The sequence below is a fragment of the Patiria miniata genome, unplaced genomic scaffold, assembly GCF_015706575.1.
Source record: "Patiria miniata isolate m_02_andy unplaced genomic scaffold, ASM1570657v1 HiC_scaffold_20, whole genome shotgun sequence".
NCBI classification, from domain to species: Eukaryota; Metazoa; Echinodermata; class Asteroidea; order Valvatida; family Asterinidae; genus Patiria; species Patiria miniata.
Window position 1 is genome coordinate 38,647,687 of NW_024037059.1, and position 288,358 is coordinate 38,936,044.

At 40.8% G+C, this 288,358-nt stretch overlaps 11 protein-coding genes and 1 long non-coding RNA gene across 14 annotated transcripts in view; 7 read left to right on the forward strand and 5 right to left on the reverse strand.

Moving 5' to 3' along the window:
- Positions 1-2,802: 2,802 nt before the first annotated feature.
- Positions 2,803-8,851, forward strand: LOC119728104. The gene is made up of 6 exons (XM_038200177.1): positions 2,803-2,887; positions 4,056-4,299; positions 5,084-5,152; positions 5,579-5,698; positions 6,896-7,024; positions 7,849-8,851. The coding sequence occupies exons 2-6, from the start codon at positions 4,093-4,095 to the stop codon at positions 8,032-8,034; spliced, it is 711 nt and encodes a 236-aa protein (XP_038056105.1). The 5' UTR covers positions 2,803-2,887; positions 4,056-4,092; the 3' UTR covers positions 8,035-8,851.
- Positions 8,852-15,295: 6,444 nt separating this feature from the next.
- On the reverse strand, positions 15,296-18,852 carry LOC119728105. Its single transcript, XM_038200178.1, has 6 exons — positions 18,562-18,852; positions 17,875-17,946; positions 17,374-17,472; positions 16,391-16,522; positions 16,135-16,264; positions 15,296-15,746 (listed from the first exon to the last, which is right to left on the reverse strand). Exons 1-6 carry the CDS (start codon positions 18,850-18,852, stop codon positions 15,721-15,723), a joined length of 750 nt encoding a protein of 249 aa, XP_038056106.1. The 3' UTR covers positions 15,296-15,720.
- A 1,852-nt stretch (positions 18,853-20,704) lies between these two features.
- Positions 20,705-119,115, forward strand: LOC119728107. The gene is made up of 74 exons (XM_038200179.1): positions 20,705-20,866; positions 26,843-28,011; positions 34,416-34,608; positions 35,434-35,594; positions 36,186-36,272; positions 42,919-43,051; positions 43,649-43,800; positions 45,231-45,309; positions 45,945-46,097; positions 47,905-47,918; positions 48,869-49,004; positions 49,794-49,897; positions 50,786-50,950; positions 51,847-52,065; positions 52,929-53,106; positions 54,166-54,237; positions 55,301-55,408; positions 59,724-59,878; positions 60,586-60,672; positions 61,356-61,491; positions 62,673-62,824; positions 63,587-63,744; positions 64,084-64,157; positions 64,918-65,078; positions 66,113-66,332; positions 66,996-67,311; positions 67,678-67,745; positions 68,786-69,052; positions 70,190-70,453; positions 70,891-71,172; positions 79,093-79,362; positions 80,163-80,699; positions 82,438-82,785; positions 83,470-83,820; positions 84,195-84,485; positions 85,169-85,459; positions 86,135-86,413; positions 87,765-88,337; positions 88,634-88,654; positions 89,375-89,541; positions 89,764-89,850; positions 90,370-90,502; positions 90,794-90,948; positions 91,473-91,551; positions 92,120-92,254; positions 92,663-92,707; positions 93,184-93,347; positions 94,271-94,357; positions 95,118-95,250; positions 96,238-96,395; positions 96,981-97,206; positions 98,936-98,971; positions 100,699-101,084; positions 101,382-101,477; positions 102,107-102,542; positions 103,406-103,557; positions 104,718-104,875; positions 105,567-105,816; positions 106,488-106,574; positions 107,255-107,387; positions 108,212-108,363; positions 109,019-109,250; positions 109,662-109,822; positions 110,705-110,791; positions 111,349-111,487; positions 111,953-112,110; positions 112,658-112,806; positions 113,455-113,573; positions 114,113-114,279; positions 114,992-115,078; positions 115,225-115,357; positions 116,154-116,387; positions 116,542-116,620; positions 117,236-119,115. The coding sequence occupies exons 2-74, from the start codon at positions 27,382-27,384 to the stop codon at positions 117,456-117,458; spliced, it is 13,308 nt and encodes a 4,435-aa protein (XP_038056107.1). The 5' UTR covers positions 20,705-20,866; positions 26,843-27,381; the 3' UTR covers positions 117,459-119,115.
- A 1,419-nt stretch (positions 119,116-120,534) lies between these two features.
- LOC119729063 (trifunctional enzyme subunit beta, mitochondrial-like) lies at positions 120,535-130,129 on the reverse strand. Its single transcript, XM_038201566.1, has 13 exons — positions 129,786-130,129; positions 129,071-129,200; positions 128,680-128,724; positions 128,207-128,238; positions 127,393-127,548; positions 126,628-126,749; positions 126,197-126,265; positions 125,534-125,626; positions 124,604-124,816; positions 123,878-124,005; positions 122,978-123,140; positions 122,237-122,401; positions 120,535-121,264 (listed from the first exon to the last, which is right to left on the reverse strand). Exons 1-13 carry the CDS (start codon positions 129,856-129,858, stop codon positions 121,229-121,231), a joined length of 1,425 nt encoding a protein of 474 aa, XP_038057494.1. The 5' UTR covers positions 129,859-130,129; the 3' UTR covers positions 120,535-121,228.
- Positions 130,130-130,205: 76 nt separating this feature from the next.
- Positions 130,206-157,642, forward strand: LOC119729061 (trifunctional enzyme subunit alpha, mitochondrial-like). Its single transcript, XM_038201564.1, has 21 exons — positions 130,206-130,325; positions 139,556-139,609; positions 141,143-141,213; positions 141,908-142,041; positions 142,911-142,941; positions 143,515-143,622; positions 144,778-144,897; positions 146,216-146,318; positions 147,721-147,790; positions 148,211-148,263; positions 148,370-148,488; positions 149,511-149,630; positions 150,849-151,030; positions 151,326-151,361; positions 152,410-152,545; positions 153,497-153,583; positions 154,892-155,101; positions 155,281-155,476; positions 155,598-155,800; positions 156,587-156,641; positions 157,412-157,642. Exons 1-21 carry the CDS (start codon positions 130,259-130,261, stop codon positions 157,555-157,557), a joined length of 2,301 nt encoding a protein of 766 aa, XP_038057492.1. The 5' UTR covers positions 130,206-130,258; the 3' UTR covers positions 157,558-157,642.
- Positions 133,640-138,393, reverse strand: LOC119729062 (piggyBac transposable element-derived protein 5-like). Its single transcript, XM_038201565.1, has 2 exons — positions 138,263-138,393; positions 133,640-136,633 (listed from the first exon to the last, which is right to left on the reverse strand). Exon 2 carries the CDS (start codon positions 136,537-136,539, stop codon positions 134,242-134,244), a length of 2,298 nt encoding a protein of 765 aa, XP_038057493.1. The 5' UTR covers positions 136,540-136,633; positions 138,263-138,393; the 3' UTR covers positions 133,640-134,241.
- Positions 157,643-163,043: 5,401 nt separating the features above from the next.
- Positions 163,044-166,194, reverse strand: LOC119727265. The gene is made up of 3 exons (XR_005270931.1): positions 165,943-166,194; positions 165,293-165,358; positions 163,044-164,878 (listed from the first exon to the last, which is right to left on the reverse strand). It is a non-coding gene; the product is annotated as an uncharacterized LOC119727265 (long non-coding RNA).
- A 10,595-nt stretch (positions 166,195-176,789) lies between these two features.
- On the reverse strand, positions 176,790-185,406 carry LOC119729066 (1-acyl-sn-glycerol-3-phosphate acyltransferase epsilon-like). The gene is made up of 7 exons (XM_038201568.1): positions 185,000-185,406; positions 184,314-184,505; positions 183,348-183,446; positions 181,275-181,365; positions 179,480-179,656; positions 178,670-178,793; positions 176,790-177,535 (listed from the first exon to the last, which is right to left on the reverse strand). Exons 1-7 carry the CDS (start codon positions 185,213-185,215, stop codon positions 177,313-177,315), a joined length of 1,122 nt encoding a protein of 373 aa, XP_038057496.1. The 5' UTR covers positions 185,216-185,406; the 3' UTR covers positions 176,790-177,312.
- A 16,979-nt stretch (positions 185,407-202,385) lies between these two features.
- Positions 202,386-229,456, forward strand: LOC119729068. Of its 3 annotated transcripts, none has more exons than XM_038201571.1 (7): positions 202,386-202,609; positions 216,755-217,057; positions 217,503-217,647; positions 223,940-224,134; positions 224,891-225,036; positions 225,352-225,574; positions 226,107-229,456. In XM_038201571.1, exons 2-7 carry the CDS (start codon positions 216,776-216,778, stop codon positions 227,489-227,491), a joined length of 2,376 nt encoding a protein of 791 aa, XP_038057499.1. In that variant the 5' UTR covers positions 202,386-202,609; positions 216,755-216,775; the 3' UTR covers positions 227,492-229,456. The 3 variants fall into 3 exon arrangements, with proteins under 3 accessions (XP_038057499.1, XP_038057500.1, XP_038057501.1); XM_038201572.1 differs by lacking the exon at positions 202,386-202,609 and adding an exon at positions 202,825-203,143; XM_038201573.1 differs by lacking the exon at positions 202,386-202,609 and adding an exon at positions 213,928-213,950.
- Positions 229,457-241,217: 11,761 nt separating this feature from the next.
- On the forward strand, positions 241,218-257,642 carry LOC119728108. Its single transcript, XM_038200180.1, has 8 exons — positions 241,218-241,242; positions 241,401-241,550; positions 250,499-250,642; positions 251,573-251,844; positions 252,445-252,523; positions 254,248-254,385; positions 254,716-254,809; positions 255,275-257,642. The coding sequence occupies exons 1-8, from the start codon at positions 241,218-241,220 to the stop codon at positions 256,446-256,448; spliced, it is 2,076 nt and encodes a 691-aa protein (XP_038056108.1). The 3' UTR covers positions 256,449-257,642.
- Positions 257,643-266,424: 8,782 nt separating this feature from the next.
- On the forward strand, positions 266,425-276,023 carry LOC119729069. The gene is made up of 3 exons (XM_038201574.1): positions 266,425-266,701; positions 269,368-269,470; positions 273,129-276,023. The coding sequence occupies exons 1-3, from the start codon at positions 266,641-266,643 to the stop codon at positions 275,266-275,268; spliced, it is 2,304 nt and encodes a 767-aa protein (XP_038057502.1). The 5' UTR covers positions 266,425-266,640; the 3' UTR covers positions 275,269-276,023.
- Positions 276,024-283,916: 7,893 nt separating this feature from the next.
- The window catches only part of LOC119729070, a 13,366-nt gene continuing 8,924 nt past the window's right edge, over positions 283,917-288,358 (forward strand). The window contains exon 1 of the mRNA XM_038201575.1: positions 283,917-284,704. Coding sequence (XP_038057503.1) covers positions 284,584-284,704 — 121 coding nt within the window. The 5' untranslated portion in view covers positions 283,917-284,583. The remainder of the gene's footprint in view (positions 284,705-288,358) is intronic.

Genomic DNA, 288,358 nt, shown 5'->3' on the forward strand with positions numbered 1-288,358 from the left:
ATGCATTAACACGAATTCGTTGGCCTGCAGCTTCCGAGATCCGACCGAGCTTGTTCAGTAAGCTTGTTCAGTAATAATTTATTATTACTCTACCTAGAGTGACCGTCATCCGTCTTGTATCTGTTTTTTTTCCCAGTAATAATATATTAGTACTTTACTCTACACGGAGTGACCGCCATCAGCCTTCTGTCTTGGTTATTTCCAGTAATAATATATTATTACTCTACTCTACACTAAGTGACCGCCATCAGCCTTCTGTCTGGGTTATTTCCATTAATAATATATTATTACTCTACTCTACACAGAGTGACCGCCATCAGCCTTCTGTCTTGGTTATTTCCAGTAATAATATATTATTACTCTACTCCACATAAAGTGACCGTCATCAGTCTTGTATCTGGGTTTATTCCAGTAATGATATATTATTACTCTACTCTTCCTAGAGTGACCGCTATCAGTCCTGTATCTGTTTGTTTTTTTCAGTAATAATATATTATTACTCTACTCTACCTAAAGTGACTGTCATGCATCAGTCATGTATCTGTTTTTAGTAATAATATGTTAATCGCCATGTGCAGCAGTAAAAAATGCATTTAATCAAAATGCTATACGAAGTTGGACATTGTCGGCCAATGTTTCTAAAGAATATCTTTTATTTGGTCATTTAATATTTACATAATCATTGAGAACAATAACTTAAAGCCATTTTTAGACAAAATAGTTCAAGATGTTAAATAATGATTCTTGGTATTTAGGCTCAGATAGTTTAAACTTTTGGCGCAATTCAACCGAAAAGTAATTAAATTGCCTCTTTTCATTAAACCGATGTATACTGTTGTATTCACATACCTTTGTTATTCTTAAATGCTGCAATGTTAATTTGTAGAAAAGGACCTTAAAAAATAAAATTAAAGTGTAAATTGACAGAAATATCCGTGACTATTTTGATTGTATACGTAAAATCCTGTGAATTCTCCGTTCCATTAAATTTAGATTATATTCAGGCCTTCGGTATATTTCTCTTGCTTGCGTCATTGAACTTTACCAGATACTCAAAAGGCTATAAGTAGTCCCGATAAGCTTTCAATGCAATTTGATTATGTGGCAACTCAGTTTTGATATTTGTTTTCGAAAACAATTCTCGATAAACATCACATAACACGGGAAAAATCACAGTTGCAGGGTTCAGACTCGTACCAGCATTGTCTTTCCAGAATTGCTGATCGGCCATTTTGATTTCTAGTATAAGGGAAAACTTAACAGTATTGTTTAGACAAGGGGCTCTGCAACGTTCATTTCGAGAGCAGAGTAAAGCCTTTTTTTCTCTATTTCGATGGATGCTAAGACCTGTTGTTGTTTTTTTGATATAGTTGATTATGTTTGAGGTAGGCCTACTCCCCTGTGGTTCAACGTTCATTCTGACCTGTACATGCACTATTGAATTTACATTGTGCTGTGACTGTCTTTCACGGTTGTACAAAGTCCATTGTACAATACACAGTTCAAGCGCAAGTAGGCCAACCTCGTTCCCAGCCTCGACTTTCATTTCAAGTAGACCCGAGAGGCTGTTTGAGTCCCATATTCTGATATTTTGGCAAGTAAATGATTCATATCATGTACTCGTCAATCGCGTAATTTATAGAATATCATGCTCAATTCCCCTCACACACAAAAATAAGTATAATATGGAAGATTAGTTTGGTGCGATGTTTCACTGCATCTCTGGAAAAAAATAATTTATTTTGTAAAAAAAACAAACCAATGATTTTGAATATACGAATGATCCAATACCACGACGAAAGCGCCTAGCGTACCGCACGAACGTTGTGGGATCGAGGTTGCTGCAATTGGTAAACACGCGTCATGGCACTATCATTAGGCCTACGTCTGTTTGCTGATGGCCCAGAAAGTTGAACCCGGATCAAGTTCGTGCTCTGGTTGGGATGATTTATTTTGTAAAGAAAAAATATCCAATAATTTTGAATATACGAATGATCCAATACCACGACGAGAGCGCCTAGCGTACCGCACAAACGTCATGGGATCGAGGTTGCTGCAATCGGTAAACACGCGTCATGGCACTATCATTAGGCCTACGTCTGTTTGCTGATGGCCCAGAAAGTTGAACCCGGATCAAGTTTGTGCTGATTGAAGACGAAGATCATTGAACCCGGATCGTTGTTATTCGGAGTGGCTCTGCGATTGGGCTATTCCTCACTGAGAACTCTCTGTTCTTTGACAAACTGTAAAATTCCACTAAGCAAAGAACTGGACAAATCCAAGGTTTTTTGGGACTTGTGTGCAAAGATAGTTGTGCTTATGTTACAAAACTTTTAGTTAAAAAAGTTGGATAAAATTATAGCAGGTTTAAATAATTCAATATTTTCAATAGTTTAGAAAACCTTCGTTTTTGCAGTCTTATTTGTGTCAGTACATTGCGGTCAATTTCAGCTTTGCACTCAAAAGAGAAGGAAGAACAAATCTTCGTCTACAATCAGCACAAACTTAGTTGGCATTATTTTTGATAACCTGACGGTGGAGGGACTAAAAGATGTAGTATGCTATTTTAGAACACCGGCATTTGGCCAGTCAGGCATCTAAAATTAAATTTAAATAATGGGAGTTTGGGAGGTCTGAGTGACGCACATCAATTATCTTTAAGCATATGCGTCAGTGTCAATGTTCAATTGGGCTCTATATTGGTGGTTAAATATTAACAAATATTTCCCCCCTCCGGTGACAGTGTGTACTACGGACTGACGTGGTCTTTTTGTGCCAGTATAGGCCTATTTTCAGCTGTTAGGACTACTGGTCGGCCATTTTGATTTCTGGTTCGGGGAAGCAAAGCAGTGTTATTGATACAGGGGTTCTGCGAGGTTCATTTCAAGTGAGTCAAAACTTTCTATTTCTTCCAAGGATCTTTGTCGTTCGTTTTTTGTAGTCGCGGTGAGTGTGGTGTTTATGCAGGCCCGGTGATGATGGTCGTAAGGCAACGGCGGATCCGGGGGAAACAACTTAGTCAAAAGATTGACTGGCATTCCTAGTTATTGAAAATTGACTAGGAATTTAGTTAAACATGTAACGTTTCATATCATAACTAGAAAAAAATGTTGTTGGATTGGACTCCAATTTTAGTTATTTGCAGAACTATTTTTCAGTACTGACTGGAAAAATCTAGTCAGATTGACTGATTTTCAGTTGCACCCAGTTGACCCTGAATGGCCAGTCAGCTAAAAATGATTTCTAGTCAAATCTGATTCATGATTTCATGATTCATGAGTGAACGGAGGCCATCCCCCCCCCCCCCTAGAGAAAAAGAAAAAATTGACGTTGCAAAAATTTACAGTTACAATTTGGGCGGAAAATGCATCTTGACCTGCTTTTTCGGGGAACAAATTTTGTTGGCCCCCAAATTTGTGTTCTGAATCTGGCCTTGTCGCAAGGGAGGTCGATCGTGCTGGTTTTAGTGGTCGCAACTGTTGTTGTGACGATTGATAGTAATCGTGGTGAGTGAGTCAGATTGACGTGACCAGGGTTCGACTCCCACCCAGACCTGGTTTTTCAGCTCCCTTTCTTCCGTTCGTTTTTCTTTTCCTGGGGTTTATCCTCCCACCTCTTAAAGTGGAAATTTTCTACGTATAGTCAGTGCACATTTAAGGAACCGTACTATTTGAAGTTATTATATCAGAGGGGAAAATACTAAGTTGAGGAGAAATATTCGTTATAAGTATTATGTCGTAACAATCGTGACAAATTTGCTGGTCACGATAGTGTATGTAGGTGGTTGTGGTTGTATTTGTTCGCGGTATTAATCCTCCTCGTCTGTTAAACGAGACTAGGCCGACCTATAGTCAAACTGGACTTTAAGTTTCAGTGTAGGATATCATTAATAATCAGGCAGTACTCGGGGAGTCAGTCAGTCAGTCGGTCAGCTTGTCAGTTTGTTGGTCACTTTCGGGCAATATGCTTGCACCGGTACAGCAAAAAGCCCACACCATTTACATAAGCCATGCGTGTCCAGTAACTGCTTGCGTTGTATCTTGTACCTTATACAGTTGCTAAAGAGAAGGACACGAGGAGCTAGACGACAAGATGCAGCCCGTAGCACCGATTCAATCGGTCCAGATGCAGATGCCTCCCACGGCGCCCTCCCGGCGCAGTCGGTACTCCTGCGCTGTCAAGTCGCTCGGGGTTCTTCAGATCATCCTCTCGGGAGTTTCTGCCATTGTTGGAGTCGTCGCAGGCTTCACTGGATCTGTGATCGGGCTTGCTTTCGCGGGCACCTGGGGAGCGATCTTGGTAAAGCTAGTGCAATCTTGTTCTTTAGTCTATTTCCCTCTATTTTGTTTTCTTTTGTTTTCTTTTGATTTATTTTAGTTATATAGTTATTTTGTTATACACAACGCCTGATAAATCATTGGTGTGTGATTGCCAATTGGTGACTAGTATAACTGTTACATCAGAGCTGTTATACTTATAGCGCGACCAATATATTGAAACCGTGCAATGCAAGTTCGTTTTATCGTAGAATGGAACTTCTATTTTTGCAACGCGGCCGCGCCGTGCGTTAGGACGAATAATTCAATGGGCGTTGTAAAAAAAAACAATTAAAGAAAGTTCCACATTCGTGCAATGGAAAGAATGATTTCATTCGGTGACAGATGGAATTTTTGAATTCCACGAGGCGAACTCCAATCGGATTCGCCTCGTGGAATGGAACATTCCATCTGTCACCTCATGGGAATTATTCTTACCATTGCACTCATAAACATGCATTATTTTTATACTGCTTTATGGTGTTCCAAAGGGTGTACCCGGTAATAGAATGATTGCCCAAAATTAGAGAACTAAAAGACACTTTCAACTCTTTTCAAACTTTGAATAAGGGATCAATTAATCTATCACACTGGATTTTGAAGAGCTCCTGTCATACCTGTTGAGTCAGTGGGAATCAGAATCCGACCTATAACAGTTTAAGTGGTGCCTGCACTTCCAATACCAGTAGGGGTATTATTCAACTATATTTATCATCAAGTCATAAAGCCGGTGTGTTGTGGATTATTATCTGATATTTTTCCTGTAGTTTTTCCTCCCGGCTGGAATCCTTGGCGTGTTGTCTGTGACGCTTGCTGTCGGCTCCCGAAGATGTTTGGTAAGATATTTTTCCAGGCACTGAATGTAACTACTGCGAATCGTGCAGATTTCGTGTCATATCTGCAAATTTCATTCTGACAGTAATAAATTATTGGCAAAATTGTTAATCAGGTTGAGAAGTTTATTAGAACAGGACCTACATGTAATCATAATAAGACCCAGAAGCCGTTTGCTCTTAACTGAGCCACCCAACCCCAAAAGGGCACTCGTAAAAGGTCGCAGTTAATAAAAGGCCTGCACTTGTTTTACAAAAAAAGGGCACTTGTTTTAACTTGCAATTGTAAAGTTATTATCATTCCAGTGCCTTTTCAGAATGCTTATAATTCACTTCCCGTGTGTGGCACGGGCTATGCTCTAGTTCATAACACTTTTAAATATTTTTTTTCCTTAAGAAAACTCTTAATGTCGTGTTTGCTTTCCACAGGCCATCGCCTGCATGGTCATGTGCATCCTTGCCTCTGTAATGGCTGCTGCCAACATTGGCCAGTACGGGGCGTCGATGGCTTTCGATGGATATTATTACGGTGGAGGGGGCTATTATTACGTAAGATGAAATCGAATACATTTCAAACTGACAAAATGAAGTCTCCGTAAAAAATATACAGAGCGAGTAAAAAACAAACCCAAATGGTGCCCCTATTTTTGAAGAGGTTCGGCATGTAGCGCTTTCAAAAACCAGGTATGTGAAAGCCCAATTAATACGCTTTGTTTTACGCTACATGCAGAAATTCTTGAAAAATAGGGGTCACCACTTGTTTTTTTTTTTTCTCTCTGAAGTTATATCCTTGTGGTTTCTGATATAATTAATACCTTGCATTTCTATTGACGGTACATAAGGGTTGGGCACTCTTGATTGCCAAAAATGTATTCAACTGTGTAAAATCATTCATAAGTACAGTTAAGAAAAGGGATAGAAATCTGCTTTCATTAAAAGAGCCTTGCCCCTCCCATTTCACAAAATGAGCACATAGTAGGATATTTTTTTAAAAGAAATATGATCCATTGGGCTTGTCACAAGACCAAGTGTAACTTGACATTTCGCTGGTTGACGCACGCGCACCTTTCCTTGTGTGTGACGCACGTACACCAGGGGATTTGTACTATACACGCAGTGGCCGCAGCCAAATATTGCAGTCAGGCAAGATGGCGTCGTTCAGTCACCCCCAACTGTACTTTCTTTGCCGGTGAGGGGGTACTTGTGAACGGAGCGGATTGCGTCTTTAGCTTTGCGTGAGCGAATACATTCAAATATAACTTGCGATGGTCTCCCAGACTAATCCCCGCCCCCAATAAATTTGGATCATTCGAAATACGCAGTGGATCATGGGCCGGGAACCAGTCTAGGTCTCCTCCAACTCTTCTTTTCTGGCCGTTGAAGGGGTACTAGTGCACGGAGCCCATATATCTTTAATCCGCGGCCACAGACAAAGCCCGGGTTTTCAATCTCTTCTGTTGAGGTCAAGTCCATCACAACTCCCCACATGTTAATCACAAGTCCTCCAGTCCCAACTTACGTCACAAGCTCTTCAAACGAACTCTGACAACTTGTTTTTCCCCCACCGAGTTCATCCCCTGTTACCTGTGACTGGACTTGTGAATTACCTCGAATCAGCCTTGTGATGTACTCGTTTAACCATCGCAAGTGCTCCGGCATCATCACTGATTTTCATTATGTTGACTTTTAAGTACACATGTGTAGTGTACCCGAAATAACTTGTTTGATTTTGACATCTGCATGCAGTACACTCCAGTGCCCATCGCTATGGACGGCATCCTCGTGGTTGTTTCCTTGACTGAGCTTGTCGTCTCAATCACTGCTTCTGTCTACTGCTGTTATGTCATGAGCGAGTACCGCCCTACCAATCCCACGGTATGAATTGCTTCCAATTATAATGTCCATATTCCAATAGAGCATGCAAGTCTCGCCAGATGCAGACTTGGTACCTAGACGTTCACCAAACGTCAGTTAAACGGTACCAAACACAGACCAGTCTAGTCACATACCCCGTGTAAAAAGTTATCTACGTGATCGGTTGAACGGAAGTTGAGATCAACATTTTAAATTCATAATAGTTATCAATTTGCACAATTTTACAGTATGTTGCAAATTGAAATGCTTTCCTTTCTCCAGAAGTACACCCATTTAATACCCTTGATTGGACGGTCCGATTCAGGACACAAAATAAATGCAAAAATAAGACGTTGCACACGTTGTCGACACACAGGTGTGCTGTATTCTCGCGGGTCTTTGAGGTCAACTTGCACGCTCAGACGCTCTATTCACTGAAATGAAAGGTTACAGTAATATTTGTTTAGTAATAGAATTGAAGTGGGGCCTATTCTGTATTCATTGGTCACTACACCTTTTTGCTATCACAAGCAGTTCAGATTAAACAGTCTTAAGTACCGACTCGATAAATGTCCTGATGCTGTTGCTATTTTGTAAGACTACAGAAAAGAGAATTAAGCTCATGACGCAATGACGCCACAGTGCTGTTACCGCGATGCATTCTGGGAGTCATGTGAATGTGAAAAGTCTTCGGAGTCCGTTGAGTTGTCCCAACCGACAACATCAAAATCGCGGGGAAAAAAAATCCCATCTTTTAATACCAAGCGACATGAACCTCCGTCCCAAAAATGCAGCTGTCGAAGCAATACGTTATAGGCCTACATCTTCTTATTTGCGTAATCTAGATCCAGTTCATATCAACGCAAGGCAACCCTAACATGATGGCGTACAACCAACCGGCGGTGGCGTACAACCAACCGGCGGTGCCCTACACCGTGACACCAGCTGCCCCGGGCACATTCGTGGCCAACCAGCCCTACACCCAACCGCCGAGCTACACGGCTTGTACTACCCAACCAGGAGGTATGTAGGGGATATCTCAATCTAAATGCCAGTCTGTCTTTCTTTTTTGAGTCGGGACGTGATTGTCCCATGTTAAGGCCGACCAAAACACCTGCGTATATATAAAAGAATTCCGTAGGGCCTACATGGAATGCTCAGCCTTATGTTGAAAGATTTTCTCTAAGGTGTCACAGTGCAGTGCACGAGTACGCATATTTTATATTGCCAGTATTTTGGTGCATTAGATGTCAGATTTAAAATGGTATTGTACAATTAATATCAACATTGATACTTTTTTCTATTTTACATTATGAGTAATTGCCTTGTATGTTATACTTTTCGGACACCTTTTTGCAATCACAACTACTTGCGGTTCAAACATGTCAATTAAAGTATTAGAGAGCTCAAAGCAAAATGGACAAATAATGATAATAATAACAATTTGGAATATTCTGTCCAGTTCCAAGAAGGTTATTGTAGATTAATAAGGATGTTAAAGAAAACGGTGTAACATGTACTTGCGACCTAATGAAAAAAATAGAATGTTAATATCACATACAGAATACAACTCCTGTCGCTTGTTGCGATTTGCTATCTTCAGTTGTATAATTGTTAAATATGTTGTCAATGTGCGGGAATATTTAACTCACGCACCTTCGCTCCAAACAAAGACAGAAATATAAAAAAAAAAACACTGGACAACGGTTTAAATATCTCAGCTTATTCCTAGATGGTTCAGGGATTTTGTCAAACCGAAAGTTTTTATATTGAGTTCTGAGTTGTGAACAAGGGTATATTTACAGAAGTAATATTTTTATTTTGATTGAAATTGGTTATTAAGTAAAGGTCAACTTTTGAAAAATTTATATAGTCCAAACTAAAACATCTTCAAGGTGGGTTAATTAAAGGTGGTGACATTAATAACCACGTGCTTATTATCGCTGGTTTGCTTTTGAATGTTGCATTAAAACAAATTCAATCTTTTAAAAAGACATTTTTATGCAATCAATATGTATGTAATAATCGTCTTTCATTTCAAATACGCAATTAATAATTTTAATTACAGAAATACTATTAAATACAAATTAAATACAAAAGTCTATAAACAATTAAAGCGACTGTCTAGCACAATCTATCAAGCTACATATTACTAAATCTATTTAAAAAGAATCATTACCATGCCTGACATAAGGCGAAAATTGGAATAGGGTTGTAACACCGATAAAAATATTAAACACCATTCATAAATACCTAAGACGGTTCACCCATTCCTATTGGTCGATAGTCCATCACATATGGGTGGTTTTAAGCTGCCAGTAAAACACCGCTGCGTTCTGCGCCACATCGCGCGGGACGCGCCGCCCGCGCCGATTTCCATATAAGGATATTTCCAGCACTACGTGCGCGAGGCACATACCATAGACATAGCCAGAGGGGTATTTCACAAAACATGATGTAAATTTGTTGTACAAAATCGTTGGAAAATTGTGAATTTTTGGATATTTGGAATTTTTGACCCCAAGGTCATTACTGCGTCATTTCCCCATCCGGCTTTAAACGTACCGACCAAGCACATGTTTTATTCCCTTAGTAAATAAAATTAATGGCATTACGTCATTAATGATTGTTCCCCTTATGATGCACATCTACCAAAGTCAAGCAGCTACATATAGACGCCATTGCAGATATCAGCAAAGCTGACAGGCTGACGCTCGCCGCGAGGAAGTCATTTACGATCGTGGAAACCGACTGTTTGGAAAACAAGACAAGAAAAGACTAAGTTGTGGTCCCATATTGCAAGCACAAAACTGGCTAATCACTGAAAGTCTTGTTAAGCATGTCGCACACACAACGGTGCGGGTGATCCTACTACAAACTTTTGGGCGAAGGTGATACTTAAACCAGTCTGATTCACAAGTGGCAGTCTGGCGGGCACTTCTTCTTCTTCATTCATTCATTTTCATGATGACTTTATGAGTTGGGCCCAACTGTCCCTGTCGAGCATAGTGTTGGAAAGAGATGGACCACTCAGACCAGTTTCTAGCTCGATGGATGTTTTCAGGGTCACTGGCACCGGTTAATAGGTCTAAATCCTTCCGCCGAGCTCATGAATAAAAGTTATACCCTCAAAATATTCTATATTAGAGAGTTCCGAAAGCCATAAAATTGGGAAATTGAAGAGATATGGAAATGAACCTCTGGCCCGGACGCGAATTTTCTTTAAGCAAACGACATCGCATACATGGTTATTTAGCGCCCTCTACGATACATTTGTGTTACGTACGCAGGTATATTCGCTCGTACCCCCCGCCCTGCAAATAGGACGCTGGGAAGGGCTGACGAATTAACGCTCTGATTGGATAGATTTTGCGTGAATTGTGACCTGCAAGTCACCACGACCGCGACCCTGCAAGGTTTGAAACGGCCGTTTAAGACTGAGTCATTTATCACTCTTTTTATTCAAATGCGGCGCCCTTTTTTGGTTGAAAGCATAATGTAGGAAAATCTGTAAAACCTAGGCCTATCTGTTCTGTAAATGTAACTCCCGTCACGTCAGTTGCTCAGGCTCCGTTTCAAACTCAAGAAGTTTCGAAATGCATATCATTCAACGCTCAAAATTTGTCCACATGGTCCGCAATGAAAAGGAAATCACATTCGGTATGGTGTGTATGCATTTCTATGGCAAACCTTTCGGATACTATTTGCGCGCATTGGCTAACCGCGGTGTACAGCTGCAGCCAGATGCTTTATACATAGGTCATGATAAATTACCCAGAATGCCATCCCCACTTCCTTCACAAGACTCTGTGAAGCTCATCTGCCCTTCCCAGCGCCCTGTTTGCAGGGCGGGGGGGGGGGGGGGGGGGGGGGGGGGGACGAGCGAAGCGGGGGGGGGGGGGGGGGGACGAGCGAAGCAGGTATATAATATTTTTTTCCGCCATGTTTTGACGAGCAGTGCTATACACTACGACCAGCACAAAAAAATCTTGTAATAATAAATTTCGTCAAGGCCAGAATGGATTCGAGCCATCACCTCTATAAAAGTGAAATCGTGTTTGGTCAACGCCACATTTGTTTGTCATTGAGAACATTTACAGGTACATCGCATTTGACATTATTTGTGTACGAATACCCAGTTTCTTATTGAAAACAACCCGTTCATTAGCACAACCAGCATTTGGATTTGTCGGTTGGAAGGTTTTATGATCCAGGATATGCCAATCATTGTAAAATTGTGTTTGTTTTTCCTCAACAACACTGTTAAAAAAAGATCAGCGTAGTTTTCGAGAAAAAGAAATCGCAGTTTTTAAAATTGTTTACATACAGAACAGCATGCAGATGAGCAATAGGAATGTATTTCACTTACATCGACTCTGTTGATGTCTTCGACGGCTGAGATGAGGGAAAGGGTGAAATTCACAACGGCTGCGCTTGACGAAAGTACTGACATCACTAGGCTTGCGAGAGTCTTGCGAGATTAACAACAACAATGTAATTAGAAGTAAATAATTATTATGAAACGCTTTTCATATTACACGGAGTTTTGCATCGCCTTTGTAAATCAATATTAGATTTGCCATTCACCTACCCATAAATAGTGTATACACCCCCCCCCCCCCCCGGGTGAAAGGGGGAAAATCACTCGGGTGGGACTCGATCCCAAGACCTCCAGCTTTCAAGTGCAGACGTCGTACCAATCGACCACCGAGCTTGCGGGATCGGTTGGCTGGTTCGAATCTGATGAACATGTAGCAACGGGTACCGCAATTAATAAGATGGAATTTTGCGTCGGGGTTATGTAAATCAATATTAGATTTTGCCCTTCACCGACGTATAAACACTGTATACTCAGTGTGTTGTGTAAAGCTTGTTTTTTTTTTAAGAACAGTTCGAGGCCTTACCAATAACTTTCAATAACACGACCATCATAATCGTCTTGAAAAGAAAAAAAACACCCGAAAACCACTGTCCATCTCAAAATGTCACCAACTTGACGTTAATATGGAGTCTCAGATTTATTTCTTAAGTGATTTCGTAAGTCTTAGATAAACAATACCATTCGATTTCATTTCAGGTATACTGCTTTAGGCAAACCAAAATCTTACCAAGCTTTTCCGCGCCGAGGCTGGTGTTGTGGATTTCTGGGACAAAATACCGAAGATCCCCGCGGGAAGGTGCAGCTGCATACAAAAATTACAGACAATACAGTTGACATAATTTTCCGGTGAAATTATCAACAAAAATACGAATGTTTCTTTTTAATTGAAGTTTTGGGTGGGATTTAGCACCAACACCAACACCTGTACAGGTGTTGGTGCTAAATCCCACCCAAAACTTCAATTAAAAAGAAACATTTGTATTTTTGTGGCACTTTCAGTAATCTTTGTCTTCGTGTATATTATTATCATCACAATGTATATAGCCTATAATAGGTGACCCAAAAAAATGCAACCCTAAAACATTTGCCTTTAAAAAAAAAAAAAAAAAAAAAAAAAAAAAAAGTGGATTTTTATGTTTTGCATATCAGATTAAAGCTGAGAGCTTTTTCTTTCAAATACTAACAAAATCATGAAAATTGCACTTTGGGTTGCTGAGAAAATGCCAATTATGTAAAAGTAGTCATTTTTTATCCTGTACACAAAACATTACCATAGTAAGGGATTTTCACGGTACCTATTATTTTGTGCACGCCTAATCCTAATTACAAATAACATGGCACATTATGACAAGAGTACAAATGAATTTGGTGGAAATACCTTTTAGTGTATTAGCCTACTATGCAGTTATCCTTCATTTGTGCAATTTCTGTAGTATTTTGACATATGATGCTGAAAGGGTTTAAAATAGGACTAATAGGATGAGATACCTGTTCAGGTGGAAAATAAAAGGTATTTCCTAGCAAAAAAGCCTATAGGGAGTTTTAAATTAATCGTGTTTGAACTTACCAATAGACCCGTTAATATGTTCGAAACCCCAAAGCTGAGTTTCTTCGTGTCTGTCGCTACGACGGCGATTCCCTGTGCTACCGAGATGCAGGCAAGCAGGATCTGTAGGACTGCTAGCTTGGAGGCGGTCCGGTGAAGAGTGCTTGGCCGCTGCGGTGGCGTTGGCGAGACGAGCGGCTGGGCCTCCCCGGGGTATAACGGCTGAGCAGAGGTCTGATCCATCTCCGGGAGATCGACCTGGTTTTATTGAAAATCGAGGACATCCCCTGTTCTTTTGATTATATTTTTTGCAGCACTTCTCATAGGTTTTGTACATGTTTTCCAATCGAGGACAGTCCTCATTTGGGTACATATCCTCGTGGACATCACATTCTTCTTTTGTTTTGTACTATTTTTGTAGCGCTTCTCATTGGTTTTGTGCCTGTTTTCCAATCGAGGACTGTCCTCAGTTGGGTACATATCCTTAATGAAAAAGAATGTCCTCAAAATGTGTCCTCAATTTCCATGTATATGTGCATGGGTATGGGCGTTGCAAACATGCCAACAAGCATGACCTTATCCTGCTTCCACGAATTTCTGTATACTTATATTTTGGACCACGAGGATTCCATTTAGATGGTTTGCGACGGTAAAATTCCTTGTCCTAAGGGTCTTTTTACCAATAGGGCGACACAAATTTGTAGTTCCAATAAGGCAAAATCTGTCGCCCGTTTATGGGATTTTGTAGTTCTACTGCATCATAACACTTCGTTGGATGAGGGGCAAGCCCCTGAAATGATATTTAAGTTTATCTTTTTGCTTGGCAATTATGTATCCATTACCATCTGGATCATCCATCATGCTACCTTTTAAAACATTTTTCCCCCTGCAGAATTATTCTCCTACGATTCCGTACAGGTTTTCACTATGATTTTATCGGAACATTCAGGTAGAAATATTGTTATCAGTATATTCAAGTAACAAACGGAAATTTGGGGAAAGTTTACGAAATCTCAGACAAAATGGCTGTACTGGGAACAAAATCACGATAAAATCTCACAAAAATGTTTGAAAGGTGGTAACATTTTGATGGGCAGCGCAGCACGGAGATTGTATGTGTAGAGGCAGTCGATCCCCTCACCCACCCCCCGGCCCTTCCCCACTCACACCGGCACTAAGCAGCGCTATTATACTCACAGACTTGAAGCTTTTGAAGATTGTGGCTAAATTAAGATCGTCGCGCGAGCCTCTGTTAAAACTTTAAAAGGCACTCTATTCCAGCACGAACAAAGAGAACACCTGATCCCAAGCGGTTACAAAATAATTGTCTCTCAAAGAAATATTTGTTGAATATACAGAAGTGACACCCGGTGTTTTATTGAAACTCCGACCAGCGTAATATGCTGGTATACTTGCGGGAAATATTGTATCAGAATATCCGAAATATAACAGGTACTTGAACTATGACGGTGATAAACTATCTGGATACATGTAATATCATGTCAACATCAATTCTCAAGTTGACACCAGTACAGCTGGGCTGATGCACGCGCGACATGAGCATAATACAGCGGTGAGGGCATCTTATTGTTGTTCAATTCAATTCAAATTCAATTCAAAATACTTTATTTATCCTTAAAAGGGCAATTTCATATGGTTAGACAGCTCATTAAAGACACTTAGTAAATTACAAGTCGAGAAAATATAAATATATAAAACTTACATCAATCGCAAACAACATGTCCTTATCTCAATTAAAATTGGCGTAAAAACTCATCTTATCTAAAAACGTAGTATCTTTAGACGATTGTTTGCAACATAACGTCTAATTCTCAAAATAGGATGGATTAATGGTACAAAATAAAAACCCCCAGAGAAACTTGTATTTCGTATAAACCAGTAAGCTTTATATTGAGTACTTTTTCAAACATCGCTTAAAGATTAGTATAGCTTTATTTAAATACATAGTTAAGAAAGTGAAAACACACACACATACACCCCAACACGTTGATATATGCATTAAGCTAAGACGAGATAATTTGTTTTAAAAGCATAAAATCGTTGTGCATTTAATGCCGCCTTGTTTCATGACAAGTTTTCATATTAGGTATCAAATTTAAATTATAAAACATGAATACACAACGGCAAATCTTACACGCTGTATTTCAGCTACCAAGCACATTAACAAATCTAATTTATTTTTCAAACACTTTAAAGGCAAGAAATTAAATCAAACGCGAAATCTCACAAAAAATACAATGACAATCCTGATCTTAAAGTTGGTGTATACGCACTTTTTAGGTGTGGCACCTTGAAAAATAGATTTTCAAATTGAATTGATAATTTTCTAGCATCACATTAGTTATGAGCTTTCCAATGAGACATCGCACGTAAAAATCGGTCCACGACAAGTAATCAATTAACTAAGTTCAACTTTTGAATAAAGAGCGTGGGACGCTCCTAATTCGTTCTGAATAGTGTGCGCAATTTCTGAACGGGAGCGCGCCATTTAAAACCACTTTTTAATACTGTATAAAGGCCGGCAAAAGTAAAAAAGCACATTTATTTGTTGCAGGACATTGTATTCCTTCAAATTTCGTTCGGAAGAGAAAATCATAATTTTGAAGAAAAAAAAACACGTATATACTTTAAGACACCTTTTCAGTTTTTACTTTCAGATTAAGTTACGAGCATGCACGTCGTTCTTCAGTATTTTAACTCCTCTACTCTGAAGTTCAGTTCCCTTTCCGATGTTGACGATGTATTGTACATGGCAAAGTCTCCCATATTTCAGGCGAGGCCAACTTTCTCATTTTCTGAAAAGAAAAGGAATATACCCAAAGTTTGTTTTATGATAAAACATTACAAGAACAAAAGTTACAATCGCAAACAAAAACTGTAAAAAATCTGGGCAATGTGATACGTGGTTTAATAAACTCATGAAAAACCTTTGTCTTCTCGGCAATAACTTTCTACCAATTCAGTTGAACATTTTAACTGTTCATACTCGATGTTCTAGTTCAAACAAAACTCCAATGGAAAAGAAACTATACTCGAAAACACCACTCAGAAACAATGCCTTGACGCTACAATCATGACGTTTACACCGGGCCAAGATGTTTTTTGCGATTGTTATTGGTCTATTTTGAGCAAGTGACACGTAGAAGCTCCTCCCACGGAGCTTTAAAAAGAGCTAAGCATTACCCGGTGTGGGCATGGGCGTAGGTGCGCTAGGCGTGGGCGTGGTCGTTTGGCTCACTGGGGCGCCATAGTTGTGGTAGGCAGGGGGTTGGCCCATTCCTCCTCCGGGTATGTACGTTGGGACGTACTGGATCTGTGGGTGTCGAAATACAACACAATAATGTTATCAAACGAAAAGAAATGTAGCCTTTTCGAGACAAAAGCAAATGGTGTCGCTCTTTATACAGCGAGCTGCTGTAAACCTATCAAAGGGCCTTACGTTGGTGTTGTTCGCCGTGTGTAGTTCTCCCGTGACCAAGCAGCAGTAGGCGGCGGCTACGATGGCGACGACCAGCTCAAACAAGCTGAGAAAGAGGTTGCAAGAGTTTAGGGCAATAGCGGCTACAGTGTCCTGTAAACAACACATAACATGAGGTATCAAACTAATTTGATAAGTAACGTAGCAGAAAATACCACGCGCAAATTGTATAACACCATGAAGGAAGCTTCCTTCCTCCATGCTTACACTGCGATTCTTGTATTATGTTATTAATTATTTGGTTAATTTAAGGGCGCATGTAAAGGACTTTTTTTTATACAATCCTTGAAATGTAATTCCGTGTCCCATTTAACTTAATTTCTAATCTTCCTTTTGCCATTTTGAGGGCATTTGGGTGCCTTTTTGGTTCAAAATTTCATACTCATGAGCAAACTCGTGATGTCATTCAAGGCAGAAACTTCAGTGTCACATCTGCAGTATACAAAGTCAGCAGAATTTTTGGGGTTTGCTGTGAGTAAAGATTTCTGCTTTCAGTGGTTCATTTGTTGTTTCAGTATATGACAGTAAGACATTGAGGAAACTTTATGCGCAAATGTTTTTCAATAAGCAGAATTTTGGGTTTTACAATGTGAAGAGAAAAGCCTTATCCGAAGAGTATGTTCTTAAAAGGGACATCACGGCAACAGCGCCCTCAGTTGCCAGGAAAAGCGTGAAGCATTTTAAAGCTTCAAAAATGTGTACTTTGCACAAATATTTACCAAAAAGGGATGCCTCGTAGATTTAATGCATTTTCGAGGAAAGTGTGCTACAAATATGCTCGGGTGTAAAATTCATTTCATTGACCCTTTTATGAATGGAGGATATCTCAGAAGCTCTAAGCCTTAAACTTAAGGAGGCAATGAAGAAAGGGGGGACATTTTGACCCACGGAGGTTGATGACGTATTATTGTTCCAACAATGAGAACATTTTGTTTAGCACTTACACTGATACGGATGTCAACACTGATCGATGCAGAGCTCAACGCGATGTTGGCGCCAGATGCACAGGCAGCAAGAATTGACATCACCATGCACGCAATAGCCTGTCCAAAGAATGGTAAATGTGGCCCGTTCATGGTGAATAATTGTTTTGGGGATGGAGGTTTTTTTTTAAACTGATCAAATTTGTAATCGTTATTTTTTAACAATTAAGCGGACAAGCTTAAAACTGACATGATAAATCAATTTATATTTTACCGAGAATGATACCTTTAATGGTTGTGCACAAACTTTGTCCAACTTTAGTGACCCCTAATGAACTACTACATAATTGGCATTTTCTCAGCAACCCAAAGTGATACTTTCATGATTTCTTTCAGTATGAAAGAAAAAGCTCTCAGCTTTAATCTGATACCCAAAACATAAAAATCCACCTATCCTTTTTTTTTAAGGCAAAGTTTTAGGGTTGCATTGGGGGGGGGGGGGTTCACCCCGCACTGTCTTACGTAGCCTTTGCGTCTAGCAGGAACGGTCGTCGTCACGGAGATTGCGCCCAGGATTCCAGCCGGGATGTAAAACTGCAAGAAGATAACATAATTGTAATTAAAGGTTTTGCGGTTTGGAAATTTAAGTATGGGTGAGTATGTAAACACCGGCAATCGTGGACCTAGGACAAAAGGGTTAGGGCACAAACAATACGTCCACGATAGACCGAACGTCCGCGATTGAAAACCAATGAGAGCTGTTACTCAAAAGTTAGAGTACAAACAAAGGAATGAGGATTAGGGACAATAGTAATCAGTATGCAACTATACTACGTATACACACACAAAAACTTGTCCTACTTTTGATCTAATAACCTTGTTGTGTATTGCGCCAAACGATCGAGGAAGTGTGCAATGACATCAGGGGTGACCCTGCATTCCTTCAGAGGTTTTTGGCGGCAGCACACGCCATTTGCCACCGTCTCCAGCGCTGTATCGATGATTGGATCGACGCCAAGTCGAAAGTGGCCAATTCTGAAAATGAGAATTTGTTTTCCCTGTGGCGTTTAGATCTCACCCTCTCTACTTTATGGTGTGTTTGTTGGGATTGTTTACTCCATGATAAACTTGAACGTTCTGAATGCAAGAAAACACAGCGAAAATTCGCAGGGTGTATCTTATGAATGGGGAAAAACAGAAAGAACGTACCAAAACCGCGCCCCAGACGGAAGCACCCGTGTAGTAAAGCGCACTCTTGACTACCAGGATACCAACCCCAATTTGGGAGGCCAGAGCGCCTAGAAGGACCTGTAATATCGCCAGCGCCTTGACCGCGCACGAGTGCCTGCTGGGCCGGCAGCTGGTCGAGGGAGGGAGGAGCGGTTGACACGGGCCTTGGTACTGAGGCGGTCCCACTGCGTACTGCCCGTACTGCTGCGGCGGCTGTTGCATGGGCTGAGGCCGTATGGGTTGCGGCTGAAAAGGCTGCTGCTGTTCCATGTTTAGCTTCGTGGCAACGGAAAAGAAAAAGGTTAAATATCAAGGATGATTTTTCTATGGAACAAGTTTAATTCCCTCTACATTAGGTTGAAACCTGACCTTTTTTTCCACATGGGTAATTCATTCATTCAAATCCACCTTTTTTCATGTTACACCTAGCCTGACATCTATGATTTTATAATTCTGATGCACTCCTTAACACAGTCGTCCTTCAAGATTGATTATTGCACACTACAACTCAAACAGGTAAAACCATCTTTTTTGGAAGTTATTCTTCATTTTACTTCAATGGCAAATAACAACTCGGGGTGGACTCGCACCTGCAACTCTGTGCCTGAACTAGAGTAATTGTTTCAAACAAGTTAATTTCGGCAAGGCACTTATGTGAAAAGGGGTATTAAAGTGATAACAAAAAATAACATCTAAATTTGCAAAACTTACTTTTATCAGAATTCACGCTTCACTTGCAAGGTAACCCAAGAGTAGACAAACTAATATTGATGTCGTGTACATGAGCCAGATATTTTTTACACGAAGCAAGACAGTCCTTTTGTCAGTGGAGTTGTCGGAAATCACGATTTGGCTGGCTCAACCTGGTATTTATTTCTTATACTTGGTCACGAGATACAAGCGTCAACGGAGCGCGTGCCCGAATGATGTCATTATACCAAAAAAAGTCTCTGTGGACTAGCTAAAAAAAACAAACAGTGCGTTGGTTGTTTTTCCTTTCAACTGCAAGTTTGTTCACCGTGTCGGTCTAAAGTTCGGTCGTCACATGCGGGTAGTCTACAGGTTATGCCAGTGGTGTGTTACAACTAAAAAGTGAACAAAGTACAATGTTTACTTTTTCGATGTGTAAGGAAACTGATTCAATGAACTTGATATTTCTATTGATCTTACCCCATATGTCATCGTTACAGCGCCCTCTATATGACCTTCTATATTAGCGTGTTCGATTACTTCTCTCGCGTTTACCCGTACAATTAACAAAGTAATAATTCCATAGTTAAACGTGCATGGGCAGTTATCTTTTGTTGGATGTCTCATCCCAATGTGAGTAACTTTGTATGCTACAAAAAGTCCTATATCGGGGTGACAGTATATAGCGTGGCACGGCGGCATTACGTCACCGACAAAAACATCTTTTCATTAACACGTGCGTTTGCATCGGTTGCTACGTTACCATTCAGCGCTCCAGGTTCAAGAACTGTTCAATTTTATAAAAATGGGTCTGGGAACAAAATAAGGAGTCAATAGAGGGCGTCCTTCGGAGTCCCGACACGGCGGCTTACAAATCTGTTTGCTTGCAATGGAGAGGTACAGTTGCCTCCATTTTTCCCACATCTCAGTCTATTTTGGATGTCGCCTTCCACAAAAAAACAACAAACAGATACCCTCCTTAATTCCCCACCCATCAACACTTATACCCCACCCCTTTTAATTTCAACCAGTGACTGTCCTTGCTCTATGCTGTCACGTCCCCCTCCAGCTCCCCAGCCCCCCTCTGGCCCCCCTCTAGCCCCCCCCCAACCCCTCCCAGCCCCCTCCCCCCCCCCCCCCCCAAAAAAAATTCGTATTGATTTTGAGCTCTCCTGTTTTTGATTATTTTACAGACCTTTTTTCTGAAGGTTTTTGCGCATCAGTCATTCACCATTCAACCATAAAACAATAATTAAATAAATAAATGAAAACGACTAATTAATACTTTAATTAATTCAAGACACAGCTGCCCCCCCCCCTCCAAAAAAATTAGAATGGTCACCTTTCTATTTTTGCCAAGAGAAAATAGAGAACTGTGGGTACCAGACTTTGATCGACCAGTGCGCGAAAACCAATGCTGGTCCGTCGCGTCCGATGTGTGTAGCATGCACGTATCCAAGCGAGTATCAACAGAACACGTACCGGAATCGTATGTTTAATTTATTTATCGATTGATTTGTGGCTGATCGGTCCAGAAGACACCATTGTTAATTCACAGGTATTCGTTCTGCACCGACATGCAGACAAGAAATAAGTAAGTTAACCGTTCCTTGCAGTTGCTCTTTTTATAAAGTTTCATTTTGTTAATTGAATGTTTATCGTGTCATCAGTCATGACATTCATTGTCATTGTCAGCATGGTCAGTCAGCGCAGTCACTCAGTTAGGCTACTCGGTTTATTCTGACGTGACTGACAAGTGACATGATTAACATTAAATTAACAAAATGAAATATTGACGAAAAGCCTCCTGTCATGTGCCTGTAAAAATTGAATTGAGACTTCAAACTTAGTTGGTGAAATACTGAGGACCTTGTATTTGCCTCATGAAAATTTTGGCATGTTTGGAGAATTTTTTTTTCAGCCAAAGACTGAAAGAGTGGGTAAAGTTGGCCTGATTTTGTTTTAGCATGTTTTTCAGCACTCAGTAAGCAAGGTCCCAGTCTGGCGAAAACCTAGCCCCATAAATGTAGCCAATTTACCTCCGTAAATAAAGGTCACACTTCCACCATGTACAAAAACATGTTGAACTTTGTCAAATTTTGATTTTCACATTTAGGCTTCGTTTGTAGTTTATTTTTGCTTTAGAAGCATACTCACCCTCTTTATAGGCTAATCAGAAAGTGCTGCCTCTTTGTCTATTTTTCGTGAAATTTCCAGATTCATTTGCACATGTTTGCGTATCAAAAATTCAACATGAAATTTCACGAAAATTAGACATCTGAAAAAGGCAGCACTTTCTGATCAGCCTATAAAGAGGGTGAGTATGCTTAAGCAAAAATAAACTATACAAACTAAGCCTAAACGTGAAAATCAAAATTTGACAAAGTTCGACATGTTTTTGTACATGGTGGACATGGTGGAAGTGTGGCCTTTATTTACGGAGGTACAAAATGTAGTCCAGTAAATTGGCCACAATGGGGCTAGATTTCCAGTAGCTACTCAGTCAAGGTCCCAGTCTGGTGGAAAAAAAACCCCAATCCGTCGTATGAAGCCTGCAGTGTATGCCACTGTATGTATTACATACATGTACATGTACACTATACATGTCCATCATTTTGTCCATGTTTGTGAATTTCACACTGCCCCCATCATGCCCGGCCATGTGGGAGTCACAGCCCACAGCACATGCAGCTTTGATTATACTGTAGCCTCCTAGTCCAAGTAACTTTGACCCTACTTAATCGCCTTTTTCAACATTCAGACATATGGTCTGGTGAATGTTGCCAGACTATGTCCGAATGTTAAAAAAGGAAATAAGTACATGTAGGGTCAAAGTAACTTCTGGGTTTTTTGTATTAGTTAGGCCAAAAAAAAAAAATAAGTCGGTCTCTGGTCAGCGCGCGCGTCGATTTTAATCATGCGCGTCAATCTTTTTTTTTTTCAAAATGTTCCGCGGTAGCTCCAACAGCGCCCTCTATTGCCGCACCTCCTCAATTTTTTTTTACAAAGAGCACCAAGGAATGGGAAATTGCACCAAGGCAAATGATCGAGAGCACCAAGGCAAATTATGGAAGACACCAATGTACGAGGACACCAAATAGCAAAATAGTACCCCACCTTGTCTGTACAATCCAAGCTTGAAGAAAAAAAAAAAGCCAAAAAAAAAAAAAAGCCGCGTCCCCGCGTCAATTCCGGAACTTTGGTCTGACCAGAGACCGAATATTTTTTTTTTTGGCCTTAGAACAATTAAGCTCCGACATGACTCCCATGTTTAATTTGGGCATTAACTGAGCCAGTAGCATTAAGCAGAAGTAAAGGCTTGTGTGGACCTTGATGGATGCTAGTCCGAGTAACTAGGACTCTACAAATCGCCTTTTATAACATTTGTAGATGGTCGCCGAGTAACTAGGACTCTACAAATCGCCTTTTTAACATTTGGAGATGGTCGCCCGACCATCTCCAAAGGTTATAAAAGGCGATTCGTAGAGTCCTAGTTACTCGGACTAGATGGATGCTGGTTTGGAATAATTCTTAAACTGATTGATGATCCAGTGAGACTGGTTAAAATTGGAAGGCTCAGATTTAATTGCCGTTTCCTTCCTCCATGGTTGATTGAACCCCATAGATCATTGCTGGTCATAGATCAACTTTATCCCACCTCGCCCTGTAACGAGGCATAGATACTAGATTGCATTTGCATCCTGGGCCCCACTGACACTTGTGGACAAACATATGTGGAGATGTTGCTTCCTGCACTGTAGCTGTGAAATTTAGAATGTTTTGCAACTTTACAGCTTCTTGTTTGCAACAGTAAATTAAGATTCAGGGCATTCCAAAACATACATACTTTTCATGCAGTTTCCAGTTGAAATGATGAGAAGTTTTTTTGTTATATCAGAAATGTTCTCTCGAAATTGCATAATTGTAATGTAGGATTGTCTGACTATTTTAGACCAGGTTATTTTGCTTCCAAAACAGCCCGGGATGTACATGTACATGGACAGTCCAACATGGGGTTTAGGCCAAAAATAATAATAAGTCGGTCTCTGGTCAGCGCGCGCGTCGATTTTAATCATGCGCGTCGATCTTTTTTTTTTCCCAAAATGTTCCGCGGTACATGTAGCTCCAACAGCGCTCTCTATTTTCGCACCTCCTCAATTTTTTTTTACCAAAGAGCACCAACAGTGACCAAGGAATGGGAAATTGCACCAAGGCAAATGATCGAAAGCACCAAGGCAAATTATGGAGGACACCAATGTACATGAGGACACCAAAAAAGCAAAATAGTACCCACCTTGTCTGTACAATCCAAGCTTGAAGAAAAAAAAAAAAAAGCAAAAAAAAAAAAAAGCCGCGTGGCCGCGTCAATTCCAGAACTTTGGTCTGACCAGAGACCGACTATTTTTTTTTTGTGGCCTTATATGTAAAAATATTATTCAGCGCTGAGGGTACACTGCTATGGCAGTTGGTAAAACCTGGAGCCTCTTTTTTGCCCAAAAGCAATTCTACGGCTGCTATATGCCCCCTATATTAATTTAAACACAACTTAAGAATTCAACAAGGCGAAAACTGTAGTTTACATTTAACAGCCTTTAATACTGCTTTTATTCTTTTAAGTTCCATATAACTAAATGGATATGTCGCATTTTGGGAAATGAACTCTTCAAATGGTATTCTTGGAATCAGACAAAAAACCCAATATTTCCAGAAAATAATTCTTGTCTCATTCCCTAGAAACTTTTTCTAGGGAGTGAAATGAGAAAATACGGTAGTTCTACAAACAAGAATACATATTTCTTTAAATAAGAAGTGGTATTACTTTGTAACTTTACATGAGACTCAGAAACATTGCAGTACAAAAAGAATTTGCAATTGAGTCGATCCCAGCGATTTAGGGTCAGTGTTGAGTTTGAAGTTGTTTGCAGTGCACGATGTTTTTGTTGAATGGGACGGTTGCCATAGCAGCCCAAGTTCAATGCTATTTGAACAGTGCTTTGTTGACGCGACGCATGCATGGTGCCGTCACTAAGGCCTATAGTACTATGTGTATTTCCAACTGACTGAGTGCCATCTGGCACATGCTTCGTTGAATACTGTACAGTGGTGGCTAGAAAATGATTAGTATCGTATGTATGTACCGGTATGCAGTTTTTAATTAAGGATTTTCCGTTTAGCAGTAGACTGTTTTTCTAAGGGCTGTGAAATAATGAAAACATACACTGCATGTAAAAGTACCATAGATTTCAATAAATCTGAAAATTAAATTAGCCCTAACCCCCTAGAGTGTGTGTGAAAAATTATATTACATTGTATGATTCTGGACTGTAATTATAGGGTTTACTATTAAGATAATCAGCGATAGAAAATTGCAATAACACACTTGTAGATAAAGTCTAAAGCAAGGCCAATGATGACCGATCGGTGCGTTGACTTTTGTTCATTTGTAAACTTCGCTAAATCGGTTTTGATAACAGTGAACTCAATCAGCTAAAAATTTACATGTTCTGGTACATGTAGATCAAAAAGCAATGAAAAAAATGTGTCACATGTGAAGAAGAGTGATTTAGGCCAAAACAAATTTATTTAAAAATCTGCTTCCCGTTTTTTATGCGAAAAATGAGAAAAAACACCTTTTACCCTTGACTACACGCAGACGCCTCCATATGACCGTACACAGAAAAATTGACCAAAAAAAAACCCTACCTACCCTATTAGCAATTGCCATGTAATCAGAAGCAGAAGTATTTTTTATTTGGCCTAAGAAAGTCCAGAGACAAAGAAGAATAGATCTGTTTAAAGGTATCTGGGATAATTTGCATTGAAATATTTTTTTCATTTGAACCGACAAAATTGCTCAAAATCTTAAGAACTGTGTAGTTTTAACTTGTTGAAGTTTCAACTCAGGGGATACTATTTATTTTGAGAAAGCAAACAAATTTTTTGGGGTCTAACAACTGGATTCCGTTGCTAATGCACGCAAAAAAAAGGGTTTCAGGCAGAATAATTTCACAGGGTTTCGGTACTGGTCATATCTTGACTTTGAATAAGGATTTTCTTGTTAAATTGGTAGACCTGTACGTTTCGGGATTATTGCAAATTATGTTCCTAAGATACAAGTGCCTTTAAAAAAGAGTGATTTTTTTCCCTTTTAGTGTGACTACCTGATGATGGCGATTGCAGTAACCAAGATTCGAAGATGAATACAATTTTTTTTAAACTGAACTGACAGCCCAATTGACATCCCTGTTCACTTACTCCCTGCCAACTCAACTTTTCCCTTAATGTATGTTGCTCCCCTGTACAATCAGTCAACCATTACTGACGACGTACCCTATAAGGGGCTTTTCAATAATTAACACTGAGTTAATTTAGGCCCATCAATGCCTTTTGCACATTTTGTTTATAATAAGTTGAAAGTGCCACAGAATACCATGGTAACGCATCATAACAGTCGAGGAACGAACATGGGTGACCGTGGAAGTGCACTTTATATTAATTTTATGATCGGTAACTATCCATTGTCGATTTCTGCACTGTTGAGAAAAGGTAAAAACCTTTTTTTTTTCGCACAGAAAAGCTACAAAGGAAGTGGGTTTTTGGAGTGCACTTTTAATAATTGCATTCGTCTTGTTTTTTTAACCAGTTCAGTTCGTGCCGGGATTATTTTGACATGACCGTCCCAGGTGCGCGATTGTTTTCATGAACCTCGATGCCAGACGGGTTCAGGCCATCATCTGTGGGTAGCACACCCTGATATTTCCAGCCTCGCTCGCTGCGAGCGGGATGCAGACAGATATTTCCGGCCTCCCTCGTTACGTGTTTATCCTTCATCTGTTCCGAATACCGCATTACCATTGCGTGATACACACGCCTTCAAACGTTAATTGGTTAATTGCGTTTTCTTGTTTCAAATTGCAGGCTGAACCTTGCATTTAATTGTGCTCATGTTCTGAATTACGGTATATTTCTTGGTTTCTCTAATTCTCTTGCGTTTTGTAAGAGTAATGGCTCCAACTTTTTGTGACAGAAAATGATTTTATTTCCTATTTCATGAAAAAAAAACCTATCAATTACCTTCATGAAATCAGTCTAATAAGGCATACACTATGCAGGTTCTTTTTAAAATTCATAATTAATGAATAAAATCTTGCTGGAACTGTGTGTCCTGTTATTTAGAGACATAGGATCAATTAGCTTTTTTTGTGCATTTTGTTCGTTTCCAATAATAACACTGTCACTCAAAATCCACAGAAGAATGTTCAAAACCTGGCTTGCTGAATTTTCACCTCAGTGGATGTTACGCTTTGCGAGGAAACAGTGCAGACCATTGACAACCTTTTGACCACAAAACACGATTTCGTCGCTAGCCCCCTTATTTCCAGTTGACTGCTGTTTGGAAATCATCTAGATTTCTTGATTTCTTCTAAATGACAGCAAGCCAGACGGTACTAAATAATGTTTAGTACCAGTACGATCATTAATCCAAGTCATTTTTTTGAAATAATAATTTGGTAGGTTACTTTTTGGATAAATGCCTGAATATTTTGGATTTTTGTCTTCTGTCTTTCAGGTAGCCCAAGGGTAGCGCGTCACATTGAGTTATGCGAAGGACATCTCAAGTTACCGATATATATTTGGGCCGAGCGCACAAAGTCGATAGCTAGTTTCCATAGCGATGATCTCCAGGAGCTGAGGAGCGGCGCATGCATGCATACTGCGCCTTGGAAGCTGTTGATTTCTGTGCAAGAGGAAAGAAGGGCACTAATCACGATGCCTTCCCTGCACGTACACACACTGGGCAGACGGGTAGGCAGATGGGGAAAAACTTGTGCAGTCGCTGAAGATGCGGTCGCCATGGGCACAGGCAGAAACACAAGATGTGATTGCAACCAGCAGAATTAATGAACCAGAATGCAACAGGGTTCTCATTTTAGTCTTCCACGGTGCTCAGTTGGTATGGGAACAATCAAAGAAATTTAGAGGGCCAAAGCTGTTCTGATTGGTCGGCGGGAGCATGAATATTCAGTGACTCTCATCAGTGCATCAAATTGATCGTCTTTGGGGTCTGTTACCGGGCAGTGATATTTTACCTTCGGAGCTTTTCGAGGCATGCCAAAGAAGATGGAGCCTCCGCCGAAACAGCAGCACCACCCCAGCCTGGCCGACCGGGTGACCGGCCGGGCCAAAGTCGTCACTTTCTACAAGAGCGGCGACAAAAACTTCAAAGGCATCCAGATCCCGATTCGGAAGAAGTACAACTTTGGCACGCTTCTGTCTGATCTGGACAGGGTCAGCAACTTTCCGTTTGGCGTCCGACGTATCGTGACGCCCACAGCCAGGCACGATGTGACCGACTTGGAAGATTTCGAGGACGGCAAGATGTACATTATGGCGCCCACGAAGAAAAAACCCAAACCGTTAGACTTGGGCGGCATTCAGGCCAGACCGCCGTGGGCACACCCTAAGTCCCTGCCGGGTAGTGGCGCAAACAGCGCCGATTCAGAACCCTTGTCGCCACGGAAAATGCAGGGTAACTATGCCAGTGGCAACCCCAGAAATTCGGAGTCCAGGAACCTGACTGTGAAGAAAATAATGGTGATGCGAAATGGGGACCCTCACAGTAAACACATGATACTGTTGAATCGGAACAGAATCCCGTCTTTTGAGGCGTTTTTAACGGACATTGGAGAAAGCTTCCAGTTACCGGCACAAAAACTCTTCACTTCAGATGGCCTCAAGGTATGTACCAAATTTTCTAATTTTCTCTCGATATTTCAGGTCCTTTTTAGTTTTACTAATTTATAAACCCCGATTCCGGCGATTCACAATGCAGTGCGCCACCAAGAGTTTGCCACGGAGAGTTCATTTTTCCCAGTGCATTGTGGGAGATGGTCGACAGATTCGCAGCGCGGGACATTTGAAATTGTTAGTTTTTTTCCGGTCAGTAGTTTCGTCAGCGTATGATTCGAGGATCTGTTTTCCCTTTTCTTTTCTTCTTATCAATATGGTGATTTTTTGTAAGGCGGCAGAACGCTATGCTCCAATCCATAACATATTAGATCAACTTGTCTACTGACACTCATTCAAATGGGCCCTGTTTTGTCGACCGTAAACTTGAAAAATGGACTCTCCATGGCAAACTCTTGGTGGCGCACTGCATTGTGAATCGCTGAATTGTGAACTTGTAAAAATAGGTGTGTAAAATGGGGCAAAAAAGCCGCAATGGGACTATTTTGCTGCCAAGTTCTGAAAAATTTTGAAATTTGCCACGACCCCCCTCCCCCTCTCCCCTCCCCTCCCCCTCCCCCCCCCCCCCCCCCCCCCCGATGTCCAAGAAATATCAAAAGATAAAAACAGACACAGAAGAAGCAGGCCTATTTGTGTAAATTTATGTTCAGAAAGCCTGTGATGACCAGAGCCCTGGCAACAGTGCATTGTGGAAATGTCTCGCTTTTTTTTTTGAGAGAGAAAATAAGGAGAAAAAAAACCTCCCACGTTCAGAAACATTCCATTGCTGCTAATGTGTTACTGCGAACACACTGCAGAGGATATTACACACAGAAAGTGCTCCGATAAAACTGACTCAGCACTATGTAATCAAATTAAAATTTGATTTTGAGCTGTTCAAGTTTACATTTGTACACACTTAAAAAATTTGGGCCACTTAAAAAATTAGTCTGGACAAATGTATAGGTGTCTATGGTCAATGAGTGGTTAAAGTTAATGTCTGAAATCTAACTGAACAACATTAGATTTCAACATACAGTAAATAGACCTTTTGCATTGCTGTTGTCTTGGAGGGAATTCTTTGTTGCAATTGTAGTTTATTAACCATGCTAACCCTACCCTAACTCCCTAGATGGTTTTGCTAGAATGCAACCTCAATCCTGCAAAATCCTCCAAATGCCTCCATACAAAAATTGCATTATACAGCCTCAATCATCCCAAATCACCCGTCATTTCTTGAATTCTTGAATGTGGTCCTTTGAGGAAGGGTGACCACTGCCTCAATTCTGCAAAATCCTCCGGCAATCACTGTCAACATGTTGAGGCAGAGCCAGCGACATCCTGGAGCAGTGCGGATGATTAAAAGTATCTAGGCCTAGATTTATGCACGGCTGAGCATAAACAACACAAGGTCCGGCCCAAGACCTTGACACAGTGCATCCTGCAAAAAATGCTACACCTTTTGCCTCAATCCTGCAAAGAGGATTTTGCAAAGAGGATTTTGGAGGATTTGGGAAGGCTAAAAAAAATAGGAATAAGGCCAAAAAAAAATGTCGGTCTCTGGTCAGCGCGCGCGTCGATTTTAATCATGCGCGTCAATCTTTTTTTTTCCAAAATGTTCCGCGGTAGCTCCAACAGCGCCCTCTATTGCCGCACCTCCTCAATTTTGTTTAACAAAGGTCACCAAGGATGGGGCATTGCACCAAGGCAAATTATGGAGGACACCAATGTACATGAGGACACCAAAAATAGCAAAATAGTAGGCCCCTACCCCACCTTGTCTGTACAATCCAAGCTTGAAGAAAAAAAAAAAATGAAAAAAAAAAAAAAATCTGCGTCCCCGCGTCAATTTCGGAACTTTGGTCTGACCAGAGACCGATTATTATTTTTTTTTGGCCTAACAGTGACAGAATTTTTAGCATTGCCGACTTGTTACACATTTTCGAAAGAATGCCGGATAAAACTACTTTTCAAATGGTGGGCGGAGGAGTTTGTACGACATAAATCACTCACAAACAGCTCAAATAGAGGCTGTTGTTATCCTTATCAATACAAGATGTTTAAATTACTTTAAATGTTGCGCAGGTGCGCCAAGTTTTGTGAAATCGATCGTTGCTCAACAATTTTGCTGTCTCGCGCTCGTGACGCAAGTTACGCACTTTTTCCTTGTTCGGCCGCTTTTTGCATAATAACTTTCACGAGCAGAATTTAATGGATTATGTACATTTTGTACATTGTCCATTGAGTACACTATGATTTGATGAGTTACCACCACCTGAGAGAAACGTTGTGAAAATGTGCGGTTAGTTACCACGGCAACAAAGGAGAAATAATGGCATTGCGTGCCAGCCCTTAGACAATTACCGTTCCCTGATTTTAGATCTATGCAGATTACTTCTCAAGGCTGAAAAATATGCAGACGAGTGAAAATTGGCTTATCTCACATGAATGCCTGGTTACCTTGGTTACAAGGACAAGAAATTATTTAGAGCTTCGCTTAATCATTCTTCAAAGTCAAAGTCACAAATTTACTGATAAATGTATACATGCAACCGTGACAATGGGCTCAATTTCGTTGCTCTGAATGTGGAAGTCTGCTCAGCAAGGAATTCTTTTGTCAAATGAGTGTGGCCACAGCGCTTGTACAAAAATTAAAACCTTAACCTACAGTACAGAAACAGAGTTACACTGTACCACAGGCAGATAACAATGTATAATGAATGCACAAAGCCCAACATACATTGTATGTACCGGTACATACATAGAAAATGGTTAGTGAAGCTCCCTAAGGCCATGCGCGTCGGCAAAATGAAAAAGTTTTTTTTTCAATGAAAACCGCGACACTCACTGGTTTGACTGGAATCCTGTTGCTGCACAATTTTAATGTGTTTTTAGATTGGGTTATGGTCGAGAATAAGCTTTATGTGGCCTATCTGGACTCCCATATATTTGCACTAAGTTTAGTCGGACACCATTTGCAGTCATCAGCTGACATTTGAAGCAAAAAAATCAGGTAAAAAAAAAAAAAAAGCCGCGTCGCCGCACCACTTTTTGGGCAAGCTCCATACCAGAAACCGGAGACTTTTTTGTGGCCTAACGTGGCCCTTTTTGACATTTCCCTCAACTTTCCTCATGTACATGTACTGTTGCCAAACCTTTTTATTGACAAACTTTAAATTAATTCAGTTAAATACTGGTACAAATATGTACTTTTACCTTAATAATGCTTGTTGTCGAACCTGTACGTGAACAGTTTCAGTGTCATGAAAGTTTAGTCCGAAAATCAAAAAAAGGTGGCGTCTGGAAATTGGGCACAAAATTAGCCGAGCGTTCTCTAACGTGGCACACTTGAACAAATCTGGTAAAAGTGCCGACTCAACATTTAAGGATTTTTTTCATTTTGAAAATTCCCAACAAATAGCATTCAGAACCTTTCTTTTTCATTGTCTGAGAAGTTACCAAGTAAGTTGTAGAGTTGGTTACTGGTACTGCATCCCATAATCTGGAATCGGTCCCTGAATCCTAACATCAGTGGTCAGGTACTCAGGTGTACACCCAGTTTTGATGCACGCCGCTATTAAGCGTAACAGTTTTTGCTGCATGTACAGTGGAATGCCGCTATACCGAACACCGCTATAACCGAACATTCGGCCATACCGAATATCATCCTTGGCTCCAGGTTTTAATGTACAAAACGTACCGAACATCGTTGTTGAAAAAAGTCAACAGATTAACTCAAAACTACCGGTTGTACATGTATTAAACACTGTTTGGGCCACTTTTAATTCCTGAACATCAAACCACCCATGGTTACATCGTGTTTGAATGTTGAAGAGCGATAGATGACTATTATTTCCCCCAAGGAATAAAGGGAAAACCACCCGTTGCTAAAGTTTTGTGACAACTCCTTGTTGCTCGTGCGGGAAGTGAGAAATGCCAGTTCAGTGACTTCACTATTGGCCTAAAGAGGGTACCGGCGCAAAATCGCTTTTACTGAACGATCGTTATTGTGAACACTTTCTGTGGATCCCACGATGTTCGTTATAGCGGCGTTCCATTGTACTTTTAAGTCTGATAATATGTACGCATCATATTTGATTTGAACATGTACATGTACCGGTAGGCCAATACATGTAGTGCACTGACTTGGCTCTTTTAATTAATCAACGTTCCTACCACATATATGTATTTGTAGTAAGGAACACAATACACATGTCTGCCGTTGTGTCTTGCAGTCAATGATTTTACAAGCATGCACGCGGATGTATTGACTGGTACTCCACTTACAATGCACTGCGAGTCAGTGCATACTTTGCATGCAATAATTGTATTATCCTGCAATAATGATGGTATTGTGTATTTATCACCATGGCAACATCATGGCTGAATGGGAATCGCAGATGCCAGAAAGTGCTCGCCGTGGTTATTGTCTGTCGCACGCATTTAAAACGCCGAGGTGTATAAATTTCATCAGTGTACAGATCGCATTAGTGTACAAGGGCACGATAGCCTGCTTGCTCGAACAAGTATTTGTACATGTAGTAAATTTCTGTAGAATTTAAGAAACAATGGCAACGGTTCTCCCTTCAGTTCGTACTACGACAAAAAGAGGTGATACAAACGGTAAAACAAAGAGACATGTCAAGAGAGATGCAGGCACTGAGCCAGAGCATGTCGCCAAGTCTAGTAGCAGAGATGGCATGAAGCAGAACATTCGTCAAGGCGGAAAGCGCGGCCGTGGAGCTGACACAACAAAAAGGAACACAGTTCCTGAAGACGGCAAAGGCATCAACGAAGCCACCAAAGATGGAGAGAATGCGGAGAATTGGGCGGAGCGAGAATCAACAAAAACCGATTCGAATCTGCCGGACGGTTCGGGTTTAGAACCATCGCCGGCGCCACCCGTTGTGCCGAGTAATCGAGTTGCCATCAAGTTGGTGATCATGAGAAACGGGGATCCATTCACTAGGAGAATCCTGCTGGTCAACAGGACCAAGATCCGGTCGTTTGAGACTCTGCTGGGCAACATTGGGGAATGCTTGCAGCTGCAAGCTAAGAGGCTGTATACCGTTTCTGGTTGTAAGGTTGGTTTTTCATGGCGCCATGTTTGGTGTACACTGTACAATGTACGGTGCATCTGTACATGGCCGCCTGGTCTGCTTCTCTTAAGAAGTGACTCAAGACACTTTCATGTCGAAAACTCTTTTGATAAAGAAGTGAGGGGTTTTAATAATGTTTTAAACTCAGTGTCCTCTACATTATGTGTGTTAGGTTCATCATGTTGTTGCTGAGTTTGCATATGTGCTGTAAATTAGTGTAGATTTATTGATGAAATATTGTGACTTGTATACTACATACATAATTTACAGTGTGTAAAAATTGTATTCCAAATGTTAGATAAACGTTGCAGCACACATAAAAAAAGTTATGATAAAAACTAGATACATAATAATTAAAAAAAAAAACCAATTTTATTCTTGCATAAAATAGAAACAAAATAGAAAAAATACAGTTTCTTTGTGTACAATGGTGCTTCCTATTAGTACATGTACATGTAGGGGTGTGCATTGGGACCGGGAACCCAAGAACCCGACCGCTGATGTCAGGAACCGGTTCCAGATTATGGGATCGGGTACCCGTAACCAACTTGACAAATTACTTAGTAACTTCTCAGACAATGAAAAAGAAAAGTTTGAATACAGATGTACCATTTGTAGGGAATATTTCAAAATGAAAACCTGGCTACGTGAAAATCCAAAGACAGATTAAATATATTTTCACGCCGGACAGATGACGCTTGCGAAAGTTGCTGTCTACACCATCAAGCTACATGTTACTCGTCTCTTCAGACAACTTCCGGGATTTGAGTTTTTGGGTTGGGTCTCTTTTACGGGTACCCGTGTTTTTAGGGTCCTCGTTTACAGCATTAGGCCAAAAAAAAAAGTCTCCGGTTTCTGGTATGCGCGCGCGTCGCCGTAGCCATGCGCGTCGGCAAAATGAAAAAGTTTTTTTTTCAATGAAAGATGATGTCTCAAAACTGCCAAACTCACTGGTTTGACTGGAATCCTGCTGCTGCACAATTTTAACGTGTTTTTAGATTGGCTTATGGTCGAGAATAAGCTTTATGTGGCCTCTCTGGACTCACATATATTTGCACATGTTTAGTCGGGCACCATTTGCAGTCATCAGCCGACATTTGAAGCAAAAATATCAGGTAAAAAAAAAAAAAAAGCCGCGTCGCCGCACCACTTTTTGGGCAAGCTCCATACCAGAAACCGGAGACCTTTTTTTTTTGGCCTAACGTGTAAATGCACACCACTAGCACATCCTCAGCACACAGATGTACCCATCGATGAATGTTTTTGTGTAGAGCATGGACAACACAACTTTATAAAGTACTATCTTTGTTGTTTCAGGTTGAGAGCCTGTCCGCCATCTTCAATGGCAGCGAAGAACTCTTCGTGGTCGGGACCGGCGTGGAGAAATTCCGGCCCAGCAGCTACAAGGAGAACTCGCCGTTCAAGCCGTCGTCGAGAACGCGGGAGTCGCTGCGCCGAAAATCCATGGACGAGAGTGACCAACCGCCCCAGAAGATTATCAAGAAATCCAGTGAGTTGTGTGCTTTTTGCTAGACTACTCAATCCACTTTAACACTGTATATTGTTGGCTGATCTACGATAAAATGCACAAAGTCCATAGATGATCCGTGGCCTCGTGGTTAAGGGCACTGATTCGTCATGTTCGTGGTCTACGGGTAAAGCTGCAGGTTGTGGGTTCGAGTCCTGGGGTCAAGGTGGGTGTGCCCTTGGGCAAGGCACTTTGTCACTCATTGCTTCTCTCCACCCAGGAGTAAATGGGTACCTGTGAGGGCAGAGATGGTTATTGTGACTGAATTAGCTTCCTTGCACCTAACAGGCAGCATCGAGCTGTATACTCCCCAGGGAGCTGAGATGGTATTTGGAATGTTTCATGTGCCCAATGAGCAGGAGTAATAATGATGTAGCGCCTTGAGCACCAGTCCTGGTGGATACGTGCGCTTTATAAAAACCCACTATTATTATTATTATTATCCGTCACAGTCATGTTCGTGGTGCGTCAAAACTATAATATTGGCCACTTGGTGCACCCAATGATCATGACGATATTCTGATTTTTTCAGGATAATGTAAAATTACGGGTCAAGATGTTTACATGTACCGTATTTCACGAAATCGATTGACCGAAAAAGACTTTTGAGCAATATTAAGTCGACAGTAAAATTACCATTGGCTCTGCTAGTCAGAAGCTTAAACGAGTAGAGCCATGTGAACAGGACCATGCCCAAAGTTTTGATGCCAGCTGGTTTCAAATCCTGTTCCGGTCAAATTCTTAACTCAACATTTTTTTAGTCTGTAGTTATGTTGATCCTTCTTTTTTTCTGTTTGTCATTTTTAGGGGGGAAGTTTCGCGTCTGGGTCGCCACCAGCGAGAGTCCAGCGGCAGGCACGGATGCCGTGGTGTCCATCACGGTGTACGGCGACAAGGGCAAATCAGACGATATAGTCCTGGGCTGTGGGAACGGCCGATTTGAATCGGCTAATGAGGACGAGTTCAATGTACGTACAGGCAGATTTAACCAGGGGACATTAGTTTTAAAACTTACAATTTCTTCTTTTTTTGACATGGAAGGGAGGGGGCGGGTGGAGAATAGTGCTGTATCCTTAATGAGGCGGCACAGTAGTTTCTCACATGGAGTAGACCATCTTAAAAAAAAAAAAAATAGCAATAAGGCCAAAAAAAAAAAAATATTCGGTCTCTGGTCAGACCAAAGTTCCGGAATTGATGCGGCCACGCGGCTTTTTTTTTTTTGCGCTTTTTTTTTTTTTCTTCAAGCTTGGATTGTACAGACAAGGTGGGGTACTATTTTGCTTTTTTGGTGTCCTCATGTACATTGGTGTCCTCCATAATTTGCCTAGGTGCTTTTGATCATTTGCCTTGGTGCAATTTCCCATTCCTTGGTGCTCTTTGGTAAAAAAATGGAGGAGGTGCGGAAATAGAGGGCGCTGTTGGAGCTACCGCGGAACATTTTGGAAGAAAAAAAGATCGACGCGCATGATTAAAATCGACGCGCGCGCTGACCAGAGACCGACTTATTTTTTTTGGCGGCCTAATTTGACTTATTTTTTTTCTTTTCCTTTTCTTTCTAGATTAACGTGGGCAATATTGGCGACATCTACAAGATCAGGATCGGGCATGATGACAGCACCGAGTTTTCTGGCTGGCTGTGTGAAGAGGTACATTGTAACTACAACATATATATAATTAGAAAAGATGAAAAACTATAGTCATAGTATGCACATCCATATTGTGCACCTGTGTTTTTATGACTCAGCATGAACTCTTTGAGCATTCAGCTGAGTTGACTAAACTCAAAATTTCAGACCGTGCAAGTATTTATTCCTCCATCCTTACCCCCTTTCAATGGTAGGGTAGATCATTTGCAGCTATCCAAAAAAGTAACTGACCAAATTATTGTTAAAAAGCTGTCTTGGTTTAAAGATAGTAATGGCACTAAACACCCTGTGAAATTATTCTTTCTGGCATGCTGTCATTTTGAAGAAAACAAATAAAAGAAGGCCATCTCCAAAGATGCGTCAAGTGACGCATTTTTTTTGGAAATTTTCTTTAGTAGTTGGTTTGTAATTGGGCGAATCTGTGAATGGGTGTGCACAAGCGTTGACACGACACACACGAGGGCATGGTTGCTATTACTCGTCGGTTCAGTGCGTGACATCGGGTAGCTGCAATCGGCTGAATGAGAACGTGTTCTGGACGCTCATTTCGGGCTCGAATTCAATATTTGACTCGGCAACTTTTGAATTGAAATTGAAATCCTAGAATGTTGTTTTTCGCGGAATATAGGGCCTACAGCATTCACTGAGCTAAAACTTCATCAGGTTCCATTGTCAAGCACCTGTCTTTAGATTTTGAGCACCTTTGTTGCTTTAAACGAAAAAAAATAAAGCACAAATGACAAATGATCAACTCTACTTTTAATACCTCCTGAGGAGGAGATGGCTATAGAAACTGACGGGATGTACAACATAGTTACAGGTGTACATGTGCATTAATTGTCACCAAATGTCTGTTTAAGTTCAACCTCCTCTCAAAATTAAATCTCAGCCGAAAAATTGCGTGAGAATTTCATGAAAAGCTTTTTGAATAGCCAACTTTTTTGGGTTTTGTGCTTTTAGAAATGTTCTGCCGCCACTGGTCTAATCAGACTGTTTTGTTGTGACCGAGTTTCGTTGGATATTTTTGGAACCAGACACAACGCACACAATTATAAGAATCATCCCATTTATTTGAACCAGTGTTCCCTTCGTCAACAGGCAGCTTTTAGCTTCACCTTTAGTTGAATGTGGGTTTTAGTTACTCTTCCAAAAACCCTAAAAAATAAATGTTATCTCAGCAATACCGCATTGTTTGCTGTCAAACTGTAAGCAAATTAAACTATTATCCCCAAAATGCTGCATCATTTGTTCACAAAGCCTACAGAAGCACAATTTCAGCGCAGAAACAAATGCTAGAAAATTATCATATTTTTATACACAGGGCAAGCTGTTGGCAGGCTGTCTGTTTTTTTAATTATGAATGTCTAACCGCCGATGAAATATTTATTAGTTTTTGTCAAGGCCAGAATTCATGATGCTTATGAATGAGAAGGTGTGCGATTTATGTGCTGAGGGTTTTTATTAGTAGTATGAATAATATTGATTTACATCGGCTCAATATTTTGTTTTTTACACTTGACTCGCCAACATATTGAAGTAGAATTAAGGTAGGGACATGTTCCACACAAAAGCCAACAATTCTATGGATTCTTTCCGACTACGAACAAAATAAAATGAAATAATTTTAGCACGGAAAAGCTCTTGCAGCAAGCTGCTGTCTATACAGCCTTTCTAAAAAAAAATGGTACAATCAGAAAAAAAATTGGTTAAATATGAAATTTCAAAATAAGTCATTCTTACTTGGCATAATATTAAAGAACAAAGACTGGGCTTTCCAATAGTGTTTGTTTGATCTTATTTGCTTTTGTCAATTCAGAGATATAATCAAAATAGTGCGATACACCAAAATCAATTTTGTGCCACTTTTATGCATGGGCAGAGTTGTTTCGAGTACTGTGCCATGCTGTCTTGAAGCTCACAAAAGATTGCAACTTGGCAAAAGAAACAAACTCGATTTTTGTGTTCCGCAGTAAACTGGAGTTATCTCTGGATTGACAAAAGCAAATGAGATGAAACAAAAAGTATTGGAAAGCCTGGTCTTTTTTCTTTAATGTGATGCTCAAAACGACTTACTTATGTTGAGATTTAACAATTTTTGATTGTACCATTTTTTTTTAGACAGGCTGTATAATAAATGAACATGTTGTTTTAAGAAAGGTGCTATGCTTTTTTCTATCGTAATATGTGAAACTTGGTATGAACAAAGTTAAAATTTCCTCGCATTTTGTATGCAAATCATGCACATGACGCAAGAGAATTCGCCTGCAGAACTACATGTAAATGGTCTTTCAAACTTAATGTCTGAATTTGGAAATTGGATCTAGTCATTCAAAGCTACAATTTCATTTAAAACCCCTCACCCCTTCTCCCCCAAAGTAGATGAAAACAACAACGATACCTCACTTTAAAGCATGATGATTGCCCAGTTTTCGCTTGAGCACTCATGCCTTTCCATCGCTAATAAGAATGTAGACATTTACTTGAAGTTTGTCTGAGTGCACCTTTAATAGTAATATAAAACACACGTAACTGGTTTCAGTTTTGTGTTTGCTGTACATGTATATTCCATGGATACATAATGATAATGGCCCACTAATGGGCCTAATATGCTCTCTAGAGGCAAGCATTACTCTTTTAGGCTGCAAAAAGCCTTCCAGCTATTGGTCTAATGAGTTCAAACTGATGATTACAGCTTCTTAGATACTCTTCTGAGAATGAAAAACTGTAACATGTGCATGTACATGTCAACCTCGTCCTCAGTGCTTACTTTATTTCCAACCTCGTTTCCAATAGTTAGCCCTGGATAGCAAACTTTTTTCCTGTATCCTGATTCGATACCGCAATTGGCTAGTAATGGATTTACAGGTATATCGTGTACTTGCACAACGTGCAGTACGTTTCGCGATCATTTGTAAACGCCTTCTCGAAAATATTCATTTCCTTTCCAATTTGTTAATATTAATATGAAATGTGACACTGCATGTTGTCTCGTTAAGATCGTAACAGTTTAATTAAAATAAAATCGTGTTTTTGTAACTCATGCCATGCTCGCGCTGCGAGAAAATTGATTCTGTTTTTACCCCAGACACCGCATACAAAAACAAACGCAAATGTAAGGCACGGGCAGGCACCAGACTGTTCCTCATTTGCATACGTGTTCAAAAATCTTGCACATGCAAATGATCCAATACCAGGGTGCGAGAGTAGGTAGTGGTGGGCGCGTACTGCTCGACACCCTGGGGACGAGGTTGATGTACAGTACATGTACATTTACCGGTACGTGTACCGGTATGCAATAACTAACTGGGTTCCCAATACATTTTTAGCTGCAGGATAGCAGCTCAACAAATCAACGAATCTCTCTGTTAGTCCGTTAGTTAGTTATAAATGTTGTCATTGGCTATTGCTCCTACATATTTTGACCGATTTCAACCAAACTTTGTCAAAAGTATCAGTAGCCCAGCCACAACATGTCACATGACCAAACTTGGGTCAATTAAAGGTCATCATGGGGTCACTGGGGTTAAAAAGCTGATTTATTTTTTTTTACTCAAAAACACTACTCCTTCCAAAAATTGCCTGGCACAATCACGTGACTCATGCATGAACACGAATTCGTTGGTCCGCAGCTTCCGAGCTTGTTTTCCCTCAACGCCATGAATTGTTTCGGATAATTCCCTCAGACCGTCTTGCGGTTTATCAGCTCCTTTACTTTGTTGCCCTCCCCTTTCAATTTTGCCCTTTTCCTCATCCGCCTGTTTCCTCCTCCCTGTCAATTATTAGCCAAGGTGCCATAGTTTTGGCCAATCAGAGTCATTTGCACAAGTAGTGTTGACCAATCACATCTATTGCCCTAAACCCGCCCTTCTGTTGCCAGTGGGGCCGCCCTTCTATTGCCAGTGGGGCTGCCCTTCAATCACCAGTGGGGCCATTGGTGTTTGTCATCAAAACCCACGAGACCTCCCCAATATCAAAATGCTAATATTTTTGTAACCTTTTGTTGTTAGGCTGTAACTTAAGATACATGTACGGTACGTAGTGCTTGTGTTTGAGAGGTATAATTTAAATATTCTTTTCCTTGATGAGGTTCCGGGAAACTTAATGGCCTATTAAAACCGGTAGATGGATATTACACGGTAGCTTGATGGCCGGACCGATGAAGCAAAAGATTGGCGGCGGCAATATATGGAGCTGTTCTGATGGCAAAAATAGGGCCCACGCTCGGTCGCTTAACGAGCGTTAAACAAGAAGAAAAGGCACCAACCCAAGTGATCGATAAGCATGGCAGAGACTGGTAGCGGAAACAAATTGTCATTGATTAGCAACTCAAGGTAAACGGGGGGGAGGTTTGAGGCAAGTTATGAAGTCTTGCTGATTTGCCGGCACGGTAACCATGGCAACGCACAACTCTAACGGAGAAAATCGATACGCTTGTTGCCGCCGCGCTAAAGATAGCCACAACTTTTATTGTGGAAATGACCTGGACCGTTAAGGCGTTGTTGCTTGGGTTGCTTGGCGATAGAAAAAGAGAGTTGTGTACAAGGACCAAGGATTTTTTTTACGCAGTATTTTAGCCGGTAGTTTTTCTTAGTGATCCCTGAAGTTTGCGGTCAGTGACTTCAGGGGTTTTGTAACTTCTGACTGAGGCCTGCTAAACAGAGGCATATACTAACTGAGACACTGCCAACATGCGGTTGGATAGCTCAGTTGGTAGACCACTGGTGCGGTGTTCTGGTGGTAACAGGTTCAAATCCAGCTCCACATTGATAACAAGTGAACTCAGTCAACTTCCCCTCATGACTTATCCTGACAATCTTATTCTCTCAGAATAATCTGTGGAAAACCGTTCTTTTAGTTGATCTAAAAAAAAAAGGATTTTATTGCTTTTTTAATACACAAGGGCGGATCAAGAAATGTTATAGGTGGGTGGGGGAGGGCTTTCTCAAGTGAAAAGTGTTTTTATTTGAGAATGAAAATGGTCACTGCCGTGGGGGGGGGGGAGATGAAAAATATTGCTAGCAAGCAATTACATCTCATGAAAACAAAAATACAGCAGAAAAGAGAAAAGCAGTATATGTGTTATTGTACGTGGGTTCAAACCCAGACATGGGGAACTTAGTGCTTGTGTTCTTGGGCAAGACACTTTACCACAATTGCCAGTCTCCACCCAGGAGTATAAACGGGTACCTGTGAAGGTAGAGACCAGATTGCACTGACCTCGCGCTGCTGCAGAAAAAAATAGTCTCGTTGCATGATGAACAAGGGAAGTAATTAGCGCTTTGCATCCCTAAGCAAAGGTGCTTTATAAATTTACCAGTTCTTATTATTTTTAAAATTTCATTATTACAGTTAGTTATTGTCACTCTTTTTTCATATCCTGTTACCTCCTAAACATACGTTAGGATCTCGGGCTGTATTCAAAAGAAACACATTTTCGTTCTTTATCCGCAATTCTTTCTGTACGCTTTCTAATTAAGTCGTCTCCTTGGAGTGGCCATGCGGCCTGTAAAAAATCCTTTTATGATCAAGACCTTCTCCAGCTATTCTTGGAGACCCAGTTGTTAATCGTGGATGAAGGGCGCTGTTGTCTGGCACGGGCGTTGAAAGTTTATTAGAGAATTGCCGCAAGCGTACAGCAGAATAGATGTTACACAAACTCACATTAACATAAAACATACATTCTCGGGAGATGACAAAAGGAATGCCATTAATACATTTCGATACGTACCTTGGTCGCTGTTGTTATCTCAGATGCATGAATTATGTTCTAACATGTTTTTAGTAATGTTCATTGTGTATCTTATGTTGCTAATACAATCTAGACCTGCAACAATTCTTCGGTCTTTTGATTTTTTGAGCATAATGTTGATAACTCGAATACATTTTTTGTTTGTTTGAAGAATCCCAATTTTTTTTTTTAAATGAAAGCTACTTCTTCTGAAGCAAAACAATATACAAAACTTCCCCTCGTGAAACTCTCTGAAAGTATATCCTCACCTCGGCCAGTTGTTGGCGAACAGTTGCTTAACACTTACTCGATACGCATACATAATTTCGTCTGGGAATAAAATAGCTCCTGATTGGAAGTATCACGATATTGTGATGGCTCTCTGAGATTTATGGAAAATTTTTTCAAAAACAAAGTCAGCCGTTCAGTGAATTGAAACAGCAACCAAAAAGGGAAATGATAATATTAAAAAAAAATCATACACTTTTAACCTTAACATAATGCAGTACCATTGGATGCATAGTTAACCTGAATGTATTGGTGGAAGGAACTTCGAGCAGATAAAAAAAATAATCAGCCAGTCAGTTGATTGAGTTTGTAATGGAAAGAAATGATTAAACATTTAAAAAAAAAACCAACAATTTATGGGTTTGTGGCTTCCGACTACTGCCCCTGGAACAGTGACATTGACAAATTGGGGAACCGCCAACATGGGGCTGGATAGCTCAGTTGGTAGAGCACCGGAACGGCAATCTGGAGATCGGTGCAGGTTCAAACCCCGCTCCAGTCAATTTCTTTCTTAAACTTTGACAAAAATAATTGTGTACCATGCCGGCCTAATATTACAGGTCATGTAGATCGTAGTATGCACCTACCCTGGAATTTACCTGTTTGCAAATGCTTCATTTTTTGCCTCAGGTGCGGCTTCAAGACGTACATACCGGTGATGAGATTGTGTTCCCTTGCAGTCGTTGGATGTCGCGTCAGGAAGACGACGGTCAGACTTGTCGCGAACTGCCTGTTATCGTGGAAGGAAGCCCAGTGTTCCCAAGTAAGAATCTCTTTGTGAAAACATGGAGTATTTGTGAAGCGTTCTGGCAAAAATGACACAGAACTGGGAAGAGGTCGAAATGAGGATTTCTTGGTATTAGGAAAGATAATAAGGTTCTCCTTGCGGTACTTTTTGATGCACCTCATTCGGACATTCCGTTGACAAGTTATGGCTGTTTATTAAGTTCGCGTTAATTGACATGTCAAAAAAGTGAAATACTGAGAAAAAGACCTTTAAAGTTTCAAGTTCTGTATTCATGAAAATAACAGATGCCAATTTTTTTCCTTAAAAAAACACTGTTATTCCACGATTTTTATGCTATTTCTTTATAAAAGATGAGTAGTAGACACAAAAGAGATTACAAATATCAATATATATGAAAATCAAAAAAAAAAAAATCACCCCTATTCGTTGTTTTTCATTTTTCTCTACTACGGCCTGTGCAGGGCCAGTTGTGTCTCATTTTGACAGAACGCCATACAGTTATATTCAAATATATTGATTTTGAATGTAGACAGTTTTTTTTGACTTTCGTGATTCATTTACTGCATCTTTTCAAGTCCTATCTTCTAATAAACCATTCCCTTCTATTTCTAGTTGTCAACTACTACGTTGCTGTTGTGACTGGCAACTATTGGAACGCTGGTACCGCTGCAAAGGTCTACGTAACCGTGTATGGGGAGAGAGGAGACACCGGCCCACGGTTACTGCATAAAACGAAGCGGACCAAAAAATTTGACAAAGGAAAGGTACGTGACTGTGTCTGCACACGGCGAAAAATAACCTCCATCATTTCTAATTTAGTGATTGGGTACGACCCTATTATTCTTTTGAAATTAATGTTCTTTGTTTGTTTCTTGTTTTTCTGGATAACAATTCTCCGCGGGTTTTTTCCTTAACGGTTTGTGGTATGAACTTCTAACTTTCAATATATATTGACCCTGATCCAAAGTGGTGCATATTGCTCTGACGTCATGATGATATCATCAGGTATCAAATTACAAGCGATTTTTTTTCTTCAAAATATGACAATTTTGTGTTATGTATAACTCAAGAGCAAAATGTCCGATCATGTCCATACTTTGTGATCTGATGGACTGTATCTTGATTTACATTTTTGATTACCAGAGTTAAAGTCGTCTGACCTTTCCTTCCAGTGCTACCGGAAGGTCAAAGTTAGGTGAAATCAAAATATAGAAATAAGCCTGAAGTCAAAACAAACCAAGATTTCTTCCAAACGGTTGATGTGTTGATCATAAAACCTGGTATGAACTTGGACCCCATGAATCTCTAGGTTTTTTTGTTTTTGTTTTTGTTTACCACTTTTTGTAGTGACAACACTTTCTGCAATTTCTGGTCTTTAGGAGTAGCCTTGACCTTGAATTGTTCTCCTCGTCACAAGAGTTTTGTTATGGACTACAAATAAAACTCTCCCCCTCTCTCTCTTGGGCTTTTTCCAACATCTATAATTAACAAGACTTTCCGTACTTGATCTTAATGAGGTTTTTGTGCCTCCATTTGACTGCTTTTTTAGTCCTTGCCTCAATGCTGGAATGACGACGTCAATGAGAATTAGAGACGCTTGACGTCTTTTTGAGGTCACTTGTAAATTATGATTGTAATTGACATTCGGGCTGGAAAAAATTTGACGTGTGTTTATCGCATGGCCCAATTTCAAGGCTCTGCTAAGCACACAATTTTCTGCTTACAAAGTTCTGTCCGTTTCTCAGAGACCTTACATAATACACTAGGAATAGGAACAGTAAATTAAAGAGCACAATTTCCTCAAAGGCAGAATTTTGCTTAAAATCTCTGTGCATGTGACAATGTCTTTGCACAGACGTACTCTCTAGATTTGAATTTTGTTTTTGATTTTTCTGTTTTGGTTGGCACAGTCTTTCTACTTACATGATCACCTACCTTGAAGTAATGCCATGTTATTTGCCCCAGCCTTGAGAAATACACACAGTTTGTCTATAGAATGGACTTCAAATAGAAAATGTTGACTGTTGGTTTATACATGTATGTGGGCAATATGCTGCTGCCCACTGAAAAATTAAAAGTATTGATGGTGTTCGCACGTATAGAAGATTTCATGCAAATGAATGTATTTTATGAATGACTCAAATTGACTGTTAGTTACAATTTTTGGCATTCACTTGATTTTATTTTTCCCCAGACGGATGTGTTTAACATCGAGGCAGTGTCACTGGGAATGCTGAAGAAGATACTCATCGGCCACGATTCAACTGAACCAGGTAAACATTTTGTCGTTTACGGTCGAGTCTCGTTAATACAAACTCGTTCGGACCTAGCCAAATTGTTTGTTATATCAGAATTTTGTATTAAGAGGAACATCAGTCCCATTCATTGTGCACATAAATTGCACAGTCGGGACTAAGGCTTTATGTTTTGTATTAATTTAGAATTTTGTATTAACAGAGTTTGTACTAACGAGATTCGACTGTATATTGTCCAAAAAAAACCGCAGTGTTCTGATGCTGTTGAGGTTGAAGGTTTAATTTCTCATTCTCATTTCTTATACTTGTTTATGAGGATAAGAAATTCCCCTTCCAAAGCTTGTCAAAGTGTATCGACAAATCTGGTGGCAGCTATGTTCTGCGGCCATTTTCTGCTTGAGATTTATTGCATTGTTTTTGATTTGGCAAAAACACATTTTTTTTCTTCAAACGCTGTGCATTACCTTTTAAATCCCAAAACTCACACAAATAGATGAACACGCTTTTCTCGGGTAACAATTCTGTATTCTAGTTTCTTTCATTCTCAAATAAAGTGACTGAATCTTGACAACGTTGAGGACATCTCCAGAGCATTGTTAGTAATAATTTAGACTGATTAAAAAAAAAATGTTTTTATTTTTTGTCGGCAACAGAGGATGGTTGGTTCCTTGAGAAGGTGATCATCAAGGATCACAAGGGCTCCAGTCTAGAGTCGGTATTTCCCTGCCATAGTTGGCTGGACGCAACTCTTGAGGAAGACGGCAAAACCAGTAAAGAAATCTACGTCAACAACAAACAGACCAATTGTAAGTTTACCTATGCCACCCTCAATGTTTTCCCGGCAGTTGCTGCGTTCACTGTAAATGTATAACCCCCCTTACTGCATGAAAAGCAAGTTGATCTGAATCTACAAAAATCTAAGACAGTCTACCCATCATTTGCCTAAAAGGGTCCAAGAAATAAATTTTACGCTGGAGTATATTTGTAGAAAGCCATGAGACATCCCTTTTTTTATATAAAGTTTTGCAAAGTGCGTTTTTTTTTCAACACTAACAAAGTTTCATACTTTTCCAGACAACTGAGGGCGCTGTTGCTGTGATGTCACTTTAGAAACACACTCTGAAGATTAGGGCTTTTCTCTTCAAATTGTAAACCCAAAATTCTGCTTATTGAAAAACATTTGTGCATAAAGATTTTTTATTGTCTTACTGTCGTATACACCAACAATGAACCACTGAAAGCAGAAAAATAACCACGGCAAACACCTACAATTCTGGCGACTTTTACGTGGAAGCAGATGTGAAACTGATCTTTCTGCCTTGAATGACATCACAGTTTTGCTCATGAATATGGAAATTTGAGATAATTAGCATGAAAACCAAAAAGGCACCAAACGCCCTTAAAATGGCGACATCAAGATTACAAATAAAAATTAAATGGAACACACAGGCACATTTCAAGAATTGCATAAAAAAAATCCCATAACATGGGCCCATGACAGAAACCCACTTTAAAAGTTGCTGTGGAATAATTCATAGCAGTTTTAAAAGCCATTTATTGGAAAGCTCACTCACAGTAATCTCTCCTGGTATCAGCTTACCGGTATTGTGAATAATTTATAACAAGAATATAGAGTCTTTGTTTGTCGTGCACATTGCTTCATAGTGAAACAGTATGCCTCAAATGGAAATGCGCATTTTCAATGAAAATTTGATGAGTCTTGTGTTGTTAATGAGTTGCCATGGAAACAGATCTTGTTGATACTTATGAATGCAGAAGGTTTTTATTCATGATTATGGCATTGTACAGACAAGCACATTGTATATACACATATGCAATTGTAAAAGATTGGACATTTCTGTGAAAAAAATCTTTTTATTTTCATTGTGATGTTGACCCGTAACCTGACTTTGCATAGATAATTGAAATTGCTTAAAATGCCAGCATTGCAGTGTCAAGATTTTAACCAGTTCGCGCCGGATTACGTGTATACACGCAAAGGTTTTGCGATATTCAAAACTGATGACGGATAAACACCCAACGAACGAGGCCAGAAATATCTGTCAGTGACCCGCTCGCAGCGAGCGAGGCTGGAAATGTGAGTGTGCTGCCCGAGGGTGATGGCTTCAACCCGCCTGGCTTGAGGTCGAGTGAAAAAAGAATCCCGCGCCTCGTTCCGTTCTTGTCAAAATAATCCTGGCGCAAACTGGTTAAACCCGTTTTTTTTTGGCATGAATTTGCTATTGTTTTTGCATGAGCATGTGAGGAGTGAAGTTTTACACTTATGCCTTAATATTTTTGTACTCTTTGACAAACTTTCAGATCGTGCAATTTCATTTTTGAATTTCTCTATATGAAATCTACAGGTGTGTACATAGTTGAACTTGACTAAAGTTCTGATAAAGTGTGAGGGAGGGGGAAAATCGGTCAACTTTATAAGAAATTATTTTTCTATTGTGTTCACAAACCTGTTATTTAGATGCATGAGGTTTTGAATGCTTCAAATTTTAATGCTTTGTTGTGATTTGGTGTTTTACTAATGATATGTTTTGTCGTTCTATTTGTTTATAATCTTTGGTTTTTCCTGCATGCATCTGATCATTGGAATTGCAGTGGAAAAAGAAATGGTGAGAATACAGTAGAGACATTGTGTGCAGTAGAGAGAATGAAAATGCATTATACTTGTCTTAAAATCTAAAAGTAAAAAGATTGAGAAGCATTCTTAGATAGTGTAGAAGTATGTGTTTTACCTAACCAGAGGAAATCTTTTCTACAAGCTTTTGTATTCATGAAAATAAACACTGCCAAAAAAAAGGAAGTGCACACTGATTGGAGGGGTGATAATTTTGAATCTGACCGTCTTATGATGACGTCATTTATATAGACCTTTGGGGAATTTTGTCAACTACATTTTGACGCCCCGTTTGCTACCAAAGACTGTAGATCACCCAAGATTGACAACGGTTTATTGAAAATGATGCAGTTTGAAAAGTTGAAAATGTAAAGATTACGCGAGGAGAAATTGCTAAGCGTAACCACACATGCCCGTTATTGGCCCCTATCAACTGCACAGTGCCCGAACAAAGCGCGGGTAATTCAGTTTGTGTGCTCCCATGCATACAAGCACTGTGTGATTGGTTTTCCCTGCCGTTCGTTTCGGGCAGTGTGACATTGTCACGCAGCAATTTCCACTCGCGTACTCTTTAAATTTGCAGCTTTTCATACTGCATAATTTTTCATAAACCGTTGTCAATGTTGGACGATTTACAGTCTTTGGTAGCAAACGGGGTATCAAAATGTAGCTAACAACATTCCCCAAAGGTCTATATAAATGACGTCATCGTAAGATGATCAGATTCAAAATTATAACCCCTCCAATGAGTAGACTTTCTGTTTTTGAGACGAATTTTTGTCCTACAGTATCTAAGTCTTAACAAAAATTACGAACTCACAAAAACCCTTCCAGATCTTTATTTCTTATGTATTCATCGTTGTTTCAGAACACTTTATTACATTTTGCCAATTTTGTTTCTGTAAACCTATAATAATGATTTGCACCTTTACTTGTTCTGATCAGTGGGAGCAGGAGAAGTGGAAGTTTAAGCCCGGCAATCAGCTGGTGTTCATCAGCAAGGGATCAGGGAAAGCCATTCAGATCAAGGCCGATGGCTCTATCGAGGCAGCGGCCGATCCGTACAACATCCAGAAAACAGGTATGTATGTAATGCGATCAAGCTAAATGAGTCGTTTATCGACCCCGGTCAATTTTTTTTTTATTACAGATTTGAAAAGAGTACAATCTCAGCATTACTGCTGTGAAAACCGCATGCTGATACCATCTTTAGTTAAAAAAATAATGGAAGTTGGAACACCAAGAGATGTGATGAAGTGATGTGATGAAGTGGTCCTATTTTGGCCTGAATCTCCAAATGAAAATTCCTGACAAACGACTCATGTATCTTGATCGCATCACATATGTAATCAGAGCTGTTCTTTAAGTCAACCACAAGTCAAAACCAAGTCCTATCATATTAAATCTAAATACCAGTCATGCCAGATGTAACAGGAGGTGAATAGTAAGAAAGGAAAACAATTACCGCAGTTCACTTGCGTAGCTTTTTTATGCTGTGTTCTGTCAAAAACTGTTCTGGGCAGTTGCCTCGGGGGGAAAAAAGCCCAGATTTTTCAATATTGTAAAAATGTTAATCTTTGTTTTACAATTTGCCAGTTTTGAAGCTCCTCAAAATTGTTTTCACAAAGCTTTTTTCCCGTAGCATTTCTTGAACTGCCATGCCTCTACAAATTTTGCAAAATACCTTTTAAGCAAAACTAAAAAAAAATGCAAAAACTAAAAAAAAAAAATTAAAAAAAAAATCCCACATGATTTTTTGTTCCCAATTCATTTCAAGTTCTCCCGAAAAGCCTTTGATTTTATGAACATTTGATTTATATATTTCTTTTGATTGGCTTGAACAAATAATTGAATTTTTTTTGGCTTGTAGCTATATTTGAAGTTCAAAAGATGAAAGCCAATGTGCACGTCGTCACCAACGTGGCCAACCCCGACCACAGCATCGCTATGGACTCCAACAAGATATCCGGAAAGGTAAAAATTGTGTTCTTATTGTACGTATGTACTAACTTAAAACCGGAGAACATCATTTGCAGCTATCCAAAAAATGAACCGACAAAATTATTGTTGAAAAGCTTCCTTGGTGTAAAGATAGTAACGGCACTAAACTTCATGCGAAATTATTCTTTCTGGCATGCTGTCATTTTGAAGAAAACAATAAAACGTCATTTCCAAAGATGCGTCTAAGGACGCATCTTTGTAAATTTCCATTAGTATTCGGTTTTTAATTCAGCGAAGCCACGAATAGGTGCGCGCAAGCGTTGACATGACGCACACGCAAGCGTGGTTGCTATTATTTGTCAGTTCAGGGCATGACATCGTTTAGCTGCAATCTGCTGAATGATAACGTGTCTTGGGCACTGATTCCGGGCGCAATTCAAAAAAATGACTTGGCAACTTTTGAATTGAAATTGAGATTCTAGAATATTGTTTTCTTGGAATATACAGCATTCACTGAGATTAAACTTTGTCAGGTTAGTTGTTAAGCACCCTACTTTAGATTTTGAGCATTTTGGTGGCTTCAAACGAAGAAATGCACAAATGACAAGTGATTTACTCTATCTTTAAAAGCAAGAATTTGATTTTTTAAAATATTGATATCCTCAATGATATTGCACGCACAAAATGAATGTTTTTCCCAAGGAGAAATAATTTGATCAAATTTTGATGGGCACAAAGTCAGTGTGAATATTCAGTTGGCTTATTGGTTTCATTTTTTATTTTAATGATACGCCATTGTAAATATGGTAGCTATGAATACTAAATATGTTATATTCACAAAAACATTTGCATCAAATTTTTTTTTTTGTAGTTTCTTCTTTGACAGCATTCACTTTTTTCCTACAAAAATTCCATTTCTAGGGGAAGGGGAACGAACTGAAGCTCCGAATTCAACCGGATCGGAGCATCGTCATGGAAACGGCCAAGAATTCCTCCCAGCTCTTGACTTTTGGTCAGACGGGGAAACCCGGGGACGTCCGCGGGCCATCTCTGGGACCGACCAGGCAGTTCTACTGCTATGTCAAGGTATCGCACGCCAACCCAGTCATTTCTTAGACACTCATGATATAATTAGAGTTGATATGGGTGGCATGGGTGGCTTGTGCGTAAAGCGCTCGCCTCTCACCAAGGTGACCACGGTTCGAATCCTGGTCGCGGATCGCATGTGAGTAGAGTTGTGCGTTGGTTCTCTCCTGTGCCACGTGGGTTTTTCTCCGGGCCCTCCGGTTTTCCTCCCTCCGGAAAAATCAAACACTTTCGATCTCAGGCTGTGCTCCGTGGTCATATATGGGTTGATGCGGCCGGCAGCCATAGGCGCCTTTACGTGCCAGCGACCCGGCCACGTTGTAGCCGCGTCCTTCGCAATTCAGCATACCAGCTGCTAGTAAGGATGATTAGCCTCCCAAATTATTATTATTATATGAGCAGTTCCTAACTCTTCGCATACAGCAAATATTGGCTCATAATGGCACCCACCGAAGACTGCTATTATTTGCAGCCAGGGGCCAATTTCACGGCGCTGCTAAGCACACAAATTTGCTTAGCACCAAAAATGTTGTCTTATAAAAGCAGGTTATCAGCCAAAACTCCATGTGGCATATATTGCTCGTGATTAGTATTCAGCTGTTGTTTGCTATAGCATGAAAACCACGTGGAGTTTTGGCTGGTAAACTGCTTTTATAAGCCAGGCTTTTTTTTGTGCTAAGCAATTTTTTTTCCTTAGCAGCGCCTTGAAATTGGGCCCAGGCTACATTACAGGACTCAATTCCATGGCTCTGCTAACCACAGAATTCCGCGCTAACGATCACCATTTTGTGCTAACAGCGCTAGCAGAAAAATTCTGTGCTTAGCCTGTAAGCCCAGAATCCTTAGTTACGGGATGTGCGCAGATGTAAAAAATCCTCGCTAACCCTTTTTTGTAGGGCATGTTCCGAGACGAGGGCATCGTGATGTTCTACACCTCGCGTATCCAAACCCTGACGGTCACGTCGGACGGCGTGTTGCTGGCCACAGGTCAAAGGTCAGAGGACGCCTACTGGAGGGTGCACAAGGTCGGCGAGAGCGGCTCGGTCAGGATGTTTGAGAGTCTTGCCCAACCCGAGAGTTTCCTCAGGATCAAGGACGGACACTGTGACGTGCAGGTGAGGATTAGAACAGAGACGAAACAAAAGCAGCAAACAAAACATAGTAAATCGTGACGTAATAAACAGGACTCGTTTATACAATGCTGCATCGGGAGTCCTGTTTATTACGTCACGATTTACTATGTTTTGTTTGCTGCCCCCAACCACGACTTTTACACAAATTGCACGTTCGGGTCGAAACAGGACCTGAAAAACAGCTCTCAAAAGTACCTTTTGTACTCATTTCATGACAGACACAATAGTCGTTTTATTTTATCACACCTTAGGCTACATATACCCGAGCATTCCACAACCTCTTTAATTGTGACCTGACTTGTGTTGGACTTGGGACGATTGAAATGCAAGATGCACGATAAGCACAAGTTTGTTGTTTTGTGCAGCAAATGAAGGCATAGCTGATGTAGCCATTGCAGGGAACATAAATGATGGTGCTCAAAATTAATTATGAAAGAACAGGTGTGCTTGCTATTTGTGGCCATCGTAAAGCATACCATTGCCCAAGGTATCGAGGTCGATAAGAGGAATTCACAGCTTGATTTTTGAAAGGTACAGGAATGCTCATTTAAACCAAGAGACAATGTTGAGAGTTACAACTGATTTTGAAAATAAGGAAAGATAAAACTTCAAGGATTACCATCGCTATAGTTTAGGTTTTTTGCCAATGGCAGAGCTAGCACTTTCAAAATCGTAACGTGAATGTGTCTGCTTCTTTTCAAAACCACAATTTTCTTATAATCAGTTCGCGTTTGCCAGCTTCTACCAAGCTGTACGCTTAACCACGCAGAACCTCGAAATGCACAAGTTTGCCTGTTAACAAATTCACAAAACTGAAAAGCCAAAAATATAAAAAAAATTTACAGGGATCTGGAGACGACTATTGTCACTTCAAAGTCCTTCGAGTGAAGGAGAAGGGATACGTGAGCCTACAGTCAGTAGCCAGCGGGGACGTTTGCGTCGGCTTCGTGCCTTATGGCAGCGTCAAGCCGACGGTGGATACTGGAGAGGATAACGTGAGACTCCACCCGCACGTCATACAATGTGAGTATCCGCTCCGTTCACAAGTACCCCCTCACCGGCAAAGCAAGGACAGTATGGGGTGACCGACCGACGCCATCTTGCCTGACTGCAATTCATTTGCCGCGAAGCGCGGCCACTGCTTGTACATAGTACAAATCCCCTGGTGTACGTGCGTCACACACAAGGAACGGTGCGCGTCGACCAGCGAAATGTCCTGCCCATGGGACATCGTTGCTAGGTAAAAGGGCGTCCTCTTTCATCAGCGCACGGAGCTCATACTTGCTTTGTCTTTCATCTTAACTTTGATTTAATTTTTTTGGGGAAACTGCCTGAAACCCACAAATTCCAACACTGTGTAGAAAACTAATGGCACATGCTTTGCACTTGAACAAACAGGGGACTGTTGAGTATCATGTAAAGTATTAATGCTGGGCTGAGAAGCCCTGCAATCGATTTCATGAAACTCATTGTACATGACTAGCGACGCACTGCAGTGCTGCGACGTGTTGTATCCCTACGATGCGTCGCAGCTGTGACGCGTCCTGCGATTCATTTCACTAAACACGTTGTAAGTGCGACGCTTAAAGAGGTGTACTTATAGCATAACACGGCAACGTTCAGAAAATAGTTGTCTGATATTCAGCAAAGAGTCGTTGACACGTCATAACTTGCGATGTGTTTTAAGCCGTTGTCAGGAAACTTAGGACGCGTTCAACTCATTGTAAGTTTTGTGAAATGGATCATTGCAACTGAGTTGCGACGTGTTACAGCGCTTAGTGAAATCAGGTGCTCATTCCATCACAATCCAACAAAACCAGGTGTTAGAAACGGAATGCTTGGATAAATGGGCATTTCCAGCTTTATGTAATACCTCTGGCAGGAGGTCAAGGAGATTACAGACTAGGAGTTTTGGATCGTTTCTCTGAGTCATAATTCGGGATATTTTGATGTTCATGAAAATTGTGCAACATATTGAAAAAGGCTGAGATATTGAAGACCTGGCCAGAAAAATGGTAAAAAGTGTGTGGTGGATACAACTTGTTCCCCGTGTTAATTTTCTTGTATTTTACTGTCTTTCAGTCGGGACCAAGAAGCAGGTTACTACGCCAACCCCACCAACGTCAGCCAAGCCTGCTGTCAACAGGAAGAAACGTAAGTCATCTCACGCACTGAGCTCTTAATTGAAGTATTGAGCACTTCACTAACTCTCCTATGCAAACATGCGGTACACTCCGTGCAAAGTTGTCCTTTCAGTCAAAATCAGTCAAGTGACTGTTTTTTACAGTTAAGAGCTCCGAGTCTACATAAAGCAAGATTGACTGGCTGTGACTGTTTTATGTAACTTGACACAGCTGTGCTTTGACTGTAGGTGAGTGATAAGCCAGCTGTGCCTACCACTTGCCTGCATTTGTCAGTTGACTGAATTTGACTACTCACAGTGCTTGCTTGAATAATTATGATCTGGCCGTTGGTGACTAGCCTGTGTAAAAAGCATGGCAGGGAGAGGATTGATTTTTTTGACTGTCTGTGACTGTTCAGACAGCAGGAGGGTTAAACATCATGTTTTGTACTATTCACATCGTGGGCACGTGTGGTCTAGCGGTGGAGCACAGCATTCATGATCGTGAGATTGTGGGTTCGAGCCCCGCCGTGGCCATGCGTGTTGTGCCCTTGAGTAAGGCGCTTTACCTCAATTACTCCTCTCAACCCAGGTGTTAAATGGGTACCGGCATTATTCAATGCTGGGAAGGTAACAGACTCGCTGTGGAGGAGGTGTGGCGATCCCCCCACAGCAGCATATGAGTCTGGCCCAATCGCTAATGAAAGAGAGATAGGCACTCCGTTACTGTTAATACATGTTCGTCGCCTTTACTTTACTAATTAAAAGCTAATGTTTCTCATTAAATTTTGTCACATTTTATAAAATTAGCTACCATAGAAGAATCCACGCTCCATGACACTTTGACCAATCACATCCGTGATTGATGTCCGACATGCGTGCACAAAAGTCGTACATGCGTGCGCGTGCGAAAGACAATTGCCCAGGTGCACAGAATCTATTGGCTGTATGGCCCGCAGAATTTGCATAAATAAGCATGCAAACATCAAGACATCTTTAAGGAGCAGACTCCAACTAACTGAGGGCATCTCAGGATGAACACCTCTGAGAAACAGTCACGAAAATGATTACCACAACACAATAATTTCCCGACAGGTGTACTGAACAAACAGCCCGGCAACAACCCCAAGAAAGCCGCAGCACTGCCCCTCACGCCGACTCCGACTCCATCCCCACCGGTCCGAGAAAAGTCTGTCTACGATGGTGAGTTGTAATAATCTGCAAGATGTTAAATTTCTGACTTCACATTTTTATCTGAAAACTTCCTGAATATTCCAAAGTGCAACACTCTGCTGTACTACAGTAAGACAAAGGATCAAGCTCTCTGTAAAAGTACATGTAAATGTCTGGACACTAAAGTACTGACTCCATCAAAATCAGGCAAAACCAATTGTTGGATTTTAAAAGAATTGGGAAGATTAGGGTTAAATAGCACCACGTACTGTGGAATCAAATGAGATTGCTTTTGTCAATTCAAAATGGTAAGGAAAAATAGGCCAATTTTTTTCACGAGACACTCAAATCTTGGAAAAGTCTTTGCATTGTATTCACCCACATCTTGGTGTATCTCGCACGATTTCTAATAATCTTTACACACTTGACCAAAAAGCAGAAGAATGCCCTTAAACAAGCCATGTTTCTTTTTTTAAACGTATAACAAAAGCTGTGTTCAAAATGAAACATGACAGTAAATTATAACAAGAAATAGCTAGCAGTATCTTTGATATATTCTCATCATTTCACTTTCCCTTTCTTTTCTCTTTTATTTTTTATTTAATTTATATTTTCCTCTTTTCCTTGAACACCACTCTCTCCAAAAAAAATTGGGTTAATAATTCCCTAAAACTCACTTACCACAAGAAAAGAAAGTAAGACATTTGAGTACCCCGATACCCTGACCCCTACCCCTACCCCTTGCTGGGATGATGGGCGTTATGAGGAGTTAGAGTACCACTATACACCCAGTCTGACCCCCACCCCAACCCCATCCCCCGATGAAGGGCTGTGCGACGAGTTCTACGCAGGTGAGTCTTACAAACGGGACGGTGAATTGAGGAAAAGCAACCCGAAAATGAATCCTTGTTCGCTTGCAAAAGAATCCAGCGTGACTGGGGGAAAAAAAATGATGCAATAACCTAATGTGTTGTATTGCATCTGTACATGGAGACATCTTGTCGTCATTAATTGTACCTTAGAGAGACATCGGACATAAGGGAGACATTTCAGTGTCTACCTAATTTCACAGCTCCTATTTAGAGCCAAATTTAACCGTCGCAAATATGCTACATCGATTGCTCGTGGTCCAATTAGTAAAAATACCAAATTCGCGGGGGAAGGATAAGGTAAAATTTAAGTTGGCCCTTTTTTTTTTTATTACACAAGTCTGTTGGTTTGTCTCCCTAGTGACCCATTATCGGTAATTATTATAATTATTATTATTTATTTCTGGTAATGAAACCAAGGATTCCTCAAAAGTGCAGAAAAGTGTAGAATTTGCGTTGAAAAATTAAGCCGACGTTTAGCTTCTGTGTCTAGTACATGCAGATGACAATTCTACAACAGATTTTGTTGAGTTAATATTTAGATAATTTACACCATACAAAAGTCAGACTGGAGCATTGACCAAATTGTCAAATGCTCAATGATGTGACGTAATGAACAATATAAAAAAAGACTATTCAATGTTAAGCATGATAATTTGGCTGGCAAGGGCATGAATTTAATTAAATAGTACATGTAGTTCTCCACGCTTAAACAAAGATTCATTTTTGGTTGCTTTTGTTTCTATGTCGCAGTTAGTATATTTATACACATTTTAGTTAGCTTTCTTGTGCACAACATTTGCATGTGCAATATGAGAAAAAAAAACCCACTATGTTTAGGCCGCCGATGTAGTTTGTAATAGTAAAATACTGATGAGGTTGACATTGAGATTCTGTCGGACAGTGTCTACGGTTTTTTACCAGGCAGTGATGAAGACAAACTGGTGTTTGTTTGCATGGTTTTATGCATGCAGTTTCTTTCAATTTATACAAATATTTGATATCTGTTTACCCTTCTTGTTGTCTTAGTAATGGCAGTGTTTCATGGTTTGTGGGTCGAAAATCGGCGGTGAGCATCTGCCTCTTGTTCACTTGTGAGGGGTCTCATGCATCGTGGTTAGATGTAGGTCTGTTTGTGTGTTTTCTCCATCTATGGTAATGTTGTGACACCTGAAATGAATGGTGCTTTGTTTTGCCTGTTTTCTGTGTTGTTGTATACATGTATGTACCTTAAAGAGGTTGTGGAATGCTCGAAGACATTTCCGTCATTTTTCGGGTATATGTAGCCTAAGGTGTGATGAAATAAAAACGACTATTGTTTCTGACATGAAATGAATACAAAAGGTACTTTTGAGAGCTGTTTTTCAGGTCCTGTTTCGACCCGAACGTGCAATTTGTGTAAAAGTCGTCGTTGGGGGCAGCAAACAAAACATAGTAAATCGTGACGTAATAAACAGGACTGCCTATGCAGCATAGTATAAACGAGTGACAGAAACAATAGTCGTTTTTATTTCATCACACCTTAGGCTACATATACCCGAAAAATGACGGAAATGTCTTCGAGTGTTCAACAACCTCTTTAATTTCTCCTGTTCCTATGCTTGGTGATGGTTGTGTTGAGATGTTTTTGAGGATCGTTCTGTCACAACTGCAAATGTTTTTTGTTACATTCTCACTGTGTAGCATATCTCACCTATTGTTTTGTGTTGCGGTTTCACGAGTCTTTTTTTACTAAAGTAACTTGGGAGCCCTTGTTTTCCTGACAATGTTGTCCACATTTTATCCTGTATTTTCCATACTTTGTCTTGAATACTTTTCCTTTTTCATCCTGTATTTATTGGTGATTATGTGAAGTTTTGTTGGGGAGTGTGGCCTAGTGGTTAGGGTCTGTGACTCATGATCAGAGGGTCAGGGGTTCGAATCCAGCTGCTGGTCATATGTTGTGTCCTTGTGCAAGCCACTCAACCCCCACTTGCCTCTCTCCACCCAGGAGTATAAATGGGTACCAGCATTAGTTGGGGAGTAACCTGCGATGGACTGGCATCCCATCCAAGGGGAATAGAAATACTTTCAGTCATTTCATTGGACTATCACCGGAGATAAATGCTGTCCCGATGGGCCATAATGGACCGTGACCGACTTTAATTTTATGTGAAGTTTCGTACTCTTCTGTGCTTCATACATGTACATGTATCTGTCAAGTTACAATTTATTTGTAACTTTAATTGTCTTTTGGTATGTGCATGTTACCTGTCTTCAACACTCTGACCACAAATTAGTCACATGTATTTTGCAGAGAAGCAAAATTTGCTGACGATAGTTTAACAGCAACTTTCTGTCTTTGCACGGAAAAGAGTTAAAGCACGACGAAAGGCTGTGAAACACACGCACTCTTTAGGTCCGCACACTCTTAGCAAGATTTAGTTTGAAAGCTTCGGCTTTTTGAACGGATCTTTACACGTTGCCATAGCAACCTACCTAGTAACAATGTAAAAAAACTCTTTGGTTCGGAAAGCTAAGATTTACTCTTTTTCCAATAGGAAGATACAATGTATCTACAAGTACATACACGCAATTGGCGTAAAACAAAAAGTTTCTGTACATGTATTAACCCTCCTGCTGTCTGAACAGTCACAGACAGTCAAAAAATCAGTCCTCTTCCCCTGCCATGCCTTTTACACAGGCTAGTCACCAACAGTCAGATCATATCAAGCAAGCACTGTGACTAGTCAAACTCAGTCAACAGACAAAAGCAGGCAATTTGGTAGGCACAGCTGGCTTATCAATCACCTACAGTCAAAGCTTAGCTGTATCAAGTTACATAAACAGTCACAGCCAGTCAATCCTGCTTTATGTAGGCTGGGAGCTCTTAGAAACAGTCACTTGATTGATTTTGACTGCTAGGATAGCTGTGTTGAATTTGACAGCCAGAGAGGGAGGGTTAAAAAAAATCAGTTTTTCACCAGGAAAACAACGGCGACAGTTTCATATATACCAGAAATTAAGGGAAATAATGGAATTATTGTCTATTCTAGTTTTCACTTTGTCTGGGTACCACCGCTGCAATTTTTTTAATTAAAATCTTCCATACATTTAACACCTTAGCACCTGTTCAGCATTGTGTTACATTTTATTTATTCCCTGGTGAGCCCAAAAACCCATACGGTGCTGGGTCAGTTGAGGGCGGTACAGGGAGTAACAGGCAGGGCAATAGACCTTGATCATGCTGCCACCATTTTAGTCATGTTCCCTGTATCCAATAACAGTACTGAAGGGTAACTTTTTTGTGCAAAAAGGAACCAGACTATTTTTCCTTCCAGCCTCGCTTTGGTTACGTTGATTTGAATGGGATAAAATCAAGATGGCCGCAACATGATAATGGTATATTGGGTGGACACGGGGACTAATGGGTTTAGGGGCTGTCATGGTCATGTCATTTTTTTCTGGACAAATGTTGGATTTGTTTGATTTTCCAGATGGTGACTGGAAGGTCTGGGTGAAGACGGGCAAGGTAGCCACCAAGGCCTCTGTGGTCCTGGTTGTATATGGGGAGGACGGAGTCTCCCAACCGTTCACGCTGGGCAAAGGAGGCAAGGAACTCTTCAAGGCAGGAGAGGAAAACGAATTCAAGGTGAGAGCTAGAACCAGGCTAGGAATGGAATGGTAGCATGCCATGAATCTTGTTAATACAATCTATTTATTGGGGTCTAAATTTCTATGAAGTTGGACAATATTGTGTGTCATTTCAACATATTATAAGGGGATCACACATGATTAAGGAATTGTTATTGTTTTGCTTGCATGGACTTTTATGTTGTGTTTATATGATCTGGTACATGGTACCCTGTGGAGACATGTGCATAATAGGGAACAAATGATTGTATACGTTTCCAAAGAGCAATTTCTATAGGTAAGTACGGTACGTCTGCACAAGGTTATCACGAAATAGATATATGGATTTTACTCAAAAAACTAGGAATTTCCAAGGTGTGTTGATCCGTCGCAAATTGAAGTATTTATGTAAGGGATATTAAGTCCAAATTTCAGCCCAGGAAATTAATTCTGGTTAAAATTGGATCATTTTGAAAGTACACTTTCAAACTCGAAAACTTTGAACAAAGAAATGACTCCACAAGGATGCAAATTCTAGTATGTGTGTTTCATACCATTTAGCATGATTCATCTTTAATGAATGTAACATACCAGGATTCAAGCTTTCTCTGATCTGAAGATTTAAATTTCAGAGGGGTATTTAGTACTAGATGAATTCCATCAACAGAAAATTTAGAACTGCCGTGATATCTGATTTTTGTGTGATTATTTGATCTTGTGCATCAGGTGAATGTACTTAGTGTTGGCGACATCTACAAGATTCGGATTGGTCTGGACACGACCAGCAAGAAAACCGCATGGAAGCTTGATCAGGTACATGTACAAAAACTTACAAGTCAAATCAGGAGTCAACTTTTCTCCATTCTTATACTGAAGCTATGAGGGATCTAAAGACACTGTAATTTACGATGGTTGGTTTCAAATATTTCAAGAAACTTACGTTGGGTGGCAGGCTTTATGGTTGCAGACCAGTAAATAAACTTCCATTGACCCCAATGATAAATGCCCCAACTTCAGAAATTCAGGAAAAATACTCACAACTCTCTGAGGTGTTCGAGACACACATCAAATTAAATCTTCTTTCATCATCTTTCATTTTCTTATCAATTTTTGGGGGATGAACTGATGACTTTTAGGAGAAATTTCCATCTGAAGATGATCACCCCTTAAAATAGTCCTGAAGCCCATCGCCATTTTGAAAAACGATGCCTACACTCCATTGCAAAATAGAGTGCTTTTAGGGCCCAAATTTCATCAAAACTGCACAGAACTACAAACTCACAGTCCTGTGCACGGCTTCTACCCATATTTTTTTACAAACCCTCAAGTTCATGGCCCACAATATGCTCAAATACCGAAGAATTTGAGGGCATGCAAATCGTGATTAGGCTGGCGTATGTATTTTAGACCGATTTACTGACCTGCAACCTTAAAGCAGCGTTATCATTAGTTCCTTGTTTGTTCACTGTTGGAATACGGGTAACTTGATGCCGCAGGTTAAGATGAAGGACATGATAACCGACGAGCAGCTTCTCTTCAAGTTCAAGAATCGTTGGTTGTCTCCTCATGAAGACGACGCCGATGTGTGGCGGGAATCACCGGCGGTACGGCCAGGGAGCAAACCTCTCTCAAGTAAGTCATGATTTATTGTAAACAGGGCTTTCTCAGGTCCCGGCCTATATCTGGGTACAGAAAAGTCAGCATCGCCATTGTAGTAGGCACTGATGGTATAGCACCACAAGCAGTACCGGTAGGCACTACTTAAGCCTTCAAAGATGTGATGGTTGGCAATAGCTGTGTGAAAAACGCGGAGCCACCACCTTCAATTCGTCACCGTTTTCACGAAGAGCCACATATGTCAATAATTACCATTTTTTTTTATTTTGATTTTTTTCAATATTTTGATTTAAAACAATGTACTTAACCATTTGGACATGTTTCTGTAAGCAAAACATTAACTTCCAAGTTACATTAATGTTGCAAGGGGCCAAAATCTCGATAAATGAAGTTTGCGTTTTCACGAAGAGCCACATACATTTTGGCCCTTTGAACGCGTACAAAACCCATTGCACGGAAATACGTAAAAGTAGGTCAAATGAGATTTGCGTTTTCACGAAGAGCCACATATCTTTGTTACATTTTCAGCTGCGCGCACGTACTCACGCGCGCCTATGGAAATACACATTGAACAGAAAGGGCCAATATGTCGGAAACCTGAATTTGCATTTTCACGAAGAGCCACATATCTTTACTAATTAATTTTCACTAATTGACTTCTGAATTAAGTCTTATTACTGGGTTCATGTAAAAATTCAGCTCGCATAGAATAGTGTGATGGTTTCCTTGCTTCACAAAGTTGTTGCAAAGTGGTATTTTTTGCAGTTTTAAAATATGAGAAACTTCTTTTGCGATTATCTCGAAAACACTTTTTCTTCAAAATCGACATGTGGCTCTTCGTGAAAACGGTGACGAATTGTGCTGGGTTGTCACAATCGTGAGAACCGTACACAGCACAGGTAGTGACCATTATGCCATTTCGATAAAGAAATCACGATTATTTTACGTGAAAATGAGTCCTACTGTCTACGTTACAGCGTACGATCGGGTTACTAACCAAATGTTTGCCTACTGCAATGGTTGCCAGATGGTCATGTGGTTTCGTGACGACATACAATTGGAACCTGTTCCAAACAACAGTTCTGATGCTGTATTGTTTTGCATATGAACAGTGTACCTTCAATTTCCTTCGAAATTCGTCAGAGCCTTTTTACATCAGTATAATTTTGTAATTTTATCGTTTGAATGTTTTGCAGTACATAAATACAGCATACAAGTGACGACAGGTTATGAAGTAGGCTCGTCAACCGATGCCAACGTATACCTGTGTCTGTTTGGTGAGAAGGGAGACACAGGCAAGAGACAACTCATCAAATCTAACCATCAGGAGAAGTTTCAGGAATCACAGGTCAGTAGCATAAAGGTATAAGTTGTGTGGGGTTATAGTCTGCAAATGCCACACTTTTGTTGAAAGCCATTATTCCACATTCTTTGAGAGCTTCCATGAGGAATATAAGCTCAAATGTCTTATAATAATCATAATAATTTGTGGGGCTCATCATCCCTACTCGCAGCTGATAAGCTGAATTGCGAAGGACGTAGCTACAAGGTGGTCGAGCCGCAGGTATGTAAAGGCGCCTTAGGCAGCCGCCATGCGACCCATGTATGACCACGTAGCACAGCCAGAGATCGAAAGTGTTTGATTCTTCCGGAGGGAGGAAAACCAGAGAGCCCGGAGTAAAACCCTCGTGGCACAGGAGAGAACCAACGCACAACTCTCACGTATGGTCCGAGCCGGAAATTGTGCAGACCAGAGGCATGCAAGGACTTCCAGTGAATAGACCTTTATCAAACTGCCACCATTTCAGTCATGTTACCTGTATCCAATAACAGTACTGAATGATAATGTTTTTTGTGCAAAAAGGAATCAGACTATTTTTCCTTCCAGCCTCGCTTTGATTACGTTGATCTGAATGGGAAAAAAATCAATATGGCCGCAACATGATAAGGGTCTATAGCCGTTCAGAATCAATTGAATAGAATTCTGTAAGCTCTGGCGCCAGCTGTACTAGGCTTCTAATTAAATTTTCAGAGGAGATTTGGAAAAGATCACTTCAGTAGAAACGGGCTTTAAGAAGTAAAGTAATCATACTCGCGTTCTCTCTCACAGACTGACATGTTTGAGATGGAGGCAGTGACGGTCATGACCCCTACAAAGGTCATAGTGGGGCATGATGGGAAAGGACCCGGCGCAGGCTGGTACCTGGGCGAGGTCATCATCAAGGAAAGTAAGACGTCCAAGACGGAGTACGTGTTCCCGTGCAATAGGTGAGTATGCCAAGGTCGATTCTGCGAAATACTAAGTTTTGGAAATACTGCTTCTGAATTTTCAGGGATATTCATGAAATTTCTCTACCGGTGTAAAGAGTGCTATATAAGGCTGCGGCTTACGGCTTGTAATTGCATGATTGCCTATGGAAGCCACTGAATCCACTTTCTATAAACACATGCTTTACTGGGAGCCGTAGCCAAGTCATTCAGGTGCGGCTTACGGCTAGGCTTCTCTGAAAGTTTTACCTGACCGCGACCGGAGTGTTTGATGCTATGATTTGATTAAGGTGATTTTATGTGACAGTTATGATGCATTTCCTTTGTTTCTTTTATCAGATGGCTGGACGAGGGACAAGATGACAAGCTGATTGAAAGAGAATTGGAGCTCGGAGAAGTGCGGGAGATTCAGCGTAAGTTGAACTAGCCGTAATTTATAACAAACCCAATCCTGTTTTTAAAGGGAATATACAACATTTGCAAACATCGAAAAATAAAACTACCAAGTTTTTACGAAATACCTTACTAGGATGTTGGTAAGTGACAGTCACAAGCATCCTGTAAAATTATGGCACCTGGTGTGAAATCTTTTTCAAGAAAATGGTATTTTTGTATACATTTCCAACGGTGGTCGGCCGACCACCGTTGGAAAAACTATTTTTCAACTACTGCTCCAAATTTACTTTTCTTCAGTTCAAATTTTGTTTGCTATTGGCTACATGTTCATTAACGGGTGCAGGCCAGCTAGACTGGTTCCCTTACCTTACAATTTTCCGGCATCTATAAATTAATCAATTTTATCTTCAGTGGAGTCAGGGAACCAGACTGCTTGAACTTTTTTTTGGGGGGGGTTTTTCCAGCATTTTCGAACGCAAAACTTAAAACATGTCAGTGTAATAATATTTGATCCATTATACTATCCCGCCAAATAGTTCATTATTGAAAATAACAGCAAAAGCCAATGATGTACATTCCCTTTAAATTAGAAAAAAAAATTTTTCAAGAGAAACTTTCTTGTCTCGCTCGCTAGAGTAATTATCTGGGGAGTGAGACAAGAACATATTTCTTTGAAACAAGATTTATTTTCTTTTATTTTCTTTTTGCACGGAGTCCATATCGATTTCAACAAAATTGATAAACAAAATCTTGTTTGATGTTTTGCTTTTTTTGAAGCCCATGAATGGCAGGTGTACGTGACCACAGGCAGCGACGGTTCAGCAGGCACCACGGCTATGGTCACGCTAGTGGCCTACGGTGACAAGGACAAGACAGAGGTGGCTCTGATACCCAAGGGAGAGAATGGCTTCCAAGCAGGGACCACGCAGGATTTCAGGGTAAACACTTGTAGCTGATGTCATCGTACTACTTGATGGAAAGTTGGAAAATTCATTCTTAACTATAGCAAAAAACTACGCCAACTATACAGGCATGTTTCAAAACCTCAACTGAGCATAAAGGATGCCATGCGTAGGATTACACAGCACATTTGTTGTGAAGCCGGGCAATAGACTTAAGTGTCGCCGCACAGTGTTTGAAGTATATTCAGCATCTTGGATGAGGATGATCAGAGTTGTTACTATGGCTGTGCTTGTACGATATCACATTGGTCACAAAACAGTTTTTGAACCAGTTCTGTCCACTGTTTTGAAAATACACCGTTTTGAAAATACACTTTTTCAGAGGCAGTTTCCTCAAAATTGAAGAGACATGTTGAAATTGTTTTTTAAGATATTCTTAAACTACAAGATCTTGGTCATATATGGTGAAAACGGCATTAAAAATAAAGCTCAAAGTAAGAAATAGCGGCCATTTACAGTAAAATGGTAAAAAAACTAGCTTGTCCACATCTATGGCAGTCACGTAGACGTAATTACAATAATGGCAAATGTTTGTGTGCACAGTGCTATTGTGTTGACCATATCTCATAGACTTGTGTGTGGATAAACTGGTTTTTGACCATCTTTGTTTAAACCATCGCCATTTCTTAATTAGGTTTTATTTTCACCTCATACCATGAAGATGCTGTAGTTTAGTAATATCTTGAAACAATTTTAACACGTCTCCCCAATTCCAAGAAATCTGTGTCTGAAAAAATGTCAACGTTTTTTGGACCAACCTGTAGTTAGTTTTGTCTGAGTTCTTTAGAATCAAGGAGCAAGTCTTAAAAAATCTGGCAATTCTATTAAAAATATGTTTCATTTGCCTAAGAAACAAAACGGTGAAGTTTCTGTGTCAACCTTAATAAGTTGGGCAAATTGTTAGGTATAAAAATGTGCCTTTAGTTTTTGGAGAATTCAGAAAGCTTCCTCAAACTGCCAGGGAGTGGTTTTTTTAACAATAACTGGATTATCATCCTTTTCACATCCAGGTTTATCTGGGCGACATAGGCCAGCTCTACAAGATCCGCATCGGCCACGACAACGCGGCCCAGGAGGCCAGCTGGTACCTGAAGACCGTACGCATGCTGGACCTGAACGAGTCCACGGAGGTGGAGTTTGCGTTTGATCGCTGGCTGTCTGAGAAACACGACGACTTGGACGTCTGGCGAGAACTGCCTGCTGTCGTCACCGGGAAGAAACCTCTGCCTGGTTGGTATCTTAGAATGTGGCTTTGAATTATAGTTAAATTGAATTTTATTTTCTCGGATTTCCATTCAGAAAGACAAGGATTACAAATTGTTTTCTTAACCCCTTAAGGACGGGAAGCGGTCATGGCCGCGGCCGCTAATCCTCATTGGAATGCAGTTGCCAGCTGTGGTATGCCATGGCACAGGGCTAGTGGGTAGTTCCACAGCTGCTGCTTTTGTGCAGTCCCGCTACCACACAAAGGCTGTGCAGTCATGCGGGCCACTTGCTCTATGCGTGGAGGAATGTCCCCATTACACCCCGTCCTTAAGGGGTTAAAATACACAGAATTGCAAAGTCAGTGGCACAGGCTTTCAAGTACATGTATTCCTACTTTTCCTTCTTTTCCGGAGGTTTTTTTTCTCCCTTGCTCCTACTTTTCCTACTTTTTTCTTCAAATACCTACTTCTCCATACTTTTTTGTCCTACAGCACCGCAAAATGAAATCTCATTAAATATATTTCCATTGCAACTGTACTTCCAAGAGCTTAGTTGAGGATGGAGCACAAGTGTTGTGAGTACAGAACTTGCCAAATGAGGCTTATGATGCTGTGGACATGGGTGAGTACCAAGAAAACTTTTCAAAGCCCTCAGAGGATATAACACTTGACATTTCTTGTCCCACAGTCACCAGATACTACATCCAGGTGTACACCGGCAGCGAAGAGAACTCCAAGACGGACGCCAGCGTCTACCTCCAACTCTGGGGCAAAAACGGCGACTCGGGCAAACGCCACCTGGTCCGCTCCAAGAACAACAAGGACAAGAAGTTCCTGGCGGGCCAGATGGATGTCTTCGAGATCGAGGCCGTGTACCTTGGCCGTCTGCTGAAGGTCACCGTGGGACACGATGGGAAGGATCCCGGCCAGGGCTGGCTCCTGGAGAAGGTGGTCGTCAAGGAGTCCAAGAACGCCAAGAACGAAACTCTCTTCCCTTGTAAAAAGTAAGTCCAGAAGTGTGGATTTTTTTTTCAAAGAGTGTAAAACATTCTGCATTGTGTGAGGTGGTTTAATTGCTACGGAGAGTGAAAAACACCCACGATCTTTTTCTTTCTTGTCTGTTTGTTTTCTGGTTTATTTTTGGAGCCTTTGGCCCGGTGCGGTTTCTAGCCTTTTTGAGGCAATTTCTACTTTAAAAATTTAAAGACAGTTGCGAGGTTTGAACCTACGACCTCCGAATTGCCGTTCGGGTGCTCTACCAACTGAGCTATCCAGCCCCAAGTTGGCGGTTCCCCAATTCGTCACTATCTATGTTTAAGGGGTGCTAGTCAGAAACCAAAATTTTGTTCTGTTGATGTTGTCTCCTACAGGTGGTTAGATGCAGGACAAGATGATCAGAAGATAGAGAGAGACCTCACACCGGCCAAACCAACGTCAGGTAAGCAAGGATGAATCTCCTCAATTCCATAAGACATTCCCCTCAATCAGGCTTGCCCATTGCACTTACTTCACCTACCCCCTCTGTGACTTAAGATCTAAATTCCCAGACATGCCAACACACAATAGCAAGGTCCTGCCTCAGTCAAACGGTAGGGCCAGTATCACAACTCCAGTGGTACCACTTGTGATAATTTATTCGTACGTCAACAGGCCAGTATGTTTATTCATGAGAACAAAACAATGATATCAAGAGCATTGCTGTTACTTAGTCAACCAGTCACATTAAAGCATTTTTAAGAAACGGTTGTCGTTGAGCTACCACACAGTAGCCTAGTGGATAGCGAGATGAGCTATGGATACAAAGATCCCTGGTTCAAATCCACGTCGTCGCTGCTCATTTATTTTCACTATTTTTCTTCTCTGAGTTTATCGTTGAGATAATTTTAATTTAAGGAAAAAAGAGAACGATAACCTTGTGGGGAGCTGTGGTCCAACGGTTACAGTGTTCGACTCGTGTGCCATGGTACACGGGTTCAAATCCTGACCGTGGGAACATGGTGCTTGTGCTCTTGAGCAAGGCACTTTACCATTATTGCTTCATCCTTCGGATGGGACGTAAAGCCGTAGGTCCCGTGTGTTGTGTAATGCACGTTAAAAGAACCCAGTAACACTTGTCGCTAAGAGGAGGGGTTTGCCCCGGTGTTTCTGGCAGTGGCTGCAATATGCGCCGCAGCACCTAGCAAAAAGGTGCTACATAATGGGTCTCATAATGTTCATATACTTCATTTACCCGGCTTTGGTTGCATTCTCCCTTAGCGCTTTGTATCCTCTGGCAAAAAGCGCTATATAAATACAGTTATTATTATTATTATTATTAACCTACCTGTCTTTCAGTGATTCAAAGGAAAAACATAAATTATCGTAAGTGGTACCTTAGCAGTTGTGATACTAGCACTACCCGGTCAAATACTGCTCAACCAGCTTCGTATCGTCTAAATCTGACCATATGTACATCTGTCTAAACCTGTGTCTTTGCAGCACCCAATCCCGTAACGTCCGAATCGGCTGCCAGCAAAACCGACAGCATCACGGTCTCCTGGAAGCAGCCGACCTCAGGAAAGGTCACAGGTTACCGGGTGACCTGTGACCCGCCGGACGCGCCGGCCTCCGAGGTCATCATCGCAGACGCCAAGACGACTAAGGCAGAGTTTGGCGGTCTGACGGCCGGCAAGGCCTACCAGTTTGAGATAGTGACGACCAACGGCGAACTGGAGAGCGATAAAGTCACCCTCAAAACCAATGCCAGTAAGTACATGAAATGAACCACAAAGGGCGAACTCACTGGGTGCACTTTTTTAAAGTCATAAAAGATCCTTTGCAATTATCACAAAAGTAACATACCAAAAGTATTATCAAATACCAAAAGTATTACCAAAAGTATATCAAAAAGCTTACTTGGATTAAAGATTGAACTGGTGAAATTAACACCCCGTGAAATTATTCCGTCTGACTAGCTGTCATTTTATAGAAAAAATAAAGAAATGTAGGTGATTTCCAACGATCAGTCACTTGACTGATTTCGTGTTTCTTGATCAAAAGGGTGTGCATGGTTTTTCACTGTTTTCTCAAAAAGTGTAATATCCACTGAGCTGGAACTTTAACAAGCTAGGTTTTGAACATTCTTTTTTGGATTTTGAGTTGTATTTTTCTTGGAAATGAACAAAATGTATGGAAAGAAAAATGATCCTATATGAGAGTACGCTCGGGCCCAATTTTGAGCTAATGCATCAAGCGGGAATATTGCTTAGCCGTTTTATGTGCTAAGCATGAATGAGCTAAGCTAACAAAATGCCCGTCAATTTTGTGAATTACCAAGGATCTGAGGATCAGCCATAAGGCCAAAAAAAAAAAGTCTCCGGTTTCTGGTATGCGCGCGCGTTGCCGTAGCAGTGCGCGTCGGCAAAATGAAAAAGTTTTTTTTTCAATGAAAGATGATGTCTCAAAACCGCCAAACTCACTGATTTGACTGGAATCCTGCTGCTGCACAATTTTAACGTGTGTTCAGATTGGGTTATGGTCGAGAATAAGCTTTATGTGGCCTCTCTGGACTCCCATATATTTGCACTAAGTTTAGTCGGGCACCATTCGCAGTCATCAGCCGACATTTGAAGCAAAAAAATCAGGTAAAAAAAAAAAAAAGCCGCGTCGCCGCACCACTTTTTGGGCAAGCTCCATACCAGAAACCGGAGACTTTTTTTTTGGGCCTAAAATATTGAAGGCATAGTTACCAGGACTGGTTCTAGGTAGCTGGAAACAGAGGTTTTTCTGGCTTTTCATCATTTTGCTTTTATCTTGTCAACAGCTTTAAGGTATTTTCTGAATGTAACAATTTGTGAAAACTTTCTTGACATCAAGTAAGTGTATCTTTCTGTGCCCTGACAGAGCCCAGCCCTGTTCTGGACGCGATCCTAGACAGCACCGCAGACACCATCGTCGCATCCTGGACCCACCCCCAAGGGGAGCTCTCCGGCTACAAGCTTCGCCTCACCCCTCCGGACGCCAAGAAGTCCTCGCTGAGGATCAAAGACCCAAGCAAGACCAGGGCCGAGTTTACGGGGCTGACACCAGCCAAGAAATACAAGGTGGACATCACGACGATCAGCGGGGAACTGGAGAGCGAAAAGGTCACAGTGCAAGAAACGACAAGTAAGAAATTTGTCTCTCTAATTTAAGCCACGCCTCACTTTTTAAACCCACGGTAAATGTTGGCATAATTGTGTACATTTTCCCAAGTTATACATCTCCACCATTAAGTCAAGTCTGTCATGAGCCAATATGGCCCATCAGGCCGGCGTTTATCTCCCGTTTCCTTGGCATGAAATGACTGAGAATAATTCATTCCCCCTGGATGGGATGCTAGTCCATTGCAGGTTACCCATTTATACTCCTGGGTGGAGAGAGGCAAGTGGGGTGAACTGGCTTGCCCAAGGACACAACATATGGCCAGCAGCTGGATTTGAACCCCTGACCCTCTGATCATGAGTCACGAGCCCTAACCACTAGGCCACACTCCCCCAACTCTCCACCGTACTAACCTGACATCAAATTTACATGTTGCTTTGTTTTTTTTCTTGTTGCCGCAGAGATGCCGGAAATCCGCGTGCTTAAAGTCCCCAGCGCCGAGACCACCAAAACCACCAGCGACTCGCTGACGGTCTCTTGGACCAAACCGGAGGGGGACGTCACTGGCTACCGACTCACCATCCTGCCAGCTGAGGGCGCTTCGCCGGATATCAAGATCGACAGTGCCGACAAGACGACAGCAGAGTTTAAAGGGTTGTCGTCTGGTCAAGAATACACAGTGGAGGTGTACACCGTCTACAAAGACCGAGAGAGCGAGAAAATGACACTCACAGCAAGAACAGGTAGGTATTTTTTTTCCCCCAGCACATTGCGACCATGTGTATCCTCACTCAGTGGATTAATGTATTACTTTCGTCGTTCTGAATGGCAGTGGCACGGCACTTGTTCTAAACGCCGTGCCATTGCCGTGCCGAACTCAATTCAGTTGGAAGTTGGGGCAAACAGTTCAGGAATGCGTTTGCTCACAATACCCTCTCTCGCGTCCGCATCACAGGAAGTGAAATAAGCGCGAATGTTTGATTGCGCTGAAAGTCTCAGCGCAATCAAGCTCACAGGAACTACTTGAGTCTTTTCTTTTCAGTTTAAAATATTATTGCAATCTTCTGCTATCACAAGAGCTAATTCTTGATTAACTAATGTGAACCAGAATTAGCCAAGGTAAACAAAGTCCGCAAGCCGGCCGCAGAGGCTACCACGGATACCGTCACCGTCACCTGGAAGAAGCCAGAAGGCGAGGTTACCGGTTACCGGCTAACCTGTGCCCCGAAGGAGGCTGACAAAAAGTCAGCCGGCAAGGAACTCAAGCTTGACGACGCGGGGTGCCAGACTGCCACATTCGAGGGTCTTGCGGAGAGCACCGAGTATGTGATCAAGATTTACACGGTGGCCGGCGACCGGGAGAGCGAGAGGGCTAAAGTTAACGCGACTACCAGTGAGTCAGAAAAGTCGGAAAATCGACTGTGTGACGAGCACCGATTGAAGTGTAGATTGACGCGCACTCACAGTTCTGTCCAGTCCTCGTTTGTGTGATTGACACCAGTGTTTATGTAGGGAGGTATTCCGCCCAAGATTTGCACTTAGTATGTGTTGAATCAATGTTGCTCATGGGCCTGTTTATTACTGGTTTTCTCGACATGAGACTACATGTATGTCTATCCCACCTTGATAGGATGCAAGACCATTTCATGTTATGTCAGTATCTAGACAAAGAGAGGCAAGTACAGCGTATGTCAATAAAAACGCAGGATTCAAAGCGATTTTTTTTCTGAGAAAATTATGCTACTGGTGTGCCTAATTTGATAAGGATTTGATTGTCCATCATTTCATCTTTGACAAGATTTTTGTTTGGTGGAATTTGGACTTTTGGTTCAAAAGTTATGACAAGTTTTTTGAAGCCCTTCTGAAGCGGGTTGGTCTGATTCAATGACCTTAACACAACGACCAGTTATGTACAATGCAGGTATGCATTGAAGACAATTAAACCAGAACAAAACTTTCTTTGAAACAACTGATGATAAGTATCACTTAAATTTAATAACTGGACTATCATTGTTTCAAAGCATCATGAATTATTGACTAATAACATTGATTGTGGACTAAAGGATTATGTAAGCCTAATCCTGCCACACATGTCCTTCTTTGTGATCCACAAATACTTTCACCTGTACTGAATTCAAACCTTTCATTAGGTATGTGTGATTTCACAAATCAGACCAGCTTGGAATTTATAACCCTTCTTCAATGTACTCTATCTCTGGACAGGATTGTCCAAATGAGATGGGATAAAAAGCATAGTGAAGAGAAGGAAAGGTACTTTGAAAAGAGGGTTAACATTATGATGAATAGGGGTGGTTTATATTCTTAATATTTTTGTTTTTAATCCTGCGTTTTTATTGACACACGCTGTATGTGTGGAATGGCTTGCCCTAGGGCACATCCTATGGCCAACAGCTGGATTCGAACCCCTGACCCTCTGATCATGTCACGAACCCAAACCACAATATGCCACACTCTTGTCTACATGTGGTAATTTTCAATATCCAGTACTACCAATGAAATGAAATAAAAGATGTGAAAAGTGTATCACAATTTGAGATTTATGTGTTATGTTCACATGTACCTTACTGTTTTATCACTACTAACACGTAAGACGAGTGTTCTTCCAACAGAAAATTATACGTGGATTTGATCAAAAAATTTTCGTGATTGTGAATCACTTTTGTGCCCATTGTAGAATTTCTGCAAATTGCTTCAATTGTAAACATTTACCCAATCCCAAAAAACAGAATCGGCGACAGTCCCCACGGTAACTGAACCAAACGCTGAAGCAGGCACAGACAGTATCCTCGTAACATGGACCAAGCCTGCAGGAGAGACGACTGCTACCGGTTACCAGCTAACGTGCTCCCCGAAGGGGGCCGGGGAGGGTGACACACCCCGTCAGATAACCCTGGACACAGGGGAGGCCTCACAGGCCACGTTTGATCAGCTAGAGCAGGGGCGGGAGTACGAAGTGCAGATTGTTGCCGTTTTTGGCGAACAAAAGAGCGATGCTGTCTCTGTCGCGGCGCAGACTAGTGAGTTGTGTGCTTTGGATTCTGTGGAAGATGTGACAGCTAGTGATTTTTTTTTTTTCAAATCTAAGTCTTATGGCTTAACCCTAACAACTCAACCCATCAAACCCCAACAGCATGTTTTGTTGGAATCTGTCAGGATGGGTACAGTACTCCTAAAATACATTGGGTTGGCACACCTCCAGAAACAAAGTCAGAAATATGTGTGTGCAGTTTCCCATATGGTGTTGGAATTTGCCAGGATGGGTATGGTTCCTAGTAAATCATGCTAGGGAGTTAGGGTTAATAGTGTTTACAGTTCACTGAAGTGTGAAACAGATGGCTGTTTTTATTTATCTCTTGATGAGAATCAACTGTGAAACGGCCATCTGGTTCATAATAGTGTGTTTCTATGAATTGAATATAGTGATGCAAATGAAAGAATTTTTACCTTCAAAAGTACTCTCAAACTCTCAAAATGAAAGAAATCTTAACTTCCAAACATACTAACACCCTCCCCACTTCCCCCCTCCCCCAAAAAACAACTTTGAATGAACTCCAATATGTTCTTTCTCTATTTTTATGCAGAGTTTGAAAACAGCAATTTTTCACACTTTTCACATTTCCTTTTTGAATTAACTTCTGTTTCCCTCCTTATTCCAATTAAAAAGAAAATAAAAAAATGTGGACTCTTAAGCAATTTCCCCATCCTGTTGCTTGCAATGATACCACAGAAGTCGTCAAGGTGAGCAAAGTGCGAAAGGCATCCGTTGCTGAGACGGGCATAGCAAGCATCGCCATCTCATGGAAGAAACCGGAAGGAAATCTCTCAGGGTACCTCATCACTTACTCGGAGACAGGCAGTGCCTCGGAAGACAAGAAAAACAAATCCAAGAAATCCAAGAAGAAGCCTAAGGAGGAGACAAACGAGTCACAAACAGAGGAAGTTGCTGAAAATAAGGAATCTACAGAGAAGAAAGATGCCGAGGATAAAGAAGCTGAAGACAAGACGAAATCCGACAAAACCAAAGATGATTTGAAGGAGATGAAGATTGAAGATCCAGACAAGACTGAAGTCGTCTTGGAAGAGCTGAGGTCGGACGTGGAGTACACCATCAAGATTTACACCCTAGATGGTGATAGAAAGAGCGATAGAGTCAAGTTGACAGCCAGGACGAGTGAGTCTGAGTGTGAAGTATTATAAGCACCTTCACAGTGTGTGGTATTTCTGCACCATTTGCCTTCAACTGCACTTTCAAATCACTGGACGAAGTTTCAGTTTAATACTTTTGGTATTTCTTGAGTTATTGCCCAGACAACGAGTGTGTTCTTTTTCTTCACTGCAATGACTGCCACAGTATCCATTGTGCGTCTTGCTTTTGATCTCTTGATGTGCCACAAATTTCACTCTGGGCCAGTTATACCACTGACGCCCTTTCCTCTTTCTGATCTTGATTCATATTTATAGTCTACCGGTTCCTCTCCCAAAGCAGAGAGTTTTGTTGGGAGGGATAGTTCAGTGTGTGTGAGTGGGGAAGGGACTATAGAAGTTAGGGATAAAGGAGGATTTTGACTGTGAAACCAACTAATATGTTTCCGAGGAGTGCCGTAGTTTTGACTAACGCTAAAATGCGTGGATTTGTTTGTGAATTGAAGAATATCAAATAAAAATTGTTGTGATAGTAAGAATCAGGCAACAATTAAGAAAGTGACTTACCTACATGTATTTATCAACTTCCAGTTTGTTTGTTTGTGTTTTTTGAGATACATTATGTTGAGAGGCCGATTTGCAACAGTCATTATACTTACATGTAAGCACGGTAACCCTCTTTCACCAAGAAATGCTGTAAATAACGAGTAACGTGAACATTTAATCCGCTGTTTTAGAGCAACTTGCCGAGCTGAATCCAGTCCAGGATCTCTCCTGGGAAGCCTCCAAGACCACAAACTCTGTCACCATCTCCTGGAAGCCAGCTCCTCCAGACGAGAACACCAATGTCTCGGGCTACCGTCTGACGTATTGCTTGAAAGAACAAGCATCTCAGGAAAACAGTACCTCCCAAGAAGAAGAGATGATATTAGACAAAGAGGAAACTAACGAATCAAATGGCACTGTAGAAAGCAAAGACAGACCCGATCAAGTCACTGCGGGTTCTAAAGACATTGAGATCGCCGGAGCGGACACCTTATCGGCAGAGTTGACTGATCTGGAGATTGGTCGGGAGTACGTTGTGACAGTCTTTGCTGTCAGTGAGGATGGGCGAGAGAGTCAGGGCACTAGCCTGGAGGTGGTTCCAAGTAAGCATCAAAGCGTGCGGTTTACATTTCTGCGTGTTTTTGCACTCTGCACATTGTGTTAGTTCACTCCAGCACTAGCTCTCGAACAGAACCAATTGTTTACAGAGCCAATTTCGCAGAGATTTTTTTTTTAAGCAGAATATGCTGCTCAGCGACTTTCGTTACTAAGCACGAATCAGCTTAGAGCTGAATGGACTTCTGCTTTGTCAGTGTCCGTGCTTACAATTTCTGCTATAGAGTATTATGGGTGTTATATTGTGACATTTTGGTGTGTGATTATTTTTTCGCTAAGACTATTTTTATAAGATGTCTTAAGATGAAAAGGGCAGTTGATCTCAGAAAGGTAAGTTCTGAAAGCAGAGATCTTTAATAAAAAATTCCACCTTCATCATGTTCACAAAAATCTTGCAGAAGCTGTGAAGGTGAACAAAGTGCGGAAGGCATCCGTTGTTGAGGCGGGAACAACAAGCATCTCCGTCTCGTGGAAGAAACCTGAAGGAGGTGTCTCGGGGTATCTCGTCACTTACTCCGAGACGCAAACCACGGCGGCAGATTCTAAAGACAAGAAAAACAAATCCAAGAAGACCAAGAAGAAGTCTAAGGAGGAAACTAACGAGTCACAAACAGAGGAAACTGCTGAAAAGGAAGAAGTTACAGAGAAGAAGGAGAAGGAGGAAGAAGCTAAAGACAAGACGAAATCTGACAAAACCAAAGATGATTTGAAGGAGATGAAGATTGAAGATCCAGACAAGACTGAAGTCGTCTTGGAAGAGCTGAGGTCAGACGTGGAGTACACCATCAAGATTTACACTCTAGATGGTGATAGAAAGAGCGATAGAGTCAAGTTGACAGCCAGGACGAGTGAGTCGAGAGTGTGCACACAAACACCTTCACAGTTTGTCGTCTTTTGTCTGCACAGTATCAGCACCCAGTGTCTTTTGTATATTTTATCATTACAACTTCTTAAGAATGAAGTTGTGTAGATTAAATGCAATAAACTTTTATCAAAAAATGTTTTGGTCATATCTGAATTTTCAATTACTAACAATTTTGAATGTGCATTAACAACTGTTGACCTGTATAAAGTTTTTTTTGGAGAGATATTTCTTACTTCATATCTTTTTATTTCTGGCATAGCTGCAGCAATGATTCCTCAGGTTTTAGAGGCACAGATTGAGGAGACATCTCAGACAACGGTCACTGTTTCCTGGAAGAGACCCGATGACGAGAGAATCAGTGGGTACCGGCTCTCCTGCCGGCCAGTAGGCAAAGACGATCAAGAGGTATCCGAGGCAAATGGTAGTCACGACGACAAAGTCAAGGATGCAGAAGCAACTGGAGAATCTGAAGACAAAATGGAGGTATCCGAGGCAGCAGGTAGCCATGACGACACAGCCAAGGATGCAGATGCTACCGGAGAATCTGGTGACAAGATGGAGGAGGAAGCAACGGAGGTAACAGAGAAACTTGCCAAGACAGAGGAGAAAGGAGAAGAGAAAAGCGACAATCAGCCCGGAGGTGGAGAATCTGAAGACAAAATGGAGGTATCCGAGTCAACAGGTAGCCACGACGACGCAGCCAAGGATGCAGATGCTACCAGAGAATCTGGTGACAAGATGGAGGAGGAAGGGGTGCAGGAACAGGAGAAAAAACTCTCTGAAGAACCTGGAGAGATTTCTGAAGATAAAACTGGAACTGAAGAGGATAAGGATGCAGAAAATGAAGATACCAACGTCTTGACGATTGTCCTGGAGGATGCAGAAGCTACTCAGGCGACATTCGAAGGCCTGCAGCCTGGGACGGAATATGAGATAACAATCTACGCACGCGCTGCAGAGGCCGAGAGCGAGAGTGTCTTGCTGCGATCAACCACATGTAAGATATTTCTGAACCATCAAGGCTTGCTGTGTGTGCCACCACATGGTTTTGTCAGCCACTGGTGTCAACTATTGCACGCGTGGATGTCAACTATTGCACGCGTGGATGTCAACTATTGCACGCGTGGATGTCAACTATTGCACGCGTGGATGTCAACTGTTGCACGTTTGCTGATATCACTTGTGGCTCACATGTCACTTATTGCACTTGCTGCAGTGAATAATTGTTGCCTTTGTGATGAATAAAACTACTGTACCGGTAGAGCCATTGTACTAATTATAATGCAGTGTATACTACTCCTGTTGATATCAACTGTTACACATGTTGATATCAGCTATTGCACATGTGATGTCAACTACAGCACACATCTTGTCATCAACTACTGCCAATGCTGCTGTGTGTTGCACACTTTGATGGCTTTAACACAAGCTGTGTTGGTGTGAGTTCGGCTATTTTTATATCAACCATAGAACATGTTGATGTCAACCAACCTGTGTTGATATCAACTACTACTGTGTGTTGATGTAAAACTACTTAACAATTGTTGAATGATGTGATGTGGGATAAGACGTTTTTAAACCCGAGGGGGTTAAACTTGCTCCTTGTTGCACGAGAGTGACACATGCATTTACAACTTCGTTCAGTGTGCAACTTAACACGTTAACATTTGTCACTCCAGAATGTGAACCATTTCACCCCTTTTTATGCAGCTGTTAATAGCACTCTGTAAATTATTTAAGTGTGTTTTGCACAATGAATTACCACAGTAACTGATAATAAAAAGCAATTTGAAATATTTGTGGTTTGCCGTGACACCATAATGTGAGTTATTGTTGCTTCGGATAAAAACCTGTCTACATGTAAACTCAGCATTTCAAATTGTCCGTTTTTTCCTGGTTACAGTGTAGGAGAACGAAGGCAGAATGCCCCAGCATTAAATGGTTTATTCGTGCTAAATATAAACGATTTTGTGTTTTTCTCTGTGCCACACTGCCACTCACTTTGTTGGTGTTTCTGATAATTTGAATGTAATTCTACCCTGATAATTTGAATGTAATTCTACACTGAAATCAGATCACAGGTAAGATTGTGCATTATAACTACAGCCATCTTCCTTAACCCTAAAAGGGCGGGGGGGGGGGGGGGGGGGCGGAATCCCCCTGAACTTTTTCCGGTGGGGGGGGGGGGGGGCGGAATCCCCCTGAACTTTTTCCGCGATAGCCTTGAATTTTTTTTCGCAACCCGAGCTGTTATGACTTTTTAGCCTCGAGCCTTGCGCATCTTTTGATACCAAAAACATAAAAATCTGCCCCCCCCCCCCATTGGACCCCCATACATTGGACCCTAAATTTATAGAATGACCCATAAAAGAAGCTTCATTCTGTATTCAAAAGTGTTTCAGACTGTTGTTTCAGGGTCCCTGAAAGCTAGTAGTTCCCGAACCTCATAGCACAATTTATTCTCCCTCCGCAGACGCAAAAAGCAACCAGCCCAAGGATCCGATGGCAACTAGTACCCTGACTGCAATCAGTGTGTCCTGGACCAAACCAGAAGGCCAGGTGACAGGCTACAGGGTGCTCTGCACACCCGCAGATGCCGAAACCTCTGAAATCAAGCTAGACGACGGGGATACGACCGCTGCGGAGTTTAGCGGACTGACTCCCGGCCGGAAGTATGAAATTGAGATCTACGCACAGAATGGGGAAGTACAGAGCGACAAAACGACCATCTCGCAAACAACAAGTAAGCTTTTGATGGATCTCTGACTTACTTAAAGCCGTGTTCGCACTGGACTTATTTTGGTTAAACTGATAAACTGAGGGAGACTGACATTGTCAACTAACACCAAATTAGATCCACATGAAAAAATTTGATCGAACGAAAAAATGGAACATTGTCCCTTAAAAGGTTGTACCGAGTCCGTATCTGATCAGGTTCAAGGAGCTTCCTGACCCAACGAGCTGACACCTTGGATATTTGGACATGATGGTCGATTTTTTCCATTTTTCCCATTTTCAAGGTTTAATTCTCAGGAACTGGTCAAGGTTTAATTATCTGTAACAGAAGAACAAGAAAAGATAATAACTTCAAACTTTCTGTGTAATCATTCAACATGTTGAACTGCGCGCAATATCAGTCAAACCTGTACAGCTCATCTCCTTCTACCTTAGGCCGCGAACTTATCAATCACCCTTCACACTAGTAGCAACCTGCGTATGTCTCCTGTCAAATGCTGGTCAAAACATCGTCACAAAACTTCTTTATCCTGGCTCCCTCCTGTGCATTGTGATGCGCACGTCTATACGTAACCAGCGATGCAACCGTGCACCGTGGTTCGGTTCCAAATAGTCGACTAGATTAGTCCAACCATCCTGCGTTTGAGTGAAGTTGGTCGAATTATTGTTAAACATGGTCCTTGCCTAAACTTGCTCTCAGTTTTCAGTTAAAGCAAGGATAGATTGAAATTATCATGAGTTAAAAATCATCAAAATTGTCCTTATTGGTATTTGATGGAAATGGTTTGAATCATATTTGATTTACAGAGCCCAATGGAGTTCTAGATGCCAGCGTTGAGTCAAGCAGCACAGACACTGTCAACTTGGCGTGGACAAGACCCGAGGGTGACCTGACTGGTTACCGCATCGACTATCGACCAGTTAGCAACCAGGAAGCTGGTACCCAACCTGAAGACCATCCGGTTGATAAACCAGTTGAGGAACAGAATAAACCGGTTGATGGACAGGATAAACCAGTCGACCAAGATAACTTGGTTAATGGTCAGGATAAACCAGTTGATGAACAGAACAAACTGGTTAATGAACAGGATAAACCGGATAATGACCAGGCTAAACCGGTTAATGAAGAGAGTATACTGGTTGATGGCCAGGATAAACCGGTTGATGAACAGGATAAACCAGCTAACGACCAAGATGCAGAGGTTGAGACTAAAACTATCGATAGTTCTGATGCAACCAAGGCAGAAGTAACTGGTTTAACGCCCGGCCAGTCATATCGCTTCAGCATCATTACCGTCAGCAGTCAAGAAGAAAGTGAGCCAGTAACCGTCAACTGTACAACAAGTAAGTTCAATAAAACACAAACAAAGATGAAATATTTAAAGCCTAATTTCTGATGTTACTAACATTTAATTTGAAAAAAAAAATGGTCTTGTTTGATTCTTTTTCCATCTAGTGCCAGGAAAAATTCTTGATCCCCAAATTTTGACTTTGGCCGAAGCTTTCACCTGCACGTGGTCCCCGCCCATGGGCGTGGTGACAGGTTACAAGGTGGCTTGCACACCCCTATCTGGGGAAATGGAAGAGCCCACGGGGCAACCAGGGTGCTATACCGACAGTGGCTATGTAAAGACCCTGGATTTGAGCTGTAGGGAGATTTCTGTGGAGGGGCTGGACCCTGACAGCGAATACCAGGTGGCTATTTGGGCTCGGAGTGGGGAATCGGAAGGGCAGAGCGTTGTCCTGACAACACAAACAATGTCACTGGAGAGTGAGTTTTGAATTGCTGCAATAGATAATGACACCAAAACGTTGTAAAAGTGGCCAATTAGTTACGATCACATTAGCAAAATGTACCCAGATGGTTATAAATTGTTGCCAAACTGCTTACGAATCAGCATGCAGGCTGTAACTAGAGTGAAGCTACATCTACATGCAGAAAGTAGATTTTTAAATTAATATTTCATCTCCATTTTCAGTCAAAATGGACGCAGACTTTTCTTCTGTCCAATTTTGACTACAAACAAGAAAAAAATATGATAGAAAATTGTTTTGTGTGGTTTGGTTTCCCTCCACTTTTAAATTGAACTCTGATTCATATTTATAAAAGAGTTGTTTTTTTCTCTTTTTTTTAAGTAATGGCAAAAGTTTATAACCATTGGGGAAGCATTGTTAAATGCAATTGGCCCCTTTTTTACCATGTTTTGTGTCATCTGCAAACACTTCGCCGTGATGTGCACTATTGTGGCAGTTTGTGTCTCACTTTTCACTGCTGAGGATTCACAATATTCTGGACTTCTCGAGCCACATTCAGTAATTTCAGCAGCACGGTTCTGGTGTTACACTCGTGACAGTTATTGGTTTTGTGTGATACCCGGTAGTCGTCTGTTTTGTGGCAGAAATTGAAAGATGTACATTTTTATTTCAGGGGCCAAGTTTGTGTAATGATGTGCAAGAAACCAGTTTTATGAAGTTTATTATAATATTGATAGCTGGTTTCCATTCTCTCGAATTGTTTTGCAAATGAAATCTATGTCTGTGTAATTGTTGGATATTTTTTGTCACCTTCACGTACATGTAGCCAGTGGCGTAACTACAGGGGGGGGGGGGGGGTGCCCCCCTCTCTCCCATTTAAAATCATGAATTGCACAAAAACAATGTACAGTTGCCTTCAGTGCCCCCCTTGAAAAATTGGTGCACCCCCAGTTGCCCCCCCCCCCCAAATACACGTTTAGCCCTAGTTATGCCGCTGCATGTAGCTGGACACATGACACGTTTTAGAGACGCACCTCAATTACATCCGCAATATAGAACGATAAATCTAACGACGCACTTCATTGCAGCTCTGCATCACTGCTGTCAGTACATCAGCTAGAAATCTGTTTTTACTCACATAGTTGTTTTCTGTGCCATATGTAAGCAATTTTATGTTGCAATGGGCAATTTGTTCATGTAGATCTACACAGATCGATGTTTACATAAGGATAGATGTAACTCAGAAATACTCAAGTTAAGGAAATGTTATGCTCTTCTTATTATGTGCGTGAACTTCCTAACCTTGATTTTGAAACCACTCTATCAGAACCAGTCCCTGTACAAGAGGCTACAGTACAACCAACGGATACCTCCCTGGCTGTCTCCTGGATACCACCAGAGGGCGCTGTTTACACGGCCTATAAGATCACTTGCACGTTGCAGGATTCCTCCTTGGACGACAATAATGCCGCTGAGATCAGGGTAGTTAACGATCAAAAGGCCGATGTGACATTTTCCGGGCTGGTCCCTGAGACTGAGTATGTAGTACAGGTAATTGCAGTAGCTGGTACGGTGGAGAGCGAAAGTCTAGCAAAGTCTGCAACAACTACGGCAGCAAGCGAAGAGCAAGCACCAGAGATACCACCGAGTGAAGACAATGAGGTGTTACCTGCAAGTGAGTCGCGTTTGGATGTGATGCACGTGTTCATAAACGGATCAGCACTTCACATAGTTTGTCATTTCACACCTTAGTCATTTAGAGATATGCCATGAACCCTCAAGATTTATCTGTGAATGAGTGCACTGTTTTGAAAATGAGAAAAATATTTATTTCTGTAATGATTACCGAGCACTAGTTGATTCTGATCATCCCCTGTAAAGGGTATATTGCTTGCAGTGTCAGAGTTGTAGTAAAGTCCATCACAAGTAAATCACAAGCCAAATCACAAGTACAGTTACACATAATTGGGCATGAACAATGACAGAGGACTGCTTGTGTCACCGTTCATTTGAAAGTCTTGTCCTGCAATTTGAGACAAGAAAACTTTTGATTGACTTGTGATGACTTGTCGGGACTTGTGCACCAACAAAAATGCCTCTACAAAGTTATACTTCACTCTTTGTAACTCGGTTCACGTAACACGATAAGACAACAAAGTAACAAACCTAAACTTTTAATGTTTGCTTTGCCCTTCACCGAAATCAGTAAAGGGCAAAACCCTACATTGAAAAAAAGCATCTCTCTGATGTAAGATCCTAGAAAAAGTCAAAATAAGGCAAAACATGAACGCTTGAGTTTAGATTGCTGACGTGGTGTAGCTAGCATATATCTACAATTGCCCATTCTGTTATTGTATAGCTCCCAACAAGGTACTAGATGCCGCAGCGACGGGTACCAATGACTCTATACACATATCATGGAGGAATCCCGAGGGACCAATCACAGGTTTCAAGGTCGTCTGTAAGTCCACCGACCCTGACACAGAGCTCGTTAAGATCGTGGATTCCGGCAAGACCAAAGCATCGTTTAGCGGCTTGAACGCTGCCTCAGCGTACGCACTAGAGGTTTACACACTGAATGAGACTATTGAGAGCGAGGCGGTGAGCACGGAAACCATGACAACGGAAACCATGACAACTGCTGTTGAGCAGGGTGAGGAGGGAAAAGAGGCAGAAAAGGTGCAACAGGAAGAAACAGAGGATGAAGAAAGTGAGTCTAGCCGAAGTCAGGAAATGTCTTGGGAACGTCATTCTCTTCACACTTGGAAACTCTTCAGCATTTTCGGATATTCTTTTTTGGTAGACATGCCCTTGTGGAATTGAAAAGAATGTTATCCGCTGGACGTGCAATTTTCTTGTGTTGGTCATATTTTGGTATTCTTGGGCAACAACATGGGGTATGGGTTTGTCAGGGTTGATATTGAGATTTGATTTTGTTGAATAAATATATTTTCCAGGATGAAGTGACAGAAAAACATGGGATCTCTTCAAAACTATAAATAAATAGACAAAATAAAGTAAAGCAGTCTCATACAAAGAATTGATTTTAAATATTGTATAAATTAAACCATTAAACCATTCCAGAGCCAAACCCAGTCCTAGATGCCACCTTGAGCGACATTACAGACTCATCCCTTGTCGTGTCTTGGAAGAAACCGGACGGACCAATCACAGGCTTTAAAGTGGAATGCAAAAATACTTCCGACCAATCCGAGACTAGAATCCTTGATCGCGAGAAAACCTCAGTGAAGTTTTCCGAGTTGGACGCTGGGACTGAGTATACAGTGGACGTTTTCAGTCTGAACAAATGTATCGAAAGCGAAGCTGTGATGTTGACAGGGAAGACGACAGCCCAGGCTGATGCTGTGGAGGAGAGTGAGTTGCCATGGTTACCGATGAGTGGAATTGTGTGGTGCACGGATTGAAGTGACAATTGGACTCACTTTGAAGTGATCAAGACTTTTTGGCACTTGCACATTTAAGTCTCTGAAGTCAAATTTATTTCTGACAGGACAGACAATATTCTCGGCTGTTTTCCTGGAGAGGACAGTGAGTTACCATGGTAACCGATGAGTGGAATGATGTGGTTCACTGATTGAAGTGATTAAATGGGAACAATTAGCGTTCCAGCAAAAATGGGCTGTTGCCGATTAAACATCCACACACATGTTCCAGTGTCCCCACGTGTTCTTTTGTTAACGCTTCATTTTGAACATCTGTACATTCCCAAATCATAATGGGAGCAAGGAGTGTTCCAAGCTACCCATATCTTGCGTTTGCCGTGTTTTACAGATATTAAGAGGTTTTCTTGATGTCAGCTTGAAGGACAATGAAAGTCTCTACTGGCATGACTGGACAATACTCACATATTGTTCAAGTAGTTCATGTATTTATTTCAAAGTTGGATTGTTTCTTAACACAAGTTTTTTGCACCAGTGTTGCGATTTCGTACGCACCGACCTTTTTGAGTTTTTGTACTAAACCCCACTGCTTTCTTGCACACAGGTGTGAAAATTGCAAAGAGCCAATCAATTAACTAGAGAACCTTTCGCTTGCAGAGCCTCAACCTGTTCTCAATGCAAAGAGCGAGTCTCTGCAGAGTGTGCTGACCCTTTCATGGGAGAGGCCCACCGAGGGCCCAGTTACCGGCTATCGTGTCGCCCTCTATTCACCATCTTGTCCCGATGACCCAGAGATTAGGGTCGTAGGCAGTGACAAGACGAGTGTAACGTTTAGCAGCCTTGAGGTGGAGACTACCTACACTGCGAAGATTGCGACACTAAGCGGTGACTCGCTGAGTGAGGAAGTTACCATTGAGGGGACGACGCTGCCAGCGGCTGAGCAAGAACGTGAGTTTTGAGTGATGAGCGTTTCTTCAAACACCTACTATTCCGCTTCACCAAGATCAGTGAAACGTGGCTCTTTCTTTGACTGAAGTACATGTACGGTAGAGCAGTGGTCTAGTTCCTATTTACACTAATACGATGACAATTCGGAGCGTAACATTTGGTGTACCATTTAACCACGGAGATATGCGTCTTGGTGATTGTTTTTTTTTATTATATTAATTTGTCCTTTTCAAATACTATTAATAACCTTTGCTATAAACGATTGAAACAGAAAAACAGAGCAAAACTGCTGCAAGCTGCACACTGACTGGAACCTCCTAAAATAGACCCCTCCAAAAAATAATATCGGAGGTCTTGATGTTTGAAACGTCAGGCACTATTTTTATTTCCAATTGAAACTATTTTTCCCCTCCATTTTTGACAATTCAGGTCAAGTAATTTTTGAGGCTAATAGCCCTGTAGTTGAAATGATTTTAACCTTAAGTACATATTGGTTATTGATTTTGGCTGGTGTCCTTTTAAATACTTGTAGCAGAGTTAGGGTCGAGGAGTAAAAGTGTTTTAGAATTTGGCAATGGAGAAAAAAACACAACAAAACAAACTAAAAAAGTAGACCCCCAGCTCCCCTCCCCCCAAAAAAACCCCAAAACCCAAAATACACTGATGTTCCCGCAGAACCCCAGCAAGTTCTAGAAGCCGCCTGCGAGACGACATCAAACTCCCTCAAAGTCTCTTGGAAGAGACCAGCATGGCCAGTGACTGGCTACAAGATCAGCCTGTCACCCAAAGACGATCAGGACGATCCCGAGATCAGGATTCTAGACTCTGAGAAGACCTCGGTCGAGTTTGGGTCGCTGTTGAGTGGTAGAGAGTACCTTGTGGGGATTCTAACCCTGGACGGGCAGAGGGAGAGTGCGGTGGTTCAGGTTGAGGGAACGACAGAGGAGTCTGGAAGTGAGTTGGATGCCGTGGTTCGCTGCACTCATGTTGGTTGAGTTTGAAGTTTGATGTGTGTCCGAGACGCAGCCCAACCTTCATTTGCACCTAATACTTCACTGAGGTTTGGAGACAGCACAAGTGTTTGATCGTTAATAACAGTAACATATATTGCTGAGTTAATTATATAATTATTTAAATTTCTGACATTCTTTGTGTACTAACTCTTTCTTTGTCCTCAAATACCGTAGTTGACTTGTTTTTCATCGTTGGCGTATTGTTGTATGCCAAATGCATCCAAGTTTACATGTACATTTTGCACCAAGTTTTCAATGAGATTTGTAAGTTAACACATACATGTACGTGTGTATAATTGTTAAATACAGTCCCATATTTTTTCATGCATAAATAATCTGAAGTTCTTTCAGGCCTTCTTTGCGTACTTACTTTTATAGCTATATATTTTGACATTTTTGTTGTTTGGACAATACTAATTTTTTTCTCCATTTGAGATATTGATGTGTTCAAGGTATTAATTCCATTTTTCACCACATTGTCGAGTGAGTCTTGAAAGTCAGCACAAGTGTTTTATTGTCTAAAGTTGTACTCTAGATTTCTTACATATGTTCCTCCTTTGTGTATATTAACTATTTATTGACAGGAACATCTTGGATGTGCTTTACTTTTGACAAGGTTTTTTTGTCAACTTTTGAACAGTTTGTGTCATTTTCAGGAATGTCAGTCTTCTGTGTCTCAATTTATTATCCAACATAATTAATGGTTGATTTAATGACTGTCTTTGTCTGTTCACAAACACACACACTCACACACCTTGCAGTGTTAGTGCAGAGAATGACCAATCCACCAAGTATGACATGTGTTCACAGCATAAGGCCAACAAAAAAAAGTCTCCGGTTTCTGGTATTGAGCTTGCCCAAAAAGTGGTGCGGCGACGCGGCTTTTTTTTTTTTTACCTGATTTTTTTGCTTCAAATGTCGGCTGATGACTGCAAATGGTGCCCGACTAAACTTAGTGCAAATATATGGGAGTCCAGAGAGGCCACATGAAGCTTAATCTCGACCATAACCCAATCTAAAAACACGTTAAAATTGTGTCAAATCCAGTCAAACCAGTGAGTTTGGCGGTTTTGAGACATCTTCTTTCATTGAATAAAAAACTTTTTCATTTTGCCGACGTGCATGGCTACGGTGACGCGCGCATACCAGAAACTGGAGACTTTTTTTTTTGGCCTAACTAAAGTCAAAACCATTTTGCACAGTGTCGCTGCAATTTAAAACCTTTGTGTTCACACAACACTTTTTAATCACCCCCATTCAATAGTAATCACAAATGCAAATGTAATTTACAGAGCCATTGCCCGTGTTGGACCCCGAAACAAATGCCACGACGGACAGCGTGACGGTACAGTGGTCACACCCTGACTGCCAGCGCACCGGATACCGCGTGGTGTGTCGACTCAAGTCCCCCGACTCCCAGAATGCAACGGGAGGTAGTGAAGACAGCCCAGCCAATGAGAAACCAGAGGAAACCGATGAAACCAAGATGGACACCCAAGCGCCCAGTGACCATGGCAACGAGGCCTCTCACGGAGATGAAACAGCTCCCTCTAGTGACGAGAAATCGGCCAATGAGAAACCAGGGGAAACTGAGAAATCCAAGTTGGACGAACCAACACCCAGTGGCCCTAGCAACAAGGCACCACCCGGCGATGAAACAGCTCCCTCTAGTGATGAGAAATCACCAACCGATTCCAGTCAACCAACAGAGGGCGACAAACACATCGTTGAGGAGAAGAAGGTCGAGGCAGATGTCACTGAGGTGGAATTCACTGGATTGACACAAATGACGGAATACGCCTTTGACATCTACACGGTCTCCAATGACGTGGAAAGCGAGGCCGCCACAGTTGATGATAAAACAAGTGAGCTATTTTTTTATTTTAAATAATGTTTTGAAAATATTCATACATGTTGATCTTTAAAGCCCAGTCACATTATTATCTGCACAGAAAAAATATGTACTTGTAATCAGTTAGAAATAATAAAACTTGTTATAGGCCTACCTAAGGTTGTTAGTGGAAAACAAATCCCAAAACCAAAAGTAACGGTACATGTACTTCAAGGGACTAGTTTTGATAGGTCACATTTAGCATCCATTAATTACTTTATCACACCTTTACGCAATTCTGACCATTGCAATTTTTTTTTCCATTTTCAGAGAAAGTGAAGCTACCTACCCGTGAGTACATTATAATCTCAAAATTAGAAAAAAAAATCGTCTCATGCAATTTTTAATCTTTTTAACTGAAAATATATGATACTGGTCAAGGGGAAATATATATAGGATGACGTGAAGTTCCTTTACTGCCCCAAATCACTCTGCCTATTACATCCTGTACCGCCCTAAACCATCCCAGTACTCTGGGAATTTATAAATTTAGCAGGCCGCGCAATAAAGAGAATTTGGTAATCCTTACCTTTAGGACCCCGTTCCTATAAGGTTAAAAGACTCACCAAACAGCTGACTAAACTGACACTCAAAAGTGACATTCTGATATTTCTTGACACATTTGAACAGTTGGCAATGACACTTTCTGGAATATCAGCAGGTTTAATTTTGTGGAAAGAGGGCAGGGCTTTGATTTATAAGAGGGTAAAAGATGACGATGACAAACAGAAAATAGACTAAAAATGCAAGATGGCGAACTGCAAAAAAAAAGGTAGGAAAGTCACATTTTCTTTGAAAGTGCTTTCAAAATTACAACTAACATGAGTTTATCTGAAGAAAAAGACTGCTTTAGCCTGCAAAAGTCACTTTGGTACTGGACAGTCATCTGCAAAAGTCAGTTTTGAACAGAACTCGTAAAAAATAGAGGTGTCCTAAAGATAAGGATTACCGAGAATTTAATACGTAGCACAAATGCCAATGAGTTAATTTTTGTTTGTTGATTTGTTTTAGAGGGCGAATGGAAACTCTGGATGACTACTGGCGATGACTCCAAGCCGGCCCACAACGCTCGCGTTCACATCGTGGTGTACGGCGACAAGGACAAGACGGCACCGATAATGCTCACTGAGGAAGACGAACACTCGTACTTCCAGGCTTCTAACACTGATGAATTCAAGGTTAGTCATTAGAGATGATAGCAACTTGTTGATATCGCCATAGCAACTTGTTGTAATCGAGATCTGATACACCGTGCCCTCTGGAGACATGCACACAATAGGGAACAAAAGATTGTCTACGTCTCCACAGGGCAATTTCTATAGATGAATACGTCTCCACAAGGTTTTCATGAAAAGTTGTATTCTGTGACTGATCATTTGTTTCATTTTCCTTCACTACAGATCAATGTTGGTGACATAGGAGATATCTACAAGATCCGCATTGGTCATGATGACGATATTGAATGGGAGGGTTGGCATCTGAAGCAGGTATATACTGCAACGACTGCTTTGCTTCTTCTGTTCTGTCTTAGAGGGTTTTTTTAATGGACAGCACAGTGTCGAAACAGGATGAACAGTGACGAAACGGAAGACCAGCTTGTCACTTGACTTAAAGATGGATAACTTGTGATTTGTCTGTGATTTGTCTGTGCTTGGCTTGTGATTTGTCTGTGATTGGCTTGTGATTTGTCTGTGATTGGCTTGTGATTTGTCTGTGGTTGGCTTGTGATTTGTCTGTGATTGGCTTGTGATTTGTCTGTGATTGGCTTGTGATTTGTCTGTGATTGGCTTGTTCTTTGTCTGTGATTGGCTTGTGATTTGTCTGTGATTGGCGTGTGACTTGTCTGTGATTGGCTTGTGATTACTTGTGATGATGAAATGGCAACTCAATCAATTTTATCAACAACTTGTCTGAAAACTTATATTGAACTGATGGGATAAAAAAAGTCTCACAATGTGGAGGCCTTTGTTCAGCATCTCATACGATTGTGTGGTTTGCCCAACTAGGTGAAGATGGTGGACCAGCATTCCGAGGAGGAGTTGGTCTTTGATTATGATCGCTGGATGTCGCGGCGAGAGGACGACTTTGACATCGTACGCGAGCTGCCGGCCGTGAGAGAGGATCAGGAAACGTTACCAGGTAAACCTGGCGACACGTTGAAGACAAAATTTAGTAGAAATTGGGCATTACGTACATGTGACACCCTATAGAACTTTTTTATTGATATATCGGGACATGTGCAGTGCTGGTATATGCTGCATTGCATCATGGGACAGTTTATGCTACGAAGTGGGATTTTTCGCGGCACAAAGTGTTCCATAATACATTGAAAGATAAAACGTCGCTGCACAATTCCTCGTCAAAACTGGGGACCCCAGGCTAAATTTTTTTTATTTTTATTTTTCCTAAATTATTTTTGTCTGTTGCTAGTTAACGTGTACCACGTGTGCGTGTCGACTGGCGACCATTGGGCAGCCTATACCGATGCCAAGATGTGGGTTACTCTGCATGGTGAGAGAGGCGATACAGGCAAGAGAGTCCTGTACCACTCGCTGAAGCATCCCATCAAGTACATGAAGGGACAGGTGAGCTATATACTCAAATGCATGTTTGGTTTGATTTTGCAAAACAATAGAAGCCGTTGTCCGTCACCGACACCACGAACTGACTCTCATGCGTTAGTGGATGTCGGTTCGTGAAAACTGCGTAACCAACAATTTTGGTTTTACGAACTGACACGCAAGCATGTTGCGGCAATACTGGTTGAAAAAAAAACCTTGAAAGGTTTGACACGAATTTAATCCGTCTGTATTCTTGTGAGCTTCACACAAACATTTGATTAAAAACCTATTTTACTGGTGAAATTAAGATCAGTGTCGGTTCGTGAAAACGAAAATGTGCGAAGTGCGTGCATGGAATGGCGCACTGAAATGAAATTTTTATTACAAACTGTTTGGGTGTCTGATGATGACAACCATTAAAGTGGTCTGCAAAGGCACTGGCAACGCAAATTTTCTCCAACACGGCAGAGCGAGGTTAAATTTATTGTAACACAATTGTCGAATTTTGGGGCAAATATCTCTGAATATCTCTGGGTTTTTTTCTTCAGATGGACGAGTTCAAGGTGGAAGCGGTGTCACTCGGCAAAGTATCCATGGTGGAAATTGGACACGATGGTGTTGGATATGGTATGTCATCAGATCATTCAGTTTCTGCAATAAGGACAATTTTTAGGATTGGCAGCTCCTTAAAATCGTGAGGCTTCAAGTTTTGCTCCTAGATTTCAAAGCTAGAAATGAAACTGATCAAGAAATTATTATTTGTGCTTTTAAGTGCATAATTAGGAGCAAGTTAACAATCTGATAATTGAGGTAACACACTGAGTATACAGTGTTTAAGAAACGTCGGTGAAGGGCAAAACCTAATTTGATTTATATCACCCCGACGCAAAATTCCATCTTATAATAGTTTATGCGGTACCCGCTGCTATGTACATCAGATTCGAACCGGCCAGCCGATCCCGTTAGCTCGGTGGTCGAGTGGTAAGACATCTGCACTAGAAAGCAGGAGATCGTGGGTTCGAGTCCCACCCGAGTGATTTTTTTCCAACTTTCACTCGGGAGGTAACACACTGAGTATACAGTGTTTAAGAAACGTCGGTGAAGGGCAAAACCTAATTTGATTTATATCACCCCGACGCAAAATTCCATCTTATAATCTGATAATTGCTAATTGTGTTTTTTTTTTTTTCATCAGGTGCTGGTATCTTCATCAACTCGGTCAGTGTGCGTGAAAGCGAGACAGCTGACAAGGAATACCTGTTTGCATGTAACAGCTGGCTGGACGACCACATGGAAGACAGACAGACAAACAAACAACTCCAACTACTCGGTAAAATATGAGGCGTTGTCATATCACTTCTGAGTTATTGCACTTTAGTTGGTCCAGCACTGTTGGCCTAAGTTGAGGCATACAAACCATGGTACACAGATGATTTTAGTGACCATGAGAGTTGTAAAGCCCTACATTTCTAAACTTATCGATGTTGATGTATTAGAAATTGACAGGTTTGTTTTTGAAAGATTTTGTAGTCGAGTCCGTTACGAGCAAGTTACGATGTTATTAAACATTTACAGTGAAATATGGCGGAGTTTAGATCTGTTCAGCTTGTGCAAATTCACAGTGCGAATACTTCCTGTGTCGTCAGAAAGTCACATTTGCTGTTGCTGGTAGCCTCAACCATTTTATATGTACTGATCCCATGTTATTTGTTTTCTTTCATATACACATATGTTATAGGCATACGACCAATTGCAGCTGAAAACAAGGAGGAGCCATCACAAGGTATAAAGATAGTCAATTTACGATTCGACACAGTTCATTCGGCTTTTCAAATTTTTCAACACAGCTTGTCAAATTTTTGTTAAGACTATCCACTAAATTTTGTCATAGTTTCGAGCTGACAGTGTGCTTGGCGTGCAAAATCTTAAATTGAACAGCATGTTAGATGCATTAACATTTGAAATTTAAACTATTTAACTAGACAGGCCACTGGTCAAACTATTAACTGCAGAGGTAAAATTTCAACTGGGCAAGTCCAGTTGAAGTTAGTCCAATTTTGAACGAAGATACCATATAAATTCATATTACAGCTGTTCAATACACATTGTACCTGAAACTCTTTCGGGAATGATGATAGTAATTTAACCCTGTTCTCACAAGACGTCTCAAGTCAAATCCTACTTGTGATCAACTTGACTACATTTCTAGTCTTGAGTATCTCTCACGGTATGTGGGACATCTTTGCTTTATTGTTTCAGACGCTGCAGATACCAACTGGAAGGCCCTAATCCAAACTAGCGACCTGGAGAGTGCAGGCACCACAGCCAACGTCTACTTGACTGTGTTTGGAGAAACGGGCCGATCGCAGAGCCATATACTGCAAGGACAGACACTGGACGCTAACACTGAACAAGAATTTGAGGTCAGTTCATTTATGTCATGAAAAACTTTTGCTAAGGCCCAAAGATTATGGATTCATTACAATACTTCACATTCAGCACCTAGAAGCAATTATTACCATCATTGATGGACAAAAAGCTTTATTAAGTTTTTATTTTCTGAATCAATGATCAGGGGTAATAATAAGGTAAAGCGCTTTGATCCTAGTTAAAAGCGCTATATAAGCACCTGTTATTATTATATGTGTAAAGGTACCACTAAGGAGACACGTTATCATAATTTCTTCGCACGATGGGAGATATTGGTCATTAGGGAGACATTTTATGTTTCCCTAATGTCACAGTCGCCCTTTAGTGGCACAATTTTGCTGTCGCAATTAGGTTATATTTGTTGCTCGTGGTTTAATTAGTAAACATACCGAAATTCGTGGAAAAAGGACAAGGGAATATTGGGTTAGGGCACATTTAAGTTTGAAAAATTGTGTGCACAAGTCTACGGGGATGTCTCCCAAATGTCCAATCCAGGACAATATTTATTATTATTATTATTATTAATGAAACCAAGGATTCCTCAAAAGCGCCCTGGGCCGTGTAAGCTTTGTAGCTCACAAGTCTGAAAACACCTGTAGAGAGAAGACAATGAGAAGCAATTACAGTTTTAGAGGTGGGAGGAAAACCCCAGAAGAACATTCTGGGTGGAAAAGTCACGGAATCAGGTAGGGACTGAAAACCCAATCGACATGTGGACCAGGACAGGAATCGAACCTGGGCCTCAGAGGTGGAAGGCAAGGAAAGTAACCACTGCGCTAACCTGACTCCAATACATACCCTCGATAAACCGATTCAGTTCAAGTGGGCGAGAGTTCTTTATAACACCCATAGAAAGTGCTGTTTCAATAATACATCATACATATAATGATTGTTTATTGTATACATTTCTTACCAGGTTGATATTGGTGAAATCGGTGAGATTACTAAGATACGGCTGGATCACGATGATTCTGGGGCTAGTCCTGCATGGCATGTGCAACAGGTAACGTTACAAAATATCTTCAAACTTCAATATTCTAATAAATCACTTGATGATGTCCTCATAACATTGACTTTGTATTGAGTAGTTATGTTGCAAGATCTATATACATACCAAGTTTCGGTCCCATCAGATTTTTGAATTCAAACTTCAATCTCCTAACAAATCACCTGATGATGTCCTCATAACATTGAATTTGTATTGAGTAGTTATGTTGCAAGATCTATATACATACCAAGTTTCGGTCCCATCAGATTTTTGAATTCAAACTTCAATCTCCTAACAAATCACCTGATGATGTCCTCATAACATTGAATTTGTATTGAGTAGTTATGTTGCAAGATCTATATACATACCAAGTTTTGGTCCCATCAGATTTTTTTTTTTATCTGTACATGTTGCTCTGAGATTTCATTGTTTTGCAGACAAGACTTTTATTATAGGGTCTTTGTTTGTAACAAGTTTCAGTAGGATTTGAGTCCTAGAATTGACCAAATCCATCTTGAAAACTGTGCCAAAAAACTCAGAAGAAAGTTTCATGCTAAAAAAAATACAGACATGGCTTTGGTAGTAAAGTTAAAAGCTGAGAATTTAAGTCAAGTAAATGATAAGTCAGTCATAAATCAAATTTCAAGTTAGGTCATAGAATAGCTTGTCACTTGATTTCTGACTTAATGACTTGTGATGGTAACACTGCAATTTGTACAATTCTGTGAAATGCCGTAAGATAGATATGATGCACGATTTTGCTTTGTACTTGCAGGTGCGACTGGTCCATCCAACCAAGCCAGAGCTGGTGTTCCGAGTCAACGCCTGGCTGTCATCCGACCAGGGTGATAATCCAAGCACTATCAGGGAAGTAGCTGCTATCAGGCCTGGAGCGGATCCACTGCCAGGTATGGACAACCAGGCTAGGGCCATTTCTGAAACTGCGACTTTACCTCCGGTGTTGGTTTCGTCTCTCCTGAAGCTTTTAATGTTGAAATCCAATTGAAATACTGTGAACCGTGGCCCCATATTTATGGGGTTGGATGTTAAGCTAAACTTTGGGGCCCAAAATCATGAAAATAGAGCCTAGATGCAAAGCCTGAGACAGAGCAAGGGGTTGACATTCAAATCACTAAAAACATTGACTGAAAATGTGATGGAGCATTAAAAATGAAATCATTTTACAGTGTTTTGCAGGTTCAAAGCCCTTTGAAAACAAATTAGGTTTTGAAAGCTTCTAGGGTTGAATACTTAATGATATGCACAAACATGCGGTGGAGGATAACTATACTTCACTTATTTCTTTCGCGTGTGAAATTTCACAGATGTTATCTTGTCTCGCAAGTTACTCATAAAGCTAAGTCATAAGTCAGTCACTAGTCAACATCACAGGTTAATCACAAGTTGAATCCCAATGCTTGGCGTGGGTCGCTAGTGCGTAAAATGCTTGCCTTTCACCACTGTGGCCCGGGTTCGATACCTGGCTCGGACCATACGTGACGACGTGAGTAGAGTTGTTCGTTGATTCTGTCTTGTGCCACAGGGTTTCTCTCATGGCTCAATGGTTTTCCTCCCTCCGCAAAAATCAACACTTTTGATCTCTGGCTGTGCTGCGTGGTCAGACATGAGTCGTATGGCGGCTGCCAAAGGTTATGCCTTCGGCTCAACCACGTTGTAGCCACGTCCTTCGCAATTCAGCTTCTCAGCTGCGAGTAAGGATGATTAGCCTCCCAAATTATTATTATTATTAAGTAACAGGAGATGAACTGTGACTGAAGAATACCTTTTTCACAGTTCATTTGGAATAGCTTATCGTTTAACTGGAGACTGGGTGACATATGATCGACATGTGATGACTAGATGGCTACCGTAATACCTGCTTGTTTGTTTCGCAGTGGTTACGTACACTGTACAAGTCTACATCAAGGAGGATCCCGATAGTGCATCTACAAACCCCAGCCTATACATAGCACTGATAGGCGAGGCGGGAGAGATGGCTAAAAGAGAACTCATCAGGACGGGTAAACCGGTCTCCGAAGATGGCAAAGTCAAGGTAAGGCTGGGTCTGAATCACTTGGCTACGGCTAGCCATTACGCATGCGCTTATGGAAGCCGCTGTAGCCACTTCCATAGACACGTGTGTAATTGGAAGCCATAACTAAGTAAGTTGGACAGCACCAATGTCAGTGCCTAAGTTTGAATTTGAAATAGCTGTTTGAATGAAGATAAATCAAGAAATCAGTTGAGCAAGCGAAGCATTTTTTTGGCGTGAGGTCTTGGTCTGCTTGTAGAACATGACACCTGAAATAGACCTGCGCTCTGGCGGCCTTTGTTTCATTTTAACACTCCACTGCTTTCTAAATTACTGTGCTAAGCCTAAATCGGCTGAGTACCAGCGACAGGCAATGTACATAGTATAACATTTTGGCTGGTAACCTGTGTTTCTTTGGTAGGCAGATATTTATGCTATGCATATTTCTGTACCCAGAAGCTTGAATTTGGCCGTAATCCCTTAGTGGCCAACTTACTGGCCATTTCACTGGCCACTTTGCTGCCCAAGTCACTGGCCACCATTTCACCAGCCATTTTTTTTAAAATTCATTTTGTTTTAAAGCATACTCTTAATTCTTTCCGTTAGGTGGACACTGTCAGTTTCGAGGCCATTTCTGTCGGCTGGCTGCAACAGGCCGTTCTAAGCATCAGCTCCGACGAAAAGCAAGACACGTGGTTCGCGGAGAAGGTCACCGTGCAAGAAGGAAAGTACGCCACGACGCGGTCCGTCTTCCCCTGTAAGATGTGGTTCGGCAACGCGATCATCGGGGAGGACGGAAACACGGTCTTGCAGACTGATCTACAACCAGAAGGTATAAGCTGATTTTTGTTTGAAATGATGTACTCATATATTTGTAACTCTTATCCCAATTTTACAAAACTACTAAGCACAGAAACTTGCGAAGCCTACAAAAAAATATTGATGGACAAAAACGGGTTACGAGATTCAAAAAGTCATCTACTCATAGTCCAGGGTCAAAGTTCATGAAATTGGGTAGCGAAGAAATTGGCTAAGTCCAGGAAATATTTAGGGAGCAAAAACCACTGATCTCTATAAACGTGATAAAGAGTGGATAGCGTATGCCCATACGCTGTACATTTACTTATTTTTGCATTTTGACCAGTTCGCCTGGAACTTCCAAAAATGGCCGCCGATATAGGAACATTCCACATGTACATACAGCGCGCGCTGTATCCAGATTTGACGTGCATTTTGTTCACGTACATGTATTATGTTCTCAAAAGGTTTCCGTCGTGAATATTCCAAACGTCGCAAAACGTGAACTGCGGCATTCAAAAAGTGAACCACGACGTTTGAAAAATTGCGATCTGTGGTCAGTGGTGGTGATGGACAAACGGTGAACCACGATGTTACAAAAGTGAATCACAACTGCCTATAAAGACGGCAACTTGTACTTTATAGAACACCAGCCGGTCTCTCCAATATGGCTTCAAATGGCTTTCTTCTGCGGTTCTCTGTGCGCTGCCCAGTCTTTATGTAGAGATCTGTGGCAAACATAGTTCACCAGCCAAAATGCCATTGCTGTATAGTATGTCCCCAAAAAAGTGTCCGCCTAAATATTATTGAAATAACAACAAAACGGCAAAGTAAATATTGAAAATGTTTAATTGTGCAGATACTCCTTATCCCTGGCCTAAACCCCTATGAGTTTCATTTAAGTTCAGTCACGCATCACTGCACAATGGTTAATTGATCACAACATTTTTGGACACTGTGACCAAGTTCCTTGCCTTAATCAATTTCGGTGCTGTGTTATATAAGCTGTGTTTAACACTATATGTTGTGAAACAGGGCTGCGGGTGGGATTGGAATCATTTGCCTGGCTATCGGTCATCATAGACCTTTATCATGCTGCCACCATTTTAGTCATGTTCCCTGTATCCAATAAAAGTACTCAATGATAATCTTTTTTGTGCAAAAAGGAACCAGACTATTTTTCCTTCAAGCCTCGCTTTGGTTACGTTGATTTGAATGGAAAAAAAATTACGATGGCCGCAACATGATAATGGTCTATTGCAAGACCTCAGTTTAATGCTCACGGACAAATGAGGACTGGTAGCCTGGCAAATGAGTCAATTTCATTTTGTTGTTAACTTGTAATACAAAAGGGGGATTATTGTTATCTTTCTTAACAAAAAAAAAGTTCTCTGTGTAAGAAATTGAAATGTAAAAAAAATGGAAATGTAACTGGAAAAAAAAATGCGTTATTACAGATCAGATGAAATATTGACAATTGAGAGTAGTTGACGTATTCATGTCATTGTGTTTTGCCTGAGCACGGAAAATAATAATTTGAGCATGTAAGGATTGAAACCAAACCATTCTACTCCACTACTAACTTTGAATGCAGTTTTAAAATGTATTGGTTTGAACGATTGGAATGCTCTTAAGTAGTCATGGATTTGCTCTGACGAACTTGAATGCCACGCCTGTTTTCTTAAAGTAGCTTGAGAAGGATAGAAATGCACGTATTATTTTTGGAAGAAGTTGATTTTAATTGGTGGACTTTTTATGCCAAGGCACGCCTGTTTTGGAGCAACATTTAACGATTGAAGGCAAGTTGATGTGGCACGGTTGTTTTTGAAGCACAGTTTTCACCAACACATTTCACACTGACTTGTATATTGTTTTTTCTACTCTTCATAAAAACACACACCCCTTTTGCACAGATATCTAATGTTAAATAGCACTCTGTTTATCACTTACAGCACATATCTTTTTGAAGATGTTCTTTGCACTGATTTTACGACTTATGTCACCCTTGGCACCCCTTAAGCACATTATTTCATGCTTGACTAAATCCTGGCTTATTCAAGTTTTTTACACCAACAACTTCGCACAATTGTGTATTTGCCTGCAATCGGGGATCCCCTATTGTCCCTCTTTTGTTTGTATGGGAGGAAGACCTCCCATATGTTTTGTACACGAATCCCAATTGGGGACCTCTCGGGAATTGGGGACCCTATTGTCCTCTATTGTTCAACGTTCCCTATTGAATGCAGAAACAAACTCACACACTTTTTGTAACTTTATTTTTACCAATTTCTTGGGAAATACACTCGCCAAAGGAACAAGGTGATACAAATAATATATCAAATATTCAGGTTCAAAAATTATCTTGGTATTTTTCTAGAAATTCCTGAATCGACTAAAATCCTACAAAATTAATTTAAACATTATTATAGTCAGTTTCTCTTTGCGATTTATTTGAAAGTTTGTAATTAAAAACGGGACCTCTCTGAGTGACTGAGTGATCCCCGTTAGCTATTTTCCAGGTTTGTAGCATTGCTAACGTTGCTAGCATCGTGACTTTGGGCGTGATCCCTGACTACATGGCATATACGGGTTTACGGCTTCTGACTAGCGCTCCATGAACAAAGATATTGACAGAGTGGGGAACCACCAACATAGGGCTGGATAGCTCAGTTGGTAGAGCACCAGCTACTCAGTTGGTAGAGCACTGCTAGAGCACCGACTGCAGAGCTCAAAATCCATCAACATACCTTTCATTCATTTGGTTTCCATGTACTTTGAAAATTTGGTAAAATGATGTAATTGTAACCATGTCACAAATGAGTGTAAATTAATGTTGTGCAAACCCGACCCAAAACCGACCCGACCCGACCCGACCCGAAACTGAGGGTCGGATCAGCTTATCCATCATTTCAGTCGGGTCGGGTCCGTTTCAGACGTGATTTTTGGGTCGGGTCGGTTAAGCCATCTTGTGAAAAACCCGAATTAAACCGAAATAAACTGAAAAAAGACTGAAATTCACGCGGTGCAATATTGTTGCAGAATTAGTGTGCCTGGTACTACCAACGTCAACCCACTGCGTGAATAATGTGCATGTAGTTTGCGGTCTATCACGCACGGTGTATAACGTGTAGGCCCACCAATAAACGTTATGAGTCTTCACCGTACCGTACAGTATGATTCTTTACTACATTTTTCATGCGATGTGGGTATTAGTTCAGGCACAAAAAGCAAGATATTTGGGATTTTGTCGGTTTGGTTTCAGGTAGGCTCAGGTCGGTTTCTGCTTGAATTTCTGTCAGTTTGGGTCGTATTTGGGGAGTTCAGATCGGTTTCGGTTCAGATTCGATTTATATCTACAATGTTTTTCGGGTTCCGATGCACAACATTAGTGTAAATCGTGTTTTGTCTTGATCTTATTGTTTCCTCCGATGATACACTGCAACACATTCAAACTGTTTATAAATTTTCATTGTAAACATTTTAGTTGATAAATTTTATCACCAAGTTTTTGTTTTAATTCATTAAGGTGAGGAGGCAGTCCCCAAAGATAACAAGGAAGCAGAGAATGAGGATGATGGGGAGTCTGCTTCCAAAGGGAACTGGACCATCTGGATCACCCCTGGCAAAGAGGATGGAATGGGCTCCAACTCCGGCCTCTCCGTACAAGTGTATGGGGAGAAGGGGAGGAGTGAGGTCATTCCATTGCAGCCACAGGGGGTTTACAAGGAGGCAAAGGAGGGTGAAGGCGAGGAGGAAAAGGTGGACGAAGAGAAGAAAGAAGGGGCGGAGGAACCGGCTGAGGAGGGGGAGACGGCGAGCAGGGAGCCTGAGGCTGAGACTGAGAAGGCAGAGGAGAAAGGAGACGGGGAACAAGACCTGTCATTCCCTGCAGGATCCACCAACGATTTTGACGTAAGCATTGTCCAATAGACTAGAAAATGTATTTGTACGAACATGAACAGGAAACCAAGGATATATATTGGCGTTATCGGCAATATTGGCTGAAGAGCAACTTAAAGTATTTCTGAATTTAAGCAAATTGTTTGAGGAAGTTTATAGAGAACTGTTTTTCAGAACAGAATGAAAATTTCCCATCTTCTTGCGTTTAACACTATCAACAGAAATCAAGTTGCTCAAAACTCTCATATGTCAAGGAAAAATTGTGTTCTTCTTTCTGATTTTTGATTTTTCTTTTTTTTTGATGTGCAGATTAATGTAGGAGAGATCGGTCCAATCTACAAGATCCGTCTTTTATTAGAGGCTGGCGATGAGAAAGATGAAACACCAAGCATTTTCTTGGATAAGGTAAGAAAACTTTTTACAATTCCGTGATGGATTGCTTACATGTAGATTGTTTAGATTTCTTAAAATGGAAGCCTTTTTCAGTAATGGAATGTTTGATTTTTGCACTTTCATCCGTAGTCATTCTTTACTTATGGCAAAGAATGTAAATATGAATAAAATATAAATAAGTGAAGAAAAAAAGTTGTATGACTTTATCATTGTTTTTAAGTTGCAGCCTAAACCAAGGTCTGTATAGCTTTACAGTTACATTTTATTTGAAATGCTTGCAAGACTGAATGACTTGTGATTTATGGAGAGTTGTCCTTTCAGTCAAAATCAGTCGAGTGTCTGTTTTTAACAGTTAAGAGCTCCCAGCCTACATAAAGCATGATTGACTGGCTGTGACTGTTTATGTAACTTGATACAGCTATGCTTTGACTGTAGGTGATTGGTAAGCCAGCTGTGCTTACCACTTGCCTGCTTTTGTCTGTTGACTGAATTTGACTAGTCACAGTGCTTGCTTCCAATATGACCTGACTGTTGGTGACTAGCCTGTGTAAAAGGCATGGCAGGGAAGAGGATTGATTTTTTGACTGTCTGTGACTGTTCAAACAGCAGGAGGGTTAACCCATTTTTATTGCGGTGTACAGATAAAAATGAAGGACAAAGACACCGACCAGGAGTTTCACTTTTTCGTCGACCGCTGGCTCCGTCGCTCGGAAGACGTCAAGCTTCCCACTTCAGCCCCCAGCCCTCCGGATGCACAGCCGGAACCCGAGGCAAAACAGGAACAGAAGAACGACAAGAAGGCAAAAGACAAGAAACCGGAGGACAAGGCGAAATCCTCCAAAGCTGGGAAGACGAGGAGCAAGAAAGATGAGAAAGGAAAAGCCGAGGGGAAGAGGAACAAGTCAAAGATTGCTGAAGAGGATGATGAGAAGGCAAAGGAGCCTGAAGCGAAAGATGCAGTGCAAGAAAAACCTGAAGAAAAGACGCAAGAAGGCAAGACGGGTCAGACGGAAGAAGAGGTCGCAGATTGCTACTTGGAGCTGCCTGCCATCAGGCCTGATATACCTCCACTACCAGGTAACGTATTTAACAATTTGTGACTGCTGTGATGTGGCCCATGGTATTTTTAACACCCGATGGCATAGGCTGCTAAAAAGGGGGGAGGTGGAATTGGCAAGGGGGCATTTTCCCCTACACTTTATATAAAAAAATTGTTTTGCCTGCCTACTTTCATGACTTTTGGATTCCCTCCATAAAGACTTAAAACTTAGCCTCCAACTTTTCAAATATGTTTGGCCACCTTTGTCTGAGGATGCCCTGTGGCCACAGCACAGCAGTGAACAATGAAAAAAGTGCACTAAATTGCAACAATTAAGTTTTACAAGTGTTTGTAGAAGTGCAACATGTAACTAAAGAAGTTAAGCTCTTTTACTACTTGTCAGATGGGAAGGGAGTGAGGCCCAGTGGTTAGGGTTTGTGATTCACGATCAGAGGATCAGCGGGGTTCAGATGATGATGGTTGTCATGTTGTGTCCTTGGGCAAGCCACTTCACCCCAGGCATGCAACTTTTCCTCGGATCCGCTGATTTCCTCGTATTTTACTTCTCATGAATGCCATTAGAAATTGAAAAACACTGTACAAAGTCTTGTGTGGTTTGGAGTTTCCTCGTTTTTTCTTAATTCCCAGTTGCATGCCTGTCACCCTCGTCTTGCCTTTCTCCACCCAGGACAATATTGGGTACTTGCATTAGCTGGGGAGTAACTTTCGATGGACTAGCATCCATCCAGGGGAATAGATATATTCTCAGTCGTTTCATGCCAATGAAACCGGAGATAAACACTAGCATGCTGAGCCATATTGACTTGAGACTTGATTTGAGTAATTATTAAGTGTTCTACCTGAAGTTGAACTTCTGTGTCTTTTTGTGATTTAATTGCAGTCTACAAATATGAGCTGTTGGTGCGTACCGGTGACAAAGGAGCGGCATCGTTGAGTGACGTCATCTACGCAACGGTGTACGGAGAGAGAGGGGACATGGGCTGTAGGATTCTACGCAAGTCAAACAATCAGGTCATGTTCCATCAAGGACAGGTCAGTTAAAAAGAAAATCAAAGACTTCTTTTTGAAGTAATGTTTTTAATCTCCATGGTACACATACATGTACTTTCTCCAAAACTGTTTCAGAATGACATTTTTACAGGGCGTGCTCTCAAAAAAAGTAAGTTCGTCAAAGAGGAGAAAAAAAAATGAATACATTTACATCTTGAAGAAAAATTCCATTTCACTGTCAGCAGTGTCGCATGGAACTTTTTACCTCAACATACACAACATATATTGTGTCGTGCTAATGCTATTTACATACTTATCCTACATAATATGCTTATCCTTACATACATGTAATAAAATGGTTATGTCTGGATGTAAAACAAAATGCATTTTTTTTTTTTATCACTATGTGATTGAAAGGCGTGTAGATGTACAAAACACAGTTCTTTTTTTTTTTTTTTTTTATCTAGTCTGGGTAGCATTTGAACATTTTTTAATCCACATGTTTGTATCAGAGTCTTTTTAGAATATTTCTATGTTTTAACATTATGCATAAAAAAATAATGGTCTTTTTAGAATACTTTAATGTCGAACATATGTATAAATGTTTTTTTTTTTTCCAATGATTTCTGTTAATTGTAAATTGTAAACCATCGCAATTCAGTCTTCGGACAGCGAGAATGGTACGAACAATAAAAAAAACCTTCAATTCCAATACATAAAGACATTTGGTATGAGTACAAAGCATCATACTAACACTTTTTGTACATCATGAGGCCACGCATTTATAAAAAGAAGCAGACGAACTCGTCTACAAATTGGGTTTTGGCCTTGTGGCATATAGGGCACAGACATGCTACATTATTCTGTATTCCAACTTTCTCTTAGAGGGGCCTCGTAGCCGAGCGGTTAGAGCGTGGAGCTATGGAGTGGAAGGTTGGCGGTTTGAATCCCATTCGGACCAAAAACTAGAAAACTCTCTCTGACGACCCAACAGTAAAATGGGTACCTGACTCGTTCAGGGAAGGTAAGACGGCGAGAGGAGAGGACTGGGCCCCGCCACTCATATGCCGCGCCCAAGACACAGTGGACCTCTAACATCCCACTGCCCCTACGGCCAGTAATGGCTATGGGATCTTAACCTTTACATTAATCATTCCAAAGAAACGGTACCTGACACTGGCCGCTTGATTTTTTTCTCACAGGTTGACGTGTTCACCATGGAGGCAGTTGACATCCTCAGGCCGACCAGCATCACCATGGGCCATCACTCGGAGGGACACGGGGCTGGCTGGTATCTAGACACAGTCACGCTCAAGCAGTCCGCGCAGGCTACTACGCAATATGTCTTCCCTTGCAAACGGTGCGTGCATAAACACTAGAGGGCGACATATATACTGATGAAGACAACCAAGTTACGGCGCACATTTTGTGTGTGAAGTGGTTTGTGCCATAAAAATGAATGTGCATAAAACAGTAGATTGTGTCTTGTATTAACAATGTATAACATTGTATTACATTGTATTACATTGTATTACATTGTATTACATTGTATTACATTGTATTACATTGTATTACATTGTATTACATTGTATTACATTGTATTACATTGTATTACAGAAATTGCGCCAATGGGCCAGCACCTCATAGTACTTTTCATTCTTTTTTCACAGATACATGTAATACACAGAGACCGTACAATTAATGCATTATTCACATGAAAGATGGTGAATTTGCATTGTATTGCTGGGAAAATATCATGAAAACTTTGCAAATATCGTTGTAAAACCATGACTTATTTAAAAAACATTTTCTTTTTTTTAATAGAGACCCTGAACAATTTGGAACTTACATTGCATGCACCCTTAAATATTGAATAAAACTCATTGACTGTAATTACAAAATGCATGTCTTTTGTCAAAATCTATTACAGAAATGGATGTTGACTTTCCGATGAGTTTTTCGACACTTAAAAAAATGGCCTGTATATGGTAACTTTTGTGTCATGTAATGATTTGTGAAAAACTCCTGTTCTTTTGATTTTTCAATTTCAGGTGGATGGATACCGGTGTGGACGACCGCAAACTCGAACGCACCCTCCCCCTCCTGGGTGAAGTGGAATGTCCCGAGCCTGCGACCTCTGACACCAGAGGTCACTGGCAGGTCAAGGTTCAGACCAGCGACAAGCCAGACGCGGGCACTACAGCTAAGGCGTGCCTGGTTGTGTATGGAGACAAGGGGCAATGTTCCACGCATCAACTGGAGAGGGAGACATTTCAACCTGGAACAGAAGAGGAATTTGAGGTATTTCTTTGAATGATCCATTAATTTCATTTGTGTTCCTTGTTAATCTTAATCCCTAAAATGTATCAAAAACGAAACACGGTCAGCAACCGATTTCACAAAACTACATATTAACTTGCATATGAGTATGCAGCTGAACGGCATATTGTCCTCAAATTGTGATCAATTACTCTAAAACTTGGCGTAGATGTAGAGAATGTTTTGAATATTTACACAACTCGAACCAGGAGAACACAGGTTTATAAATTCATTGGGGAGTTAATACAATGTAATACAATGTAATACAATGTTATAAAATGTAATACAATGTAATACAATGTAATACATTGCTAATACAATGTTATACAATGTAATACAATGTAATACAATGTAATACATTGTTAATACAGGTGCTAATGGGTGAAGTATAGACGAATCCGGGCAAGTGATTACTGTACACTCATGAGGCCCCCTTCAATGCAGAAATCATTGTGCACACTGTTGTACACAGCGACTGGCCATTGACGGATTTTCTGGACAATAGCTAGCACATTGCTTTTCGCCATTGAAGGGGGCCGTCGTTATAGAATTGATAGTGGGCTTGCATTGGTCTAAAGAATGCACCTAAAGAACAGGCAGCACTGTGTACAGTACATAGCCTGACCAAGAATTTAACACTGTTTTCTTCACAGATAAGTGTTGGTGACATCGGACCTGTCAGTAAGATCCGTCTGGAGCATGACAATTCTGGTGATAGCCCAGCGTGGCATGTCAATTCAGTAAGTATCTACATCAGGTGATGTCCATACGAGACCATAGAGTACCGTAGCATCTTGGCCTAGAGTACAACCTAAGATCAGTGTAAAAGATGTTGAAATCAGGTCAGGCCTGTGGAGGTGCTTTCCGTGTTTCCTTGGGCAAGGCAATTTATCACAATTTCCTTCTCTCTACCCAGGAGTGAGCGGAGTTAGGCAGAAATTGTTGTTGGTCATAAAACTGTTAAAATCCAAAACAAAACAAAGTTTTGCTTTAATTCAGTTGATTGCTAAACTAGAAACAACTCATGCAATAAGCTTTTTCAATCCACGTGAAAATGGAGCTTAAAATAATACTTTAGAAAAAAAAAAAATTATCCGCAAACTATTTGTACCATATTCTGAAGTTCCATTAACCGTGATTTGTTGAATGGGAGGTTTGCGGTAACACCATGTGAATGATATCTCCAAGTGAGTTGTGTCATTCTGAGAAGAACCAGTTGGTTTAACTCGATGTTTCAAACAGTGTGCTCGGTTTGTCATCAGGAGACTGCGATTCGTCCACAGAATATAAAGATTCTGACAAAAAATGGTTTCCTCAAGGACTGATATGTTTGAGAGAAATTCTCTGGTCTTCTATTTGGTATTAACCTTGACTTTGAGAGACAAAGTGGAAATCTTTGTGCTGTTTTTTTCATAACCAGGTGACAATGAAGGACCTGGACACCAACGAGGAGTTAGACTTTAAGATGGACCGTTGGTTGGCCCGTGATGAAGACGACGGTCAGATATGCCACGAGGTCCCGGCGGTCAGAGAGGGAAAGGATTCATTGCAAGGTACTGGCTCCGTGTACACAAACAGAAAATTGAAGACTATATATGAGACATTCTTGCAAAATGAGACAGAACTGGGCAAAGGTGTTGATTTTTGGGTTTATTTGGTGCCGGTAAGAGGAGAGAAAATCAAATTCTCCTTACAATTCTGTTTCTTGCACTTCAATCGGACTTTCCGTTGACAAGTTATGGCTTTTTAAAGTTCGCATTTATCAACGTGTCAAGAAAGTAAAGAACTGAGAAAAAGAGTTTTGTAGTCATAAAAATGAAAGATGCCAATTGTTTTTGCTTAAAAACACTTTTATTCCATAATTTTTATACTATTTCTTTAAAATATGTAGTAGACATTGCAAAGGTTACAAATATCAATAAATCTGAAAGTCAAAAAAAAAATAAAAAATTGTTCATTTTTTTTTCATTTTTCACCGTCTCAGTTTTGCCAGAACGCCTCAAATATTTCCAAAATTTGTTTGGAAAAAAAAGAGGAAAAAGTTGCATGGTTATGGAAACTTTCAGAACATACACAATATAACAGCTGTTCCTAAAACTCAATTTTTCACTTCATTGAATTATTAAATTGTGTTCAGATATAAAATAACAGCCATCAAACCTGACTTTGGCCAACCAGGAGAGGGCGGGGTTCTAAAAGGTGACAAAATGGCGTTTATTGCGATTTGGAAACAGATGGCCAGAAGTGATCATAAAAATTAAGCTTGTCACCTCCCCCCCCCCTAATTTTACGAAACTGAGAAAAATAAACTGTGAAGATATTGAATATAATTGTCATCATCATTGATTTTTTTTTGTTGGTATTCTGCGTATTTCAGTGTATAGCTACCAGGTCAAAGTTCACACTGGGGACCGAGACAATGCCACCACTGAGGGCGCTATTCATATGACCTTGCACGGCTCTCGTGGCGACAGCGGTCAACGGCTGCTGGTGACGTCAAACAACAGTCAGAAGTTTGCCAAGGGACAGGTACCAGTCAGCCGTGTTTTGCATATTTCTTAAAAAATAATTGACTCTCTCTCCACAGTGCCAATAAACGGGTCTGTGAAATAAATCTTACACTGCCTCTTAAACAGTACAAAAACAGTGAGACATCCTTTAAAGCTACAGTCCATCATTTGTAATTTGTGCATTTTGTTCGTTTGAAGCAACAAAAGAGTTCAAAATTTAATGAAGGATACTGAGCAACTAACCTGATGAAGTTTCAGCTAAGCTTCAGCTGTACATTTCGAGAAAAACAGCATTATAAGATCTCAATTTCAAATCAAAAGTTACTGAATCATGTTTTGAATTGTTTTGAATTGCAGCTATACGCGACGTCGCGCACTGATCTGACGAATTACAACAATTGCGTCGTTCCAATACTTGTGCGCGCTGCGCTGAATAACAAAACGAACTACTCATTTAAATTTTCCTACGGTGCTTCTTAAGAATCACCGTTGGAAATGCCTTCTTTCGTTGATTACTTCAAAATGACAGCTTCCCAGAAAGAATAATTTCACAGGGAGTTTAGTTCCCTTACTATCTTTCAACCAAGTTTGTTTTTCAAGAATAATTACGCCAGTTACTTTTCGGATGGCTGCAAATGATGGACTCTAGCTTTAAGTTTTTTTTCCCTCATCAGATTGACACCTTCACCATACAAGCCGTGGACCTAGGCAAAGTGCACACCATCTCGGTGCGCAATGATTCCCTTGAACCGTCCCAGGCGTGGTATCTGGAGAAGGCTGCCGTCAAGACGTCACCGACAGCCGAACAGGAGTTTGTCTTCCCGGCCTCGCGATGGATCGGCCAGGCGGACGCGGAGAGCGAAGAGTTGAGGACGGCTGAGAACAACGTCGAGTTGCTGGTGCAAGGTTTGTTTGCGGCAGCAATTCTTGTCTTGAGGTCTTCTAAATTAAATCTTTGTCTTGACTAAGTTTGATTAAGATACAAGCCTTGCAAGTTGCCAAAGTGCTGGACAAAAGAATGTGTACAAAGCTAGATGGGATTTGGGGGAGAAGAACAAGAAAAGGATCCAGAAAAAAACAGGAAAAAAATCAGCACAAAAACAACGGCTTTTCCCAAACTATCCATGAAGTCAAAATTGGCATTGAGCATCTATGAAGGCAATATGTTCCTAAGTTCAGAAGGAATGTGCACATTACAATTGTTGGAAATGTATAAGTGCTCTTCAGGAATGTTACTTAATGCTTTTTATGCTCTAAAGAGCTGTACAATTCATTTTTTTTTTTTACTCAAATTTGTAACTTTCATTTGGTATTCAGAAAAATGGAAGTGCACCGTCCACACCAGTGACCTGCCCGATTGCGGCACTGATGCCAATGTCTTGCTGGTTGCCTATGGCAACGCAGGCATGTCAAAGGTCATGCCACTGACCAATGGGCAGGAGGGTAACTTTCAACCAGGCAAGAGTGCTGAATTTGAGGTAAATTTCATCTTTCAAGTGTTTTCCAAAATGGCATTGTATTATTTCCAATAGCTTTGTCTTGCTTTGACATTTGATATTGCGAATGGAAGTGTAGTTATGTTACTGCAGTCAAAAGTTTCTCCATTTTCGAACAAGAATTTTTATTTTGTACGAATACAGCATACAGCAGATTATATCACACTTATCATTGGCAGAGCAGTCTTGTGCAGTTGCATGCAACTTGAAGTTCCAATTTTGCTGATTTGTCCAATTGTATACAAATATTGACTGCTTCGAGTGGTGTTGTAAAACTAGCCTCCCGAGGTGATCCATGGACATTCTTTTTTTCCCGAGGGGAAAGCCGAGGGAAAATAGAATGGTCCATGGATCACCGAGGGAGGCTAGTTTTATTTCACTACGAGATACAGCATTCAATATTTGTTTTATGACACTTCACCCACAGATTCTGCTTGGTTTTAATATTTTAAATTATTCAAATCTGAACACAGTTGAAATAAACTTCAATTTCAATACAAAATTGGTGGAAAATGTATTTTTCTCTTCCAAACTATCCCTTCTCTTTGAACCCAACTCTGCAGCGCGCTCTCTTTGGAACAAAACGTGCTACGCGCAACACGCACACCAGCATGCATTTACACACAAATACCGCGCCGTGGATATAGTACTTTGGTTGCTAATGGTATAGTACTTTGGTTGCTACGGGTATAGTTCTTTTGGCCGTTCACAGAAAGATAGCAAAAATAGAAAGTACCATGTGACTCGCTCTCGGCCAATCAAGACACAGAATCTGTAGGTGAGGTGTTATGATATATGTAATCTCATCACAGACATATACACTATGCAATAATGTATGTTTTTTGGTACTAATTTGATTCGTAGCTTGAGCCTGGTTCTTACATCGGCAATATCTACAAGATCCGAGTGGAATTGGACGACGGGAAGGACAAATCATGGCATCTGAAGCAGGTAATTCAAACAGTGAACTAAATGAACTCAACAAGTTTTCTTTCGTTCTTAATTACTGATCGCTTTCTTTATGTTTTTTTTAACTTTATGCTGTACATGTAGTTAGACCCCTGCAGCCAAACTCCCAAAGCAATGTGTAACTGATGCCATGTACAGAATTTATGCAACAAATTTGTTGCACAGCTCATCCAATTTAACTATTTCAGTATAAAATAAAGTTTGATCCAGAGATGCCAACCATTACTCTTTTGGCATGTTCGTTTGGAGTAATTATTAGGATTTTGAGGCATGTTACTACTCTTGAAAATTCCAGCTGTCCTATGCGCCAACATTGTGGTTACTCTGAAAAGTACTGTGGTTACTCTTAAACTTGACTGTTGTCCTATGTATTTACATAAGCATTACTCTTTGCAGGAAGAATCATTACTATTTTGTAGTCTGTAAAGTTGGCATCTCTGTTTGATCTTCAAGAAAATTGTGTTTATTTTTGTCCACTTATTACTGAAAATCTTGATTTAACCAAACTAAAAGTGCTGTGTTTTTTGTCACCTATTCAGGTTGATCTGCAAGATTGCTTCTCAGACGAGAGCCTGACGTTTGAGTACAGCGGATGGCTGTCGCGGAGTCAGAACGACGGAACAGGAGACATCGTCGCTGATTTGCCGGCACTTAGGCCTGATGAAGAACCATTGCCTGGTAGGTATAGACTCAGTGAAGAAATCTTTTGACAAGGGTAATAATAAGCACTTTGAGACCGACCTTTGGTGGTTGAAGTACTCGATAAGTACTACACATTTTGAAGAAATCTAGGAGTACATTTAACCATTTTTTGTCCTGAATGTGCCCAAGAGAGTACCAGGCAGGGCGGTTCTAAGTGGTATGGGGACCTATGGATTATCCTAGTTCCTGTACTGCCCCAAACCGCCCTGCTAATTACTCCTACACAGCCAGAAACTGCCCAAGCACATGGTTTTATGTATTCACCAAGGAATAAGTACAATGTAATACATTGTAGTAACAATGTAATGCATTGTAGTAACAATGTAATACATGTAATACATTGTAGTACAAGTGCAAATGAGTTTATGCTTCTCTCTTCATAAACGTTGAGGGGGTACTTGTAATAACAATGATATTGTCTCCATGTTTTTTTTCTTGAAGTTGTCAAATACAACCTGCAAGTTCTCACGGGCGAGGCCGAGGACGCAGGGACCGACTCGGAAGTTTCAGTCACTTTGTTTGGCGAGAGAGGTGACAGCGGCAGGAGGCTTCTCAACAAACCCAGGGAGGGAGAAAAAGCCTTTGACGAACCCAAGAAGGTATTTGTTTTGTTGATTTTTTTTAGTTACAAGTGAGGATGTGAAACTGAATCTGTAATTAGAAAAATCCGATTCACCATACACTCATGAGGCGTCCTTCAGTGGAGAAACCATTGTGTAAGCTATTGTACAAAGCAACTGTCCCCTGATGGATTATCTGAACAATAGCTAGCACAATGCTTTCACCATTGAAGGGGGCCTTCGCGATGGAATTGTTAGCATGCCCAGATTGGTCTATAAATAACAACTCGTCGCATCAGTGCAACAAGGCCGTAACTCGATTCTGCAACAAAGTCGTATCTTGCGCGAGTACGCTCCATGCAACAACGTCGTATCTCGACGTCCGTTGACTTTGTGTGTACATCCGGGTTATTTTAAGCAAGATATGACCTTTTGACATTGAAAACTTGCGTTTCACGTACACGACGTCACACGCCATTTTAGGAGATATGACCTTGTTGCAGGGACACGACGAATTGTGTTATTATGAATATGTATCATTTGTAAATGCTATTTTTTTGACAAATTGTTGGTTTTTTTTATTCAGACGGACGTTTTTGAAATAGATGCAGTGTCACTGGGAAACGTCAGCAGAGTGCTGATCCACAAGGCAGCTGGCAAGCCGTGGTTCCTGGACCGACTCATTCTCAAAGAAGGGGAGTTTGCCAACACCGAGACGGAGTTCAAACATGATGGGTAAGAATATGCTGTCAAGAAAACGTCTCAACCGTTTAGTCTCTGCCTGCATGGCCCAAAACTGCCCTGCCTGTTACTCCTTTAACCGCTCCAGTACTCTATGGGTTCAACCCAAAAAGGGCGGGGGCGAATTCTGCCCCCCCCCCCTCCCCCTCAACATTTTCCGCAAAATTTTTTTTTTGCAAAACAATTTTTCCTGACCCGAGCTTTCCTGACTTCCGACCATAGGTTACGGCGCAGCGAAATTTTTTTTGGTGAAAACTGAATTTCCCCATATGTAGTGTACACCAAGCAGAATTACCCTTGTGCATATGAATAATTAATTTGCCATAATTCCAAAACCCTTTAACCTATAGTCATGAAAGTTTTGTGTGTATGTTCTTTGGTATTGTTATTTTAATAATTTGTTCTATGCATGACCAAGTTTCATAATTTTTCGTCACTCAATGGCCGAGATCTTTTTGCATAGTAACATGCCTTCGTCCTGTAACTAAAAGATTTTGTGCTTACATGGTTATTGCAGAACTTGGGGTGGTGATCATAAAGATGTCCGTGCAGAATTTTGGCATAAGTACATCAAATTGAACCAAGCCAGCAGATAGTTCTCTGGATTTGTGTTGAATTTCTTGTTTTTTGGGGTTTGTGTAGTTGGTTAGGTGACAAGGACCAGCCCGACCAGCCAGTAGACATTGAGCTGGTGCCTACCACTGAGAGGCCCAGTCACACTGTGGCTCCATTGCCTGAAGGCCAGGAACCAGTCCAATCTAGTGAGTAGCATAACCACAAGGCGAACTTTTGTGTTGTGATATGGCACACAGTGTTTTTTAAGTCATGCCTACTTCCAACATATTTTGGCATGTTTATGTTTTTTTGAAATTTTTTATACAAAGCATAACAATCGTCTTAGGCCTAAATCAGATCAGGTAAATTGAAAAACTTGGTATGGTTTTATATCGAGAGTATTGAAAGAAATACAGCAACATTACAACGTACGTATTTCGTAGAGCTTTATCATCATATCCTTGTTACCCATTCTGTATAACATTAACAGAGTTCATAAATGGAGCAAATTAAAAGCGAACGTGAACGCGAACACAAATTTATGATCACCTCGCGCATTCGCATTTACTCTGTGAATGTGTACAAATTGTACACACGTTTTACTCCTGTGAATGTTGCCATTTGTAGTTTCATAGCAAACTACAAGCAATATATTTTATATGTTCACTTCTGAAGTTCTGCACTCCTGCTGGCTGATTGTCATTTCTGAACTTGTTCCAATTCTTTTACTTCTCTATTTATCCAGAAGGCAACTGGAAGGTCTTCGTCAGCACGGGCGACACCGACACTGCTGGTACGGAGGCCACCGTTACCATGACAGTGTACGGGTCAGAGGGCATCAGCAAGCCCCTGCCTTTACAAAAAGACGATCAACCGACAGTGATGGAGCCTGGACAGACTCAGGAATTTGAGGTGAGATTTCCCAAAAGGTAACGTCCTCTGAATGTGGGCCTAATTTCACGGCTGTTCTTTCTGAAAGTGAAAGACATTCAAAGCTCAACAAACTCTCACCAAAAAAAAATCAGTGCTCACAGAAAGCACATTACACAACAGCTTGGCGAAGAACTTCGGCTTGTGCACATGACATGCATATATATGTATAACTATATATTCTGCACTGATATTCAAGGGAATGCTGTAAGCGAAGAATGATGTTTATAATTGCCTGTTTTAAACTTGCAATGCAGTTTTGTTTTGCCTTTCATTAACCAGTCCGCGCCGGGATTATTTTGACATTGACCGGACTCAGACACAGAATTGTTTTTCACGAACCTCGATGCCAGAAGGGTTCAGGCTGTCATATGCGGGTAGCACACCCTGATTTTTCCGGCCTCGCTCGCTGCGAGCGGGTCGCTGACAGATATTTCCGGCCTCGCTTGTGGCGTGATTATCCGTCATCCGTTCTGAATACCGCAAAACCTCTGCGTGTATACACGTCATCCGACGTGAACTGTTTAAAAGAAAATTGCCTGGCAATTATTTAAAAAAATGCTAGCCAATAAATTGAATTTCAGCTCAATATTGCTACTGAAAGTTGAATGGTATCCTGCTGTTAGAGTTAACATTGCCAACTTTATTAAACGCCGGCTGAATTGAGATTTTGACTTTTTTTTTTCAATCCCAGGTGAATGTTGGTGAAGTTGGTCACATCTACAAAGTACGTCTGGAGCACGACGGAACCAACGAAGAATCTGATTGGTTCTTGGAAAAGGTACTTAGCGACAGTCCTCTGAATTGTGAATACAATTGGCTTCCATTGTTGTGTAGATAATGCTGCTTGAAGAAAATATATATATCACTGAACAGTTTAGCTATAAAATAAAACGATGAATTTTTGTTATCATTTCTTTTGCTCAGTTTAAGATGAAGGATGTGGACACGAAAGCCGAGTTCAGCTACACGCTGTCTCGCTGGCTGTCTAAGAATCAAGAAGGATGCGACCGAGTCGTCGAGATTCCTGCCGTCTGGCCAGAAACACCGATACCCCAGGGTGAGGCTCCAAAATTCCATAAGAATTAAGCCCGAGTTATAAGAACATGTTCTGCCTCTCATTGTATATTTTTCATATTTGTGAGGCGCTCTGGCAAATACGATGGAACTCGGCACAGGCCGTACTGCAGATTTATTGGTGTTTGTAGTTTTTGATATGTCTACTACGAATATTTTAAAGAAATAGTATAAAAATCCTGGAATAAAAGGGTTTTTTTAGGGGAAAACAATTAGCATCTTTCATTATCACGACTGTAAAACAGTGGAAACTTTAAAGGCCTTTTTCTCAGTATTTCACTTTTTTGACATGACGATAAATGTGAACTTTAAACAGCCATGGCTTGTCAACAGAATGTAAGGAGAATTTTCAAATTAGGTTTTGCCTTCACCGACGTATAAACACTGTATACTCAGTGTGTTACCTCCCGAGTGAAAGTTGGAAAAAATCACTCGGGTGGGACTCGAACCCACAACCTCCTGCTTTCTAGTGCAGACTTCTTACCACTCGACCACCAAGCTAACGGGATCAGTTGGCTGGTTCGAATCTGATGTACATATCAGCGGGTACTGCATTATTCACTGACGTATAAACACTGTATACTCTCTTATTCTCTCTCCTTATACCCACAAATCATTTCGATCTCTGCCCAGTTCTGTCTGATTTTGCCAGAACGCCTGTCTCATTTTGTGAAAAGAGCCTTTTCAGTTACTTTATAACAACTTGAGAAAGTCGCAACAATTGTGGATACTAACGGTCCTCTGATCTGATACATTTCTCACATTACCACATGCGGCAGTCGTGAAATACGAGGTTCAAATTCTGACCGGCGGCGAAGACGGGGCGGACGCCCAGGCAAATGTCTACCTGACCCTGAAGGGCGAACACGGTGACACGGGCCGGAGAGACATGGTGAGAGACCCAGGGGATCCGACCATGTTCAGCAAGGGGCATGAGGATAGATTCACCATTGAGGCCGTGTCGCTGGGAAAGATTGACAAGTGCATTGTCGGTCACGACGGCGACAAACCAGGTATAAATAATACAGTTTCTTTTTGTTAACTCAAACATTTCATTAAGATTTTATCTGTTTTTCCTGGGATTTTTTTCTACCACTCCCCTTTTGTTACACCACTGTTTTCATGCTTATTCTAGTTTTTATTCCACCTTTGTGGTTTTTTCCGTAGATTCTGGATGGTTTTTGGACAAGATTGTTGTAAGTGAATCCGGTGAAAATCCACAAGAAACTACCTTCCTGTGCAGTAGGTAAGAATTACACAGCTGCTTACATTTCAAGATTAAGGGATACGAGCCAGTTGTTGCGATCTGTAAGTGAGAATTTTGACCCTTCATCACCAAGCACTTGTCAATTTTGAACTTCGGCAAAAGCTTGAAAATCAGCCAGTTGGCAGTTTGATTATTTTTTTTTGGAAAAAGACTTAGTTCAATTTGTTTGATTCTTCTTCAGTTCTATAACAAAATTCGGAGTGACTGGCAATTCCAAATAACGTGAATTTCACAATTTTTTTCAGGGGCAATCGGTCCAGATTTCCCTCCAAAAACTGTTTAAATTAACGCAGGAAATCTCACACGTTTTAGCCTCGTAGGAAAGTAGGATTGTGCTGTGTGGTTTTAGTGATTCTTAAGTGATAAATACAATGTAATACATGCAGTTCAGGTGCTGCCCGATCCTCAGAAAGTGAAATGTTTCATTTCGCAGCTTATTGGTGGCGGCCTGTCACAGTTTGTGCTGCTTCTGAGCATTGAATGCAGGACCAAGATTTACTGTTACTGTTGCCAAGAATTCATGTTTTTGAGTAGCGTTTATTGTTTGGCCAAGTGCATTTTTGTTTCATGCTGTGAAAACTTGTCAAATTTCAGGTGGCTGGCAGTAGACAAGGGCGACAACACCACAGAAGTAGAGCTGGATGCATTGCCGCCAAGTGAGGGGGCTGTTGACAGCTCGGCCGAAGCTGATGCAGGGAAGGATCAGGAGGAGGGAAAGACTGACGAAGGGAAAGATGAGGAGGGGAAAGAGAACGATGACAAGACTCAGGATGGACAAGAAGAGGATAAGAAAGATGACAAGAAAGATGACCAGTGAGCATGGAAAAGGAAAGGAACATCTTTTTGTTGGAGTTTGGAGTTGAAATATGTAAAAGAAAGGAATTCCCCACAAAGTGAGTAAGTAATCACTAAAATTAACCACATTCAATTTTTTTCCTGAGCCTTACTGTTCTCTGATGCCTTAATATTTTGCACATATATTCACCAGATTTTTTTTTTTTTATAAAATTTGGATGAACTGTTCTCGTGAAATTGTAGAAATTTCACGGCGATGTTGAATACGGTCTTTTTTACATTTGGCAAAGTATAGAAAAAGAAATTCTTATTTGCAGGATATTCTATTGAATTTGATTTAGCTATTTTGTTCACTTTGACTGTTTACTGAGTTTTTGTATTTTTTTGCTTGATGAAGCAAGGCTACATATTATGGTTATTTTCATTTGATTATTTGCTTTCTGCTTTTGTGATTTAGTGTACGCCGCGCTGCCGTCCATGTTCGTACATTTCTGTGCAATATCTTAATTTACTGCAGCTTTCAAAGAGTACTTAATTTTTGTGAATGAAATTGTTTTGTTTTTTTCGAGAGGGTAAATAGTTTGCTAAATATTTTGTCAGAGAACAGAAAATGAATAAAAATAAATTCTCATCTTTAATTGTCATCGTTTGTTATCAGCTTCTTTTCAGTAAAGAACTGGGTTTAGCCATCCTAAATTTGAGCGATCTTTTTTTTTTTCATTTTAGGCAAAACATGGTTACTCTATTTTGAAAGTAGGTAACATTGTATTTGTATCTTTTCATGGAGGATTTTAGTATGCACTCCGAAGTTCTATTTTGAGATACAAATAGAATGTAATGTTTGGCAAAGTGTAAAGGGTGTTTTACAGTTTTCAGCAAAAAAAAGGAAGTTTGTTGGCATGTTATGTTAAATTTGTTGATTTTCCCTCAAAATATAATTATGAAATAATCAGATAACAAATATATGCTATTGCAATTTTTGCTTATTTTTATTTTGACCACTGATCACCTTGATTTATTATGTACAATTAATGCATTCCTATGTAATCTTGATGATTTGAAGTCTCACAGTATTTTTTTTGCTTTGTTGAATTTCACGCGTTGTTCACGACAGCACTATTTTTTTGTAACGAATGATAGTATCATGAAGTTGATGTTTGCAACATTACTGCTTGTGTGGGCAGTATACTTAAATATATTGTGCACTCTTTCATGAAATAATTTTTGGCTGTGTATTAAATGCAAAATAAATATTTTAAACAGATATACATATAGTGTAAATAATCTTTAGTTTGAAAAAGAAAATATGATTTTATTCTGTACAGACAGATCGTTGTATATTTGTGATTATAAAATATCTTCTATTTTGCTTTGATTATTGCTAGAAAGTATCCTGGAAACTGCCGTTAACTTTGAAAACTGCTGTTCTCTTCTGACTTTTAGTACCTATAGTTTTTAAAATTTTTAACCTGAAGAAGGGAAGGCCAAACGATGACGTTTTGGACCAGACTATTTGCTATCTAAATGTTAGGTTGTCTTATGATAAAGCCTACATTTAGAGTAATGAACATTTGACAATATGCTTAAGTTTTTAAATAGCCCTAACTTTGTGACGTTTTGATACGATTATGCTGGATAGAACTATTAATCTGTTTATTGGTTTATCTTTTCATCTGAAATTTGGACATTATACGAGGCCTTTTAATTCTGTCCACCATTGTGGTTTGAAACGCCACTATATTGTCCCACGAATACTGTAGTGGGTCTAGTGTCTTCGGCCTCGTGGTATGTGGGGTGCAGACGCACTACATTTCCGTGTTCTACAAATGCGAACGGGACAATGAATTTATTTTCAAGCAAACCTGATGCACAGTTTTTAACAGATGGAACGCGCACGTTGTACAAGAACTTTTCAGCGGTTATCGTTTTACACGTGTGTGTTGTACGGAATGGCGCGTGCATCTTAGAATAGTGCGGTATGGACCGTGGCCGTGCTGGGTAGATGTAGCACGGCTTGTTGCCATGGATCGACCAATCACGATCGAGGATTCAAGTTTACTTGAAGATACTAATATATGCATGATGCAGGTCATATCCTAAATGCTCTAGAATTTTTTTTTTTTAAAGTTAGCTTTGGTTGTTTGCCGTGTTTTATGAAAGTTTGAAGTGCTTTTTTGCAAATCCCTGTAATTTTTCAACCAAAATATTGTGCAATGAATGATGCGGATAAAGAAATAAATGGATACAAAATTATGTTGGTTTCATAATTTACAAAATATTCTTTTAAAAAAATGCATTGAAAGGTCACTCCTATAGTGGGGCGCTGTGGTCTAGTGGTTACAGTACTTTACTCGACTCGTGTCCTTTGACACGTGGGTTCTGACCCTGATGGGGAACATGGGGCTTGTGTTCTTGGGCAAGACGCCTTACTACAATTGCCTCTCCCCACCCGGGAGTATAAATGGGTACATGTGAGGGTAGACACAGATTGCGCTGATCTTGAGCTGCTGCAGAATATGGTCTCATGGCCTGATGAACAGGGGTAATAATTGTGAAGTGCTTTGAGACCTTTGGTATAAAGCGCTATATAAGATTATATAGAGTTTTTTTTGTCTAGAGCAAGTTTGCAAAATTGTTATCGAGATTTGAAGTAAATAATCCCCTTTCTTTTAAAAATTGCCAAAATGCAAATTGTAAAAAAAAAAAAGTATGGTTAATGCCTTTCATTCTTGAATTTTTATTAAAAAAAATTGCTTTGCAAAGATTGAATGAAAATGCAGGGTAAACGCTGAACCATCTTTCATATATTCAAGAAAATTAACTTTAAATGAATTTTATTTCAAAAAAGTAAGGTTAACCTTTTACTTTCTAAAGAATTTGAAGAGAAATCAAATTTAGCCCAATTTGAAAAAAAAAAAAAATTAATGTACAATTAAACCCTTAAGATCACACATTTTTGGAAAAGAAACCAAACATTGCAGAATTTTAATGAATTGTAATTATCCAGGAGAATCTAATTGTAATCAATTCGATAAAAAAAAATAACAGGCCACATAACCCAAAACACCAATACACAAATACACCAACAAAAAATGCAGTTTAATTTGTTGAATAGCTTTTATTACATCTTTGTAAACAGTCAGTGTTACCATATCTGTTGAGCATGTATGCTAACAGTCTCCCTCTTTGTAGAAAACATGCATTGCATGTACCTAATATCCCCCCCCCCTCTCCATTTTAAAACATCAACCCTTTTATTTGTTGTTTTATTTCACACATAGTTTTGGCTCCATCTATCCCTCATACTTGGAGAAACAATCTTACGTTGCGAGACATTACTTTAGATATTCTATGTACAGCATTGGGGAGAAAAGTCAACATGATCACAATTTCAGAAATAATTCTGCACTCACCAATTCAATGGCAATAGGCTTTTTTTTTTTATAAACATCAGTCAAGTCACTCGGTGAAGAACAGAAGAAAAAAAGGGACCAAATCTTAAAACATAAATCTGATAATAAATTAAAAGAGAACTTAAGCATGAATTCAAAATGAACGTACCCCGAAATTCATTGCATTGATGCTGCAAAACTACATATTAAATTATAGTATACAAGCCCTTATAATGCAAAAAAACCCAAATATCTTTAATTTGTTAGCATATGACATTGCTAAACCCGTCCCTTGTACGTTTAAAAAAAAATATTCCCCCCCACCAAAAAAAAGTACCCCACATTTTTTTTATGAATCTTGTGGTACGCCCTTCAATGATGACTCTTCTCGTGTGGGCACTTATGAGGGGTATTTCTCAATGATCATGGCATGGCCCTGCGGATAGAACAAAAATAAAAAAATGAATAAAATATAACAGATTTTTTTAGCAAGTGTGGGAGCTCAATGTACAGCCGTGTTATCGGAAGAGACATTCTGGGCACAATTTCACAGCACCCAAATGCGCTTTTTCTACTAACAAAACTATCAATTTCACAAAAACCAACGCAGCAAGCACAAACTTTACATATAAAAAGTTGTTAATAAAAACATCTAATAGATCGGGGCGGAGTGACGTCCCCCATGAAAACATCTATTCATTAACACACCAATTTTCATCGCTTGCAAGACTCGAGAACCATTGAGTTTCAAGAACATAGGTCTGGGAGCTAGATAAGCCAATGAAATAAATGAAAGGTCTGCGGAAACACCATGTGCGAATAATTTCTCAACTAAGAGAATGGTTCTGAAAAGAAACCAGAGGTATAAACTCTGGTGCTACAGAATGGGTCTCATATTTCTCGTTAACTTCATTAATACCCGTCTTTAGCAATACACATAACTACCAGCGCCTTGAGTACCAAATTGTTGGTAGACACGTGCGCTATATAAGGCCAAAAAAAATAATAAGTCGGTCTCTGGTCAGCGCGCGCGTCGATTTTAATCATGCGCGTCAATCTTTTTTTTTTCCAAAATGTTCCGCGGTAGCTCCAACAGCGCCCTCTATTTCTGCACCTCCTAAATTTTTTTTACCAAAGAGCACCAAGGAATGGGAAATTGCACCAAGGCAAATGATCGAAAGCACCAAGGCAAATTATGGAGGACACCAATGTACATGAGGACACCAAAAAAGCAAAGTAGTACCCACCTTGTCTGTACAATCCAAGCTTGAAGAAAAAAAAAAAGAAAGAAAAAAAAAAAAAAAAGCCGCGTGGCCGCGTCAATTCCAGAACTTTGGTCTGACCAGAGACCGAATATTTTTTTTTTTGGCCTAAGACTCCGGTATTATTATCATCATCATCTACTCACATGTCCCCCAGCTGCACATGCTGCAACGAGCGCGTACTGGCCGCCCTCCTTATGCAGTCTGTTAGCGGCTGTGGTCACCAGGCGAACCCCGGTAGCAGCAAACGGATGTCCGATGGCCAGGGATCCGCCCCATGTGTTCAGCTTTTCCATGGGCGGTGCTCCAGCCTATAATATAGTACACACACGCAAGTTTGTTTTAGGATTGTGTTGTAACCTTCATTGGGGCAGACAACTTGGATTAACCGTCGAACGCATTGCCGACGATGCCTGACGCTCGTGCTAAGACGCTATGGCCTTGTGCACATTTAGACCAAAATTAATCATGCGTACTTCAAGCTATTCGTGCGTGTACGTGTTCTACATAACCCCCCGAGGACAGACACACAAAGGGAGAACAACAGATCCTTTCAGTCCTTGGGAGTTGGGTCTTTTGTTGGAAACGGTCCTCTGTAGTAGGTTCGTGCGCTTAGTCTATGGGAGAGTGTTATATTACAGGGTCAAAGGGAAACACAAAGCATTGTCCTTGAGAGTATAGTAAAGCACGACTGTCTGCGCACGCGGTGTGTCCCATCCACGGGACTCTTGAATGTGATGCAAAAGCGCCCTCTCTGTTCGAGCACGGAACCCATAGAAACTTCAAACAGAAATATGCCGTGTGAACAGTTTCAGCCAATGAAATTTGCAGTCTAAATACCATACACTGAAACAATGGTCAGATGTCCCAACTTTTAACAACTCTACCTTGCCCTTGCGGCCCATGTAGTTCTGGGCGAACCAGTCCGAGTCCAAGGCCTTCATGTTGGCCAGGATCTGTCCAGCAAAGGCCTCGTGGTACTCAAACACGTCAATGTCGCTCAGGGCCAGGCCTGCCTTGTCCAGTACCTTGGGGGTCCCATACGCTGGCCTGTGGAAGTAGATAGACATTTTTATCACTAATGATGATTCTATCCTAATGTTGTACATCGGATCGGGTCAACCAGGCCAAACCGACCCGAAACGTTATAGATATAAACAAAATCTGAACCGAAACTGATTTGAACTCCCTAAAACCGACCCGACCCGATCTGACAAAAATTCAAGGAAACTGACTGAACCGACCCGAAACAAACCCCCGAATGTCTGGCTTGGGTAACTGTGCCCGTTTTTGCACCTGAACTTACTCGCGTCGCGTGAATATAGTCGTCTCTCAGTAACTGAATCATACCCTGTACGGCACTCACAACATACTGGTGAGCCTACATGTTACAGACCATGCATGATAGACTGCAAACCACGTTTAATTGTACTGGGCAAAGTGACTCTGCAATAATATTGCACTGCGTGAATTTCTGAGCTTTCATTTTTTTGGTTTATTTTAACCTGACCCAACTGAAATGATGGACAAACTGACCCGACCTGACCCGACCCGAAGTCGGTTTGGGGTCGGGTTGGGTTTGCGCAACAGTATTCTATCCCTTACTGTGTCTGAACAGAAAATTCTGTCTGTGGCTAAGGCTATGTGTTTTAATGCGTCAATGGCAAAACTGTTAGTGTAGCCACAAAGCATCAATACTCCCAATACAATGTAATGCAATGTTTCACAAGACAATATGAGTAAACACATTTCACAGTAAAGACCGTACATGTATGTTGTATACTGACCCCAGCAGGAGCTGGTCTTTGGGATCCTGGGCCACAAAGACGAAGTCCCTGAGGTAAGCCTTGGGTTTCAGGCCCATGGCTTTGGCCTTGTCTTCAGTCATGACCAGGCAGGCTGACGCACCGTCGGTCTGCAAACAAAAGCAGGGTCAAAGATTGTCGTTTTAGGCTTGGGCAAACATTGAGGTAAACATTCCTTTTTTTGAGGAATGGGTTTTGTAATGAGGCCGATTCACGCTTCGTGTGAAGTAAGTAAAGTCTGTCACGAACCAATGCGGCCCATCAGGCCGGCGATTATCTCCGGTTTCAGTAGCATGAGGTTTCACTCATCTTCGTACATTTCTGTTAAGTTTGTGAAAAATGCTACTTTTCAACAAACTTTTGGGTGGTAAATGATCATGTGTAATGAAATCAGACCGGAATTATATCTCTGAATAACTTTTTATAAATTCATTAGTGGAAATATATATATATTTTTTTATTATTTTATTTTGCTAGAGAACTCGTAAGAAGATTTTGAACAGAATTGTGACTCTTTGATGGAATTGGAATCAAGTAAATTTTTTCTTTTTTTTGCTAGATTCTGATAGAGTTGGAATCAATACTAATGAAAGACAATATGATAGGACTTGCAACTGCTTGTGAAGTCTTCGTTACAAATTTGCACATTACAGACTTTTCGTATAGTTTAGCGAGTACATGGAAAGATAAGAGAATAAGTGGGCTTACCAGGAACGATGCGTTAGCGGCCGTCACAGTGCCGTGGGGTCGGATGAACGCCGGCCTCAGCTTAGCCATCTGGTCCGGGGTGGACACACGGATCCCGTTGTCTCTGTCTAGGACCTTGGTCGTGCCTGGGACCTGGTAGGTCAGGCGGTCCTCCAGGAAACCTTCCTTGGTGGCCTTGTCCGCGTTGGTGTGGGAGCGCAGGCTAAAATCATCCTGGAAGGAGGGGGGGGGGAATTTAATTTATTTGTCATGTTGCTAGCATCTTGACTCTGTACACGATCCCTGGCATATACAGGTTTATGGCTTCTGACTAGCGCCCCTCGCGCAAAGATATTGACAAATTGGGGAATTGCCAACATAGGGCTGGATAGCTCAGTTGGTAGAGCACCGGAACGGCAATCCGCAGGTCGCAGGTTCAAACCCCGCTCCAGTCAATTGCTTTGATTTACATCTCTGCACTTACTGGTAAAAAAGGGAGAACTTCCTATTAAAATTCTCAGGTCATGCGCAGGATTCGACCTCGATTTCTTTTTTCACTAGCCAGCCAGGCTACTGAAACAGACTCTTAAACTAGCCCGCTGCATTTTCACTAGCCTGCATGTTTTTATTTTATAGAGCGTCTCATAAGCAACAATGTGCATACATGTAAAACGTGTTTGAGGCAATCTTGTCAGTGTTTTTAATAAACAAAACATAATAATTTAACCCTAAACCGTCAACAAAATTAGACACAAATTGATACAGGTTTGCTTTCTGAATTTGATGATTTATATCTTCCTGTCCTTTCATCTTTGCCGTATCCCAATAATTTTTGACTCGCCAGCCGGGCTACTTAAGAAATAGTTTGACTAGCCCGGTGCTGTTCTGACTAGCATTTGGATGGCGGGCAACTGCTTAAGTCAAACACTGGTCATGCGACTTTTTTGGTACCTGTTCTTTCCTGGATATGTTGAAGGCGGCTGCCAATCTGTCTCCGGAATGACCCATGGTCTCGCTGGTAGAGAACTCGGCTACAGCGGGCAGCTATAAACAAAAAGACAATCAAAGAAAATTATTAATTCGACTTGATCTGAACTTACACTGGACACAAATTAGTGCCTCTGCAGTGTGTGTGTGTAGTGAATAAATACACATTTGACCATTTTTAAATCCTCTTTGCAAAATGTAGGATTTTGCAGGATTGAGGCTATATGGCAAAAGTGTGAGTCTGATTTTAGAGGATGCACTGTGTCAAGGTCTTAGGCCGGACCTCGTGTTGTTTATGCTCAGCCGTGCATAAATTTAGGCCTATGTTAAACTTCAAAATCCTCCGCACTGCTCCAGGATGTCACTGGCTCTGCCTCAACATGTTGACAGTGATTGTTGGAAGATTTTGCAGGATTGCGGTCACCCCTCCAAGGACCACATTTTGCAGGATTTTGCAGGATTGAGGCTGTATGCTATTTTGACATGGAGGCAGTTGGATGATTTTGCAGGATTGAGGTTGCATCCTAGCAAAAAATGCCTAGAGAGTTGGGGTTAACCTTTTCAACGTCACTGCATTGTGAATTATTTGTTCCTGTTTGTTGATTGAACATTCCTTTGGGTACTAACCTCTGGTGCGAAGGCTTTCATGCTAAGATGCTTGGCAGCAAGAGACAGCTTGGCTCCAGTTGTCTTGGCCTGGGGGAACAACAAATACAAAAACAAGAAAGTCAGAAACTTTTTCTTGTTTTTAGTTGAACGGTCATTTTATTTGCAAGTCCAATCACAATTCAATGGGACAGATTTACAATTTACACTTTTGATTGTCTTGATTTTGTTCAGGGCGCCGTGAAAAAGTGAAGTTGTAAATGAAATTTTCAAATTAATATTTGGTTCAAATCAGCATCTGCTTCTACAATGCAATAACTCAAACACCATACCAACATTGTAAATAAGTAAAAGTCAATAATATTGTGAAGAAAATTTCGTTTTCAATTTTGAAAAGATCCTCATGATAATGCCAACCTGTTCTGTTGTAATTGATTATATCTGACACCTACCTTGTTTTGGGCCAGCATAAACTTGCGCATTGGTCGGCTGTGACGGATGGGGACGTCAGACATAAACTCCACCCCTCCAGCGACGAAGGAATCACCCTGGTCCGAATTGATCATTCCAATGCCTATAAACAATTTTTAAAAACCCAAAATTTAAATAATGTAAAATAAATCACAATATCTTGAATGACGTGAGCTGTAAATGTGAACAATTCGGGCGTTTCACAATGCAGTGCGCCACCAAGAGTTTGCCACGGAGAGTTCATTTTTCTCAGTGCATTGTGGGAGATGGTCGACAAATTCACAGCGCGGGACATTTGAAATTGTTCGTTTTTCCAGACAGCAGTTTCGTAAGCGTATGGTACGAGTTATCTGTTTGTCCTTTTGTCTCTCTGTTCATTTTTCCTATTGCATTGTGGGGATGGTCGACAAATTCGCAGTGCGGGATATTCGAAATTGTTCATTTTCCCGGTCAGCAGTTTCGTAAGCGAATGATACGAGTATCTGTTTGCCTTTTCGTCTCTTTTTATCAGTATGGTGTTTTTTTGTAAGGCGGCAGAACGCTATGCCACAATCTATAACAAATTAGCTCAAGTTGTCTATTGACACTCATTCGAAAGGGCCATGTTTTGTCGACCGTAAATTTGAAAAATGGCCTCTCCATGGCAAACTCTTGGTGGCGCACTGCATTGTGAATCGCCCGAAATGATTTTGCACGGCACATGACAAACTTTATCAGTTCCCTAGACTTGCCACCAGTCTACTGACCTGCAGTGATGGCCACATTGGATGAGATACAAGCCATAGTGACCGTGTGACACGGGATCCTGTCCGAGAACCCAGCTCCGAGGGCTGCCTCTCTGGCGATGTTGCTGGTCTTTACTTCCTGAATGACTGTGCCGTAGATGATGTTGTCAACAGCATCTAATGTTATCCAAAAAAAATGAAGAGGAAAAAAAGAATCCTAACTGCTAATTCTATATTCCGCGAACTTACCTGTTTGACCTCAAATAAAACTTGACAAGAGTTAAGGCCAAAAAATAAAAATATTCGGTCTCTGGTCAGACCAAAGTTCCGGAATTGACGCGGCGACGCAGCTTTTTTTTTTTTTTTTTTTTTTTTTTCTTCAAGCTTGGATTGTACAGACAAGGTGGGGCACTACTTTGCTTTTTTGGTGTCCTCATGTACATTGGTGTCCTCCATAATTTGCCTTGGTGCTCTCGATCATTTGCCTTGGTGCAATTTCCCATTCCTTGGTGCTCTTTGGTAAAAAAAAATTGAGGTGCGGCAATTGAGGGCGCTGTTGGAGCTACCGTGGAACATTTTGGAAAAAAAAAAGATTGACGCCCATGATTAAAATCGACACGCGCGCTGACCAGAGACCGACTTATTTTTTTTTTTGGCCTAACCAAGTCTAGGCAAAATCCATCCTAGACAAAAATGTATGTATGTCGTATCAAAATACTAAAAAAAATACTATGAGTGCTGTGCCCACTTACATGCTGAAGTTACTAAGAGTAGTATTTTGTGTTAAAGATGAAGTAGATGAACTTGAGAAAGTAAGCTTTATAAATATCCTTACCTCTTGGAATATTCGTCTTGTCCAACAAGCCCCTGAAAATTAAAACCGCAAACAAAAAACCATTTACAAACAGTTTTGTTTTGGCAAAATATAATCATTGCAGATATTCTGAAGTAAATCACAGGGAGTGTTGCCTAGTGGTTAGGGTTGGTGACTCCTGATCAGAGGGTCAGGGGTTAGAATCCAGCTGCTGGTCTTATGTTGTGTCCTTGGGCAAGCCGCTTCACCCCAACTTGCCTTTCTCCACCCAGGAGTATAAATGGGTACCGGCATTAGCTGGAGAGAAACCTGCGATGAACTGGCATCCCATCCAGGTGGAGTGGAAATAGTCTCAGTCGTTTCATGCTACTGAACCCCCGTTAAACGCCGGCCTGATGGGCCACATTGGCTCGTGACAGACTTTACTCTTTTACTAATAACGTTATTAAAGCGAATTACTCCTTGAATGACAAACCACTGTCGTCTGTACTTACTGCAGCGATCCCCTCGCCAAGTCATGAGGCCACAGATCCTTGTAGCTGATGGGATAAAACAATAAATGAAAGTCATTAAAAGCTATATCTCACTTGTAAAACTACAGTGATTGCATAAATAGTCTATGCCAATAAACTTTACAACTTGGGCTTCTGGCAATTATAAACCCCAAAATCCACCCCAGTTCAGGAGACCACAGTCGCACTCTTTGCATCTTTTAAGGAACATCAAAGTAAAAAAAGACTATGTGTATCTTCCACTAACAAGGATTTTGGATTTTGAATGGATCTTGGAGGATAAGGTTTAAATTCTTTGGTAAGTGACAAAAAGAAATTTGTCAGAGTCTAGAGTCACGATAACATAAATTTGCCGATGAGCGTGATGACTTACTCTGTGCCTGACATGAGGAACGGTGTCCTGACTCCTTCAATGAGAACGATGTTCTTCCTTCCGTCCTTCGCCAGGGTTTTCTTGCTTTTGGCATCTCTGGTAGCTGAGGTGCTCAAGGCTCGAACTCCAACTAAAAAGGTTTTTACAATTATATGCTTTGCTTAGTGGACATGATCATTTGAACTGTCAAGTCATCGTCAAAAGTACTACGAACGATCAGCAATTGAGCAAATATGTTTTAAAAATGAGACACATGCAGCATCCTGCATCCTGTATTGATACATGTATGATGATGACTCTCAGCTGACCAGTCATGCCAGTTACTCACTTTATTACATACAAAAAATAATCAATATATATGGCCTAGTTCTAAAGTTAATCACACAAAACACAACTGCATTTCTTAGATTCAAAAACACGAGAATTTGCCACAGACTCCGATATTATTCTGAAACTTAGTTAACAGTTTTAATATGTTATTGTTAATAACTACCTGCACTGCAGACTGTGTACACAATAACCATCTATCTATACTAATCACCCCCCCCCCCCGCAATTATTTAGATGGTGAAATGTTCAAGGAAAATTGTCCAAGCGAAAAGATTGCCCGCATATATACCATTACTTCTCTACTAGAACTAGTACCAGTTCAAAGGATTTTTAATATCGCAACTGGTCAAGGCATATTTTCGCGGCCGATGATTTTTCTACTCACGAAGTCCCCCTGAAGATCCAAGACGCTGGTACAAAGAGGACGTCCGACATCGCTGAAGTAGTTGGGTGGTCATCTTTGGTGATTTAAGGTGCGATCGATTCTTGGAAACAGTGTAATTTATGAAAGGAATTGGAAATTACTCTGGAAAAAAACAAGCCGGTTGCACTGAGCTTTTTAACCAGTCGGACATGCACTTCAGGTCAATTTGTCAACGAGAAATCACGAGAAATTACACAATCATATTAAATTCTAAACTCAAACTCGCACATTGAAAGTATGTAATATTCTTAAATATTACTTTGTAAAAGTAGTGAAATTTGAGGGCTTTAAGGTAGACGATATTGTTGGATATTAAAGGACATTTAGACGAGAAATTGTGAGATTTCCCTTTCATCATGTGCGTATTTGCATCATGCATGTTTTCTTTCGAAGATCAGAGGTTAGAGGTCACAGCACCGATTCAGCCGGCAAGGATGGCGACCACACGAGTTTTCGGAGCTCTGCGAGCAATTTCTCGGACAAATTACACGCATACCGGAGGTTTGTGGAACATAGAAATTAAATAGTTGTATGTAAGGTATAACAGTTGACAGTTATTGTTCTTGGAAAGCATTTGTTGATGTCTAGACCCAGAAATATTTGTACCAAAACTTGCCGGTCATGCCATTTCGTCGTGGTCGTTCACAGTGTTTAATTGGTATACCGCCCTCTATCATCTATGCAAAAAAAAAAGTACATAAAATAGTCATTATTTGGTAGCTCCCCCCCCCCCCGGCCCCCAATATTTGCTGTTTTTAATATTATTAGACTTTAGAGAGCCCTACATCAAATTGTGTGAACATGTTGGAATGGGCCCTTTTTTTTGGCCATGTTTTAGGCTAGGCCTAGATCTATCGCGGTAGAATCGCGTTAGAATCACGTCAACGCAGCTTGTGAAATAAATTAAATGATATACGAGTGGACGCGTAACGCGCAAAATCTGAGACAAGCAAAACTTAGTGTACAAAAACTCCATTAAGTGATTAACTAAGGGGCGGGGCTAACTCGTAAATAGCGATAGGTCAATTGTTGTCGGGCCCTTCCCCACGGGCATTGCTAGGGGGTGTGTGGGGGGGGGTGTCACCCCCCCCCCCCCCATTATTCGTACGGTTTGTCGGCAAGATCATGGTCACTGATGGTGCTGTTGGCGGAAAAAATGTTGCCACCTAATGCCACTTTTTTCTTCATATATCATCTCAATGAAGGTCAGTCATTGCAAAAATGATGAAAGACATGAATCCGGGAGTAGAAACATTTCCAATTTTGTAAGGAAAAACTTAACAAATTTTTGTTGACTCTCCATAGACGTTGTACACAATCGCTGAAGTGGCATCAGGTTGCAATATTTTTTCCCTGTTGGCAAAATAGAAAATGAAGAATGGAAAAGGAAGGGGATGAAGGGGAAAGGAAGAGGGAAGAAGAAATCTCCACTTATTAGGATTTTAAGACACCCCCCCCCCCTCCCAGTCTGGGACCAGGGATCAGGCCTAAACAATTCACGCACACATGTACTGAATGTGTACACACAGTTTTGCGACAAGCAAATGTCCAAACTTTTCAGTATATATATGCTGGGGCCAAATTTTTTACGATTTTGTACACGTTGAACTTGTCCCACTGAAAAAATTTAATCCATTCAAAATCAAAGTAATCAACATAATTAACCATTCATATATTTGTGGAGGAAATTAGAAATGGAGTTACACATGTAAAGGGATCATTTTGGGCAGAAATGATCAATTACCCTCATTTTGCGTGACCGTCCTACACAAATGTAAAGTAATGAGCTATAATGACACTCATGTCCCGGTACATGTACAGTACATGTACATACATCATGTACATGTGCATGGTACATATATACAGAGCGTACGAGTACATACCACCACAAAAGTACATGTACATGTTGTACCTGCACAAAAGTACATACATGTACCTGCAAATCACATGTTTCTTTGTCTTTTGATGGTGCCAGGAAACCAATTAATACAATGATAGGTTTTCAGGTCACCAGTTGCCTCATAAATGCTCACTTCCTGAGTCCGACCATGTGTAGGGCACCCTTAAATGTGGAGCTAACTAGTTAAATTTGAAGAAAAAAAGCCAATTGACCAAAAAAAACAAACCAGCTTGATTTTTCAGAGTCCAAATTTTCACCCCTGAAATTCGTTCTCGCTCACCATTGCAAGAATCGACCAGTTTTTAAAGGATGGTTAATGTGTAGATGTTTTACTTCTTTTAAGCGTTCTGCGCCTTGGACATTATTTCATTTAAAATGTGTTTTGTAGCCCAATTGGCGCATTCCAGGACGCCCACCCAATGTAGAAAATCATGACAAACCTAAATCGGCTTATTCAAAAATTTAAAAAAAATTAATTATAACTTCCATTATGGTACTGCCCCCACCCCTAGTTTTTGCAGACATCATCCTGCATTTTCAAAAAAATTTATTTCATGATTTTTAGTTGGTCGGCAGTGTGGTCTTGCCACAGTGAAGCAAAGCAATGCAGCTACGTGTATCAGGAGCAAACGCAGAATGAACAGTTACTAACATACTTTAATGAAAAAAAATGAAAAAAAATTATCGCACCCCATCTGTATATTCTTTATTTAGTTATAACAATTTGGAGCCCCCCCCCCCCCCCCCCCATGCTGGGGTAAGTTTTGAAGAGGAAAGTGATTTCAAACTAAGCAAGCAAGAACACACAATATTTATTGTAACGGTGCCTTTAATTAATAACAAGTTAGAGTGCACATATGGCTCAATTACTCACTTTAACAAAGTAACAAAATTGAATATGTTACTTAGTACAATGCAAATTGATACAACAATACACATACATGTACATGTAGCTTGGGGATTTTTACTTATCCAAGACATCCATGCAATATCACACCTGCAAATGCTGTTCAAGAATATTATCCATGTACAAAGCTGGTATACGTAGATACATGAACAAAAAACTTCTGATTTGGTAAACATTTCAAATGAATTTGTCATCTCCCTAGGACGTGTAGTGTTGGAAACAAACAAACAAATAGTGAAGTTCTGTCCTCATTTTCCAGTACATGTACATTATAAATTGAACTTGCTAACTCCCTAGCATGATTTACTAGGAACCATACCCATCCTGGCAAATTCCAACACCATATGTGAAACTGCACACACATATTTCTGACTTTGATTCTGGGGGTGTGCCAACTCGATGTAAAAGACTGTCAGTTAAGGGGTACTGTACCCATCCTGACAGATTCCAGCATGCAGTTGGGGTTCGATGGGTTGAGTTCTGTAAAACAAACTTCACAAATGTTCTTGGTTAAACTCATGTACATGTACCAATAATTAAATCAAAATAGTCTTCAGCAGATGTACGTACAAAATCCTTTAAGTTTCACTGAGTTGCTGTCATTGAAATGTAGGGTTCAAATTGCCATCCTTGGCACAACAAATTTATGTACAGTACATTTACATGTGTGTAGTGTGTAAGAAAACTATTAGGCCAAAAAAAATAATAAGTCGGTCCCTGGTCAGCGCGCGCGTCGATTTTAATCATGCGCGTCAATCTTTTTTTTCCAAAATGTTCCGCGGTAGCTCCAACAGCACCCTCTATTGCCGTACCTCCTCAATTTTTTTTACCAAATTGCACCAAGGCAAATAATCGAGAGCACCAAGGCAAATAATCGAGAGCACCAAGGCAAATTATGGAGGACACCAATGTACATGAGGACACAAAAAAGCAAAAAAAAATCCGTGTCGCCGCGTCAATTCCGGAACTTTGGTCTGACCAGAGACAAAAGATTTTTTTTTGGCCTTACCTACATGTAGCTACTATCATGACTATCTGCGATTAAAGAATGACATGCAAGTAATTAAACAAGTACAACATAACAGTGTGAACATTTCATTATAAAATATATTCACTTCAACTCCTGCCTTGGACTCAAACTGTTTTCCAGACAGGTACTGCATTTGTAGAAGGTACATGTAAACTCAGACTCCACAGTTCCTGCAAAACCCAGCAGGAGGCTTTGGAGGATTTTGGAAAATGAAGATAACATGTACCCTCCAAGCCATAATTATTTGACATTGGAATTTTTGCTCTTGTAAACTAACCAGTTCATTTCCAAATTCCTACACCATTTGTACACATTGGTGACTTTTGGAGGATTTATTGAAAGGTTGGTAGCCAAAGGAAATCACAGAACTTGGGAGTTCAGAACTCGTACAAGTCTTTTTGACAAAAAGATCTCGAGCAGTCTGTCACTTTTGGAAAATAATTAACCTGACACATTTTTGTGAAGAAAGTTTGTAGGCACATCAGACCACAGTGATGAATAAAACATGGCTACAGTTTGTAATTCTTCAGGGACAACTTTTGCCTTGGAAAGTAGATAGATGTACGCTTGTGTCCTATTATTAAGTAACAGAATGGAATTCCAAAAAGCACTGGCCCCGGCACAGATGAACATTACAGCTGGAACATCCTGTGCGCGTTTGTACTGGCTTCCCCTTCTTGGTCTTCCTCCCTGCCCTGCGACACTGCATGCACATCTTGGGGTAGAGAACTTTCATCCTGGTGCACACATGGTTGGGCCCATTGATGGCAGGAACCGGAGCGGCGTTGGTGGACTGGTACACCGGGGTGCCCTCGGCGAAACCCGCGATGAGAGCCGTGGCGATGTTGACGGTGAACATGCGATGGTTGAGCTGCTTGCCCTCGGTGTTGATTTTGTAGCAAATCCAGGCGTTCACGCGAGCAATGTCAATGAGGAAGAAGAAGATCCGCTTCCAGGCCTTGTACTTGCGGTTGCAGGAGTGGTAGGAGCGGAGATGGTTGGAGTGCTCCACCCCACTCTTGAACTTCATGTAGTTGACAGCCTGGGCGGGTGCTGGGATGTTCGCTTTGGTGGGCGTCTTGGCTCCGGTCTCCCGGATGGTTCTGGTGAAGAAGTCTGTCAGCTGGTTGCGGTACCCCTGGTGGCAGGTGGAGAGCAGCGACATCACCTTGACGTCGCGCCAAAGAACCAGCGTCATCTGCCCCTGCTGCCATGCCACGCTGGTCCCTCGGGGAGAAAGCAGCATCGTTTCCATCAGACGGTCCTTGCCGATGGCGCTTCTCTGTCTGTTGTTGACGTCATCTGGTAAACCCTTGGACGAGAGGGCCACAGCACCGCACAGGTATGTCTGATTCACCAGCAGGTCTTTGGCAAGCATGGTGGACGTGTACTGCGTCCCACAGTACAGCTGATGGTACCGGCCGAGAAACGGCTGCATCATCTGGAGAGGGAGCTTGTGCCTCTTCCGACCAACCTCTGAGTGAAGCAGCATGTGGAGGAGGTAGCCTGAGCTTGCTTCGCATACTGCGTAGATATCTGTGCCAACATCGACCCGAAGTTGAGGGAAGAATTCCCTCCTGGTGTTGGCCTTCAAGGAGACCTCATCCAGGCAGAGCTCCCTCCTTGGGTTGTAGTTGGCTTTGCAGGCATCATTGACTGTGTTCCAGATGAGCTTCACAGGGGCTAACGGGTCACTGTCTCTCTTGCCGTCTGCTTTCTTGGTCATTTTGCCGGGATTGGTGCAGGTCAGGTGCTCGGCGATGAGGTTGAATCTCCCCCGGGTCATTGTTGAAGCCACCATTTGGTTACGGAGTCCAGGATGGGTCGACCAGTCATCTTCATTGTTGACGTTTGTGTGTACCCCCTGAATCATGCGAATTCCGATCCAGGCTTTGATTTCTGCCTGTGTAGTCGGCTTGAAGCTGGCATGGTGCTCGCCAACAATGTTGGTGTACCGGGCCATCTTGGAGAACAGAGTCATCGGAAAGAAGCTCAAGAAATAAGCCAGAGGATTGTCGTCCCCTGGTCGTTCAATGGTCGGACCGTATGGTTGTCTGCCTTGAAATTCGTGCACAGGTACATCCTTGAGAGATCTGGTCCATCCATGTCGATCTGTGGAGTGCTTCTGAGGCGTGTTAGAAGTACCTTGCATATTAGGAGTGCCCTGTGGCTGCTGCGACCAGTCAACCAACCAATCACCTGCTGACCCTTGCTCCATGTTTGAAGGTTGCTTGCAGACCCTCTTGGCCGGGGACGGCTCTTCATCGGAGGAAGAATCGGAAAAGGATTCCTCATCTGATGGTATGGGAGAGAAGTCGCTCTCATCATCTAATGGGGCGTCGCTGTTCTCGTCGGTTACAACTTCTTCCTCAAAGTAGACTTCATCTTCCATGGTGTCAAACTCCTCCTCTTTAATGCCATCAAGTGAATAGTAGTCAAACTTGGGGGCAGTGGATAGGCCAGAGCCACTAGAACAAGGGTCCAGGCCTGGGTTAGCAGCAGAGCCGCCGGTAGAGCTGGTCAAGGAGTCTGTCGATCTGGTCACTCTGGTCGGAAGAACAACAACTTTGCCTTGGGCCTGGGTCGAGATTGGGCCGCAGACTTGAACGGGAACTGGGTGAGCATGGGAGAGGCTTGTGGATAAGTCTTCCTCTGTCTTTGCGATTGCACCAGCCGGCGCATCAGAGTCCTGGGCCAGGGCTGATTGCAAAATGGGGCTACAAACATGAGCCGGAGTTGGGTAAACCACGGTAAGCCTTCCGGTTGCATTTGTCTCCATCTCTGTGGATACTTCAACTGGTGGATCAGTGACTTGATCCGAGGTCGGGCTGGACTCCTGGCCGTTGGCTTGATCGGGAACTGCAGTCTTGTCATCCATGATTCAGCAGGCTGTTTAGTCACTGGTGTACAACTTCACTGGTGACTGAAGCTGTTATCATGTAGACAAAGACACTGTAGACTGGAATGCAAGTCTGAAATACAAAATATATTACATGTAGGTGTTAATAAGGTAAGGTTTCATACATATTAACATTGAGCAATTATATACTTCTTTTAATTAAAATTTCATTCTTCAATTTAAAAGGCAGGAGAGTCATCAACAATATCACAATTTCTGTTAGTTGATCCTTTGGGAAAATCTGTTTGGTTTTGTCTATTATTATAATTATCATTTTTTCTCATTCATTATAGGCGCATCATAACTTTATTCTCACCTTTGTTCTTATTCATTATAAGGGCATCTTAACTGTATTATATTTTGAGTCATTTTTAAATGTTACATTATGAGAAATGAAGTACATTGAAAATCAATATCATTTGTAAATGTAAATATATGTTAAAATATCAATTTTTAGTCTTTTTAAATGCAATAAGAAAATAATGCAAATATGTAAATTTATACCAGTATAAAACTTACATGCCATTTTTTTATAATAACGTGCAAATTAATATCCAATGAGTCACGAATATACTACATTTTAAAACAAGGCCGCATACTTTTTTGTGGTAAATCTTATTCTCCAAGTTATACGTGGAATAACATTTTCTGCTTTATTTTTTGCATGATTTTTTGGTACACTCTAGAGGAAGGCCATTTTTACATCATACATGTACAATTTTTACATTTTAATACATAGCCTATTCCACAACACAGACATATGCACACTATCAACAAAGTGCACACAATACACATTTTCGATATTCGCTATGCATCTTTTGACAACAAACCAGGCAATTTGTGCACAAACCAATGGGGAATGGGAACCAGTCAAGCTTTAAAGTATTTTTCTTCATTATTTTTCCAAGCTTAAGTGATCAATCGATTCACCTACCGGTAGACAAGTACAATGTATGAAATATTATTTGCAAATAATATTCACCTTTTTAAACTTTAGAAATAAAAATAAGAAATAATCTTTAAATAAATGTCAGGATACCAGTCACCAGGCACAGTGTAAAATAGTTGTGATTGGTCAGTGTGGGGCGGCGTGACCTCGACATCTTGATTGTGATTGGCCAATATCATTCATGATATTAATATTCATGAGTAACAAAACTATTCTCTAAAAGGGATTACCAAAAACTTTCTGTGTTCTAATAGGCTTTAAAGAATGATTTTAGGAAGATCATATGTCAACTTAACAGTACAACTACCGTATGTGTCAAAATATATTCACTAAATTCCTGATTTAATGAGGAGGAATTAAATGAAAGTTGCAACTGGTACTTGGCCCCATAGGTTTGTGCACAAATTGCCTGGTTTGTTGTTTGTTTGTCATTCAATCCTAAGATGCATTGCGAATATCGAAACTTTAGGTTCATTACTGCGCACACCAAAATTATACTACTTCAAGTTCTAGTAATACATCATACATGTACACTATTCCTTCCTCCATGGTAGTACTACTAGCTTTTTCCATCTTAAGATGCAGCCATATGGTTTACAAGTGCATGGTGAACTGATCATACACCTACACAACTCCATACAGCCATGCTCAATGCCCATACCATGGAGCTATGCCCTATACTGACAAAACCAAACAGCCAAATTCACACAAATTCTCATCTCCTCATAGTTTAGAAATAGAATCAGTACTTACCTGGATGATTAACTTGATACACGAACAATAAACGGAGTACACCTAAACTGGATGTAACGTGCAAGACTAGCGCAATGACGGCGAAACCCTTCTGTGCTGTGCAGCAGTTTGCCAGTACCACACTACATGTAGTACAACTACAAGGCCTGCCAGTGCATTGCATGCATCATACATAATCCTCCAAATCCAGTCCCAGCCACACTGCACTGCTTATTCAAGGCCGGTACTTAAACTTTGACCTCCACACCACACAATGCCTGTGTGGTTTTGAGCCCTGCTGCAATCTGATCCAGTAAGCATATGCAGGCAGGTCAGCCATGCAGTGTGTATTATTGTGCATTAGGGACATGTTTATTTATAGTCCTCCAAGCCTTGTGATAAGCCTACACAGCTCTGTCTGCCTTTGATGCATAAAGTAATGGGGCCAGTGTGGAGTACAGGCTATACTCTGTAGAGTTTCATTGGTTGTGATAGCTGCACACAGGATTACTGCTTTGATGCATAAATGATGGGGCTTGTGTGGAGTACAGGCTATGCTGTATTCCATGGCATTTCATAGGTTGTGACAGCATTACTTCTGTAGCATTTTGTGGGATTTGTGTGGGCCCTTGGGGGATAGGGGTAGCATGAATAATTTTCAGGAGAGGCTGTTCTTGGTTATAATAAATGTTAATTGTCTGAGGATGAAAACTTGTATTTTATTTTTCCAAGGGAAAGGGGATATTGAACAGGAATTATAGGTTCATGTGTATTTGTTCCGGATGTAAAATTAATAAAACTTTTCAGATGTCAACTGGTAATTGGTTTGTGAGTCTAATTATTTGTTTGGGAAAGATTTGAAAATGACAACATATTTTTTCTTCAGGGGGAAACATGAACATCTTTAATTTAATCTACTAATTTGAAATTAAGTGCCTTAAAGTTAAAAATGAGTTTTTAATAAGGTGATTGTCTGCTCAGCACGTACATCGTTAAAATGAAATGTTAAGATCCTTTCCAAAATAACAAAACTCTAATAATACCGCGTGGCCAGAACCAAGTACATGTAAAATAATGTACTTATACAAATAATATACTGTAGGAGAATTTATTTCTAAAAAATACTCCCCAAAATATGAAACAGATTCCAGAAAATGTATAAAATAACATCTGTAAGTGTCCAATATGAACTTAAATTTGCAAAACTCCCTCAATCTCAGTCCAAAAAAATTCGGCATAATTTTGAAGAGTATTTCTGAAATTGCAATGACCAGTGTCACGTCTCTTTCTCTTTTTATTCCCCTCTCTGTGCAGGTTGTCGAAGCATGGCCATGCCCAGGTATTTTTCAGTGTCATCAGTGGTTGCAGGTAATTTCTGAGAATGTTGAATTTTCTCTAACCCTCACTCCCTGGGAATTTTTGCCGGGATGCAACCTCAATCTGGAAAAATCCTCCAACTGCCTCCATGTAATAATTGCATACGGCCTCAGTCCTCCAAAATCCTCCGTTATTTTTTGAATGTGGTCCTTGGAGGGGTGACCACTGCCTCAATCCTGCAGAATCCTCCAGCAATCACTGTTAATATGTCGAGGCAGAGCCAGTGACATCCTGGAGCAGTGCCGATGATTAAAAGTATCTAGGCCTAGATTTATGCACGGCTGAGCATAAACAACACAAGGTCCGGCCCAAGACCTTGACACAGTGCATCCTCCAAACTCAGCTACACGTTTTTGCCATATATCCTCAATCCTGCAAAATCCTCCCTTTTGCAAAGAGGATTTTGGGAGGATTTGAGAAGGTTAGGTTTAATTAAGGGAATAAATGTGTGCTCCGGAGGTTTTTATCACTCTGTTTAATACCACTTAGAGTCTGGGTGCTGATAATTACCCGAGCCGGAGGCGAGGGTAATTATCAGCACCCAGACTCTAAGTGGTATTAAACAGAGTGATAAATACCGACGGAGTACATATTTATTCCCATTCATAAATACCTTTTCGGTAAAAAAAAAATCATATAATTCGTTCAAAACATCCCGATTTTGTTCAACAAATTTTCTTTATGCTTTTTGAATCATCCCTCCTGCAAAATAATGGAGTGTTCAGCTGGCGAGTAAGATGAAAACAACCCTTTTATGGAGATTGACGCGCGCGTATCATGTTCTATGCGATGTCGCGCAGAACGCACCTGGCGCGTTGCGTTTTGAATTTAGAACTATACAATTCTAACTCCCTGGTAGTGTTGCGCATGCCTACGTGAGGATTGTGAACGTTCAACCAATGAAACGATAAGAGGCACTGATTTTTAGGAGTCCACATTTTATTGTGACACTGGAAAAGTGTTTAAGACCAGCTAGCCATGTCTTTATCATCCGTTTAATACCGGCCACGTGACGGGCTCTCGACCAATAGGAATGGCTAAACTGTCTGAGGTATTTATGAATAAACTTTTAAAGGTGGAGGATAGAGAATCCAATAGTTGGCCCTTGGTCTCCCCTCCAACCTGTTCTGGTATCTCAAAACATATGATACTCTCAAAACACATAAAGGTATGAATTCATGGTTATCAAAAAAAAACATCTGGTACCTTGCCTCTCCATCTTATCATTTTCTCCACAGCCATGCTACCAGACTACTTATGGTTGACCTAAAAGGACAGATATATAATGTCAGTTCAAGTCTTGGGCTTAAGAAAAATCACTTGGCTAGTTGACAGAACTGTCCTTTGAATTTGAATTGCGACCGGAAACATGGATGGCGAAATACTGAGTAGTTTGGAGGGTTTTATTTTGTTCTGCTGCTTTAATTGCTACACTAATTCGGACTCTATAAGCCTATAAATTGCAGCATGCGCAGCATAATGCATCTTACATTACTTATTTACCGTTTTCATTCAATTTGGCAGCCAATAAGCATGTCAGCTATGACGTCAAGGATGAGATTGCTGTTGTACGAATGAATTCACCAGATTCGAAGGTAAGATCAACCGTGTCTACAGTACAGGATGAGTAAAAAAAACGAAACCCAAATGTCGGAACTTTTGTTTTTGTGAAGTTCTAAATGTAGCACTTTCAAAATCTAGGATATGAAAGCTCAATTCAGTACATGAGTGATTTGAATGATTCTTGTACTAAAAGAAAGCTTATGAATTGGGCTTTCATATCCTAGATTTTGAAAATGCTACACACAGAACTTCCCTTAACCAATGGTCCCAACATTTGGGTTTCGTTTTTTTTACTCACCCTGTATACTTTAACCCAAATATGAGAGTATGTACACGGCACCCCTGAAGTATGCAAGATGTCATGCATATTGTAAACAGAAGAATCGATGGAACCTTTACTGCAAAAACATTTCAGCACTTTTCTTTTCATGTTGATTCTTGAGGGATTTTGTTTGTGTGGTTTTTTTTTTGGTTTGTCAATGAAAAAGTTCTTTTAAGAACGATTGGAAACAATTACTTTGTATTTTTGGCTGAGTACAAATGCAGGAAGTATATGGATGTGGGGTTGGACGATTGAACTTTGCAAGAATTTGCTTTTAAATCGAAGATGGCAAACGTAAAAAAACAAGTTAAACAACATATCAAATGTGTCGTTGAAAATGGATAATTTCAAATGTGAAGATTGACGACAAGTCTGTTGAATTGGAATGCTTGTTCTTTGGCCAGGTCAACACGTTGTCCAGAGAGTTCAACAGCGAGATAGAAAGCATCATGGGTGAGATCTGGCAGAATGATGCCGTCAAGGGCGTGGTTCTCATCTCATCCAAGCCAGACTGCTTCATTGCAGGAGCTGATATCAAGTAAGAAAGAGAACGTCTTAGGAGTTGTGATCTATCCGCTGAAAATATTGCAGTGAGATAACTTCAAGTGAACTCGGTTTACAAAACACCAGTAAAGACGGCGATCCGTGAACTTTTGATTAGGCCAAAAAAAAAAAATATTCGGTCTCTGGTCAGACCAAAGTTCCGGAATTGCGGCTTTTTTTTTTTTTTTTTTTTGCCTTTTTTTTTTTTTTCTTCAAGCTTGGATTGTACAGACAAGGTGGGGTACTATTTTGCTTTTTGGTGTCCTCATGTACATTGGTGTCCTCCATAATTTGCCTTGGTGCTTTCGATCATTTGCCTTGGTGCAATTTCCCATTCCTTGGTGCTCTTTGGTAAAAAAAATTGAGGAGGTGCGGAAATAGAGGGCGCTGTTGGAGCTACCGCGGAACATTTTGGGGAAAAAAAAGATCGACGCGCATGATTAAAATCGACGCGCGCGCTGACCAGAGACCGACTTATTTTTTTTTTTGGCCTTATTAAGCTATTGTTAGACTTAGCTCTGGGGTCAGATTTGTCAGGATTTTTCCTAATTTCAGGATTTTTCCCTTTTTAAATCTGGATTTTCTGAGGTCTTTCCATAAAAGTTTTTTTTTACCACTAAATTTATACAACAAAAGAAAGGGGTATTGTAAGGGGTGCATTTAGGTAAATGCAAGCATATATACCCATAGACCCTACATTGCTCTGGGGCCCTCGCCAACCCTTTAACCCTTTTTGTCAAGTATTAAAATGAAAACATCCACGCCTTGGTGTATTTACTTTGTGAAATATTTAACAAGTTTAATAGTGAGTTCTGAATGTGTTCTTTTTATTTTGACCATTGATTACCAAATTTATTTCTGCAGCATGCTGGCAGCATGCAAGACAGCTGAAGAGGTAAGCCTTATTTTGATACTTTTTATCTTCCCCAAAAAGTTTTCAGCAGGATTCACTGTTACATTTTGGTTGCTCTATAAATTTAGCATCCAAAGTGCGATATTTTTCCTTTAACAATTACCTCAGAACTTTGTAATTTTCTATTCAAGTATCCTTGAGAATGACTTGAATTTTAATTTTTTTTAGGGTTCGTAGTTTGCTGTTCATAATCATTCTTGGAGGATGACCGCATCCAGAAATACATCAGAATTTTAAAATCATGATGTCAGATGTGACAGGCAAAGGACAAAAGTGGACCCCAAATTTATAGAATGCCCCTTGCGTAAACCCTGTGATTTTTCTTCGAATATGTTCATACATTTCTGCACCCTTTGTTTAATCCCTCAAAGTTTTGAACACTAACAGTTACCTATTTGTCCTTAATTTCTTGAATACAGATTTGAAAATATGATCTGCACAATGTCACAGCTATATTTTTTTACCAGAAGAAATTCTGATTTTTCTGATTTCTAAATTTGAAGACACCTTTCGTTTCTATGATTGTTTTGTGGGCTTGTTATTCATTTTGTCCAGGTGACGGAATTGTCCACCAACGGTCAGAAGTTGCTAGCCAGGGTAGAGTCTAGCCCTAAGCCGGTCGTAGCGGCCATCATGGGCTCCTGTCTTGGTGGCGGTCTGGAGGTAAGATCTGCTGTGGTGTGTTCCATGGTATCTTTGTACCAATCTTAAGGAGTATAAAAATCTCATGGACCACACATGTATCAACAGAACAATTGCCATGGTTGTCTTTTCTAAGGTGCTTTTGCAGTTTGACAAATAGTGGGCCTTATTCACGAGTCGGCCATATTAGATTGAGAGTGAGGTAAAATCTTCATTTTTGGAACTTGTGAAGAGAAATGAAAGCAATGACGTTACAAATTAATACCAGTCTGCTCTGATGAATAATTTAAAATTTGTGATTAAACATACTCTAATGTTTTAAGGCTTATTTACAAAAAAAAATGAAAGTGAGGCTACAGTGAATAAATGGTCTGGCACCATCCCTTTCAACAGTTCACAATGTATGAAATACATGCAGGGAACATGACAAAATGGCCAACTTGTGCATACTTAAGGCCCTTGGGACCATGCAATAGAATTTGTATTTACTCCTGCAAGATATTTTTCAGAGTTTAGTCTGAGATCGGATTTTATAATCTGAGAGAAAGACATTAGGAAAAAAATGCATCTTTCAGACCTTTCATCCAATTTTCAGACTTTTTTTTTTAGTTGACAATATCATATGTGTTAATGAAACCTTTTACATTCATCTTTTTGTCCATTTTCCCTTAAATTTGTGGTCTTTGTATTGCCTAACTGAGGGTGTTTCAGATTCTCCTAAATCGTCATATGGTAATGCAAATTTCCATATTCATGAGTAAATCTGTATCGAGTTTGTTAGTGACTTCGTCATGCAAGCGCCCATTTGCTAATCACTCAAGTTGCGTTAATTTCCGGTTCCATTAGTGTTATGCTACACCGTGTGAAGTACGCATGGTTGAATTGAGATGACGTCACAAAACCGAACCGGATTGTCATAAGGCAAAAGCTAAAGCAAATCCAGCTGCATAATAAATTACGCAAATTTTAGACTTTCCAATGCCAGCTTCTCCTTCTCTAGTTTTCTTTTTTGTTTTTCCTGGTAGATTTCAAAGAGGAATCAAGTCCACAAACTTGTTACAGTGAGCTACAGTAGAACAGAGAGTAAAATCCAAACTTTACAGTGATGTTTCACATTTGCGTAATTGTCAAGTTCCTGTTTTTTATATTTTTTCGGTTGTGTTTGCCACTGTCCAGGTCGCGCTGAGTTGTAAATACAGAATTGCAGTGAATGACAAGAAGACGCAATTGGCCGCACCGGAGGTCTTACTAGGCATACTTCCCGGGGCCGGGGGCACACAGAGACTCCCAAAACTGGTAAGAAGTGGAGAAATACTTTCTGTGGAGATTTTTCACTACTCTGCCATTTGTTAAAGGGAATATACATGATTGGCTTTTGCTGTAATTTTCAGAAATGAACTATTTGAGGGGTTAATATAATAGATCAAATATTGTTAGACTGACATATTTGAAGGTTTGTGTTCGAAAATGCTGGAAAAACCAAGAAAAACAAAAACGTTCAAGTAGTCTGGTTCCTTGACTCCACTAAAGATAAAATGGATCAATTTATAGATGCCGGAAAATTGTAAGGTAAGGGAACCAGTCTAGCTGGCCTGCACCCGTTCATGAACATGTAACCAATAGCAAACAAAATGTGGACTGAAAAAAGTGTAAAGTTGGAGGAGTAGTTGAAAAATAGTTAGGTTTTTCCAACGGTGGTCGGCCGACCACCGTTGGAAATGTATACAAAAATACCATTTTCTTGAAAATGACTTCACACCAGGTGCCATAATTTTACAGGATGCTTTAGACTGTCATTTACCAACATCCAAGTAAGGTATTTCGTAAAAACTTGATAGTTTTATTTTTTGATGTTTGCAAATGTTGTATATTCCCTTTAACTGAAAAGGTAGTTTATTCAGCAACAATGCTTACGAGCTTGGGTCACCTACAAATAAAAGGTGATAGGGTAATCTTTTGATCATTTTTAAACAAGGAACTTTTGTAAAAGACGAGAAAGAATCTGTTGTTCTCCCTTTGTCTGTCTGTCCTTGGGATGTATGCAATTTAAATACATACACCTTTTGCCCTTTTATAGCACATCAGTGATAGGCAACTAGGAAAACAAATACTGTAAGTTTTTTGCAAAGATTCTTTGTTTTTAAGAGGAGCCTTAGAATAAGCCATTTGCGAGTAACCTATACCCTTTGGGATTTACATTTGAAAAACGTCTGGTACAATGACTTGCTCAGAATGCTTGGCACATTTTAACTTTGAATTCTCCAGACCAAAGACACTGTTGCTAATCACAAGATTCGGGGCAAGCTCTTGCATAGTTACGTAAGAGACGCTCAGCACCAATACATCGTTCACAATGGGTGAGAATGGCACAAAGACACCAGACCATGCCGGAGCTGGGGGTTGCTAGCATAAGGCTTGCCCCGAATCACGTGATATAGTAACAGTCTCTTTGGTCGGGAGAATGCTAGGTTAAAACGTGCAAAGCATTGTATTAAGTCAGCGTTCCAGATTTTATTCAAATTTAACCCGCAAATGGCTTATTGGGCTCTGTTTTGACCGCGTAACAATACTGCAGGATGCATTTTTGTACAAATGTCTGTTTTATTTTTCGCAGATTGGTGTTCCTAGTGCCTTTGACATGATGTTGACCGGCAAGAATATACCGGCCAAGAAGTCCAAGTCCATGGGCCTGGTGGATCGCCTGGTGGAACCGCTCGGTATGTGGGGTTATTCCGTGTCGGATTAGTGCTGGTCCCAGAGGGCCAGCCTAGTGTCTTGACTGACTGACTGTCTGTCACTTGTGACTTAGACTGGTTGTAGGTTTGTGAAGAGAGCCGGGCAATGCTATTGTATAGGATTACCTGTGTGACGTCAGTGTATGGGCTAATTAGCCCATTGTGTAGACCAAATGCATGAAGAGACTTTCAGTGAATAGCTTTACTTTACTAGGCTTGCCTAATCTTTTAATAAATAAATAATAATAACAGGTTCTTATATAGCGCTTTTAACTAAGATCAAAGCACTTTACATTATCATTACCCCTGATCATTGGGCCAATTAAACATTCCATATACCACCTCAGCTCCCTGGGGAGTATACAGCTCGATGCAGCCTGTTTAGGCGCAAGGAAGCTAATTCAATCACAATAACCATCACTGCCCTCATAGGTACCCATTTACTCCTGGGTGGAGAGAAGCAATGAGTGACAAAGTGCCTTGCTCAAGGGCACACGCACCATGACCCCGCCAGGACTCAAACCCACGACCTGCAGCTTTACCCACAGACCACGAATCAGTGCCCTTAACCACGAGGCCACAGCACTCCACAATTTTTAATTGAATTTTTTACTTTATATAATTATTTACTTAATTTTTTTTATTTTGTCTTAACCCTCCTATTGATAACTGTCACAAAGTGTCAAAAAATCTATCCACTTCCTCTCCCGTAGCTTTTGTACCGGCTGGTTGCCAACTGCCAGATCCCCTATGGATTAAACCGTATAATTGTCAAAACCTGTTTGATAGATTAGGGGTTTGATAGATTAGGGTGACCATTAATACTGCTACAGCTTGTGTAGCAGCCATTTTAAAGGGCAATGGCTTTGTTTGGCTGGAATGCATGAGCGAATCTTTTGTGCCTTCATTGTTACTGAGCTAAATCCATCGTTGACAGGCACTCACCAGTGCTTACCCACCACATCTATCAATGTCAGTCAAGGCATGGTATACCCTCAGTTAACATACCACAGCCTGTAAATTGTACCAATATGAGGCCAATTTACAGACCTGTTAAAACCTGTCACCTGATAGACTTTGACGTGTAGGGTAACTCTCTACAGATTGTCACTGAGAGGGAGAGGGTTAACAAATTGATTACCATTGTGTATATTTGTCCTCTGTGCTTATACTTACTTACTTCACCAGCGCTGACCAACCACATCTGTCAATGTCAGTCCAGGCATGGTACCCTCAGTTAACTACCACAGCTTGACAATTGTACCAATACGAGGCCTAATAGATGTCACCTGATAGATTTTGACGTACAGCTTAACTCTCTACAGATTGTCACTGAGAGAGGGAGGGTTAATTTAAATTAAGTTGTTACCTGTCCTTTTCTCAGGTCCTGGCGTGAAGTCACCACAGGACAGAACGCTAGAATACCTAGAAGACGTTGCCGTCCAAGCAGCCAAGTGAGTAGACAATGCAGCCAGGGATGCAGTCCGGTCCATCACAAGTCCCTGCATAAAAACGGTGTATGCCACATCACAGCAGTCAACAATTGTTTTGCTATATCGTGCCACGAACTCCAAAAGATAAATGGTTGTAATTTACTGTGTGAGAAATAAATTAAATCACTGCGATGTAACCTTTGATAACTGGTTTTAATGTCCTACCGGACATGCGACTGAGCGTTTGACGTTGTGGGAACCACAACGCAAAGCTTGCGCGCCTCGCCAGCAGGTTCCACACGCACGCGCAACGTGTGCAGTGTGATATCTCGCAACAGTGTAACAATTTTTTTTTATGCCATGCACTCCCAAAAGGACCATACCACAGCATAAAATGATTTAGTTGGTTCTCACAGATTAACATTTTCTTTTTTTGTACAGAGACATTGTTTCCAAGAAGCTGAAGACAGAAAAAGTCAAGGGACTCACACAAAGTAAGTTTTCATTTTATGGTCAAAGTTTGCTTTTTTAATCAAGTGACAAGTGTATGGCGGTACTGTTTGTAACTTCGGCAACTTGCACTTCAATTCCGTTCAACAGAGATGACAGACTACGTGATGAGCCTGGACTTTGTCAAGAAGCAGATCTACAAGAGGGTCCACGGAATGGTCATGAAGCAAACCAAAGGCCTGTATCCAGCGCCGCTCAAGATCATCGATGTAAGTCTGCTGCCAATATAAACATTGTTGAGTCTTTGTTGTTGAGAGTCGTGTTCTCTCTGTCATCTGTGAGCAATGTGCACCTGTGTCCACTGTTTGCTGAGAATAAAAGGAAACAGTAATTTACTGGTTATGCATTTCAGTTTTAGCATGTTAGGATCGAAAAACATCAGTATTAAATGCAGATTTGTAAATACCTAAGATAGTTTACCCATTCCTATTGGTCGAGAGCCCGTCACGTGGCCGGTTTGAAAAGGTTAATAAAGACCGGCTGGCTGGTCTTAAACATGCACTTTTCCAGTGCCACATGAAATTTGGACTCTTGTGAAATCCGGTTCCTTTTTAGCGTTTTATTGGTTGAACATTCATGATTCTCACGTAGGCATTTGCAAGATTACCAGTGAGTCAGTATTTCATGGTCCTAAATTCACAATACACTGACACAGCGGTGATCTGCGCCAAATCGCGCAGTACGCGCGACGCGTGCGCCAATCTCCATATAAGGAGTTGTTTACGACTACTCGCAAGAGGCACATACCATAATATAGCTAGCAACATCGTTGGAAATTTATAATTTTTGACTTGTTTTGACTTTTGGTCCGAAAAGTGGGGTTTTGCCTTCAGCTTGGGTAATTATCAGCATCTAGACTCCAACCGGTCTTAAACATAGTGTTTAAAACAGGCCAAGCACATATTTATTCCCTTATTTGCAAATAGCCATACTACGAACCTACCAAGTTTCATTCTCTCCATGGGTCTGTGCACAAACATGCATGCATCAACGTATGGCAAAATAACCCTCTACCAGTACGTGTAATTTAACAAGCTCTACAGTTTGAATAAATGTCGAACTGATTTGAATAACACACCAGTAGTAAACAAAGATGTGCAAATGACAATACTACGAACATACCAAGTTTCACACTTTCCATGGGGCTGTGCATCAACCTGAATGCACAGACATATGGCAAATAAACCCTCTGTGATTTGAACTGACGTTAGCATTGTTGTTGTGGTTTCAGGTGGTCCGGACTGGTCTTGATCAAGGTCCCGAGGCAGGCTACCTCGCCGAGGCCCAGAAATTCGGGGAACTAGGCATGACCCCGCATTCCAAGGGACTCATGGGACTCTACACTGGCCAGGTAAGTCGGAATTAATCATTCAGATTAATATCAATATTAGGTTTTGCCCTTCACCGACGTATAAACACTGTATACTCAGTGAGTTACCTCCAGAGTGAAAGTTGGGAACAAAATCACTCGGGTGGGACTCGAACCCACGACCTACTGCTTTCTAGTGCAGAGGTCTTACCACTCGACCAACGAGCTTGGGTTCGAGTCCCACCCGAGTGATTTTTTTCCAACTTTCACTCGGGAGGTAACACACTGAGTATACAGTGTTTATACATTGGTGAAAGGCAAAACCTAATATTGATTTACATCACCCCGACGCAACTTCATCTTTTGAATAGTTTCAGATTATATTTGAGTTTTTCCACTTATTTATAAATAGTCTAGGATAAGCATTTTATTCAAAGTTTCAGTACAGGTCATCATGAAATACTAATTTAGCTGAAACACATGTTTTTTTGGTCGTGGTGGTATTGGTAAAGACGACAAAAAGTGGCAACATCATTTCATGGGGACTGTTATAAGCAGAAAATCACGCCCAAGAAAAATGGATAATGTTTTGAGTTTGGGAATTATTTCTCACCTGCATGAACTTGAATCGTTTTCTTAGCTTCACACAGAGTTTCCATACAAGGGTTTCGAATCCGAAAAATTGCAGTCAAAGAATCTACAGGCTGAGTCAAAACATAAAAATACCCAAATGGCAGGACCAATTTTTGAATGAAGTTTTGCCTGTAGCACTTTCAAAATCAAGGGTATGAAAGCCCAATCAATGAGCTTTCCTTTAGTACAAGAATAATTCAGGTCACTCATGTACTTTTCAAGTTACGGAATTTTAAACATAACCACCGTTTTAAAGTTCTGTCCACAGCTCACAAAAAAAGTAAGTGTTCTTTCAGCAAAACGAAAACAATTCACATGCATCACTATGAGACGATGACTAGAGCAGGCTAGTCGAAACGTTGAGACCAAAGACAAGTTCTTTTAGAACTTACAGCAGAACTGTTCTAAACAGAACAAAAAAACAAAACAAAAAAAAAAAAAAACTACTTAGCAAGTTGATAATAAGCAGGACAAGTTCTTCTCAGAACTAATATCTTCTAAGCAGTAGTTATTACCACATGGTGTTACCGCAAAACCGAAACGATACTATGAGAATTGTTTTCGTTTTGCTGAAAGAACACTTACTTAGACGCACAAACTGCTCATTGCGTTGGCGTTGTCTTTCAGGTCATCTGTAAAAAGAACCGCTTTGGAGCTCCTGAGCGCCCAGTGAAAACGCTGAGCATCCTGGGCGCCGGTCTGATGGGCGCCGGTGTCGGCCAGGTCAGCATCGACAAGGGAATGCACATCATCTTGAAGGACATGGCGCTGGACGGCCTGGCTAGGGGAGAGGACCAGATCTACAAAGGGTAGGGCTAGGGTGTCAACGATGCCCTTTTTCATGATGAGTTATTTATCGTGATATTGATGTCATGATACGATATGCATCACAACTTTCAGCGTGAACTTAAGTAAGGGAAGCTGTATGACATTTATGTACTAGTAGTACTGTAGATGTGTCCAACACAAGTCCATCACAATTCTGGTCAAACGTAAATCAAGAAAGTATCGTGTTGGCTGAAGGGAAAAAAACAAATATAATATTTACACCTCCCCATCGCAAATTCCACTTTGTAAAACATTTTTCATTTGTTTGTCTTTTAGGTTGAACAAGAAGGCCAAGAGAAAGAGAATTACAACGTAAGTTTACAAAGTGTATTGATCATGTAATATCTTTGTTATTCTACACCATCAGTATTTTCGTAGCAATATGCGGTACACGTAACACACATGTGTGTATACTGTACATAACATGGTGTCACAAACAACACTGCGCTGTTATTGTTGGTTTGTGTCAAAGTACTGAATGAAAATAGTCAAGAATATGGCATATGTGTATATTATTAACAACTTAGAGTCCGCTATCACATACTCATTATGTACACGCCTGTGTGTACGTTTGGTAGAGATTTTATGCACCAGTAACAGTGTTAGTGGTGTCTGAAGGCGGCAGGTCAACACTTGATGGTGTCCTTTTGACAACTACTTTGCTATTGAAACTTTGCTATACAAGTACGTTAGCACAAGACGCGTGCAACTTTGAGCCAGTATGTACTGCTGTATTGTTACAAGCTACCGTAGGACTGTTGTCCATTTGGCCAATCATTGGCTTACAGAATGCTTGACCAATGCTGGTTCAAGGGCCATTTATTCGCTCGTTCTCAAAGCCGGTCTTTATATCTCCGTCAATACACCCCCACGTGATCGAGTCTCGATAAATCAGAAGCCATTAACTCTCCAAGGTAATTATTAACCCTAACTCCCTAGGCCTTTTTGCTAGGATGTAGCCTCAATCCTGCAAAATCCTCCAATTGGCCTCATGGGAAAATAGCATATAGCCTCAATCCTATGACTATGACTGTCAATAGGCTATGACTGTCAATAGGCTGAGGCAGAGGCAGTGACATCCTGGAGCAGTGCGGAGGATGTCAAGTATAATCAAGGACTAAATTTATGCACGGCTGAGCATAAACAACACAAGGTCCGGCCCTAGACCTTGACACAGTGCGTACCCCGAAATCAGCAACGCACTTTTGCCATGTAACCTCAATCCTGCAAATTCCTCCAATTTGCAAAAAGGATTTTGGAGGATTCAGGGCAGTTAGGGTTAATGCAAAATAAAGTACTTGTGCACAAAGTACAGTGGTTTCCTGAAAAATTCTGTTCATGATTTTATTTTATTTTCCAGCTTTGAGAGGGACCATCTGATGTCCAACCTGACCGGCCAGATTGACTACCAGAACTTTGACAAGTGTGACATGGTGATTGAGGCGGTCTTTGAGGACATCAACATCAAACACAGGGTCATCAAGGAGGTGGAAGCAGTAAGTTACAGTCAGGAAACATTACGACAGAAGTGCAGTCAAACAAAGTGGCAAGCGGAAAGATCATGACCCAATTTCACGGCGCGGCTTAGCACACGATTTTCTGCTAACAGAGCCTCTGTCTATTTCATGGAGACCGTGAGCATAAGCACAGCAAAAGGCACGCTTACTTCAGAGGAAAAATGTGCTTAACTTAGTGACGTAACAATAGAAATCTCCATGCACGCGCGACCGTTAGCACGTCCACGCAGTGAAATAGTGCTTAAGGTTAGCAAATTTTTCTGCTATGCTAAACACAACTTTTCTGCTAACTGTTAAGCAGCGCCGTGAAATTGGGCCATGTCCAAAAATCATAACTGTACTTCGGAAGTGAGAGGTCAATTTTTGGCACAATATTTCTCTTACACGTCATGCGATTTTTTTTTCAGTTTCCATAAATTGAGATACTAGAGGGTGATTTTGTTAAGAAATCGATGTATAAAAAATAATTTTAAAAACTCTGACTTTTACATGCTAATTTTCCCATTTGAGGGGTCCGGAAGTGCGCCACCGAGGGTCAATAGTCGTGCTCTATTATGAGAAAAAAATTATGAGTACAGTACTTTGTACTTTTAAGGGCATGGGTTAAGTGGGGTTTTTTTAGGGGGAGGCCATCGTACAGTCTTTTGGGAATGTAAAGTGCGATGCGATGCGATGCGAGGGTGCAGCCTAGCCAACACCAACTCGGGACTTGGTCGCTGCCCTCCACTCTTCCCTATCCAGCATTAGGGCCCTCAGCTCCCCCGTGTCACTGAGACCAACATCCCGCCGCAGCGTGTCGATGTACGTGTCTAAAGTAAAATAGTAAAAAAAGAATTGTTGTAGTATACCATGTGACATCGTCTTATGCAAAGAAGATGCAGAATCTTTCAGTGAATGTTCTAATCTTTTTCTATTTCTTTTTGTTTTCAGGTGGTGCCTGAGCACTGTGTGTTTGCATCCAACACGTCCGCCCTTCCTATCACCAAGATAGCTGAAGCTAGCATCAGACCGGAAAAGGTAAAACATCTCGTAAAATAGAGTCTACCATCTAGTAATACTTGCATAAAGCAGGATTGACTGGCTGTGACTGTTTATGTAACTTGATACAGCTTTGCTTCGACTGTGGGTAATTGATAAGCCAGCTGTGCCCACTGCTTTGTCTGTTCATGGTCTGTTGACTGAGATTGACTCGTCACAGTGTTTGGTGGAAATATGATTTGACTGCTGGTGACTAGCCCGTTTTAAACTTATAGCAGGGGACAGTGGTTCTTCTTCTTAGTTCTTGGTTGGTTCTTCTCCTAAGGACTTCCACAAGGGAGTATAACTAGGAGGCCAGAAACACTGGGGCAAACCCCTTCTCTTAGCGATAAGTGTTACTTGGTTCTTTTACGTGCGTTAGGCCTTATACAACACACGGGACCTTCGGCTTAACGTCCCATCCGAAGGACGAAGCAATAATGGTTAAGTGCCTTGCTTGAGGGCACAAGTGTCCGGGCTCGAACTCACGCCACTGTTGCCTCTGAAACACCAGAGCATGAGTCTGGTGCTCTTAACCGCTAGGCCATGACACTCCAGTGGGTGGAAATTTTGACTGTCTGTGACTGTTTAAATAGCAGGAGGGTTAAACAGGGGATAAACGGTGACAAAGGAATGCCGTTGTCGCACTGTAGACCAAACGATTAATATTCACTAGTGAAGACTTGTAAGGGCTTGACTACAATTCTGTTATAGAAATGATAGCTACCTTTCAGAGTCTGATTTTGTTAAGCATGACATAGCTTGCGAGATCGTCACGACCTCTTCATTCAGCGTTGTTGGCTAAATCCCTCCGCTCACGTGACCACCTTTGGGGCGGTCACGTGAGAGCAGATCACCATAGATGGCGGGCAGATCGTATCCCGCGTCCCTGTTGAGTGTTGGGTTCTGGGTCTTGATCTCTATGGCCTCCCTGATTTTTCTGTTCCAGAAGCGTTCCTCTTGTGCTATGACTTGTACATTGTCCAAGGTGATGTTATGCCTTTGTTGAACTAAATGTTCACCCACAGCCGAGAGGTTTTTTTTGATCTTGTGTGCCCCTTGAATCTTGTCCCCATAGATCTACTGGTCTCCCCAATATATGTATCCGTACACTCGGGGCAGTTGAGTTTGTATACGACACCGCATTTGTTTGAGTTGGGAGTCTTGTCCTTAGGATGTACAAGGAAGGACCTGATGGTATTAATCAGCTTGTGGTAGGTGTTGACACCATGGTCGCGGAATATGTTGGTCAGTTATTTGACACTGTACCATGTGTTCCTTCTTCCTCCTTACGATTCCTTGCTGCAGGTCATAGGCATGCACTACTTCTCCCCCGTCGACAAGATGCAGCTCCTGGAGATCATCACGACAGACAAGACGTCCAAGGACACGGCCGCCTCGGCCGTCAACGTGGGGCTGAGACAGGGCAAAGTGGTCATCGTGGTCAAGGATGGTCCTGGGTTCTACACCACCAGGATACTGGGTCCCATGCTGTCTGAAGCTGTCAGAGTTCTGCAGGTAAGCTGGTGTAGTTAGATCTTAAGTTTTGTATTAACAAAACAAAAGAAATTGACTCAACAGTCTTGTGTGGTTTGGAGTTTCCTCATCTTTTCTAACTTCCCAGCTGCATGCCTGACTGTATTTGGAGTGCCAATTATAAATTACATTTTGTTTTTGCATGTTTTTGTTACCAACAGGAAGGAGTCAACCCCAAGGATCTAGATAAGTACAGCACCTCCTTTGGCTGGCCTGTGGGCACGGCCACCTTGGCCGATGAGGTCGGCATCGACGTGGCGGCACACGTGGCCGAGTTCCTGGGAGGTTCCTTCGGCGCACGGTTCGCAGGCGGAGACATCAACGTCTTGAAAGACATGGTCAAGGCGGGCTTTTTGGGTGAGGAGCAGGAGAAATTCACAAAAAACGCCGGCTGCTCACGTTGTTAATTTCTTAACCCTTCAGGTCGTAAGATTCAACAGAGAACTTTTCTCACGTTGTTACTTGCTGATTCCTTCAGGTCGGAAGTCGGGCAAGGGTTGCTTCGTCTACGAGGGCGGCTCCAAGAACCGCGAGGTCAACCCAGCGGCCGAGGAGATCATGAAGAAATATCTCATCCCCAAGAAGGGCGCCGACTCCATGGAGGATATTCAGCTGCGTCTGGCGTCACGGTTTGTCAATGAGGCCGTCATGTGCTTACAGGAAGGCATCTTGATCTCGCCGGTAAGCAAGGGGGCCAGACTGTTTTCTTACTTGTCAGAATTGCATCATTTGTCATGCTTCTTAAGCCCGGTTCATACTCGGCGTGTAGGCAAAAAACGAACGCGAATCTGTGATGTCATGGCAAGTATTCGCACTGCGAATTCGCAAAAGTTGAACACATTTCAACTCGGGTGAACTTCGCAGCGAATGTTTCATGACGTCAAATTCGCTTTGCATTCACATTCGCATGAAGTATGAACCGGGCTTTAGAGTAAAAAAAAACCAAAAGCAAATAATTGTCATTTTTGTAGTGCACCTCAAACTAAATACTCCAATGTTTTCTCCACAAACTGCTTGAGAAGTTGCCTTTCGCAAGGTTACATCCGCTCAGTGTGAAAGCGTTTGATGCAGAATTTAGTACAAAAAAGGGGGACACACAGGAATAATGCATTCTGGAATCAAAGTACATTGAACAAGCTATAGATTTCAAACAAGCTATCGAAGTTATGTAACACTGACTCTACAAACAGCTGCCTGTCAAAGAGTGTTACGGAAACCTTAGTTGTACGTCATTTCCAGTTGAAAAAATATAAACAATCTGTATGCAAACCCTAGAATGATAGACCATGTCCGTATAGACATCAAGACATAATGACGTCACGCTCTGTTTTCGTGTGTGCTTTCCTATGGGAGCCAAGTTCGGGACGAGAGCCAACTGTCATTCTGTCTTAACTCTATTGCTCGGCTGACAAGCGAGGTGCTGGCTGATTATTCTTGGTCCTTTTTTCACCCTCTTTTTGTGTGCAGGTTGAAGGTGATATCGGAGCCGTCTTTGGCCTGGGTTTCCCACCATTCCATGGAGGTAAGATTGACAAAATGCCGACACAATGGTGTGCTTGACCCAGGGTGCGGCGCAAAATGTTTCAGGCTAAGTTTAGGTAGCATTTGCGTTTGGGATGAACACTTCATAACTATTGGCTAAGTTTTTTTTGCTAAAATTGCAAAAACTAGAAGTAGCCTGATAAAATATAATGGGTAAGGCCAAAAAAAAAAAGTCTCCGGTTTCTGGTATGGAGCTTGCCCAAAAAGTGGTGCGGCGACGCATTTTTTTTTTTTTTTACCTGATTTTTTTGCTTCAAATGTCGGCTGATGACTGCAAATGGTCCTCGACTAAACTTAGTGCAAATATATGGGAGTCCAGAGAGGCCACATAAAGCTTAATCTCGACCATAACCCAATCTAAAAACACGTTAAAATTGTGCAGCAGCAGGATTCCAGTCAAACCAGTGAGTTTGGCGGTTTTGAGACATCATCTTTTATTGAAAAAAAAACTTTTTCATTTTGCCGACGCGCATGGCTACGGCGACGCGCGCGCATACCAGAAACCGGAGACTTTTTTTTTTTGGCCTAAAGGAAGTCAGGAATAAGGAGATTATTTCCCCCCCCCCCCCTTTTTAAGGGGGATTCCCCCCCCCCCCAACTCTTGGATCTAATGGAAAATGTAGCAGAAGAAACTGACATCGGGCTAAAACGTGCCTTGATTTAAATCCATATGTCTACATTGAAGAGCACCCATTGGCCAACTGTCTTTAATGTGTATTTTGATGTTATTAATTGATGTTTTCATCACAGGACCCTTCCGCTTTGTGGATCACTTCGGAGCGGCCAAGTTGGTGGCCACGATGGAGAGATACCAGGGCTTGTACGGGGACGAGTTTGCCCCCTGCCAACTCCTGAAGGACCACGCCAAGGACCCGGCCAAGAAATTCTACCCCTAGTCCGTCTCATAGAAGCCACCGTTGCACTCAGCGAAAAAATCAAACGACAGAGCCAAGCGTTGGCCTACATTGTAACCTTCATTTTCAGACATCGATTCGCAAAGTCTGTTCTGTTTAAAGTTAGACTCACTGAATGGATTCTGTGGAACTTGGTATGTGTGCATTGACCTATCGCAGTTTGCAAATTAGCCACGCCCCTTAGCCACAACCCTATGGAGTTTTTTTACACTAAGTTTTGCTTGTCTCAGATTTTTCGCGTTCCGCGTCCATTTGTATATCATGTAATTGGACATTATTTCACAAGCTGCGTTGACGCGATTCTAACGCGATAGGTCAAATGTACACCAAAAAGAAAATCAATACTGACAGGCCCATGAGATGTGTTTTTCAAGAATGGACTAGTTTGTTTATCGTGAGAAGAAAGGTTTTGGTTAATACAGCAAGATCGTTTATGGAGTCACTATCGATATGTAGAAAAGTACATGAAGGCTATAGTGTATGTAGTTCTTTTGATGTACATTCACCATTCGGTGAGTGTGTATTTTGTTTGGAAATAAGATGAGAGTAATTGCCTGTGCAAATACAGTTAATCTGCATAACGTGGAATAGATTTTACTTTGGTTCCGTCGAGTTAATTCTTAATTTTACATGGTAGGGTTGGTTTCCCTTTTCAAGCAATGCAATTAAACATGTTTACTTTGGGTTTTTTTGGGGGGGGGGAAGAAAAGAGAATTGGATTAGAATTCACTTCGGCGATTAAAAAAAAATTCAATTTTTTTTTGTTTTTATGTTAGGCGATTTTCCAATTGAGCTGAAAGCTTTTTTTCACTCACAGTATGCAGCATTTCATATGTGTCATTATAATTTGCCTTTTGTGGCTTTTGTACTTGTGCTCAAAATTGGTTGAATTGAATGAGAATGTTCACCTATTGTGAAGTGTAAGGTAGAAGCATGGCTTCCCTTCTGAAGTCAATTTCTGATGATTTTGCGTTTGAGAAATTTGTTTCACGTAAGTGCAGGGGAGACAGAAAACACTGTTAGAAATTAGGTTTGACATTGAAAGAATTTCTCTGAAATAATATATGATGTTAAGGGTACAATTTGCGACTTTTTGTTTTCCCATTGCAATGCATGTTCACAGGACAATTGGCTATTTGAATGATTCAGAGAATAAAGTGTAAAATCACTGGAAAACAGGAACGAATGAGGTGATAATTAAGAGTTTTTTTTTTAATGTCTTAAGATCAGAACTCTGCGAGATATCTATGGTTGCCCGAATAAATTGATTTGAAAAACATGCATATTGGTAAGTACAGCTTTTAGTCAAGTTTGGCAAAATTTGATTTTTCTCAATTTTGTTTAAAATGGTAAGGGTTTACCCGGCTTTTTAATTAAAGCTTCTGGCAAGTTTGGATTTTTCTCAAAAATTGAAAATGCAAGAGGTTAACCTTGCTTTTGAATAAAAATTTGGCAAGATTTGATTAGTCTCCTGAAATGAATTATTAAAAAAAATTGGCAAAATTTGATTTTTCTTAAAAAAAAAAAAAAAGAAGAAATTTAATTGTCTTCATACAGTGATCATAAGGAAAGGATACTTCAGAAAGCCTTGGCATTTTTTATTTTACAATTTTTTGAGATAAAAATACGTTCTTGATCTTGAACTTTCCAGAAGCAAAACATCAGATTGTCCATCAGACCGTTGTCAGAATGGTAGTACATGCCTGCAGTCCCCGGAGGCCTACTCTACAATCACAGGTAATCCACAATGTTCATGAAAACATACATTCTGTGCAAAGTTGTCCTTTCAGTCAAAATCAATCAAGTGACTGTTTTTAACAGTTAAGATCTCCCAGCCTACATAAAGCAGGATTGACTGGCTGTGACTGTTTATGTAACTTGATATAGCTTTGCTTTGACTGTAGGTGATTGATAAGCCAGCTGTGACTACCACTTGCCTGCTTTTGTCTGTTGACTGAATTTGACTAGTCAGAGTGCTTGTGTGAAATATGATCTGACTGTTGATGACTAGCCTGTGTTAAAGGCATGGCAGGGACGAGGATTGAATTTTTTTTTACTGTCTGTGGAAAGATTTCCATATACGAAGTTCACTCAACACCCTGTGTACAAACCCTATGAGATTGGACTGAATAATTCTAAGTGTTTTCTAAGAAAATGCTTGTATTTTCTCACTGCTCAAATTGACTTTGATGACATGAAATTGCTATCTGGGGGCTTGTTAGTCAATACAGAGGAAAATTAGTGAACTTCGTATATGGAAATCTTTCCCTGTCTGTGACTGTTCAGACAGCAGGAGGGTTAGCTTATCGAGCAATAACAGGTGCTAGCATTTCACTAGTCCTTATAACCACACAAACTCACAAAAGAGATTGCCTTTCTCGTGGTGCTACCGCAAACTCACACCGATTCACTATGTAAATCTTATTTGAAGCGATAAGATTTTGAATAACCGTTGGTCTTGTTTTGATTCAGACAGGATGAAGACGTAGCAGTGGGTTCGTGGTGCTTACAGTCCAATGATCTAGCACTAGACCGAGGTCAAGCCAACTCGAGCATCTGATGTAAGAACGTGTTTATATTTATACAAATGAACTGAGTATATATATCCATCAGACCAATATTAAATATCAAGATTATGTTAAATAATTCTGCCATTTTTATTCCACAATTAGCATGTATACATAGAGAAGTGAGTGAAAAAGGCTAACCGTAATATTTGGACCACCGCATTTTTTTGGTCTTTTTTTTACAGAACTTGTTATTGTCTTGGAACGCCGCTTTAACGAACATCGGGATCCCCTATAGTGGGATCCACAGAAACTGTTCATAATAGTGATCGTTCGGAATAGCGATTTTAAGCTGTCTGTGCTCCGGTACTCATTTTTTCAATAAATAGCGCCCTTCATAACTTCACCCTGCACGCCCTGGTACTTATAGTTACTGAAAGATGACTTTGAACACAAGTGCCGACTATTGAATAATGTAATTACACAAATGGTGGGCCTACTACCGGTACCTACAGCAATGGGTGGCTTTCCCTTCTATTCCTTGGGGAAATAACGCCTACTTTTGTTGACATTTCTTAACAGCAATACATTTTACACGTCGGTACATTTTGTACACAAAAATCAAGAGCCAAGGACGATGTTCAGTATAGCCGAATGTTCGGTATAGCGGTGTTCGGTAAAGCGACGTTTCACTGCATTACATCACATGTGAACACGGAAAGTGTTTGTAAGATGTGAATACTCTGTTCCTAATTCTTCAGTTATTTACATATCAACAACTGTTATATTGTTATATTGACAACAATGTCTAAATTGCTTGCTTCATGCTTTTAATGGAGGGTTTATTATTCTCATGTTTTGCCATTTTCAATACATAATATCTTTTCGGCCAAAATTTTAAAAACATGCAAGGGGTTAGCCTTACATTTTTCACAAAATTTGGTCGAAAATTGACTTTTCTGCAAACAACTGAGAAAATATCTCTTGATGCAAGAGGAACACATTACAGTATTCGTTCATCCAGAATTTTGAAGTATTGGGTCTAAATAATTAATGTGTTTACTTGGTTAGGAGAAAGTGACCATTTTGACAGATTTTGCCCATTATATATTTAGTTATTCAATTTAAACGGAACATCTGTCTTATAAATGTGTTGGCATATGTTTTAGGAACCCTTATGTATCTTTTCTGCAAAATTTGAGCAATTTAATTTTTCGGCCAAAATTTTCAAAACATGCAAGGGGTTGTTAGCCTTACATTTTTCACAAAGTTAGGTTAAAAATTGACTTTACTGCAAACAACTGGAATGTCTAGACGTGTGTTTTAGGGACCCTTATGTATATTTCCTGCAAGTTTTGAGCAATTTAATTTTTCGGCCAAAATTTTAAAAATATGCAAGGGGCTAGCCTTACATTTTTCACAAAATTAGGTTAAAAGTTTACTTTTCTGCGAACGTCTGGAATGTGTAGGAATGTGTTTTAGGGACCCTTAGGTATCTTTTCTGCAAGTTTTGAGCAATTTAATTTTTCAGCCAAAATTTTTAAAACGTGCAAGGGGTTAGCCTTACATTTTTCACAAAATTAGGTCAAAAGTTGACTTTTCTGCAAACGACTGAAACGTGTGTATCTTTCCTGCAAGTTTTGAGCAATTTAATTGTTTGGCCAAAATTTTTAAAACGTGCAAGGGGTTAGCCTTACATTTTTCACAAAATTAGGTCAAAAGTTGACTTTTCTGCAAACGACTGAAATGTGGGTATCTTTCCTGCAAGTTTTGAGCAATTTAATTTTTCAGCCAAAATTTTAAAAACATGCAAGGGGTTAGCCTTACATTTTTCACAAAATTACTATAAAAGTTGAATTTTCTGCAAACGATTGGAATGTGTAGGAATGTGTTTTAGGAACTCGTATGTATCTTTCCTGCAAGTTTTGAGCACTTTTATTTTTTTTTGCCAATATTGAAAAAATATGCAAGGGGTTAGCCTTACACTTTTTTTCACAAAATCTGGTCAAAAATTGGTTTTCTGTAAAGGTCTCAGATACATGTTTAGATGCAAGAGGAACATGTTTTGAAAGTCCTAATATAGCTAGAGGCACCAAAGCTTGGAGTACATGTATTAAATAAAGGATTGATTGGAACAAAAGACGATATTTTTGACTCCATTCTTTTATATTGTTTGTGTTTCATTAATTTAACCTTATCCCATTAGTGACAATTTCATGCCTAAGGTTATGAACCTCTTTCCCAGTGTTTTCTATCCTTGTCCCCAGGGCTATCAACCTCTTTCCCAGGGTATCAACCTCATTCCCAGGGTACCAACCTTGTTCCCAGGGCTATCAACCTCTTTCCCAGGGTATCAACCTCATTCCCAGGGTACCAACCTTGTTCCCAGGGCTATCAACCTCTTTCCCAGGGTATCAACCTTGTTCCCAGAGCATCAACCTCATCCCTAGGGTTATCAACCTTGCTCCCTGGACATTAACCTGGTTTCAAAAATTTAGAATCCAACCCTCCTTGGAGTTTATTTTTGTATCATTTTGTGTGGATCTCCCCAACGATTCCTCATTTTCGGCTCAACAAACAAGTCCAGATAACCAAAAAAAATCAAACTTTACAAACGTTAGCTTCAGTTCTAAATTATTTTCAATTACATATTTATTTCAATACTCGTTTCTTAAGATTAAATATAACCAACAGCTTCCACATTTGTCAAGTTCAAATTATTACTTTAAAAACAACTGGCAACAAGGGGCTCCAAATTTGATTTATTTCAAACACACCAGATACACCAAATATATTGCAAGACATTTTTATTAATCATCAGTGAACAAATTCAGAATTTAATACGATACAAGTATCTTCTATGTAACTTTAACCAGAATAAGCGTCATTCAGAGTATGTCTAAAAAAGTAAAGAAAAATCTGAACAATATATTATGTACTTGTATCTCTATATTTTGTGGGTTTTTTGCACAAATGTTCGAAATAAAAAGCTAAGAAGAATAAAACATGTTTAGCTTACATCAACAGGTGATCCCGTGTTATTTCAAGAAAAGTCCATTTTGGACCAAATTTCATTAAAATTGCAAGGGGTTAGCCTTACATTTTTCCACAAAATTACGTCAAAGTTGGCTTTTCTGCAAACGACTGAAATGTGTAGGAATGTGTTTCAGGGACCCTTATGTATCTTTCCTGCAAGTTTTGAGCAATTTAATTTTTCGGCCAAAATTTTCAAAACATCAAGGGGTTAGCCTTACATTTTTCACAAAATTTTGTCAAAGTTGAATTTTCTGCAAACGACTGAAATGTTTAGGAATGCGTTTTAGGGACCCTTGGGCTTCTTTCCTGCAAATTTTGAGTAATTTTATTTTTCGACCAAAATTGAAGAAAATACAAGGGGTTAGCCTTACACTTTTCACAAAATTTGGTCAAAAATTGACTTTTCTGCAAACAGCTCAGAAATACCTCTTGATGCAAGAGGAACACAATCCAGTATTTATACAGAGAAAATTTTGAAGATTTGGGCCCAAAATACTTTGAGAGAAACAACCATTTTTTATTGATTTTGCTTTAAAATGTTAAGTCTCAAATGGCACAGCTGTCCAGGAAACGTGTACAATAGTAGGCATACGTATAAGGGCCATTCGGGCATCTTTCCTGCAAGTTTCGAGAAACTTTTTTTTTTTTGCCAAAATTGAAAAAATTACAAGGGGTTAGCCTTACATTTTTCACAAAATTTTGTCAGAATTTGACATTTCTGCAAACGATTCACAAGTACCCCTTGATGCAAGAGGAACACAGAATTCATACATCCCAAATTTTAAAGAATTGGGTGAAAATAATAATTTTTGAGTAGAAAAGTTCAATTTTGACTGATTTTGCCCAAATGTTTATTACGCATTATTTCTCTAGAATGGCACATCTATCAAGGAAACATGTACGAATGCATTTAAAGGACCATTGAGCGTCTTTTCTGCGAGTTTGGAGCAATTTTACTTTTTGGCCAAAATTGAACAAAATTGCAAGGGGTTAACCTTACTTTTTTTCACAAAATCTGGTCAAAAAATTGACTTTTCTGCAAAAGACTCAGAAATACCTCTGGATGCTAGGGAAAACACATTTCGCTATTCATTCATGCATAATTTTGATAAGTTGGGCAAAGGTCTTACATTTTTAGTAGACGAAAATATTGTTTTTAGCCATTTTCCCTCAAATAATTGATAAATAATTTCTTAACTGTCTAGGAAATGTACAGGAATGTGGTTTAGGGACCCTTGGGCATCTCTCCTGCAAGTTGGAGAAATTTTAATTTTCAGCCAAAATTGGGGGGAAATGCAAGGGGTTAACCTTGCATTTTTTACGAAATCTTGTCAAAAAAATGACTTTTCTGTAAACGACTTAGAAATGCCTCTCGATGCAAGAAGGACACATTTCAGTATTCATTCATCCAGAATTTTAAAGATTTGGAGAAATAATATTTTTCAAAAGTTTTCACAAGATGTGTCTTACTCCTTACATCAGGCGCAATACTTGAAAGTATTTTAATCAAGTTACAATCCAATTGAGTTTTTGAACATTCCAAGAATACAAAATCTGGAATAACTGGTTATTTTGCAATTAAAAAAAAACTTAAAAAAAAAAAAAGGATATGTAAGAATACACCACTCTGTAATGCCCATAAGATGTATTTTAAATAAAATTGCAGTTTACTTAATACTTTTACTACGAGTTTTCAATATAACTTCGAAATCGAGGCCAATGTCTCCAAAGATGTTTCTGCCAGGAGACGTCAACGAAACCTTCAAGAAAAGAAAGAATAGAGTATATTTATTAATTAATTTAAAAAAACATCTCAAGCTCTTTTTTCCAAAGTACAAATAAAGATGTTCCAATTCAATTTCTGGCCGGTTCTCAAAACCTAGTGAAATCTTGTTGTTTCCTGCAATTTAAGGAAACTGATTTGCAGAAGACCCCATCCAATGTAGAAATCAAGCTGTTTCAAAATTAATTGTACCAAATTTGAGAAGTTGTAAACAATTTGCAGTGTACATAATCTGTGATTTGTTCGTCCCAATTGTTTAGTATACTTGCCTTGGCCTACAAGAGCCTGCAGGTTTTGCTAGAATGAATCCCCAACACCGAGTTAAAAGTTTCTTCTTAAGAATGATGAAGTCAATTATTCAATAATAACAGAGAATACTACATGTACTTACCCCAGTAATCTTACACCCTTGATCTCATCGCCCTCTCGTCTCACCTCCTCAATGCCCATGCACCAGCTGAAAATAAAATAAATCAACAAATGTCAGCGAAACAAATTATCAGTTGCATTGCATTTTTTTTTTTAAAGTACACATAAGGCTAAAGTGTGGCGATCCAACAGTATTGTCATCTTTTGCCTAGAGTCATATTTTGGAAGAGAGCTGTCATGATATTTAAAATATACCCTTGCTAGCAGATTCGGCAATTAATTATGCAAAACAAGACTGTGTCTTGACCTCCAGATTCTGGCCATTCAGCGGTCACCTTTATATCTGTTCTTCGGTAATCTTTTGCATTACAAAAACATGGTAGCCAAATTGACCAATCAAACAGCTTAGTCCACATTTCTGATAGAATGACATCACAATTTCTAAAGTCGAATCCGACTGGGAACGGGGTCACATTAAATGTGCATTGCTGACATATATCAGACATTGATTAGGGAAAGGGTTTCGTTGGACAACTGGTGATACTCGGACTACCATACAGTTTTGCACGATAGGATTGTTGTGGTTAAACACTGCATTTGGATTTCAAGTTTGGAAAATTGGCAAATAAATCATCAAGGTGAAAAAAGAAGTTATCTCATTCTTGTACTTACCACTGAGATGTTCTCACTACTCAGCCTTGGATGAGACGATTATTTCCCCAGACGCTCGTACCATCTTCTTCCAGCCTTCTTGCTGTAAGCCAAGGTTTACCTCCATATACATAAATAAAAACAACGATGATTGTGGTGAAGTCTAATAATATAGGTTTTCCCGGCCAATTTCCTAAAATGTTCATTCACTTCTGAAAAATCGGTCATTCGGTTTAGTCTGAATTTAAATGCACGTCTTTAATCCCATTTCAATTCAACGAAAGTTCAATCTTTTCAATGTCGGTGCACTCGGTTTTGAGAAACAGACGGCCAATTACGTTGCCTGTGCATTCATTTACGCAAGCATACCTTTTTGCGCAGAGTTCTGGCAATCAAAAGTGTGTTTTTCTCATTCAAAATAGCAGATCTGCATCACATACATTAAACTTAAAAGTGAAATAGAATGACCAATGTTTTGAATCGACCTCTAAAAGCGAAAACGAAGTCTTGTAAACGAATCTGAATGAGCATAAACGAAATGTGCTGCTCATTAATTGATTGAACTGAAATGGAATCGAATGCTCTGGTAGCGAAAATGAAACGCGTGCTCAGAGCGATTCTCAAATTCAGACGAAAATAAATGACGGCTTTTCAGAAGTGAATGAACATTTTAGGAATTTGGCCGAGAAAACCTATATTATGAACCAGAATACTGTTTTTAAAAATGTAATTCTGTGATGATGTATTTTTTTAAACTCTAAGAATCATTCAGTTGCCTTTCACCTTTGTTTCTTTTTTCTTTCAACACCAAAACCTATTCTGGCTCCAAACAAGAGTGTACCAATTGGTTCCATGGATCAAGTATTTTGTTTTTATCATTCAATAATTGATTTTCTTTTCTGAACTTGAATAAATCAATTCCTTTTTAATTATTTCTTTCTGGGAAGTGTTTTTTCCTGTTCTTAATTTTCAATTTTTTTCCAAAACATAAGCACAGGAATCTGACTACTCAAATTTCATTGGCTTTGATTGGAAAGTTGAAGTAATTTTCACCAAATTTCCTTTTTTCTTGTCATTTCATCAAACAATTCAAGGTGCTAGTTTTTAGTGCTAACAGTTTTTGGGGCTATCGGCCACTGTTACTCAATTCATTTATGCAAAATCAATATAAATTGATGTGATCCACTCAGTGAACATGATTCAGAAGTACTGAAACCAACTTTTGACACAATTATTCCAAAAGGTTTCAAATTGACTTAAATGTAAATTTGGACCGACAAAATGTAAAATTTTGATTAATTCAATTTTTATTGTATCAAGTTTGGAAACTTTTTTTTTTGGAAAACAAAAATGTTGTCAATAATGTTTAGTGCCACAGGGCAAAAGCAAGTTCTAATCACAAAGAAACACATAAAGCTATACAACTGATTCCTGTTCACTGAGCAGGTCAAATATCCTGGTAAGGTCGGTTTAAACAGGGCCACCACGAGAAGGTCCCAGGATACCAGCCCCAACGCGCTTTCAGTATCGTCAGGCCCATTGCTGGATAAAAGGTAGGCCCCGGAGGGCCAGACACAGTTATCGACTGTCCGGTCCGCCCGCCCAGCCCTGAAGGACCAGGAAAGCACCCTAACCTATATGCACGCCCCCCTAAGTCCATCCCCCTTACGGGTTCATGCGGTCTGATAGGAAGTAGCAGCGTTTGCCGGCTGTGAATACAGGGCCACGCCCCTATAAAGAGGGACGCACTACCTGCTCCTTTATGGCACGGCATCCTAGGGTTTCCAGGCCGCTGCGTAGGACCCACGCCCCACGTGGAAGGCGGACCTGCCACGCGGACGCAACTCGCCCCTTGAATCTATGCTGGATTTTCGCCGCACCTCAATTGAAGCACCCAGTCAGACCCCAATTAGTAATCGATACCGCCGCACCCGCCTAAGCCCTAACGGCATAGGGATATAGGAGATCCCATAGCCTTCAAGTTCTCAGAGGGATATAGCAGATCCCCTGAACTAAGGAAAAAAACCCTATTTATAAAGTGAAATCTACATTTCACTAATTGTTCATTAATATTAAATAAAAAGAGAGGTCCCTAAGGGAAGAACATGTTTATGCCCTAAAGGCGGTGCACTAGACAAATTTATTTATTGAAGCCTTGCAGCAGGGACGGATCCGAGGGCAACTTTTACATGAAATTTGGGGGTTTTGGGTATCATTTTTCAATTGTTGGTGCTTAATTTCTTTAAAACAAGATTTTTTTCAAGGGTTCATGATCACTGTGAAAAATACACAGAATTAAATGGAACATTTTTTCCCTTTTGCCATCAAGGCTATGGTGTACCCCACCCAGGAGTAAATGGGTGCAGAGATGGTTATTGTGATTGATTGTAGCTGCTTTGCGCCGAAATGGCAGCTGTATACTCCCAGGGAGCTGAGTTGGTATTTTGGAATGTTTAATTGACCCAAGATCCGCCCCTGGATGGACACGGGGATATAGAAGATCCCATAGCCCTGCTGGTCTTGCGTTGCCGGATTTAGGGATAGAGAAGATCCCATAATCCATCTTGATCCTCGAGGACATCGGGATAAAACTGATCCCATAGTCCTGTAGTCTTGTGTGATGTGCTCAATTTGAGCCGATGATCTGCAGAGAAACCACCACCCCACACAAAACAAACACATACCACCACCAACCCCACAATCACAACAAATACTTGAAAACCACCCTGGGAAAATGTTAAAATATCACTAACATAAAAAAAGGTTTGATTTCTTTTTAATTTTCTTTCTACCAAATCCAAAAATTAAGGTTGGCAAAGTTTTAAGAAGTTCACCAAGTCTTTTTTTTCAATTTTGCAATGTATAAACACAATTGTTACTTCTTTTGAAAGAGACTTGTAGTTATAAACTCATTGGAAATTTGAGAAAAAAAATCAGTAAGAAAAAAAAATGTTTGATTTCTTTTAAATTTTTTTTCTACCAAATCCAAAACTTAAGGTTGGCAAAGTTTTAAGAAGTTTACCAAGTCTTGTTTTTTGTTTAGTCTTGCAATGTACAAACACAAATGTCAATTCTTCGGAAAGAGATTTGTTGTTAATATGAACTCATAGGAAATGAAACATTTGCCCAGAGTGGTTTCAGTTGCACACACAATTGGCAGAAGGAGCAGGACACAATAAACAGCTTAGTCTGACTTACTCTCAATCCATCGAACGACTCCACTTGCAAACTGTACTTGGGTCTTGAGCTCCTGGGTCTTGGGTGTTCACTGGCTCAATTTGAGCGCTCATGACTGAAACAAAGGGTTAGTCCTACCTTAGTGAACAGATCTATAGCTGACTTGCTTGCTTGCTTGCTGGATTGCTCCCCGTTGCTGGCTGTCTGGCGTGGCTGGCTGGCTGGCTTGCTTGCTTTATTGTTTCATCTGTTGAAAAAAAAAATTAGGGAAATATCATGATTCATGCAATGAAAAAATCATGAAAAACTGATTTTGCACAAACATTTTTGACATATTTTTTACTGAATGGCATATATCTGTTTTTCCTGCAAGTTTGGGGCTTATAAATAAAGTTTTATATTTCGGCCAAATTTTTTTAAAATTTGCTTAATTTGTGGTCAAAACTTGACTTTTCTGCAAACTACTCAGAAATACCTCATGATAAAAGAGGAACACATTTCAGTATTCCTCAAGAATTTTTAATATTTGGGCAAAAATCAAGTTTGACCGATTCTGCATAATATTATTTTTTGACGCATTATTTCTTTTGAAAGGCACAACTGTCTATTCTTGGAAATGTGACAAGTAATTGAGGGAGTAGAGGGACCCTTGGGCATTTTGACCCTTGAATGACATTTGGGCATTCCTGCGAGTTTAGAGCAATTTGATAAATTTCTTTTGGCCAAAAGTCGAAAACTTTACAAATTCATAACCCCAAAACATTAAGAGTGTGTGACATTCTGTTATAACTCAACAAATTTGAATATTTTGGAGGGGGGATGGATCAAGTTTTGGGGAAATACAAACTTATTTCTGAAGGATTGCATCCTAAAGTATTGTGAAAGCAATATCTTATCAAGAAACATATAGGAATGTTTTTAAGGCCACCCCTGCCATCTTTCCTGCAGCAATTCATTCTTTTTGGAAAATTGAAAACAAAAATTGCAAAAAAAGCTTACATTTTCCAAAACACTTGGTCAAAATGATGTTTCAGCAAATGAATCAGAATTTCAATTCATACATCCAGAATTTTGAAGAATTATAATGGGCCAAAATAATCAAATTTTAGGGGGGGGGGGGGGAAAGAGCACATTTGGCTAATTTTTAAAGTGACACACTGTCTTTTGAATGGCACATCTGTCCATGAATTGAGTAGTAAATGTGTTTTAGGGAACCTTAGAAATCTTTCCTGCAACTTTTGAGCAATTTCATATTTGCATAAATACTTGAATAAATTTGGTCAAAATGCGACTTTTCTGCAAATAAGTCAGCAATACCTTTTTATACCAAAGGAGCAAACATTAGCTAATGGGGTGTTAACAATTATGAATATTTGGGCCAAACAAAAATCTACTATGGGGGGGGGGGGGGGGTTCATTTAAACTGATGATGCCAAAAAAGTGTTGATGCCGGTTTTTTCTTTTGTAAGGCATACTTGTCTCAGCAATGGGTAGGACGGTGTTTCAGGGACCATAGGGCCGATTTTCTGCAAGTTTTGAGCAATTTCTTTTTTTCCAGCCAAAACTATAATACAAATTGCAAGGAGTAACCTTATATTTTTTTTTCTATTTTTTTTCCATTAATTTATTCAGTCAGAATTTTAACTTTTCTGCAAATGACTTAGAAATACCTTTGCATGCAAGATGAACACAATCGAGTACTCATACCTTAGCAATTTTGAATATTTGGGCAAAAAATAATCCGTGTGGGGATTTTCATTTTTCAACTGACAGTTTCACCATTTTTGACACAATTTCTTTCGAATAGCACATCAGGCCAGGAAACAAGCAGGAATGTGTTTTGGGAACCTTGGGCATCTTTTCTGCAAGTCCAGAGCATTTTTTTATTTTTACTTTTTTTTACCAAAAGTAAAAGACAAATGCATTTTTAGTGAAACACATCCCTATTCGCTGCCAAACAAATGTCATCAAAATGCCAAAATAAAAGAGTTTACCTCTTAAAAATTTTGCAAGTGAAACGAAGCCAAGTCTACTACAAAAACTTCATTTGTTGTAGAAGCATACTCACTGGTGTAACTGTTTATTGGATGGCTTTGAGAGTACACAAAAATGTAATGGTATAAAGTGTAAAAAAAACAAAAAAACTTCTCAACCCTAACCCCCTAGTACTTCCTCAGGACTACCCTGCGAAATCCAACCGAGTCCAACCGGACTTTCCTGTTCAATCCACTGTGCCTCATTTTCAGTTGCCTGCTGAATCCAACATTTTGCATGAGGAATGTACACAAGGGGTTAACTTCAATCCAACAGGCTCCATCGGGTATGCGACATAGTTGGATCCTGTTGGGTTCAGCAGGGTTAGGGTTTTAAACTAATGGAAAGATTTCCATATATGAAGTTCACTCAACACCCTGTGTACAAACCCTATGAGATTGGACTGAAAAATTCTAAGTGTTTTCTAAGAAAATGCTTGTATTTTCTCACTGCTCAATTGACTTTGATGACATGAAATTGCTATCTGGGGGCTTGTTAGTCAATACAGAGGAAAATTAGTGAACTTCGTATATGGAAATCTTTCCAAATTAATTAAAATTGAAAACTTGTTACCCTACCTCATCAGTGAACTAGCAAATCTTGTCTTCTGGTCTCGACTTGAGCTGTCTGTATGTCTGCAGCACCAGTTCTGGTGACAGGCTTGTAAACTCCTTCCTATACGCAGGCTGAAAGAGGACTTTATTGAGCTGATGGACCTTCTGGAAAACTGCTTGTAAAAAGAAAAGAAAACAAATGGTCAGCAAAGATGAAAAATCAGAATCTAATTCTGAAACAATGTTTAAGGGACCATAAACATTGGCTTTTGCTGCAATTTTCAGAAATAGATGGATTTGCGGGGTTAGTTGTTTGAAGTTTTGGATTTGTATATCCTGGAAAAACCAAGAAAAACAATCATGTTTTTGTAGTCTGGTTCTCTTACCCCACTTAGGATGAAACAGACCAATTTATGGACATTGGGGATTGTAAGGTCAGGGGAATCTGTCTACATGTAACTGGCTTATTCCTGTTCACACGTGTGTATTTGATTACCATGGGCATTGCCAGGATTTTTCCTAGAGGGGGGCAAAACATATTTTTGCCAAAAAATGCCTGTATTTCTCAACACATTCTCGATTAATCAGTTTTAGAGGTGGGCAGGGACATCCCCCCCCCCCTTGTGCCCCCTTGCTCCCCCCTCGGGACGTCCATGTTGATTGCAAAGAAAATGCGGACTAACTAAATATGATAAATTAGGAGCCCTTTTTGAAAAAAGGCAGTTTTTTCCAACGCTGGTCGGCTGACCAGCAAGGGCAGATCCATAAGTGACATCACAATAAAGGTAGGCACTCAGGCCCGTCCCCCCAACGGCAATGTGTATTTTTGTATTTTTATAGTTGGTACTATGCCCCCCCTCCCTCCCTTCCCCCTCCCTCCCTCCCCTCCCCCCTTGCCCGCCTTTGCCTCACCCATGGCCCCCTTACCACGTCACTGCCCAAATGTTATCTCAAAGCCATCACAAAGTGATAATATGTCCTAAAAAGTCAAAATTAGCAGGGACACATTTTGAATTTTTACTGAGAAAACACTTACAAATGTTCAGACCAGTCCCATAGGGTTTGTGCACAGGGTGACAAGTGATGGCCAGATATGGGAATCTTTCTGTTATCTCTTACAAGTATATAAACAAAACAGGCTGCCTATAGGCGTAAAATACTCATAAACCACAATTCTTGTCAGTTAATAGATATCTGCTGGTGCTTTAATTCGGTGCCTTAATTTATATGCTTGCTTAAATCTGGATTTTGGAGCCCCAACCTGACAAATTTCACGAGAATTTGGCCGGAGAATTTCAACCTCTATTCCCACCCGAAATTCCCCAAAAGTTGTAACACTGTGGTCGGTGGGTTTTGCTTTATAACTTAAGGCACACAAATTTAAGATTTTCAGGCAGAAAATAGCAAACTTACTTCAACTTTTGTAGCGGTTGTAAATTGTTCGCAACAGCCTCCACGCCCGCGAAGAATTGAAATGGCGGACAGACCACGTGTTGTCGTTTCAGCAGTGTACATGTACATGTATGTACATTTCAAACACTTGAGCCAGAAGCCGTATTCAGGCTCGACACGCCACAGACGAAATTCCATGAGAACGCTCAACCAATGGCGTTGCCGATTGTGTGCCCGTCGTAAAATATGATTTGCATAACAATAGCAGAGTCTTGAAACAAAGTGTACTGTATAATCATTGGTGAATATCGGCTAAACCATTTTCCCTCAATAAATTCTGGCCTTATAATTATCGGCCCAAGTATTAAAATATTTATCTGACAGAAAAAACGATGCCCTTTCCTTCAAAAACAAAATTGGTAAATTTGATTTTCCTTTTTACAAAATGCAACTGGTAAGGGGTTAACCTTGCTTTTAAAGGGAATATACATCATTTGCTTTTGCTGTAATTTTCAGAAATGGATGGAATTGGGGGGTTGGAAATATATAGCAAATATAGTTACACTGACTTTTTTGAGGTTTTGGGTTCAAAAATGCTATAAAAACCAAGAAAAACAATCATTTTCCTGTAGTCTGGTTCCCTGACTCCATTGAAGAAGAAACAGAGCAGTTTACATACATTGGGGAATTGTAAGGTCAGGGAACCAGTCTAGCTGGCTTGTACCCGTTCATAGTGTGTGTAATCGATTGCAAACAAGTGCTATGGTCAATTGGGGCCAGTATTTGAAAAAAAGCCAGTTTTTTCCAACGCTGATCGGCCGATCAGCGTTGGAAATTGATACAAAAATAGCACGTTTCTTGAAAATGACAGTATACCAGGTGCCATGATTTTACAGGATGCTTTACACTGTCATTCACTAACAGTCCAGCAAGGTATTTCAAAATGATTTGGTAGTTTTATTTTTTGATGTTTGCAAATGTTGTATTTTCCCTTTAAATAAAACGTTTGCGAAAGTAGATTTTCTCGAAAACAAGCTTTTATATACAAATTTGGCAAAACACATATTTACTCTGAATATGAAAATGGTATAATAAAGGGACTTGCTTTTAAATAAAAGAAATTGGCCAAATTAGATTTGTTTTCCCAAAAGAAAAGTGAAAATGGTAAGGGGCTAACCTTGCTTTTTACATAAAGTTTGGCAACCTTTGATTTTTCTCAAATAAACAAAACAAATTAAGGGCTTTTCTTTATACAGTTCATGCAGAGTAATTGAAAATTGAGGGGGAAAATTGAATTGCCGTAAAAGGCAAAATTGTAAGGGTTAACCTTTTTTATTGAATAAAAATCAAGCAAAATCTGACATTACAGAATGAAAGATATGCTGGAAACATGTTTTCTTGTCCATGGGTCCTTTTATTATTTTCCGATTTTGCCCAAATTTCAGATATTATACACGTCATGAGGTAAGGAATATCAAAAAGTCTACGTTGCATCAAACGAACATGTTAGATTAACGGCTAGACTCACAACTACAGAAGTGCAACTACGGTCATTGTTTATGTCATGAACCTGGCTTCACTCTAACTTTTTTTCTGAACTAGGAACGGACCATCAGCTAAATATTTTTCTACAAAAAAATATGATTTCTTTTTTTACAATCAGCAGGGACTTAATTATTCAATAATTCAGATAAACCATAATTCAGCATAAAAACAATATTTCATTGATAAAATTGTAATTCCTCCCTGATTCAGTGGCAACAACTACCTAGAAGTAAGTCTCTGAAAGTCTAAATACACTTCACAAGCATTGAAAATTAGCACGCAGAAAATTAGTGAAGAGTTTGTTTCTTAAATGCCATTTTGTTACTTTTTAGAATGCCGCCCTATTTTAGCCGCCTAAAGTTAGTTTCAACAGCTGTACATAGTAGAATACATTAAAGCGAAAAAGGAAGTTTAAAAACAGCTGTTATACTGTTTTTATAACTTTAAAGTTTCATAACTGTGGAATTCTTTTCATTTTTTTCAAAAAGATATTGAGTTTTGAAAATAAAATAAAGTCAAGCAGTGAAGAAAGCTAAGTAGCTTGAAGGAATGTGCATATCAAATTTCATAGTGAATCCTCTCTCTAATAGGTACATGGTGATATTAATGGTGATGTTCACATTGACCTTTAAAGGGAATATACATCATTTGCTTTTGTTGTAATTTTCAGAAATGGGTGGAATTGGGGGGTTGGAAATATATAGCAAATATAGTTACACTGACTTTTTTGAGGTTTTGGGTTCGAAAATGCTATAAAAACCAAGAAAAACAATCATTTTCCTGTAGTCTGGTTCCCTGACTCCATATAAGAAGAAACAGAGCAGTTTACATACATTGGGGAATTGTAAGGTCAGGGAACCAGTCTAGCTGGCTCGTACCCGTTCATAGGTTTGTAATCGATTGCAAACAAGTGCGATGGTCAATTGGGGCCAGTATTTGGAAAAAAAGCCAGTTTTTTCCAACGCTGATCGGCCGATCAGCGTTGGAAATTGATACAAAAATACCACTTTTCTTGAAAATGACAGGTGCCATGATTTTACAGGATGCTTTACACTGTCATTCACTAACAATCCAGCAAGGTATTTCAAAATGATTTGGTAGTTTTATTTTTGATGTTTGCAAATGTTGTATTTTCCCTTTAACATTTGAATTCTAACTCACACTGCTGAATTTAACAGAGTCACATAGGTCCACACTCCACAGACTGGATCAGTTAGAGAACGTCTCAAAAGTCGGAACGTTCCCGTTCTGTATGGAAAGTTCCTTTGAGTAAGAGTGCTCGCGCATAGACCAACATTCCCACGCGGAAACACTTGGCGTTCCCGGTCTGTTCCCAGCGGGAACCATGCGTGTTCCCAATTGCGACAGGCAATGTTCCCCGGTGGAACGTTCCAAGCATTCCGACTTTTGAGACGTTCCCTTAAAACCAGAACGAAATTTCCCAACTACAGTGAAATCTCGACAAGTCAAACTCTGATAACTCAAAACAACTGTTAAGTCAAACTTAGAATCCATTGCCTTCAGTAGTATAACAATTGCATCAACAATTGCAGGCAGACAGTCCAGAAATGCTGAAGAGAATTACTTCGGTAATTAATGTGAAGTTCAACATTGAAAACAATTGAGATTCGATCAAGCTACATGAGTTGTTTGTCGGGAATTTTCATTAGGAGATACAGGCCAAAATAGGGCCACTTCATCACGTCTCTTGGTGTCCCGACTTCCATAATTTTTGAACTAAAGATGGAACCAGCATGCGGTTTTCACAGCAGTAATGCTGAGACTGTGCTCTTTTCAAATCTGTACTGAAATTTTTTTTGACCGGGGTCAACAAACGACTCATTTGGCTTGATCACATCACAATTACATGAAGGAAAAACTACATGACTTGTGAAAGACTGGCTGTTGCAAAATTAGTACAAAAACTTTGCCTTTCTGAAACCAAATTCTACTTGGGTCCACTTGAGTCGTTCTCAATACATTTCGGTTTGACACGACTCTGTTATCGGTTTCCCGGATCATCGGGCCATCGTACAGAGGTGCGCGCGGAAAACTTGGACTGATCTGACCTTGTACCCGGGGACCGGATGAAATCAAACATCGTCGCGTGACTCCTGTCAGTGCAACAAGGTCGTGACTCTATTCTGGAACAAAGTCGTATCTCGCGCGAAAATGCTCCGTGCAACAAGGTCGTGTCTCGACGTCCATTGACTTTGTGTGTACATCCAGACGGGTTATTTTAAGTGAGATACGACCTTTTGAAATTCTGAAACTCGCATTTCATGTACGGCCCATGTTAGGAGATACGACCTAGTTGCACGGACATGACAGCATGTTTGATTTTTGTTGCATCCGATTTCGCCAGATCCGATTTCACTGGACGCAATATTTATGTTAACTAATTGGATTAACGAAGGAAGACACATGGTTGTCATCATGTGACTGGTCATCATGTGACTGATCATCATGTGACTGATCATCATGTGACCGATTACAGGACGGAACAGGGCATTTGCGTAGGTACCGTTGCGGGCTAACCACAACAGTTAAAAAAAAAAGTACTGGTGATGGGGTGATCCGGAAAACTGGTAAAATCGGGAACTCGTACGCCGGGCTTTAGATCAGTCTGAAACTGATATTAAAGAAGACAACTGTGGAATTAGTTTCTGATAAAGTCTAAAACAGCTGCTCAGGTAAACAGTTTCATCCATGTGATTCCCGCTAACGACCCAAACAGCCATATCTTCCAGTACAGCTGTCGCCCGTAGCTGGTCCCAACCAGCGGTGCCATGACGGCACAGGTGAACGCCAAGGCGGGCAGGGTGGACGCCAGGCTCAGGTGGGTGCTATGACCTTTGCCCTCCAGGTGACCTCGCTTCTCGGGGTCGTCGGAGTAGAAGTCTGACAGCATACTGAAAAGAAAGATATCAAAATAATTGAGCCACTATTACTGAGGCTACACTCAGAGAAGTTTCTTCTGCACTTTGAGAAGTTTCCTGGATCTTAAAGGGAAAATACAACATTTGCAAACATCAAAAAATAAAACTACCAAATCATTTTGAAATACCTTGCTGGACTGTTAGTGAATGACAGTGTAAAGCATCCTGTAAAATCATGGCACCTGGTATACTGTCATTTTCAAGAAAAGTGGTATTTTTGTATCAATTTCCAACGCTGATCGGCCGACCAGCGTTGGAAAAAACTGGCTTTTTTTCAAGTACTGGCCCCAGTCGACCATCGCACTTGTTTGCAATCGATTACACACCTATGAACGGGTACAAGCCAGCTAGACTGGTTCCCTGACCTTACAATTCCCCAATGTATGTAAACTGCGGTTTCTTCTTAAATGGAGTCAGGGAACCAGACTACAGGAAAATGATTGTTTTTCTTGGTTTTTGTAGCATTTTCGAACCCAAAACCTCAAGAAAGTCAGTGTAACTATATTTGCTATATATTTCCAACCCCCCAATTCCATCCATTTCTGAAAATTACAGCAAAAGCAAATGATGTATATTCCCTTTAAACTTGGAACAAATGAGTTCCCTATTAGGCACTTAGTTTAAAATCTGCATTCAAGGAACCAATGTATCTTGTAATCAGAAACAATAATGAAACTCCTACTTGGAACTCATAATCACCCTCCCAGGAACCAAAAAACACACTTGGAATCAAGTAAAGTTCTACTGGGAACCAAAGAATCTCCAACTTGAGATTAACAAAACCCCAGCTCTGAACCAATGACAACTCCACTCAGAACAAATTTATACTCCATTCAGGAACAAAACAATCTTCAACTGGGAAGCAACGAATTGGAACCAATGAATCTTTGAATTGGAACCAATGAGTCTTCCCCTTGGAACCAATAAATCTTTCCCTTGGAACCAATGAAAATCTTCCTGGGAACAAATGAAAACCAACCCATCTGTGGAGGTCACAGGTTTAAATTCAGTGAAGCTCTTTGATCAACTCAATTATGATTAAATTGAACCTTGTGAGTTTCCTCTGGTTGCTCATTTTTTTTACATAAAGTTTGAACCGAGACTCACTTGTCTTTCTCCTCGAAGAGTTCGTGCAGCCATCGATGGCAGGACTCCTCATCTTCCGGAACTGTCTCCAACGGAATACGGCGGATGTGAACATGAATACGAGGACATCGAGACTGCAGAAATTCTAGGAATGTTCATAAAAAAATAATAATCAAAGACAACAAATGTGATGCAATCAAGCTACATGAGTCATTTGTCGGGAATTTTCATTTGGAGATACAGGCCAGAATAGGGCCACTTCATCACATCACTTCATCACATTTCTTGGTGTCCCGACTTCCATATTTTTTTTTAACTAAAGATGGTATCAGGATGCTGGTCCTTGAGGTACCCCAAGTGGAGAAAAATCAAAGGGGGTTATGACTTGGAGACCTGGGCGCCCCTTGTTCAGGCTCTTGTTGGCGCCATTAAATAACGTTAAATTCCCCCTTAAAAATATTAAGAAACATTTACATTGGTAGTGTTTTTGGGTAGTCGCAAAAAAAGGCCTGCGTCCTTTGCATGCATGGATGAACATCAGTGAAATTTGTCCTGAATGTGGTCAATACCCAGAGCGAATGCTTGCTGAAGAGAAAAACTTGTAAGATTTCCCGTTTTTGTGGGAGACGACGAATTATCTAAAAGGGAATTTTTTTTTACCCGCCCTGTACACTAAATAGCGTCCTCGTTTCCAGTCCACCTTACCTCATGAAGGCTATATGAGCTTTATTATTACTCAGGGGGGGGGGGGGGATTCCTTATGTACAGTGCTTTGAGATGAGTCTAAGGTGAAGCCTGGTTTCGGACTCGTCCTCAGCATATCGATCTCACCTGGCATTCCCGGTGCCGGTCTTCTCTCCACTGTTTCCATCCAACTGCATTCTTCCCCGGTGTTGGAGTACGCGATGGTGACATCGTACACGGCGCTGGTGTGTCCCCTCAATCCCTGCACACACATGTTGACTGCCTTGATTTTCGGCGACAGCACGTGATTCGTTACAGCTAGACCTAGTGTGTGACAAAAAAATGTTCATGTAAGGGTAAGATTCATGGACTTCCTGCACAGATATAAAAAAAAAGATGTGATAGACACCTGAACATCATTAAAGGCATATAGGATCGTTTGCTTTTTTTATGCAAAATTTTACTCCAAATTTCAAGAAGAATTTTCAAAACCTAACCTGTTGAAGTTTCAGCTCTACTCAGTGGATATTACATTATTGAGGAAAACAGTGAAAAACCATGCGCAACCTTTTGATCACGAAACGCGATTGCGTCTGTAGCACTCTTTATTTCCAAAAATCAGTCAATGGACTGATCGTTGGAAATCACCTACATTTCTTGATTTCCTCTAAGTGACAGCAAACCAGATGGAGTAATTTCACGGGGTGTTTAGTACCAGTACAATTTTTAATCCAAGTAAGCTTTTTGATAATAATTCGGTAGATTACTTTTGGGATAAATTTAAATGATCCTACATGCTTTAAAGGGAATATACATCATTTGCTTTTGCTGTAATTTTCAGAAATGGATGGAATTGGGGGGTTGGAAATATATAGCAAATATAGTTACGCTGACTTTTTTGAGGTTTTGGGTTCGAAAATGCTATAAAAACCAAGAAAAACATCATTTTCCTGTAGTCTGGTTCCCTGACTCCATATAAGAAGAAACAGAGCAGTTTACATACATTGGGGAATTGTAAGGTCAGGGAACCAGTCTAGCTGGCTTGTACCCGTTCATAGGTGTGTAATCGATTGCAAACAAGTGCGATGGTCAATTGGGGCCAGTATTTGAAAAAAAGCCAGTTTTTTTCCAACGCTGGTCGGCCGACCAGCGTTGGAAATTGATACAAAAATACCACTTTTCTTGAAAATGACAGTATACCAGGTGCCATGATTTTACAGGATGCTTTAGACTGTCATTCACTAACAGTCCAGCAAGGTATTTCAAAATGATTTGGTAGTTTTATTTTTTGATGTTTGCAAATGTTGTATTTTCCCTTGAACATGGTCCAATGGTAACAGCATCTGACTCAAATGTGATGATACATGAGTGTTTGTGTTCTTGGGCAAGACACTTTACTACAGTTGTCTCTCTCCACTAATAATAATAATAATAACAATAGCAGGCATTTTTATAGTGCGTTTACGCTGCAACGGGGCATCAAAGCGCTTTACAATTATTGTTCTAAGGAGAATATAAATTGACGTATAGCACCCTCGGCTTCGCCTCGGGTTGTTATGCGCCCCTCAGGTGTTCAAAACGTCGTATCCCACATCACAGCAGTCAACAATTGTTAACTGATCTTGATCTGCTGTTTAAAAAATGATCTTGTGGTCAGCTGGGGCCAATATTATAGAGCTGCTTAAGCACAAAATTTGCTTAAGTACAAAAACGTCTTGCTTAATAAAATCAGGTTCCCGGCCAAAACTCCATGCGATTGTTATACTAAGTAAACAACAGCTAAATACCAGTCACAAGCAATGTACATCACATGGAGTTTTGGTCGGCAACCTAATTTTACTAAGCAATGTTTTTTCGTGCTTAAGCAAATTTTCTGCTTAAGCAGCTCTATGAAATTGGGCCCAGCTGATGAACAGAGGAAGTAATTGTGAACTGTGTATACCATTTTTGAAAGCAAACGCTTGGCTAGCTTTGATGAGTTCCAGATTGTATGGATTGTAGCGCGTGCCCTCTGGGAATATCACCATCCATGTCTGAAAAAACAAAACGACAAAAAAACGCCAATCAATTAAAACAGACGATGTTTAGAATCAAATTATCATATCAATTTTTTTCTTCTCTTATCAATTTTGTTTTAAAGATATAGTCCATCATTTGTAATTAGTGCATTTTGTTCATTAGAAGCAACAAAAGTGCTCAAGATCTAAGGAAGGGTGCTGAACAACTAACCTGATGAAGTTTCAGCACAGCTTTAGCTGTATATTTCGAGAAAAAACAACATTCTCGATTTCAAATCAAAAGTTGCTGAATCACGTTTTGAATTGGGCCTGAATTCAGCGTCCGAGACACATCCTCACTGAGTTGATTGCAGCTACGCGATTTCGCGCACTGATTCGACGAATTGTAGCAACCGGGCGCGTGTGTGCGTCGTGCCAATGCTTGCGCGCGCTTCGCCGAATAACAAAACGAACAACTAATTTGAATTTCCTATGGTGCTTCTTAAGAAGCACCGTTGGAAAGGCCTTCATTTGTTGATTTCTTCATAATGACAGCTTGCCAGAAAGAATAATTTCACAGGGAGTTTAGTCCCCTTACTATCTTTCAACCAAGCATGGTTTTCAACAATAATTACACCAGTTACTTTTTGGAAAGCTGCAAATGATGGACTCTGGCTTTAATAGAACCGGTTTTTACTGCTGTAAAATCCTTCATTTCCTCTGAATTTCAACTTTGAAGGGCATACACGTACAAACCAAGTAAAAACAATTTGTGGTTTGATTGCACCTTCGTATTTCACGTAAAATCCTTCAAAACTTGAAATGGATTTTCAAGGACCTTGGGGCTTTTTGTTAATAAGTTCAACAAATATTTACAAGACTTTTAGATGTAAAATACAAACAGGCTCGTGGCCCCTCCATACTGAAAAAAACTGCCTTCTTTACAGTAAACAGGCATGCAACTGGGAATTTAGAAGGACAAAAACGAGGAAACTCCAAACCACCTAAGACTTTGTACAGTGTTTTTAAATTTGTAATGGCATTCATGAGAAGTAAAAAAACGAGGAAATCAGCGGAGCCGAGGAAAAGTTGCATACCTGAGAAAATAGATATTCAGGGTTCCCAACTCTTTATGAAAACAACATTTCTTGAATTTTCCCTGAAAAATATTTTCATTTTAATAGTCCGAGAGCCCGGTGAGGTTTAATTAGAATATCGCGCACAAAAGGTTTGGTGGTGGTAGCGAGTAGGTGGGGATGTCCAACCTTCAAAACCGTCATTCTTAAGTGTCGCACCCCGTGCGTTTGGGAGGGGGCACCACCTAAAGACCCCCCAAAATTGACTTTTAATTAGAATATCGCGCACAAGCACGGTTCCAACGCGAAAAGATAGTATTCGATTAACTTATCAATGACCAATAACTTAAGAATGAGAAATCCCGTGCATTCCATGCTTAAAGATGGCCTAATTAGTGCTAATTATTCACCTTTAATTAGAATGTTGAGCACAAGAGCGAAACCTGCACTAAAAGCTAATTAACGTGACCAAAATCCGCAACTTAAGAATGGATTTCCCGTGCATTTTGTGCTTAAGAACGAGTTAAAGTTCAATAATTAGCCGCCCTCTAAGGAATTATTTTTTCATGTGTTTAATTAGAATGTTGAGCATTCGAGGTTGCTGGGAAGTCGAGAGGTGGTTGCAGCAAAGCAACTAGGATACTGATAATTCACGGGCAGCTTGTTGACAAGCGATGGCCTCCCTTCTTCCCTTATAGCCGTCCTTTCCTCACCATATGCAACACAGACACACATACACCAAACTGGCGAAACACTTTTCCTTCTGGGTCACTGTCAAATTCCCTGTTTTTCCCCAGATTTTGTGGTTTTTTTCCCCAATTCCCTGAGTGTTCCCCGACTGGAAAAATGGAAAATCGTTTTCAAGATTTCCCCCGATATCAAAATGTTGGAGTGATATTCTACTTATACAGAGAATCCACAGTCTCATGATATATGACTTACTGGAATGTCTTTCTTGCGTAAGACGTCTAGTTTCTTGTGGAATCGCGCGGCGTTCTTCTCGTCAAACTTCTTGGCACGCTTGACATAGACGCCACCATGCTGAAACATTCAAATACAGAAATAACCATTAAGAAGGGAGCAATAATGCAACCATAGATTCTAAGCATACTGGGCCAAAGAGTTTTAAGGCAACTTTTAGAATTTTTTTTGTATTACGTTAATGTGAATTTACACAATTATGAGCACAGATTTGGAGGGCATTTGTGAGGCGTTCTGGCACTTTTCTCCTTATAATACTGTTTGTTGCACTTCAAATCGGACATTCCGTTGACAAGTTATAGCTGTTTAAATATTGCATTTATCGACAGGTCCAATACCATGAAAAAGGTCAGTTTCAAGTTTTAGAGTCGTGAATATGAAAGATGCCAATTGATTTGCCTTTAGAAGCACTTTTATTCTACGATTTGTGTACTTTGTCTTTAAAATATATTTAGAAGACATATCAACGATTAAAAATATCAACAAATCTTCAGAATCTGCCACTTTCGACTTGGTGTCCTCCGATGTCGATACAGCGCTGGAGACGGTGGCGGAAGGCGCATGCTGCAGCCGAAAGCTTCTGAAGGAACGCAGGATCACCCCTGATGTCATTGCACACCTCCTCGATCATTTATCCGCAACACATGATCAAGGAGGTGTGCAATGACATCAGGGGTGATCCTGCATTCCTGTAACGACATTGGAGGACGCCAAGTCCAAAGTGGCAGATTCTGAAATCGAGTATTTTTTTTCGTATGGCATTTAAATGTCACCCTCTTGCACAAAGCTGATGAAACTCACTCCATCAAATGTGTCATGCCGTGTTTACATGATCTGAAATTTTGGGTTAATTCCATTGGTAAACAGCAGGGTTACTTGGGATAAAAAGTAGGACTTTTTTTACACATAGTACCTCTGCGTACTTACTTGGCCAAAGACCCAGCCATACAGCGGCATGTATTTCAGTCCGTCCTTCAGGATAAAGCGCATATGTCCCAGCATACCGCCACGGATGGCTATCATGTTAGCCACTACCCAGTCCATGGTCGTCTGATGGTTGCACATGTAAATCACACTCTCCGGCTGATCCAGTGTGTTCACATCACCATACAGTACTACCTGAATTCAAAACGTAATCACACAAGACTCCGTTCAGTATATTTCACACATTAATGGTTCCATCATTTGCAAAAACAGTGCTTCTATTTTTAGTCGCCAATTATAAGTTATAACCCATTCAATGATTGTCAGTCTTTGCAAAAACATGAATTTGATGATGATGATGAAGTGATGATGATGATGATGATGACTCATTTTTCACCCTACGCTACTACAGGCATGACAGGTAGGCCTACCTTCTTCTAACTTGAAATTTCCAGCTTTCTAGACTCACGACATGGGCCATGATGAGGAGATGATGATGCCTAGCGGCGATGTCCAGTCAACTAAAGTCCTGAGATTGGCAAACCTCCCCCTATCGTGAGCCTAGAAAGCTGGAAATTTCAAGCTAACCTTTTTCCACGAACATGACCATGACGAACCCAACGAAATAAAGAAAAGAAAATTAAAGAAAATCAGTAGGCTTTATTAAAAATTCACAAGGGTCCATGTACTTCTGTGCCTGTGTAGCTCTCAAAGAAGAACTCGACCAGTCGCTGATACGTCCCCCAGATACAATCATCGACCGCCCGGTGCCACCGCTCCGGCAGGACACACGACACGATCCGCCAGCCACTGAACAACACGAAATATGGCGGCGCCGAGCCCATCATGACGACGGCCGGAGCCATGAACTTCAACGAGTTCAGATGGGTTATAACACTCAACATGTTGTAGCGAACAAAGCAGATGATCGACGAGCGATCAAATTGCTCAGTAGTAGGATTGCGGGAAATAAAATAAAGGTTTTTTTCGTCTTGAACTCATCGATCATTCGATATAAAAATTCACATACAGTGCACATGCATGCAACAACATGCATAGCACATGTAGCACGTGAAGCGGGAGAGTGCGCCCTCAAGTGACAAAATATATCCAGTCCCCTTATTTCGTTTTCAAACCTCGACTGTGTTTCAACTGAGAATTGTTAAAGTTTCGTTTCAATAGTCACGGTGCACGTAGATAGATAGAAACTATAACCAATAAAACGAGCGCGAGATGTGAAGAAACCTCTTTCACTTTTTTTTTTCAAATAAATATTCTTTTTTGGTGTTATTTTCTGGTTTTATGCGTCAAGTGCATGACTTTTTGAACATTGTTTCACGTGAATGTATGGATGTAAGCAGGTGGCACCTCACAAATGCAGAACAGCACGATATTATTATTGTGGCAGTTATTTTCCAGTAGCCACCTAATTGTGACGAAACTTTCCCAGGAGTGCAAATATAACTTCTATGATGATTCGGGAGGGAAAAAAGTACAATAAACTAAGCCTGTGATGTGCATCACTCACCACGCTGCGGCTCATCAATGCAAAGACTAAACATGTCAACATTATTTGTCCATCTTTTTTTTTCAATAACAGCTCGGTAACTCAATCATAAATCATGATGTATTTTTTTTTTCAAACCGAGTTCTGCTGTAGGCCTGTGATCTATGTACATGTAGGCCCCCTACAATATGGTTTAGTCAATGGACTCGTCGTACCGCCTGCCGGCCACGACGTGGACGTGGCTCGCGGTCCGAGTTTTGACCATGCAATTACCATGACGAACGCGTCCGTTTTGAGTTCTGCCCATGGGCGTCGCGAGGGGGGGGGGGGGGCAAGGGGGGCACTTGCCCCCCCCCCCGGAAAAGCCAAAAAAAAAAAAAGGAAGACAAAAAAAGAAAAAAAGAAAAAGAGGCGCGAAGACAAAGTGGTGCAAATTTAATGAGTTGGGGGGGGGGGCAAAATGTCCCTGCCCCCTCTAAAACTGATAAATCGAGAATGTGTTGAGAAATACAAGCATTTTTTGGCAAAAAAATGTTTTGCCCCCCTCTAGAAAAAATCCTGGCGACGCCCATGGTTCTGCCCTGATAAACTTTGTCATGACATTCAGTAATAAAAAAAGGTCGTAAAACATTGTAGATTTTCATGAAATCCCCCGTGAAGGATAATGAAACTAGCCCCAACATTCGCCTCAAGATTTCACATTCGCCACGCGAGTTCCTGTCACTCGACCGGTGCGGAACATATAGAGGCCGGCCAGGGGTCCCGGTATACGTCTAAAGCTGGCCCGCGGGGAACGACCTTTTTTAATTGATGAACTCACCACTGACCGGTTGAACGCGTATACCCGCACCTGGACCTTGTTCAACACTGCCCTGTCAGCCACACAGCTGGACTATAAATATTAGTTACTATTAATATTATTATCGTTTTCTTTATTATTAAAATTAAATCAAAAGGTGGCATAGTGATCGGCTTTAAACGTTATGGGCTTGGATGAAAAGCAAGGCTATATCGCTGTCGAGATAGTTCTTAAAATAAAACGGGACTGCACTACACTTTTGCTTCATTTTAGGCCTATACGATTTGATGTTCTTAAGTATTTCACGGGGCCATATTGAGCTGGAATTCCCCCAAACACCTCAAGGACCTATCGGAGAGAGACTTTCTTGAAGTCAAACCGACACCAAGCGGCGATTGGAAAACGCCATAGATTTGTGAACACTTTTTTCTATGTACCCATTGCGCCCTCTGTTGACAGTAATAAGACAACTCCACACGATATCCGCAAGAAAACGCCACCCCTCGACTATTTCACAGCAAACTCCATGAGAAACTTGGTCCTCAGCACTGGAGTGATTGGTGTCCCACTGTTGGGTCCAACATAACCTAGATCAACAATGCGACAACAAGCCATTATATACCAACATGAGGAATGTTTGGCTGGTTTGTCCACGTCCATGTGTATCGACCACAACTGAAACACGCGCCGTGCGTCGCTGTTTCTACTCTGGCGATGGCGGAGGGGAAATCCCCGAATTTGGGTGTTGGCTTCGTCAATATTACGCGAAACTAAGCTTCACAATCCAGGGTCCCTATTGTCACAACTCCCCATTAGATGCCCGTGGTCTGCTGGAAAATTCACTTGTACAATTTTCCGCTCCTCGAAATAATGGGGAAATCAAGAATTAACAAGTATTCTTGGATTGAAAACATTTTACTGCACGTACCCTATCAATGCTGTTGGAATTGTGACTGGAATGTTTCAAAATGAAAACTTCAAACTTCGGATTCGTTATTTATCGAAGTCTATTTTGCGGGTCCCAAAATATCAGCTTACATAATAAGGTCATCGGAAAGATTTCCATATAAGAAGTTCACTAATTTTCCTCTGTATTGACTAACAAGCCCCCAGATAGCAATTTCATGTCATCAAAGTCAATTTGAGCAGTGAGAAAATACAAGCATTTTTTTAGAAAACACTTAGAATTTTTCAGTCCAATCTCATAGGATTTGTACACAGTGTTGAGTGAACTTCGTATATGGAAATCTTTCCAAATCATCTTTGTACCGTTCTCGTCGGGCTGTCTGTCTGTCTGTCGGGCTGTCTTTCTGTCTGTCTGACTGACTGACTGACCGACTCCCCGTCACGTCAATGAAATAGGCTTGCTCAGAAATCTCATCTTGGCCAAAAATATGACTCAGATGATAAACGAAATTGGGCCAGCATTAGTTGGGTTTTATGTTCAAACGTTTTGCGACACTGCCGTAAGCTTTTCACAAGTGATTAACCTATTTTGAGGTCACGCAACGCCATAGCATCCTTATATCACGCGGTAAAATAAACAATTGCCTCGTAAAACAGCTTGTTATTTGAAACGCTTGCTGTGACGTTCCCAAGGATTTTTAAACAAACACAACAAATAAAACAGTTCTGTTGAATGAAACTTAATCTCTGTTAGCTGACCTTATCACTTTTATACTCCCCAATACAGCTTCTGTTGCCCATGAAAGATTTAATTACAAAACAATGTACCTAAACATTTATGAATATTGTTAAGAATGCAATCAACATTTACAATGCCCACAATGGTGTCCACCGTTATGTTAACAGTACCATGTTGTGGGTTTTTTGCATTAAAACTTTATCAGTCCTTGTGAACTACAGTTCGGTGAGTCAAGTACCGGCATATAAACGCGTTGCCAATTGCAGTGAAGCTCGATATCAACTCTTTGGAGTATCATTGAAATACTGCATTAGTCCTTGGTACAGTAAAAAAAAAGGTTGTTTATGAAACAATAACTTTAAGTTTTAGATCTTGTGTATACGAACTTACTGCCATATCGACTACCTTCTGTTCCTCAGATGAATCTGACGGGTATGTTATCTCATCAGGTTTTCAGGCCAATTTCCTGAAATGTCCATTCACTTCTAAAAATCGGCCATTTGTTTTCGTCTGAATATATGAATGCACGTCTTTAATCCCACTTCAATTCATGGAAAGTTCAATCGTTTTCATTGTCCGTGCATTCAGTTTTGAGAAACAGACGGCCACACGAAACGTTACCTGCGCATTCATTTACGCAAGCATGCCTTTTCGCGTAAGAGTTCTGGAATGCAATCTCGTGAATTTGCGATCAAAAGTACGTTTTTCTCATTAAAAATAACAGATTACATCACAGAACAGTAAACTAAAAGTGAACTAGAGTAGTAAGGGAAACCTAGTTATATGTACATGCAGTTGGATAACGTAATATGCTACCCTACAATTGGTATAAATGCCCATTGGATTGGTCGCTAATCTGGGTTCAGTTCATCCACTTCTTGAAAGGATGCGCCGTCAAGGGTAAGCAGGTGATATTCTGTCTTCCTTTTATTATTATTCTGTGAGCACAACGAGGTTAACAGAATTATAATCTACCATTATTACACCATCTTCATTCCTTCTCAAGTTAAAAAAAAACATGGCGGGGTTGTATGGGTGTTCGCCTCGTTTTCGATTCAAGATGGTCGTCGAACGGCGTGGCGGTATTCCATTGATCACAAAAGGTATAACCTAAAGAATTTATTTAAAAAAGATAATATTTATTCAAAAAGCTTATTATTTGGAGTAAAGATCGAACTGGTATAGAATTTTCCTATGTAAGATTCCCGCGAATCTCTTTATTCAAAGCCTCAAAAGCATTAAACCTAATTAAGGGATTGCGACTGGAAATAAGTCGTGCTTCCGATGCCTATAATTATGGCGACAGTGAACCCGTTGGATAATACGGCGCGTCGCGGCGTTTTAAGTCAAAACCTTCAGAGTATAGATACAGTTGAAATGGATCACTATAATGCAATCAACGATCAAAAGTTTACCGTCGAAGCTCAATAAAACAAGTCCTCATTAGAATCCAAATGGACTGTGTGACACGAAGAAACATTTCTTTTGAGGGAAGAGAGACGTAATTAAAGGCAAAGTAACTTGAACGGGAAGTAACTTGAACTGAAGAGGGGTCATTATACCTTTTGTGAATATACAAAAGAGTTCGTACAAAAAAGGCTGCGTTTCTGTATAATGAACGGAGTGGGGTGAATCTACACATTTACGCAGATACACATGTCATGCATAATTCATAGTATCATACATAATATTCATGAATTATAACCATCCTCATTTTTGATTGGTCGTTTCTGTCTATCGCAAGAATTGGCTGTAACCGGCCTCTCTATAGGTTTGCGTGTATATCCCGCAGCAAACTTGTATGGTTAAATATGTATTGCCAGAGCTATTTTCGAGTTTCTTCCCGAAAAATAGATTCTTTTTAAATTTTCTAAATGGCTATTTTTCTAGCAATTCCGAAGTTGTTCACTTTTACATCAGACATTGACCTAAAGCGGATATGGGCCCCGTGCGCCGACAAAGAGGGCGCCCTTTTACCTAGCAACGACGTCCCAGGATGCAGTGCTCTAATTCAAGTAAGAATTTCTACGCGAGCTCATTAGCATAAAATGTACCCCCCCCCCCACACACACACACTTACAATTTCTTTTGAAAACAGAGACCGTTTGGCTTTAAAAAGGTGGAATTGTGTAAATATGATAATATATGTGTAAATATGATAATATATAATATTTAAGTATTCCAGCAGAAAATGCTTTTGCATTATAGACAAGATTTCAGATAAATTATTAAGTTTGCGGGGTAACACCATGCGGAAAGAAATCTCTTCTTGGAAGAAGTGTGGTTCTGAAAAGAATCGGTTGGTTGAGTGAAGAACTCGACGTTTCGGACAGTGTACTCTGTCCGTCCTCATCAGTATATATATATAAGATTTCAGATGCCGAACCAAAGGCTTAAAATAACCTCCAAAGTAGTGTGGTTCAATGACCTCCACCATCCAGCAGGGCTGACTTTCTTAAGGAGAAACCAAAGAGGAGATTTATCCTGATTACTGCGAAAATCCTGTGTTTAAGAGGATGAGGGGGACTCCAGCGAAACGTGCATGAGTTGCGATATACAATAGTCAAGGATTGTTTCAGCGTACGCATGAGTGCACGCGCATGGTACGACTGTCTACCATGTGCTCACAACCTACATTGTACATGGACAGCTGGACACATGCTTCATTTATTTCGCATTAAAAGAGCATGTTCCTTCAATGATTCCGATGTTAAGCCTGGCGCGCACACGAGAGCAGCTTCGCCAAAGTTCACTCGTGGATAATGGGCCTAATTCACGAGTCGGCCATATTGAATTGAAAGTTAGGTAAAATCTTAATTTTTTTGGAATTTGCGAGGAGAAATGAAAGCAAGTTAATTAATAATAAATTCCAGTCTGCTTCAATGAATAATTTAAAATTTGTAATTAAACATTCCCTAATGTTTAAAGCCAGATTTAAAAAAAAAATGACAGTAACATAAGGCTGCATTGCGCCTGCAATAAATAGTCTGGCGCCATCCCATTCAACAGTTAACAATTAATGAAATACATTCAGGAACTCGACAAAAATGGCCGACTCATGAATAAGGCCCATGGCGTAAGCAGATAGATAACATTTTTGTCATTCGTGGCGCTGGCGGCGGATATGTCCAACGCTTTTGATCATTTTCTGCCACGCGTGGAACTTCAAGTCTTACCGTTGTGCGCCAAACGAAAGCTTCATGTGGGTGCAACCCTGCAAAAAACAAAATCCCAAAGGCTAAATGCTTTTAAAAATACTCAGAACTCTCACAGGTATTCAAGCTGCACAGAAAAATGATGAACAATGTGTCATCTTTTATTTTATTTTCATTGTTTGGTGGGTTGACCATTGACTTTTCGAGATATTCTCACCCAAAGAAGACGACCCCTATTTTCCCCAATAGCCATCTTGAAAAACGATCCCTCCACAACATGGCAAAATAGCGCCACTTTCGAGCCCAATAGCATCCAAAATGCTCAGAATTGGAAGCCCCAAGTCCGGGTCAGAGGTTCATTACCATATCTCTTCAATTCCCCAATTTTATGGCTCTCAAAACTCTCTAATATAGAATATTTTGAGGGTATAACTTTTATTCATGAGCTTGGCGGACGGATTTTTTTGGGGCCTACTTACAGGCGTGCACCCCTGTACGCCTAGCGCGTAGGACGCATGCCTGGTGGCGGGCACTGACGACGTAACAAACAAAATGGCTGCGCCCGGTGGATTTGTACCGTCACATCGGCCTGATTTTTCAGCACACACCTCTCCGATCTGTACGTCCGATCGGTGGCCCGATGATAGGTGTGCGGCGGGCTTGAAAAATTAGACCTTGCCCTCAATCCGATTTGCGCCGACCAGCTTCTATGATAATCAATCATGAACGAAATATGTCCGGAAAGACAAAAGCCAGCAGATCACTTTTCCTCCCCCATGACCCCTCTCCGAATAAGCCTAATCCATTGTGTCTTTGCAATGGGGCCAGACAGTAAGACAAAAAAGGGGGCATATTAAAAGGTCCACCGTCCTTTTTCGCCATTTTTTCCCCAGGGAAAAAACAACAACATTGTTTTTGTGCGGTCCGGATGAGGGATGATCTCTTTTTCTATTCTGGGACACCTGGTAATTTGAGATCTATTTAATTATCAACCGTTAAGGGTATTCGGTTGCCCGCCTCCAGGGCTATGGCATAGTCCTCGAGGCGCGCAAGACTGAACGGGTTTTGTGTGTGTGTGAGTGTCGTTGCGCATGAGCGGAGCGTGCAACAGCCGTACTATTTAATATGCAACATGACAATAGATGCCTCGGGTTGGGCAACATGTACATTATCTATTCGGGCGGGCAGTTAGTGCCTTCACGCTTCACAAATTGCTTTGCCTAAAAACTTAGGTCGTCTGTTCAAATCGCCTCTTCCATTTTTCACCTATGGGCGTCGCGAGGGGAGGGGGGAGGGGGCAAGGGGCGCTCCCCCCCCCCCCAGCCGGACAAGCCAAAAAAGAAAAAAAGAAAGAATGCTGGAAAATATGGGGATTTTGAGGGGAAAAAATTGGCTTTGCTCCCCTCTAGAAAAAAATCCTGGCGACGCCCAATTTTTTTTAAAAGAAATACAGTAGAAAATTCCTTATCGGGATGGAATATAGAAAAAAAGAAATGATCATGTATTTTTCACGTGAACCAGTGTCATCTCTCACTTTCGTTAGATTTGCGTCAAGTTCTGAGTCGTTCAATTTTCGATCATCGAGTTCCTAGTTATTTATGCCCTATAAATATTATAAAATATTAACCCTGAACGTATTTTATTCGTAAATTGTTGACTCTGTAAACAGTGTTGGGAACAAACTTTCCGTTTAAATGCGTGTCCTTAAAGATACACCATCAATGCTCGCCATTGGATATTTCTAACGAACTATTAAAATTATTATGGGCTATTTTATGGAATAAAATAACCCCTTTATGGAATACAACATCCCTATGTAAAATACCCCTGCGTGTACTGAATTGTAATTAGGAATTTGTAAAGTAATAAATATTCCGTAACTATAAACGTCGGTGGATTTTTTTCGTTCGATTTCTACTTCAGAAATAAACAGCTTTTGCATGTTTTTTTTTGTGCGTGTGGAAAAGTAGCGATTGAAAAGAAGAAAAATATGTTCAAAGTGAAACTGGAAAATAGCATGGACTATATATCTTTCATGACGAAGAGAAACCACTCCGTGTGAGATGTATATTGAGACCAGACACGGATGCAGGTTTTGAGAGGGGTGGTGTTTCCCAAAATCTGTATAGGTATACCGTTCTCCAGAAATGGAGGGCATCCATTATAGGAGCATTTCGGGGTAATTAAATTGGAGTGTGTTTAATTCGTAAGGGGGAAACCCCGTACCCCGGATCGCCACTGAAACTCGCACGACCAGGATAAAGGGGAATTTAGTGACATCAAGAGGTTCGTCAACAAATCTAGGGTCCAAATACATGTGTTGACAGAAACTCTGATACTGCGTATGGAGTCATGATACACGAAAAGTCCGTAAATGGCAGGTGCATTTACTGGCGTGACCGGGAGCTCGCAGGACCCCAGCCCCGGAACGGCGGTGCCGCGACCCGCCAGTTTCGCACAGTGATCCCCGGTCCGCTTTCAGTCCCATGAGTGTGCACCGTTGGCGTTATTCCCCCCCCAAAAAAAAATACGTCCACGAGAAAAACTCCAAAATAAAACGAAACTAACAAAAGCCGATATTTTTGGAGGGTCAAGGTTTCAGATCTTTTGTCACACCCGGAAGAGGAATTGGCGAAGTGTTCAAACCAATTCGCTGGAAGGGGGAACCCCTAAAACGACGGAGCAAAACAGGAATGCCATAACATGTTTGCCCCGTGTACCTAGTACCTCCACAGTTCGCGTGGTGATCCTCCTGACCTGCTTGTTTGCCATTACTGATCCGTCCGATCAAATTGCCTTTCCGTTTCGAGGCACACGATGGTTTCATATCTATTCTTTTCAGTGCGATTCCAAGTTTTGGAGAGTGAAATGTCATATTTACGAACCAATATTCGTATTTGTTTTTTGCAAGGTTAAACGAAGTTCTGCCCTGTTTAATTTGTTTCAATTTAATGACAGTAATTTATCGCATACCACTGAAAAGAAATAAGGACAGAAACAGCAGAATAAAAAAAGACGGAAATCAAAGTAATAGAAATTTAAATAACAATTTAAAAGCATGTAGGATCATTCGTTTTTCATGCATTTTGTTCGTTTCCAGTAGTAACACCACTCAAAATCCAAAGAAGAATGTTCAAAAGCTAGCCTGTTGAGTTTCAGCTCGCTACATGTAGTTACACTTTTTGAGAAAACAGTGAAAAACCATACACAACAAAATACGATTTAGTCCATAGCTCTCGAAACACGATTTCGTCGATAGCACTCTTTATTCCCAAAATCAATACTGATCAGTGGACATCACCAACATTTCTTGATTTCCTTCTCAATGACAGCAAGCCAGACGGAATAATTTCACATTGTGTTAAGTAGGCGTACCAGTGCGATCTTGAATCCAAGTAAAAAGCTTTAATTCGGTTGATTAATTTTGGGATAAATGCAAATGGTCCTTAGTTTAATTGCGTTTGTTTTTAAAAATGAATCTTTGGTAATTTATAAAATGAAAATAGCCCCCCCCCCCCCTCTTTAAAAAAAACCCACCACGACAATATTTGAAAAACTTGACACTGAAACATTGTGGCACTCTTCACAATTCATTTTTAATAAAATATACCCCTACCAAGTATGCAGGCTAGCATTATTTTCATCTAAACTTTTGAAGAAAAAAATAAGAAAATAGAAATAATAAATTTTAAAGGGCGTTGCCCTCCTAACCCAACTTGACACCCAGCTGAGAATAATGCCCTGCATTGCTTGATCAGAAAAGGCAAAATAACATCGATGTTTTGATTATCTGAGGCGATAGTATATACAAAAGGGGGGAAAATCACCATGAGATGAATGACTGAACCAGTTAGGAGAAGCCAACGACCCACTCATCCCCGAAATTATAGGCGGAAAAACCTTCGCATTTTCGCTCAGGAACTAGCCTAAGCCAAGTCGCAATAGACCGCAACGGTTGATTTGTCTTCGAGAATAGGGGAAAATACGGCGCTGCAGGAGGAGTGTATTATACGCATAAGGCATGCGCCCTTCGTGAAAAAAAAATACCCCACCGCTCGAAAACCAGCGAGTTCAATGGGACAACGCCCGGCCAAGTGGGCGGCATGTGGCGACAAGCCGCCCTCCCAAAGCCAGGCCACGTGCGAGTCTTTCCTTTCCGATCAAAACTGATAATTACTCAACCAAATTTCTTTATAATCGCTGTTCTCTGCTCCACTTGTTCTATTCTAAAAAAAAAAAAAAAAAAAAAAAAAAAAAATACACATCTCCGGAGGGGATATGGTAGGCCTGTGATTAAGTCTGAAATCATGGCTTTATTTCCACCCCCTTCCTAAAATTCATGACTGCATTGAGTAGCATAAAGAAAAGGGGGACATGGGGGACGTTGTTTTCATTTCAAACACCGAAATGTGCGATGGTTGTTCTTCGTATTCACTGAGCTGGTAAATTCAGGCAATGAGCCTGCTGCATGGCGGCATTGTGGTGATTTTAGTAGATTGTACGGTACTGGCAATATTAAATCATGACTTTGATAATGTTGTCGTGTCCGTGATATGGGCGCAGTGTGGGGTCGGCGCCAACATTTTGAATTTCTTGAATAGGGCCTCTTTTTTTTTTTCTTTGGTTCTCATTTCCGACCGACCCCTTTTTTTGGGCTCTCAACCCAATTAAAATAAATATTACTGCCTACCCTGTCATGAACTCGACACTAACCCCCCCAAAAAATATTGAGGAAAAAAAAGAATATCAAGTTCAGGCAACCGGTACCACGCTTTGTGTTATAAACACGGCGTATAGCAACAATTGCAATCACAGGAGAACCCTCACATGGGCGTCAATCCTGGGGGGGGGGGGGGGACAAAGGGACATGTCCCCCAAGTTTTTGAAGGCCGTTGGACACAATATGAACCCCCCCCCCCAGATTTGTTTGTAATACTCGTGTGTCTGATTTACAGGGCCCTATGTACTGCAATGTATTTTTTCGCTAAGAAAATATTGGCTAAAGTTTAGTGGTCAGAAATTGCCTCAGATCGCACCACAGAGCATCTAGAATCCGAAACTTTTCGGGGCCTATAAGCGGGCCCCGAAACCCACGCCTTTAGCTCAGAATAGCTGATTCAATTAGGCCTACTTCAACCTCGAAAATTATGTTCACAGTAATATCTTTTGCTAAGAAAATATTGGTTAAAGTGGTCAGAAATTACCTCAGTTTGCACCTAGAATCAAAAATTGTTCGGGGCCCTTAACCCTAGAAGGGCCGGGTTATTTTGACCATCTCTCAGCCGGGGGGGGGGGGGGGGGCGCCCCCCCCTAAGATCTCGGCCATCGCCGAAACTCTGTACATGCATAGAGCAACTCATCATGAACATACCCAAGAAATTTCATGACTATGGAATTATGGCTAATTAATTATTCATATGTACGAATGGTAATTCTGCACTGTGTACACGACGTTATGGGCAAATTCAGTTTTCACGGCGCGTAGCGCTGGAATTTTTTTATGCTTTTGGTATCAAAAGATGCGCAAGGCTCGAGGCTAAAAAGTCATAACAGCTCGGGTCGCGAAAATCTTTTTTTTAAGGCTATCGCGGAAAAAGTTGAGGGGGGGGGGGGATTCCACCCCGGCCCTTTTAGGGTTAAGCGGGCCCCGAACCTACGCCATAAGGGCTTCGCGCTTCGCGCTCCGCATTAGTTCTCATCAAGGTATATATGTCCTGCACACTTTTGAGAAGTGATCAACACCCTCCGCGCGAGGGTGTGGCCTCTAATCGTACCACGGGTATACAGGTTTAAGTTATATAGTTTATAGTTTATATGTTTATAGTTTATTTTACGGCGTAGCTGCCACTAAAGTAAACACTTAACAGGGTGAGTAAAAAAAAAAGACACCCAAATGGCAGGACCATTTTTTAAATGAGGTTCTGCATGTAGCACTTTCAAAAACTAGGATATGAAAGCCCAATTATTAAGCATTCTTTTGGTATAAGAGAATCATTCAAATCACACACATTTCAAGTTACGGGATTATAAACACAAGCACCGTTTTAAAGTTCTGTCCACGGATCACAAACAAGGGTAAGTGTTCTTTCAGCAAAACGCAAACAAATCACATAGGGATGTACGTGAATAGTTTTTGTTTTGCTGAAAGAACACTTACTTTTTTTGTGGAAAGAACTTTCAAACGGTGGTTGTGTTTAAAATCCCGTAACTTGAAAAGTACATAAGTGATTTGAATGATTCTTGTACTAAAAGAAAGCTTATTAATCGGGCTTTCATATCCTAGATGATGAAAGTGCTACATGCAGAACTTTATAACCTGCATTACAAAAGTGGTCCTGCTATTAGGGTTTCTTTTTTCCCCCACTCATCCTGTAGTGAGCTGCCTGATGCAAAGTCACACATGATACATCTTGCCAAAGATGCATGCGTTGTTATGTATTGTTCAGCGACATCTCATGATAATCTCATTGCCTTTTGAATGGGCAAAACTCACCATGACCGCAACATGATAATGGTCTATTCATAATCAATCTTGGAGGACGACTGCACTATAAGGAGTGCATCAGAATGATAAACTTATAGATGTCAGATGTAACTGGGACAGGAAAAAAAAGTGGGGCCAACTTTATAGAATGACCCAGCTTTACGTAAGTCACTGCATCCATTTAAAGAGAAACAAATAATATAGTCAAGAAGCGGGAAAGCGTGTTTTCCGCTGCAGCTGTTGAGAAACCATGGAAATACAAAAGCTATGATATCCAAAAGACAGGAAAAATTAAGGATACCTTCCGTGTACCATCGTTACCTCTTTTGGCTTATTCCTATAATTAAAAGTCCCTCTAATAGATAGTTCTGGTATAAACAGGTTGTTGTTCCAAGTTCAAGTACCTGCTCCGCGACGCGTCGGTGCCCGCAATGTTTACTTTTTCTTTCGCGCCTCGGGCGGCGCCGGAGTGTTAAAGCACAATTCAAGTTTAATTGTCCACGTGAATCAGAGGTTTACCACTTTTACTTTTCATTTCGGGTGAATAAAACCATTTCTTTTGCTTCTGTTGCCTTCTGTCGTCCCCTTATTTATCCCAAAACCTGATCAATTCCGGGTGTAAAACGCCCACAAGGCTTTGGTAGGCTTCAAAAGCAAGTACATGTTGAGCGTGAAGTACTGGGTGTCAAAAAGAAAGTGACCCAGACTAAAGTTTTTTTCTTAAAAATCAATCAAATTTAATACACCAATGAAGAAAGTCTTGAAAGAGCATGCAGGTTCTTCCACTCATCTGAAAAAAAAATTACAGAAAAAGATCCATGCTATCAGCAGTTATGCATGTATTTCCTAAAAAGAACCCATTTTTATAGCTGTCCATGGAATGCCATTGAGAGCTATTGAGCTTAGAGAGATTTACAGAGGACACACAAGCATTCAAATACAAAGGAGATTTTAATAATTAAAATGAAGAGTGAACAATTATTTTTACTGTCAGATTTTGTGTTTTGAATAGGAGGACATGTCCATTTTTTTCTTTGAAATATTGATGCCGATTTTTGCAAATTCTCGTTCATTCATCGAGGTGGGAAAACGTCCATGTTTCATTCTACTCAGTGGCCATTCATGAGTTCGTAGAAGTAGAACGGTAGAAGTGGTGGACAGCCGAGTTTTGTGATTTTTTTTTAATGAAATAGACATGACTTGGGAAAAGAGTCTGCAAATAACGTGACATTTTCACAGTTAAACGTCAATAAGATGTACCTTATCCCTATTTTTTGGTGTGAAATGGAGCAAGCCAAATATTTAAAATTAAAATATTTTTCATTGGTCAGTTTCTTTCTGACTCATCCTGCATTTTGATCGCACTATAATAATGTCATAGATGGGCTTTAAAAATATCACTAGTTATCACCAGAACAATAAAGAAGCGTTGAACTTCGCAGTGCTCTGAGTCTCGTCATAAAATGTTGATGTTCTGAAGATTAGTTTCATTGCCTTTTGGCGCTAAGCGGCGAAGTTTCGAAAGGTATACGCGATCAGATTACGAGTAAGACTGAGTGAAAACAACTCCCGAGTGCAGTCAATGAAGGTAAGACTGAAAATAAAATCTTTAAATTGTGATTACATTGATACGCTATACCAATAAAGTTTTACTGGGTGAATGGCTTACTAAACATCAATATAAATCCATATTGGTCTGACAAAGATTGAAGACAGTATTGGAGACAGTATTGGGTGGTGTTTATAAATACTCCTGGCATGCGACTACCCTGGAAGGTTCTTTCCCTCGCGGACAATCTTGACGTGGTCAATGCGTTGCACCTGTACAACACTCGAGAGTTGCCAGTTGTCGCGGCGTTGACAGATGTTTGAGCTCAAGCACAAGTGATGACACTTTATGGAGGTCTCACGAATTGATGGGTTGCATAAATTGCTTAGTTTGGGAACAATGAAAATTAAACAAATATGAGAAGTGGACTTGTGTCGTGATGTAAAGTGACAGTTGGAGAGTTGATTATACATACATCTCGACAACATTTAAAAAATAATTTAGTCCAAATCTCTTTAAATGAAAACAAGATTAAGCATGCATGCAAGTTGTCCTCAAACCAAACACACCAGAGATTTTACTTGGTAAAATACTTCTGGAAGGGTAAAATACTGGAACATCACATACACGAGTTCTGTTTAGATCTTAATCAGTTGCTTCTTGAATGTGCTATTTTTTCTCTCAATAAATTGGTTTTCTCTAAATAAATTGTTGGAGACAAGAGGCTTTTCAGATGAGCATAATGCAAGTATTGTAAATCGCTCACAATTTCTTTTGTATCCCAAAGTGGACGAAACAATCGGTTGCTGCATTTTATCGTTGGGTACAAGGGCCAGACAAAGATAAGTAAGTCTTTGGATCCTATCACATCAACGATTTGAGGGACAGCCACCAGACTTGCACGCTCTATTAAAAAGCAAATATAGAGTGAACAAAATGTAAGACTGAATAGCGGGATGCGGCGACTGAGGCAGATTCCCACACAGCCAACTCAGGACTTTGGAGCACTGTCAAGATGAGCAAATACTCGCCTTTATCCCCGTCACACTGAGCCCGTGTCTGGGCCCCTTACCCTGGGACGACAAGGTCAACAAACGCCGCGTGGATTTCGTTTGAACACCCTCCGTGGGCCATGTTGCGATACCCCCTCGCGCCGTGCTGATCCGACCGGGATCGGCCGAGTCGCACGGGGGCTCTCCCAGGACCCCCTCGGCAACAAGTAGCCGGCCACGTGCGGCGATAACCGCAACATATCCCTAGTGTCAACTGCCACGCGTGCATGTTCCAGTCAGGCTTTTGTAGCAGCGGCCCGCGAAGCCGCAGGCCGAGTTTTTGCCCCCGCGGGGGAGTCCGCACGCGACTGCTAGTTTGTCCTGTCGGAAGGTAACTGATTCTTAACAATTATTATCAGGGGCTTGCTCCAGCAGTCAAGTGGCCCCTAGGGACGTAGCGGGATCGGGCGATCGGAGCAAGCCACGGCAGGCGCACTTCGTGCGCCACGGTCAACCAATACACCCTGAAATCGGAGCAACAACTCCTCAGTGCTTCATGAGAAAAATGATAAACGAGACTCTAATTGAAATTAAAAAATAAGTGTAATGATTAATTAATAATCATTATCGTGTGGGATCGCGATGGCAGACAGGTACCGGATTGCCACGTTTTACCCGTCGTGTGCGTGTGCTATAACGTATCTACCACTAACTCTCCCTTTTTTTGGGTCGTGCCTGATTTGAAAACGCCACCCCTAATTTCTCAGGTTTTCTACCTTGGATTGGAAGAGGGGAAGCTTATTTGGGCGTCCAGCTGAGTAAACGACCCGCCCCACAAGAGGCAATACACCTGCCTCTCAGCCTCCGCTCCTACTGCAACATATATAATTGTCGTTGTTCTCAAGAAGAGACCCGACCTTTTTACATCTGGCAAACGTACATTTGAAGTTAATCCTTAAATAAACAACTATCTTTTGTTTCCAACCAGTTTGCGATCGCCGAGTTATGCACTGTTCGCCTTATACTCAGTGTGCAAAGTATCTCAACAATTAGGATGTCCACGTTTTGATGGTCCCACGAGCAAAAAAGTTTAATTAACGAATCATTGTTTAATCAAGATAGATTTTGTACAAACAAGTATGACTTAGCAAAGAACAAAGTGTGCAAATAATTATTGCCGGCTCTGTGACTCCCCCACCAACGGTCAATGTAGGGATTTTCAGGGTAATCAGGGTAAATCGTGACATTTTCTATTTCAATCAGTACTAGTATAAACATTGAACTATCTGGTTTCTGTTAATGTGTGTGTGTAGGTGTGAACCGTAAAGTCCTGTATTTTTATACACGTTTCCCATTTATCGTTACGATACTTTTTACACGGTTTTAAATTCTCCCTGCTATGCTACAGTCGCCAAATAAACTCTATGTGGTTATTTTGTCTGCATCAAACAGCACATGACTTGTGTGTGATGGCGTTCAACAAGTGTCATCCTCAACCAATTATTATTAGTTGCGCACACGTGAAATAGGAGTTGAGATATTATATTTTGAATTTTTAAGTCTGTGCATGGATACGCATGCATTGGTGTGATGTTGATATTATGCATGAATTGAAGTGCAACAATTGGGTATATGCAAATTCAAAATAGAAAAAAGAAATTAGGTTTTGTATACGCTAATAGCTTCTTCGCTACTCTCTCTATATGCCTTCAAAGCCATTAGCAAGCGACATGACTGTCCCGTGCCAACCATATTGTCTCGATGGAACAAGGAGACTAAATTTGCATATTTTATGCTGAAAAGTTCCCATAAAAGTTAATTACCTAGCCCAGCGCAGCCAGGACGAATATATACGGGTGGGTTGTTTGCTCGTACGATAGCACAAACGTATATTTATGTATTTTTTCTCTCTCTCTTCTGTTCGCAGCATTATGTTTTGTCCGATTGTTGCTGGTAGTACTTCATTTTTGATGCCTCCATCTTTTTATGAAAGGCGATTTTTCTCACTTTCTCCCAGTCTCCGTCGTGGAACTTTGCGAGTAGGTTGCCTTTAGCTAACCGGTGGGTCATATTTTTGTCCTCCTCCGCAAGTGCGATATTCGATTCTTAAGGTGCCATACATCAGAAGACCCACCGCCTCTTTGCCCGTATACGCCAGGTATTTTAAGGTAAGCAGTACTATTGATTCTATTCATGGTATGCAGATATTTTTTTATTTTATTAAAACACATCTAGGGATTTACGTTTTAAAGCAGTTGGGCAAAAACGGCTGGTAGTTGATGAATTTGGCGGGTCGGTGTAGTGCAGTCAGAGATACAGGAAAAAGCAGGCATCGTATACTGGCATACCAGCCTATTCTACAACTATAAACAGCCAAACAGTGTCAAACCAACCCATATTGTTTAGACGACATATGTAATCATAAAAAAGTATCATTAATCAAAATTCAATCCATGCCCCTGCGTAACGACGAAAATTGACCGAGGTTCCAGTCCGCGTTTTGCGAGCGAGCGGTTGTGCCATGAAAACGGTACGGGCCCATCGCGCCTCTTGCTCGGTATGTGTTTACGCTGGCGCTCGCTGATTGTTTTGAAAGAATGCTCGTGTGAATGACGCCTAACTTTCAAAATCAGGACACTGTCGCTCCAACACATGAAGGAATACAAATGATACCATTGCTCGACAGCGAATGAATTCATCAGGTATGTAATATAACATAAATTACAGCAGTTTTGTGTAAGTGGTTGAATAAATAACATTCTATACAAATTGAGAGGTAAAGGACGTGTGCCAACGTTACATCGAATGATGGCCTTGTGAATTTGTAATTAATGACTGTTTTATACCATAAGTTATTTTTAGAGCTCCAGCCATATTTTAAAAACCACTAAACACTGTAATAGATTCGAGTCAGTCTTGACAAATTTGACAAAATAATTGTAAAAAAAGTTGTATTTTTCTAGTATAGTTTCAATATCTTCTGGCTACATCAAATTCTCAAACTTCAGTGCTGTAGTGGAGACCGTTCCCAGGACTTATAATACTTCTATATTTTTTATCAATTAGTTTAATTGTCTACCAAAAAATGGCTCTGAGAAAGAGGATATAAGGTTTCATTATTAGATGAAAAAGAATTTGAATATTTGAAGAACGAACACTGATTTCAAATTTCTCACTCGACATTAATACGACTTTGTTCTTGGCCCTTTCGTCATTGAAAAAAAAATGGAATCAGGGATTTTTTTTGGAAAAAATGTAGCTTCAAAGACATTTATCATATCCAAGTTAAAAAAAATGAATGTCCCTCAGACGTTTAGACCTACATCGCTTAACAGTGAGTAAGCTTTCTAAAGTTGACATAGATTTTATTCGTTACAGTACGGACTTTTTTCCTGAACGTTGTGTTCTCCGTCGATTCAAATATCAATGTTGTGTTTGTGTTTTAATAGATTTCAAAAGTGGTACGCCATTAAACATGGCAGAATAAACCAGCAATTTCGTTTTGAATGAAACTCCCTTTTCGGACAATTAGGGGCTATACTGAGAAAATGCTCCCCCGTCAGCCTAAATTACTGAGTAATTTGCATAATTCCCTCCGTGTCTGGGTGGAATCGCTTCAGGCGATAACTCGAAGCTCTTTGCTTTTTCCCAAACTGTGTCAAAATCATCGCGACAACCGGACGGGCATTCCCGTTCTCCGGACACGTGTGCGCCGGAGCCCCTCAAGCAACGGTCCCCACGCGTGTTTTGACGCCTTCACCTCGCCGGGCATTTCGGGGTTGGGGCATGTAAACTCCGGATGGGGGAACATGATTGAACTGTGCATGTATACGCTGACAAAAAAGTGCGAGACGAGACGCAAAGACGACGACTCCCGGACAACGTATGCAACAACATTACACACACTGTGGTGTGAAAAAGATGGAACAAAACCCCTGGGTGACAGTGTAGAGTAAGCCCTGGGGCACGAGTGCACGTGGCCTGTTCACAAGGCATACACGAACCAACAATACCCCGGAAAATAATGACTTTAATCAAGGTTATAGCTGAGGGCTAGAACCATATTGGTACAGGGGCTAAGCCTATAACCCAGGGGAAAGTACCAGCTAATTTCAACTTCGAATAAATTTGCTTGCAAAATCATAGAGGGGCACCAACGAACCAAGAAAAGTTATTGTTCTGAAGAAAGTATACACCATTCCGATAACTTTTGGCTTCACCGTGTTTTGCAGTATTTCAAGCTACAAGTTGCGTTCGACTGCAGACCTGGCATATACAAATCGACGTTAGCTTAGGCCCTATAATTTGTTGATTTTTTCTCTGATTAAACAAAAATTAGTGCCTCTATATAGACTTGTGTTCACGTATCTGTAGCTTTTCCGGAAGTGAAAATCGTCGAGTCTTATTGCGCGCACGCGCAGTCAGAATACCGAAATGATAGGCCATATCTGTCTCTAAAATGAATTAAAAAAAAAAACCTCTGCAATCTGATTTATTCAAGTCATTGAAGAGTTAAATTGGAAAGATTACTTAATAAACGCCAAAGGTCGATTTTTGTTAAAAAGAAACTGTTGTTAATTCCAAACAAGTTTTATTTGTTTACTTCCACCACTAACTAAAAAGCGTATTAGGAAACACTCTTGATGACATCTTGACATCAGACACAATTTCTCACAGTTTTTAACATCTATCTACCAAACCTATCGCGAAATGAATTTTGAATTTAGTATATTCTGTGTGTTACAACAATTTTCCCATTTTGAAATAAATTTCTGGAAACTCCAGAAACAACACATTTTTATATTTCTCACTGATATAGAAACTGTGCCTCTTGAGATCCTTTTGAGGTCGATTTTTAGTTACAGAAACTCGAGTCTCTCGTGTCTCTCAAATTTCCGTTTGCTACGTCAAATCCTTTTTTTTTTCCAAACAAAAATTAAATATAAAATAAGATGTCTGTAACACCTGTCAACATCCAAATTACTGAATATAATAACAGACAAAAAAATGGAGATGATTCCTTTTCATGTTCAAATTTTGTCAACGGCTGTTCCGGTGGTGGTTGGCAAAAGTTATGCAAAATTGAAGGCCGTCCAGACAAAATGGCGGTCAGTGATTGCCGTCAAAGAAAGGCCTATTAGCCAGACTATTTTGATGCATTAACATCGTGCCTCACAGTTTGTTCAAAACACCAATGTGTAGGCCCACGACAATCATCCTCAATGTAATTCCGGGTTGTTTTTTGTGTGAGTTGAAAACGGTGGTCAAAAGAACATATGGAAAATGTTTTAATTGGGGGTAGGGCCTCAACGTTGGGGCCCCCAAAAAGCTTTTGAGTTCTGACAGCGTAGGTCTAAGCGGGGTTGGTCTTGCCCTCGTATTGTGCCGGTCGTTCCCCGCCCCGACTATACAACACGGATACAATGCCGAGAACAGTCAGTTTTTTTTGTACGAGTGTTTCATGCTAGCGGCGCGCCCTGTAATGCAAGAACAATCCATCATACCGAGAGACACATAGCCGCTATACGTGTCCAACCCGTTTACGCCAAACAGCGTCAACTCATGGCCCGTTGGCGTACAGTCGTGTATGGGCCGACTACTAATGTAGTATCATTTTGTTAATTAAAGCAAAAGCATTGCCTGCAATATCTTTTTTCTCTCTCTCTCCCTCTTTCAAAAGAGAAAGCGGTCTTTCTTATCGCCACCTGCCCTGTTTAAAAAATAAAATAAAAAATACGGCCGAGTTATATATACGAGCACATAAATCAGAAAGATTTCAATATGAAATTCGGCTGGAAAATGGCACCGGCAATTGTTGCGGGCATAGAATTTGTGTTTTCCCATCAATCATTTTGGAATTTTTTTTTTTAAAATAATTTTAATTTCCATGTTGATCATGCAAGCCCCACACTGCGAGATATTAATTACCGTGTACGCGGCTAGCTGAAGACCGTGCGGGCTCCTCGCAGAGGCTATCCACAAACGCCTCACCGAAAGCCACATTTCGGTAATCCTTTCAATTTTTCTCTGATCGTCGAGCGACTTTTCCCCCTCCATTCTCCACTCGGTATAGCTGTGTTCACTGCATAACGCACGCGCCTCTGTTTTAATTATTGAATTCGTTTAGCATGATTGACACATTCTGAAAGATCCGCTTTTGCTAAGCTGACGATATCACCATTCATACTCCAATGAAAGCATCCCGGATTTATGATTATGGAGATTGAACATGAACGTAACATGGACCTAGTGTCTTTCTTTAATCACCCATAATTATTCTCATCCGCCTCACCCAGAGACGTACGTTCCAAATTCTTTTGAAAAAACTGCACTCGAAACCAAGCTTCCGAAACCAAAATAAGGTATGAAATTATTTCGTCGGAGATGTTGTCATTCACAGGAGAGCAATTAGGCCCTGTATCAAGTTAAAAGGGCATAAGAGCCTAAGGCCCCCCCAAAAAAGTATCCGGTTTCTGGTATGGAGCTTGCCCCAAAAGTGGTGCGGCGACGCGGCTTTTTTTTTTTTTTTACCTCTTTTTTTTGGGGGGGGGGGGGGGCTTCAAATGTCGGCTGATGACTGCAAATGGTGCCCGACTAAACTTAGTGCAAATATATGGGAGTCCAGAGAGGCCACATAAAGCTTATTCTCGATCATAACCCCACCTAAAAACACGTTAAAATTGTGCAGCAGCAGGATTCCAGTCAAACCACTGAGTTTGGCGGTTTTGAGACATCATCTTGTATTGAATTTTTTTTTTTTTATTTTGCCGACGCGCATGGCTACGGCAACGCGCGCGCATTTTTTTTTCGATGAAGTTGTTCATGTAGCACTTTGGAAATCTAGGGTATGAAAGCCCAATTGATAAGCTTTCTTTTAGTACAAGAATCGTTCATATCACTCATGCACTTTTCAAGTTACGGAATTTTAAACACAAACATCGTTTTAGGGTTCTGTCCACGGATCACAAAAAAGGAAAAAAAACAAACAAAACCAATTCACATAGAGTTGCTGAGAGTACACTTACTGTTTTTGTGATCCATGGATAGAACTTTAAAACGGTGCTTGCGGTTAAAAATCCATAACTCGGAAAGTACACGAGTGATTTGAATAATTCTTGACTGTACTAAAAGATAGCTTATTAGGCCTAATTGGGCTTTCATATCCTATATTTTAAAAGTGCTACATGCAGAACTTCATTTTAAAAATGGTGCTGATATTTGAGTTTCCTTTTTTTTTACTCACCCTGTAGATCAGCGCATGCCAGCAACGATAGGTGGTTGATATTATTGCTCCACCCTCTGTGGTTAGTCACATAGTCTCAGGCTCATCCTAAAAGTAGCTTCGGCACAAGGAAGAAAACGGAGGTAAATAAGGGAATGAGTACTTTTGTCCTGCTTTTTAGTTACGCTCGGTCACCAAATGAGCAAAATCAGAGGATTTATTCTATCAATTAAAATTCAATTTGGTTAATTCACTATGGTGAAGACTTCATTTTGGTGTTCTGTGTTTGTAGCGGTAGGGGACAGGATTCATGATCGAGAGATTGTGGGTTCGAGCCGATGTGGCCATGCGTGTTGGGCCCTTGAGTAAGGAGTCAGGCGCTTTACCTCAATTACTCCTCTCAACCCAGGTGTTAAATGGGTCACCGGCATTATTCAATGCTGGGAAGGTAACAGACTCGCTGTGGAGGAGGTGTGGCAATCCCCCCACAGCAGCATATGAGTCTGGCCCAATCGCTAATAAAAGAGAGATGGGCACTCCGTTCCTGTGACGCGAACACAGGTTCGGTTCGGGTTCGTGTTTGATACGCTATACCCGTTATCTCTGGTCGAGTGACTTCGGTTCGATGATTCTTGCACCTACACAATGCCAACTGTTGAGAGAACTCACTGAGAGGTAATTAGTTTCCGGCTCGATCTCCGCCCCAAAACCAATTAGAACTCAATCGTGAAAATGTCCTAGGAGATTATACGCTATCGAGCGTACATGTCACCGCGCGTTCGTTGACTCGTGCGAGTGGACTACGATCGATGAAACCAAGATGGACGTACACACATCATACTATCTATCGATGGTATTTACGACCTTGGAGAAAAATTATCGCACGAAAAGAGGTCTTCTTAAAGGCACATAAATAGGATCATGTGCTTTTCATGCATTGTGTTCGTTTCCGAGATAACACCAATCAAGATCCAAAGCAGAATATTCCTTTAAGTTTCAGCTCAGTGGACATTACACTTTTCGAGTAAACAGTGAAAAACCAAGCACAACCTTTTGATCACGAAACACGGTTTCCTCTATAGCACTCTTTCTTTCCCAAAACCAGTCATTTAATGCCTGATTGTTACAGATATCCGAACGATCCCTAATCCGAGAACGCTTTTGGTTAATAATTTGGTAAGTTATTTTTTCAGGATGCCTTTATAGCGAAATGGCTCTTGGAAAAACCAGTGCCCAATTTGACGGAGCCGGTTAACAGAATGCTCCATACCGAGCAAACTTACTGGGTAACAGCGAAAATCGGCTGGGAGTCAGTCAAGTATATGCGATTATTCATCACCTAAAATTTGGGCTTGTGATTCATTTTAGTTTAATGGCAAATATACTCTGGGCTTCGGGCTTCGAAAAAAGAGAGATTATTTCCGCACTGAGACACACAATGAAGTTGAACCCTTAGTCGCCAGCTCCGGGTGTTTTTTTTTGGGGGGGGGGGGAGGGGGCATAGTACCAACTATATAGGGGGACACACTACAATAAAAAAAATGCACAAAACAAGTAATGGATTTTGCCGATAGAAGGGCCAATTGCTTGCCTGCCAGCCCCCCCCCCCCCTGGCGACGGGCCTGCCCTTGGGACACCATTTTCTTTCATCCGATTTCAATGTAATGTTTAAATGCAACGAAGAATTATGGAAATGGAGTCAGACAGACAGACGATGACAAAATGACCACGGAATTTCTAACTCTTTCTTTTGGCACAAATTCAAAGTCATTGTTCTAGTCCTTAATAAATGTCACATTTTGATGAGGACAAATTCCCAAATATTTCGATAATGTACATTGCATGGCCGTTTTAGACAAATATATTTTTAAGGGAAAGCGTGATCTTGAAATGTCTCGAAAGGTCTGAGTAAGAAACCCCAATTCTGAGAAACTGCAAAACAAAATTGTAACTGAAAATTCGAAAAAGGAATATCAGTATTCTTTTATCCAAAATTTACCGCTCAACAGACTCTTTACTGAACCTTATTTGATCCTGAACATGACTATAATTGTTAAAAACAAATTGAGGTCTCGAACGATCTTGAGAAGGTCACGACTGCACAAAAAGTATGTACTAGAAAACTTTTGTTGACGCGAAAATATCAGTATTCTTTTATCCCAATTTACCACCAATAACTTTTTTTTTTTTAACCCATAATTTTCTCTTGAAAAGTCCATACACAGCATTGTCTTATTGTACACCGTATTTTTTTTTTACACCGCAGCTGGTATATGTAGAGAACAACAAAACAAAACAAAACCCCCAAAAATCAATCAAGACATTTCTGGAATCATTCTGATGCTTGAATTGGCCGGTCTAGTTGCGGGTACGTGGAAGCGGGATGCGGGTAAAAGTGGGCCCGTAGATCGAGCAGCGGATAGCACCCTGTTGTAAATTGACGCGACTGTCTATAGTGGCAAACAATAATTGCCCACGTGCAGCATATTGATTAATCCGCGAAGCGCGTGTTGAGGATGTATCATTATTATCTTGCCCTAATCTCCACTGTTACACTGTACCGCTCCGTGCGTAATCGGCTTTCTCGAAGCATACATACGAAAAAAGACAGCGATCGCGAGACCGAAATAAAACAAAAAAATACCGGACGTCGCCCAGATTCGACGTGGCAAATGAAGTGCACTAAGACAAAGCAGTAATGTTCGCTATTTTGTTTTTATCAAGGCACCCAGCAGAATTCAAAATGAGACCCCCATTAATCCTCATGTGTTTGATTTTACAACGCGCTAAAGCCGTACCCTCATGTGGGGTGTGACGTCACGCTTACATTTACATGAAATCGGCCGGTATTCCATCAACTGCTGGTAGGGGATGTTGTGATTCACAGGAGATACGCTAGCTGACGTATTAAACATGTTTTGTGCCCAACCAAGCCCCTCAAGAAATTTGAAAAACAAAGAGAAAAGTGTGTGACTGACTTTGGATAAAGATGAAAAAAATTCCAGGCTTCGTCACGACGCAATATGATTGTAGTAAAAGTCTCATCATTCAATTTCAAACACCGGGAATGTGTAATGTAAATGCATTACAATTTCTCGGTAAAAAAATCAGATTATCACGCCGTACTGGATATTCTAAGAAGCGCAAAGATTTGATACAAATCACTCCCTATTTCACTTTAAAAAATATATTAGTCAGATTTGACTAGAAACCAATTAAATTTGACTAGCCATTTAGGGTCAGCTGGGTGCAACTGAAAATCAGTCAATCTGACTAGATTTGTCCAGTCAGTATTACTGACTATAGGAAAAATAGTTACGCAAATAACTAAAATTGAAGTCAATTCCAACTAGGCCCCCTACCACTTTTTCCAGTCATAGTACAGTATGAAACTTTGCATGTTTACCTAAATTCCTGGCAAATTTTCAATAACTAGGAAAACCAGTCAATCTTTTGACTAAGTTGTTTTTTAGAGTGTAGGCAAAGAGGTTAATCGATTTTTATGTATGGAAAACATGATGACAATAAGATATTTATCATGAAATTTCTACTCGACTGTTTGATATCTCACCTAATTCTAAAAAAAGGAGTTAAATTGCTTGGGTCAAAAAAACATACACACAACATAATGGGCTTAATCTGATTTGGTGTTATGATATACAGGGTGTCCCCAAAAAGTTGTGCAAGCAGATATTCTTTAATATCTCAAAAGCTTCTGAACATGAGTATTTCATCTTGATGGAGTGAAAATGCCATGGACAATCCATTCATGCAAACCAGAGATCCAACAGGTTGTATAAAAGGCTATGGGTTTTCATCCGTTCCAATGGGATGAGATTTACACAGTTAACTTAATTTACATCAGAGTACAACTGTACGAGCCCATGACAATGTGATGCAACGATATCACTAACTGTGTAAATCCCATTGGAATACTCCTGTTAAGTAGTTTTTGAGAAATTAAATGATATCTGCTCGCATGAAAAGAAAAATCACTTCTTTTCTCGGGTGGGATTCGTACTGTTGACCTGTTGCTCTCCAATAGGGAGGTATAGGAGTAGCGTACAGAACGTACACATTTACTCCGGGAAAAACCAATATTCATTTGCGTCTTCGGTCCCGCACTAAACAAACATCCGTTCCACAAGTAATCAACAGACCATGATGTTACATTTGTTCACAAAATTGGTATTTTGGTCAATAATGATGCAGGCTTTCAGCAAAATTAACTACTCCGCACTGCGTCTAGACAACGTCCAATATGGGCGGTTCAAAAGTACTGACGTTTGCTGTACACTAGGGAGGAAAAAAGCCCAACAAAGCGGGTTGGCTGGCTGTGATCTTGTAGGCAACCGACAAAAACGACGCCGCAGTTGACATGGTCTACGTAGCTCTTGTTTTGAAGAGAATGTTGCCTCTTGATCCTCCATTATATTTCTTTCTTGATAGAGCAAGTTTTCTCACGTAAAAAAAAGAAAGAAATCGGGGTCGTTCAGTTTTGCTGTTTCGAGTGAGATTGTTACGCCCGGCAACAAGCCGGTCAGACGGACGCATTTTCGCTTTAAGCGCGGTGGGAACAACGCGACGCGAGTCCCCATCGTATACGCAGTTTCTGTCGGCACTAGCCTTGGATGCTGGGTGGTACAGACAAAATGTCTGTCGGAGAATAATGGGCCATGTCTGCTAACCCAGTCAATGTATAGGACAAAAAGAGCGTTAGCAAAAGATGCAGGCATGTTTGACGGAGTTGGGGATTTTTGCGGCAACACTGTTGTCCTAAAATGTGTTGTTTGGGGAAATTCATGAAAGGTGGTTTGGATGCTCGTTAAATCGGTCCAAGTATCGGCCGATAATGTGTACCAGACAGCACAACAGACAGCTCCGGGAGCATGGACGAACGATAGGCCCAGATTGGCATAACCAATCCACGATATCATGGGCCTTATTCACGAATCGGCCATATTGGATTGAGAGTGAGATAAAATCTTCATTTTTGCAACTTGTGTAGAGAAATGAAAGCAAGGTAATCACTACTTAATTCCAGTCTACTTAAATGAATAATTTAAAATGTGTAATTAAACGTATAATGTTTAAAGCCAGATTAAAAAAAAGACAGTAAAAAAGGCTGCATTTATGCCTGCAAAAAATAGTCTGGCGACATCCCATTCAACAGTTAAGAATTAGTGATATAATTATGTTCAGGGAACTCAACAAAATTGGCCAACTCGTGAAATAAGGCCCATAACTGCAGGGACTCACACTCACAGGTGCTAATTGTGAGATAGAAAAGGACAAATTACGTTATATGAAATATTAAACAAACAGAGCAAAAAAACACACAACTGAAACAAATTTAACTTGCTATAACATGTCTCGGACGGGCACGGCACTAATCCGTGGCTCGTGGGTGAATCGAAGTCAACAGGTAAAAACCACAGATTACATTTCCGTTCGGAAACCACAACGTAAGAGGTTTAACCAAGCCTTTAATCGGGTCGCGTGGCGACTCGCGCGTGCCTAAAACCCCGGGACCCGCGGCATCAATGGACGGCACGCGAAGCCAGTCAGGAATTCCAGTGAAGACCGCGTTGTTTCACCTGACGAATAAAAAGATTCCCTTTTTTTCACCTGTGGTGTTTCACGAGAAGAGAAACTTGCTTTAGTCAAAAGGTGCATGCAGCAGACTTTGTCTGGGGAGCTACTGTCAGCTATCTGACCGCAGGATAACGTACGGGAATCAAATTAAAAGGTTTTGTATTTAAAATCCAAACATACATGTCCGAATCGGCTTAACGCCGCCAGATTTTGAATGGCCGGCGCAATCAGTAGCCTCGTCCAGGAAGGGGGGCATTGTGTGGTCTCTTTTATTAGCTGGTGACTATACTCCAAAACCTCTGGATAACAATTAAGGACTGTCACAATGCCTGGGTAAGCATTCAGCTTTTTCTTTTTAGAGGTTTATCAAGCTGGCACGCGTCTCTACGCTCCAGCAAGTCAGAAAGTTGTTGACTTTTCTTTTTGGAGGGTTGGTGAATCTTAACTCTCGGCTTGACGGGGCGATTAGCTGCGATGCCCCGTGCTTGAGATGCTAGAGGGGCGCTTGAGATGCTAGAGGGGTGCTTGAGATTGCCCGGGACTGGCTCGGAGCTTTGTTCCTCTTTGGATCTGTTGAAGCCTCTTGGCTTGCACTTGAGGAGGCCTGAAAACCCCGGGGGTCAAGCAACTGAAAGCCTTTGGGAGAGCGCTGTGGGGGCGGGTGGATGTGCGAGGGAACAATACGGCCAGAGGTGCGAGAAAGTGTCTTGTTTTTTAATGGCACTTCAAGATTTCAAATCACAAGAAAGGCAGCAGGGAGTTCGGATTTGGAATTGTTGTTTGCGATGACCACCTGCCTGTACATAGGCTTGTCTATCGCAGATTTATTTTTGCAGTGCCAATCACTCAGCTGGACAGGCCTTAATGTCATTCTGTTGCATTTTCAATCCAATCGGAATGGCAGTTAGTATAAACAAAGCGCAGCTCACAGAACCCAATAGACCTTTATCATGCTGCCACCAGTTCAGTCATATTCCCTGTATCCAATGACAGTACTGAATGATAATTTATATCTTTGTGTGCAATAAGGAACCAGACTATTTTTCTTCTAGCCTCGCTTTGGTTACGTTGGTTTGAATGGGAAAAAATCAAGATGGCCGCAACATGATAATGGTCTATCTAGTTAATTCAAACAAAACAACACAGTCCACGTGAGGCAAAATTATGTCACGTTTTACATACCTTTTATACCTTAAATTTTATTGGATTGTTTTACTCGGGGTCGTCGTTACCCTATTGGTTTTACAGATAGACCCCACTCAAACTTCATCTAAAAGTTTATTATAAGACCCTTGGGGTTTGGTAGTCTGAGTATCGCCCGCTGTCCAACGACGGAGCCGTCTCCGTATCCAACGTCTGATATACCTGAGTAGTGCAAATGTTATGCGACCCAGCTCGCCACCCAAATCGGAGTCGACTTTAGAAATTGTGACTTCATTTCGATCAGAAATATGGACCCAGCGGTTGATTGGTGAATTTGGCTGACATGGTTTTGGTAATACAACAACGGGTTTACGGAAGACAAGATATACAAGGCGCCCGCCGAATGGTCAGAATTTCGAGGTCAAAACGCAGTCTTGGTTTGCATAGTTCATCACCGAATCTGCTCGCATAGTGAACCAAACTTGAAACTATCAACTTGAAACTGAATAACATAATCCATAGTGTCAGTACGACATTCTGCATCAGCCTTTCGAAGAACAACTCGGTATCACCAAATTGCTCAACCGTTATGTAAATTGTTTTCGTCGCCACAAAGCCTCAAGTGCAAGTGTAAATTTCTCCTCGGAAAACATCATTGTTTTGATTGTTTGCAGAGGCATGTTCCACACAATTCCGGCACAAAAAACCAGCAGGTGGGGGCGTGTTTCTCGACGATAATTACATTCAAAGAAACAGAAAATCGACGAATACAAAAATAGGTCCGGCACAGTGGCGAAATCGAAAGGTAATTGTGGTCTTTGAACGATTAGAAGAGGCGTGTAAGTCATTAACCGGTATACCAATCATTGACGAAAGGCACCACAGCTAAAAATGAAAGTGATATGCCTGTACGGCGCTTAACTACACTCGTATTCTGACTTTGAAATGAAAATAGAACTGCGCAAACAGAAAACCAAACACTCAATTGGGTGCAAAAAGTTGTCCCACCTCAAGTAGTCCAAATGCATATCGGAAACGGAACCAAAGAAGTCGCAGAGTTTCTCAGTCTAATTTTGCGTAGGCCTATACGGCAACTTTGGTCCAAACTTCAAACTTAAAGTGAAACCCGATGCATTGAATGAAAGGTCCGAGTTTTATTTTGCAGCCGGTTAGCAGCTAGGCCCACGGACCTTTTTGGCAGCGACACACAACTGTGTTGGTGTTTGTCTTGTTAAGTTTATTCATTTATTCGTAATGTCATTCATGCACATATACGATTAAAATGAAATTTAGGCAGTATGAAAATGGATAAGGAAATTGTAGAATGATGTAGCAAAGATTAATGTTCTCGTATAACCGGTTGTTGGACAGAACACAGAAGTGATGCATTAGATGTGTTTAAATGCGATACATGGGATTCGGTATATTAGCTTTTGGGGGTTTATAATTTCAATGCCACCGACCAGCTTTGACAATGAATAGAAGAACCGGTAACATCGTTCTCTAGGCAAACTGGTCAAGTTTATTATTTAGTCTCTTAGAAATTTGAAATAATTTGTCATTTTTTTGGTCTTTTGTCTTTTATTAACATGTCTATCTCACTGCCTTTTTGCTTTATGGTTTCATGATGCTTGTTTTATGAAAACGTCCATGGAACAATGAAATGTATTATTGACTTTTTTTCGGTGTATTGACAAATTGTTAACTTCATTCAAAATATTAAAATTATATTACAGAAGGAAATAATACCAAAATGAGCCGTTCAAGATGAACACTTTAAAAGAATCGTGGCTGTTATGAAACACAAGAAGCACTGTGTAAAACATTGATGCCATGCTCGGAATCATTTAAGCATATTGCAATAATTATGAATATTTATGTGCCATGAAATTAACTCATATCATATCAGCCAACTGCCGATTTTTGTTCGCAGAAAAAAAAAAACCAGCAGCTTTCTTGCGAATATAACATATGATTTGATCATTTTGATTTCATGGCGAACATGAAAAATGCAAATTGCGGTCACCGAGCTGCAAACAAGTCCGAGAGAATTAATTTCCAGGGGGGGGGGGGGGGGGGGGGAGAGGGAGAGAATCGTAACAATATCCCCCAACGCGTGGACGGAAAACACAACGCCGTCCCTGATTTGTTGAATTGACTTCAGTCTAATTAGGTGTCAACAACTGGGGCGTAGTCCCTTTACCTATTGTCCTGCTCGCGTGCCTGTCGCGAGTCACTCACCCACCCGGCCCGAACCGGCCAGCCAATGGTAGGCAACAGGCTCCGTAGAATAGAAAAAAGTAAACCGTTGTTATGTTACCATCGAGACTTTTTGTGTGGTTGTTGATTTTAGTCCAGGGATAGATAAAGAGGCATGGATCAGCAAGTGGCCGGTAGTGGAGGGTTTGCAGCCCAAGAGACGAGCATTGCGAACGCTGATGCGGAGGCACGACCCTTGACCGAGAAGAAAACTGATCTGGCCCCTACGACGTCTTCCTCAGCGGAGATTGGGCAGGGTTTCCACGAGGTTGAGCAGCAGAGAGCCCCGGTGCAGCCCACGGTGTCTCGCTGGTCGAGCAGGCGGAGCGGAAGCAGGAGTGCCAAGGCGCAGGAACGAGAGGAACTCAAGAAACAGAAGAAGATGAGGATAGAAAAGGTGCGTTCAGACCTGCAATTATTTTTAAGATGAAGATGCATTTTCCATTTTTTTTTGATAATTAAGATGAGAATGCAATTTAATTTTTTTAATAAGGATAGAAAAGTTGGGTTGAGACCAGCATTTTTAAGATGTTTGATCTTTGAGTGCATTCTGCATATCAACTGCAATTATTTTGTGCACAAGGTTTTAAGTGTTTAATTCAAAATTGAAAAAGTTTATAGTCAGATTCTTTGAACGAAACCTATGTGAAACAATGAATGGTTGAGTAATTTTTTGAAAAAAAGAAGTAAAAACCGTCGTCTCTGACTACCATTTCCTCGCTAATTACTAAGTCCCCCTCAACGTTGGGGAAAAAAGCTGCTAATGCGAAAGGAGCACCTGCTTTTTGTGTGTGTTAATTTGAAAATTAAGTCTGACTTTGGATTGTATTTTTTGTGCGTAGTTTGATGATTTTGTGGAGTGGGTGGACGGAGACGCGTCGCTGCGGTATCACCCAAAGGACTCGGACGCTCGTAAGCACCTCAGCGGATGGGCCATGAGAAACACCAACAACCACAACAAGAAGGTGCTCAAGAAATCATGCCTCGGTGAGTCCCAATTCGTTTTCTCAAATCTTTAAAAAATAATCACGTCGACCTCAGATTTATTTGTTTTTAAAAATGTAACTGTAGACATGTCTAACCAATCTGGAGTAGGCCTATACAGTCTCAATAGCGTTGCAGTCAAGCTAAAGTATAGTAGGTCTCAGGTACGACGGTCGGGGCAACAGACATGGTGTATGCGGTGTAAATTCTGAGCTATCATTGCACATAATTGTGATAGGCCTATGTGTTTAGAAAAACATAATGAATGTAAACTAATGACATAAATGTAAGGTCGGTGCATTGCCAAAAGTCGGCCGTGGTGTTCATGGTTGCATTTCACTATCGATAATGATAATTAATTACTGTAGAGTTGTGAGTTTTCCAAAATGTATTTCAAACAGCACTGCCTGTTTCGGATAATTATCTCGTGTGTTACTTATATACTTCGTGAAAATCAATTATATTTATCAGAATCCATCTGGAAAGTAATTGGCTCTCCTTCATCGGGTATCGCCTCAAAAGTGCTTAATTTTAATGCCCCGGTATCTGTTGCATGACCTTCAAACCAGTCAGCCAAAAAAAAAAAAAAAATGCCCATAATGTGAGGGCGGGCTCCAATTTGCCACAGCGAAACTCGGCACTTGGCTTCGACCTACTCTAAAACTTGATGTCAATAACCCTCGTCGTCCAAGCTTTTTTGGTCGTTGAGTGATTGTCTAGGATAAGTTGGCGTATTTAAAAACAAACAGCAACAACAACAACAGTTACGATGGTTGTAAAAATGTCACTTTGCCTCGTGAGTGTTTCGCGGTCAATCGTGTCCCGCGCTCCCCCCGCGCGAGCGACCCTGGAACCCACTGTGTAAGCACACATGTAGGCCCATTGACCGCCGCACGCTCGCTATTGTTCGCGGCCCGTGCCGCAGTGTCGTCGCCTAAAGCGTTGACTTGTGCGTGCCCCACCGCCGGCCGCGACTTGTTGATGAAGGTGTCGCGGCGCGTGCTGACGGGCGCCTGGTCTCGTGATAGTTCCTCAAGATCGCCCCGTGACAGTAGTTTCGACTTAACGCAAGCTTGTGATCTTAATCTCGAACTAGTTTGATACTAATTATCTAGGAACTGAAGGTGGTTGCAACTCTGCAGCCAACTTAGGTACAATATGGAGTAGCTCGATATCTAGATCATCTGGTCTTTTAATAAATATAGGCTTTTTAATGCTATCCACGCGACGCCGTTCATTCATTTTCTTCGAAATTATGCAAATTCTGCTCTTTGCGCGTGGTCAGCGGTAACTTCACGGCAAGTTCGTTAATTATACCCTCCGGAAAATGGCTTTTAAAACGTCGGGGGATCATTACAGTCTAAACGATTCCTGACATTTAATTGTGCCAGTTGCATCCTCTTTTGTGGAGACGAAAATTGTACCAGGTCTGTGTTATGATAATGAAAGAGGGGGTGGCTCGGTTAGAGAGGTGCACACAGAAAGGGCGAAGGGAGGCGCGTGGCAAAAAAGCCCCCCAACAATCATCGAGTATCCAAGGTTGTCTGGTTGGTGCTTGCAAACAAGTGCCGCTGTAACTCCCTCCGTTCCCCGGGCCTAGGCGGCCGGTGATGTCTGGTCTGGCCGTGCCCTGCTTCACATAATCCCGTTAGGCTAATCGCTCCAAAAAGCAAATTTGACAATCACCAAGCAAAGCCTTTTGACAAATAGAAAATAAATCATCGGTTATACCGAAGCATTTTTTTTTTTACTAATATGACGTAAGTGAGATGTTTGCGGTAACACCATGTGGAAATATCTCTTTTGTGAGTACAGTATGTGTGGTTCTGAAGAGAACCTGTTGGAGGATCTCTTCTCTATACTTGTAGTTAGTATAAAAAAAGTGTTTTGACCTATTTTCTTTTTCACATTTGTTTTTAAATTTCGTTCGTTCGTTATTCATTGTCAAAACCACTTTCCGTAACTAATACATTAACGAAGCATTGCCCGTTCGAAATATAATACTTGTGTTCTTTAGAATATTGCTCCATATCGGTGACATGGAATTCATTTATTATTTAGCTCTACAAATGACCAGCTCAAACGAAAAAAACAAACCAACAACTTCTTTCGTCGTTTCCTTGTTCTACCAAAATCTTCGTCATTTTTTGTGTGTACATTTTGCTCAGGTATATCAGAAGATGACTTCGCCATGATCACACGAAACCATTTCTACATTTTGCAAAATTGTTAAATGACATTAAAAAAAATGTGAACGCCATGGCAAGACCAGACATGTGTAAGATTTGTTATTCTGAAATTACTTGGAGATCGAATATTAATCTGTCCGGAAAAATCGCCGGCAATGCCTGTTGACGCGCCACAATAGAGCGAAATAACGGCCGTATCGATTCGCTTCAATCCCAGCCGAGTTTTTAATTCAATCAAACCTGATCGCGAATGAATGCGCGTTTAATGAACGAATTCTCGCGCAGTATTATCCCGCTGTATTTGGACAGCGTGTACAATAGCTTTTTCCCCCCAGCACGCTCGACAGCCTTGCTTGATTCCAATCCGCTTATAAGGTTCTATTCTATTGTCATCAGCGTGAATCAACGCGAGCGCACGGGGGCTACTGGGCGATGGAGCGACCCTTATAACAGAGTGGATATGCGATTGCCTGGCAGTCAATGGCAAAGGAAGCCACGCTAAGCTGTTACATATCCGGATTACACCCGTCTACCCAAAGCTATCGACGTTTATGAGCCACACCATGGCGTCAAGATGCAACAGGTTTCAGATTGGTATCACGGGGCACTTCAATACATAAAAATAAACTAGCCATTTATTTGTTTTGAAATTAAAGTTTTAAAACGATTAATTACAGTATCCAGCATAGAAATTATTATAATTTTTGCATTTGTGTGCATTTCTATGTTTAATTTTTGTTGTAATTAAGTCGATCTAAAAAGATAATTAAACGTCTGGGAAAAAGCACTTGTCGGATTCATTAACTTCCGCAGACGAGTTCATGCGGTGAGGATTTGAATGTGACTTTCGTGACTATGTGAGTTCTAATATAAGATTTCAGGCTTTGCATGGTGGAGTATCGATATAATTATAGTTTTGGTTTGCTGTAACATCGTGACACCGTGTGGTATATAACAACTGTCGCTTAGTAGATTTAGTTGTGATAAGAACAGTCCTGCTTAGTTCTAAAAAAGAACTTGTCTTGTTATCTACTTTCGCTAAGTGAGTTCCAAGTCGTAAACGAAATCATTTGGATCGCGTGTGCAAGTTTCGCCAACTAGAAAAGTTCAACTTCCCCGGGCCAGGAACATTATAACTTATCACATTGCAGTGATGGGTTTATAGCTCAAAGTTTCGTTAATAAACGCACCGCACAACTGCATCCGAATGAGTGTAAGAATGATAGAGATACATACACCACTATCAGTATCACACAGCTGGTGACTGCTGACGTATAAGGCTTGCTTGTGTCAACAAAAGTGTGCCATGCCAGCGTCCCACAAATCAAACCTGCCTGGATACAATTCAAATTATGAATCGCGTCCCAAACTAGACCGATTCAAATTCAAATGCAAGTGTAACTCAACTTAAAAACCGCAGTGTGTATACTAAACACAATTCAAATGCAAATGCATGTACATCTGTAGTTGTTTAGGGACACATGTCTGTTAAGCCTTCCGTCGATGAAAGTTCGATTGTTTCTGGGGTCCTATATGCTGGTGCGCCCTGTACTTTCACCACCCCCCCCCCCTTTCCAGAGTTGCTGGACCGTGAACAGTGTTAGCGTATACGAATCGAAGCTGCCTCATTATGGTCGAGCCGACACTGAGCTAGCCGAGCAGCTGAATGAAAGAAACAAAGAAGTACTCCTCGAATATTACAATTATTTCATTCAAAAAAAAAACTACATGGATTGCCTGGAGCAATGTTCCTGCTTTCAGCCAGAACGCGTCACCAAGACTGCAGTGTGTGACCCTTAGTTGAACTGAAGGGGAGGGGGTTCTTGGAGGTTCAATCAACCATAGAAACTACTTCCATTTTTGGGTGGATATGAGAACACTAACATAATGCTGGCGCGTGCCTGGCCAACTATAGTATACCGAGCGGCAATATACAGTATAGGCTAAATTGCTATTAAAATTCACCCCTGTAAAACTCACGCCATGCATGCAAACTTAATCCAACTAACAAGTGGGTTTTATAGATGGAACTGTTACCAAATCGTCAGCTCCCTCAAATATCGAGGTGATAAAACTACTGAATAAAAGTCGCGTGTTTCTGAGCCTGGGATTAAACAAACGTTTAGGAAAGGAAATATCTGTTTTGTTTTGCTTTTCTACTGGCAGTTATTAAAGACATCGAGTTTATCTTTCCAATCCCTAAATCACGCATCTCATTTTTTTTGTCCTGTTTCAAGTTGGTGCGGTTAGCGTCAGCATAATACACCCCTGCTGTTAATCGTGCGCTATCAAAAGTTGACTGATTCCATATAATTAACTTAGCCAAACCCTTTTCTCGACTCCACCACCTGGTTTCAATTCTGTCATTATGCAGCCAATTCAAGCCCCCTTTTTTCACCCCTAGCCCGGGCAGAAGTCACAATAAAAGCCCGCGTTAATTGTGTCTTCGGTGTAGCCGGGGTCCCATAACAATAGGCACCGGGCGTCTTTTAATAACATTTGATTTCTCGTGATAATTGCAGCAATTTTCGATTGAGTGAGGAAGATGGAGGGTTTTGTGTGTGTTTGTGTGTCGCATGCGCGCGGGATGCATCTTGCCTGCCTGGGCTCATAGTGTGGGGCGATGGGGCTGGGCAACCAATAGAAGCTGGCTAGCGGACTTATAATGCCCATGCAATAACAGCCGTGACAATGCCAAGCTTGGGACCTTCGCGTTACGGCGGTGTGTATATCCCCGCGCGGTGCACCTGCAGTCTCTCCACCGACCAAGCGCCCTGTTGCGTAACACGCTCGCCCGTCGGCTCACACCACTCTTGACCAAAACGGCACCCAAAACTTGAATAGTAATGACAGCCTTTATAACCCACAGACATCTCCACTCACTAGCACTGCGCATCTCCTCAGCAAATAACACGATCTGAAAGCTGGTTTCTTTGCAGTTAATCCCAAAAAGTAATTTGGAAAAGGAGGCTGTATCATGGCCCGGAAAGTTATGTCAATGAAGTAACAGCGACTTCCATATTCAAACAATTAAAACGATATAAAAAAAAACCCAAAACAAATTGTACAAGAGAGAAAAGAGAAAGTATATTTTTATCTACACATCATGTCACCAAATACTAATATAAAATAAAAACAAAAGCAACTTCAACTAATGCTACAATAACACTTTTGCAAATGTTATATCATGTTCCAATTGAACAACAAAAAATCCCGACTGAGCACGTCTGGGACGGAATTCCTGAATATGGGCACGAAAGAGGAACAACTTAAACACGGCAATATTACGGCACGTGTGGTCTCGTGCGCTACGTGTGTGCTGCGTGTGGCTGGCGTGCGACCGCTATTCGATCCAGCGACACCCCCTCATGATAACCAAATACGCAAACACAGGAACCATGACGTCACTGCAAACGCGATCAATGCCAGACTGGGTCAAAAGTTTGAATAGTTGCACAGTCTTTTGTTGTTTCTTCTTTTTTTGACACACATTGATTGGAGGGTGTCTCGACATGCACATGGTTGAAGACATGAAACATGAAACAGTCTGGCGCGGAACGCGTGTTAGGTGAACCCGAAGGCAAAACATCAGGGCACGTTCGAACGATCACACACGACTACATGACTGTATGCACAACTAGACTGTGTCCTGTACACACGTTGCTACAGGCTTGTTTAATATTATAACAGATGGTTTCTAGCAAACTAGAGGGCCTCTTCACCCCAGGACCTGAACTCTAAAACTTTATTTTAAGACCATTCTGAGTTGTAAAGTAAACACATTCTTTGTTGTATTAGGCTAAGGGGAATGTGATACCGACCGAGCAGTACATGGCGTGGCTGTTTACCTGCAGCTCCGAATCCTCTAAAAAAACAACAACAAGAAGTTGGATTTTGGAGGATATAGGATGCTTCAGATTAAAATACATACATTAAATGAACCGTGTGTAATGGTTTTAATTGAAGAAAATGAATGACACCGTGTACAATTTGATTGAATCCTCAAAAGAACTGCAAGATATCGGAGGGATGAATACAGACAAAAAAAACACAAAAAACACAGCCGCAAAATAACCAAGAATTTCTTTTTTTTGATTGGCACACAGGCGTGTACGTGTGCAACAGGTCCTGCCGGAGCCCCAACGGCGATGTCATCACCATCCGGCCGGCCACCTCCGACCGCGCGCGCCGCAAGCAGGCGGACAAGAAATGCCCCCGGCCTGGCTGCGAGGGCAAGCTGTACCACGTAGCCTGCGCCGGCAAGAACGGCTACCCGGTCACCCACTTCTGGCGCGTGACAGGTGAGTTGTTAGTTTGTCTGGACGGCTGGGGAACCCCGTGCCCTCAATTCTGCGCCTGCCGTGCCTAGTGATCTCAACTTTCACCGTTGCGACCTGGTTAAAGCTGATACTTCATGAAGTTAATGTCTAAGGCCCGATACAGTTCACAGTTGTACAGGGTGATAAGATCAGTTAACGAACCACGGATAAAGAGCAGATGTTTCTAGTCGTATTTACCGAAATTATTTGCACAAAATTATCAGCCGTGCACGCTCTAGTATTTTTTTTTTTATTCAGATTTTAATCGTTCAACTGTATATACCCCATCCAAATGGGTTTAAAATTTTATTTTTAGAACTCGCACAAGTTGCTAATGGTTGTGTTATCGGCAGATCTTTAATCGAGTTCATCACAAGTCAGTCACTGGTCGGTCACAAGTCAGGCCACAGGTCATAGGGCTCAAGTTGAGTGACAAAGGAATGCCCAGCCTTTGGACAGATCATTTAGATAGTTTGTCACATAAGTTGACACTGGGTGACTTAATTTGTGACTGACTTTCGATTGATTTTCAGTAGACCGTTGTAATGACTTGTGATGCCAAATTTGCCACTTTCTCGATGACAAGGTAGATACGTTGTTTTAAAAGTTGATTCGAGGAATTGGAAAGTCTGGTTTTTAACTTGGGCCTACACCACGTCTTTGAATAATGGAGAAAGCCATCAGTTTGGCCGTCATTAAACTCCAAGTTTTATTTGTACTTTTCCGTTGTCTGCGCAGATTCTGTCATTATTTTCCAGTCCAAAGGGCGCCACGATCATCCCCGCCCAGACGTCGTCAAGACGCCCTCTGTCGCCAAGATGGCGCTATTCGAGTACCACAGGACACACAAGCACGAACGGCCGAAGGACATCTGTAAACGGATGGTGCGTTGGTGTTCTGAAAATTGATATATTGCTTACATGTTTATAAGGAATTGTTTGGAGATTATATGGAACTGTTTGAAGATTATGCAACTTGCAGATTAAAGTTATGTTGATTTTTTAAAAAATAATTCCTATTATAGTGATGAAAATGAACATTTAACGGGAACTGCAGCTCCGAAGCCTCAATGAACGAAGAAGACGATGTTCACTTTTTGCAATTTTCTGCGTCTGCCAGGTTTTTTGTTTTGTTACAAAACAGCTTCGGTTTAACCTTAGGCAGAAAATATATTAAACAAAAAAACTTTGTTTTGACAGGGAGTTCACATCCACAAGTCCTTCAGCCGGGTGGACCGCGTTGCCAGGCAACTGAGGGAAGTCCAGACCGTCCTGTCCAAAAGCGACAAAGGAACAGACGAGAAGGAGGACAAGGAACAGCCCAGTCACCATGGTTACTCCCTGCGCAGCCCACTGACCAGGATGTGGGCCTCACATCACCAGAAGATGGTCACCAGCGAAGAGCATCAGCAGGCCAGGCCAGGTAAGATAAACTTCTCTTTTTTGTTGGACCAGCCCCAAACTGAACAAGGAGTTTTTTGAGTAATGAAAATGCTACCATAATAATGTGGCAATGACATCAAGGGTTCCCCATTGGACCTCGGGAAATTTGAAGCCTGACGAATCCTAGAGAGTTGGGATGATAAAGATATGCTCAGTTTTGGCAGCAGTGTTGGATTTTGGATTCTCGTATTGAAATTTAAATTGTTCTCAAAGGCACTGGCAATAATGCAAGCTCGGAGTCTTTGAGAAACGAAGAGAGAAGACGATAAGGAAGTGATCAGTTCAAGACGTGAAGAGTGATATTCTAGGCAAAATCCACCGAGGCAGTCAGAGCATTGAAAAATATCATTCCCATATCGACCTAGGTCAGATCTATGTGGAGGGAAAAGTAGCGACCCAACTTCACAAAATGATGTTGGCGTTGGATCGTTTATGAACATGGCAATTTCCTTACATCACCCCGACGCAAAATTCCATCTTATGATTAATTTCCTTATGTGTTCATCTTGCAGGTTTGACTATACCGGCGGGCGGGATGCGGCATCACTCTGTGGGCTCGAGCTACCCGGATCAGCCTCAGTACGAGCCGTGGACTGGAAGCTACCTTCCGCAGCAACAGGGGCTGCAAGGAGACTACCAACCTGCCTACCTGACCGGCTACACGGCCCAACTACCCACCGAGTACTACCACCACCATCACCACGGAAGCATGTACGCGGGCTACCCACTGCCCACCGCCGGGAGTGGCATGTACGACCCGTCGGTGGATCTGGAGGGCTACAGCGCCACTGTCCCACTCAAGGCAGACCCCGTACAGGACGGGGGTCGAATGACAGAGCTGACGGTCATGAAGGACTCACCCAAGCTCACCCCGATCAAATCGGACTCCTTGATGCCACACACCAATGAGGCAAACCTGGATCTCACCACGGCCAACTATTCTGCCATCAGCCAGGCTAGCAACTCCCTAATGTCCCCTTCTACCTCTGGCCACAATCCTCTCAAACGCAGTCTGCCTCCAGCACTCAACCACATTGGCGCCAAGCAACCCAAGATGGACCACGCGAGTAGCCTGCAGTCCCACACCACCATCAAACTTGCCGACCAGACGACGCCCATCAACATCGACATGTCGTCCTTTTCCGACATCTTCGACATCAGCGCATCCCTGGGGGAAGAGGGGCTGGCAGGCCGGCCCAAAACCCCCGTGTTTCACGCTCCGTCGCCCCCAGTCTATGAGAGCCCCCAGAAGCCAACAGGTGCAGCTATGGGTGGCGAGGCAGCCGCCATGTCCCCGTCCAGCTCTCAGGGTGAGGCACCACCGAGGTCTCAAACTCCTCTCTCAGTTAGCGTGGCAAGCTCCCCGGCCACCAGCCACGACTATAACGACCCCGAGTCCACCCTTGCCAGCCCTTCAGGTTTCAAGTACCGCCAGCTCATCCATCATTCCCCCAGCGGTCCCGTCCTAACCCAGCTCAGTACCCACTCCCACCAGACTCCCTCAAACCCCACCGAAGACGAGAACGGCACATACATCGACTTCCTAGTCTCCATGTACCTCAAGGACAGCGAGAAGCCCATATCCACCCTCAAGAACGAGCTCCACGTCTACACCGAGCGAAACAGTCAGAAGAGCCTGGCCTTCCGAGCCGAGCAGGGCTTGCAGTTCACCCCGCACCTCAAGTCCCCTACCTCGTCCCAGTTTGACTTTAGTTGGTACGACATGGACCGTCGCAGTCAGCACTATCGGACCCCGTCCACCAGCTCACAGACTAGCCTGATCAGTCCACTCAACATAGCCGGACAATTCGACTTCACCTCCCCGGACCCGAGTCGGGTTTTGTTCATGCGAAACCCACCCGCCAACACTGTCTCGTTGAACAGACATATTTACTAGAGGTCCCCGGGAGGTTTGACAGTAATGTTTGAATTAAAAACTCCACAAAATTTAGTCAATCGACTTCAGTCAATGGATTTGGTTTAATAATGTTTAAAAACAGCTTTTCGTGCACTATGTAAATATTTGTTCCTAACTTTTAATTATTAAATGTATTTTAATTGTTTTTGTTAAATTATTGTGTTAACTTATATGAATTGAAACAAATCAGCTGAGATAAAATAAGAAGTTGCTTATTGTAACGAAATTACTATTTAAATTATTCCACCAGTTACACAGATACAGTGCAGCTACACGTGTAAATAGAACAAAAAAAAATGGTTTAACAATGAAATTTATGGTAGAATATTTATTACTTTAAAATATTTATTTCGTCAAAGTGTACAGAAACACCAATCGTGCGCCTTGCGTATATTCTAAGCTAGCTGATGACATGTTTTTTTTTTCAGACTAAATTATTATTTGTATTTGTGTAGTGTCTCTTTTTTCTATCACAGAATGCCTCATTTGCATATGAATGCTCTCTGTAGCGACTTTAGAAAGTGTCCCAACGCATTGTATATTCTTTGTTAAGGCGCGACAGTGGACGAGTCGCGTCGAGTGGATCGTAAACGAAATATGCGGGCATAATTTTGTACAGGTTGAATGGATTAAACATAAAGAGAGATACTCAACAACATAAAAAGATAACCGGCAGAGGTCATTTTTCAAGCAGAGGCGTCCATTGCTCTGGTAACTTCAAGAGCTGCTTTTCTTCTTCATTATGCGGCTTCAAGCCTTGATGAACGAGTGAATCGCACCGTTATAAATAGGATAAATATGAATATAGGCAGAAACAACTAAGGCATTTTTGGATTCGCTGAACAAAGTTCAAATAATTTCAACCAAGTTTGTACAATTATATTTATTTCTTCCTTGCACACAATTATACGGTATTTCTTTTTAATTATATTTATTTCTGCGCTGTGCATTATTAAACATTTGCAATTTCCAAACGTCTGATATTTATTCGCAATGTTTATTGTTAACAAAGGCTGTAACCCGTTTCACTCACAAGTACGGTATGCGGAATTAATATGAATTTATTTCGGTAAAAAATACCGGAGCTGAATAATTGAACGGTTTCTAAAACGGTTTTGACTCAGTAAAAAGGGGCTGAGTCATTTTGAGAAAAAAAAAGTGAAATTTACAAGATGGGGTAGATTACTCCACCCCCAGCTCCTGCAACTTCATGAGTCACCACTTAGCCCCGCCCAAAGGTACATTTTCATTGGAGGGGCGCCTCAAAAAAAAGGGGGAAAAACGGGGCACCTGTATTCTGTGCCCGCATTTTCAAGTTACGTACGTTTCCTTTGTTAGTGCCTTTGCTAAGTATTTATCAATGACGTATTTGAATGAAGAATTAGACCAATTATTTATTACTACTAGTTTTTGTTTTGTTTTGTTTGGTTCAATCCGTTATTTAGTGCGGGTGGGTGCGGTTGACTCACAATTTAACTAAGTATTGTCGACGTGAGGAAAAAGTTGTGACCACCCGTTTGAATTGTCTCTCAGTGTTTCTCAAAGTTTCAAATCACGTGGTATCCTAACTTTATTTTATAGTGAGGCCAGTTTAAATTTTTATAGTGCAATATCATTATCAAAGAGAGGCAGTACAATATTTTCAGCATGTTGAGAGTCCAAACTATGTTAAGCCTATGTCGAGAGAAGCCATTTTTTCCCCAAAGAAGTTTATCGAACTCTATCATGATGTCGGGAACGGTAGAGTACTACGGTAGAGAACGGGCTTCAAAAAAAGGTCTTTGTGTGGTCCTGATAGGTGATGCAGAGAAGTCCATCGGGAACTCATGTATATAAAAATTAAATTTGCTTTTAAGTTTTATTTGCTGGAAAAAGCCCATCCATCGTCGTATGTATTATACCAGTGCCTTCAATTGTAATAAATGACGAGTATTGTGAACACATTTCATTGACTGTTCCTTGTGATTTTATTTTTTTGGTGGCCGTCACAAACGCCACATTGTCATCATGCCTTCGAAGGTTCCAACAACTGACATAATTAGATTAGACTATTATTAAAATTTATTATTCAAAACCGGTTCGCGGGTCAAACACGCGTCAAAACATGGACCATAATTTGGTGATACCTTGTCCTTAATAAATGGCTTTAAGATAATATTTTTATAAGACGTGTGAGATGATACACTCCTTTTCATATACATTCAATTTAGAACCATTAAACGTTAATTTTTAAGAGCACTGACATTTAATGTTATAGGAATTTCACACGAGTCATATTGTAAAAGCGTGTACCGTTTTGATGACCATACTCTTTATTGCATGAAGTTAGGGGACTCCGTAGCATTTATAGAACTCCAGAGGATATGTCAACTGGGTAAATTGGTTTAAAAAAGTAGTCCCTATAGAAACGCAAGTGCAAGGGATACGAAATGAGAAACTATAAGCCCCAATAGACCATTATCATGTTGCGGCCATCTTGATTTTTCCCCATTCAAATCAAGGTAACCAAAACGAGGCTGGAAGGAAAAATAGTGTTGTTCCTTTTGCACACAAAACATTATCATTCAGTACTGCTATTGGATACAGGGAACATGACTGAAATGGTGGCTGCATGATCAACGTCTATAGGCTAACAGAAACTGGTAGATTATCCTGTAACAGTAAAATTGAAAGTTTTGTTTGGAAGTGTCATCTCTGTGGGGAAATTGGTGAAATACGGTGTAGTCCCAGAAATGAGAAGCCCCTTAGGAGGTTTGTTAGAAAGTTAAAGCAGCCCCGCATCCCCCTCCCCCAACAGTTCGAACTAAAAGGATGTAAGAGTAAGAGTGTTTTGCTGCCCAACACCATGGATAAATTAAGCACAAATTGAAAAGCATTTGAAAATACCCATGAAAGTCCTTGAAAACGAAATGAAAATAAAGAAATCTCATTTAAAAAAAATAGATCAAATATTAAAAAAAATAAAATACAAAAATAATAATTATCAATAAGAAACAACAAAAAAGCACGAAGACACTTGCACTTCAAAATAAGGACAGCTATGGTACAATAATGAAAACGCTTACGGACAAAACAATTCCGTTCAAGAATTGAAGAAAAAAAACACTATTGATGTGTCTGCACTCAAACACAAAGGGGTAGACTTACAGAAGTTGATGACATGCTGATAAAATCCGATGAAAAGAAATATATTAAAATCTAATAGCTGGCGAACTCTCACAAAAAAGTCTTCAGTAAATGCTTTAGTCACGCCACCTAACATTATTTCCAAATTTGCCTCTTTACACTCTATGCAGCTCGGCTATTACTTAAAGACTGGGATATTATGGAACCATAAACTTAGATCGTAAACCAACCAAAAATTAATAAACGTGTGAATTTGAAAGGTTCAGGATGAAATCTGGGTTTTTTTTTCTCACGTATTGCCATCGGATTTACGGAGGCCATATTGTCATCGTCGATTATGACATTATGCAAATCCCGATTGTTTCACACACGAAGCGGGCTGGAGATTGTAACTATCCTTACAAAAGCATTGAAAAGCGGCAAGCCAATTCAAAGCATGTTTGACGACTACGGACACGCTTCAAAAACCCCATGCCCGCATAATACGAGAAACTCCGAAAAGGTACTGGTAGGAGCAACTTTTCAGCCGTTATTTTTGCGCTGGATGTGTGCGATATCGGCGGGTGTGATGCTTTTGTTTTTACTGCTATTATTCATGTTTTTTTTTCTAGCCAAGGCTTGTAGGTTATGCTGGTATTTTTTTTGTTTGTGTGTGTATTTCAGCGACCGCGCGTTGCCAACGAATAACAGAGGTATAGGCTTCAGTTTTCACGGGACAATTAAATGTTCAATTTGTCTTTTTTAGTCGAACAGCGAAGTTGGGAAAATTCACGCGTCTTTTGTCCATTTTATTTTCTCTAAATCTCTTTGTGTAAGCGTGTCCGTTGTCACCGGCGGCGAATTACTGGGATATACTGGGAAAAGTAGGTCAGGTTCATTCCCACAACATTAAAAATAAATAGTACATTAAGCAATAATAACATACATGTAAAATCAAAACAACATAGAGTTCGTCCCTTTTTTGTGCGCAATTTTTAATCATGTTGCTCATTTTCTGAGCCACCTTTCGGCAAAGTTAGTTCCCACGAGGATGCACGCTCGTCAGAATACTAGTTTTTTTTCCAGGCAGTGACGTAAATCCATGTCGGCGAAAGGGGGGGGGGGAGGGGAGGGCAGTGGAAATCTGAAAAGCCGAAGGGGGGGGGGGGAGGAAGTGGACATTGAAAGTGCACTGAAAGCTTTTCTACTGTTTATTCCCGTTTTCAAAACTATTTCATAAATTTCGACCATTTGAAAGTTGCAAGATGACCTCAAAATGGCAAAATAGTTTTTAGTTTCTCACCACAAAAAATGGGGGAGGTGGATGATCCAATGGCCCATCCCCCCGGTCAAAAACGTCGGGGATATATCCTCCCCACCCCCGGGATTTACGCCCATGTTTCTAGATCTTGAAGGACATGAGTGAGAATCTAATTGCTTTACGGAAAACAGACACCGACAACGAAAGCTTTCGACCCAGTGACAATTTTTTAAATGACCATTCTCACTTCAAACCACTTGCATGCACCAACTCACAAAAGAGATTACTGTCATACTTTTACAATGCAAACCTTCAAATCTTATCTGAGATTCTTATTCACTGTATATTTTGTCTGTCTAAAGATTAGAATAAAGTAAAAACACTTTGGACCAACTGCTGTATGTCTGCATGGAAAAGAAAAACCAAAAAAAAAAGAAACACCCCAAAACAAGAAACAAAACAAAAACAGAGAACACAGTGAGTAAAAACATAAGGAAACCAAAATGGCGCCCCCTATTTTGCAAAGAAGTTTTGCATGTAGCGCTTTTTCCAGATCTAGGATCTGAAAGCCCAATATAAATTAACAAAGCTTTCTTTTAGTACAAATTAAAGACAATTAATGTTTTCATCAGAAAAAATTATCTTTATAGAGCCGATCGTAAATGGATGAGCTTAGATAGCAATGTTTACATCATATAGGACATTTCGTTCAAACACAATATCTAGAACTGAACTATTGATGCCTCCAATTGATGGACGTGAGGGTGGGCTGACGCTTGTACAAACCGCCCCCACCCCCGTGGATGGTGGGCACGCAACGGCCGAAATGCGTCAGGCAGTCTGTCAACACGATCGACAAAGCTTCAAGGCAAATGCTTTCCCTAATTATTGAAATCGTATCTTATCATCTTCAAAAGCCCACTCATCAATGAATCAAAGTTCAAGTTGGTACGCAGCAACACCCTTTGTTTGTTAGACAGTGACAATGAACGGGCAAGCGTGCAAGATAAAGTAATAGCGCCCAATACGAGTGGGTGACTCGTTACTGCCACCAAACTTCCACTGCCACGTCTGCAAGGGGCAAATACACTTCTGATGACGAGTTGGCTTGAATATGGAAGAATACGGAAACTTTCCGCAATGTGGAAATTTGGGGAAGGGGTACTTGAGTATTGAGAAAGTCTCCTGTTTCATACTATATAATTTATTTACCTGACCTTGCTACTATATCAACCGCATGCATGACAAAAGCGGTATTTTAGAGTACGTCACAGTATTTTTTCTTCTTTAACCCTTTAAAAGGGCCGGGCTATTTTGATCATCTCTCAGCCGGGGGGGGGGGGGGGGGGCAATATCTCGGCCATCGAGTGACGAATCATTTTGAAACTAGGTACATGCATAGAACAACTTATCATGCCGGAAATTTTTCGCTGCGCGGCAATCCGTTGTCCGATTTTTATGTTTTTGGTATCAAAAGATGCGCAAGGCTCGAGGCTCGGGTCGCGAATTTTTTTTTTTAAAGCTATCGCGGAAAAAGTTGAGGGGGGGGGGGCGGATTCCGCCCGGCCCCTTTAGGGTTAAGGACACTGCGTTATTAATATGGGGGTGCTTGATAACGCTTAGCAACAATGGTCAACAGAGGGCAGCAGACAACAGCAGTGGTCAGGGTCTGGGACCACGCACGGCGTTTAAGGTTACAGACCAGTAAATAGACTGCCATAGCTCAATAGTTCCGTTCATTTTTTTGGGAGGTACGTTTACCAATGACATTTGGAAGAAAATTCCATCCAAAGACGATCAACCCCTAAAAGCAGTCCTGTAACCCATCACCAGTTTGAAAATGGACGCCTTCGCTCCACTGAAAAACAGAGCAATTTTAGATCTGGCCGAAATAATAGGAGGGCGCTATTTACAAAGTCTTTACCCAATCAAACAACGCTCCCTCTGTGTCTGTCATACCTCATATAGGCTAAATCACCTACATTTCTTGATTTCTTCTAAATGACAGCAAGCCAGACGGCATAATGTCACGGGGTGTTTAGCACCATCAGTACGATCTTTGATCCAAGTAAGCTGTTTGGATAATAATTCGCTAGGTTACTTTGGAGATAAATACAAATGATCCTAAAATATGACTTTAACAGAAAATTGAGCTCAGAAGGTTTCTTACGAACCCAAAACCACCAATATCGCAAATAATATATATTACAAGGCTGGCAACCAATTGATAAGAAAATTGGTAAATTGTGCTAAGCGATTAAGGCTGTCTTCTGCAAGAGCTCAATGAAAGTGAGTCCCGATTTGACGTACGGGCTTATTATGGTGTTAAGTAACGGACGCACCCGTCTGTCTACGTTGAACACCTGTAAGAACTTGTGGAACCAAGGCTCAGACATTATAATCGTGTTCCAATACCCAAGGTGGAAATGCCGATGGGCGTAGCCAGGATTTGGGTGAAAAGGGAGTAGCCTTTTCCTATACCAATAATTTTAACCTTGAATTCCAAAGTACAGACAGTTCTGTTTAAGCAGGTGGTTTTGCCCACGGGATGTGGGTATTACGTTTGAAAAATCGTACCCCTTTATCGTAAGAAGCCCGGGCTCTGTCAAAGGTCAAATTATGGTGGTTTTAGTTGGTATGGAACATTATAACGATGGGCTCCGGAACCCATGCATTAGTGGTTCTGAAGCACAGCACAGGTTCTTTTGACTGGCTATAGTTTTGAGGCACTGTCCAAGTTTTTTAAGGGGCTGGATTTATTTCCAACGAATTCATATTCGAGTTTTTATTCACATTCCAACTCCTAAACAGAATATATAGCCGTCGACACTCCCCGGCCAACACACCGCCTTCTCAGTGTATCCATAAAATTAGACGAAGGACCGACGCCATTTTTAACAGAAAAAAACCCCATCATAGCCAATGATGTCCACTTCACATACAACAGCCAAATTGATCAAAAATGATGAACCAAAAATAAATTAGACAAGGTAAACAACATTCAACACGTTACATGTAGTTAATTAAATATTCACTTTTATCAAGTTGCACAAAAAAGGGATGTGATTTCTGACAGAACATCTCGATGCCATCGTGATGAGGTTGTCTCACTATCTCTTTTGAGACCTATTTGAGCCTATTTCAAACAGGGATAGTGGCAGGCATGAAGGACATGTCATATTGATGCAGGGACCAATGACAAGACCCTTCCTCCCTGTCCTTCCATAGATCTCATTCACGAGGAAGCCATCTTTGTCGTGTTCCCTGAATGTATTTTATACATTGTAAACTGTTGAATGGGATGGTGCCAGACTATTTATGCGTTCAAAGCCTCACTTTCGTTAATTGTTTTTTTTTTAATGTGGCTTGAAACATTAGGGTATGTTTAATTCAGATTGCATGGTCAGTTACCAAGCCGATAGACTTCAATCTGTAAGTTAATCTGACACAGAAGTAAAGTTGGGGCTTTAGGACAATTTTTTAGAGTTTATCATCACTGGAGGAAAATATCAACCAGAAGTCATCGGATTAAATCTCCAACGACTCCCCACCCATACATCTTTGTAAACACCGGCAATCGTGGACCCCCTTGTCCCTAATCCTCATTCTTTTGTTTGTACTTTTTAGCAACAGCTCTCATTGGTTTTGCACACGAATATCTATCGGTCAATCCCTTTGTTTCGACTCTTTGTTTGTGCCCTCAGGCTAACCCTTTTGCCTGCAAACGGGGACCCCCTATTGTCCCTCTTTTGTTTGTACTAACTTTTTAGGAGGACCTCTCACATGTTTTGTACACGATCGGAAATTGGGGACCTCTCGGGAATTGGGGACCCTATTGTCCTCTATTGTTCAATGTCCCCCCTTGAATGCAGAAACAAACCTCAGACACACCTCCCATCCCCACACCTCCCACCTCCAAATCTCCCACCCCCAAATAAAAATTATTCAAACAATGTTTAGATCCGATGTGATTTTTAAATACTTTGGGAGTGATTGACTATCTGCCTCCTTTTTTTGAGTAAGTGTGTGTATATGGGAGTATTATTTACCAGTCTTCAACCTTGTGTTTGGGTTCACAGACCCAGTGACTGCCAGAGTTCTCAGATGATTGGTGGCATCCGGGTCTAAAGTGAACACTTTCCACTTGGAGTCGCCTGACGGAAGCCCGGTGCTGGTATGTGCCCCAGATCTACAGGTAGATGGGATAGCACGACTCAAAGCAGAGTAGAATCTGGGAGGCTTTTTGAAACCACGATTTTGTTCGGCTACAGGCGTTCCAGTTTCATGATTTTGAGGTCCGTGGTGTGGGAGACATAATGAACTCAGTGTGGGTTTCATTCTCTTGCAGCTATTGAACATCACAACATAGGCCTAATAACGTGAGTGGAGGTAACAGTGTTCATTATTGTCGATGCATTCAGTGTTCAGAAAGTACAAAAAAAGCGAAGCCGAGAAAAAGTCCAGGTTTGGAAAAGGAGGTTTACTTCTGCGCATTTCAGGAAGAAAAACAGAGGATGAATGACAAATGAGCGTCACCGTGAAGACTCTCTGTGTGTAGGCTTACATTACTATTCTTTTTTTTTTTTAAAGAAGAAAGTTGGTCGTGCATACCCTGCATTATACGCGCGCGAAGCTGAGTTTGGCATATGACGATATGTGACAGAGGGAACCCACCCCCTCCTTGTGTTGGTCATTGTGGTACCCGAATCTCAGGAATTCTTTTGAGATATCTAGGGGGATGAGTTAGGTAACAATTGTCTAGGGTGCGTATATGGTATAGGGAGATTGGGGGGGGGGGGGTACCCCTCTGTCACATATCGTGCTGTATAGAGTTTGGAAAGAACACAATGACATCTGTTCCCGAACGAGGTGCATTATTTGTGCCCTCCCAAAACGGAAACTTTAGCTTTTTTCCCCACCAAGTTTTCTTCTCGGTAGTAAGGATCGGAAGCACGTCTTAAAGGTTTATACAAGTGGAGTTTAAAATAACAAATATATATATATATATACTTATATATCAATAAACGGTGGAAAAATAGGAATTTGTTGCAGATTTTTTTTTCTTGAAAGTTCGTTAATTTTAGTGTGGACAGTTTCACGATAATTTTATGAAGTTTACCAAGCATTTTCAATAAAATTCATGTTTGTACAAAGTGGTTTTGGCGCTAAGGCTGCTATTTGTGCTGCTGCGGCACGTTCACCGGCACTCCAAATAAAAATGAAACAAAACGACCGCAATGCTGTAATCATTCGGCTGTGAAATTCATTCCATCTGCATTCGTGTTCAGTCCAAAGCTATTGATAACTATTTTTTATGCAGTAACTCGGCAGGTGCTTTATGTTTCTACTGAATACCAATTGAGTAACTTGTGTGCTCCACTGTGTATTTGCACTTTTATTCATCAGTGTTCGAATACTAGCCTATTACTTCTACTTGAATGACCTGCGAATATCAGCGTTAAAAAAAAAGCAGGACAGCTCGAAAAGATGCACCTGTACGTTACAAAGGGCAAGGTTTTTCGAACAGGTTCGAGACCAGTTTGGTTGGCTAGGCAGCCAAGATTCACACACTCAAGTGGGCACACGGGTTGGTCACTTGGGCCAATGTAGGTCAACATACCAACTGCCTTCACTCTTGGGCAAATTCTCTCCTACAGTTGGTCAAAATGTTTAATACCTGAATTAACCAACAATGAGATAGCCTCAAGCCAATGTTTGGTCCATAACATTGCCCATTTTTTTTTTTTTACAGTGCAGGCCGTCGGTGTTTTACTTCCCCTTCCAAAGGCTATTTTCACAAGTCGGCCATATTAAACTGAAAGCGAGGTAATTGAAATCTTCTTTTTTGGAGCTTGCGAAAGCAAATGAAAGCAATGACATAAAGTTAATTACAAATTAGTTCCAGTCTGCTCGAATTTAACATTTGGGTTTTTTTTCGTAATGGAAACTTTGTTGCCACAAAAATAACATTCATAGTTTTCAGAATTAAGAACTGATTTCAGAACCAGAACTTTCCTTCGATTTTGCCGGAACCCACTATGTTTTTCTTGCATGCGGCAGATCGTTTATCCTCCTACAAACGAAAGTATTGTGCGCATGTGCAGTTGTCTGCACAATGAAATTTCGATTAGGTTAACAAAGCATGACCCCGAACGCACACGTGTTTTGTAAACATTATGATTTATGTTTTGCATTATCTACGATTTATACAAGCGTGACCAAGACAGCTGTATAGGCCTATCTATTCTGTTGTCCGTAATATCGTATTTGCATAGTGCTTGTTAATAACAGGGTCCCTCTTTATAATAACCGAGGTTTAGCCTAGGGATATACTCTTACAATGTTTCATAAACAAAAGGGGCGCCTGCAGAACACATCACGCACAATAAGTGTGAAGCTCAACATGTGGAGCACGTAATCATTTACCAGCGCGTGCCCACGCGCCTCTCGCACATTTTGTAAAACTTTCTCGATACAGTTTTTGAGACCTTTTTTTTCGCAGTGAATGCCAACACTGAATGACATATTAGAAACCTGTCCATCAGTATATACAATTTCAATGACAGGTGATGGGTATAATAGTTAATACATGAATGGATTATACACTAGCTTATTAGTTCAAGTTCAGTAACCATCCCTAAATGTAGGTCCCCCCCCCCCCAAAAAAAAAATAATGATGATAAAATAAATAAAATAAACCTAATGAAAATAAAATAAATAATAACCATGAAAAAGTATACAAACTATTAAAAAAATATTGAAAAGTAGACGAACGAAAAGCAAAGAAAGGAGGGAATTTAGTTTGGAAAAATGTGCCGATCATGACACCGTGTGAGGCTACTATCTGTATAAAATGAGAAGTGGTTCTGAGGTGAACGTGATGTGCCAACTCAACATTTCGGTGAGCATGCTCTGACCGTCAGCAGACGAATACCTAAGCTCTAGCGTCATCAAGTCATCAAACAAACGACAGAGGGCTCCAGCGTGCATCGATCAACGAAGCGTGAATTGAGGGACGGTGCAATAAGGGATGGAGTTGCATCCTAAAAAGGAAGTGAAAAGGAGTTCAACAACAGCAACGGTTTACACTCTAATTTCGGATATTCCACGTTTACCATTAATTAAAACTTGTCAGCCAGCACGGCGCAATGGTTTATGTGGATTTTAATTATGACGTAGCACATCTTACAAGAGAAGTTAAAAACAAAAACGGGAAAGACGATCGTAGTAGTAGACTTAGTCTTGGAACCGGGTATTCCAAGAACCGACATGTCGTGGCCTTATACTCAGCTCCATATTAATGGTTCCATTACCCGAAACAGACTCTTTGAATTCCAAAGTGACAAACTTTATCTTTAAAACTACCAGCCAACAGTCTTTAAGTCTAATTACCGAGCAATGGGATTCTGTTTGTACGATTTTTTGGGTTTTTTTTTCGTTGAGCACAAATCAAGAAATGTAGTTGATTTCCAAGGATCAGTCAATTGACAGATTTTATTTTTTATTTCATTTCATTCATTTTTTTTTTTAATGAAGAGTGCTGAAGACGAAATTGCGTGGCTTTTCACTCAGTTTTCCACTGAGCTGAAAATTCAACAGGATAGGTTTGGAAGATTCTTCTTACGATTTTGAGAGGTGTTATTATCGGAAACAAACAAAATGCATAAAAAGCAAATGATCCCATACACCTTATAATATTTTCAATTCGAATTGAGTTTTCATGTTAGACCGTATTCAAAGCCCAATGTACTTAGATATTAATACTGTAAATTTCCATCACGATATCGCGGTATGAAACTGAGATGTGACCACGCCCACAGGAGTCAGTATTATTTTGTTAGTGGTTGCCATGGAGTTCCGGTAAGCACTGAACCAGCGCCCCCACACATCAAAGCATAAACAAAGTGACTATTCACACGTATAACGTATACGCATATTCTGAAATGACTCATTCGCCACAGAACGAGATTATCAATGGCTGATAGTGTAACTGTATTTTTGTCATTTCGGGGGGGGGGGGGGCATTTTGTGAATTTTGTGGTTTCTGATCATTTCGGGGGGCATTTTGTGAATTTGGGGGTTTCTGATCGAAATGTTTCCTTGATTCGAAAGTGCACTTCGCCTAACCCCTTATCTCTCAGAATTGGGAGCAGACTTGACTCAAGCAAAGTAGTTGAATGAAAGATCAATTGATGTAATCGTTCAAAAGTAAAATTTCCTTTACAAAAAGACGAACAAAAATATATGCTCGTGACAATTACAAGTCAACAAATCGAATACTTAAGTATAGGTGAAAAATCGCACAAAATATTTCTTCACACTAGTCTGACAGATGTCAGTATTATCTCACATACTTAGAGACAGTTTGTTTATCAAGAAAAGTCATGTTTTATTCTGTTGTGTTTGATTTCTGCTACAGGTCATTGCATTTTATTTCAAATTATCTTAAAATGAAATACATTTTTTTAGTGAAAACTTAAGTAATACCATAGGTTTCCAGTAATATCAGAATGTCAATCCTTTAAACTTTTAGAAAATTTCCTATTTTAAAATGTTTCCCTCATTGAAAAATCTCGATGTGTTAACCGGATGCGAGTTGTTTCGTAACAAACTAATTATTAACCTTGTTGTCAGACTACAATCACATCATGCAGAACTGAGTGATGCACGCAATTTGTTTTTCATTGTTCTGTCTTTGTGATTTTGTTTTTGTTTGTTTATTTGATGACGTAGGGAACTTTCAGTGTACAAAAGAAAGCGTTAATGCGTGGTTACAGGCGCCATATAGCCCTGGAATGCCATGACCGCATTTCAAGCGTTCTATGAAAATGGAAAGTTATGATCAGGGCCATGGCCACGCTTCAGTTGCTTGGTAACACAAAAGTTTGTCACGGTCTGTTGGCGCGCATGCGCGCAGCCGGCTTCAAGTCATGAGCGCAGAACGGACTGCATAGCCGAACTTCCGCATAGGTTCGGCACGCCTTTAAAGCAGGCCAGACCAATAAAAAGTGAGGTTTGCGGGTCAAGAACAAAATACCGCACAAGTACGTTATGATATAAGTTATTTTAACGACTTGTGTTGCAAAAATGCAGCTCCTGAAGTTATATGAATTGCTGTCTATTGTTGTTGATTTACTGATAAAACAACTGTCTTTACTGTCGCATAATCAGATGGTTTCCAACATGTGGTATTGTATCCGCTTGGAGGCGCAACGTGAACTTTCATTTGTGTGGCCAGGCTGGTGAGTGGCTTGTGGGATGACGAATTTAGAGCCAAGTTTTGTTCCCACTTATTTACGTAGTTCGAGCCGGGGATATGGAAGCGCGTGGGTGCACGACATGGCACGGTTTAGTCAGAAGAACGGTAACCGCAGTTGCTGAAGGCTCAACAACTTGATTTTTTCCCAATGGCAAATGCTCTGTCTGTGTCGGTGTGAAAGTTCTTAAACCTAAGCATACTGTTGTCAGACCAACTTAACTCTGCAAGTGAAGACACTGAACTGACCGTTTCAATGAACTGAGCATCATTTCTGATCGAGAATATCGTCGAATACGTGTTTTTTTTGTGGTCAAGGTTGATTACGCCGTGTACCATGGAATCAATACGCCACGTCTGCATAGCGTGTGTGCTGTCGCTGGTTCTCGTCCACGTTGCGTTCTCGGCAGATAAGAGTAAGTTCAATATTATTTTTTTCTTGCCCACGCCTTTACGTCGCATTATTTTCTTCTGTGTCTGGGAATAAATTTTTCTTGAACGGAATATAAGTGACACTGTTTTAAACGAGTGAGAACAGTATGTAACTGGTTTTAGTATATTTTGAAAACATGTTATTCTTCTGTAAACAATAAAGACGTCCAATGTAAACAACCGGTTTTTCCGTCTTTTCTCAGGAACGTTAAGACATTAGGTTGGTTTCCTTTCAACCAGACGCTTGAAATAGTATAAGTAAACAATCCAAAACATGACATTTTCGAGGATTTTAGGCCGTAATAATTAAACAGAAACTACTGTCCTATATGCAGCGTGGCCGTGTGCCAACATGTCCTCGTGGGGCTATAGACATAATAGCGCATAATAAGCGTGGGCGGAGGGGTATTGACCCGAAAATCCCCGAACGTCACTTTGAATTCGCGTGTCTTGCAATTTGACGTCTGCATTGAAATGTGCACTGTTTTTTCCCCTACAATAAGGACACTGCGCAGTCGAATATAAACAAGAAAAACTTAATTGTTTGATTTGGGATTTTACTGGAGTTGTAGGTGTTTGTCTGTTAATAAGTGTGCATTTATCTGTTTGTCCTTCTTAGCTGCGGGATAGTAGCTCAACAAATCATCACGTCTCTCTGTTAGTCAGTTAGCTAGTAACAAACGTTGACATTGTCTATTGCTCCTACACATTTTGACCGATTTCAACCAATCTTTGTCAAAAGTAGTAACCCGGTCCCAACATGCCACATGACCAAACTGGGGTCAAAGGTCGTCAGGAGGTTAACTGGGGTCAAAATTCTGATGTTTTTGAAAACCAATTCGTTGGCCCACATACAGCTTCCGAGATATGTCCGATCGAGCCTGTTTTCCCTCTTAACTGCGTGAATTAGTTTGCTTATTTTGATATTTTGTCACGTTTTCGTATATAGACTGAATAAAGGGAATATCTTCTGTTGATAACCTTTAGAATTATAATAAGATAATATGGGCAACTTCAAAACCATGTGTCTGAGTAGGAAGAAACACTTAGTTCTCTCACTCGGGAGAAAATGAAAACAATAATTTTAATCACTCCTTCGATCACTGACATCATGAATTATCCGAGGGCTGCAGCTAAATACTATTATATGTAAGCTCAACGATTTTAACGAAGGAAACGTTTTGCGTCTGCAAACGGTCCAAAAGCCTTTCCATGCACACGTTTCCAGTCTGTTTTGCTTCCGTTGCATATTGTAAAAACATGCAAGAAAACGTCAAAACTGATAAAAAAATCTAGTTCAAACGAAGTAGCTCTTTAACCAAGCAGTGTATCCGACACGTGTCTTTTTGGTACGATGACATTTAAGCCTGCATATTAAGTTTCCCTCTGAAACCTTATCTCCGACGTGACCGTGTCAAACGCTAACTGACGGCAGGTATTGAGAGAGCCAGGAGCCAGAAAAGAAAGATTGAGATCATTGGAACCTGTCCAACGATGCCTGTCAGTCTACACCACGTGAGGGGAAAAAAGCACCAGAATTGGTGCGAAGGGAAACAAAGTTGTTAACAACGTGGAAACTGATGTGTCAAGCATAGTCATATGCCATCCCCGGGGCCTTTTGTTTTTGAAGAAAAAAAATCAGTTGGTATGTTGAAGTTTTACTCATCTGCAAGAGCCTTGAAAAGAAAGTTGAGTTCGTGTTCATGAAAAAAATATATGTGTTTCCTGTGTCCCGAAGCAAGCCATGTTGACATGTTTAAATTGATTGTGAGTTGATGGACATCGTGTCATTGGCAGTTTCCCTTTTAAGTGTAATCCTTCTGTACAGACACATCTTGCTTCGGGCTGAAAAGAGGCATTAAATTAAGTGTTGACAACTTGACATGCATTTTTACTCTTTCTCTTATAAAAATGATCGTAGCGAACATTGTAACACACGAAACAACTTTCTCGCAATTTTAAACTCTGTTGATTTTTTTTTTGATTTAGATTTAGATTTGTTTCCGTGCTTTCTGACACATAGTAGTAAACCAAGTAACTAAATATAAACGAAGTAAACAATTCAAAGGAAATAAATGAACTGAAATAATTAAATGAAAATTCAATAAATTAAATCAATATAAAATCTGAAAAAAGATACAAAAGAAACCACAGAGGCATTTTCTTGAAGCTAAGCTTGTACAGAAATGCCTTGTGCAAATAATTTATAATCCGAAAAAACACATAGAGATTCACGAGAAACGTACACAATGACAAAAACATGGACTAAAACAATAACGAGACTGCAGCGACCAAACCAAGACAAGAACACACAAACACACAACTATACAAATTGTTGAAAACAATAAACATGGTGAGGAGAGGGGAGAATAAAAAACCTTAGCAAATAGCCAATGAGATCAAAGAAGCTGCGTTACATAATTTGAGATTAAGATCCTCTTATAATTTCGTTTGAATTGGCCAACACGGTACCATGTGGAGACATGAGCACAATAGGGAAGAAACGATTGTATACGTCTCCACAGGGCAATTTCTATAGATGAATACGTCTCCACAAGGTTATCATGAAATAGATATATGAATTTTACACAAAACCAGGAATCGCCAAGGTGTGTTGATCAAATTGAAGTATTTCATGTAAGTCCGAATTTCAGCCCAGGAAATTAATTTTGGTTAAAATATAGGAGCATTTTGAAACTCCACTTTCAAACTCGAAAACTTTAGTACACAAGAACAAAGAAATGACTCCACAAGGATACAAATTCCAGTATCTGTGTATTATATTGTAATTAAATGTCATGCATTGTCAATTGAATCCGCTTTGTTTTGTCAGGCAGTCAATGAGCGAGACGTCTGGAAAATGTTACTTTAAGTTCACCTGTGGACTGGAGGTTCTTGGTTTTCTGTACTAAGTTCTTTGATACAGATCGAGTGCCTAAAAGGATATATTTCAGCAACGCACCCGGTGTCTTGGAATGGCAATGCTCTGTTCTTACCGAAAAAGTGCACTTAGTGAAACAAACGATTTGAAAGATACCCCATTATTCTCTCGACAATCCATATAGGAATGGGTATTTCAGGAAACTATTTTCCAGTCTGAATTATTTCCATGTCCCTTTAATATGTCATGACGTAGCAGAGAGCCAAGACACAGTAGACTAATATTACTAATATGCATGGGAGGGGTACATAACACCTGTTAACCATTTAAGAGCATCCACTTGTCTTGATTAATCTTCAAAAATCATGGACACACTGATACAATTGGGACTGATAATGATCAAGTAGAATAAAGAGGTGTCTATCGAAGTGGTCCTTGGTTGATTGTCTGGCCGCTGCAGCCCTATCTCGCCCCTCTATAAGCCGGGCGTGGTCGGGCCAGTGGGGACGGGAGGAAGGGGTGGTCTTCAGGGAACTTGGAACCGGAATGAAAGGACATCACTGTCGGATTTGACACTCACGGCTGCTCTTGATAATGATGGAAGCATTAGATTACGCCGACCGGTAATGAGTCACGATGTGAACATTCTGGCGATTTACTCATCGATTCTGTCCAGGGCACTCTCCGCTCAGAGACGGGTAAGGCACCCGTCTAGATCGGTTAAACTGACGCTGAACCCTGTTAAAGGGTCGTTTGTAAATCAGTCGGACTAACAGGATTGACACAAAGGTGAAGTTGTTCATTCTATGCTGCCGAAAACGTGAAAGTAGCACTTTTTTGAAATGAGGAGTGTTTTGGGAAATGAACGAGTGCTAACTCGAGATGCCAAGTTCAACTTGCCGTCTGTTACTATCAATTCAACATATTGGTATATTGAAGGAACAAATAACCAGCAGGAAAAAAACCTTTTTGGCAACATTTTATTTTTAAACATTCTATCCCCTCTTCTTTGTAATTATAAAAAAATACAAGCATGACCAGTGAAATGAAAGCAAGTTAGGATATAGTTGCACAAGTCCTCCCGGTGTTGCGTGAATTTAGGACTCTATCGGACCTATTAGTAGTATTGGGCATGCCTAAGTGAAGATAATTAGAAGAGTGACTGGTCACGTGAGAGGGTTTAACCAACAATAAGGTACAGGAGTCCGATTTAATAGGAGTCTGATTTTCATGTGACAGTTGTAACAATTTAAAGGACGAAGCATTTTATTACAAAGTATATAGTACACGGTCAACATACAAAGTTGTACGGGCGGGATATATTTGTTCTACGGGGTCCGCTCATAAGTCCGACGCCTCATAGGTCTGACGCCTCATAAGTCCGAAATTTCGGACTTATGAGGCGTCGGACTTATGATACGGCCCCCTTGCCTACATCGGATTCAATGTAAGATTCCGCATAAAAGTACTAGGGTAATAAATGTACTCCAAAATGCCCGAGTTCCTTAGACTGCTTGAGCTGAAAGGAAGAGGAACCGTGGCATCTATACGGCCTTGGTTCACTGCATGCTATAACATTTAACTGTTTAAGGAAACGGAGGTGGTGTGGGAGACGCTGTGAGACATTCTGAGAAACACCGTGTCCCTCGCGTATTCCTTATTTCCGTTCTCTATCGCCCGGGGAACGGTCGGGGGGGGGGGGGGGCTGGGAGGCAACGTGGGCGGGGCGTCATGTGGGTATGGTGGGGGAGGGCACACGCGAACATATCACGACATCATTAGCTACTCCAATATGATGACGAACATGTGGTATACCAAAGATTCATCAGCCTATAGGTTTCAAGATTTTATGCGCCTACAATTGTTTCCCTCACCCCTCCCCGGGCTGCCTGAACCAAGACGTGGTGATTGTGACTTTTGAAATGACAAAATCCCCACCCCTCGGGCAAAATGCACGTGACAATCCCCGACCACGCCCTGACATACATACGTGGGGCGCACTATAATTATAGTGATTGCCTTTCCATGTAGTACGTCAATGGTAACAATGCAATTTGAGTAACCAAGTCGCACCTGGGGCAGCGGGGGGGGGGGGGGGGGGGGGGGGGGGGAGGGGGAGGGGGAGAAGGGAGGGGGAACATTTGATTGGCGCGCATTACTTTTGCGCAACTTGTTTGACTTCTGTTCGCACAATGAAAACCTCTCAATTTTTTTTCTCAGTAAGGTATTCGTATAAGGGGAACCGTAGGTTCATACTTCCACAGAATCTTACTTAGCATGCATGATTCTTATTAGCCCCTTCAGCACATTAATTTATCGAGGAAACCACTCTGGAATATGGGAAATGTCTTATTATATTTTGTCATGATAGCATAAGGGCACGGTGGGGGCGGAGAAGCTAATCATCCGCTTTAGTCATTTGAAGATTTTTATTTGTAAAAAACAACTCGTTTTCGACAGTTCGTTTCTTCCTTTGTCTTTTTTGCAGCTTTATGCCAGCTGTTTAAGTTGGACTTTTTTGAATCGACACAACTATCTACCTTATAAATTCAGACACAACCATGTGAAGCATTTGTTCCTGATATTGTGGAATGAAAACCTGATAAAGACAACTGATAATTTTAGGAATTCCCAAATACGCATGTTAATAGCATAAAGGACATTTGCATATGTCACGTACATAATGCACATTCTACGTTGTGTAGAAGGACAGGGCTGGACATCCGATATGGAATGGTGGAACAAATTTGTTTGAAAGACGTGTTCAGTATATTGACACTTCTAGTTTCTGAAACAAGATCCAATCATACCCTAACAATAATATACCTAAAAACAAAATACGTATGCATCTTCCAGGGGATAAAAGTAGGCCTTGAGTTGAATTTGGGTGTCATTTCGGTTTGCGGTAACACCATGTGGTAATAACTACTGTCGCTCAGTGGATATTCAGTTTTGATAAGAACTTGTCCTAGCTTATTATCAATTTTCGCTAAGTAGTTTTAGTTCTGATTAAGAACACTGACACTCCACCATACTAAGGCTAAAATCTTATATTGAATTTGGGTGGTTCAAAAATAGATAAAATCCAAGTTGATTGAGACGCCAAAAGGCCGGTTTTCAAACAATTATTTTCCCATTGTGTTTTTACATAGTATTTGTGTATATCAAGAACAATGCATTTAACGCGAGGAACTTAAACTACAGACGTGAAATCAATTTCAAGCAAAGTTAAAGGTCTTGTAAACACATGCAGCGACATACATAACTGTACACCATGCTCTTCCTTTACATCATACACAAAGGCCAGCAAAACCTGTACCATGCGGAAATCCCCCATTATTGTGCTACATAGAGAATCCATTTCCCATGATGTAGGCCTATGACTGTTTTTTGGTTGAAGTTTATGGCTGGATCGCCAGAAGACCCATTTTTTCTCACCTTGGCGTGGGTGTGAGAAGTCATCATTGGGGCGTCAAAGAGACTATCGAAATTTTTCAATGAATCTGTCTGATTTCTGTCTGTCTGTCTGTCTGTCTGTCTGATGTCTGGGTGTCACTTTCTTTGTTTATAAAAGGCCTAAAGAGTGCGCGCAAGCACAAAATGCGATGGTTAATAAAGAGGCTTCGATATTGTATACAGGTCCTTAAATGGTATATATATGTGCCCGATTTCACTGTCCTCTGAAGTCACGATTGGCACAAGAAAAAAAATGATTTATTTGTTTTGTTTCTCTCAGCCTTTGTTTAGTTAAATATTACAACGCTATCTTTATAAAAACACTCCAAAACGTATCAGTATTACGCAAAACGTAACGTTGATGATGAAAAATGTGGTGAAATTGCTTCGCCAAAGCTTACCACGCCCACTTGGGGTCAACATGCAAATTGAGCTCCAGTAAACATTAGTATATGACTCCACCTCGCTAGTAATTACAAAATATTCCCTCTGGTCAGTGCTGGTACACTTCCAGAACCTGCTGAAGATAAGCCGGAAGAATTAGGAGTGCAACAGCTCAACCAGTGTTTGTTTCCACTTTCTAATCAGTTGTCAAGCATCTGATCAAGTCATGACTCTTTCCGAAACAAAACCAAAAACAACTCTATAAAATTGTGCAGGTAATCTCGTTGGAAAGTGTGCTCTGTCGGTTTGCATTTCGTTTGGCAGTCACGGCCACTGGCAAGCACAAGGCCAGCTTCCTAACTTCCTGGTAATGAAAAGAATTCCAGCCAAAATTCTCTGGCAAAACGGTCACCGTTTTTTTTCCAATATCCCCTGGCCTTGTCCTGAGCAAAGTGCATTGTTTACCTGAGGAATAGTTCGTTGTGCTGGTTAGGCCAAAAAAATGAAATATTCGGTCTCTGGTCAGACCAAAGTTCCGGAATTGACGCGGGGACGCGGCTTTTTTTTTCTTCAAGCTTGGATTGTACAGACAAGGTGGGGTACTATTTTGCTTTTTGTGGGTGTCCTCATGTACATTGGTGTCCTCCATAATTTGCCTTGGTGCTTTCGATCATTTGCCTTGGTGCAATTTCCCATTCCTTGATGCTCTTTGGTAAAAAAAAAATTGAGGAGGTGCGGCAATAGAGGGCACTGTTGGAGCTACCGCGGAACGTTTTGGAAAGAAAAAGATTGACGCGCATGATTAAAATCGACGCGCGCGCTGACCAGAGACCGACTTATTATTTTTTTTTGGCCTTAGAGAAAATCACATCAGCAGAGGTTCATGGGCATTATGGCAGATGACACAACGACCCTTTGTATTAATAGAATAGCCCTCGCTGGCGGGCTGTTATAGACTAAAATAACCTTCATCGTTCGTCCACAGCTTTTGTTAATAAACTGGATGACACATAGGAAGGATATTTTATTCCGACGATGACGCCTTTGTTGTGAGATTTGTGTTAACAAAGCGTAGTTTATTTGAATAAATATCGCGGCCTGCTGTTGCCCACACAATAACCCCCCCCCCAACCACATACAAAATTGAGGGTTTAATCTTATGGAATGAGGTTTTTCTTCAACTGCTGAAATTTTTTGTTGTTGCTGGAACGAGATGGACGGAATTTGAATCGTTTTGGTGCTTGTTGAGACAACCAATATTGTTTCACCATCAACGGAAAGATTTTGTGTTCCCCTGGTTTGTAAAACTGTTACTGTCGACTAGAAATCGGTCTTACGTGTTCTGACGATTTACCGTCTTAAATTTGATAAGAGACACCGATCGAGGCAGCGATTCTTATTAGATAAAACAATTATAATGAATTAGGGGGAAGTCAATGTTTTTCTTGCGATTAAAATCATGTGTAATTTCCTGATGAACTTTGCAGGAAAAATACGTTTGCGAGCAGGAAAACACGGCTATTATATATCTTTAATTTATCTCCATGAATTTGGAGAGTTTCTTCCCAGTTAAGTCCAAAGCATTGAGTGATCGAGTGAAATGAACTTCTTTTGGAAGTCAACTTCCTGGACCCGCTAAATTGAATTATCTTCCTACCAACACCAGACTAATTGGTTTAATCCATTCGGTGGCGTAAAAAAAAGTACACTGTCGTCTAGATCCAACTGACAGTTATTGCTTTCTGATTCTTGATAGACATCTTCTGATTCTTTTTGAAAAAAAATGCAGTATTTGTTTTGTTTTGCTTTTTTGGCAAATATGTTTCTTTGACACTTTGAATGGTGAAATATTACAACATTTTCTCTATGAAAACACGTATCGCTATTACGCAAAACATAACGTTGGTGATGAAAAATATGGCAAAATTGCCACTTGGGGTCAACAGGCAATTTGAGGTCAAAGTTCACATCTGTATATAACCCTTTAACCGTTGATCGTACGAATTTGTACAATATGAATATGCATTTTGGAAACCTGACTGTATAATGACCCCCTTCTCAAAAATATGTCACTTTACAACTCCACCCAGCTAGAGGGTGCCGCGCAAAACGCGGCATCCTGCTAGTGGTTATTTTGTGTTGTCCCTGCAAAATGCATTTATTGTATATCTTTGGTTTAATATCATCTCAACAATTTTGTCTCCTCTCCAGTTCTATATTCCTGCACTTTTGAGGATCTATCGACATGTTCCTTGGGCGTAGATCCGGCCAGGGTGACCTGGATGATTGGAGATCACATGACTGACCCAGGAGGTCAGGGGCCACCCGCTGACCACACGTGGGGTACTGAGGAGGGTGAGTCCTAGCCCAAGAGGGCGCCATATTCTAATGACTCCATGTTCTATCCAATATGTAATTAACTTTACCTATACTGGAATCAATAGTTGTTTCAACTGTATGCACTTCAAAGTGGTTTCGTTTTGTAGAGCTTTGAAACAGTTTTCAAATAATGACATTTTGTATCACGGTTTTACGTTTATGCTTAGGTTACTTTGACGGCCATATTGACCTTATATTCCTGAGCCATTTTATTGATGTCATTTTCCCTGATTCCATTAAGAATTATACACCATTGTGTAAAATACGCTGAGTTGTCAGACGATTTTGCAATGAAGGCACCGCAGTGGGAGCAATAAATTATTTTTTTTTCACATGAAAGCTGACGCAAAATTCGTCACGATGAATTTGCCAGTTACAATTAGCTTCGACGGTAAAGATATAACAAATACGCACTTTCTGAGAACGCAGTACCCTAAGGAGAAGTGAGACGTCCAATTCCAATTCAGTTATTTCAATTCAAGTCAACTGATAACGGCCGCCTTAGACCACTACAACTGTCTGTAGGCATGACAGATTCTGAGCTTTTGATGAGATGCATCATTTTTTTGGGAAGGTGATTAACGACAGTGACAGATCTGGAATGTCACGACCTGATTGAACCATTTTCAGCTCAACAACAATTGCAATTCACCGTAATTTTTGAAATAATGAGCTAAAACAACCTACATGTGTGAATTCTTAAGATTAAAGTTGGTCAAGGGCTTAATACTTATACCAGATCCCAGTGCAACCCTTGGATAACAAAAAAGGCTGGACGATAAAATAAGTCGCCCAAAAATTCAATAACTAGTTTATGAAATACACCTGCCACATTATGCACCTGCCATTTTTACCCCCTGACTAATTTCAGGTTCTTTTTTCCTCACACATTTTTAACCCTTGCAGGCAATTATGTTTACACCAAGTCAGAAGACAAAGTCAAGGGTACGTCACTCGAGCCGAAGCTGACCTCGGCAAACTTTGAACTCTCCACCGGTGAGGGCGTACTCTCTTTCTACTTTTTCCTGTGGGGCTCCAGCGGCAACGCGCTGAAAGTCCACGCCGATTGCAGCGACAGTGATGACATGTCGCTGATCGGGGAATTCAACCTTTCGACCGGTTCGATGGACACCTGGGCAAGGGCTGAGGCGTTGATATCGTGCAACGGCAGCTTCAAGGTATGTAAATGAAAGCATTGGGGGTTCAAAGGTCACTCACACGAGGGCGCTATTTCAAGCTACTGTCGAAGCGCCCTCACCCGACAATATATTACTGAAGAGGATAGAATAGGACGCCGTGATTGGATGGCAGCATTTGACGTCACGCATAAATGTTTCGCACTGTCAACAGTTCAGCCCAGCTCCAGGATCATCTTTGCGTTTACGCACAAAATTTAGTGCCGAAGGTTGAAGACATTTGGAAAAGAACAAAGTTCAAACGGAAAACACAGGAGTATGGAATCGGCTCCAGGTCTCACGTAGTTTTAAGCAATTTTCCAACCTACGGATTATTTTGAAAAGAACGAATACTTTGCACCACTCAAAAATGAAACATTCATTGTAAACACCCTAATGGCACATTTTTGTTTAGTGATTTAAAACAGTTCTTTTATCATGTTGAGACCAAGAAATAGCAGTTACACTATTCATGAACCTAAGCAAATAACTGACATTATTAAGACAGAGAAAAAATAAGCACACATAACCAAATGAGAGTGCAACCAGCTCATTTGTTGATTGGTTTTCTCTAATGACACTCGTTGACATTTTGTTCTGCAGATAATATTCCAAGCAATTCACAATGCCAACGGCAGTTTCATTGCTGTGGACGACATCGCTTTGAGCAGCACAGATAGAGGTACAAATTAACTTAACTTTATGATTTCTCACTTTTGAAGATGATAGTTTTTATCCGATTTTTGGGGCATATTCTTAACTGCAATACAAATTACTCTCAATCAGTTTTCGGCCATTTTGAACCATAGTTTTTCACATTTACTTTCACAAGTCACATGATCCAGCGAAATTCAGGAACTCTCTATCCCTGTAAACGTAACTAGGCCAACGACTGTTTTTCTGAAATTGGAACTCAATAACAAAGCAGCCATGGAAGGAGTTAAGATTCAAGTCTGTATTATGATAATGTAACACTTTCGTTGTTCAACAAAGCAATCGTGATGGAAGACGATCCCTGTGTAAAATACTGTGAATACCCCTTGACATTTTCCGGGGCTCTGATTCTTGGAGTTAAGGCCTTTGCAGGAAACGTTTTTGGTGCGGTTTTCCCTTTCGGTAGATCCAGGCAGACTGCTGCCGAAGACATGGTTCAGCCATGTGGTTACTGGATTGCCAGCCTGAAGCATCACATACGCTGCATTAATGTTCCTCTAACCGAATTTATCAACCGGTAGTTCTTTAAATGACGATTTCCTTCCAGGCTGCCATCTTTTTTTTTCTGGCGGCAAAGTGAGACTTGCATGTCTTCAACAAGGATCCACATCCAGAAATCTATTGGTGGAAGGGAGAAGGGGTTAATTTTTAATAAAAAGAAGAAGCTTAAACCAGACATTGAGCTTAAGTTTCAGACATCGGGGCTAACCTATAACGGAGTGTAGGCCTACTAAGAAACCCAGGGTAGGTGCTTCAAGAAGGTAGACCCCTCCTCCAGGGTCTGCCAACTGCCAACAGGATCTGCCAATATTACTTCGAAATGACATGAATTTTTTTTTTTTTTTTTTTCATAAGATTTCGGGTTCTAATACCAATGCTAGATTTTCTAAGACTGTCAAACAAACAAGTGGATTACTTCGGTTCATCTTGTTGCTTGGAGGTTCTTGATTGGTTGTCCCCTTTGAATCAAGCTGCTTCTATACAGAGGTTTTGATGTTGTGCCAAAACAGGTGTTAAATGTCACCTGCAACTGAACAATTAATTAGGCTGTAGAGTATCGGAGGCTAGAAAAACGACAATCGCATTACCGGGAGCTGGCTCGACCATGAAGTGGGCTTACAATTATCCGTTAAAGGGTCCATGTGATTGGATATTTCAAACTGGGACCCTCGACCCGCACCGTTGAATTTGTCTCGTCAACTTTCATTTTCGGTCTCTGTATTTTGAGGAAGTTTCCGGGCCTTTATATGCATTGCAGCGAATTTCCACATGAGCAAAACAGCAATAAATAGATGTGGACAGGTCTTGTTGTTTGTTTCGATTTGTTGATTAAGTACGCGACAGCCAATTAAATAGCCACCCAGTCCATTTATTGGTCCGCAAAGCTTAGATAAACTCTCTAAGTGGAATCCTGCTTTGAGCGCTCCCAGGCCCGTAACTGCCTTGCAGATCAAGGGCATGAATTGTTTTCATAAAATGTATACCTTTCCAAATTAATTCTATTGAAAGTTCTAAGGGGTGTATCCTATGGTTAAAATAATGCAGGACTCAACATAGTCCCACTCTGAACAAATAGAATCCATCCACTTTTTGCCAGTTGGATGAGCATTTTGCCCCCTCGTCGCATCCATAGACTTAGACACGTCTTTAAACTAAGAAGATCAACGTTCATTTTGTTTTCTTTTACATCAGATGCTGTCGTATCCGTGAAAACACCCGCCCCAAAGACAGAGCCGGAGAAAGATGTGAAAGAGCCTGACGTGACCTCTGACCTGCCGCAGGTTCCAATGAGCACCATGCCGACTGGTGGCGTCCACAATCGCCCACATGGTAATTGATTTTCGCCAGACATGCAAAGTCTTTTTCAAAGACACTTCAAAGGCTTGTAAAGTTCTGGTAGAATCATGATAATTGTCGGGGGGGGGTGTAACTTCATTTATGCAAACAAAGTGTATATTATTTGGATATTTAATTACTTGCCCGAGTGATGTCAGTTCATGTTTTATGTCTTGAATGAAGACAAAATACCGTCTGGTAAATTTTGGCTTTACCAAACCTTTTCAATGTAGACTTGCAACTTTTGCAACAATTTTATCCATCGGACTTCTTCGCGATGAATTCGAAAAAAAAATAACAAGATGTTCTTTTCTTCTCATACAGAAACGATAACCCTGTCAATAATCCTGTTTCTTCTGGCCTTGCTGTTCATGATCATCAGCGTGATCGTACACTGCTGCATCTGGCGAAAGAGAAAGTAAGTCCCGCGAAGTGCCTTTACACTAATATCACCGTGTATGGATTTTATAAGAGTCAACAATTCAAGACCTTTTTTTACATCTCCGTACTGCCCAGTACCTGGTTTGCCCAAGAAGCACTTTATATATTCCGAGACCGGAGCTCACCGTGTATGGATTTTATAAGAGTCAACAATTCAAGACCTTTTTTTACATCTCCGTACTGCCCAGTACCTGGTTTGCCAGAGAAGCACTTTATATATTCCGAGACCGGAGCTCACAGTTCGAAACTGATAAAAATTTGTTCATGACCAAAATGTAATGCAAAAGAAACTAGAAAAAGGAACACGACCAAAAGTTTTGCACGACACAACATTTCGTACAAAACCATAAGGTTCGTTCCTTGCGAGAAGAAGTGTCCTACAGTTGGTTTCAGGTCACTGCATATCTTCTATTAAAAATGTCATGATATTTTTTTTTTGTAGGAAGTGCAGTGTGAAGATGAGAAATCAGATGAGCGTTCACAACTCCGGCTACAACTGCCCAATCCACACCAACCAGCCTCCCGGAGTGATCATCAGCATGGAGGATTTCAAGACACCGACCGGCGGTCAGTCAGACCAGAACGCGGAGAAGGCATCAATGCGGAGCTCGGAGAGCGGGATAGTCGCCAACGGCGGCGGCATTCTGGCGCGCCTCGTTGCGCCCTACCAGCGAGTTCGCAGTAAGACCGTACCGAACAAGCGGAGCTTCGAGCACTACGAATCCATCGAGATTGAGAGCGACGGTGACGAAGACGCCGACAAGGAGAAAAGGGTACTGAGCGAGACAGGGGACAAACGCAAGAAAGGGTTCCTTGGGAAAGCTCGTCACTTCACCAGGAGCAACTCCTTGCCCACCTCCCCGGGGAACGACTTCTACGAGTCTATCGACCACGGCCCGCGCAAGCAAGGTCCCCTGGCCTACCAAGTGACCGACCTGCTGCCCGGAGCCTCCAGCACTAGCACCCTGGTGGGAGACACTCAGGATAACCGCTCTGATTGCTCCATCCCCAGCATACACAGCAACCATCTCAAGCCGCCGATGCTGTACGATAACCTGGAGAGGAGGTCCCCCTTACTGATACACCCGTCCCGCCACTCGCCCTCAAGTGGTAACTACACTCCCCCGTCTCACCTGAACCTGAACCTGTCCGGGTCTCAGTGCAACTTGGAATCCCTCTACAATACAGTGTCAACCTCTCAGTGCGATATCGCATCACTGTCCTCCTACGAAACGCCCACGAGCCACGTGGATTCCCCATCCAGTATTAACCCCCACTTGAACCCATTCTTTCAGTCAGTACAGCCAGGTGATACGTACGACTCACTCAACCGGCGCCGGCGAACCAACCCATCGCCAGTCATCGCGGACGGGGCTCCATCAACCCCAACCCCACCGTCGCCAACATCCTCCGTACCCTCGTCCTACCAGACGCCCAAACCGAAGACCGATAACCTACCCCCTGAGTATCAAACGCTCGACCCGGACGCGATATCGGACGCGAGTTTTGAAAGGTCAGCGTCTGAAAGCAGCGAAACTGCCTACGAATGTCCTCAGACCAAAAAAATACAACACGTTAAAAGTGAGTCCAGTCATGACTACGAGGACCTAGACTGAATGAGCGTGTCCCATTTTGGGATTTTCAAATGCATTCATATCGTTAGCGGATCCACGATCTTCAAAAAGGAGTAAAAGATGTTCAAGTTCTGCCTTTTTCACGAGTAGGTGGCTGAGGTTTTGAGGTCAGCGCAGACAGAGATCGAAGGGCCTAAGCCATGGAACAAGATTGGCAATATTGTGAACATTTTTTTTCAGGACAGAAATTGTTTCCCAATCAATTATTTGAACAATGAACTTAGGTCAAACGAAGGGGTGGCTATACATCCAATTCAAACTTTTTTCCAAACTTGATTGATAACATTTGCTCATGACATTGAAATTGACATATTTCAAAGATGGCAGATGCTAATTCATCAGGGTGTTGGATTTTTTTTTAAAGCACATCGTTCTTAAACAACTCTATTTTTGTATGTCCTTTTTATATGGCCGTTATTACATCAGCAACAAAGTTGTTCGAAACGACAACGTTTTCGTCAAAGATTTCAATTGAGAAAGTGCACCTTGACAAATATATGAGCAATCGAACTGTAATATAAAATGTATATTTTTATGTATATTTTTGTAAAAATAGAGTTTGAGGTCATTCGCTGATCCCAAAGGAAAACAGCAAAGCTATATTGAAGTGCAAGTAAATGCTCCTTGCCACATTTTGAAGGCTCGGACACGTTTTGGGCTTGCGGTTTGTGCTCGCGAGCTAAATTTGGTACGAGAACAGTGAACATAACGTCACTAGATCTGTGACTGATCATCAGTTTCGTGATTTTTAACCACAAGGACCGTCAGTCTGACACGTGCACAGGTCATGGTGGTTGGGTCAACAAAGCATCACGAAAAAGCTGGCAAAGTTTGCAGGGGAAAAGCTATGTAGCACAGCGTGAAAAGAAAATAATTTTCCAAATAAATGGAATTAAAATATATGAGAAATTTGAGTAAATTGTTAAACGTATGAGGTGCGACGCACAATCTTGGCGTTTCTGTAATGCGTACTCAAAAGGCTGCCTTATACTATGATATGATTGGAGATAATTCTCCACTCAATTCCTCATCCATTTTTAGCAGTGCGTCATCATATTATCATGTGGAGGAAATGATCAAGAAAAATACTCGTAATCCTTATGCAGATAACAAAACAGAGAAATGACCTAATTTTGTATTACAGTTTCTCCTTTCCTAGTGTTTCCGTGATATTGGGGGGGGGGGGCAATCCATGTTAGCAACCTTTCAACTCGGTGACAATCTTTTCATATCTGCATGTACATGCATGTGGTTCGACTCGAAATGTGCTGTTGCTTCTGCTGTACAGAAATTTGCGATTTCGTTTCACTGGTCCGACTTTTAATTGTTTCAGTGAAACGAAATTTCGAATTCGTATACCTTTCTCGGTTGTCCCCGATTTCAACTCCACTAGCGTGCATTCTTGAACCCGTCGTAGTAAGATCTCACCGTGAAGACAAGTGTAAGTTCACTAGACTGTCGGGGGGAGGAAGTGACAATTTATGGAGTTTATGAAGTGTTTCCCGCTAGCAGAGCGCGAATGTACTTGAGCGCTGCTAGGAATTAAAACTGTGTCCCGTCGACAGGTTGAATACATTAGCTACAAGCGCCTTGGGTTGTGCTTAGAACAGTTATCTCTACATCAGAGTCGGATTGAAGCAAGTATCGGGTCTTTTTTGAGGGGGGTGGGTGGGGTAAGAATAGTCGGTTTAAGGATAGTGGGTTGAAAAGCGGTAAGTCTGAGGTAATGACGACTTGCCAAATTAAGCACCAAGTGCTGCTTGTAAGTAATTTATGATAACCAGGTTGATTTCGTCATCAGGTATATACGAGATTTGGTTGACATTATTTTTGTATTGTTGTAAAGGTGAAAATAAACAGTCGTTGACGTGATAAAAAGTTGAAAGTAAACAGTCGTTGACATGGCTTAGTACAGTGTACATCAGAGTTGATGCAAGCGATGTATTTGGAATGTTCCGGTTAGACTGGTCCCCGCCCCCCCCCCATAAATATGTGGACAGGTAGCTAGTTCCCAAGTCTTTGATTGGATCACCTGAGCGCGTATTTGACTGGTTTAACACATGGCTATCAAATGACTCTGACCGTTACCAACAGGCACATATCGCCACAGTGTCTGCACGAAGCTTTAAAGCATTTCAACTGCATAGGTTTCAAATACTGAAAAGTAGTGCTCCTCTCTTTATTAATGGTTTCCAGAGACACTTTCTAATTCAGCGAAAATCAACACCACATATACTGCACATGGTATAGCCTTGTTGCCATTTTGTAATGGGCTGGTTCCGCGCTTACATTCTCGTTGTAATTTTGTATTCAGGGTCCGGGAATCAGACCTGGGCTAATTTACATGCCCATGGACTGGTTCCCTCTCCCATAACAGTCCAAAGGACAATGGAGGGACCGGGAACTAGTCTACTCCTGCAAATAATTTGCAAGCATTGGATTCAGGATTCATTGCCCACTACCTGTTCCTACATACGAATTTCGAAATCAGAAGGACAATGGAGGACTGAGAACCAGTCTATGTTTTGGTATGTCCCATTTACTCCTGGAATGCAAACTTTTCACAGAACGATGTAAATAGCGATTGTTCAATTCTGACAATAGCGCCCCCACCGACCTTACCAAGCATGATAACTTGGGAAACTGCCAAAACAGACATGGATAGGTCTGAGCTCTAAACGAGCATGGACGCATTCCGGAAGTTCGCCGGTTCAAAAGCGGCTGTAGTTCCTTGTTCACTCCAAAAGATGGATTTGTTCCTTAATAATGTTGCTCTTTATACGGCAGAAGAAGTGATGCTCAGTTTTCACTTGTAGGCTATTATAAAGGATTCCAGCAAAATAAGATATGACAATTGACATGCTAATTGCTTTAACACCAACGTTGTGCAGTGTACTAGATTATTGCACGGGGCCTATATATTTTTTTCCTTGTGTAAGCGCAGTTCATAACCCTCCTGCTATTTAAGAGGCCACAGATGGTCAAAGTTAGCTTCCTCACCTCCTTGCATACTGTGTACAAACCAATGGTCTTGGCCAATATTGACCTAAGTAGTAACATGGCACAGAATGCATGCATTCATAGGAGGGTTACTAATTATGCTCTCCGTTCGTCTTAACAACACTGAACATGCTGTTTGGCAACAGCCTTGTCTGGCTACAGGATGGATTGCTCAGTATTTCCCCGGTCCTGGAAAATCCAATATATCTAATTCGATTTAGATTTCGCAGCATAAAATCCCGCTTTTCTGACAATCATGTAAATGATCCCTGAATGAAGTCTCGTTTCGCAAGAATAAAAAAAAATTACCGTTTCCCCCCATAAATCGACACCACGCGTTAGACCGCTCTCCACAGGATGCCCAAAACCACTACTATATTTGGACTCCAAAATAAATGGAATTTGGTCGGACACATTTTGGCGCTTCCTACATGAATTCATGTAAAATGATCCTATGAAAAGAGGCCATTATTTCGCAACATAAAATCCTGAGACCATTCACTACAGGATGTTTGACACCATTATTTTATGGAAATGATATATTTTGGGCGATTGATCCAGCTGAGATTTATTATGTTAATTTCCTTATCTTTCCAATGTTCATTATTCAAACTAATTCAATTAAAAAAAAAAAAAAACCTGCCGTGTTGATTTATAAAATCTTTTAAAGGTAAGTCAACATTGTATTCAGTATAGAGATGCATTAAGCAAAGGCACTCAATGTTGCGAAATTGAAAATGAACTTCACTAAAAATGTGTTTATACTTGTCATCATATCTGTATCATTTTCGAAACCTTCGACATTTTCTGGTCGGGCGGGAGTTAGAAATTTATTTACAAACAGCAATGTTCCTATTTTCACTAGGGAGTCTATCATATCCTTAACGAAGTCAACTTTTTTGGGGGGATGAAACTTTCGACCTGATTTCTAGGACGCAGATCCATGCCACTCCCTGCTTGTTCAACTGAAACTGTCCAGTTGACTAATTCCTATACGCAATTCCTATCTTCAAGTAAAAATAGAATTGGATCATCGTATTTTCTTAAGTTTTGCCAGGCCGTTTAGTTAGCTGTTATCAGCCCATAATTTAATGCCTTTACCAGATTTTTTTTCTGGTTGTTCCCAAGGTTCTTGTTATCTGATTTATCAATATTAAACAAAATTTGTTTCCTTGTGTCTTCAGTTGATCGCCATGCGAAAATTGTCATGTGCAATTTGTATACGTATGCCTTTGGGCTATTGCAGTCTCTTTTGCGAAAGCTCGGCTTCATTTCAGACTTTGGCTTTTTTAAGCCAAATGCTGAGGCAACAATTTAGAGTGTGTATTTGGTTTGTAAATAAACTGAAGGGCTCAATAATAATTCTAATAAATAATACCGGAGTCTAATAAGGCGCACGTATCTACCACCAATTTAAAGACGGGTAAATGAAGTTATTTGAAATAATATGAGACCCATTTAATGTAGCACCCAACGGTTTACAAGGTGCTGCGGCGCATAACGTAGCCACTGCCAGAAACACCGGGGCAAACCCCTTCTCTTAGGGATAAGTGTTACTGGGTTCTTTTACGTGCATTATAATACACGGGATCTACAGCTTTACGTCCCATGCATCCGAAGGATTATAAAACAAAGCCCAAATATTACTTTTGGTTTGATTGCTTGGCACATCATGTTCATTTCCATGTTCAAACATAATTGCTGATTCATATCTGTTCATTTTCATCAAAACTGAAATCAATCCATGTGAACTCAATGCCTTCTGGTGATAACTAAAAAGTGGTTTCATTTTACTCATTTGTCGAAATTTATCCCTTTCAAAACAAATACTTCGACATGAGGAAATTATTTCGGTGACTAAGTGAACATTATTTTGTCGTCGGCTGATGCTGACTATGATAGTGTTGTTATCGCGTGAGCTGATTACTTTGGATGATATTTCAGCTTGACAAACATCTTGAAAACAAGGAAGTCTTTCGAATTAAATGTTATTTCCACTGGCTCTGAATATTCAAGACAAGAGTACTTTATAGACTTGACTAGTCTTTCCTTGAACCTTCCCCAGACATTTTGTCAACTGCCTATGCTATAATATTCCGTAACTTTGCCGGGGATAATGACTGACCTTTTTTGTCATTTTGTTGTAGTGTCTGTTATCTCACGAAGTTATGTACGAATTTTCAGTTTTCCTTAGAAAATGGTAGCCGGCAGAAACCGGTTTTTCCCCTAAAGGGACTATAAGAGTAATTGCTCTCTGTCAAAGAAGATCGAAATCGTATCGGTCTCATTTTCTGAATATGCATGCATGCATGAACATCTTCAAACCGGTAAAGACTTTAGTTTCTGACAAAATACACCTGTTCCCAAAGCATTGTGTCATCTTCATCTGACGCCGGCTTCTTTCAAATTTCATCGTAGCATTCAGAGAAAAAGAATTCCCACTGGTATTTCATTTCATCCAGGTGGCTCGCTCCAAATTTTGGCATGATTTGGGTGAGACGAAGAAAGAACAACAAGGAAATGTTTTACAATTGGTCTTAAAAAATATACTCTTTTGTTGACTGAAATGCAACAAGCTATTTTATTTTACTTGTTTTGGGGTAGAATAACATTTTAGCGTACAAATTATTATTATCATTATCTTTTCTGGTAAATAAACCATGGATTCCTCAAAAGCGCCCAAGGCACTGTAGCTCGCCAGCATGAAGAAAGCTGTGGCGAGAAGACAATGAGAAGAAATAACAGTTTTAGAGGTCGGAGGAAAAGCCAAGAAGACTATTCTGGGGAAAAACCACGGAATCAGATAGGGACTGAAAACCCAATCCACATATTGGCCCAGGCGGGATTCGAACCCGGGTCACAGCGGTCGAAGGCGAGGAAAGTACCGCTACGCCAACATGGCTCCCCTAGTAGTAATTATATGCAATGATAAAAGCCTATAAAAAGGAATCAGGTAATTATCAGTTGAACTGGATGACTAAACATGAAGTAATGGATGACTAAACATGAAGTAATGGAAATGTGTGTTCATTTCAACATGGTTTCAACATTCATGGTTTTTGACCGTTTCTCTGTAAATGGCCGTCATTTCTTAATTTAGTCTGTGTTTTCAATGCTATTTTCACCATATGCCACCAAGACCTGGTAGTTTAGGAATATCTTAAAGCAATTTTAATATGTCTCCCCAATTTTGAGAAATCTGCATCTGAAAAAAGTGTAAACTTTTTGTTGGGCCAACCTGTACAGCCCGCTTACAACTGACTTTGTCGTGCATGGGAACGTGTCTTATTTGTTCAAGGAAACAGTACTTGAGAGAAGCACTCGAGCCGTTGACCTCGCTATACGGGAGATCCTTGACGTCATCAGCACGCGTACAAGGTCAGTTGTAATGATAAAAATGGAAAGATCGGACGTCAACGAGTCACGGTGACGTGTAGTGGACACAGCTAGTTTGATGTCTTAATCATCAAGTTAACGTCTTGAGTGCGCAAATGAGCACTACCTTGAGAAAAAAATGGATAAATTTATATTTCGTCTTGAAATAGTCTGCAACTAAGTGATGACTGAATTTTATCATTTGAATCCCTTTCAAACAGTGTCACCGTATTTAAAAGAAAATAATTTTTACAAATTTGTTACGATCTAAATGATAGTCATCTACCATAAGGAGGCTATCGTATCAAATATGTTGGGAAATAACAAGAAGAAAACATTGGTTCAATATCACGTGCTCTGGCATAATTCTATTTTGTTTATCATGCAATCTCCTAGCATACTGTTAAGGAAATGGCGGATGAGTTCGTTGGTTTTACTATTAAAGTTTCACAGAAACCAATTATCCAGACCTTTGCCTATTCCCACGACGGGAAATCCTTGTGGTTATAGAGATCCATAAACCATTAATCTTTGTTCACGCGGATGATAATCAACTGTGACACAAAAATGGAGTGCCAAAATTGATTCATCATCGGGCAATTTAGAACAATTTACGACCTGAAACCACAGTGTGACTAGAATAGCTTGATGGTGGGTGTTAGTCTTAATATCCGGTGGGCTACTTCGTCCATTGTCCGTTTAATGAAGGGGTATTCCTATATCCTTAAAAGTACGCGTGATGCTTTCAACCTGATTACCCATATCTATTATCTCTAAAAACCCTTTCCCTGATGTGATAATATTTAAAAAGTAACAGCGACCATAGAATTCAGTCAGTGAACTAAAATGCACGGACAAACTTCCAAAGATATTCAAACAATTCGTTCAAATACCATTCCAAATACCGGTGTACAAATTTAAGTTATTTTTTTTTTTCAATATCTCTCCATGAATGTGCTGCTGTGGTTTTACTTTTAACCAAATCAACCAAAAAGGGATGTCAAATAGTTTCCATACAATAAAGAGGAGTAGAAAGTTGCACAAAATGTGCTCTTAAGAAAACTTCACTTCATGAACTCTTTAACAAGTATTTGCGATAAGTGGGTCAAGTCTAGTGCCTAAACTCTACATGGGTCGCTGCGGTGCATAATTATTCACAAGGTACTTAAACATTGTAATTGGTAAGCTTTCCTTCGTTGATAGAAAGGATGAGCATGTGGATGGTGCGGGGAGGAATGGGTGGTGGCGGGACGGGCGTGGTGGTGTTCTCGGATAAACTGTGGGTACTTTGTGGTTAAGGGTGGGGTAAGGGAGGGGCGATCAGTTTGGGTAGGATAGATTTCTCGGTTTGGTTGAATAGAGCCGGAAATGCTTATAATTAAATTGTTACTGGTAATTTAAGCAAGTGTTTCTCAAAAGAGCACAGGCACTGTAGCTCCGAAGCATGTAAAATGTTAGGAGAGAGATAAAGAAAATTCAGGTTTATAGAGGAATAGAATGTGAACAATATTCCAGGGAAGACTGCACAGACTATAATGCGATGTAGGAATAAATACCAAACATTATGGTGTCCCCCCCCAAAAAAAAAGTTCTGCAAGCAGATATCCTTTAATTTCTCAAAAACTACTTAACATGAGTATTTCATCTTGATGGAGCATATTAATTATACTCTTGTGTATAATCAGTAAAAATGCCATGGAAATCCGTTCATGCAAACCAGAGATCTAACAGATTGTAAAAGGCCATGGGTTTTTCACCCATTCCAATAGGATTTACCCAGTTAGTGATATCAGTGCATCAGATTGTCATGGGCCTTTTCACTCTGATGTATTAAGTTAACTGTGTAAATCCCATCCCATTGGAATGGGTGAAAAACCCATAGCCTTTTATAATTTGTTAGATCTCTAGTTTGCATGGACGGATTTCCATGGCATTTTTACTGAATATACACAAGAGTATAATTAACACGCTCCATCAATATGAAATGCTCATGTTCAGTAGTTTTTGAGAAATTAAAGGATCCTGCTTGCACAACTTTTCTGGGGACACCCTGTAAAAAAGAAGAAGAATGCACTTATGTTATACCTACAATTGTTGATGCATGGACCTTATATTATTACCAAATTGACAAAGTAGTGTTATCTTAAATTGATGAGGCAATAGAGCGTGGGGAACTGTGTAAAACATTGCTCCAAGCAGGAAGAAAGCGTGACTATTATTGCGGCTTATCTTCCGTTTGCTGATATGGCCGATAGTATTATGCCGGTCGGAAGGGGCTGAGGGGCCACGACATGAAATGACGTATAACGCCACTTCCCTTGGGCTTGTCGGTGACACAAGGTCATGGCGTGTGATGAAAGCAATCGTGAATCATATCAATTAAATATTGTGAGATATCTCTAGGGCTTAGTTGTGTTCTACAGTCAATCGTAAGCTATATCTCAAGACGGGTCTCTGATAGCCAGGGGACGAACAATGACAGCTCATATCACTAGCTTGTCAGTCGACACTGGATGACTTGTGATTGACCTGATGAACTTGATTACAAATCTGCTTCAGGTGCCTTAAATCTCACAGGCGGCTTTGATTGGCTCCAGGGGCGGATTAGCTGTCAAGGGAGGGGGGGGGTAGCAGGCATGTACTACACGTTTTCAATCAACATTTGCATCTCTAAAGTGTGAAATTGAAGGCTATCACATTCAGTTTCGATTGCCGAAGACAAAATGATACGCAGTGTTACGTGTGCTAACATCACAGTCGCTATACTTCTTTACCGGGGGCGGATCCAGATTTGGATCGGGGGGAGGGTAGCTGCAAAGAGGGAGTATAGATGGCATTTGCTGTGCTTTTCTGCACGATTTTTCGATTTTGTTGCGGCCCAACAGTGGGTTTAGACCACTTACCAGGGACGGATTTAGCTCTCAGGAAAATGAGGTTGATACGAAGGGGGGGGGGGGGCAGGCTGGAGTTAAGGCGTACCGAAGGCACGTCCTGCTAGAGAGTCCGGGGGCAAGCTCCCTGGATTTTTTTTTTTAAATCTACGATGCTTTCTTCAGCCTTCTAAGGCAATTAGAGAATATATTTAGGAACTGTAACCACCGCTACCCCCAGAGATTCGCCACTGTATATGGTCAGAAGGCGATATTATTTTCTTATACGCAGTTTCGGAAGAGCTGTCACAAAATTGAGCTGGATTTGTTAAGGGGAAAAATGGAAAATGAAAGAAGACCTCATTACACAAAGCATGCAATAGTTAATCGACAAATTTGAACGTTCAAGTCATATTTATATTTCTGGCGAGGCTGGGATAGTGAACCTTGAGTTTTGAATAAAGGAATTTCAGACTAGCATCCAAGCCGAGGTCTAAGGCACTGTTTGACATTTATGGGGAAGATTCATTTGAATCCTCACTGCAATAGAGAGCACTCAGATTCCCGCTTCCAATGCTACATTTTCAATTCATCTATAGAAGGAAACATTATAAACGTGACCTCGACATTAATATAGACCAACCACGCAAATGAGAATGTGATGTCATAATCGATATGCGATTCTAGCGCCCGCGGCAGCATTATACCAGCGCTCATTATACCAGACAGTTCCTGTACAAGATAAAGATGTAATCAATTTGATAAATGCTTGGTGGAGGGACAACACGTATGACCACATTATACTGTCTATATTCTACAATGACATTATCATGTCCAGAGAAGAGAGTTGAACTCGTGAGAGATGACTAGGCAGTGTTCGGATTAAGCACCTCTATGCTTGGATATTTGTTTACTAAAGAACTGCCAACATGGACATTTCCACACAAACGTCAAACGACAGTTCACCAAATCTGAGTGAATCTTCAATTGGTAGGTACATATTAACAAGTTCTGTGTTAGAGCATAAATACCGAGCTTGCCTGTATAATAGTGTTTGAGGCCGATGTAAAACTGAATTTCGTGATTTTGTGAACATATTCCAGAAACATTAGCACTCAACCTTTAAAACACCTGTTTATGTTTCTGCCATACTTAATAATGCGAAAGTAAACACATGCATAATTTCGTCATGCGAAACTCGCCCGACGGCGAAGTAACCCAGAATGTCGTAATCCAGTAACCCTGTGACGGTATAAGTTAAATTTTTTTGGCAATATCAAAGTTTTAAAAATGATCGATTTATTCTTGATATATTTTGGGAAAAAAAACAATAACTGAATTGGGTGTTTAGTACCAGTTTAATGGCTCAGCATCCAAGTGAGTTTGTCGTTTGAGTGTGTGTGTTTGATTTTCGAATGATTTGCTTCCAGCTAATCCAAAGTGATTGCATGCACCAGTCATATGAAAAAAATTCTAACTGTTATTAAACTCTTATAGCACTCATTGGAATAACATTTAACTTCTAGGCATTTAGGGTTAGCTGAGCGAAATTGAAAACGAAACATGTCGGTAATCATAAATCAAAGAAAATCTTGTCGAAAGCTATACAATCGTAGTATGTTTTCCTAGTGTCTAGAATGACAGTCAGTTCTAAAAATAAGAAAAAAAATTAAAAAAAAAAGCATGTAGAAGGAAGTCTTTACGTTTAAACCCCCGGTCGACCTTTCACATATGGTTAGCTAATTAACATCTCAACAAAAAAAGTACAGCGGATATGTTAACAAGAGATAACACGTCCGCATTTCGGCGTGGAGGGGCGTGTGCCCCTATGTGATGTGCGCCGGGAGCCAGCGACGATGGTTATCTGGTTCTTTAACCGCCCACATCCTCGTTGGTGATCCAGCGAAGGCCAAAACGGCGCCCTGGTCGACCTTTGGTATTATTTATAAACTTATCAATGACCACCACGTTTTAAGCACGTAGACAATAGGAAAGACTTAGAGTGTAACATTTTTGTTCTATCAAACTATACCACGGTTTAAAAATATTAACAAAGTAAAAGTGGTTAAAGGGAAAATACAACATTTGCAAACATCAAAAAATTAAACTACCAAATCATTTTGAAATACCTTGCTGGACTGTTAGTGAATGACAGTGTAAAGCATCCTGTAAAATCATGGCACCTGGTATACTGTCATTTTCAAGAAAAGTGGAATTTTTGTACCAATTTCCAACGCTGATCGGCCGATCAGCGTTGGAAAAAACTGGCTTTTTTTCAAATACTGGCCCCAGTTGACCATCGCACTTGTTTGCAATCGATTACACACCTATGAACGGGTACAAGCCAGCTAGACTGGTTCCCTGACCTTACAATTCCCCAATATATGTAAACTGCTCTGTTTCTTCTTAAATGGAGTCAGGGAACCAGACTACAGGAAAATGATTGTTTTTCTTGGTTTTTATTGCATTTTCGAACCCAAAAACTCAAAAAAGTCAGTGTAACTATATTTGCTATATATTTTCAACCCCCCAATTCCATCCATTTCTGAAAATTACAGCAAAAGCAAATGCTGTATATTCCCTTTAATCTTTGTTTGTAAGAAGTAAAATCTTTTTTTTCAGAGGGAGAGCGGGGTGGTTAAATTTGCCTTGTTAAAATGATTGCGTTAGCTGATAAATCGATTTGAGAGCTGCCGATGACTAGAGCATGGTAGAACAACCATGAAGAATAACTATCAAAACAGTTTTAAAATGTCAAAGCGATTTTTGTGCGAACACAAGAGAGCGCCCTGGCTTGCCGTAAGGAAGTGTATAAAATTCTGTTGGACAGATTTCGAAAACTTTGGTTTACCCCGTGTCGTATATACCTCACTTCACCATCTTCACTTCACCATCTTCACTTCATCATCTTCACTTCATTTGCGAACTACGCTTCAACTTTCGGTTTGATTGCATAAAATGGAAAGTCTTTGACGCACGCGTGCGCAGGTTGGTTATGTCACAGCACGGCACGCTGACATTATTGTCAGAAGACAATTGTGTGACAAAATGTGTATTTCTGTTTATTCCCTACTACAGTCGTACACTCCGATTGGTCGATGCATTGCACGTGACTTGTCATTGAATACAAACGAACTCTAATACCTTGATTTGTTGACATTTTTCCTTATGGGAAACATTACGTTATCACACGTTTACACACCGTTCTGTATGTGTTAATGACGATTTGTACTTCAGCATCACATGTCAATAATCATGTCTATTGTGGGACAAGTTTGGTTTCCGCCTAGAAGTCCAAAGATCAACTTCCTTCTATTTGTGAGACTCGAGTTATTGTTAAGTATGGTGATACAAACAATAATTTAAAACCAGCATTAAAAAACCCTTTTTTTAGAAAAGAAAGTTACAATTTTTAGAATAGAAAATGATTAAATCGGGGATAGGTTTCAAAGACGCTTGATGTCGCCTTGTCATAGCTTTTTCACAAAATAGAAAGCCAAGTCTGTAAAATATTCACTGGTCTTTTTTTATTACAGCCTGTCGCAGTTTTGACAGTAGAGGCGCTCCATACCCGAAAACAAAACACTAGGGGTTTCGTTTTCAGTGAATTCAATTTAAAGCTTATGCTCGATGCTTCCCTGTCCATTTCATTACAGAGGCCTTCCTCGTCGAGAATATGTCTACCATACTCTACGTTTTAGCTGCGGCCATCATCATTGTCTGCTTCACCATTCATGGCTGTCTCTTCTACCGAAGATGGTGAGTTCACTTTACAGGTGCATGTTAATTAATGACACACCTGTTACACTTGTTGTGTTATGCCTCAAAACTATTTGAAACTTAAGACACACAATTCGTGTTGTAAGGTATTGTTAAATAATCACGTTGTTTTTATAATCGGTAATAGAAGCAGTAACAAGTTTGAGAATGAAAAGTTTGCTATAATGGGATGAGCAGTATGGTTCTGAGGATAAAGAGGGCGCTATTTCCTCTAGCGGTTCTCATTCTTCGAGGTATAATGCTCATTTCAATGTATATTTTTCCCCTTGCGAACTTTTCTGAAAGATACACCGCGCATCATTGTCCTCGAGTGATGAAGCAATTCCCAAGTTATCATTTTACGATAGAATTGAGGTGAACTCCCACATTCGGAACCGTTTGCGTAATAACCTAAATAGACCTTCCGTGTTCAAAAATTGCACAATTGAAATCAGAATGTTTTATTGTGTATTCATAAAATATTACAGGAGGAAAGGAAATTGTCACTTGTTTTTCTTCTCAACATCACTGCATCAAACTCACTGCGTCAAAATAATCGAAACCTTATGAGGTACATGTATAGGGCCTATGTGATATCCAAAACTTGGAAGACACATTATTAAATGTCATGGCATTCAATCATTTACATTGGCGGTTATCCGAGTGGCAAAACGATATTCACTGAAAAAAAAAGGTTGCGTGCACTCTGTTGGCTTAATTTGCTTAAAGATCATGTGGTTTAACCTTTAATTTTCGTTAATTCTTAACCGATCTTTGCACACTGGTTTCCTTTTGGCACACGCGGGCTACCAAGACCGCAAATTTCCGATGCTAGCTGGAAAGTGGTCAAGAAAACACATGGATTTGAAACGATGCCCAAACTTGCACATGTCTTATCGCAGGGCAGGGATAGCCTTGCATGTATCGAAGTTATCGAATAGGACATGGAATTTAGCTCCCCTTTCCTCCCAAGACCTGGGTGCTGAATCTGCAACCATGGAGGCCAACATTTTTCTCATTTTTTTTATTTTTCTTTATGTCCTGCGTACATTTTGACACCAAATTCTGTACTACCGTTCTCGTGAAATGCCACATTTGTTTTATCGTATAGGTGCCGCATTTTTCTTTCACTTATTGCAAAGGCAAAACAAAAAAAGTCTTGGATAGAGGACTGAAGCAGTAAGGGTAATGACATGCAATGTATTTTTTAAAATGCAGTCCTTGGAAATGCAACTTTGTGTCCCATTTAATGCTATTTTAAATTTTCGTTTTGCCATTTTCAAGGGTATTTTGCTGCCTAGTTGGTTTTTATGCTAATGAAAATTTGCATATTCTTGAGCAAAAGTGTGATTTCATTCCAAACAGAAACCTCAATGTAACAGCTGTTTCCGTATCAAAAGTTGCCAGAACTTTGGATTATATCACTGTCGTAATTGTTCTTTATTGGTGTTTCGTTGTTGTGTCAGTACATGGCAGTAAGCCAATGAGCAAACTTTTCTCACAACTGTTTTCAATAAGCACCTTTTTTTGGGTTCAATGTGAACAGAACACCCCTAAACTAAACAGTGTCGCCCTGAAATGACATCACAGAAACAACGCCCTTAGCTTTCCGGAAAAGCATGGAAAATGTTAAATGTCTAAAGAAAGTGCACTTTTCAATAAAATTAACCAAAAAAGGGATGCCAACTATTTTTTTTCATACATTTAAGCGGGGTAGAAAGGTGCACAAAATTTGTTCCTAAGAACATATTCACTTCGTGGGCCCAAATCCCTGTTGGCAGTTTTTCATCTGGAAGAACCTAGTATGCCATATATGTCATGTGGACTGATCTGGGAAAACCTAGCAAGTTGAATTGCTAGGTTTTTCCAGATCAGTATGCATTTCATCAGTATACTTGCATGACATACTAGGTTTTTCCAGATGAAAAACTGCCAACAGGGAAGAGTTTCACACATTTTTAGAGTTTTAACTGTAGGGGAAACACCTAGTAAGTCCAAATATGGGTCTAACTCAATTTTCACCAAAACTTGACTTACTAGGTTTTCCAGATTACAGGAGACTGGTCTAAAACTTTGCTCAATGTGCATGATTTTCATGGATCACCGATATCTGAAGGGGCAGAATCTAGTTCCTTTAGTGTAAAATGAATGTCCACCAAACAGACAAGACAAGAAAACATGTACATTTCATTTTCGTGTTATGCTGTTCGTTTTTTAGCTGAGGGATAGCAGCTCAACAAACCATCATGTTTCTCCGTTAGTTAGTTAGTTAGTAACAAACGTTGAAATTGTCTACATATTTTGACCGATTTAAACCAACTTTGTCAAAATTATCAGTGGCCCAGCCCCAATATGCCACATGACCAAACTGGGGTCAAAGGTCATCATGGGGTCACTGGGGTCAAAAACCTGATTTTATTTTTGCTCAAAACGCTACTCCTTCCAGAAATTATATGGCACACACACGCGACTCGTGCATAATAACGAATTCGTTGGCCCGCAGCTTCCGAGATTTTATCAAGGGGCGGGCATTGACCTCTCTTTCAATTTATTTCGTCGCCATGATGTTACTCATTATTTTAACGGCCACAACTCGCGCTTTTCACCATCGAACTGAAATGAAAATTCACCCTGTCGGAATATTAAATCGATGGAAAAGAGACATTACCAATATTTATGTGGTGCCTGGGAAAAAAAGGCTAACCTTTGTAAGCAGACAGCAACACATCAAGTGTGAAACTCGGGATAATACAAACAGATTCTGCTCTTGTAGTAATAATAGTACTACAATACTTGGACAAAACAGAAAGTGAGAGATTATGCGTTATTCCTGTTTTCCTGTTGTGCAACTTCAAGGCAGTTCTTTTTTTAACGTAGTCGTTTACATGGGCAATGGATTGTTAGCGTGGTTGTGTAGGAGGTTGAAAGCGCTACACGGAAGTAAATAAACACCTCGTCGCACTCAGAAAAAACAGCCCGTGAATTTGCTGAGCTTTTTTCTGGATCGGTTTCTTTCTGTACCTGAAAAAAGTCCACCATGTTTGACGCCCGATATCTCAAAATGACCTTAACAAACTTCTTGCCCTTATTTTGTGGGGTGAGCACAGATGAAATCACAACACTGATTGGGGAGGTTTGGATTTCTTGTAGTACCATGTGGCAGGCTGCTTCAAGCTAATTACTCTGGTATATATCAGTCTGAAGAGAAATACTTGATCTGCCCTTTTAACTTACAATCAATGGGTAATTCATAATTAATATCCATGCAGATCCAGAGCCCAACAGAGTCAAAAGTGGGCAATGCGTCCCTGGATAGTTTTGATGATAATCAATTTTGAAGGTTTTAACGCGAATTTCCTTTTATGGGAGGGGGAACACGGAGGCTGTATTTCCCCCGGATCTCCCTATTTACGTCCACTAAAAAAAATTGATATGAATGATTGAAATACGTACACCTGTATTTAACCGAAGGTCAAGTTGTGAAAGACGTTTACGTTGTCCAGCAGACTAATCCGGCCGCCACAAGAAGAAGACATGTCGTAACGTGCTAGCTGAGAGCACGCACGCACCCAATGCAATCAACTCTGACATCCTTCTACAGAAATATGGTTGAAATTTGTTCTTATGTATTCAAATACTTTCATTTGTCTGCATTTAGGAAGAGACGCAGACGTACCACTAGTGCAGAAGACAAGGAGATCGGCTGGAGTCCCATGAGAAATGCCAATAAAGACAAGGTCACGGGAAGCTCCCGTGAAAACTCTGTCGTTAGCTGTACTGACAGTGATCAACGGTCCCGATCCGACTCCGTTCAGATCCTGCATGAGGCCAAATCCTCCACCAAGTCCCTTCTGCTGGACCAAGACCTCAGCGACAGACGCCGGTCGTCTTCGATTAGGATCAAGGTGCTTCCTCCTCCTGCGATTATCCGAAGCACGAGCGGACCAGACCAGCCCACCCAACGGCCAAGCGACGAGAGTCACCATGAGGCCTCCAAGAGGGGTTCAGATCCGCAACCAGCGAAAGCCGCTGTTATCGCCGAGCTGGCAGGGCTTGGCTCCATAAAAGCTCCCACAGTATTTGTCGCTGAGCGATCGGATGCGTCAAAGCCAAGCTGTGTCACCGATAAAATACCCAATGATGTGAATTCACCCGGTTATGCACAGATCGGTGGCAGCTCGAGCAATGTTGCCTCCGTCCCAAAGTCGAACAATCTTGACAGGTCACAAAGTGGCAGTAACAGAAGTGTGCCTGCGATTCTCCATACACAACCAAGCGAGGAAAAGTACGACCATCTGGAGCCTAGGGACCTGACTAAACGTGCCACCGTAACTCGGCAGAACAAGGACAGCCCCGAGGTGAAGAAACTGAAAAGAAGATCCTATAGTTTCGACGACGTGCCTGCCTTTGAGAGTACCGGGGATCTTGAACCTAACTGGCAAATTCCAGGCCCAGTCCGAGGTCGCAGTGCAAGCGAGAGTCAGCCAGTTCCAAAATCTGTAAAATCGCAAACCGGCGTCTCGAAACCAGACCCCGTGTACTTCATACTGGAGCCCGGTTCGGACATCGATACACTATCCAGAAATGACAAAAGGTACCGCACATTACCGCCCATCAAGTCTACAGCTGGGCAGCCTACCAGCCCAATCAAGAGAAAGTTCACCTTCAACACGCTCTTCTCGAGAAAGAGCAAAAGGACTGAAAAAAGAAAAGACAAGCATGGCGCCCAAACGCCGCCTAGTTCCCCAAGTAAGAGCAGCGTAGATGAAAACCAACCCGTCATCTACGAAGAGCCGGAGGGAGTCCGCGTTCTCGACCCGACCGACCTTCAGGGCTACGCCACCGTGAATCCAGACAGTCAACTGGATGTAAGAGAAGATCGTGGAGGGAAATCCGACGGCGGAAGCCCTTCGAAAAGCAAATCTAGCATCCTGAAATCATTCCATAAAATTCGGACCAAAAGCAAAACGTTCAAGTCAACATCCCAGAAAAGACCGGTGAGGAATATCTGTGATGATTTGAACGGCGCTTACGAAGTACTAGAGATACCAATGGGTGATTCCGCGACCGCAGGCGGACCAGTGTATGACACGCCTGGGTCAGATGTTTCTGCGAACCAAGCGGCATCGAAGAACTTGACGGTCATCGGAACGACCAACACCGGGGCTCCGTTGAAGCAGTACCAACCAGGCTCGGCACGCAGAGAGCTTCCAAACACTCCGAACGAGTACGACGTCATAGAGAGAGGTGCCATCACATCCCAAGGCGCAATCTCAAGGTCTAAATCCGCAAAACCCAACCTTAGAGGTGCCTCGACTAAAGCATTGACCCAATACGACAAACTCGGTCCCATGGTACCAGACCGACTCAAAGCAATCGATATGTCGAGGCCCTCCTCGTCACCCGAGCCAGCGAAACGTGGCACGGATCGAGTCTACGATCTGTTGAACCCGAAAACGATGGGCTCCTCAGATATTCGTAATGGAGGAAAACCGAGAGTCAGTCCCAAGCCACAGTCTCTCCGCGGACTGCCGAGAAGCTCGGACTACGACCTTCTCTTTTCGGGGAAGTTGTCTCGACACGGCTCTTTTTGTGCTGGACCTAATCCCAAGTCAGCCCCGCGACCATTACTGCGGGCTAATTCTCTCAAACTCCGGAAGATCAGCCCGGAAACTTCGCCCAAGCCATCACGAATAAAGCCCGGGAAACCATCCCAGGTGAAGCCGCCACTATCTTCTAAACCAGCCGAGCCTGTGTACTTCACTCTGGATCCAAACTCAACTGCAGAACCTATATAGAGCACCATTCCTTGTGCACAGAAGTTTCCTTCTTTGTACACAGAATGATCAATAGGTTGGGTTTGCATGGTTTTGAACTCCGAAGACACATTAAAAGGGGAGGGGAGGGGGACTTGTGTTAGTATACATGTTTTGTCCTGCATTCTTTGGCGATTTGAAGATAATTGAGGGATAGTATAGTGATTTTCCGGCTAAATGGAGGATTTGAAAACATGTACCGCACAGGGTGAACAAACTGTTTGCACAGAATTGCACAATGAGGCCCAGCATCATCATAGCCAAACTGTGTTGGTGACAATGAACGCTAAAACACCGAACGACCGAAAGTGATACTGAACTCCTGAACTGTCAGACATGACAGTAAGGTCAAAAGGAGCACTGTGAATGACAGTACTCATAAGGCAGGGATAGCTGTTTTGCTGATATTGTTGCTATATATACATATATAGGGAAACATCCCGGTGGCCCTTGCCTTATTAACAAAACCAGGAAGTACTTGGAATCTTTGTATAAAAGGTTTTTGTTGTAATAACTATGTTTACTCGGTAAGCACGCTGCTTTCATAGACATTTTCGTGTGACAAACTGAATCGACTGTTGGTAATCGATCAGATGTTTGATATTTGGTCAGAGGCAAATGATTTAAAACGAATTATATAACCATGGAAATGTTAACCAAGAACGATTTTATCCAGAGCATAAGAAAGTCTAGGGTATAATGATAATAGCTACAGTTTAACATTGTTTTCAAGTATGTGTTATTAGAATGAATTCAACATGATTAATGACAACATAACACAAGAGTAATAAGTGCCCAACGAGAGCACAACATTGATACATTGTACCATAGACTAGTGGCGTTTCGTGGTTTCTGCTGCATCCAGTCCAGGTGGCAACAAGTCTGTGCCCTTTTTATTATTGTGATCTCATTTTTTTTTAAAGGCTTGCATTATGTAATGTTGCAGCTTGTGGCTATAGGTCTACATGTTGATCTGGTAATTCATCTATCATTATGTATAAAGAAAAGGATAATACATAAATACACAAGGTATTTAAAAGATAACAGACAGCTGTCTGACGGAATTGTACAAACGGACGTATAAATGTCATGTACATTTGGACTTCAGGAGAATGTTTTGAAGACTAGGCAATGTTCACATTAATCTTTAAAAAAAAATGGAAATCTACAAAGCAGCATTTATTATGCTATAATGCAATATTATATCTTGTCGCTCAGAAGTGGGATAGTTCATATTTTCCACTTTTCTGTAACATATAAAAGGGGAAACCCATCGGAGTGAGGGTAGTGTTTTGTGGAATTTATAGTACATGGTCGCTTTCGTTTCGTTTGTTTCAGTGTTTGAATTAAGGGAAGCTGATATAGTCCTTTATCAGTTTACGGCTGTTTGATGTGCGAACTGTTACACAGTTGGCGCATAATGTGCATGAAACATTTAAATATTTCAATTATTTGGGTTTATTATTATCTTGCGGTTTTGCATACCTGCAGTACCAAAAAAGCAAGTGTGTAAATGTACATAGAAACTCTGTAAAAAAGAATTGCCAATATTTGCTATTTGATAAGCCAAAGGACATATTATAATGTATTTTTTAATGTTGAAACTATATTTGCAATGCTTGACAGTCAATTTCGCGTAGGTTTGGTTACTGAGGAATAAATCCGAACTCCAAGATCTTGCTGAAATATGAAGATTAGTGGATTAAACGTTTTCATATCTATATCCAATGTTGTTTTGTTTTCCCCATAACATTATGTGCAATATTTAGCCATGAGAAACAAACCCGATAGTATTGATTAACAGTGTAGTATGCATTATCAATAGCGCTATTATGTACAACATTTAGTATCAACGTTCTTTTTTTCCAGTTCTAAATTACTGAATAGAATGGTTCCAGACCGGAACTCACGGAATAGCTCAACGGAAGGATACAAGGTGATAGACCTACAAAGGTCATGGTTGGGATGGGAAGAGATAGATTTGTCACAGTCGACTCGAGTTCGTCAAGTGCATGCACAAAAGACGATTTTGTGCTCTTATCTTACATACTCTCTGTGGACCTGTGAACAAAAGAGGTCCACAGGATGCAGGAAGCGTGAAGTTTTGTGGACTTGCACACGTCCACACTAGGTTTCCCCTCTCTGGAAAACAGGTTAAGAAGCATTTTGGGGGGTTAGCTTTTTATCTGTCACAAAATGAAGAGGAACACTCAAGAAAATCATGATAAAAAAATGGGTTAAAACCAAACGAAAGAAATAAAGGTCCTTTGGTCCATTCTGGGGGTGAAAATGGCGGGAATGGGGGAACTGGAATCTTAAAACTTGATGACGTAAGTTCTTAAACTTGCAGAAACCTTTCCGAAAAACCATGTCCACAGTACAGTAGGTATGTAAGGTTATGTTGTGGGCGTGCTTGCATGTGTTGAGGGGGGGGGGGGGGGGAGCGACGATGGGCCATGATTAAACCGATGCCAGGCATCAGTAAGAATAATGAATATAGCAGATCCAAGCGACCGCCAGTTCGCAATACTGATGGGGAAGGGAGTGACCAGTGATGGGACTGTGGGAGGGGATTAGACAATGATCGGCTTTAATACGCGTATAATTTAAAGGAAGGGTGCAACCACGCTATAACGAACACTGCTATAACGAGCAGTTGGCTATAACGAGCATCGGCTATACAAATACAAATTCCCTTTGGCTCCCGAAATAGTAAATTGTATTATAATGAACGATCACGATGACCATTATAATGAACACATTGTATGGACCCCGTCGTGTTCGTTATGATGACGTTTGACTGTGTATAGCGATTACAAATGTGCGAGTAACACCCTTTAATATGTGGGAAACATTTTTTTGGATAATTCATTTAAGACCAGATTAAAATAAAGTACAAAAATGAGTGTGTTTCAGGAAGGTTTTACTTAAAAGAAGGTGTATATATTTATGTGAGAGGGTCAAATTACCATAAAATTAACATCATCTCAATTTAATAATGCTTTTATTAAACCGCACTATTCAGTAAAATAAACATTTAGCTAAAAGAACAAAGGGAGACATTAGGAATGGACTGAAAATAGAAATAACATAATACTTAATCTTTTTTATAATGGGATTGGGTGCTTTTAAAAAGGAAATTGCTCATTTCTGTACGATAATCACTGGATTGTGAAGGGCGCCCTCATTCTGCAATGACAATCAAGCATATTAGTTGTTAAATATTATAGTGCAGGCCAAGTGAAACATTCACTTCGTTTCCAGCACCGCAACATCAAATATAATATTTTCTATTAAAAAAAGCATTTTGTTATTGTATTGCTCACTTCGAAATATGCATCAGGGCCATACAATTTTAATATTTTCTCAGATTTTTCTTTTATGTGGTTGAACACATCTTCCCTGCTCCTTTGGTCATAAAAAATATTTGGAAACAGGAAACAATGTACCGTAATATTATTGTGAAAATAACCTTCACAATCATAATAGTCGCAGACAAATTGGAAAGTCACAGACAGTTGACGGACGCATCTTCCAGTGCTGTCCAGAACGTATGCAAGTCTGTGAAGTTCTGAGAAACGCAACCGTATTTAGAGTCATTTGAGTCCGTGTTAACGGCTATTTTACGAAGGTTCGAAGTTGAAATTAATACAGACAGCAGCCTGCCAAACATTCGCGTGCTTGCGGTGAGCTCAGGGAGCTAGACTTGGCAAAAGTGCCATTATTCGTTAATCTAATCACGAACCACTACTTGGAAAAGCTAGGAAGATTGCAGGTATAAACTATACGTTGGGCGTACAGGATACGGGCAGAACACAGACAAGCCCCGTTATAACAGGAATCGAAAGAATCGATAAAATACCATGCTTGACATTAGTTATCGCTAGGCAACTCCCATTGGCATGTCTACACATCCTTCCCCCTTCCGATTCTAGTAGGTCATATAGTGGAAGGCCTACAACATTGCCAAGATATATCGCTAAAATAAAAAAGCACTATACAAGAATAACCGAACAATTTGAAAACAATTCAAGCGAACTTTAACTTAGAAATGACAGTTCCTTATGCGTCTCAAACGAAATTCTTCGTTAAATGCACTTATTTATTTATTTATTTATTTATTTATTTATTTATACCTTTATTTATCCAGGGTAAACCCAAACAGCAAAAAGCTGTTTTTCATTAGGGCCCTGCATTAAAATAAACTAATAATATGAAATTTACAAAAATCGAAGGCAAAAAATTATATGCACTTAACACAAATAAAAAGTTAAAACTAAGAAAAGATAAAAGAAAAACCAGCAACAAAAACAAATCAACACTCTGTCGGTAAAATAGCGTTACTAAAACAGAGCGCAAAAAGGAACAAGCAAAAAAAAACCCCCGAAACTAGAAGTTCAGTTGAGTGTATAAACAAACAAATGAAGGACTTTGTCCTTCCATTTAAGTTTTATTTTTTTACATTAAAAGGACTAAACGATTTCCATATACCTTTAAATTCGCTGAATTACATAAAAAAGTATTTAAATTGAAAAAAAGAAAAGAAAAACACCCGCACTCAGTACGTTTAATAGGTTTGTTATTTGAAGTCATAATTTTTTTCCAGATTGTATAATAATTATGGTTCGTAATTGTGACGTTATTTAACTTAAACCACGCCCACTACACATTGAGTATCATTGCAACCATTGGAACCGCGGTGTTATGAAATTCGGACTCCAATAAAATCTGCTGGTCTATTTTACCTTATTGATTCTATAAATCCTCGCGTCACACGTGACACTGTTCTAATTATCTTAACTTAGGCATGCGCAATACAACCAAGGAGTCCGTATTTCATAGAGTCCACAATTTCACACAACACCGGAAGTATAGTAGGCCTATAAAGAGGGCGCTATTAATCAGTGATGTGTGCCACAGACATATAAACGCGTGCGCATGTCTTTATATAGAGATCAGTGAAACGCTTGTATGCCGCAGTCACTTACGGACCGGATACTGCACCCTCGACGCCATGGGCGCGTGCAAAGCATGATGGGAAACAACATGGCGCAGCAAGATCGTACCATTGATCTCCATATACTGTGTATATGGAGATCAATGGATCGTACTCATGAACGAGGTTGCGGATATATCGATACTGCGCATGAAGCAAAACGCGCGCATAGGCCGCCGGCGCCAGCGATGGCATGACAATGTGCGCGTAAGCGTCCATCAAGATAGAACAGCGCTAGAATCCCACGGAAGACCACTGTTAATGTTATGCAGGATGGATCGAAATGCAGCATTCACTACATTTCTCGTACAATGTGCGATTGGACTTTCCACGGTAGTGATCATTAAATCAACATTGGTGAGTACTTGAGGCTACTATAAATAACCCTGTTGGGAACATATCTGATGTGTTTTTTTAACAAACTAAAAGACCATTGACTTTTTTTCGGTAGGGTAAGAGTGTACAGCAAAAAATATGAAAAAAAAACTGGCTACGATGAGGAATATCCATCACATGAAATTCCGGCCGGTGATTTATTTTGCTCAATGACATTATCCTCTGAGTTCAATATATTTCTGTGTTTCGCAGTTCCATAACATTGGAACCATATGAAGAATTCCTGTTAAAGCCACCAATTAGAGAATAATTATTGATAATGGCATTTCTAATCGTGTTGCTATCTATGGGGGCACTGATACAGCTCTTCTGTATTCGTTTTCCAGTGTTTTAGTAGCCCTGCAGGTTGGACTCCGTTGTGTACACGCAATAAAGACGTCGTCCAACCTGGGCTAGTGTTTTAGCAGCCTTTGAAGCTTACTTATTGTTAGCCCGATCCTTTTTTCCCAAGTTAAATGTCTGAACACGGGAACACAGCTGCCGATTCTGTGATTTTCAATTTCACGCCAAAGTGGATAGCGGCCATCTCAGCGGCAGGCACCCTTGCCGTCTGCGTGCTGATCATCGGCCTGTGCATATACATCTGGTACCAGAATACCACCACGGTGTCGACTGACGACCGGGCACTGGCCAGGACGACTGGTGGCGCTGTGCGGCCTGCCCGTCACGAGAGGACTGAAATTACAAGAACGACACGGGATGCCCCCGCAGCTGTCGCAACATGACGTCGTCCGGGATCCCCAACTTCAGAATGATGTCAGCGGTGCACTGTCACCGCAACCACAAAATCGCCCGAGTGTGGCTAAATTTTGCATCAAGCAAGACTGACAACGTATTCACAAGCTATGATGCATCTGCACGTTATCAGACTGGTTTCTCCAGTAATTTGCCCACGTCTGGAATTGGCAGACACTTTTAAAGAATTATCCTCCATTCAAAAGGAGTGTTACTTTTGCTTCAGTGTAGAGAATGAACATAATTATCTTCATTCGATTGAATATTGAACACTTCGTCAGTAGAGAGCTTGGATGCTTAGCTGGAATAACTACTCTTTGATAGCAAATATCGATATCATCTCGATACAACGTGTCAGGAAATGTTACGATTTTGTAATGAGAAAAATATTAACAAGGGTGACTGGCTCGAACGCAGCGTATTTTTTTTTAAATGCATGAGATCTATGACGACTTATATGGTAAATGTAAGAATTACCAAACCATTTTAAAGTAGACGAAGCTTTCTCCAGAGTATTAGCACTACTGCTCTCCTGAGTTTGTGTTCGATCTTCGAAAAATTAATACTTCCTCCCTCGTCTCCTCTAAAATGTATAGTGTACTCGATATCATGCATATGGAGCTGTCAAGCATGAAACATTTGCACAGAAAATTCAGCTGAAAACCGCATTATATTTTCGCTCTTTGTCCTTTTTTTTTTGCTCGGCAAATATTTTCTCTACTTTGCATACTACTATGATTCGCAGTTCCACTTTTTTTCTTTAAAGGAATAAACCTGCACAAACATAATTAAAGATGAAACTACATTTGTGAATTAGAATTTTAAATCAGATGTTACTATACTGAATTATGAACACCGACTTCAGTCACAAAACGTGACGTTAAAGCACGAGTTGATGCCTATACATCATTCAAGAGGGACAGAAAATACCTCAAGGAGGGGCTCACATTACCCAGAATGACTCAGGTTTCTATAAAAGACGGAGCGATGTTAAAAATTTTCCTTGCGGGTAAAAAGAGGAGCTATATTTGGAACTGAATTTACTTATATACCCTCACCACAGATAAACCAGTTATTACTCATTGTGCTGTTTCAAGACAAAATTGTTTCAATAAAGGGGTGACGCAGATAAGTTAAAGGTGACCTCAAAGATGCTTTCCATGACGCACTACAAGATATGTATTAGTAACAAGCCGGTGTCGACTGCATTGTTTCTTTAAGATTATAAAATGAGGCATGACGCATGGGGACTTTTATTTAACAGAATACCGTTAATTTACCTCGGTGATAAAAATATTGACGATCATTTGTATAATGAAGAAACCCTCTCTTAAGTATGAAAGAAAGTAGAGGGAAGAAACTTTCTAACAAGCTGTTAATTGAGACCACGGAAATCAGCCTATTACCGCCCGGAGATAACGAGGAAGCACCAATATCACAACCGGCCGTATAATAGTCTTACGTCACACGGTCATTATGCAACGCGCAAAAGGCAGCATTGACGTACTGTATGATTATTGAAATAATTATTGAAGTGACGCTCTATGACCTGTGACGTTATTATGTTAATCGGTCTTCTGTCGGTTGCGGTATTGTACCTATTTAGCAACAAAAGTGCGTTGCGTGATAAATAAAAGTGCAACTTGGATTTCATTTTGCCACAAAAACTATACTGCCCACAGCTTGATACGGTTTTGGTTAGAATCAAGAAACATAATGGAATTGAAACAGTTCCAAATTTGGCTTTTTTATACCAGAACTTCATAGCCTCTGAAATCCTGCTCTAGCAGGATCCACGGGTCAACAGTTATTGATAAATACGTACAAAATGACTGTGATTACCTCACGAGGTTAGAGCCAAAATTTAGAACTTTGACAATTAGAAATGCAATTATCTCGCTCAAGACTGTACTCTGACTTCGTTTGCCACAAACGTATACGAAACGCAGGAAACTTAATACTACGAAAATTGACAGGAAAACAAAAACATTGTTGCGCCAATAAGAGATCGTATAACTGAGTCCAGCAGAATACTTTCGGAGATCTAGAGGATATACCTTATTTTTTTGGCAATACAGAACTCCTTGAAACAGTACGAACTAGCGAAGTACAGCTCTGAATATACTGAACAAACTCAAGACCGATGTATTGACATATTCCCGAAACACTCTTTTCCTTTTTCTTTTCCAAATGTGTCTCAACTCAAGACATAATAACCGATGTCTTATCTACTCTCAAACACACTTTCTTTCTAATAACAACTCCTAAATAAATGCCTATAGGCCTAGATGCTTGGATAGTTTGATTAATGACGAATAAGTGTTTAAGAACACACACGATGTGTGTAGCCTTTGAGCAGATATTCTTTTGTGCGTAAAAAGTAATATGCCTACGAGTTTAGAACAGTTTCTCAATGTACAGCGTAGATATTAGAGACAATGTTCACCGCAGGTAGACGTTGTGCCCAGCCATATTCCCTGGTCGTCCATCAATTTGTTGTCTAGAACGACGGTGACAAACTGGTGAGTTAATGTCCTGTGATCCTGAACACTAAGGACTTAGGGAAACTGCTGCGGTTATGCTATGACGTCTACCACCGCATTCGATGCCGTTTATACCCCCCACTATTATTAGCTCAAAAGAGTGGGAGATCATTGCAGTCAACGTGATTACGAAGTGTGGGTACCTGACAACTCAGCAGCAGTAGGCATTTAGGCACATTTTAGGTAATTACCGACCTACGTCAATATTTTATAATGATAATGACACACATCCTATAGCGTGGTATAGCCGTGAACATCGTTATTTTTTTAAGCCATACTTCGGTCAGACTTCAGCAAAACCGGTTGGTTGTGTAGGTGAGATGATTCAGGAATACAGACAGTCAGTGTTGAACACGCACTGTGTACAGATCTCAATGTTCAAAAACACTTCTCTGACCTCGCCACATCCCGTATTGGTTGAGCAGAGCGGAAAACCGATATGCATCAGCCTGCTACCGTGCGAAAAACCAGAAAACATGGCGGCCAGGAGGTGGGCGGACATGCGCAGTGACACCATCGAAGCTTCCGTGACACGTCCAATCACTTCGACGCCAGGCGGAGACCAGTCAAAGTCGATGTGAAAATTCACCCGCGAGAAGTCTTCGAGGGGACAGCACCTTTTAAACAATGGATTTGCGAAAGGCAGAAGAGCTTTCAATAATTGACTGTTGTTCAGGAGGATTGTCACTCAGATGTCTTGTATGTCTGCTGATATACTCGGCCAGTCATGCAACTTTCGCTGCGGCTGGTAAGTAAATTAATACTAGTAAGTTAACGTGAACTTTGAGTTATTGTACACTATATGGTATAGTCGGTGCCGCGAGCCGTCAGAAACCCTTGGTTTTATTACCAGAAAGAACGAGATTAATATTAGATTGAAGAAAGTGTGTCCACAAACAATTCACTTGATGCAGGGATGAATGACAATGCCAAATACAATTTCAGATAAAATTTAATTATTATACTGTTACACCAATTTCCACAAGAGACAATCGGAGTCCGCAAGATCTCTGCTACATTTCCTAACAGGCGTGAACATGTGCCAAAAACATTGATTGATACCTTATTAGAAATGCTGAAACACCGAACGGAAAGTTTATTATCTGAGCCCGGCAGCCGATGATGCTTTTGGTACATTTTACTTATATTCGCACGTCTCATTGTTTACATTGTGTTAAAGCTTCTCAGAATATCAGCCAAAAAAAATCATTCGCCGTGTAGTTGGTGTGTAATTTTAATAAGGAATTAATGGCTAATGATCACAAGTAAAAACCACAAATACATTTTTAATTTAAAAAAATGGCACCTGAGTCTATGTCAAGACTATCAAAGGATTACGTTTACGGAGACTTGCTTTCTAATCAAAATCTTCAGAACGATATGACAGTGGTATTTTTGCCCCCAAAAGTACAATTTTTCGATAGATACAGTGTGCTCTAGCTCTTTGCACTCTGTTTTTGGGGTAAAACTTTCAATAAAAGAGCGGAGGAAAAATGATGCCACAAAAATATTTTACCAAACCAATTCCTGTGTTAATTCCACACAAATACGTACCTAAAACTCAATAAATAAAACAAAAATAATATCGGACTCATAAATTAACGAAGTATCGGTCCTAGAAAGGAATCCGATTTGGCGTGCCCACCAAATCAAAGTATCACGTACATGACAACTGTACGTACAGCAACGTCTGTTGTTATCAATTATATCAAAGTATATCAAAGTTCATAAGCATAAAGCATATCGTGAGACGCAATGACATTTCCTGCAGAGATTTTAACACCCGGTTTGGCATACAAATTTGTCACAGCCTTGATAGCAGGAAGTTGTTTATTATCTATAAATCTCTATAGGGCTTTCAAAACAAAATATCAGAGCGCGTGTTCGTGACAATAGACACTTCTGTTGTATTCCTTCGAGGAAAAATGATTACAAATATATCTAATTAACAATTAGATTCCGAGTGTTCATACGGATATGAAGAAATGCACGCTTTGTCTTACTTTCGTAACCCCGGGACCTTGTTATTTTTATTTCCGTGTACACAGCATCGGCATAAACGCTTACCCACTAGTGTTTATGGCAACGGAAGTCCGTATCCTATTAGGTTTTGTACCGCATGTACTGTACATCTCAGGAAAAACAGAATGACAACATATTAAACTCAAATATAACTGCAGTATATATAACTGGGGAGAAGTAACATTTATAAAACTAGAACAGCCAAGTTAATTACACATGTAGTGGTGATCTATAGGGGTGGGTCGGAGTAGCAACCGCCGACTATAATGTAATGGGGCAAACAATAATATATGGAATGCTAAAGTTCCTAAATTTACTCACAAATTTCCTTAGAATGCAGGAGAATGCATCATAGATTTCAACATTTTCCGGGTAAGATGTGTGAGTATGTAAACACCGGCAATCGTCACGGTGGAACTAGGACAAAAGGGTTAGGGCACAAACAATACGTCCACGATTGACCGAACGTCCACGATTGAAATTCGTGAACAAAACCAAGAGAGCTGTTGCTATAACGTTAGTACAAACAAAGGAATAAGAAGTACAGACACTCGGGGGGTCCACGATTGCCGGTGTTTACAAAGATGGGTGTGTGTGCGTCAGTTGTGGGGGGGGGGGGGGTTCCCTCCGGACCCCCTAGCTAGGCATGCCTTCACTACCCCCCTCCTTCATATCAAACCTCCCGTTTCCTGAAAGCCAGATTCACCCCTGTCTTGAATGGAATAATTTTTTTTCATGAACAGGCTGGTTTATAAACGGAGCAAGTGAAATATGCTTTTACAATTACAAGCGTAATTGAAATTGACATAGCCTGGTCGGTTCATTTCATATGAATGGAAAACATAGATGTTTCCCATAGACGTGCACAGATGTTTTGGCGATAGTCAAGATGAAAGAAACGCTTTTAGGATGAGTCATGTGATGTATTTCATGTGTTTATGGTGCAGCCAATGGACCTCATCTCGACAAGTGCAGTGTACAAATCAAAGGAGGAATCCCCAGAACGTTTGAGTAGACACTATAGAAACAGAAAGACACAGTGGAAAGTCATTGGTATAATTACTTTGATGTGTATTGGTCGGGGTAGCAGATTCCATACTTTCATGTGGAACAAACAAGTCATTACGCATGTCAAAATTCTTTCTGATGCTATCACGCCCCATTTAATGTGGGAGTTTGTTTTCTTTTCGGATGAAGAATGAAAATGTTCATGAGTTCAAATCGACAACATGTCTCTCTTAACCAAAAGAATCTTATTTAAACGACAAAAGAAACAACCCAATCGACAACATGTCTCTTAACCAAAAGTATCGTATTAAAACCACAAAAAACCACCAAAACAAACAATCCCAGCTCGTCGTCATTACAACATTTCTACTCTCTTGAACAGCAGCAGGCCTATGTGCACCATTCAAACACTTTTACTAAGGGAATAAAATGTGTTTGGCCGGTTTTAAATACTCTGTTTACTGAAATCTGGATGCTGACAATTACCCGAGCCGAACCCATTCATAAGTGCTTTTCGGTAAAAATAAATCAAAAATGTTGTCAAAAAGTCAAAACAAGTCAACATTTATAAATTTCCAATGATTTTTCTCGAAACACCCTGTAGCTATATTTATGGTAGTTTCCATGTCGTAAACAACTCGCGTTATGCGCGATGTCGCGCCAAACGCAGCTGTGCCGATGCATTGTGAATTTAGGACTATGGAATATTGACTCACTGGTAGTATTGCGCATGCCTACGTGCGCATTGTGAACGTTCAACCAATAAAATAGTAACTAATAGGTACCGGATTTCAAAGGAGTCCAAATTTCACGTGACATGACACTGGAAAAGTGTTTAAGACCAGCCAGCCGGTCTTTATCAACCGTTTACGGACTCTCGACCAAACGTGACGGGCTCTCGACCAATAGGAATGGGTAAACTGTCTTGGGTATTGACGAATCTCCTATAGCATGCACAGATATTGGTATCAGATGCAGTCACATATGTTGCTCATGGACATAATACTTCTACGCTTGATTCAAACTTCAGTGATTTTCGAGACAGTCTCTGAAGGTAATGAACCCTTGGACCCGCCACATCATGGATAGCTCAACTAATAGGAGCAGGCAGCTCGACTTGCAGACGTTATTGTGTTGTCACTTGGGCACCTCAATTTGATGGCTATACTGCAGCTGGCCAAGCTGTGGCTAAAGTGTGCCGTGCACTGACTCACAATTCGGCTGAAAGAATAAGGCCAAAGCATCAACTACGATGACTGGACCTCCTGTTTTTCTCAGAAGAACCTTCGACAAGTCACAATTTAATTTGCCATTTTACAACAGCTCATCTCGATAAATAGACCAACCCGGGAACGAAGGCCCCTTCAATGGA

Bases quoted from the DNA above. Each gene is read 5' to 3' on its own strand.
- LOC119728105 (XM_038200178.1), bottom strand. From the start codon at position 18,852: ATGGAACAGCAGCAGCCTTTTCAGCCGCAACCCATACGGCCTCAGCCC. The intron at 17,473-17,874 runs GTAAGACAGTGC...TTCTTTGGACAG, and splicing joins CTGCTAGACGCAAAGGCTAC to GCTATTGCGTGCATGGTGAT. The intron at 16,265-16,390 runs GTAAGGCCCTTT...CGACACCCACAG, and splicing joins ACACGGCGAACAACACCAAC to ATCCAGTACGTCCCAACGTA.
- LOC119728104 (XM_038200177.1), top strand. From the start codon at position 4,093: ATGCAGCCCGTAGCACCGATTCAATCGGTCCAGATGCAGATGCCTCCC. The intron at 4,300-5,083 runs GTAAAGCTAGTG...TTTTTCCTGTAG, and splicing joins GCACCTGGGGAGCGATCTTG to TTTTTCCTCCCGGCTGGAAT. The intron at 5,699-6,895 runs GTAAGATGAAAT...ATCTGCATGCAG, and splicing joins GTGGAGGGGGCTATTATTAC to TACACTCCAGTGCCCATCGC.
- LOC119729068 (XM_038201571.1), top strand. From the start codon at position 216,776: ATGGATCAGCAAGTGGCCGGTAGTGGAGGGTTTGCAGCCCAAGAGACG. The intron at 224,135-224,890 runs GTGAGTTGTTAG...TTGTCTGCGCAG, and splicing joins CCACTTCTGGCGCGTGACAG to ATTCTGTCATTATTTTCCAG. The intron at 225,037-225,351 runs GTGCGTTGGTGT...TTGTTTTGACAG, and splicing joins AGGACATCTGTAAACGGATG to GGAGTTCACATCCACAAGTC.
- LOC119729069 (XM_038201574.1), top strand. From the start codon at position 266,641: ATGGACATTTCCACACAAACGTCAAACGACAGTTCACCAAATCTGAGT. The intron at 266,702-269,367 runs GTAGGTACATAT...ATTTCATTACAG, and splicing joins TCTGAGTGAATCTTCAATTG to AGGCCTTCCTCGTCGAGAAT. The intron at 269,471-273,128 runs GTGAGTTCACTT...GTCTGCATTTAG, and splicing joins TGTCTCTTCTACCGAAGATG to GAAGAGACGCAGACGTACCA.
- LOC119729066 (XM_038201568.1), bottom strand. From the start codon at position 185,215: ATGTTGAGTGTTATAACCCATCTGAACTCGTTGAAGTTCATGGCTCCG. The intron at 179,657-181,274 runs GTATACACAGTT...GTCACACACTAG, and splicing joins AGCGTTTGCTTTCAAAAATG to GTCTAGCTGTAACGAATCAC. The intron at 177,536-178,669 runs GTGAGTCTCGGT...CTTTCTTTTCAG, and splicing joins CTCTTCGAGGAGAAAGACAA to TATGCTGTCAGACTTCTACT.
- LOC119728107 (XM_038200179.1), top strand. From the start codon at position 27,382: ATGCCAAAGAAGATGGAGCCTCCGCCGAAACAGCAGCACCACCCCAGC. The intron at 28,012-34,415 runs GTATGTACCAAA...TTGTTGTTTCAG, and splicing joins TCACTTCAGATGGCCTCAAG to GTTGAGAGCCTGTCCGCCAT. The intron at 115,079-115,224 runs GTACTTAGCGAC...TCTTTTGCTCAG, and splicing joins CTGATTGGTTCTTGGAAAAG to TTTAAGATGAAGGATGTGGA.
- LOC119729063 (XM_038201566.1), bottom strand. From the start codon at position 129,858: ATGACCACCCAACTACTTCAGCGATGTCGGACGTCCTCTTTGTACCAG. The intron at 127,549-128,206 runs GTAAGGATATTT...GGATAACATTAG, and splicing joins CAAGACGAATATTCCAAGAG to ATGCTGTTGACAACATCATC. The intron at 121,265-122,236 runs GTGAGTAGATGA...TTCTATCCGCAG, and splicing joins CATGTGCAGCTGGGGGACAT to GGCCATGCCATGATCATTGA.
- LOC119728108 (XM_038200180.1), top strand. From the start codon at position 241,218: ATGGCACGGTTTAGTCAGAAGAACG. The intron at 241,551-250,498 runs GTAAGTTCAATA...TCTCCTCTCCAG, and splicing joins TGCGTTCTCGGCAGATAAGA to TTCTATATTCCTGCACTTTT. The intron at 251,845-252,444 runs GTATGTAAATGA...TTTGTTCTGCAG, and splicing joins CGTGCAACGGCAGCTTCAAG to ATAATATTCCAAGCAATTCA.
- LOC119729061 (XM_038201564.1), top strand. From the start codon at position 130,259: ATGGCGACCACACGAGTTTTCGGAGCTCTGCGAGCAATTTCTCGGACA. The intron at 142,942-143,514 runs GTAAGCCTTATT...CATTTTGTCCAG, and splicing joins CATGCAAGACAGCTGAAGAG to GTGACGGAATTGTCCACCAA. The intron at 148,489-149,510 runs GTAAGTCTGCTG...TTGTGGTTTCAG, and splicing joins CGCCGCTCAAGATCATCGAT to GTGGTCCGGACTGGTCTTGA.
- LOC119729062 (XM_038201565.1), bottom strand. From the start codon at position 136,539: ATGGATGACAAGACTGCAGTTCCCGATCAAGCCAACGGCCAGGAGTCC.